Genomic DNA, 223,013 nt, shown 5'->3' with positions numbered 1-223,013 from the left:
AGGTACCTCTGCTCCTCAGGGACTGGTGAGGATGGCACGGATGCTGAGCGTCTCATCTTTCCTGTCGTCTTTCAGAGGTGGGTTTTGAACACCCAAGAGAGATGCAGATAGGATCTGGTTCAGGTCCAACTCACGACAGCGTGAATAAACAGAAACTACCAGCATCACTGGAGTCAGTTAGAAGTTCAGCTTGGTTTGCAGCTCTCCCTCTCCAGAGTGAAATTGTGAATACTGCTTCAGCATAAGACGGTGTGCGCACACACATGTTACACCTGGGGCAGGGTCCATCCCATGAACTGCACTGCCTTCTGTCCCCAGCACTGTTTCAAAACTTTGTTAAACCAGTTATTTTTACATGGTTGGCAATTTCGCTGTTCACTCCCTTTTTTTCTTTTTTTGTAAGAGTGGAGATTTAGATGAGATATAGGGAAGAAATTCTTCTCTATGAGGGTGCTGAGGCACTGGCACAGGTTGCCCAGAGAAGCTGTGGCTGCCCCATCCCTGGAAGTGTTCCAGGCCAGGCTGGATGAGGCTTTGAGCAACCTGGTGTAGTGGAGGGTGTCCCTGCCCATGGCAGGGAGGCTGGAACTGGATGATCTTTAAGATCCCTTCCAACCCAAACCCTTCTATCATTCTGTGATTCTCTGAAATAGCAGCCAGCCTTAGGTGGCATTTGCTGTCAGATCAAAAGCAAGAGGGTAAAAAAGTCAGAGGCAAGACTGAGTGGAACCACAGTACACAGGTACTACTGCGGGGTTTGCTTCAGGTGGTGTCATGGCAAGGTTTGGTGGTGTTCAAGAACAGAGCAGAAGTTCTGGTCTGAAGCAGAACTGAGGATTAGGCTGCTGTACGAACACCGGTTCTAACACAGGCTTGTCCCAACCAGGCAGAGAGCTTGGGATACAGATGAGGGGTATCTGGTAAGCAGCTTTCACTTTAAAATGCCCGCTGCTGTTCCTGTGGGCAGTTGTGGAAGTGTGGTGCTTGAGTCTGGAGTTTGGCAGCAGATTATATTCATCCCTGGCATCCATAACTACCTCGAGAAGGCTGACACAGCATGGTAGCTAGTGCCAGGGCCCTGGGCACATCCCCTGGGTGCTTGGCTCCCTGGGCTCAGGGCTGACTTAGATAACCATGCAGGTGTCTGATGTTGAAGAGAGCTCTTTGAGAAAGCTCTGCTAAAAAGCCCGTGTGAGGGCCTGTCCTGCTGTTCACTTGTAAGCTGAGGCTCTTGCACTTGGTGCCCAGCCAGGCTACCTTGCAGCTATGTTGCAGCCATGTCTGTGCCATGTACCCTGTTTAGATGGACCTTGGCCCATGGACTTCAGTCCCTGACTTGACCTCAGATCCGTCTTGTCATCGTGGACTTGCCCAGCAATGGCTGGACTCTTGGCTGAACCTGGTTACCATCACCAGACCTGCTCTGCTCTTCTTGCTCGGGTATGGTGGGACTGTGCCTTTGCCAGGGTGGCCACTGCCCCACACCTGCCTCACTGTTCCCCGCAGCTCCAGGCTTGCTTTCCCCCACGGAACAGCCGGCCCTTGCTGCTTCCTCGCAGCTGACGCTCTGGTTGACACCTACATCCCTGGTGTTGCTTGTGATTTTGCGTTGGCTGTCACCAACGGAGTGAAACCCCAGTGGGAAACAGTTGTCTGTCTGCAGAAGACGTATGGATCAGGCAGAATACAAAGGAAGCAGCTCTCCCATCTTATAATGCAAAGCAGCGACGGGCACCGCTGCTGCACCTACGTGCCACGTACCAAAATCCAACGGTGTGCTGGAGCCAGGAGGGCTGTCTCTCAAACTGAAGAGGGCCACGGGAACGGGGAATTTTAGGCAGATGGTGATAACGGCTCCCCAGGGCTCCTAACAAGTCACTCTGGAGGGGGCTGTGCTAGATGAGGAGCGGGATCTCAGTGTAAGCCAGAGGGGTTGGTCCCTGCAGCCACGCGTCCTCGCGGCGCTGAAGATCCAGGTTACACCGCGGACCTCGTAGCAGCACGATCCCCGTCCCGTTGCACAGAGCGTTACTCACACAGGAGCCATTCTCGGAGCTGACGGTGGGGTTCAAGAGCCAAGGCTTGTTCACCATGTCAAAAGACATGGGCTGTTTGGCTTGAAGACCCTACTTGTGGCCTCCGCCTGTGCCCCAATTTGCGAGGTCGGTGACCGTATTGCAGCTTGCTGCTGAAGGACTCTTTACATTAGTGATGGGTGATAGAACAAGAGGAAATGGGTACAAGCTTAGTCAGGGGAGATTCAGGTTGGATGTTAGGAAGTATTTCTTCTCTGAAAGGGTTGTCAGCCACTGGAATAGGCTGCCCAGGGAGGTGGTTGAGTCCCCATCCCTGGACGTGTTTAAGAATAGGGTGGATGATCTACTTAGCAATATGGTTTAATGGGGATTAGGGACGGTTGGACTGGATGATCTCTAAGGTCTTTTCCAACCTAGAAATCTATGAATCTATGACTTGCAAAAGTGACACTTCCCTGTCTGCTTCATGCCTTTCTTGTCACCCAGGTGGGGGTGGGTGCTTTGAGGACTTCTCTGCTTGCCGTGGCGATGCAGGTAGTGCCATCAGGCTTTAGTGGAAGAGCACCTCTTGGGGCGACGCAGCGCTTCCGGCGAAGGTAAGATTGCACCTACCACTACCTGCAGGACAGGGGAGGCAGGTGCCAGGGGACGAGAGGCGAAGCGTTATGGGCTGGGCTGAAACGCCGCTGAAGAACAGGACGAACAAGTCTAGGCACGCCAGAAACGCCCCGAGCTTTTTCCGTAACGCTCCCAAAGTGGCCGGGCTCTGCTGTGGAGCGTGCAGCCTGGGCAGGTGGCTGTTGGTGGCGACGAGCACCCTCCACCTCGCTTTGAGCCCCGTTGCTCGGGTGCCGCTGCAGGTGACAAGCAATAGGAATCCCTGCAGGGCACGAGCCTGCCTACGGAGCGGGATAACGCTTGGGAGGAACGATGTTTTGCTGGCAGCGCTGCCAGCACCAACTGGCTTGGGGCCAGCATCTGCGTTGACGGTGTAGAGAGGTACCCGTGAAGGGAACGAGGCAGAAGCCTTGTTTTGACGTCTCAAGGCTTTATAATAAAGTTTGGAGGTTTGCCTAGGCAGGATGAAGCTTGGCTACGAGACAGACACTTTTGGGCAGTCAGGTTTTAACTCCAACTCTCCTCACGACCATTAATTTTGTAGTATAAACCCGTTCTAAACGCAAACTTGCTTGCCTCACGCACCAGAGGAAAAGAAACCGTACGCAGCGGGGTGACTTCTGAGCAGCTGGAGGTTGGGTGCAGCTGCTGGTGTGCTCCCCAGCCTTTGCTATCCTCTCTCCCAAAGCATTTCTGGAGCCTTAGAGTATAAGACAGAACCATACCTTTGGGATGCAGCGTAGTGTACCTGTCTTCTGGTGGGACTTTTACAAGATCCTAGAGGGAGAGAGAGAATCATAGAATCATAGAATCATTAGGGCTGGAAGGGACCTTCAAAGGTCATCTAGTCCAACCCCCCCTGCAAGGAACAGGGATATCTCCAACTAGATCAGGTTGCTCAGGGCCTCATCCAACCTGGCCTTGAACGTTTCCAGGGATGGAGCATCCACCAGAAAAACCACGACGCTGTGCTGATGCAAGACCTTGTATTCCTTACGGATCGGGCGTGAAGTCCATGTGATGGTGGAGCAACCTGAGTGATGTAGATACAGAGAAACAGAGAGCCAGTGAGATGAGGAGATGGTTGATGTGGAGACACAGGGTGTCCTGGCAGAGGTCACGGGGATGCTCACAGCTGCAGAGTGACCGGGGATGAACTCAGATCCTCTGTATCAAGGCAGGATGGACTCCCAGGCAGAGATGTGGTTTGCTTTAGGTTCTGGTTGGGGAAGTCAGGTAGGAGTAGGAGGCTGGGAACAGAGGGGATGCTCAGATAGAATATAGCTTTTAGGAACAGGAATTTTGCCCTGCTTGCAATACTAGGGCCAACTCCTCCAAAACCAAGCCAAGCGGTGGGAGACACCACAGCCTGGTGATGCACAAACACCCCAGGGCAAGCAGGAAACCTGATGTGACTAATGCAAAAAGCAAGAAAACACTTCCCACAGTGACACTGGGCTTCTTCCCTCCCTACAGACATTCCCTAGGTACTCTTTGCTAATCCAGGATGTTTCTGCTGCCTAGTTTGCTCTCGTTTTAGCCCCTAGTAGGTAAGAGAGGGAGAGATTACACCACCACAAATAATAAACTCGAGGGTCTGCTAATATTCTCTGGGAGCCTTTGTGCAGAAACCTCGGAGACAGCTTGGGACCTGCTCTGGATGGCACCAAGCCCCTTTCCCGAATACCCAGTGCTCTCGGCTCCTGCCCTGGGAGCCCTTGGCAACCTGCTGTTTGCTCCCCAAGCAACAGGGTGCTAACACACACACCGCCTCGCTTTGTCCTGTCCTTCCCCTTCCCAGCCCTCCGCTGCGGAGTGACAGCAGCACAGAACACCCCTGGGGAGGAGGGGGAGGATTTTGAAGGAAACGCTGCAGTTTGACTTATTTATTTGTGAGCTCAGCTTAGCAGCAGCGCAGCAACAGCCCAGCGTGTGCGGAGGCTGCCGCTGGCTCCGCTTGTTGGGGGGTTAATGCCGACGGAGCTGCCGGGCTCCCGGAGCTGTAAGCCCTGCTCTCGGGAGCAAGGTGGATTTGAATTTTTGCAAGTGAGCTGGGAATAGCCCAAAGCACCTCGTCACGGTGGCTGGTCAGAGGAATTCACGGCTATTATATTTGGGAGCTGGGCAATGATGACAAATCAATGGCTCCACTCCCAGAGTGATTCATCGTTAACCTGGGAGTTTAGCTCTTTCCCTGGCTCTCTCCACCACCAGCTCCAGTTCTTGTAGCATCTCGAGTGCCTTATTCATTTTAAATCATCACATAGCCACGGACGTGGCTGAGGAGGAGCGGAAGGACAGACGGACGGAGGCATGGGTGGGCAGCTTAGGGGAGGGAGGGTTTCTGAAGAGGGACGGAGCACCTTGAGGAGTTTGGCTGTAGGCTGGGGAGCAATGCTGCTGGCACGACCTACGGCACGCCAGCTTCCTCTCTGCTGCGGGTCTCCCACGGACCTCCTTGCTTGCCTGGTAAATAGCCCATATTGTTGCCCGGCTGGGCACAAGGGGAGGGGGAGGACACAACAAAACACCCCGTGCCCAGCCTCACCAAAGCAGAGGTTATTAGCAGGCCAGTGGGGAGGTTTCATCCTGGGCTGGTCTATTCTTGATAATAATTTATAGCACTGAGCACTTTCACACATTCTAAGCATTTTGCCGGCGTTAACGGGAGGCTGGGACCGTTTCGGAGGAGGGACTGGCACTGCAGTCTAACCCCTCTAGCAGAGAGGCAGGGCTTCAAGTCCACAGCCTGCCCACTACGGCTGTCTTCCAGCCCCTTGTCCCACCTCACAGTTTTCCTCTGGAAACCAGAGCGTGTCTCTTAGGCAGACTCGCTTTAAAACCGCAGCCCTTTAGCTGCTGGCCCGGGGAGCGTGGCTATTTCCCCAGCAGACACAGTAAATAATCCCCGCTGTCACGCAGGGCAGCTAGGCAGGGAGTCGGTCCCATTTCACAAATGAGGCAGCTGGCACGGAAAGGAGAGCTAACTGGTAGAGCTGGGAACGCGTTTCCCGGCTCCGACCTTCTCTTCCTGGCTTTACAGCGATGCTCCCAGAGCACGGCTTGCTTAGACTTCAGCGTACTCAGAGAGGCGAGGAAGCCAAAAGACACCCCAACCCTCCGTACCACCAAAACCAGTCCTCATTTTGGATTTGGCTTAGGCAAAACGGGCTGCCCACCCGGGAAACACAGCCGGCTCTGCAGCACCCCTAGGTCCAGCCTCTGCTGGGCTTGTCATCGCTGTAACTTTTGCTGTCACCTACACGTGCTGCAGGGCTCTGACCCGAGGGCCAGGACCCACGCAGCAAGCCAGTCCACCGTGCAGAGGCTGCAGCAGAAAGACGGACTTTGCAGGATGCTGCGGAGCAGCACCAGTGATACGCCCAGCTGGAAGACGAAGTGAAAAAACGAACGTCCGCAAGCCCCATGTTGCTGCCTCCTCCGTGGTCCTTCCCCCTTCCCACACCCCGATGCCAGGGACTGCCCGTGCTGCCCCCCGCACCACTGCTGCCGCGAGGGACTGAACGGTGGGAGCAGACGCCCGGCTGCGGCAGCAGGGAAGATGCCGGAGGAAGAGATGGGGAAACGTGCTGGAGGAGACGGTAGCTGCCACCTCCAAGAAGCTCAGAAGGTTAAAAAAAAACCCAAACTGGTTCACCTAGAGAACTGAAACTGAACCAAGGGGAACTCACTGAGAGCACTAAGTGGTGGCCACCGGCTATTTAAAGCTTCTTGTGCATCTGATGTGCAGCTGGGCAGAAAGGAAGGGTGTGCCTGCAGCTCGCACAGGCACAGCCATGACAACTTTGAAACGGGGCTTTTGAACCCTGCTAGGTACAGCTGCAGCAGCTGAGAGGTCAGCATGGGCTAGAAACCACCCAAGAAACCAGGGAACAGCTGGGGCATTGGAGGAGGGAGCAGGCATTAGTGCCCCTCTCAGCCCCAGCTAAACAGCAAGCGGGACCGGAGCCAGGGAGTTGAAGATTATTTCAGGAGCCGGTCAAGACCGGACAGGAACTGCAATCCTGGTCTCATAGACAGACACACAGAGCTGTTACACAACCTCCAGCCAGGCTACCCACTTCTCAGCAAGAGTTCAAACTAGCCAAGAGACGGGTCGGTGTGGAAATGACCCCTATGTTGGTCCTTTATACAGGGCAAGTCTTCCTATACCATGCCTTGCTTCCCAGGGAGGTCTGAACCCAGAGCTGGGAATGCCTGCAGGCACTAGAGGAACCCAGGTCCTCCCACAAACGGGGTTCCTGGCTGGTGGCAACCATACTCTGGCTTGGGTTGTCCTGTCCTCCCTCCTTCCACTGACTGTGTCCAGATGGATCCTGCCTAAAAGCAGCTGCGGTCTTATCTCACCAGTGCTGGCCTCCCATGATTTTTGTTTTCAGAGCACGTGCCACGTTTTAATAGAGAGAAAAGCATCTCAAACACTTTCTTATTTCCTTGCATGACCCTTACAACATCCGTCCTAGCAATGGCTGCAATTGCCTACGTGGAAAAGTCCCACTAAAGAAGTGGTTTAGCACTGTACTTTGGTTTTGTTTTTCCAACTCGATTTATTGGGATGAACCATCGCTGCAAATCCCTGAGGTGCTCTGGCAGGCATTTCCAAGACCCCTGCCTGCTTCTGAGGTGTTAGTTGAGGTCCTTCGCACAGCGTTTTAACCCTTCTTGATGCTCCTCCCTGGGAACCTGTCTCTAGTCCCTGACTGCTCACCACAGAGATGGTTTCCTAACTGCCTAACCCAAATTGGGTTTTATGGTCTTAACGCCAGGCTTTACTACTCCAAGAGAACGAGAACAAATTCCTTCCTTTGCTTGTATTGTTACCTCGAAGGTATTTGTAGGCAGAACTCTTGTCCTTGCTGAACCGTCCCTTTCCCCTTCCACACGCTTCCCTCTGCGGTCTCTCCCCATACCCCCCTGGCATGCAGACCGTTGCACAGTGGGAGCAGGACCACCTCAGGCTGCCAGAAAAACCCCATCCTGCTGAGGAGCGGGCAAGGGGCCGCAGCCACCCTCCAGACACGCTGCCCCAGCTGGCGCTCGGAGAGCATCGGGGGCATCCTGGCTGATCCCTGTATGGATGCTGGGACTAAACCTGGTGAGAGCAAAGGGTGAAGAGACCAGGAGAGGAGGGAAAGCTGGCAAGTGTCCAGCTGGGATATTGAGGGGAGGCCTGTCCACTTCGCTTTGAATCTGTTGCAGTGATGCCAGCTAATGAAATTTAACGTATCATCAGCCAGATTCTACTTTCTCTGCCTTGGAAACCGTCTTTGTGATTGCTGTGGGTTGTTTTCAATAGCTCGTGGCTTAAGAGGTTTTTTTTTTTTAATAAAAAAATTAAAACCATTAAAACTTTGATTAAATTAAACAAAATGGACTTTGTTCTCCACTGGAAGCTGTTTATGTAACATCTGCTTTAAATAACTTTAAAACTGAGTCCACTCAACTGTGCAAAATAAAACAGCGAGATTACAATATTTGTTGTGAATTGTTTTGTGGTGTTTTTTGTTTTTTGTTTTTTTTTTTAAATTGGATACCCAAGCTCTTGTGTACCCCTGGGACAGCCTGAGCAGGGCTTAAGAGTTTCCCCATACCAGGAACGCATGCCTGAGCGTTTCTTCCAGGATATTTAAAAGCTGGGTACGCAGGAGGGCTGCACAGACCAGCCCCCGATCACCTCGCAGCGGGGCAACAATGGGTTAAAGATCCCAACTCTATTCTGTGTGGGAGCTGGAGAGGTTCCCATAGGTGACCCCACTGCTTTGGCCCCCCCAGTTCCCAGCCCAGCTCCCTTCAGCCGCCTGCGTCCTGCTTTCTCATCACCTCCCCTGCCTCCTCCTCCTCTTTAGATATTCATGAAGTGGTGAGGACGGGACGGGGAGAAATAAAAGCTGAGCAAGCCGGAGCGGCCGCACAGGAAGAGGAACCATCTGCACTGGCGGGAGCCTCGCTCAGCACCACCGGGACGGATCCTGCCCCTCTATCTCTGCTGGGACAGCGCTGGCTTGCAAGAGAGATAACTGTTCCCGGCTCTCTCGGGCGGCAGCTGGGTGAGCTCTGGATGCAAGGAGGAGGAAAGTTAACAGTAAGTGAGTCAGCCTCCCCAAGGATAAGATAGTGCCTTCTAGGATGTCTCTTTCGCTGAGTTCAGAGCCAGGTCTGACACGGGGCAGTGCCTAACACCCCCCTCTCTGTTCCCAGCAGATTGCTCCCCCAGCACATCTTTGTCCCCTGGGACCCACTGATGGGGCAGAGGCTGGAGGCCCCACGGGTGGAGGAGAGGCTGGAAGCAGAAAACAGACGCGCAAGCAGGGACTGACTGTGTAATTCACAGGGGAACGTTTCGAAACGTTGAGCCTTTCTCCAGCCTGCTTTGCTCTGGAGGGACTGGTATGGAGAGTCACTAAAGCCTGGTATTGAAGGATTATATTGCAGCTGTGCTTTTTTTGGGACAGGCAGAGTTCTCTGGGTTCATACGTGCCTGTCTCCTGTGATCTCTTACTACTCCCATGATCTCCTTTCCGTCCTCTTTTCTTCTGTGGTTGTGAGGAAGGGACACGCCTCCATCACTGCAGGGGAAGCCAAGGGTTTTCTACCCATAAATTAACCCCTCTGATAGCTGGGACGTGCTATAGGGGTGCAACAAGGATGTTACTGTAGGGCATCGGGATCAGATTAGCTCAAGCAAAAAACAAAAGCCCCTCAAATGCTGTGGCACCCCTCCTTCCCTCTCTGGGACACTGGCAGCACAGCTGGCACCTGGTCACCAGCACCCCTTGTTCTGAGGGGGCTCCATCCCAGCTTGTAAGCCAGAATCCTGACCTTCCCACCTCCCCATGCCAGGGCAAGACCTCGGCCAGATTGCAGGTCTGTGCGATGCACCGCCAGCCTGATCCCGGGAGCAACATCTCTTTTCCACCCTGCCCACTGTCTTGCTGTGTGCAGACAGCATCAGGGGGAGTGTGTGAACACATAGTCCTAAACACAGGGGACATGGGTACCAGATACCCCCCCCCAGCACTAAACATCCAATTAACCCACTACTTAGGCAGGATGGGGCAGCAACAGCTGCCAATGACATCCCGATGGATCATCGCTAAGATGTCACCTTCTGACCTACACTAGTGCTCCAGATTGGTTTTATTTTCCCCCCTCAGGTGCAGTGCTAAGATGAAGCCTTCACCTGGGCAAGGAATAAGGCTGGCATACCTTCTCCTGAATCTGGCTTCCCTCTGCCTTCCCACCCCGCTCTGGAAAGACCGAGACGCCCTAATGCAGGAGGAGAAAGCCCATCAGACAGGCGGCAACTTGGTGCTGAGCAGACAGGAACAGCAGCTCAGTACAAAGCTCATAAACCTCAAGAAGAAGGAGGTTGCAACCGCCACGGCCACGGGACAGTTTCCTCCAAGCATGCACTTCTTTCGGGCAAAAAGCCTCATTGACCAGAGCGCCGTGTTCAGCATCCTGAAGCGCATGCCGAAAGGTAGGCTTGGCCTGGGGGCTGCTCATCTCAGTCATCCTCCCCTCACCTTTTGCTTTCCATGCCAGAGCAGCTGCGGCAAAGCACAAGGAGATGTGGCAGAGCTTTGGTGGCAGGCGAGCTTACCAGAGCTGTAAATCATGCTCCTGGGTTCCAGGAAGAGCCCTGCCTCTGAGCTCGGGAACAGGGCAGGGGGAGAGAGGAAGAGGGGGATGGATTGGATGAATACACGTTTCCAGCAATTGTAGCATTTGCTATAACTTACAATATGGATCCTTCAGCCTTTCAAGCATGGAGAAAGGGCAGAGGAAGCAAAGACAACCAGACATCAAAGACACTTGTGTTTGTTCAGCATGTTCCAGCCAGGGCCTTTTTTTTTTTTTTATTTTTACCTCCACACATACCACAGACATGCTACCAACCCTGCCTTCGCCCACCTCCTAGCCAAAAGCTCTGCATCCCCCAGTAAGTTTTTGGGCAGGTGGTTCTGTAGCAGGCCTGCAAGTCTAAAGGCACTAGAGGTGGAAGGTGCTACCTCCAACACCGCAAGTTTTTTTACTTGTTGAATGGAAGTCGAAGCCTGTGTTGATGTGACCTGCAGAACACAATATAGGAACTGTTGTGTTGTCTCCCTTAGTCTTTCTCAATCAGGTTCTGTTCTGTGCACCTATTGGAGATCCCTGCTTACAAGGGCAGGTGTTTCTCCTCTTGTCTTTAGTTTAGAGGCAGCGTTGCGCAGCAAGCTGTGTGCCAATGGGCTGCCATGCCCTGTGCCAACAGGGGCTTCTGCACTTTGCAGCACACACATAGTTTTTAAGGCTTTTGGAACATTCTAGGTTAGATAATGGCAGGAGATTGCCCAATATCTTCACCACATCACCCTGTGCACCCTCTGATGAGCAGCTGGGACACAGCAGTGTTTGAAAGCCCAGTGCTCCGGGTTGTGATGGAAAGGAGGCGAGGACATTTGCAGTCCATTTCAAGGCTCCCAGGCTGTGCAGCAGAAAGCCTGGTGTCCCCATGTCCCTGAGCCTCTGACAGTCCAGCAGAGAAGCAGGAGGCTGGCCTCAGCTCCTAACTGACTAGTTTCTCCCTCTGCACCTCTGGTTCAGTAAGGAAGCATTTGAACAAGACGCCTTCTTCAACTAAAGATACGAGACAGTTGCAGCGGACATTCCCAATACCCCTGTGACTCTGAACACTATGTTCACCCTTCCCAGCGGACCCTCTTTAGATGCAGAGTTGCATGGCCTTGCCCACATGGCTGCCTGGAAACAGGTTGGTGGCCTGCTTTGGACGATCTGGGAGTCAGCCTCTCCACAGAAGTGTTATCCACTTGCAAGGCTGTGACGCTGGCACATGGATAAAGGCAATCTTCCTCACTTCCCAGCTCCTTCCTCCCAGCCTCTGGTGTGAGATGAGGATCCCTGGCTTGCAGCATCCTAATCTGTTACCATAAATGATTGGGATGTCAGAGTTGCCATTACCCTTTCCCTGCTGAATTGAATAATGAGGAAATTAAAAGTACTCTCCTCTTCCATGAGGCATCTTTGATACCAAGGAGGAATCAAAATAAAGAATGAACTTTTCAATCCAGGAGATACTAAAATGGGTTCTCAGAATCTTTGCAAGAGCTCTAAGTGTTTAAGCCTAAGATGACATCCTTGCAGCTTGAGTAGGACCTAGTCTTAGAGGCCTGTCTTGATCAGAGCCCCTGGGAAATTACTGCAGTTTCAAGCACTCTTGTGATTTCCACGTAGGAGAGAGGATGGCATTGCCCATGAGAGAAGGTTCAGACCTAGACAGCTATGGCATGCCCAGTCTGTCATGCTAGCTCTGGGGAGAGCAGCAACCACAGTAGCTCAACATCTTAACAGTCACATCCTCTTTAATGATAGATTATAGGCCTTCTAGTCTATATTAGATTAATCCACTGTAGATTATAGTCTGGAAGCTTGTCTAATGTCACATGCATGCCAGTCTTTTGTTTCGTTCCTCCTACTCATGTTCTCCATTTAACCCTAAGGGCATCAAAACTCTTTTGACTATGAGGTCTCCCCTAAGCTAATAAAATACAGATCTGTAAGACTTCAGCTCTCACAGCATCTTCCCTTAACAGAGGTGAAGTTTACTTCAAGGACAACTCAAGTCTCTGCGACAGGAGAGATTTTAGCAAAATGAAAGGGTGGGCTGAGGAAGATGAGCATGCAGAGGATGCTTCCTATGCCAGGAAGACCAGCCTTTGCCAACATACTGCACAATAACAGAGCATCCCAAAGGCCCTTCGTGCTGGCCAGCAACAGATGCACAACGTAAGCGAGCACGCTCTCGATACGGGATGGAAGTAGAAGGTACCTCTGCATCCGAGTGCAACTCCCCAGTGTATCAGGGTCTGGGATTTTGGTGTACGCCAGAGTTCCAGAGCGATGAAAGAAGAGACTAGATGCAAGAAATAAGGCTGGCATTCAAAGAGCCTGGATACAGAGGCTTGCTCCAGGTCTGCCAGTCGCTAGTACGCCTTGTAAACTGCTGCCTACTGTGCGAGTTCCTCTTTAAATCAGTGGGGCCTGAGCCAGCTCACAGCAAAGTCTGTCTGAAAGACCTTTAATAACTCGGAGCGTTTTCCATCCCAGTGGAGAAGGAGAGCTCCCTATTGATTTCCCCCCTCCCTCTGCTGCCAGGGAGCTGTCACGCTCTGCCTGCCCTGCGTTTGATGTGGAGGGGGCCACATCCCCCAGCACAGGGGAGGCAGAGCAGCAGCTCTGTCTTCTGCTGGGAGAGGTCACTCGCAGCCATCTAGAAGCATTTCCAGATGCCCCTGGATGGGCAAAACTCAAACTGTTATCACATTAAAACTCTGTTCCTTCTTTTCAGTTGCCTTGTCTCATTAGACCATACTTTTCGTCCCACCAGGTGCTGTCTTACACCTGCATGACTATGCCATCCTGAGCGTGGACTGGCTGGTCTACAATGCCACCTACCTCCCCCACTGCTACATCTGCTTCACGCACACAGGCACCGTCCGGTTTCGCTTCTCCGAGCCTCACCCTCCTCACCCAGTGCCAGCCCAGTGCTCCCAGTGGGTTTTGCTGGAGACTTACCGGAAAGAGCTGCGCAACGTGACCGAGTTCGATAGCAGGTGAGTGAAGAGGAGTTGCAAGCCTGCTGGTACTTCACAGTAGCATTGTGTAGCCAACAGGATCATTCTGGTCCAGCTTTCTCAGTTGCTTGCTGCTCTGAAAGCAGAGAACTCTGGTTTAGGCTGCGTACGCAGACCAAGGAAATAGCAATATAACAACTTGAAGGTTGCAGCACTAAGTACACCAGAGTCAGACACCATCAAAGTTGAAGTTTTCTGTGCACTCACACTCCGGTCCTTTGCACAGACATGTCGAAGACAGTGGTTTAAGGAGATTTATGACCTGCCCTCACCTCTCCTTAGCACCCAGGCTGGACATGCTCCCAGCACGAGACAGGGCTGCATGGTGAAACAGCTTGCCTCATCCTTGAGGTAGCCAGGAACAGCATGAGAAAGTCAGGTAGCTGAGGAACAGGCTCTCCCCAACAGCAAAGAAGCAATTTTATAAGTTTTGTAAATAAGTCATCATCTTGATTCAGAGCAAGAAACTGAGCAAACTACTTATGTTAGTTACTGCTCTAACAAAAAGAGCCAAAGCAACTCAAAAGAAAACCCAACCCTGCCTCCCCCCTCCAAACACCATCCTTGTTTTCTTTCAAACCCCACTAGTACCCACCATTCTGAAGCATGAGGTGCTCATTCCCAACAGGTCCCTCAGGCACCAGGAACTTCAACTTGGCCTCCTCCCTCAAGCAAGGGGTTGGGTCTCAGCCTGGGCACAGGCTGAGCCAACAAATCCTACAACACAGGTCCTCCACCTGGTAGTACTCCCCTCCTTCAACACCCTCTTGCTAATAAAGCTTCTCCCCTCACTGGTGAGGCCTCTTATAGCTGTCCAAGAGCTCACACCTCACATGGCTCCCCAAGGCATGGCTCCCTCTTTTGCAGGACCTCCTACCTTAACTGCTCGCAGCCTTTTATCAGGACCAGGTGTTAGTTGGCTGCTCAGCAGCCACCTACCATTTAATCACTTACAGGTGGGTTTCAACATCTGGCTCCCCCTCCAGCTGGTGGGGGCAGGAAGAGGGAGCCCTACCTCCCGATCCAGGGGCCACTGACCCCAGGACAAAGCCCTGTGGAAAAGGCCAGGAGGAAGCGTGTAGTTCTGCGTGGCATGCGGGGGGGCTGGAGAGAGCACGCTAAATAATGCATGAAGGCAGACACTGAGTGGTGAGGACAAAGGAAAATATTGAGTAGTGATCCATCCAGAGGGCACCGCTGTCCGCGGCGCTCCGGGGGGCTGGGGTCCCGTGGAAAAAATAGTATGGGGTGTCATGTAATTAAAGACAGTATTGCCACGCTGACACATGAGGAGAAGGCTGCATTAAGGTGACATGGGTGACCCTAATTATGGTATTTTCTAAGTGAAACTTCCTGGGTTTTTTACTGTACTGAACTTCAGTGAGGGTGTGTGCTCTTAAATAGAGACCTGTGAACACTTAGGGAGTTGGTATCCCCTCCACATGGAAGTTGTCTGGGCTCTGTGCCCTACAGATCTGGGAAAGAGGTCAGATTGGGAAGCCGAGGAGCTGCCAAACCTTTGCCATGGTATTGCCTTCCCTCCCCAACAACAGCAAGGGGCAGGGCAGAGGGAGCTGGCTCTCCGGGGCACCCAGCAGAGGTCTGAGCGTTTCCAGAAGGGAAGGAGAAGGTAGTGCCAGACCTAGGACTCTTGACCTTTTATATCCTTTTATATCCTTTTATATCCTGTCTTCCATCACAACTGCCCTGACCTGTGATGGAAGAAATCAGATCCAGTGACAAGTCACTTACATACGTCTTCTAAAGATAAAACTGGTTCCCCATTAGCTCCCTTCCATTTCTACTGGGAGTGATGACGACGGAAAGACCATGGCCCCAGCTCTCTTCAACCCCACCGGGAGACCCATAAATAATGTGCAAGAGATTGGATTTTGAAACAGCTTCACCTCTTTAAAGCCCACGCAATCGAACTGGGTGTTTCAGAATCATCTCAGGAGCAACCCTTCGTTGTATTTGTTTTTGGTTGTATTTCTGTAGAGTAACGCCCCTTGCTGGCTGAGGCTAGAGGCCACAGCATCCTACACACCTCGGAGGGTGGAGCTGTGCATTGTTTGGTTCCCTGTGGTCCTGTTTGGAAACACGACTTCTTTTCAGAGGCAGTGTTATCACATTCCTCTTCTGTATTAGTTGTCCGACAACGTCTAGTAGGCACAAGTCAAAGCAGGACTTTGGAGCAGCAGGAACTGCATGGGGACGCAAGACAGACCCCACCACAAGGGTCTCTCCATGGGCGGAGGGGAAACCGAGGCAGAGATCCATTAAGTGATCTTCCTCAGCAAACGCGTGCCACAGCCAAGTACCAACTTGGATCTCTCGCACCCTGGGTGCTCAGACTTACTCATTTGAGTATGTTGTGCTTCATTCCTTGCCCTTGTGTACTCATCACCGCAAAATCGCAGAGGAGTCATTGCACATAATGTGCAAACACATGAACAACAGCCACATTGAGGCACTTCCCCTCCTATTCTCATCTAATCCCTGGGTACTAGTCTAGGGGTTAGGAATGTTTTTTGGCCGCCTGGAAATAGGTCTCTAGCCAGGAATAGGCCCCAATCTGTTCTGCTTCTCAGTTTCTGGAAATTCTCCCAGTCTCTTGAACATGTGCATCCCAGGCTACCTCTTCCCTGCGCTCCTCTTTGCCCTTGAGCACTGACAAGCTGAGAGAAAGCAGATGTCAGAGGAAGGAACGGATGGATAGTTGGGTGGTTTCAAGGAAGTATCAAGGGAATATGGCAGCAGGGAAGAGCTCTCAGGCAAGACAGGGTGGATCAGCAAATGTGAAGGGAACAGTGGAAATGTTTCCGAGAGGCTGCACCTCTTTCACCTTCCTGCATTCCTGACCAGGAAGGGGTGAGGGAGAGAGGTATCTGCGTTACAGTTTGGCTGTCTGCGTTTTTGGGCACTATGCATAGGTACACATCTGCGTGTGTGTGCTTTGGAAGGAAGTCTTTCTGTTTGTTTCCCTCAAAAGAAGGTTTAGTCGTTCCTATTCGAAACACATGTCTTATGGGCCAAGACCCTGGAGTATTCTGTTACTGGTAAGCTTCCAAAGGGATGCTATTAGGAGAGTCAGGAGGCTGTGGGCCAAGAGACAGAGAAAGAAAGGGAGTTTTGCTTTGAGACTTTAAAAGAAAAACCAGTCCTCACTTACTCACTTCACAATCAATTACGATATAGTAGAATGCCGTTTTTTGCCTCGAGATGCAACATAACGGCCACCGTCTCGAAAGCAAGAATGTGCCCCTAGATATTTAGGGAAACGGCGTTGACATTCCAGATATTTGTAAAACACCACTGCACCCCCCGCCGCCAGCAGCCCGAGGATTAAAGCCGAGCCCAGCAGCTCCGCTCCGGCGGCCCAGCGGAGCTCTCCATCACTGGGATGAAGTCATCCGTGCGGGAGCTGACACTACGGCCGAGGCTGTGGGGACAACTCCCCTGGGAGCCAACGGCTGCCCGGACCACCATCACCTTCCCCTCCGTGTCCCCCGACTGCCCTGTCTCACAGAAAAACAGAGCAGTGTGTGCATCACAAGGACAAAAAAAAAATAAAAATCCACTACGGAAACAAAGCACTCCGCTCCCTCCACAAGTCTCCCCTTGGGGAGAAGAAGAGGGGACGAGAGCGAGCGAGAGAAAGCGAATGAACCACATGTGACAGATGTTAGTCACACTATTTAATGCACCACTGGAAGACATTCAGATACTACAGTGAGGAGAAGGGTATAATTACCCATCGAGAACAGAAAAAGAAGCAGCAAAAAGAATCCCTTTCAAAACAAGGCAACGAACCCGTTCGCTTCTGCATTATACAGCGCGAGAAAACGAAACAGGGGAAAAAAAACAGGAAAAGAAAAAGCAAAGCCGCAGTCCATCCTTAGCTGGTCGTTTTGGTGGGGCCCCTTTGGGCGTACGCGTTGCGACGGCATCGTTCAGTGCCCATATGACCCGGCACGGGAGGATGTTTGCAATCTGCACCTGATCCCTGGCGAGGGCCCATTCCAGAAAAGAGGCAAAAAATGTATTTCTGAAGCTTTGCTTCGTCTGCCTGAGCTACTGATGGCAAAAGCCCCTGAACCCTTCGGAGATGATCCGATTATCAAGGGCGGATCGCTATTACGCAATAAATCTTCGACAGTTACAGGGATCAATAATCGGTCTCAAAGGGGAGGGGATTGCCAAAAAAGCACAATTTGATTGATGTGCTTTTAGGAGCAGGGCGGTGCGGGGATTTATTGCTGTTTGTAGCCCAAGAGCACAGGCTAAGCAAACAACCTCAAGCTCGGACAGCTGGATTGAAAGGCAGGGAGGGGATCCGCGCGTGCGCGCGCTGCCGAAGGAGCCGAGTTCTCACAGGATGAGGGGAGAAGGTGGTGGGAGCCCGACTAAGCACCTGTCCTTATCCGAAATGGAGCTGGCGAGATCGGGCTTGCATCACCTTCTGATCCACGGGCAGGTTTTTCCCTTGGTGCTTGCAGGGCTGGTGGGAACAGCCCCGCTCGGCTGGCGAGGAGCTGCCCTTCGGCCAGGAGGGGAGCAGAAAAGTCTCTTTTCCCCAGTTCTTACCACACAAAACCTCCTCTCCCCTCCCCAACAAGCTGCAGCACATCCCTTCCGCCAGTGGCTGGTCTCCACCACAGCTCCAGCAGCTGGATCGGCGCCTTCGAGATGTCCCTGGCTCCTGCATTCCTGGTTTCTAGGGTGATGCTATGGTGTTTCCCACTGCGGCGTGCTCCCTGCTGCCCACCCAAAACACTGCCTGCCCTGACACGGTCCAGCACGGACCCCTTTGGTCGCTTGGACTACCAAACAGGAGCTGGGGTTGCCCAGTGTCCTGTGATAATGGCACCAAAGCCCCTACTGTAATGCGCGGGAGGGCAGAGGCGAAGTTGCTGTAGAAACCTTAACTCTGAATTTTCCTGACTGTTGAGCATTTAAAATCTCATCCTTAGCGTGGTATGGGCGTCTCTTTACGTAGAGTTTTGCTTCTAAAATTGTTCCTGGCAAAGAAATTAGTGGAGTGAAGAAGAAATGAGACTGCAGCCGCTGGAAGAGGGTCCTTAGAGAGTGAAACTGCAGGCGAACGCTGGGGAAACGGACTTTGTCTTCTGGGCAGGATGGAGCGACTCAAAAGGGATGTCTCTGCCCAGGATGTCTTAGTTTATGAGCTTGGACCAGATCGCATTTCACATCTGTAGCAGAGAGGTTTTTCATTCCATCCACAGAAGCCTCCTGGAAGAAGATAATAAGAGCACAAATCAAACCCACACCTCCCATATAACAGAGCAGAGCGCTGCACGAGGATGGAGGCCAAGACATCAAACACAAAACTTTAATAAAGATCAGTAGCTGTTATCGAGGGGAAACAATATACTTGGATGAAAGATGAAGCATGGTTGAAGGTATTTCTATCTGAACCTGCTTAGCCCCTGATCCCAGATAAGCATCAGGCCTGGCCGGACTGGTACACCCACCCACCTGCAAGCGACTGGCTCCATGGCTTGCTGCGATGGCTTCAGTTTGTCCACCCAGGAATGTAGTTCATCACCTCCGTATCGCCGTTTAGACTTTGCCCACTGGTGGGGGGAAAGGATTTTTAATTCACAATTATTTTCCCCTTGCTTGCATTAAATGACATGTTTTGACAATACAAAGGTACCGGGGCAAGTTACAGGCTTAGTAAGAAGGTTGATGGTGGCCCAGTACAGGGCATCTCCTGGAGACTCAGTTTGCCTTTAGGTGACGAACAAAGGGCCGGGTGTCACAACTTTTTACGTGCGTTGAAGATGGTTGGGAGAACATATCATCTGCAGGAGTAATGTACTAACCTAATTTTGGATTAAGGATACCCCCGGGTAGCAGAGTGCAATTCTTATGATATAAAAACATCATACTTGCTTTTGTAACTCTATTAATCCTCAAGATTTTGCCCTCAAAAAAGGAAGGGGCAGGTTTTGAACACCTAGTCTTACCCTGCTTGTAACTCAGCTTGTAGTGAATGACTTTTTACCTGTCGGCTGTTATCTGTACCAGCCATTAGAGAAGTAAATATAGGTGGCAGAAAAATTACAGGAATGCTTCGTAGTTGCACCAGTCGTTGTTCCACCTGTTGTGTTGCAGTGCCAACAGGCTCCGAGTTAGATCTTGGCCCCTGCTGTGGCAGGAACGGTTTTGCACCTTTTCTTGGTCCTGCTGAAAGAACACGTGCCCTGCTGCACCCCAGAGTAGGTGGGTGGGCGAGTGTCACGTCCCCAAAGCTTGGTCTCTGACAACAAAACCCACACCTATCTTGGAGGGAACCTGTTTCCTCCTGTACTGAACAGCCAGCTGCCAGCCGGAGGCTTTTTCCATGCTGGAAGCCAGTCGTCTTGTTCGTTCCTCTCATTCTTCCTCTTCTCTTCACCCTTTTCTACAGCTTGCTGAGAAACTTGACCCTGCTAACGGATGATCCTGAGCTGGCCTACCCTTCTCAGACTTTCATTTGGAAAAGATTTGAAGAAGTCTTTCTCATTGCCTCTGGACTTATCTGCTATGCACCTGTGTTCAAGGCCTATTTCTACCAAGGGCTGCTGGAGCTCTATGAAGACAACATTCAGTATGTCGAGATAAGAGCTATCCTGCCTCCGGTACGTATTTTTTGGCTTCTCTAGTGTTCTTTTAAATCCTTCTTTCTCCATAACTCTTCTCAAGCCCTATCTTGAATTTACTGTTTGGATGTTTGCATACCTGCCCTTCTAAGGATGCTGGAAAACCTTGATCATATTTGAAAGTCTTTGTTGGAGATTTGCATAGGCAAGGGCTTGAAAGTGAGAGATGCTTTGTTCTTAACGGCTAAGGAAGATACCTGCTGTGGCAAAAGCACAAAACTGCATTGCACAGTCTGAGTGGGAGCTGCCAAAATCTTGCCGTTTGGGAAGATGTATCTCGGCTTCGGCTGCACCAGAATCGCCTCTTTTATGGCAGCTCTTCTGGAACAACTTCCCGTCTTAAACAGAGACTTATTCTGGAATAGTTACCTTATTTTAAATCCACAGCTTATCTGAGAACAATTTCTCTGAGCAGGCTAGTAAACCGATTGGCAAAGCAGAGTCTTCCACAGTTTGCAGGCAACCTAAAATTTTGGCTATGTATGTGAAGTACGAACTGCTCCTTTTATTGCCACTAATGCTAAAAATCTGTCGGTAATAGTTTAGGCCTTTCTCCCTGCGCATCAGCTGGAGCTGGTCAGACTGTTCCACAATCCCACACTGTCCCAACACCTTCCCAAGCACCAGCAGACCCCACTACTGCTCTTCAGCCTATAACCATTCCCACGTTTCCAGTGGCAATTTCAACACTGCAGGCACACGTTTTCCATACAGTTCTCCAGACCAGCTCCAAGTGGGGCACCATGGGGGTGGGAGCTCTGTCGGAGAGGCAGATGCCTTACCAAAGCAAATAAACCAGGTCCACTGCTCCTCACTTTGCCACCTACCTCCGTGTTCTTAACAGGCCGTTGCAACGGGAACGAAGCTGCTGCACAAGGTCCATCCGGCAGCACATGAAGGACCCACCGGTGGTGGTGGGTTGTGCGTGGGAACGCAAGTAGCAGCTTGCTGCTGGCACCATGGTGACCAGTGGATGGAGTAGCCATGTTGATGCCCCGCTGGTGGTCCAGCTCCTGAACGTGCCTGCCAGCAACTTCCTCAAATCACTGCCCTTGCATGCAATGGCTGGTGGAGATGAGTGTCTGCGCCCCAGCAACCAGTGCTGCTGCTGGGCAGGCCTCCGCAGCCACCCCGTTAGGAGACAGGCAGGTGCTGTGACCAATTTGGAGGCAAATCTGGCTTTGTGCATGCCATTCCCCCAGCAGCTGGGCAGCAGGGCTGCTAACCCTGCCCTGTTGTGGCTCGGGCTGGCCCCGTAGCAAAGCAGGGCTCAGTGTCAGGGCTGCAAGCCGGCGCTCCATCGTGCCCGAGATGAGAAGGGTGTACTGAAAAGAAAAAAAAAAAAAAAGGGAGAAGACCACAAAGCTTATCCATATCTTACTTTGCTGGAGGCTGGTCATGAGACAGTTGCTCTGAGCTCAGTCACCATCTGTCTTGGGGTACCTGGAAAGAGAAAATAACAGCAATGTCAAAATCCCTGCGCTGTGAGACAGCGCGAGTGCTGGCATCCCCCCAGGGCACACAGGTTTCTGGGCCAAGAGTATCTGCCATGATCCGAGCTCGGATGCAGGAAAACACCCTGCGTTTACCGGCAGCCCTCAGACATGGTTGCAATGTCTTCTGAAAAGAGGCTTGGCAGGGAAGGTTGGCTTCCCATCCAGCCACTAATGCTGGCTCCAGGCGCAGGAGCCTCCGGAGCCTCCCGGGCTTGCTTGTGCTCAGCTTGGCACGCTGCGAGCACACCGGGGTGGAGGCTGGGTGAGAGGGAAGGGAAACCCTTTGTCCTGAAAGTCGAGGTGAGCAGGGTGTGAGGGGAATAGCGAGATGCTTACGTGGCCGGAGATCCTCTACGAGGACGTGACACTCGGCAAAAGCTCGCCGTGCGGCAAAGCCCACCAGAAGCGGGCCCTGAAGTAACGTAAACGAAAGTTGGGATTTAGTGCGGAACAGCAAACGCTGCGGAAAAGCCCCCCCAGACCCTGCTGTGTTTGCAAATTCAGCCGTGGAAAGTCTCACGTTCCCACGGGCTGCAGGAGGGGAAAATTCCCTCGGAGCGTTGGCGGCCGCCGGTGCCTGCCAGGGGGAGGTGGCAGCGCGACGGGGCGCAGGGGCTCAGCGAGGGGCATCGCTGCAGGGGGCAGCGCCGGAGGGGAAGCAAGAAGGTGGAGTGGACCAGTTGAAGGGTAGAGAAGAAGGGTGAAGGAGAAAAGAAAGGTGAGAAGGGTAAGAAGAGAACAGAGGGAGCGATTCCAGTCACTGTCTGGGAGTGACTTTGTGTGTCAGCATCAATCGGGGCACGGAGGGTCTACGCTTCTGCCAAAATCGAGGCGAAAGCCATGTGCCTAGCCCTGGTCATGAGGAACTCAAAGTCGGTGAGACAGAGCATGCCTAAAGGATTATTTTTCCCAGTTTGCAGCCAGAGAACTGGGAAAGCACGGCAAGACTAAAGGACTGACTCAATGTCACGGAGCAAACCTCTGGCAGAGGGGAGCAGAAGCCCGGCCCAGCTGGTAGCTGATGGAGCTCGTGTGCCTTGGGGCTGCCTCGGCTGACAGACTGCCACTGCCAGGCACAGGGCACGGGTGAGCTGCCAGACGGCTGGGCAAAGCGCTCCAGTTTGATACGGACATGAGGAAGAGGTCATGGTCTCCTCTGGGTACTCAAGGGCACTCGCTTGCCATGTCTGAACAGGGAGAAACTTGTTTCTTGTATCCCATAGGAGGGAGGAAAACCACTCCTTGGCTCTTGCCAGCTGGTAAAGGCTTCAAGAAGAAAATGTTCTGCACAGATTTAACTGCTTTTTTTTCCTGCCCTGTTGCCAGGACCGCAGCACATTCCTTCTCCCCAGGTTTTCTTCAGTTCATTTCTCCCACCCTCCAATAAAACGCCTCTTCTTTCTTCTGCTCACCGCGTGCTTTCCGTCCTGCAGGTGTACGAACAGGATGGCACCCGGCACGACAAATCATGGTCCGTGGCAACCTATCAGGAAGTGACCAGGCAGTTTGTGAAGGAGCACCCTGACTTCCTTGGAGCCAAGATTATCTTTACAGCACACAGGTAGAGGCTGAGCGGGGCTAAGAGCACCCGTGCATGGCTGGCCGCGCTACAGCGGAGGCGGCGGTGGGGAGAGGGATGCAGGCGGTTCCAGGGAAAGCGATGCTGAGGGCTGGGCTGAAGTCGGTTAGCGATGCCCGCATGCGTTGTCAGACCCGGGGTACTGACTCCCGAAGCATTCCCTGGCACGTGTAAAAGGCTGAGGGTGAGGAATCATCTATCTAAGTCGGCGTACGTGCGAAGCGACCAGGGTTAGCTCGCGGCGTGCGCCGGAGAGACAAGCGTCTGCGAGCCCTGGGTGTGGAGAAGAGCAAGGGGAGGGCTGCTGGCTTGCGTGCCCATCCGAGCCGTGTGTGCCCTCTTCCTGAGCCTGGAACATACTCCTCCTCTCCGCGGATGCTGAAGCAGTGAGCGCAGTGCCCGAGTATGGGCACTTGGTATCGCAAAGGTCCTCGGGGGGGCCCTGCCAACGCTGCTCTCCCGGCACGGTATGTTCGTGCTGCTGTTTGCAGGCGGGCACGAGGCTGTTCTCCAAGTCAGCCAGATGCCACGAAGTCATGCGAGGTGATGCTGAGCAAATAGAACAGACCTCCCAGCAGCACTCGCTCGCTCTGGCTCGGCACGATGCCATGGCCAGTTCAGAGCTGGCTTGCCCTCTGGCCAGCTTGGGTACAGCCAGAATCTGTCTGTAAAATGCACTGTGGTGTTGAAGTCCGATAGGGCTGGAAGAAATCTAAATTTAAAACTCTCTTGAAATGCAACTACCGTCCCAAATCCCAGCAAAACAGTAGAGAGGAAAAAAAAAAAACAAACAACAAAATTAAACATTTTCTCTCCATGCTGTTGTGCTCCCTGCTCAGTAGATGGGGAACGAGTCTTAGACAAGTGTGCCTCAACTCAAGTGACAGCAGGGTCTAGCTGGGCATTTCCTGGTCATTCAGAGGTTTCTTTTCGTCGTATCAATTTCCTACTGCTTTACTCTGGAGACCTGAAGCTGGTTGTCAGATTCAGGAGCAACTTGCGTTTTGGAAATGCCCCTGGGGGCCCCATTTCACAACTCAAACCCAAAGGCGGCAGGCCGGTGGGAGCGAGCCTCTGCACTGCTTTCTCTCTCTTGCTCTTTAGGATGCTGAACGTTTCCCAGATTAAAGAAGCCATCGTCACTGCCATGGCACTCAGAGCCCGCTTCCCAGACACTCTGGCAGGCTTCGACCTGGTAACCGTATTTCTTCTGTGGCTTTGAGTTAACCCCTGGAGGTGTGATAGAACTACGTGTATAATATGGCATATGTTCTATACCAGAGCCAGATCCTCTGCTGCTCTACTGAAATCAGTGGAAATGAATGACGAATCCTCCAGCGAAGGATTTTGCTGAGGGTGATTGACAAAATCCCCCGAAAGAATCAGCTCCCTACCCCACAGCCTCGTAATTTCAGTACAGTTGGCACCTCAGGGATACATACCTGCAAGTCCCACCATCTTCCAGAGCGTCTTCAAAAATACCTTTTCTCTTTCCCCCAGGTTGGTGATGAGGATGAAGGTCATTCTTTGTGGGACCTGAAGGATGCCCTGACCATCCCGTATTCCCTGGGGGTCAACTTGCCATACTTCTTCCACGCTGGGGAGACTGGTAAGTGTGAAGATCATGATTAGCTTAGCTGTAAGAGCGATACTGTGGACATCTAAAGCTGCTTGAGATGAGTGGGTATCTCTATGCTGGGCAATGTCCTAGGCAGATTTGGATCCCTGTTTCACTGAAAACACCAAGTGGGAACTCAGAGCATGAGCAACCCTCTCACTTTGCAACTGAGACACCTGTTAACAAAACCATCTAGCAGTTTGAGAAGATATATTTCCTCGCAGCACTTCAGTGATCCTTACTTGTCTCTGCTCAGACTGGCAGGGCACCTCTGTAGACAACAACGTGCTGGACGCTTTGCTTCTGAATACCAGCCGGATTGGCCATGGACTTGCTCTCATCAAACATCCAGTAGCCAAAAATTTGTCTCTGAAGAGGGATATTCCTGTAGAAGTCTGTCCCATCTCCAACCAGGTATGTTGCTAAGAGCTTAGGTCTTGGGGCTGGGACACTGGAATGGGATTTACCATAGCAGCTAGGAGCATCTGGGAGCTGGTATCAGCTAGGTGTTTTGTTGCACTCAGGCTGGCTCGGTTTCCTTTGCATCACATTACCCTGCAATCTGCTACGTAGACACATGGTGTGTCTATGTATAAGGCTTGTAATGCAGTCAGCTCAAAATCATTTACATTCCTATCCAGAGGAACCTGGGAAGGCAGTTATCCCTCGTGGACTTGAGGCCCAGAGCCAGGGAGGTGCCTAAAGAGATATCACGGAAAACACGCCAAAGCCAGGAGGGCTGGAGGCTGAGAAGCCAAGGCTGCAACTGGGAGTACTTTGGTTTTGTAGAATTCATAACCAGGGGGAACTCTTCTGCAACACATTAGCGTGGTGCCCGTTGTCCCCTGGGCGCAGCAGAACAGATGTACCGGTGTGAACCTTGAGGGATGGAACCCTGATACCAGCTCCAGATGCCCTGGGCTAAGTGTCATGGCAAATACACAACCAAAAGGCTGTTTCTGAAACGCTCACAGTCAAATCGTTATAAATAAACAGAAGTTACTCACCCCACTGGCCTTGATTGAGGTGATTAATTTAAGACACCAATCTCCTTGGAGAGTCAGCGGAGACGAGTAGGCTCCTCGAGCAGCAGTTCAGAGCAGAACACCTAACATGCTCTGAGCAGCCCTCCAGAGACTCTTCCTCCCTAATGACTACCTGCTGACACAGGCAGTGTGATGGGTGTCGTAATGCCATAACCTGATGTGATGTTGTCTCCCACCCTTCCCCACCGAGGTCCTGCTGTTGGTAGGTGACTTGCGGAGCCACCCCGCAGCCAACCTCATGGCTGAAGGGCACCCCATTGTCATCAGTCCTGATGATCCCCCTATCTTTGGGGCAAAGGGAGTCTCCTATGACTTCTACGAGGTGTTCATGGCCATCGGAGGGATGAATGCTGACCTGAGGACCTTAAAACAACTCGCACTCAACTCCATAAAGTAAGTTCCTTACCTCTCTCATCTAGCCACAGCAACGCCAAGGGGACTGTCAGCTTGCCCCCTGGCAACCTGCTGTATTTGGGGTTTGGCCCTAGAGTCTCCTCTGCCACGTGAACTGGATCCAAAGTCTCCTCTGTGCATCTCCTCCAAGGGCAGGACACAGGGACCCCAGAGGCTCCTCTGCCCATGTCTTTGAGTACCTTTCTCAGAGTCACAGTTTATTCCTCCCTTTTCCAGCCTTTGCAAAATTGCCTCCAGCGCCTTGTTCTGGCTGTGGGAGAAATGTTATGGTTTTGCATCACTTGTCTATTTCTGCCCGAATTTGACTTGCCGTGGTGTTTGCCACGGCCCGCTGGGGAAACACAGCAAAACAATCTACCAGCCTGTAGCCTGGCTGCTTTTAACCACTTTTCCTCTTTATCTGGAAAGCTATGTATTTCCCAAAATAGTTTGGATATGGTGCCCAGGGTCTCTCTGCACGTTCCTAGAATCTTGTCTGTTTGCCAAACCCTGTGCTGGTCCTCATGCCAATCCCAAGTCCCCGCTTGGCCAGAGAGACAACAGATACTCTTACTTCCTACCAATTTGGACCAAGCCCAGGGGACATCTGCAAACAACAGCAGAGCTGTCTCTTCTGTACTAGTCACTGGGTGCTGCCCAGCAAACCTCCAGCTTTTGCAGACTGGGCCGTTAGTCCTCATGGTGCAGGACTCAGTAGCTGTTGATGTGGCCATGATGCTCCTCGTCCCAGCACCAGCCCAGCCAGCAGGAACTCTACACTGTGTTACTCTGTGCAGCGTAGGCACATCCTGCAAGGGTTAATCTGTAGCTGCTTCCTGCCTTTTCATTTTGGTCACTGATCTTGAAACAGCTGCCCCCTTGTCTCCTGTCTGATGCTGACTTTTCTGCTTCTCACAGATACAGTGCCATGCTCCCGGGTGAGAAAGCCAAGGCCAAAGAGGTCTGGCAGAAAAAATGGGACCAGTTTGTGGCTGACCTCTCTGATAGCTTTTTGAGGGAGCTTTAGAGGGGAGGAGGCTCATCTCAGAAGGCATTTGGCAAGCCAGAGCGAGCCAGGCTTATTGCCAAGAGGGAGACTGCTTCTTCCATGTGACCTCAGCAGATGAATGAACCTCAAAGTCTCACCTGGCACTGGGTGATTCTGGTGAAGCTGGGCTTAATGCTAAGGATGAGCTGCGCTATCCTGTGAAAGTCATGGACTGGAGGCAAAATGGAGCAGTGAGCCTTCAGAGCAGCAACAAAAGAACACCCCGCTCGAAACAGTCAAAATAATTAAATTTGCCGGTGACCAAATCCTGACATCCTTATTCAGGAAAAACATGCTTTCTAACGAGAGCTAGCGAGAGGTTGCCAACGTGTGGATCTCCGAATTTCGCCTTATCATTACAAAATGCAGACCTTGTCCGGAAACAGCTAAGACAAACATCCAACCATGTGGGCCACTGACCTTCAGGAGTGCAAGGACTGAAAATGACTCTTGTTATGTTTAACCCTGGGCCTGCTGCCAAAATAGCTCTGCTAGGTTGGAGAACCAGTCATAGGGCTGATGTCTGCTATTTCAGGACCTACCATGGCTGGAAACGAGCTGATGGAACTCGCTCCCAGAACATTTAAGCCTGGTTGCACAGGGATCATAAAGCCAAAAAGAGGTGCCTTGGTTGCCAACAGGGTTTTTTTTACTGCAACATCTTTTCCTGTCCTCTGGTCACAAGGAAGCTAAAGCACTTTTCAGCTGAGAAAAACCACCCTGGCTTCCCAGGTCCAGCTTAATTAAAACTGTCAGCCTGCACTGGGCCATCTTAACATGGGCCTCTGTATTTATTGGAATATAAATGATTTCAGGGGTTCCACTACCAGCCTCTTTCACCCAACTCAGGGTGCAAACATGGCCTTCTTCAGCCTGTTGGACAGGTTGGCACCTTGGTGGAGAACTACCCTCATACTGAGGATATCCGGCATGTTCACTTGGACCTTTGGAGTCTCCGGTACTTTGGCAAAAAAAAGATATTGCAGCAACTACACAATAAATAGTGTCTGGACAAGCAGATTCTCTTACTTAGCAATCTCAGAAATATCAGGAGGAGAACTAGTTGTAAAGAGATATAAAAAAAATGAAATCTTAATCAAGATGCTAAGTAAACTCAGCAAAATCCTTCGGCACACGTACCCCAAGCACGCAGCCAGGATCAACCAGCATCTCTGACTGACTCCAGTGCAATTGCACTGGTTTGCAGTGGAGGAAGAATTTACAAAAGTTCCTGCTGAAAGATCTCTCCTTCCTAGGAGCCTCAGACTTGCGAGGGCTGTCGTTTCCTGATCTGACCAGCTTGGGCAAATTGGCTCTCTTTACGTTTTCTGCTAATTGTCCCAAGCTGCCTGGCCATAGTGTTTATTTCCACTGACCTTGGTTCAAACACCTTAGCAGGAGGCAAAACCACTGACTGCACAAGTGGATCAAGCTGTGCAGCCCTTGCGTCCTGCGTTCAATCACCCACATTTCACGGGCTGCAAGGTCGTCTCCAGTTATCCCAGGGAAAAAGAAAATAAAAAACAACCACACTACAAACCCCACAACAAAAAGCAAACAAGCCCACAACAAACCAAAGGTGACTACGCTGCAGAAGCCAAGCGAGGCAAACCACAGAAAGCAAAAAGCGAGAAGCGGGTCACGCGCCTCGGTAACCGAGGGGGTTGAGTGCTTCACAACCCAAACCCTTTTCAGCCACAGCTCCCTCCGCTCCAGCTCTCTGCCCACACACCCCACACCTTCCTCTGAAGCACCAGCAGCTGTTCTTTGAAGGCCAGCCTTTCCTGGGACAGCTTTGGTCCTGGAACAAGCTTTATACTGGAGGAGGAGCAGAGCAGAGACACCTTTCCTCCTCCTCCTCCTCCTCCATGAGCGTTGCACACAGAGCTCAGCCTGGGGTCCCCAAGGTAGGCTTTGGTCATGGTCAGCTTATAAGCTCTGACTTGGGAAATGGTTTACTTGTAATGCTGCTGAGGAAAACTGCTGCCAAGGGGTGGGATGGCTGCTCAGGAGTGACCAAAACCCCCATCTCTCTGAGCCCCCTGATCTCTCAGCTTTGCTATGTGTGGATGGAGGAAGATGTTTTGCTTGCCATGAGTTGATTCTCCCTCAAGTGAGCTTTTTTGCTGCCAAAGTGAAGCTAATCATTACAGATCCAGCGTGGGAGGTGCGGAGTTCCCCAACACAGGCTGACCCAGGTCCCTTCCTTGTCGGTCACAGCGGAAAGGTTTCAGCTCTTCCTGCACAAGGTCTCTCGAGGGCTTGAACCACTGATGGCTTTTTGGTTACCTGTAGTCCTCTCTCCTCATCACCCACATTAGCAGCAGGGCTAGATCTTCTGCTTGCCAAACACTTGCTGGGACCAGTTTACCTGTCGTGTCCGGTTTGTTCTCGCCTTCCTAGGGAAAGCCTGCTGTGCGCTTGGCTGTTTACCTACTTTGCATTAGGAACCGTGATGTGATGTGGCCCAGTGTCCAGAGCCACCAGCGAGTGATGCTGTTTGGGATTACAGCACAGAAATCGCTGGGGATTTAAAATTTTACAGGTCTGAGGTGATCTTCAGATGAAGCCCTCAGAAAGGTGACACTTGACCCTACAAGGCTCTGTTGGCATTTGTGACTAGCCTAGTGACCCCATTTCCGCTGAAGGTATCCACCCTAGGGTTGGTCAGATAGCAGAAGCTTTCCCATCCTGATCACATATGTCTAAATGTGAACGTGACTCCAGTGGTGTAGCCCTCCTTGGATCTCTCCTTGAACAGGGCATTGCCATGAGTGGTGACTGCGGCTTCCCAAGAGTCCTCTAGCAATAGGTGGGCTTTAACTGTTTTGAAGGTCTGACAGGAGGAGAGCCAGCCTGCTTCGCTGCTGGAAATCCATTCTGCCTTAGTGCGTGCCTTGGTTCGGACAGAGGTGCCAACTGAGATACCCAGGCTGCTTCTCCACCTCCCGAACTCTAGGTGTGCAAAAAAGGAGAGATTTGGGCTGGCCCACAGCAGTTAAGGAAGATCAGTCCGTTCAGATACCCCCAAAGCCTTGGGTGAACTTGGCTTTGAGGCTTCACTGAAACTCCGCTCTCAGCATTCACAGAAAAAAAATTCCAAGGATTTTGCTGCCAGTCCGTTCCCTTACCCTCAGTACTTTCCTCCCTGCTCACGTTTGTTGTGCAAATGCAAAACTCTTTCTTGCCCATCTCTTTCAGAACATGGTATATATTGAAATCTTCAAAACCTGTTTCCATTGTGGGGTTTTTCCTCCCCACACCCCCTGTCATTCCGGGGGGATGTTTCACGTCGCTCAGCCTGGAGTACAGTTGTGAGGGGGTCTGAAACGTCTTCGCAGCGTGGTGCAAAGGGCAATTTGATCCAGGGGGCTAATCGCTGTGGAGTCAAGCCCGAGCGACCTGGCAGAGACATGACACAGGTCCCCTGGCCCCCACTTCCCTAAACCACACGGTAGCTGCATCCAGCTCCGGGCTTTGTGTAGAGACCACCGGACAGACATGATTTGCTTGCGCTACCTCTCCTACCAGCTGGAGACCTGAAGACCTGAGATGAAAGAGGTATTTGGACAAGCAGGGCTGGAGGCAGCCTCAAGGGCTGCGGGAAGCTGAGCAGGGCAGACCTAAAGTGCCCGCCCCTCCAGTCTTCATCCAGACTCAGGAGCAAGGAAGGAGAGCAGAAAACCCAAGGAAGTGTCTGTGCTGCTTACTTCAAGCAGCCGTAGGAACACGTCAAGCCTTATGCCTGTTACCCTCCCCGTTGGTCTCTCCTTGTGGCTTCTCCAGGCGGAATTCGTTTAAACGGGAGGTGGACGGAGCGTTGTTGGCAGCGCACCGTGTCACAGGTCTGTTGGGGTTTCGTTGCGCAGCAGCTCGGACCACTTTGGGGCACTTGAGCAAACGAAACGTTCGCCTCCTGGTCACTCACCGGCAGGAAACCGCTGACCCAGCACCAGTGGGTGCTGTCAAAAATCATGTCAATTAAAACAGAGGAGTGAAGTAGCTGGTTGAAAATAGAGATAGGCCCAAGCGAGCAGCTGGATCGATACGTCATCAGCCTCCATCACTGCAGTGGGACAACACAGATGCCAGATACTAAGCCAAGCCCTCTGGCCATAGAACACTGGGCTACAGATGTGTTTTCCACCAGCTCCCAACGCTCGGGCTGCTTCAGGTTTTTCTCCTATAAGTCCCTGAATTAGTCTCTTCACAGGTAGCAGGAGGACGTTTCTTTGGCCAGAACTCGTAGCACTAATTGGCTCAGTACTTAATTCCTTTCTTTCCAGACTTGCAGCAGTTGCAATCATGGCAGGTCTATCACGTGTTTTCTGTCCGCTGAGGGACAGGCAGGTGAAGGGTCTGGCTCTCAATTCTTCTGGCTTGTCATTTTTATCAGGCTGTGTCCTCCCCCTTGGTCATTACAGGATAAGAAAGGCATTTTACTGTATTTTTTCAGCCTTTAGCTTGTCCATCATTCCATGAGCAGGCTGCAGCAGAGAAAGAGAAGAGATAAACCGAGAGGGGGGAGGGTTAGCTCAGGCCATTAGAGCCTCTGTGGGAAGAGATGGAAGGTACAGCTGCTTTCGAGGGGGATATTAGAAGGTCAGGAAGGGGGGGGTGATGACAAGGCTATGAGCCCAGGGAAAACAGAGCTGCAAAGTTTACCTAGGAACCCATGGGAGAAGGCTGTGGGCAACTGCCTGTTTTGCTTGTCTTTAAGGCAGCTATGAAAGGGGCTGGGGGAAACATCTAAGCGCAGTGAAGACAGGGGAAGAAGAAGGAGTCTCCTGTGGGCTGCTGTGAGAAGGGCAGACGATCTCCAGGGGTATTAAGGGATATGGCAGTTGCCAGACGTGCCGGCAGAAGACATCGTAAGGTCCATCCATGTAGAAGATGCCAAACGGGAATCTCCTAGTCGAGTCATGGACAAAGCCTCAACTCCTGAAGGGAAAATTACACGACCAGGCGTTTCAGGCAGGGATGACGGGCTAATGCCTGCCTGCTGGTGCTGGCAGGATGGGGGCTCGGCAGCCAAAGCAGGCGCCGCAGGGTGCGGTGCCCATCAGCCACGCCGCTGTCGGTCCCTGCTGCGGGTGCCAGGCTCAGCCTGTGCCCGGCCGCTGGCAAACTCCCTCCATGTTGGTCTAAAAATAAGCACTTCAGCCTGTTGGACAGTCTTCCTTGTAAAAATAAACAGCGGCTCTGCCAGCCTGCTGGGAACGCTCACTGGGGCACACACACATGCTCGGGGGGCATCTCTGCAGCAGAGGGTACTCTGGCTGGTAACACGGCCACCTTCTCCACCAACCCTCATGTGTCAGAGGTGCAGCGGGCACAAAACCCCCTGCAGACCCCAGGCCCTACCTCCAAAATCCTTCCCCACACCAACACTGATCCACTGGAGGAAAACACTGGAAAGGACGTGAACAGTGTTAGCGGGGCTAGCACCTCACCCGGGGGCAGAAGGTTACAGTCTCTCCATTGCCTCACACCTCTGAAGTTTGGAGCAGAACCACCCTCCCTCCCCCTCCTCTCCCCTCCCATCTCTCATCTCCCCTCTCCTCTTCCTCTCCCCTCCTCTTCCTCTCCCGTCCCGTCGCGGAGCAGGGGCGCCCCCTGCCGGACCCCGCGGGAGGCGCCGCCCCGCGCACTGCCCGGGGGCGAACGCCCCTGAACAGCTTCGGCTATAACGGGGTTGGAGGGGGCGGGGAGAGGGGGGAACCAAACATCCCCAGAAAAACAAACTCAAGGGTGTTTAGAGCCGCTCGACAGTTTTGCAATTCAATCCTCTCTACGACAGGGAACTGGCCAGATGTCCCGCAGAGCTATTTCCCAAGCCTCGGGAGCGGGAAAAGGGTGAAAGTGTGTTTGCAGTTAAAAAGCAGCGACCCCCGCGATGCGACCCGGTCAGCCTGACTGCAGCGACTAGATACCAGTAACCAAACCAACCCACCCAGTTTGCAAGCAGCCGTACCCTCTGAAGGCCATAAACCCACGTTAGCCAACACGCCAGGCAGAAACCACAGTACATCAACCAAATTTTTTCTCTGCCTGGATCAACCGCCTTGGTGGACAGCTGAGAAAAGCTCAAGACAAGGTTCTTGTGTTCGTCAGGAGTTTCAGAAAGTCTTTGTCCCTCTCTCCGGCTGTATTTTCCATCGGCAGCCAAGGGAAACGAGGGTTGGAGGTCCCAGGTTTGCAGGGAGCTGTGAAGGTCTACTTCAAAGTAGCTGTCACTGGCTCCCTTGTGCGAGTAGAAGGTTTGAAGCCCAGTTCTGCAGGGAACTCAATACCTTCAGTAGCATTTCCAAGGCCCAGCACAAATTTTGCCAGAGCGGGAGGAGCTGCAAGTACTTCTAAGAAATTAAAGCGATGCCGGCAAGTTGAGGAAATGATGTAAAATAAACACTAAGTAATCCAGTTGAGGCAAAGGCACTTAGGGAGGAATAACCATCTGTACAAATGTATAACCCTGGATTGCCAGTGCTCTAATAGCTCTGCAGAAAGGGTTCTGGGCATTAATGTGGGTCGAAAACGAATTATGTTGGTGTTCATGGCAACGGAAGCATAAAACCAAACATTTACGCTGTTTGTGTAATCGATGCCTGAATTCATACGTGTTAAACCTGTTGTATGGCAGGAGTCAGGAGATCCTAAGCCTAGCCAGAAAGCAAACAAACATTGTTTCATCTCCATGGATGTGAAGTGAACCTTTTGCTTTCCTTCAGGTCTGGAAAGGCCTCAGCTGAATTCGGCATCAAGATTTCTGCCCCATGCCGAAGGACAGAGGGAGCCCCTGCGACACAGTTTGTCAGAGAGCAAGAAAAACGACCAGAGTTTTAGAAAACTTTACAATCTGTAGGAAAAAGACCACAAGACTTGGGTTTGCACAGAAGAGCCTGAGCAAAGGCCGGACAGCAGTTGACATGGGTACAACGTGGCAGTGAAGACCTTTTGCACGTGCGTTGCAGGCAGGGTAGGTTGGAAACACCTTAGACTGAACCCAGGCTGCTCCCTGGGAGACGCCTTTGTAACTGTACAGCACTTACAACCCTTTGTAACCGTGCAGCACTGGAGCAACTTCCAACCCTTTGTAACCATGCAGCACTGGAGCAACTTCCAACCCTTTGTAACCGTGCAGCACTGGAGCAACTTCCAACCCTTTGTAACCGTGAGGACTGGACCGTACAGCACTGGAGCAGCTTCACCCACGAAACCCAGAGCCTCCTCTTCTTCGATTTTGCCAAGGGGTTAGATAAAGCCAGTGTAACTGCTTCGGAGGGGTCCAAGCCTTTCGCTCCCTCCTGCCCAAATCTCTCCTCGTCAGTGACTTGGCACACCTCCGCCATCGCAGGGCTGCTGGTACCCACCATCCTTTCTCCTCCACCGTGTCAGCCCCGCCGCCTGCTTTTGCAACCACTCGCCGCCTCCGCTTTCTCTCCCAGCTCTCCCCAAACCTCTCACCCTTCGCTCCGAAGCCGACAGGACTTTGCACCCCCGCAGCCGCCACCACCCTTCCCCCGGCAGCTTGGCACGATCCGGCTCCGCCGCTCCCGCCAGCCACCCGCCGGTGCGGGCACCTCCCGCCCGACCGAGCAGCCCCGGGTGCAGGCAGCGGCCCCCCCCCCCCCGCCCCCCGCCACCTCCGCCCGCCCCGGGCCCGCCCCGCCGAGCCCCGCGCCCCGCCGGGAGCTGTAGTCTGGGAACTACGAAGCCCGGCGTGCCCCGCCGCCGGCCGCGGGGCCGGCACGGAGCGGCATGGCGCTGCGCGGCTGCCTGCGGGCCGGCCCGGGGCTGCTGCGCGCCGCGGGGCCGCGGCGGCCGCCCCCCGCCCGCCGGGGCTGCGCCGGGGAGCGGGTGAGCGGCGGCGCCGCGGGCGCGGAGGTGAGCCCGGCGGCCGCGTCCTTGCCGCGGGACGGGAAGGGAAGGAAGGGAAGGGAAGGAAGGGAAGGGCGCCGCGGGACGGGGGTGTTGGGGAGAGGGAAGGGTTCCCCGCGGCGAGTGACCGTCCCCTCCGCTCGCCTTCGCAGCCGCCGGCCTTCGGGTTCCTCTTCGACGTGGACGGGGTGCTGGTGCGGGGCAGCCAGGCGGTGCCCGCCGCCCGCCGGGCCTTCCGGAGGCTGGCGGACAGCAGCGGCCGGCTCCGGGTGCCCGTCGTCTTCCTCACCAACGCCGGCAACTGCCTGAGGTCTGCCAAGGCCCGCGAGCTCTCCCAGGCGCTGGGGCTGCAGGTAACGGCGGCGGTACCGCGCCCCGACGCCATCCCCCGTCCAGGGGTCTGGGCTTTGGTGGGGGGGCACCGGGAGGAGGAGGAGGGAGCCCACCCAGCACGGCTTCCCCGGGAGGGGTGGCAGCATCAGCGAGTGCCCGGACCCGCCTCTGGAGGGTGGGGAAGGGATGCGACCCGAGCGCACGGAGAAGCGGGGAGAAATCTTCCCTCCCTCCCTGCCGCAGGTGTCTCCGGAGCAGGTGATCCTGTCCCACAGCCCGCTGCGGCTCTTCAGCCAGTTCCATCAGAAGTGCATGCTGGTGGCCGGGCAGGGGCCCGTGGAGGAGAACGCCCTGAAGTATCCTTTGCTGCCACTGCCTCGTGGTGCTCCGCGCGTCCCGCTGCAGCTTCCCAGCTGGACGCTGCTGCTCCTGCCCTGCCCGTCCCCTGGCGCTTGGCTTGGTCAGCCCGTAGAAGCGCAAGGAGACAGAAAGGTCACTGGTTTTACGGGGAGGCACCCTCGTGGAGAGGCTCAGACGCAGGCACTAACTGTTGGTCTCCGTCACGGTCACCTCCTGCGTGTCCTTGTCCTGTGTTTGGCTTCTCACGCAGATTAATTCTGCTGTGGTTGCTGTTCCTGTTGGTGGCACGTCGCCGTGAGGACTCCACCAGCTTTGGGCCTTTCTCACTCCTCCCGCTCTTTCGTGGCAAAGTGGATTAGAGATCGCTCTCAGCTCTCCCCCAGCTAAGATTTTCCCCGGGAATCTGACAGCAATTCAAGGAACTCAAGTATCGTTAGAGTCAGAGCGTCCCAGTGCAGGGACGTGGTCTAAATGACACCACCACATGCATATGGCCTGGCCGAGGCAAGAGCACAGCAGGTCTGACGTATCCCAGGTCTGCAAGGAGGGAAAAGCTGCCTGCAGGGTTCACAGCGTCTCCGCCTGTACACACAGACACACCTTGTACTTAACGTTTCACTCGTTTGGTACAAAACCTTGGCCTGCCTCAGTTTCCCCAAGGCTGGGAGGGTGAGCTAGGGGCGAGGTGTTCTGCAAGCAAATACAACTCGTCATTCACTGGCGTGGTTTTATCAGCACAGACCGTTTTCTTTTCACCAGTTGAGCTGACCAGAGCTTCACTGATTCTGCTTCTAGCCAAGAAGACTGGCCAGTTCCCTGCTCCGGACCAGTGTGAGAACCCTGACCTCAAAGGTCTCCAAAGCGTGTCCATTCCATCTTGGAGCAGCCTCTGCTCTTTGCCTAATTCCAGGGATTGCTGATAACAAACTAAATTGCCCCAGTCTGGTTTTTTTTCCTAACCTTTAGGGCCACGTGTAGGCTGAAGCACCACGTACAGTTGACCGAAAGCCATGAAGTTATGCATTACCAGGTTAAATAACTGCTCTGTTACTGGGACTTGTATTCCTTAATCCTACAGATGCTTTTGCAAGTAACTTAAAAAAACAGTCACCTAAAAAAACCAGTGTCTACAACTTTCCTTGATGGTGTGAAATAGCCTGGGCTTCAAGCATGTGGTCACCATAGAGGCACTGAGGAAGGCATATCCCCTGTTAGACATGGTGGATCAGAGCCGGCGGCCAAAAGAGCTGGTAATTTCCCGATGCACCTGGAGAACGAGCGGTCTGGTGTGGTGGTGCTTACAGCACGGGGTGGAGAAGCTGCAAAGGCACGGAGCAGCTGGCTGCAAGTGACTTTCTCTCCCAAGAGCCTGGGACTGGTACTGAGCAGCCAGCCTTTCTCTCCTCTTTCCAGCGTTGGCTCCTGCAGGAAGGGCAATGAGCTTCCCCTCTCCTTTCCCGTGCCATGCCTGTCTTTCGTGGCGGTTCCTTGCAGTGAGTGGTGAGGTGGTTTGGTTGACATCTCCGGCCCTGAGACAGGAGTGTAAGATCCGTGAAACCCAATCTGGGATGGGGGGATGGGGGACTGGGGGAAATCTTTCTTCAGAATACCAGGTGGCCTTGTCCTGCCTCTTTATGGGACTGCCTTGGCAGGTTCGAAGGAAGCATTTTTAGTTTTGTTTTGGAGACGACATTCGGTTTGGCATTACTAACCCAGCCCTCATCTTTTTCTGGCAGCCTCCTCCAACCACTGGCTTCCCCACTATAGAAGGTAAGCGACCATTGAACAGCAAGCAGAAACGCCAGTAAGGCACGCCAGTAAGGCACGCCAGCTGGGATGGGAGTTAATGACGTGCCGTTGGCTCCTCGGTATCCACGGGCAGCTTGTTCAGAGGACGCAGTCGGGACGCAGCCTCGCTGCCCTCCTGCAGCATGAAGCACAAGTTTGATGAGAGAAAAGCCAGCTTTGCTCTGTGCCATGCTCCAACACCTGGCAGCAGTGGCGCAGGGATATGCAGACTGGAGCCCTGGCTCCAGCCATGTTCCAGCGGTAGCTGAATAAGCCTGGGCACCCCAGCAGAGAGGTGCCTGTGCTAGTGGGTGGCTTTTGGTAGTGACTTGGGCGCTGTGAGTTTCCAAGCATCTCGTGAAATCTTCCAGGGGTGATTCTGTTTGGTGAGCCAGTGAGGTGGGAGACAAGCCTGCAACTTATTATTGATGTTCTCCTGAGCAACGGGAACCCTGGGGCAGAGCTGCAAGATATACCGTACCCCCATCTGCCCGTCCTCGCCTGCAACATGGATCTCCTGTGGATGGCCGAAGCCAAGATGCCCAGGTAAAAAGCATGCATGGTATTTGTTTCAGCCCGTTTCATGCCTCTCTCCTGCAGATGACATCTTCTTACTACATTTTTTAGCATTAAAGTTTGACTGTATGGCATAATTAGCAGCAGAGGTATGAAAACTGCATGAGAAACTAAAACTTTCTGGAAGAAAAGCCAGACCACTGCCCGTGGAGGTGTGTGGGGGTGGATACTGCGTTTAAACTAGGCAGTACCTTGGCTACAGCAGGTGGTCTCCTCCTCGCTGAGGAGCGTTTCCTACTGAAGTGAGGTGACCCGTGATACTGATGACCTCCTTTCTGGAGCAGGTTTGGCCATGGCACTTTCCTTCTCTGCTTGGAGAACATCTACAAGAAAGTGACAGGGCGGGAGCTGAAGTACGAGGCCTTGATCGGCAAACCCAGCACGGTCACCTACCGCTACGCCGAGCACTTGATCAAGGAGCAGGCAGAGAAGCAGGGCTGGACGTCTCCCATCCGACGCCTCTATGCAGTTGGGTAAGAGACTGTTTCTCCTGCTGGTTTCCTTAGGGAGTTGCACACTGGCTTCTCTTAAGTTTGTGAGTTTGTTGTTTTTTTTTTTCTAATGAGTATTTCTAAAACCAATACCAAAATCCCCATGGCATCTCCGGAGCCTCACATCCCGGTTTTAATAATTCGAAGGGCCCCATCAGCCTATCTAAGCTGTTCCTGTAGGACACAGTGCATGTAGCATGGCTGGATTGAAGAAAAAGTTAAGAGAAGTTAGGCCAAACACTTTGGGATTGTAGGGAATACGTTACAGTAATGGCTGAAACTGCTGTGGGTGCTTGGGACATGTCTTTTCCCCTTTGGAAGACGTTTGTGAAGCATGTGGCCATCACCCTGGCTGAACAGGACACACCAGTGAGTAGACTCACTGGCCCAGTCTGAGTGGTTCTCTTGATGTTAGCAAGTATCTTGCACCCCTTCCTCCTTCAGTGCTGCCTTAGTCCCGGTCTGCCAGAGCCGGGAATCGACGCATGGGCCAGTTTCTCATTTCTGTTTCACGTTGTCACCTTATCTAGGGATAACCCTATGTCTGATGTCTATGGGGCAAACCTCTACAACAGCTACCTCAAGTCAGCTCACCAGAACCAGGTCCAGGCTGGGGTGAAGAGGAGCCCGCAGGCAGCCAGTCCCCAAACTGAGGATCGCCTTGAGCTGAGGAAGGACTGCAGTAGTTTGGTGGAGAGTTGCGAGTCGATTCTGGTCTGCACTGGGGTCTACCGCCACAACGCAGATGTTCCCAGCAGCGCGGAGGAGCGCGCGATGGAGACGGTGTTCCATGGCCACCGGGACTTCTGCTTTGACCCCAGCCTGGTGAAAGCATCTTACGTAGTGCAGGATGTGAATGATGCTGTGCAACTTGCTTTCAAGAAGGAGAACTGGAGCTAGGGTTAAGACAGGTGTGCCTAAAGATCTACCGTCAGGGATTTTATGTACTGGAAAGGGAAGAGGAGAAGAATGGGGGGGAGACCTGGGGTGATCTTCTGATCTAGCCAACATGAGAGAAAACTCTGTCTCAGCACTAAAAGCCCCTTGCTTGTTTTGATACTCATCTGCAGTCCTGACAGCTGCCAGCAGGCTTTCAACTGTGAACATACCTTGCTGCCATCAATAATTGAGCCGTAATGGAAACAGGGTATAAGGAGAAGACTTGTCCCAGCAATCCCAGTTTTGTTCAGCCATCGGAATTCTTTCTTTTCCACCATTTGTGTGTGAAGATCAGGCAAGCTCACCCTCCTTCTTGTGTTGTGTGAGAGGATGAAGCGTTTCCCTGTGCAAGGAGCTACCGTCAGCCAACGTACCGTTCACTCAACGTACTGTTTGTCCAGTCTGTGACGTGAGCACACCAGAAGCTGTGTTGGGATGGCACTGTGCCAAGGGAAGGCTTCAAGTCTTAACGTTCTCCTTGGGAAGAATAAGTGCCTATGGACTTCAACAGATTCCGTTTGCTTGGGGATTTGTCGCTGTTCCAGACTGACAGCGGTGCAAAGTCCCATTTTGCAGTCCTCCGGCAGCTACGGAGAGGCAGGGCCCCTCAAAGGAAGCTGCAGCAGCCAGAGCAACTTGCTGCAGGGCTGAGGGGAAAGTTATAGTGTTCCCTCCCCCCTGTTTAGCATTCTGTGAACACTTCTGCCTTTTCGCATCCCGGTAGGGAGCCAGCAGCCTGCTTTCAATAGGAAACCACCCCAGAGTCTGAATTTACAGAGGTGTCTTTGCCCAGCACTCTGCTGCTGCAGCAAGAGGCTGTTTTGGCATCTACCTGACCCTAGCTGTTGCAAGGGACATCCCCCTGCTCCAGCTGGCGCAGAGCAAGAGCCAGCCACAAAGGGTCACAGCCCACCTTTGCTCCTTCCTTGCATGCAAGGACTGAAAGAGGATGGTACCGTCGAGCCAGGATGGTACCTGAGCCCCAAATCCCCAGTCTTCATCTTTAAGAGTACAAATGTCTCTGTCCTCCACTCCCTTTTTTCCTCTCTTCCCTCGTGTGGTTTGCAGCTCAGGGATACCCCATATGGTCTGATCCCTGTTCCCTCCTCTTCCTTTAGCATGCAGGTAGAGTCCCTCTAACGTGAATTAGTAGCTAGGACTTTCCTGCCCAGGAGCATTTCCATACCTCTGATGACATGCACCTTCTATTGCCTCTGTTCTCCTAGTTCAGGCTCTCCAGAGAAGGATCAAGACCGATGTCTCCTTAGAAAGGCCAAAGAAGCTAAGCAAGCGTTGCTTGAGAAAGTCCGTGTGAAAGACTGGCTCAGCAAAGAGTATCTTAATTCCAGAGAAGCAGTGATTTTAGAAGCATAATCAGTCCATGTATGTGGTGGAAAGCCTTTGGAGCCAAGACAACTGAGTTGGTGTTCCTAGTTGTACTCAGCTCACACCATACTGAGATCAGAAATAGGTCTGCTCTGCCGCCTCTTCCCTCTCTCCTGCTTTACCAGGCAGATCCATACACAGGGTACGTTCTGTGCCCAAGTTTGGGTTGTTCTTAATTCAAATCTCAGCATCCACGTGCACTAACGTTCTGCTTCAGCAGCTCTCCATCCTCTGGGTACTGATGTGTCTTCTAGGAAGGTCACACTGTAGAGCAAAGTTTGTTCTTATGTTGGTGATCCAAGGGCTGGAGCACCTCTGCTCTGGAGACAGGCTGAGAGAGTTGAGGCTGTTCAGCCTGGAGAAGAGAAGGCTCCGGGGTGATCTTATTGCAGCCTTCCAGGACCTAAAGGGGGCCTACAGGAAAGCTGGAGAGGGACTTTTTCCAAGGGCACGTAGTGATGGGACACGGGGCAATGGCTTTAAACTGAAAGAGGAGAGATTTTGATGAGATATAAGGAAGAAATTTTTCCCTCTGAGGGTGGTGAGGCACTGGCACAGGTTGCCCAGAGAAGCTGTGGCTGCCCCATCCCTGGCAGTGTTCAAGGCCAGGTTGGATGAGGCTTTGGGCAACCTGGTGTAGTGGAGGGTGTCCCTGCCCGTGGCAGGGGGGTTGGAACTGGATGGTCTTTGAGGTCCCTTCCAACCCCAAACCGCTCTGTGATTCTATGATCCTATGTTATGCCAGGCTCTGCATCTGAAGGGGACTAGGTGCTCTGTCAGTGACCCGGGCAGAGAGGTCTTCCTCTGGGGCTTCTTTCTCCATACCTTATTTTCTGATTATGAGACAGAAAAATACCTCTTCGGGTGAATTTCCCTCCTGTGAAAATCCGTAGCAGTCTCTTCCTCTCTTAGCACTAGCTGGGGTTCTCCTCCTTTGTTTTATCAGGACAAGAGTCGCTTGGCTGCTTCTAAAATCAGCTGTGATGTGAGGAACACCATCTTAGATTCGAATCCTTTACCTGTCACTGGAAAGAAAAAGAAATTACCATTTCACCTACTTGCACAAGACAAGGGCTCATCTCCAATTTCCAGAAAGATAAATACAGGGAAGGACTTTGCATATAACATAGGGAGGGTCCTTTGGCTTTCAGCGCATCTCCAGTCACAGTTGTGCTGTGGACCCGGCGTGCAAGGCCTGAAACCCGAGGTGCAAAACCCATTTATTCATAAACTAGCTCCAGTGTCCCTCAGCCTTACTTTTCAGAGGTGACATCCAGTGCAGAAAGAGGAATTCTCTGTTTCCTTGCAATATTTGCTATCCTGAGTGCTAATTTTCATAGGATTAATGGGGAACTGTCTTCTAGACCACGATTACATAGACCTCAGAGAGCTGATTGCTGGCAATAATGCCTTCAGTTTGGTAGGTATTTATCTGCAGAATTACTAAGGTCTGTCCTTAAAAGGCAAATGAGCCTTTCTCATGGTTTGCATTGATTCAGACATAAAGCTCCCAGCACCACACACAGCCTTGGAAAACCACTTCTTTTATGTGGTTTAGCTTTGTCTTGAAATGTAGACACACCTAAAGCATCTTAAGCAAAGCACACTTAGGTCTGAAAGTATTTCTAGATTGGTTTTGGACATCAGGTGCTTTTTGATAAGTGGGAAAGATTGAATAGAGTTACTTTCCTGTGCACTAGCAGAAAAGACAAAATAATTCCCTGGCCTGCTTTAGACACAGAAAATGGCAAGACAGGAAAAGGCTTTTCTTTCTCTCACCTATGGTGCACAGCACTGAACACAATAAATTTATTTTGCAATCCATAGCATGTCAGCTTTGCTTCATTTCTTCTAGGGGGGGAAGATAATTTCTTAAACTTTTCATCAAATTTTCGATTCTCTCCTGCTCTTCCAGAGCTCATGCAAATGCTTTCAGCTTTTCTTTTTCTTTCTTTGCATAGATTCTACTCTGAAAGAGCACTATTTATAATTTTCTCCCTATTCATGCTCTTTTATGAAGCTCAGAGCTTAGTGTTTGCAAGAAACCTAGGCTGCTGCTAACCTGCTCAGTTCTGGAAACGCAGGGAGATGTCTGATGGACAGGTACCTGCACTGCTGCTGAGACCATCTCTTCAGGGGTCTCACCTGGCCTGGCTCGGGCTGAATCGGCAACACAAAGAGAGGCCAGGCTTTGGCACTTCAAGGGTGAAAGATAAAACTCTCTTTTTCCACACGGTTTGCGGAGAAACCCCACCTGTCCAGGGAAAAAATAAGAAAAATACAGAAAGAAAACCAAGCCCCACATTTCTTCTCATGTTCAAAACTTCAGTCCGTAAAGGGAGGCACCTGCATAAAATGGTCCTGCCTTTCCAAAGAGTTAAGCAAAGGGGGCTATGGGTGTATTTACAGCAGTGGATAAAAGTAGATGTGGGCATTTAATTTTACTTACTCTGTGTGTAAAAGTTGTGGGTGCAGTGACACAGTATTGCTGAAACACATTCATGCACCTCTTTCCACCGAGTAATTGTCGTCCCTCCAAAAACAAGGAAAAAAGTATCTAAGCTTTCCTTCCAGACCTGTAAAGATGCTGAAAGTTCTCTCTCTAGACTTCTTCAAAGCTCTTCCGAAGAGCACTCATCGTGATTTCTTGCTGATTTCCAGTATCTGTCTTGCCCTCCCTCAAACGACTGCGTCTGGCAGTAGAGATGGCCAGTTTGTGCACCTGTGTGCGTGTGTTTGCACACGCCTGCACGTGGGTGTGCACAGTGCTCCTGGTGCAGCAAGGGCCCTCGGGACACAACAGTGGCACAAGCATTAATTACCGAGTTCCTCTACGAGAGAAAAGAATTTGTCCTGTTTGTTCTGCTCCCACCAGAGGTCCATGACCCACAGTTGCAGCTTTTTGATGACGGAGGGAAGACTGCTGTTTTTTCAAGGCTGGCAACAAATGGAATGGTTGCACGCTTGCTCTCTTCCTCTTGCAGGTGCTGGGGTGCTGTGGCACCCAAAGGCTTTGCACCCTGACTCTGGCTGGAAACACTTTTTTCCACAAGAAAGGGGAAAAACCCCTCGGTCATGACCTCCTTGGGGCAGCTTTCCTCTCTGCATCCAAAGAGACCAGTTTATTGACACCTCGACCTGCTGAACCTGCAGTAATAGATTCTTAAATCTGCTGCAGGCTAGGACACCTTTTTCTGGCATTGTTGATTCCATGTGCATAATTCTCATCATCTGGCATCTGGAACTAGCCCTTGTTTTCAGTTAAAACTGGTATATTTTGTCACATAAAATAATGTTTTCGAAGGTGACAGATTTTGGCTTAAAAATGTCTCACCCGAACCCCTGGCTTTGAAGTCACCAGAGGAAATTATGTGCGCCCCAAGATCTGTTAATAAAACATCCCTTGGCCGAAGCAGCTGAAAGACAAGCAGAACTAGACAGCTGCAATCCCATTCCCTGCCAAAACTCACTCCTGAGTTCAGGAGTTAGACAAGGTGGTTTGTTCCTTTAGGTCCCACAGACAGTTCCTGTGGCTGTGTCTGGGTATGTCAAAATATTGGCAGATGCAATTTCAAGACAAGACCAAGCAAAGCATCACTTTTACTAGATGGAGAATCCCTACCTCTAGTAAATATCACTTCATTTGGGAAAAAAATTCCCGTTCCTTCCCCTTCTGCAGCTGCAATCGGTGCTGAGCGACTGTCGGGACAGACACCACTTCTTTCAGACTCAACATTTTGCTCTGTCGTGCCTGTTAAACGTATCCCACAGGGCCTCCAGCATCTATTTCCAAGTACCAGCCAGAGAATTCCGTCCCTGGTGTGAAATGGTGCACAAGTACACGTCCTTTTATCTAAAGCAACAAGTTACTCCGAGCGGTGCAGGTACGATGAACACAAACCAACAAACACACAAAATCAACTTTGCACAGACGAGCTAAAGGCTGGAGCTGAGGAAGTTTTAAGGTGCAGGAAAACAGAGATGAGCGTTTTGCCTGCCTGATGGTGAACTTCTCCCGGAGCAATGAAGACTGAACATGAGAAATAAATCGAGTATTTGCAGCAATCCGAGGGATAATGTTGTTGTCTGAGTGTCCTCTGCTGGGCAGTACACGGCACAGCAATAAAGCCACCAGCACATGCTGGCTCGACTTTGCTTAGAAAACAACATTGCTACAAAATTCAGAGTATTTCTTATGTTTCATAGTCATTTAACTAAAAAATTCGTTTTTAATAAAATGCTACAACTCTGAGATTTCTAAAAACAACTATTTCCTTCACGGCAACCTATTTGCAGTTTTAAGTGGGCATAAAATTTTCAGCTGAGCTAAGAATAAGCGCGACGCGGAAGAATACTGCTTTTGCCAATTTTGCGATGGAAAATTGTTGCAATGATTTGTTTAGATAAGGTGGAAATGTTTTGCTTACAGGTTTTTGTTTTGCTGTGAATTCTGGCTGAATTTGATTAAATCCTAAAGCTGCTGCTAGCCTTGAGCTTGTCATTCCCGTGGCAGTCTCCCACATGGATCTGCCTACAGGGTCAGCATCCTGTTTTCTGGGCCTTTGGCATGTGTCTGTGGGCTAAAACCCCCAAAGTCTGTGTTGTCAGGGCTTAAAAAGGGGAGACCAAGTCTTGCACTTTGGGGACTTGCACACTCATGCAGTGGCTCAAAACCAGATACTAAGTCCTGTGTTTTCAGGGCTGGAAAACTGAGCCCAAGTCCTGCGCTTCTTTGCCTTGGAAAAAACAAAACAAAAAAACCAAACCAAAACAAAAAAAAAACACAACAAAACTGAATGGGTGGGTTTGGAGCTTGAACATGGAGACTAACTTCTGTATTTTGAGGGCTCAGAAACAGAGACTGAGTTGGGTGTCTTCAGGACATGAAACCAGGCTCATGGGGCTTGAAACTTGAGACTAAGTCCTGCGTTTTCCAGACTTGGACACTGGCTCGGGGGGGACAAAACGCTGGCTCACTTGAGATCAGGAAAAGGGAGGGCAATCCTGGGGTTTGGGGGTCAGAAATCGGCACAGTGGGGTGAGGCTGAGCTGTGCCCCTTCCCACAGAGACTAAGTCCTGTGTTTTGGGGCTCAAAACCAGGCTCATCTGGCCAATTTTGGGTTTCTGCAATAGAGACGAAGTCCTACATTTGTCATTGTGAAACCAGGCTCACCTGGGCAGTTGAAGGTCTTGAAAAGAGGGACCAAAAGTCCTGTGTTTTGGGGCTCAGGAACACACTCAGTTGGTCACAGGGTTTTCCAGGCTCAGAAGTGGAGCCCAAGCCCTGTGTTTTTGGAGGGAGGTCTCAGAAAGAGAGACTTAAGTCCTGCATTGCTGGGGCTTGGAACCTGTCCTCTTCGGCCAGTTTTAGGGCTGTTAATGCAAAAGTCCTGTGTTCTGGGAGAGCGAAACCAGGCTCACCTGGGCACTTTTAGGGTTTTAAGGAGACCAAGTGGTGTGTTTTGGGCTCAGAAACAGACACTCCGTCAGTTACGTGTTTTTTGGGGCGTGGAACCAGGCTCGTTTGGACAGGCTTAGGGCTCAGAAACAGAGCCCAGGTGCCACCTCACATCGGCAGAGCTTTGCTGGCCGAGGGGATCTCAGCTGTGGGAAAGAGGCAGCTGAACATAAAACCTAAATACACCGGGAGTAAACGGGGGCACCCCCCTCACGGCAGAGCAGCAGGATCAGCCCCTCACCTCACCCACACACAGCGCCATGTCGCTACCAAAGCCCCCCCAGTTTGACCTCGGCTCCCGGCTACAGCCGCTGCCCCCGTCAGCAGCGGCACCGGCCGCGCCGCCACCCCCCGGCACCGGGGCGGGGACCGGGACCGGCGGCGGCTCCGTGCGGTGCCGCTTTTCCTCCGCCGGGCGGCGCCTGGCGCGGCCGGAGGGTGCTCGGAGTGGGGGTGTCGGGGCCCGGCGGGGATGTGGGGCGGGGGGGGGGGTGCGCAGCTCCGTCCCGGAGCAGCCCCGGGGGGCTGCGGGTGCTGCCGCGCCGGGAGGGCGGCGGGGGCGGGGGGGCGCGGGCCGCGCAGCAGCGCTGGAGCCGGGTCCGGTGTCCCCGGGGGGGGAGAACGCGGCGCGGGGGCGGGTTTCGTGCTCACCGCGTAACGCCGGTGCTGCGGGATGTGCCGGGATGCTCCAAGGGGACGTTTTCTGAGCGACTGTCCGCAATTCCTGGGCTGCTCCAGGGAGGGGGAGCACAGACGCTCGTTCTGTCCCAATCCCAGTGAGTACGGGGGCAGGAGGAGCCCACCGAGAGCCGGAGGCACCGGAATTGGCTCCAGCTGTCTCCTGGTGCCTGGGTGGGTCCCCAGTTCCCGCTGGTTCTCAGCTTCAAGTGTGGGCAGCTGCTTTGAAGAAGGGTTTTGGTTTCTCCCTTCCAAACTCCAGAGCTGCAGCTGGTTCCCAGCAGGGCCTGGGCTGGGGGGCATCACGTCCCCTGTGCTGCTGGGGGCCACGGGGCTGGACCAGAACTGGGACCTGCCACAGTTCTGCAGGTCACCCGGACAAGAACAGACTTTGTGTCGGAGTTTCTGATGAGACCGAGGGTGTAATTTAATGCATTTTAGTTTCCTTCAGGTTAACGCAGTATTTTATCTTTATCATACGACGGCGCATTGACTGTGCCCCTCTGTGCCAGTGCCCGCTCCGCACCGCAGCGCGACGAGGCGGTGGAGTTTCGCTGGAGACGTGGCCGATGTTCACCCTGCGGTGACACAAAGCGGCGGCCAGCCCGGCCCTGGGGACGAGGACTCTGCTCTGTGGGAGCTGCGCGCTGTCCCTGAGGCATAAAGGACACCCTTTATCTGGTTTTGATATTATAATGCATTACAGTGAGCAAAGTTCACCCCAAAGGCCAGCCATTTGGTAACTTGTTAAATATCGACATGCCCAAAGTGGCTAGAAATAATGGAGCGGATCAAGGGATAAATCTCTATAGTTCACATTGCATAGAAAATGGGAGTACTTAGATCTTATCCAATTTTTAGTTAAATATGAGAGTACAGTCTGAATTTAAGTACCTTGCCGAGATGTCCATTCCGGATCTTTTCTGTAAATATATACCTTTGTGTAATGTTATAAACAACGAAGAATGTTTGAGAATCTGGAGAAAGTCTCTTTAACAGCTGCACCACCAACCAAAGAATTTAATTTATTAGAGGTCAGTTGCATTCTAGCCAACAAATGATAGAAGGAAATTGAGAATTAGTATATGTCTGACTAAGTCAGCAGTAAAACCCCGTGACTTTTAGGGAAGCCAGTGCTTTGCATACAGCTTTTAAGATCGGGAGGAACCAAGAAGATTTTTTCTGGCCTAACAGTAGTGCAGACTGTAAAATTTAATTCCATAATATTTGCACTGAATCAATGTTCTGGTTGCTCTTAAGTATAATTGGTTGAAACTTGCAAAGTAATTTATCTGTTCCACAAGACTGAGTAACATCTAGACCCCTGCCTGAATTGTGTGGGCTCTGCAAGGAGACAGGACAGGAATAAAAAGTTGTAAAGTCATATTTTTATCTTTGAGGTAAATAGATCTGACTGAATAAACACAGCAATCAAATCTGTTGAGTAGGAAGGTGCAATTTTTATGTAATCACTTTTGGAATAGAACTTCCAGTATTTCATACAGTTATCTAGCTTTTAGTTAAAGAAGTGAGTACAATCTGACTTTAAGTACCCTTCTGAGATTTCCATTTTAAATCTTTTCTGTAAAATAATACATTCACATTTCCAACTGACCTCTCAATTTATACCGGAGTGCTCTCCTAGTCTCTCCTTGCTTGCACAGCAGCAGTTTAAATTTTATTGTAGCCTTTTGAGGGTTCCACTACTTCAGCTCTGTCAGCTCTTGTTAGGCATTTCTCGAGACTGTATCTCCCCATTCTAATGTGAAGTGTAAATCTGATGTCAAGTGTTAGAACAAGTGCAGAGGAGGCCACGGAGATGATGCGAGGGCTGGAGCACCTCTGCTATGGAGACAGGCTGGGAGAGTTGGGGCTGTTCAGCCTGGAGCAGAGAAGGCTCCGGGGAGACCTTCCAGCAGCCTCCCAGTACCTAAAGGGGCTACAGGAAAGCTGGAGAGGGGCTTTGGACAAGGGTGTATAGTGACAGGACAAGGGGTGATGGCTTTAAACTGAAAGAGGGGAGATTTAAATTGAAGATATAGGGAAGAAATTCTCTATGAGGGTGGGGAGACACTGGCACAGGTTGCCCAGAGAAGCTGTGGCTGCCCCATCCCTGGAAGTGTTCAAGGCCAGGTTGGATGGGGCTTTGAGCAACCTGATCTAGGGGACGGTGTCTCTGCCCACAGCAGGGGGATTGGAACTAGATGATCTTTAAGGTCCCTTCCAACCCAAACTGAGTCTGTTTCTACACATGATTATATATTTCTTTTTTGTTTATCGTTTTGTTTGGCTTGCTGTCTGTTTTTGTTTGCCCACTGGAAATGCACACTGTCCTTCAAACGACACGTAACTCATGTTATGCACAAGAACAGTCATTGAGATGGAGAGAATTGTGTTCTTAAAGCACTCTTTGCACGTGCCTTAGATCAGAAGTTAAAAATCTGAGCGTGCCACTCCACGCCGATTCTTCTTCTTCCCCCTGATATTTGATGGGTAGCAACTGTTCGTGTTTACCTTCAGGCATTTATTTTGCTCAAGCATACAGCTCTCAATAAAATATTATATTCCACTTCTGAATCTGCTTGTCTGACTCATTTCTCTGCACTTGGTTGACTTCACCTGTTTTCTGTTAACTGATTTTACTTGGTCTCATTTCAATAACTGTTAATGAACTTATACCTTGCCCCTGACAAAATTTGACACAAAACACCTGCCCACAACTTCTAGTCTGCTTTCAGGCTCTCCTATGGATTCCAATCAATTTTATTAATTAGTTCCTTAGTCTTAAATTTGCCAATACACGCAGTAATACCTGAGTCAGCTTTCTTTAAAGTTTTCTGCAAGTGCAACTCTTACAAGGAATTGAAAGATCCTTTGTTTTGTAGTTAGTGAGTTTCATTGTAGAAACCAGTTTTAACACCTCTTACCTTCACTAGAAACAGCCCAAATCTTTTGTGTCACATATCATACCAGGATTTTTAAAACATCACAGAAAATTACTCAGTGGTTTAGACTTAGCAAAAACATTAACATTTTCCCAACATTTGCTTTCCAGAAAATTCTCCCAAGGGTTTTGTTTGGTTTGGGTTGGGTTTTGGTGGGAAATTTCAAAGAGATCCAGTGAATTTTTTTCTAACCCATGTCTCGCATGCTCAGGATAACGGTGCCAGTGGAAAGGAAGGGAAACTGGCCGAATATTGCAATCAATACACAGTGGTTTATTGTACAGCAAATCATGTTTGGTTTCTAGTGAAACACAATTTTTTCCTGAAAAAAGCCACCCCCCCCCCCCCCCCGGCAGACACACCCCATCACCTTGTCTTATATCAGCCATTGAGGTGTAGGAGCTGCCTTGCTCATGGATAAGGTACCTCTGCTTGTTGGTCATGATGTTTCCTAATGTGAGTTGATGTTTCTAGATGCTTCTGCAGGAACTCAGATGGTGCTGAACACCCAGATGAGGACAGAGTGGGGATGTTGAGGCGGTGAGAGATACTGCAAACATGAAGGCAGGAAACAGTAGTGCAAGGCAGGGGTGAATAAGGTTAATTCCTGGTTTGGGAAAGAGGAGCAGCAGTGACAGGAACATGGGATTGCTGATTTGGAGGTGTAAGGATATGTGATGAAAGGGTTTGGGATTGATAGGACAGGAGATGTAGGATCACCCTATGTTTCAGGTCAAATTTCAACTTTTTCTCCCCTCTCAAAGAGAGATTACAGCAGGGATCACCTGAAATATCACCTTATAGTCAGCAGTACAGTTTTTTGTAGTAGTGTGGTGTACACCTTTCAGGAATGCTCTGGTCAGGCCAAAACTGCACATATATGGGACGTATCGAGAGGCATGCAGTAAAAACGACAGGAAGTTGAGAAGCATAGACTGAATATTTCTGCGTGAGAAGCAGTTACCTAGTGCTAGACCCACTTGGCTTAGAAGAGGGAGTCGTAGACGGGGTTCTGAAAGCCATAGTATTTAATACAATAAGCATGGAAGGAGGATTCAGCAGGATTCTTGTTTTTATGACAAAATTTCAGTAGCACAGTGAACTGATTTAATTAACTAGTATTCGTGAGTCTCCTTATCCAAGCATATGTGGTATACCAAGAATATTTGGTACAAGAACATAACGCAGGATTTGGAACAGTTACGAAAGAAATTGGTGTTGAGGGGGAGGAAATAACTAAAAATGTACTGTTGTGGTTCAACCTTCCTGGGCAGCTAAGCACCACACAGCCACTCCTTCCCTCCCCTGCAGCGCGATGGGGGAGACAATCAGAAGGGTAAAAGTGCAAAAACTCATGGGTTGAGATAAAGACAGTTGGATATGTAAAGCAAAAGCTGCACGCACGAGCAAAGCAAAAATAAGGAATTCTTTCACTACTTGCCATCAGATGTTTTGTCATTCCCAGGAAAGCAAGGCTTCATCACGCGTAACGGTTGCTTAGGAAGACAAACACCAAACCTCTGAACCTCCCCCCTTCCTCCTTCTTTCCCCAGCTTTTACTGCCGAGCATGACATCATATGGTATGGAACATCCCTTTGGTCAGATGGGATCAGCCGTCCTGGCTGTGTCCTCTCCCAGCTTCTAGCATACCCACATCCTGCTCGCTGTGTAAGAAACAGCAAAGGGCTTCACGCTGCGCAAGCACTGCTCAGGAGTAACAAAACCAGTGGCGTGCTACCAGCACTGGGCTTGGTCACAGACCCAAAGCCCAGCGCCACATGAGCTGCCATGAAGAAAATGAACTGTCTCAGCCAAAACCAGGACCATGAGTACTTACGATTCTTCTGGTTCTATTAGCTGCTCCTGGAACATCTGCGAAAAATAAAAATTCATTAGAACCACGGACTTGACTTGTGGCAGTTCCTCACGAGTGAAATTCTACTCCAGTGCAGAAAGGAGACTAAGATGGTCAGATTTGGCGTTCCTAGCAGAACGAGAGAAGAGCTGTTGAACAAACATAGTCTACTGCTTGCTGATATCAAAGGCAACTGCTGCATTGCACCTCAGAACCCTTTGGGTCATGCCACCTTTAGGTACGTTGTCTAGCAGCAGATGGTTCATTTTATTTAGAAGGCAGAAATAAACGACATTCATTTAAATGCAAATTTGCCACTGTGTCCTACGGAATTCTCTCTCACCGAGCAGAGTTCTGGCATACACTTAGTGTGACTGGAAAAATACTTACTCTCATGGATGACTATCCCTATTTTGCTACAGTGAAGTGCAAGAGCTGTTAAACGCCGTGGTTCAGGCCAAACAGTTACCAACTGCCAAGAAGAAAATCTCACTTACAACCTGTTGGCATACTGATGCGTGAGTAGGGGCTATCTGTCCAGCTTCATGCTTTAACTAAAAATAGAACTCTAGACTATTAGCTTTTTGCAGAAGGAAAAGTAACCAAATCTAATATTTTGTGGCAGATAATTTGCATCTTTTCAATGCTCCATCTTCTAGCAGTTCTCAAATCTCTCATTGTTGATTCCAAGCAATGTCACCAGACTGATTGCTCTAACAAATATTAACAAGATGACACTAACGTCACCTGTCTCTCTGTTTATGTGGCGTCAGGACTGCAGAATGAATCCCAGAACCTCAGATTATTGTGACTTCTATGCTTTAAAAGCTGACATCAATGTGTCTGGGATTTTTGTTTTGTTGGTTTGGTCTATATTGGGATTTTTGGTTGTTTTGTTTTGTTTTTCTTTTGACAGAGGAATTGAGATGAGACAGCTAATGGCTTTAGGACAGGTATGCTCAGTATCATGTGTGATGTCAATATTGGTTCTAGCTTCATTTTTCTCCTTCTGTATTTTACAAAAAAAAAAAAGAATAAGAATATAAGGGGATCAAGCCAAGTTAATTAATAAGTGTGTCTAGTACATGGTGGCCTGGGTTCTAATCTTATACTCAGGCTTAGTATTAAGTGTTTATTTTTGCTTATTTAGTGGGATTTAGTTTCCATCACAGGAGATCCCTTAGCTCTTGAACAAATTAAATATTTAGTCCTGCAGTTAAATCTAAACATACCACTTGAGTCAAAGCTCCACTGGGCCTTGAGGTTAAGCATATGTTTAAGAACTTTGCAGGATAATAGGACTTAATTGTGTAAGAAATAATGTTTTGGAAAATGCTGTTCAGAACTAAATTCTTCATCCCCTTTACAAAAGCTTTTGTTGCATATTCATAAGATTTCCAGGAATTCAACTACATATTTAAGATATTTCCCGTAACTTATTTCCATGTTTTCACACATGCTCTTTATCTCCTCAACTGAGTTGGAGGGATGCTTTTGTGACCACTGACCCAATTTCCCTCTGTCCTTTGGTGTTAATCCAAGGTCGTTTATCCATGTTAGGCTTGCTCTTAACTTATCTTGGGGAAGCTACTGGTACCTCCTGCTTGTTAACATCCTGGTACGTTAGTTGGTACACCCTGATTGTTAACACTCTAGAGTAGCTACTGTCTACACAGCAAACCCGCAAAGCACACAAATGGTTAAGGCCTTGGTATCATTATTCCCCCCTTTTCTTTGAGACTTTAGGATTTTCCTAAAGTCTCCTTATTGAAAACAAACATTGTGCCAGAATACGTGCTGGGAAACATGTAGTTAATATATTACCCCTACAAAAAGGGGTTTTAACCAAGTTAAGTCGGACAACCATGAAGTTAATTTATTCCATATTTCCTCAAATCCCCAGTAGATATCATCCTTTGCTACCTTGTGCAGTATTCCGCTTTTTTTCCCCGCAACCACTACCAACCCGTTCCTTCAAGAACCAGCTACCAGTATGAGCTAACTACAACTTCTCCCATTGTTGTGGTACGTTTACATTGGGAGTAATTTCCAACCTGAATACTGTTGAGGCACATCATCTGACTTGTTTTTACACTTCCATAGCTGCTGAACCAGTTAGTGTAACTATCAGGCCCATTTGGGGTCCTAACAACTATTTCCTGATCTCAAATTGTCTGGTCTACTCGAAACGATGTGTTCATCCGTAGGCTGGTAAGAGAGATATGTGGAAGAACAGGGACTCCTATTAAGACAACATTTTCCTCAGCATTTTCCAGGATTTGTATACAGATCCAATATTCTGATTTGTTTAGAACCTGGCTATCTGTTGAGATAGTTTTAAATGTGAGTTTTTAGCCCAATAAACAGATTGACATATTTGACATACAGTTGCCAAATCTAACCAAATCCAACCTTTATTCATCCTGTTGTTCCAAATGAGTCCCAATGGTCCTTGTGACTGGACTTGCCATGGAGGTGATGTTTTCTTAATTCTGGAATAATGTATCCCTGGTCCTTTCTCCCAAGTCTTCACCATTGTATAGGTGATTAACAGTATCTGAAAAGGTCCTTTTCACTTTTCAGTCAATGCTTCAGAGCTCCAGGATTTCACATAGACCCAGTCTCCAGACTGGAACAGGTGTGCTGGGGAATCAAGGCTTAAAGACTGTTTAAAACCATTTGTTTATTTAATTCTTGCAGAGTTTTCCCTAACAATACCAAATACCTTCTCATGCCAGTACCTCCAGATGCATGCATATCTTCTGGCAAACCAGACACTTGGTATGGTCAACTGCACAGAATCTCCTAAGGGCTCAATTTATGTTTTCCTCTAGGTTGAATCCAAACTCTTAATAAAGCTAAGGGTAGAGTCTGTACTCAAGTCATAGACACTTCCTGGCACAATTTTCCTAACTGTGTTTTAAGGATAAGTGTTACTCACCAACATAGGCTACAGCTCCACAGCAGGTTGGTGCATGTCCCACAACCAGGAGAAAATGGCTCACCTTTTGTAGGAAGGGCCTGAACCTTAATTAATTATGTAATTGCAAATTCATACCAGCTGGATACATCTCCATAGGTAAGGTTCATTCTTTCCACTTTTCCACTTGATTGTTGCTTCTAAGGTGCATGGAAGTCCCAGAAAATTCCCAATAAGTTGCTCATTTAATTAACCACCACCACCATGAAATGAGATTCCCTATCAGATGACATTCCTAAAGGAACTCCAAAACTTGGAATGATTTCTTTCAATAATGTTAGCAAAGAAGTTAACCACTTCTTCGACCTTGTTGGTGCTACATGGAAAAGCCTGAGGCCGTCCTGAGAAAATATTTACCAAAACAAGCAGATACTTTGATGTCCCTTTTCTTGGTTATCGATCAACCAGATCGATAACCCAGGAAGCTGAGCTCTGTTTGCAGCCAGAAAAATCATCACCTTAGGCACCTCAGAATGCTGACTCTACACTATAGCTGGGTCTAATCCTGTTGTATTTAATTTATTTATTGTATTTAATTTATGGGGGACTATCATCAGGCAACACTGTAAAGAAGTAAGACCTCACTTTTGTGAAGTTCTAGACTGGTTCAACACACGCAGTACCGATCAGACTTTCTGATTTTTCATGTTTTAGTGGAAGGCAGGAGCATTTTGGCAATTTTCCTTAATGGAAGAGGAAGGAAAATACTGAACTGGGAAGAAAAATAATGCCAACCCACTATCATAGTTACAGTTGGTGGCTTGTAAACAGTGACAGTTGGACACATGTGCATGTGTTTGAAGAAAATTGGTCACGATAGGGAAAAGTGAGACACATAGCAGCGTGACTTCCTGCGTAAGACAGTCATGGGAGAGAAATCAAGACAGATGGCTATTTGCCAGACCTTACGGAGCCATCTAAGTGATTGTCATAGATCTTCCAACTAAATGCTTTACAAGAGTGCTCCCGAAGCCTTATGCATATCACTGAGGACAGCAAAGAAACACCTCTAGCGTTTTCCAGTCTAGCAAGAAGTCAACAGTTTATCCCTCAACAAAGGTGCAAGGGAAAAAAAAAGAAGAGAAAAAGAAAGGAAGTTTGAGAACAGGTGGAAGAAAGTGTCTTTCTGTCACAGCAAGTGACAGAGCGCCTGCCGTTGGGCTAAGAAAGAAAAGACAGGAGTAATCTCAATTGTTGCAACTTCATCTGTGGTCCAGTTAAATTCCTTTAACCCTACGTGACAGAGCGATTTAAAAGTTCCAGCAGAGGCTGTAGCCTAAGAAGAAAAGAAACAACCAAGATTTGATACTTACAAAGCAAGAAAACATCTTGTTTGAATGAACAGGGACATTTTCACTTACCTGGTCTTCAGCTCCGACTTGCTAAGCATGCTCTAGTCCAGCAGGAGAGAAGAGCAGGGCAGAGGAAACAGAAATGGGTCTTTTATTTAAATACAGAAATTCCATCTCAGATTCCAGCAAAGAAAGTAAGGCAGGAGGTAAGAGTTTTTCTCAGAAAGAAAATGTCTTAAAAACGAAGCTGGGCCGGTCCGTGTACGTGGCGTTGGCGTCATGCCCGTATCTCAGGCACCACCTCTCCGAATTTATCAGCAATCGCGCCCGATCGATGGAAAACAGGAGGATACTTTTCCTGGTTTTCACCCCTCCTTTCTCCTTCAGGCTAATTACAACAGCCTTCGAGGATTCCGAATGTTCCCAGAGTGTTGTAGCCAGCACGGTCTTACTGCTGTGTCTCCCGCAGGTGGTTCAAGTCTTGTTTGGGGTTAAACAACTATTTTAGATAGTATCACACAGAGATGCGCTCCGAGGCCGCAGGAGGAAGAAGAGGGAAAACCCACCCGTGAGACGGTAACCATCCGATCCCGATCCCGAAGCAAGCCGTGAGACACGTGAAAGGATTTCAGCCGCCATCCAGAGAAGAACATAGTTGCCTGGCTGCTCCGATGCTGGGATAACAGAGCCAGTAGCTTGGAATTAGAGGGAAGGGAAGCTGGGCAGCTGGGATCCCTGTCTTGAGAAAGGGGCATTGACAAGGTGATTGGAAGAAAACCACCAATCCTCAGCCTCTGGATGCGACTTCTTTCAAGTGTTACGGAAAGGTACCCCTTCCAGGATGATATTATATGTCACCTAGGCAAGTGGACCACCATGGAAAGAGGTAGCCAGTACCTGAGGGTGTTAGCCGTGCTGGAGGTGACTTGAAACCATCTGAATAATGAGCAGTTATCCACAGATCCAGATGAAGTCCTATGGAATCAGTCCACGTGGCAGAAATTTCTATGGAGTGCACCAGCATCGTATGCCAGCTCGTTGGCAGTGATGTCCTGGAGAGAAGGTGCGGAACAAACGGTGCAGGACTTGGCTGGTCAACTCTGGCAGTACGAAGGAAGTCTCTCTTCCTCCCTGCAAGCCTGCATTGCGGCTGCGGAGAAACTGTCCCAGGACTTCCAGCAATTCAAAGAGGATATGTCCTGCTCCCCACCTCCATGGACCCTTATCTCAGCTACTAGAAGTAAGCGTTCCACTGATCAAGAGAGAGAATATAGGGGTACACACCGCAGGGTAACCTGTGGTTTTACCTGTGTGACCACAGAGAGGACATGAGGAAATGGAATGGAAAACCTACTGTGACCCTAAGGGCACGGGTACAGGAGTTGAAAGGAAAAACGATCACAAAAGGGGATTCTTCTAGGAAGAAGGCCAGTCCATGCAGGACAAGATGTTAAAAATGTGCTCTATGCCACAGCCAGGGAGAATGGCCCTACTGGGAGCCTCTGGTAGAAAGCACCAGGGGAGACTTGAGGTCAACCCCTTGGGTTTTGGAGTCGAGAATACAGAGGATCCGAAGCCTGCTACACTCCAACTGAAAAGGAGACATTGGCAGCATACGAAGGAGTCTGGGCTGCTTCAGAAGTGGTTGGTACTGGAGCACAGCTGCTCCTGGCACCTCGACTGCCCGGCTGGATGTTCAAAGGAAGGGTCTCCTCCACACCCCATGCAATCGATGCCACGTGGAGTAAGTGAGTTGCACTGATCACATAAAGGGGTCAAACAGGAGACCCCAGTCGCCCAGCAATTTTAAAAGTGATCACAAACTGGCCAGAAGGCAAAGATTTTAGAATGTCACCAGAGGAGGAGTCGACATGTGCTGAAGAGGCCCCATGGTATAATGAACTATCAGAGGGTGAAAAGCGACGTGCCCCGTTCATTAATGGGTCCTGCCGCATTGCAGGGAAACATCAAAAGTGGAAAGCTGCTGTGTGGGGTCCTACGCAGCGAGGTGCAGAAGCTGCTGAAGGAGAAGGTGGATGGAGTCAGTCTGCAGAGGTGAAAGCCATCCAACTGGCCTTAGATATTGCCGAGCGGGAAAAGTGGCCAGTGTTCTATCTCTATACTGACATGGATGGTGGCAAATGCCCTGTGGGGGTGGCTACAGCAGTGGAAGCGGAGCAGCTGGCAGCGCAGAGGCAAACCCGTCCGGGCTGCCCCGTTGTGCCAAGACGCTGCTGCACGGGTAGAGAAGCTGGTTGTGAAGGTACGACACGTAGATGCTCACGTACCCAAGAGTCGGACAACTGGGAAACACCAGAACAACCAACAGGTGGATCAGGTTGCTGGTTTTGTGTCCTGTATTTCAATTTGTGCCCATCTCCTGTCCTTTTGCTGGGTACCACTGAGAAGAGTCTGGCTCCATCTCCTTTACTCCCTCCTCCCAAGTGCTCTCAGCCTATCTTCACATGAGAGAGCTCTCCAGCTACTTAGTAATTTTTGTAGCCCTTCAGCGGACTCACTCCAGTATATCCCTGTTTTTCTTACTTTATATGGGAAAATATTTTGCATAATATTTCTTAGGCTAGTCATGTTTGATACTTTGCTATCAGACTTCAGAGGTATTTTGTTGTCTGTTCTGAGTGCGTGTAATTGTTCAAAAAGTTAGGTGGGAATTGAACAAAGCTGTACTAGAACTTATGCAGGTCAGCGTCTAACATACCATAATATTATGCCCATTTATCGCTGCCATTGGAGTAATCTCAATAGCTTGCTTAGCATCTCTAATCCACAGAGGACTGGAGACCCAATTTGGTGGCCTTTATAGAAGCTGTCACACTAGGACTTTCTTCCAGCTGACCCAGTTATAACTTTTAAGAGTTTAGCACTCAATGAAAAAAAAAATGGAAGGAACATTTTGGTTAAATTTAGATTAAGTTTTCAGGTTTTTTGACTGCAAAATAGAGTTTCTGTTGTTGAATAAAATGAAGTCTACCAGCTTAGAAAAATACAAAAATTCTGGTGATCAATCTGCAAGGGATAAGGTAGTTCTCTGATGTTTCATTATCGGTAAGCATAGGTAAGAGTTCAGTTCATGACAAGGTTTCTGTACTTTAAAACTGAATTATCTGAGCCCTGGACATACATTCTTGGCTTGTGGCAGTAGGTATCTCAGATTAGTTTAGCTTCTGATAAACCCTTCCTCTCTCAAACCTACCATCAATGGTTGAAAACTGCAGCGATTCGCAGGAGAAGGCTGGAATGCATTCCCGTTCATGAAGAAGGATAAGAATATATGGGGGAAAAAAAAGTTAATGAGGAAAGCTAAAGGACCAGGAAGGAACAGCATAAACAAAATAAGATATTTGAATCCACAGTGTCAATTAGAATTCACTTCAGAATGAACACAGGTGAACTGCAGGAAATAAGAGAAATATTTTAACTACTGGCACTTTTCAGAGACACAGTGGGGACAGAAGATGCGTGAAGAGATTGGAAAGGTTGCCAAATATCATGTGTGTTTTAAGGCAAAGGAAATAACTGTGACTTTCTGACCAATAACACTACCTTCAATAGCAGGTAAAGAACTAACATCACTCAAAAGCACTAAATTTCTCAAGACTGTAGAAGAAAAAGAAAAAAAAAATAATTATGACAACTAGTTAGCCTTGGATCATCAGTTATGGCAGTTTTTCCCTTAAAGGGCAGAAATAACAGCTGTTATCGATTCGTACAGTGCTATTAATTTGAAAGAACAATGCAAAGTGATACTACAAAAGGATCCTGCCTCATGTCTTCCTTTGATCAGAAATCAAACAAACAAGATTTGGGGATTTTGGAGCAGGAGTAGATTTTTGCTACAGCAGTTTTTCATCCAACTGGGAAGTGGATTAGAGCCCAATGGTTGCTCCCAGGCTCTGTGTCAAGCCCTTTCCCACTTTTCTAAACAACCAACAGGAAGAAAGGCACCTGATGCCCAGTGTTTCTGCTGAAGTCTGAGGTCAAACAGAAGGGGAAACGTCTTTTCCAGGCTGATTATGACCTGTCTTCTTCCTTTCAAGGTATTAAGAAAGGTGAGATTTCCTGGTTTAATCTTCCTTATGACCTGTGAATAAGTGATTGGGGAAGAGATGGCCAAAGCTTCAGAAATGGGGGTGGCAGGAGGGTTTGGAAGATCCAGTGGAAGGACTCTGTTTTGTATGACATGGCATTCCAGGGCAATAAATGTAACAGTTTAGCGTTGATCCAGGCCACACGAATATTGTCTGGGACACAAAGTGCTGTTCTATTTTACCTTCTCCAGTCTTCAGCCTTTTCATTGCTGCTTTTCTTTGCCTACTCTGGCTACCCTGTGTTTCCCTATGAGAACTTTGCTCCACAGTTTGTCACCCTCTCTGCCAGTCCTCTTCTGCTAGTCCTCCACCTGACCTCCTTCCTTATTCATATTTTCTCTTCCTCTCCTTATTCATCCTTATATTTCCTGTCCGTTGTTCTACTAGAGCACAGCTATTGCCTCCTACTTGAAATGATGCCAAATTGTCAATGTTTCAAGTAACTCTTTCCTACTTCAGTTGGAATCATCACAGCAGGAACTTCATTCCGTCTTCTTCCCCCCATAATGATTTTGGGGAGAAAGTTTTTATCAGAGGAAAAAGCTGTTCCCCTGTTCATGTATGTCCTCAGCTTTATCTTTAGCGGATCCCATGTTCCACTGATGTCATCCTCAGGCACAGATGTGCAATTGGATTAAAAAAAAAAAAAAAAAAAAGCTTTCCTTGATGTATAAAGCACAAAGAGAGGTTAGGCTTTTTTACGTGGAGGGATACTTCTTTTGCCAATATGGAATCTGAGCTTCCCAAGCCACAACTGGCAGCTGTTGCCCTTTTTCATAGCATCAAACTGGAGTAACTATCCTGAGGTGAGTGCCCTAAGAGACCATTGTAGTAGTCTTTCACCGAACCATCTCCAACGAAGCCACCTCCCTCTTAAACCAGGAGACCCAGCACTGTACGCAGAATCAAAGATGCCACCTCACCAGTGCCAAGCAGAGAGAGAATCATGCTTCCCCCACTCTACTGGCCACTTTCCATTTAATGCAGATAATGACACAGTTTGCCTTTTATGCAGGGAGAAAGCGTGATGAGTCACACTCAACCCAGCTCCACCCCCTAACCCCCAGCCGCTTTCCATCAAGACTGCTACGCAGTTCCTCCGTCTGCACCGAGACAAAGGATGATCCCCCCTCGAATGCAGCCATTTGGATTTCATCCAAGCTAATGACAAAGCTGGCAGTAAGTCTGAATCGTCTGAGGGCCAGCACAGTGTTACTGCCACGCTCAGCAAGTAGCAAAGCAGCCTCAACCACAGTTGCTATTATGGGAAATCTGAAGTAACAAACACTTCCCTTTCCATTTTCTCTTCAGCACCACTCCACTTGTAATACTTCGTGACCTTCACAAGTACTTACACACGATATATTTAAATTCAGAAGATGCTTTTGACATCTCCTGGCTTTGTTACAAATCCACTTTTACTACCATGACATTTTCTTCACGACAGTACTCTTTTTCTTGAGATCTAACAAAAGAGGGGATCAGAAATACATTCCTAAGCACAGTTCCAAGGGCCAACTATCACCCTCAGGTAACAGCAGATGTCAGCAGGACTGATATTCACACGTCAGAGGGCAGAATTTGTCCCCTAAACAGAACGAAAGCTGGTATTCCTCGAGTTCAGTGTTCCTGTGGATTTGGGTATCAACAGGAACTTGCTTGTGTTCAAGCTGAAGGACCGGCCAAGTACCTGTGTGTGCACACAGACATCTGTCTGTGTAAACATGCTGCTCCCAGCCTCTTCACTGGCACTGCTAATTGATTCTTGCAAGGAATAACATCTACCCATGACGCTTTAAAAAAGTCCTGCAGGACAAATCATTTTCCCTTTGGAATAAAACAGATTAGAGCAAACGATGTGTGTTTTCAAAGCAGTTTCCTCAGTCACATATATAACAGAAGAGAAGGAGTGAGGACGCCAACCGTCTGGCAGATTTCCAAAGGAGCTCAGGACCAAAACATTCATCCTTATGCTGGCAACCATGAGACTGGAAGATTTTCCTGGTATCTGTGAAGCATCAGCACCATGTTCAAGGATGAGCAGTCAGGTATCGTCTGTGTCGACAACGAGATGGAGGAGGACAAGAATAGGTACCAGGGCAAGTCATAAAGTATCTGAAGCAGAAGAAGGAACAATATATTAAATCTCTGCCTGCCAGTTTTGCCAGTTGCTGAGTGCTTTTGAAAATCTGATGCCTCATTTAGCTGACTAAAGAGTGATTGAGCTGTACCAGAAATACAGACCCAGCTGTCAGAGAAAACTGGAAAATATGCCCTGGAGTAGTTTTGAAAAATCTAATTCTTGTTCTCTATATAGAACACTGGTATATTTTAAAAGATTTAATTAGGCTGAGTTTAGTTGTGTGTATCACCTGAAAATAGAGAAGGCACACTAGAACTAAGTAGGTTAGCCCAAACGCATGCTGACTAAAAACTTCATGCACCCACTAACCACGAGATATTCATGACACAGCAGAGAAAAACATGGCGACAGAGATTGCAAAAACATTAAATTTTTATTTTCAGATTACTTTTTTTTTCCTTTTTCGTCCACCTAGAAATTGATGTACTTAGTGAGAAAGAGTTCCATAGCCTAAGACTGTGGGGGCACTCTAAAATAGCTTCTACCAGCAATGACTATGAGGGTTTTCATCTTTGGAGGGTTTTCATCTTTGAAGGGTTTTAAGGCCTTCCAGAGCTCTTCGAATCTCCCAAAGAAAAGGGGGAATGGCCTGCTTCCTCTTCTGTTATCATCTGAGCCTCGTGCCTAGGTGGTGTGAAATAAAATTCTACTCTACAAACAAAGGAGGTATGGCTGATTATTGAAAAAACTAGCAGTGGTGTGGAGCTAATGAAAGAACTTGAGGTGTTAGAATAAAAGTGGGCTGAAAGGAGTAGCAGGAAATCAGAGGCTTGTGAAAAACTGAAGGATCAAATGGCTTGTTTACTCAAATGCAAAGTATCTCACAGAGGTTCACTCTCTATAGGACGTGTGTCTGTAACACACTCAGGTTCTGAAACCTTTTCATACGGTGCCATTGTGCCCCACATGGCATACTCTGGTTGTCACTTGGCACTTGAGCATGCCACACACTTTCTGCTTCCCTAGGTTGCCTACTTCTATGTGGTTTATTACAAATCCCTGAAATCTGCTGCATACCTACTGACCTGTGTCCGAACAAGAATTTGTGAGGGTCATCCAAGTAAAAGGGAGAAATTTACCTTTTTCATTTTCTTGGCCCCACCTCCTCATCCCCATAGGGTAGGAGAATAATTTTGCTCTCTGCTCTTTAATTCACATCGTCTGTCTCTATTCCCCATCCCCAGTAATATTTCAGCCTCCCGTGTGCCCAGGGACCTCCTGTTGTTTTGGCAATACTTCCCGGTATGTCAGTATTCCAGAGGTCAGCTGAGGATAAACTCTAATTAAAAGACATAAAAATAGACTTCAGGGGACAAAAATTCAAAACCCCAGATCTATCCTAACCTGTTACTGATGTAGCGTTTGAGCTGGCTAGGTGCTTAAAACACGCATGGAAAGTAATCTTTCCGATCTTCTGAAACCTGAAAGAAAAACCTTTCAGATCTCCTGTTCTTCAGGTCTCCATTTGCACCCCCAGAGGAAACGACTTCGAACCGTTCGGAGATGGGCAATCTTGTTCTGGTCCTTGAAATCCTTCGAGCAACCCATACCCACGCACCAGCATTATTTTCTCACCTCCTCCGTAGAAAAACAAAACAGAAACGTGAGAACAGTGGGCTGGAGAGAGAGCGAGCTGCGGAAAGTGAAAGTTGGAAGGATTATGTAACCCGCCCCCTCTCCCGCCCTTTTCCCACAGCAACACGAGCGAACTAAACCCGATCCTCCCAGTTGACAACTCCGAAAGTGCCCGGAGGAGTGAAAGGAAGACAAAACGTGTGGGGAAGGTGACAATGCACTCCCACGGAGGAAGATATCATTAGGAAAAGGCTAAAAAGAACTTCCCAACACCTTTAGCCCCTTCCTTCCCTCCCCAGCAAGACCTCTCCCTCCGCCCCTTCCCCCCTCCCCGCTTTGCACGGCAGGAGCTGCATCCGGATCGGGACCGTATTTCTACAGCTTACGGCTGTCTGGCGGAGCGGGGATGCTGCTGCTGCTGCAAAACTTCCAGTAAAAGAGAAGCTGGGAGCGCACACGCGAGAAGACATATTAAGAGAGCAGGTTTGCTACTTAACTGGGAGGAAAGAAGCTGGAGCAGGCTTCTCCGCTTGCCCTCCGAGAGCCTTGCCGAGAATCCTTGCAAAGAAAAGCGTTGCTGAGTCAAAAGAAGAGGAGGGATGGGGAAGAAAAAAAAGAAAAAAAAAAAAGTGCATGTCTGTGTGAGCAGGAGACAACGTGTGTGTGCGTACGTGTGAACGCGTGCTTGTGTGCGAGGGGGTGTAGGCGGCGGGTGGGGGGGGGAGCGTGACAGAATGTTGGTTTTTTTTTTTTTTTTTCTCCACGAAAGACACGTGAATTCGCAGAGAAGGGCACCGAGCTCTGCCCGAGAGCCGAAGGGGTAAGGGGAGAGGAAGGAGGGATTGCTATTTCAGAAGCCATTCATATAAAGAGGGTGGCAAATCCTGGGACCATCTTTAAAGGAAGTTTCCTAGGACCTAGAGAGAAGGAAAGAAGCCCAAAGAAAGCAAATAAAGGGCTATGATTTCCTTGTCCTGTTGCTTTGTCTCTGGCTCCCTCTGCCTCTGGAAGAGTAGCCACAGGACACAAAGATGCCCAGCTGGTCACTGCACGCCCAAGTTCAGTTTAGCTGATGCTTCTCTCCCGTTTAGCCCGGCTGCTTTCTCCGAAGGGGAGGACTCGCACGGCCCGACAGCCTTTTAGTTTAACCCGAAGAGCGTGTGGCGCCTCTCCCTGCCCATCCCAAGAGCTTGCTGGAGGTGGAAGAGAGGGGAGAAAAAGGAGGACTCGAAAGTGCCCTCGGAGCTCCCGATGCTAAGGAGACAAACATCCCCGTGGACGACGTAGAAAGGACAAAGCTGACTGATTTATCGCTATTTTCTATATATATATTTTTTTTTTCCTCCCTGTCCTTTGGCGCACACCAGTGTCGGGAGACCTTTGAAAACACAAACCCAACCACCAACCCCGAAGCCCCAACCCCTTGGCTAGCTCTTATGGGAATGAAACACTCCTCCCGCTGCCTGCTCCTGAGGAGGAAAATGGCGGAGAACGCCGCAGACAGCACCGAGGTAAGGATGCGAGGCAGAGCCCGGCGCCCGCGCCCCCCCCCGCATCCCTTAGCAGAAGCAGCAGTAAGTGCAGAGCAACTTTCCCGGCTCCTCCGGCTCCCCCCCGCCTCCATGGCTGCTAGGATGTCCTGCATGCCCCCCCACCCCTTCCCCCAGTTCTCCTTAGGCAGGGAACTTCGCACCCCGCGGACCCCTCCCGGCGTTCCCGGGAGCGCGGTGGGTCGGGCGAAGGGGAGGCTCGGTGCGGGGAGGGGAGGGAGGGATGTGCGGGGGCAAGGGAGGGGGCGGCTTATTTGTGCGTTTGAGGAGGCTGAAAGGGACGAAGCAGCTGTCTTGCGGCAGCACCCTGACCGGCTGTGCGGGGATTTTGGGGGCTTGAGGAGCATCCGTGTCTCTGCAGCATCCTGGATGTTACCGAGCGGAGCTGCCCGAGGCGGGTGCGCCCGGCTGGGGCTGAGCAGTGTCGGGAATAGTTTGGCATCGCCTCCGGGCCGCGAGGGTACCGTGCGTGCGAGCTCTCAGGTTTTTCTGTAGGAAATCCGCTCCCCTCATCCCCCACCCCCGTTACCTTCGTGTTCCTCAACCTTTCCCATCTCAGCCACACTGGGGTTGAGCAGCCCTTGTTTACTTGCCCTCCCTGAGACTTCGCAAGGGATACAGCAGTGCGCGAAGTCTCGGACCGGGAAAAGCAGTAGGATGCAGCCCCGGCTTCTCTTGGAGCCTGGGAGACAGGCGAAACGCGAGCGTGTGCCAAACTCCCCGTTCCTATTAATAGACTGCGCCGAGCACTCAGCCCGAACGCTGAACACGCGGTTAAGCGAGATGCAGCACGGCCCTGGACAGACAGACAGACAGACCGACCGACCCCCCATGGATGCTGCACCCCGACCGGCTTTTTGCGCGGGGGGGGGGGGCGCTGACCCTCCTCCCCCCTTGCCCTGCAGAGGTGATAAAGAACAAAAGCATCACTTCAGTCTGAGCGAGAGCACGACTATTCCCTCCTTAATTCTTTAAATATCTCTGCCAAATGTCTCCCCCTTTAAGATAGTCCTCCCAGTAGGCGTCCTGCTCCCTCAGGAATTGCACATTTCCCTTCCTACCAGCGCGCTCGCTGCTTGACCTTCAGCAATACGCCTCCTTCCCCACGCCAGGAGGGGAATTTTCTTAAATGAATGCGATGCGAGCACTAAATCACAGAACAATCCTGCCACTGCGTTACCAGCCCGTAGAGCACTGTTTGCAGGAGAGGCAGCTATAAATAGCCAGAAGTCTGGCTGCACATCTGTAAACTGGCGTAGTACTGACGGCGTGTGTTGCTTTCAAGGTCCCAGGATCCTGGGCACTATCACAAGGAAAAACGTACAAGCGCAGCCTGTCCCTTCTCCAAGCCATTTTTCAATGGAAATGGTCTTGAGACAGGGAAAATAGGTGAGAGGAACTCTTTGAATATATTCCTCTTCTATTGCAATTCACTGTTAATACATTTTGGATGCTGAAGTGCCTTAGTTTTCCTGCTTGTGCGATGCTGCGCACACTTGAATGTCATTTTCTGAAGAAGGCTTTCTTAACAACAGTTTCATTCCAGTGCTGCGTACTGGTTAAGCAAATATTGAAATGCTATTCTTCCTCAGAGCATCCATCAGTGACAGATCTGTGAAATGAGAGTGAAATTATTGGAGATTGCTCCATAATATTCATATTGATTGATATACATATCCTGCTGCACTTCTACCTTCAGAAGATCGGAAGGGATGCATTCGTAACACCTGCCAAGATATTTTCTGTTTTGTCAGTTTTCCTATTTGTGACATTAAGATCTGTTTTGTACTGAGTGAAGTAGCATGTATGCAGTCTTAGAAGTGCACCAAGCAAATTACACCAAGCCCTTTGAAGCTCGCTCACTCGTCAAGCATCTATATTTAGCCAAGTCATATGATGCCAGTTTGACCTTCAAACCTGTATTTCTCTAACTTTCTCTTGAAGTTGGTCAATGTTCTGTGACAGAAGGAGTACAGGACAAAGTGTCTCACTTTTGGACTTATCACAGTGCCAGAGAAAAATCAGGAATTGGTATAAATTTGCTTCATTTCAAACCAATGGGGTATCTGTAACAGACATGATTTGATGCTCATTACATTTCAGCCACAGTGATGTAAAAAAAGGTCAGGTGTAATAAGATATGAAGAGTTAAAACATTTAACAAATGGTAAAAATGTCCCACTTCCAAATCATTCCAAAACCTTCTGTTTCTTACTCTGATTTGAGCCAATTATTTATGTTACAGCTTTGTAATAATTTTTTTTAAAAAACAACCACAGCTAAGAGCATTAATCAAACTTTTGGTCAAACATGGCAAGTATATTGTTTCAATAGTAGGGCAGTTTAAAAAAAATATGTTAAGAGTAAGAACATGGACACCCTGGGAGAAATTTTTATTCCCTTATCTACCCTCTGATGACCATAGCACTAGCTCATTAGCCTAACGAGCTTAAAGAAATGATGACAACAAATACAGACAGGGAAGACCAAAGCTACGGTAAGGCAATATTCACTGTTTCCTCAAGCAACAACACAAGAGAGTAGAAAAGCGATAGGTCACTAGCATTGCTTTCCAGTCAAGGAGGACACTTTTTTGTTACCTGGAAACTTGCAGAGGTGTGCTTCCATGTTACCAGGTTGTGCAGACGTTTCCATTACCAGTGTCCCCATAGCCTTGTGTCTTGATACAGAACATTGCCCCAACGAGAAGGCTACAGCTCCAATGCACCTCCAGCACCCAGGAGGGCAATGCCCTGCTTTTAGGAAGAAACACCCCACCTTCTAGGAGGAAATGCCCCACCTTCATTAATTACAAATCACATGGTTCTCCAGATGGGTCAAGGCTATTGGTCCCTTGACCATCCACCTCCCAGAGTGACTGGCTGAATGCTACGACACCCATTTCCAAACAGCTTTCCCAGTGTAACAAGCTACAGGTGTTTCTCAGCCAGCCTGCACGGGCAAAGAACTTACACAGAATGCTGCAGCAGCTGGAAAATTTCTTCACAATTCCCCCTTTTTGTTTAAGACTAATTTAAAGTGGGCAGAGAGATTCTCCAGCAATGCCATGGGAGATACACCTAGCAAACCCAGTTATACATCCCACCATTAATTCTAAATAGCCTTAAGGGCTCTACCATTCTGACTCCAGAAGAAAATTAAAGTTCAGTCTCTACTTGTAGAAGGTCCAGGCTGATGGTCAACATCTCTGTCATTATCTCCATCAGAAGGATCATTGGACAGATGATCCACATTCTGGCCATCATTTGAAGGTTGCGTTGGAGGTGGCCTGTTCTGCTTCTGGTGTCGCAGGTCAGGGCAAACGCATCTTGCAGGTAGCCATCGTACCCCAGTATCTGTGGAAACGCAAGCACACCCACGACCCCAAGCAATAAGCTCACACGGGCCTTCCCACTTCTTAGAGAGCAGGTCCCGTACCCAGACTTTTGCTCGGGGCAGGTGCATCTCACCTGAAGACTGCAATGAAAGAAAATGATTCAAAGTAACAGGATTATTTGAATTTGGTGGCACTGTAAGATGATTCATTGCATATAATGCTTTTTCTAGTCGACTCTGTGGGGTTTCTCCATGCATTCCCCCTTTTTGTTACTCTAAAACACACTTCAGAGTGCCATGAGCACGTTCAACAATGGCTTGGCCAGTAGGAGAATGCGGAATACCCAAGGTATGATTTACACCCCAAAGGTGTGAAAACTGCCGTGTCTTCTGTGAGACGTAGGTCGGGCCATTATCGGTTTTCACAGAAAAAGGCACGTCCAAGGTGGCGAAGGCAAGTTTCCAATGGGCAATGACATGGCGACCTTTCTCCCCAGTATGAGCAGACGCCCCCATAGCTGAGGAGAAGGTGTCAATGGACACGTGCACATACTTAAACCTGCCAAATTCAGGAACATGCACAAGCGCTGACAATGTCCCGAGCCTCAGTTGGCATCAAGTGGACCTGCTTCTGCAGGGTACGCACACTTTGATGGAAAAACTAGGCGATGCCTTGGCTTGTGCGATTTTGCCAGGCTGAGGCGCTGCCCACGCAGGGTTAGCGGGCATGTCAGTCCTGGCATTGCCTTCTGTTACAAAACCTGGCAAGTTGGTGAGACTATGGATATGCAAAATGTAATATGGGTGAACTCGAGCTTGAATGGCACACCACAAAGTTTTCCATAGTGAAACCAGAGCCGCATTATTCACTTCCTTCAGAAGTGAACAATGTAAGCGTTGGGTTATGTCCGCTACGGAAGCAGAACCAGTGACCAAATTCAAAGGTACCTGAGAGAACCGCTGAAAAGCCATGGCAACCACCCTCAGTTCACCCAACTGGGCTGAGCCTGACTCATGGCCTTCCAGCACCTGCCACTCAGATTCCTCCTTCCAGGTAACAATAGCTTTCCCAGACCCATCAGTGAAGACAGCGGGTCCTTGCACTGGCACCCGACTATTTTTTGGCCGCAAGGTAAAGCTTGTCAATTTTGCCAATTGCAGCAATTTATGGCTGGGCAGACGATAAGCAATCTGTCCCGAAAAGTTTTGCAGAGCACTGTTAGTGAGGCTCCACTCCAAGTGTTCCTGCTGTCCTGGCAGAACAATTGTTCCAGGATCCGCTGCCATTAATTGCAAACACCTTTGGTGGCATTTGATTATCAGACAAGTGATCAATTCAAACCATGTGCATGCTGCCTTTTTTGGCTGATGTGGCAAAAAGACCCGTTCCAGAATATGCAAAGGGTCGGGCCACTGTTTATTCCACTGGCCAATGATACCTGTAGGATGAAAATCTGGAGTGGTAATGAAAACAGTGATATCAATGGAGGGATCCACTCGATAAACCTGACAAGCAGAAACAGCCTGTTGAACCTCCTCCAGCGCTCACTGCGCTTCAGGAGTCCATTTCTGAGCTGAATTCAACCCGGGGTCCCCCTTTAAAATATTAAAAAGCGGGGAAAGTTGCGCCGTGGTTAGCCCTAGATAAGGACGTAACCAATTGATGATGCCCAGCAATTTCTGAGCATCATTCCAGGTCTTAAAAGAACCCGAGAATTGCACCTCCTGGTGTTGTAAAGTTTGATCCAGAATTTTGACTCCTAAACATCTCCAAGGAGGATGCTGTTGAACTTTCTCCAGAGCCACCTGCAATCCATAAGAATGCAGGGCAGCGAGCAGCCGAGGCTGTATCCTCAGCAGCTCGTCCTGGGTGGATGCTGCCACCAGGATATCATCCATGGCATGGTAGCAGTATGCCTCAGGAAACTGCTCACGGACTCCGGACAAAGCTTGAGCAACGTACCATTGGCAGATAGTCGGGCTGTTCTTCATGCCCTGAGGTAGGACCTTCCATGAATACCTCTTCGCAGGTTTGGCATTGTTAACTGCAGGCACAGAAAAAGCAAATTTTGGCTTGTCATCAGGATGTAAAGGAAGAGTGAAAAAGCAATCCTTCAAATCAAGGATCAGGATTTCCCACCCTGCTGGAATCATGGTGGGTGAGGGCATACCAGGCTGCAACGCCCCCATACTTTCCATCACCGCATGGATTTTTCAGAGATCCTGCAACAATCTCCATTTCCCTGTTTTTTTTCTTAATCACAAAAACAAGAGTGTTCCAGGGACTAGTGGAAGGCTCAAGGTGTCCCTGTTGTAATTGTTCCGGAACCAACTGATGAAGGGCGACTAGTTTCTCTTTTGGTAGGGGCCACTGGGGTTGCCAGATGGATTTGCTTACTAGCCACCGCAAAGGCAGCGTAGGATACTGTGCGCCCTTCAGCACAGTGACCCCCATCAAAAATTTGTCCCAGTCCGTACCCCCCAAGCCGCCAATACATCCCGCCCCAGAGGTTAAGCGCAGCTGCAGTGACATAGGGTTGAACTGTAGCTGTTTGCCCCTCTGCATTTTTCACCACCACAGGTCGTTCACTTGAATAGCTCTGTGTGGTTCCCCCCAACCCTGCAATGGCTGACCCCACGGGGGCTAAAGGCCACGTGGGAGGCCACACAGAGAAGATGATTGTCACATCAGCGCCCGTGTCGATCAAACCTCGGAGCTGAATCTTGGATGGCTGGGCATTTGGCAGGATTAGGGTACACGTCATCTGCGGCTTTTGGCTGGAGATGTCTGCGGTCCAGAAGACCTGCGGAAGTCCCGTAGATCCAAAGCCACCATCTTCGCGACTCCCCTGTTCTGTCCTGGGAACGCACGACTTGAAAGGCACAAGTTGAGCAATTTGAGTTTTTTTCAGGAATAGTGACGGGGTGGGGGGGAGGGGGGGTGCGGAAACCATAGCACAAATCTGTCCTGTAAAGTCAGCATCAATAACTCCTGGGTGTACAAAGATCCCTTGAATGGTGACACTAGATCTTCCCACCAGTAATGCACTCAGTCCCTGTCCTAGGGGCCCAAATGCATCCAAGGGAACCTTATAAACACGACAGGATTCTAAGATGACTGTTGCTGCGGTGCGCACATCCACTCCGATTGATCCCTGGGTGCTGGCTCCAAGCTGGCTGAGTAGGGCTGTGTCGGTGCCGTGCCCTGGGGAAGTATTTGTTTCTGAGCACACATCCCCTTTGCGCTCCTGGTCGAGTTTCCCGAGCGTGTCAAGGGTTGACCATTGGCATGGTACACAGATTCACAGTATTTTTTTGCAAAACAACCTGGCCTATCACATCTCTCGCAGCAAGCAGCTCTCCTGTTGTCCTTATTTTTCCTCTTTTGTCTGGTCTGTTTCTGCTTGCTCTCAACCTTAGGTTGCCTTTTTAGTCCATGATCAAAATTTTTGAATTGAATAGGCTGCAGAACTGCAGGAGCAGATTCATTGTCCTCAGATCCTACCTTAGAGCAGGCTTCAACCATCTCTGTTAGTGTGGGTTCGCCTGGCAAAGCATCTATGATCTTGCTACACTCATCACTGGCATTATCTCTCGCTAGTTGTCTGCACAACAGCTGCCTCAAGGTCTCAACTTCGAACTGCTTCTCGAGGGCCGCAGAAATCTTTTCCACAAAAGATAAAAAATGCTCTTTCTGCCCCTGAGATATCTTCACATATCGTGTTTTAGGAGCAGCCATGTCCATGCCTTTTAATAGGGCTCCCATACCAATTTTTCTGAGCCTGCTCAAGGACTTGAGGATGCCAGGAAGCTTGAGCATCAGGATCAGAAAAGGCATTGTCTCCCATAAGAGCATCTGCTGGAACTCCATATCTAGGATCAGTTGGAGGTAGTTGCATATTCCCAGCTGCAGCTCTTTCAGCCATCCTTCTCCAATTGGCCTCAAAAACTCTATATTGTACAGGTTGAAATAATACCTGACCTTAATGCTTAATATCAAATGGAGACAGCAGGTCAGTGTTTAGCACTCTAATAATCTGCATGACTTGAGGAGAACCCAGCCCATATTGTGCCACTTTGGATTGTAAATCTTGGACCACTCTCCAAACGATAACTTCACGTTTGTCAGACTGACCTGAGTTAGGAAGAACTTTCTGCACAGGAAAGGCTTGGATGATACCCTCTGTGGGCTCACTACCTCCTTGAACAACCTGCTCAGGTCCCTTTTCATCTTCAGGCATCCCAACTTTATCTATTAAATCCCAGTCCCCAGCCTCCAGAGCCCGCCTCTTAACCGCTTCCCAAAACCATTTTGAATTTTTCGGACACACAGTCACCTTACATTCTCTGGAAGCATCCAAGGATGGCTGCGGGCCAGCTGTGTTACTGGTTGCCGGCATCTGACCACCACCACAGTTTCCCACAGTGTAGTAAGAGTGTCCATAGTAACACTGCTGGCATCATCGGGCAGAAGCATGCCCGACGGTCTCACAGATGAGGAAGGCTGGCAGGGTACAGGCACCAGGCCAGTGGGCAGTGCAGTGGTGGACGGTTGCGGAGCCACGCACGGCAACGCAGCTTGGGGAGCTGCCGCTTGCGGCCGCACCACTGTCCATGCAGGCACCGCCGCCACGCTCGGTGCCACTTCCAGGGCTGTTGCTGGGCCGGTTGGCACAGCCAGCCCAGGTGGTCCCAGCGCAGCTCCAGCAGCAGTAGCCCGCCGCAACGCCTCCAGCAGTACCGCTAGTTGCTGTGATATTTCTTGCAAAACCACCATAAACTGGTGTGTCAAGAAGTTTGCCATCGGTGGTTGCGCCGTCCGCACTTGTACCGGAGAAGGTCCGGGTGCTGGTGCATGTGCCGGATAGCCGAGCGCTGTGGGCGACGGCGCGGGACACAAAGGTGCCGGAAACGGAGCTGCGGAAGAGCAGATCTGTCAGAGCCCCGTAATTCTTTCCCTTCTCTTCCTGCTGCCCCCTTCGGCATTATGTCCAGTACCTCAAGTATGTATTTCCAGTACCTCAAGGGGGCCTACAAGAAAGATGGGGAGAGGCTGTTCAGGAGGGCCAGTTGTGATAGGACAAGGGGTAATGGTTTTAAAATAGAGGGAGGTAGGTTCAGGTTGGATATTAGGAAAAAATTTTTTACTATGAGAGTGGTAGAACACTGGAACAGGTTGCCCAGAGAGGTGGTGGATGCTCCATCCCTGGAGACGTTCAAGGCCAGGTTGGACAAGGCCCTGAGCAACCTGATCTAGTTGGAGATATCCCTGTTCCTTGCAGGGGGGTTGGACTAGATGACCTTCGAAAGTCCCTTCCAGCCCTAACCATTCTATGATTCTATGATTCTATGTCATGCAGGGACCCCCACGTACGTAGCAGGTTGAGTACGCTTTTATCTCCAAACACGATCTCCTGAATTAGCTTATCCCCTAGCAGGTCCCAAGCCTCTGGGCTACAGGCAGTGTTAAGATCAGCCACAAGCTCATGTTCTGCCACCCAATTTAGCAATTCACACAGAGTTCCATCACTTATATCAGCTCCTGCATCCCTTGTCACAGATTTGAAAGCGGAAAAAAATCATTATTTCTTTCGCAGAGTTCTGCCCCATCTTTTCAGTCTAAGTTCCACCCCGGGATGGAGGGCACGTACCTTCTGAATTCAGTGGCAGTCGGATCACATCAGGGTCACCAAATGTCACAATGAGAAGGCTTTAGGCTACAGCTCCAAAGCAGCCAACGCACCTCCAGCACTCAGGGGGGCAATGCCCTGCTTTTAGTAGTAATCACCCCACCTTCTAGGAGGAAATGCCCCACCTTCATTAATTACAAATCACGTGGTTCACCAGATGGGTCAAGGCTATTGGTCCCTTGACCACCCACCTCCCAGAGTGACTGGCTGAATGCTGCGACACCCATTTCCAAACAGCTTTCCCAGTCTAACAAGCTACAGGTGTTTCTCAGCCAGCCTGCACGGGCAAAGAACTTCCACAGGATGCTGCAGCAGCTGGAAAATTTCTCCACAGAACATAGTTAAGTGAATGGAAGTGTTGCCACAGGTGCTGTTGGATCTTGGATCAAGCTCACAATAGTTCTGTGATTTTATTGTACTGATAACAGCCTGATATTAGTCCGTCTACCAGAGTTTAAGTGGAACCAGTGTTTTTTTTTTTTCCTGTGTGTTTATAGCAGCCTGAGAGTACACAATGCTTTGTATAAAAACAAAAGTCAAGGGGAATAAAGCCTAAACTTTTTCTGTCTAGAGCCTCATCAAAGGCAGTAGTGATCCCACTAATAGGAGGCTTGCTAGAATGGTTTCAGATCCTTGATGGGAGTGCACAGATTCAGCAAATCTTTATTCCCTTTGGCCATCCCATGAACTTCAAGAGAAGTTCCATTGGAACAAAAGCTGTACAATTTCTCCTCGAGATGTAAAAATGAACCTCTGTATCTTTAGTTGTGAAGAAGACTTGCCTAACTAAAACAGGACTGTTTGCATAAATAACAGATCCAGAACTGAGTTTGCAAAGAATTAAAGGCACTCAGGCAGAAAGCAAAGAAGAGAAGTTGTTCTTTGTAGAACATAGGCACAAAGATCCTGCAAAATTCACGGTGCTGACCTGTTGTAGATTTCGATTTCTGGGTCTTTTTATTTTAAATGCATTAAATGAAAGCCATGTTAGTAGCAGGCCTGGTATTGGTGACAGGACACAAGTCGAAAGAAGTGTGCCTGAATGTGGCTTGTGAACCTGTGCCAGGTGAAGGTAGCAGCAGAAAGTGCCAGGGTTTATGTGCACATCCGACAGACGGGCACATCTACACGTAACGGGTTAGTCACTGACTGAAACGATTGTAGAACCCGAAAACTGGGCAGGTTTTGTACAATGCAGTTGCACAGTAACTTCATAAAAGGCCATGCTTATGCTGAAAAACTTTGCAGTGTCTGTAGAGAGAAAAGATGCATGTTTCACTGCTAAGAATGGAGACATTAGGTCATTTATTAGTGGTAGCAAAATAGAGTCCTGTTAGACAAAGCTTGGGTGTCAGTTAGGAAAAAAAAATCTTTTGAAGATTTGGGGTAACAGGCACAAGAGACATGCTTCCCCACGCAGGTGGACGTAACCGGCACAGTATCGTGAGATCCAGGTCTGTGGGAGTAGCTGCTCTGTCATCAGAAGTGGGGAGATTACGATGTCCTATCTGTATGGAATCCAGCCACCCCACTGCTGACAGGAAAAGATATTACGAAATCTGTGGAAATCATGAGCTTCTGTTTGGGATTCATGAGGAGGAAGAGGGTTTTCTCCTTAATACGTTATCAAAGTCCAAATTAAGAAAAGCAGAGCCAGCGTGTGCCTAACAGAGAACAGTGGACTGAACCTATTCAGGAAACATAAGTTTTGTTCCTGGCTATTACACTGGGTGATCTTGGCATAAATTTAATCCCTCTCACACTGTTGAATTCTGTGATTTAGCAGTGAAAGGTGCTGTAGAAGATGATTATTTGGTGTTATTAAATTGCTTAGAACACCATATATGAATGAAATCCACCTATGAGTTAATACATGAATATCATCTATTAATGAGTGGATGATGTTTAGCCAAGAGAGAAACAGTGCTGCTGTGGGGTGTACTCCTTAGGCTGGCAGAAGTCACGACAGAGCTGGCACGGTGTCGCATAGCTAGCTGGAGAAGCAGCTCATGACGTGCTTTCAAACCTCGCTGACTGCTGTGCCACATGCCTACGTCTCGTGACTTTGAACAGGAGAAGTCGTGGCTGGTGTGTGCAAGCAGCACCGGTGAGCTGTCGAGACCAGACCAGTGGCACGTGCTCTCGGTGTTCTGCACTGCTGACGAGGCAGTCAGAAAGCTGATGGGGGATGTGGGTGAAGGATCTTCCACTCTGGGTGTAGTCACATCCCCAATGGCCATAGAGGCAGCTCTGGGTTAAAGCAGGGAGTATCCCACTGCACCACCTTTTGATCCTGTACAGTGCTCCTACTAGGACTAAGTAGCCCACGCTGCTTAGGCTAGTAACAAGGCAGTTCCAATATAGTTATGGGGGCTTTTTTAGTTTCTAGCCAATTCAGGAGTGGGGGAGCAGAAATATGGCTTTGAGCCATCTTCTCCTACCGCCTTCATCTGTGCTGAACATTAATTTAGCTCATCTGAAGATCTCAGTGTAGTTAAAAGCATTCCATTCCTTACTCAAATTGAATACTAAAAATTTAAGACGTTGACCATAATATTTTGGCCCCATTGAAGAAATAACTTTTAGTTGCCATTAATAATATAAGTAGATCAAAAAACCATTTATGCTTAAATCAAGAATAACAGCAATCACTCAAAGCAGAGTTTCAAAATGAAGATATCTTAGCGTGGATCATCTTCTGCCAGCATAGGGTTGTTCTGGTGAACAGTATTTTTGTGTCAAGAATACTGGTGTTTTTTAGAAAGGGTGTGGTTCGCCTCGGTGGCATCATGGGCCAGATCATATCGTGCCATGTGCCAATGCTAAAAGAGAGGTTCCCTGCTGGTGAGCACTTTCCACACAAGTTGCCATAATAACTCTTCTTCCAACCTCTGTGGAAACCACCAAATTCTCATTTGTCATCTGCAGATGACCGCGTTTGTCACCATGCCAGAACGGAGCAATTGCTGACTAGTCAGAGCCTACCTGACTCCATCCCGTGTTCTTGAACGAGCACTGGCTGCCTCCATGGAGACTCTTGGCATGCTGTTGGTTTCAAGCTATTGTGTGGGAGCTGAGACAACGTTCTCACTTCCCAGTGGCTGTGAGAGGATAGACACTATTCCACCACTCTCAGTATTTCAGTTTTAAACTGAGATTTAAGAGGTGTAGAAAGATGAAGGATGATGGCTTTATTTATTTCTTATAGGCTAGTTTTTTTCAGGTCCTAGCTGTGAAAAATCTATCTCAAAAAATCCAATTTTCCACAATCTGCATATTTCTAAAAATAAAAACTCAGTTTGAAAATCTGGAATAGAGAATCTATTTATCTTCATTTTATTGCATCAACAGTTTGGAGATTTGGAGACCAGAACTGGAAATAAGACAGACTCACTGGAAGAAGCACTCATTGCCAAAATTGCTTTTCTGAAAACTCTGTTAAGTGCGGAAATTAAAAGTAATTTTGCTTTGCATTTTGAGTGTGAGATGTTAGGTGATCATAAATAAAATCTCAATGTCTTCACTTTCCAAAATGAAGAGGATATTTCAGTAACCAAACATTTGCAAGGAAATTACGATGGGAATAAAATGTTTGGCTAAAATTTTAGACAGAGACACAATAAAGAAGGTGAGGAGAATACTGTTCTCACTCACTTAAAATATCCTGTTCCGCAGTTAAGACATGCTCTTGGAAGACTGCATATATTAAAGACTGCATTGTATCTGGGTCTTTTCCTCTTGGAGTGAATTATAGTTTAAAAAGGGGCATTATCACCTTTTCCAGCCACTATTCACAAAAAAAAAAAAAAAAAAAAAAAAAAAGGAGTTTCTTAAGCTTTTCCGAGAATGGATGGGGAAAAAAAAACCCCAACTTTGGAAGAGGGGGCATGGAGGTGTGTACTTTCTAAGACACTGTTTTATACCCCTGTGCTCAGCTTGTCCTCATGGCAAACTCTTCGTCACAGTGCAGTTGGCAAGCTTCACATTCAGCATGTCAGGACTATACACTTAAGTTCCTCGTCCTCTTCTTGTGCTGTCCAAGGATCCAAGTATATCATCTCAACCACTCCGTGACAGTTCCCCCTCCGTTTTTTGAAAGCAAAGGTAGCATTTCCCTCTCTCATAACAGTACGAAGAAAGTAAATGTAAACTGGTTGGGAAGCAGTGACACGTAGCGGTCTCCAAGCATTAGTGCTGAAGTGTTCCTTCACTGCTCACTTGGGGTAACATGTGGCCCAGCAGCTCTTCTCTCCTTCTTGTCCTTTTCTGGCCATATAGCTTTGGTTTCATCACTTCTCATAGCACCAGAAATCTCAAACCCGGTCTCAGAGCCCAGAATAATATGCGACCAAGCCAAGGCCTTCCAACAGCAGTCCACCAGTCCAAACTTACTTCTGTTATGGACCTTAATTTCTCAATTAGAAAGGAGGAGAGGAGACACTACCATCTGTTTCAGTTTCTAGTTGCATTCTTGTACTGTTCATCAATCCATCGCCCTGAAGATTGACCCCAGCTTGGGATAAAAAACAGTTACTGATTTTCTTTTCCTTAGTCACAAACAGAGAAGTAATTAACCATTCCCATACCTCCTTCTGAACTGCTTTTATTTGAGGACCATACACCTCGTGATTGTGCCCTATATTAGACATTGCCTTGTCTGAAATACAGGATACATGTGAGTTTTTTTTATTCTAATCTCAGTTACATTGGGATATATCAGGAGTAAGGCCACTGAGTCCCTTATAAATAGGGAACACATTCAGTGTCATTGCAGAAACATGGAAGAGCTGGTTAGAAGAGACTTCTGTAGAACATCTTGTGCAACCTCACAATCGGTGTAGATCAGTCATCAGCGTTACATCATGTTGGCCATTGCTGTCTCTAGCAAAGTCTTGAAAGTCTCCAAGCACAAAGATTCCACCACCTCTCTAGGCAACCTATCATAGAATCATAGAAGGGACCTCAAAGATCATGTAGGTTTGGGTTGGAAGGGACCTCAAAGATCATCTAGTTCCAACCCCCCTGCCATGGGCAGGGACACCCTCCACTACACCAGGTTGCCATCCTCTTCCAGTGCTGCACAGACCTCTCAGGGAAAAAGTTTTTCTTATCTTCATATCTGAACTTTCCAAACCGCAAGTTGTGGCCTCTGCACCTCGTTACCTCATCTGCTGTTATTGAGAAGAGTTTGCCTCTGTTTTCTTTTTGACTATCTTCCAAGTACTTGCAGGCTGCTATTAGGTTGTCCCTGAGCCTCCTTTTCCACAAATCAAACAAGTTCGGCACACAGTAATCTCTTCTCACAGGTCATCTTCTCAGGCCCATGGCCATTGTATTCTATAGCATCTTGCTTACCTCCTTTTAACTAAAAGCTCTGCAGAAATTGTAAGAATGGAAAGGAAGATTTTCTTCTCTGAAAGAACTTTATAGCAGAAGACTGACTGAATAAATGCCCATGGCCACGCAGTGTCCATAAAGTGTATTCTGCAGAAATCCCTTGTGAGCGAGCCCAGCTGTGTATCTGGCGTGTTTTGCTTTGGTATTTTCATAGATTCATAGATTTGAAAAAAAAAAAACCAAAACATATTTTGGGTTAGTCATTTCTTACCCATTTCCCCTAGAAAGAGGGAAGTCAAATCCGAAAGGCAGCACTGCTTCTTACCCACAGTTTGCATCTTGTGGCACTGGAAAGCTGGACCAGCTGTTTTGGAAGGAAATCAAATGAGATGGTGTTAGCCACATTGTAATGGAGTTGCCTCCTTAGGAGTCATGGTGTTTTCAACTTAATTGAGAGTAGCTGAATTTACAGGCAGCAAGGGGTGTTCAACAGTCCTTAGGGATGCTCTGCCTGTTGTGTTGTTGAGCCTTAAAAGCAGGTGAGGGCCATCACTACCCTTTCAGTTCTGTTGGCTTTGATATAACCCACTGGACCCTCTGCAAACCTGAAGCAGACCCAGGATGCAAAGTAATAAAACTGAGGTACAAGAACAGTTACTGGGCAGAGAAGACAAAAAGGGGAACATGTTTTATTGTGCGAGAAGGTACGTTGCAGACTAAAATTTCAGCTAAATCCTTTTCAGCTCTGTGGATGGATGCCCCATCCCTGGAAGTGTTCAAGGCCAGGCTGGATGAGGCTTCAGGCAACCTGGTGTAGTGGAGGGTGTCCCTGCCCATGGCAGGGGGGTTGGAACTGGATGGTCTTTGAGGTCCCTTCCAAGCCAAACCATTCTGTGATTCTACGATTCTGTTTAAGTTTGAAATCTAAGAGATCTTAGGTCTCTGGGATTAAAAGTGGCAAACATGAAGTTGCCCTCAGGTAAAAGCCTTGTTGTGGAAAATACTATATTTAGTCGTGAAACCAAATGTGCTTTGTAAATTTACTGGAAGTCAAAGGTCATAATGAAATTCTTTTGTGAAGGTAGAAAAGGGAGGAGAGAGGGAAGGAGGGAGAAAGGCAGGCAGGAAAGCGGGTGGGCAGGGAGGGAAGAAAGAAAGGTAGAGAAATACAGTCACCATCCAGAGAAGCTGCTCATTTCCATAAAAGCAGGAACAGTAGCAACACATACTTAAATTTACCGTCAAAAAGTCACAGAATCACACTGTGACTCCTGAAGGTTGGTCTTAGCAGTAAAGACCAAGATGAAGAACAGACTTCTGATGGCCTTCTGATGGTCACTCTCCTGATGGCTTTTTCTGCATCCTTTGTCTCCGCGGCTCCTGCCCCATTTAGTGACAGGGGCACATTTTCCCTCACCTCTCTTTTGGTGCCCACATTCTTGCAGAATATTTTCTTGTTGCACTTCATCATCCCATTGTTGAATTCAGCAAATGTCAGGAATCGAGGAGGTATAGGCGGAGGCAGCAGGAGGCCATCAATTCACCCTTTTCCAGCTGGTAAATAAGAAAATAATAGGGGGTTTTGCAACAGTTGGTAAGGACTAATGCAAGCCTCAATTTCTCTGTCAGAAAAAGAATCAAAGCAACGTTGAGTGGTTTTTGACTACATTAGTCAGTCATGGAATAAGAAGAGATGAGATGTAGTTCTAGCCCTGTGATTCACCCCAACCAACCATGAATGAGGAAAGAACATAAGGCAGAAAAACATAAGACTTTTAAATTACTTTATTGAATTATACTAGTACTATGACAATATATATACAGTTTTACTGCAGGTTAGCTTAGAACTTGTAAAGCTAGGCCAATTCAAAATGGGGTTTGTTTCTGGTTTTTGTATTTGACAGTTAGTTTCTGTCCTGTGAGAATTTTTGTTTAGGCAGATAAACTTAATGGGAGACAAAGATAGATAAAGGTCTTAAGCAAAGAAGGTGCTTTCACTTATTACTGAGAGGTTTTCATGAAAACGTGAAATTATTCTTCTAGGATGTTTTTTTTTGAATAGAAGACATGCCTTCATGTAGCCTCAATACAATTATTTTATTGAAGAAAAACATTTCGGTGCCATCTATCTGATAGGTCTGTTCTTTTCTCCATAGAAAGCCTTCGTGTTCATAAAAAGTGTCTCTGTCACTTTGTAAAGTGGAAGGCAAAAGTATTTATGCTTGCAAGATCTATTTCCACCAGGTAAAACTGAGTATTCTAGCCATGCCTACTGGAAACAAAGGCATCCTGATCTCAAGACAGGTTTGCCGTCGTGTAAATGCACCAGTTTCAGCAGAATTACTTGTGATTTATACAGCTCCACAACTAGCTCACATCTATGTATACAATTTTATTAAAAAGGATGAATCACCAGTGATTTTGCTCAAGAATAGGGTTTTCATCGTTCTGCTTCCTGATTGTATAAAAATGTTAGGAGTGTACTTTCTCATATCCCTTTCTTAACTGTGTCTAAAAAATGGGTTTGAAACAGCAAAAGCTTATTCTCTTGTTAACAAAAAGCCATGCAAGCCTGATTGATATCATAGAATCATAGAATGGTTAGGGCTGGAAGGGACCTTCAAAGGTCATCTAGTCCAACCCCCCTGCAAGGAAGAGGGATATCTCCAACTAGATCAGGTTGCTCAGGGATCAACATGACTATCAACAACTGCGTTTGAAATCCACTATGTAGACAACTTTTTACAGGTGTAGTTGAGAACCTATTGGAGTTGACATAAATTGCTGGAGATCTTTGAACACTTCAGTAAAAGTTCTATTAATAATGCAAGGAGTGCTGAACACGCTGGTTTGCTCATGCGTGCCAGCACCACTCAGCATCATTATTTATTGTAGAATCCAATTCCATCCTGGCAGGATATTTAAACCACTCCTCACCCACCTTGTGTAATATGGAGCAAAATTAATTCTGCTGGAGCTAGTGGGATTAGCTGTGTTCTGAATGTTAGAGAGATATTCAGGTTTCTTAAATAACGACTGAAAACACACTGTCAAGTGTGTCAAACACAAGTCAATTGTGATTTGCAGCCTTCTTGAGAACAAACATGCGACCTAAGCCTGGAGGTCATGGGCTATTAATCGCGGTCTCTTACAATTCCATTTTTCAGACTAGGTAAACCAAAACCAAACAACGTTTAATGGCCAAATATGAGCAAGTGCACTTCATTAGGCTAAATTTACATAGTGCTTAAGGACATGTATGTTGTCCTTGCTGTAAATGAGGACTAGTCAGTCTCAGAAGTACACACGATTGCCTTAACAGTCTGAAGAAAGATTAATATTTCGTTGTCCATTACTAAGCAGACTTAGGAGAAGCTTTCTTTTACTAGGGTTTTTTAAACTTGAGATTTGAGTTTAATTAGCTCCTTCAATGCCATAACAAAATACCATCACAGTTAAAAAACCCATTCACATCCAGTGTAGTTCCAGTGTCTTGTCATTAATGAATTAACCAACAAGATATCCAGACACACTGACACAACAGTTTCAGCTGTAACAGTATTTCAAGTCAAGAAAGTTGCTCCCCTCCCCATCTTAGAACTAAAATGCAAATGCAATACACAACACTAGTTCTGAATGAGCCAGACCATGATATTTAGTAATTCAATAACTGCCTTAACATTGTGATCATTTGTCACTTCAGCCACGCAGAAAACTATGCAGTTCCTTCAACACGTGCTTACTTACAAAATTCCTTACCAAGTGTGTGTGTCTCTATACATATACACAGAGTATTTTATATTTACCTGAATTCAAACTGTGTGTTATGCTGTGACTTTCATTTCTTTGTGCGCCGAGGTTGTCTGCGTTATTAGAACTATGTCAGAGAAGACGCTGCTGTCCCACCGCGGGCTCATACCCTGTAAAGTGATAAAACCTGGTTAAAGTCTTATACCACATCAAATGTTTGAATATTTATTTATTTATTTTCCTGTGGTGACAGAGAAACTCTGTGTTTAAAAAGGCAGTTTCACAGAAGAGTCCTAGCTTTTCATTCCATAACATCCTTTATATTCACTGTTCTTCCCCTGTATGGGTCTTCTGACAAAATTCGGTTTAGTTGGGGAGAATTGCAGAAGATAGAGCCTTTCGTTTCAAGTTGAAACAACAAGCTCACATTTCATAGATTCATAGATTTTCTAGGTTGGAAAAGACCTTAGAGATCATCGAGTCCAACCATCCCTAATCCCCATTAAACCATATCCTCCAGTAGATCATCCACCCTATTCTTAAACACATCCAGGGATGGGGACTCAACCACCTCCCTGGGCAGCCTATTCCAGTGGCTGACAACCCTTTCAGAGAAGAAATACTTCCTAACATCCAACCTGAATCTCCCCTGACTAAGCTTATGCCCATTTCCTCTTGTTCTATCACCCATCACTAATGTAAAGAGCCCTTCCCCCACCTCCCCACCATCTTTTCTCAAGTATTTATAGGCCATAATCAGGTCTCCCCTCAACATTCTCCCCTCAACTCCTCTCATTTCAGACGGAGTGCTGACAAAACTCTCAAGTAAGTTGAAATTCCACTAACTTGTCGAGATGTTAGGAATAGAAACTCCCAGTCCAGAAAGGGAGCGTTTAAAAATACTTGTTTCAGGATAGATCACTTCCAAGCATTCACACCTTTGATTCAGCAATTACATGTACCTGGTCTTGTTGTCTTAAATTCTGCAGCACCTACACATCTCAGAGGTCGGAGAATAAGACAGCACACTTGCAAGTCAGACCAGCTCAATTAAAATGCATAAAATGCAGTTTAATTACTCTCACAGAGGTCATTAATTTGGACATTTTTGCCGGTAAGAATACATTGAGAAATATGTAAAAGCCTGGTTCTCAAAAATATTTTTTCTTCAAAACCTCTCCAGAAATTCAGGCACTGTTACTGTCACTCCCTCTGAGTCACTCTGTTCAAGTACCTTTTACTTTTACCTTTCCCAGAGAATCTCTTGTAAGCAGAATATATTCAACTCAGAAGTACAAAGCAATATTTTATTGTCTAACATATCAAAGGCAGCTAAAATTAACAAGTTCTTAGGCAAAGCTTATCATTCCCAACGTAAGGCACACACAGGCTTTGCTGGCCAGGTGACCATGAAGCAGGTGGTGAACGGTCGGATTCTGCTGCTGCTGCTGGGAACATCCGTGTTGTTTCGTGCTACTTCATGTTCATGCTTCATGTTGCTGTTGCTATCTTTAGACTTCTTTTCATGTTATTGTTTTTCTTCCTGAATCCTTGACCTTAGAATTTGTGTTTTGCCTTATTTTATCTTTCCTGGCTCTACGCTACAAGCTTTGTCAAAACCCTCCCTTACGATGTAGGATTTTTCTCAGGAGTCTGAGCCAAGGTGACACACGTAGGCAGATGATCATTGCTGGGCCGTGAATGGCACTGCTGAACCCCTAGGAGAAGGGGCTGGAGGCTACAGAGAGCGGTTTGTTCCATGCCATTGTCTCCATGTTCGTTTTGTCAGGTCTGTGTCTTTGCATATTTTGTTTCTGGTTTCCCCCTTTTCCCCTTAGTTTCCCAACTGACGGGTCCCCAGTCAGCTAACTTCACCGGAATAAACTTTCTCGCGCTCTCATGTGCCCTTATCAGTTGATGTGACTGACCAGCTTTGGTTCTTATCACTGCCTCCCTTATAATGTCAGCCAGGTTTGTGTCTCCCTGTTTTTGTTCATGGTTTCCTCCTTTTCTTATCATCCCTGTTGCATTGGAGAAGGTCCTTGACCAGATATCCGTAAAGGAGCAGCACTCTCCTTCCACATACCCTTCCCCATACCTTCCAAATCCTGGGTACCTCATTTTAGCTCTACTGTATGCCTGTACTTGCTTAGACATTTATTCTAGCTCTGCACAGACATTTGTGTAGGTTAAATTTAGGGATTTTGAAAGGTTCACCTGGGATTGTACTACAATTGGGATGGCCGAGCGAATCCTGTATTTTTGAATGATGATTCTTCTGCACACCACATACATTTGTATAATTCAAACCCAGTCTGTAGTTTATTTAAACCAAGTCTGGGCACATTGTACAGTAAGTTTGATGACTCACAAGTGCACTGGATTTAACACCTACGAACCACAGTCGTCAGTGAGCAGGTCTGACGTTTCCTGAAACATAAACTATTTCTGTCCAATCACAGACAAATGTGATAACCCCATGTTAAGTGGCTGAAGACCTCAAACTGCACCGAAATACTTAACACAACTATAGATCCACTAAGAGAATTAATGGAAAAATCAGTCGTACCTTGTAGATTAACTGTGCCAAATATGGATAATGTATTAAGTCATTCGAGTCTTAAAAAATGAGATATCTGTTTTGCTTCATTTAAAATCTCAATGTAATAGTAATCCCAAAGTCACTGGTATGTATGACCGAGACCTGTCTTCCTTGGAAGCCAGAGTTATATCCCTACATAAATCCATGACCAGTACAGTCTTCCAAGGGCAGAAATAGATGCTACAAGCACCTAGTTATGGTGACAATTTTCAACAAGATTTAGCAATTCTCAATTGTACTGTGTGCAGAGAGTGCCTTTCGTATAAAGAATGAGAACAGCTCTCTGGCAGCTAGTTTTTTATAAATCTTTAGCAATACTTTTTCCTACAAGATAGGTCATGATAATGAACATCAATATTAATCATGTTCTATAAAGCAGCATTTACATTTTCCATGCCACGTGTTAAATTTAGGGCCCCTTGACCGCATCTCACATTTTTCATTACTTGTAGACTTCTCAGGGGTGTGAAAGTCTAATCCCTGTTGAAAACATAGAGGCCACTGGGGGTCAAAGCTTCTCTTTAAAACCACTTACAGCTCCACTAAGGGGATTGTGAGCTACAAGTATATAGGAAGAGTGAAACAACAACGGAGAATATTTCTGGCAGAAAGAGGAAATCTAGTATGTGATTCCTGTTTCTACCTGTTGCGGTGTAGGCACAACCAACAACTCAGCACCACGCAGCCGCTCGCACACTCCACCCACCTGCCATGGTCACAGACGGATCAGACTGGGACGTGGCGTGGGGACAAGGCAATTTAATTCGTCACCAGGTCACTCAGAGAAGATTGTACAGTCTGCACAGTCCAGCACAAAGGAAACCAAGACAATTAATTACTTAAAGTATTTGCCAGCAATTCTGTATTTAGCTTTTATAACTTTTCATTAGTTTAAGTCTTTTAGCTGCTGGATATGACTTCATTATCTCTGACCCCACTTTAAGATCAAAATCCTGCTTAATCATCTCTTTTTAGTGAGAAATCCTAGGTTAGCTAATGATGGTATTATTCATTTGGACCTTTTTAAGGAGGTAGGGGAGATGCTGTTGTCAGTTTCCTTTGTTCTTCCCTCATCTTTTAACCATTTAGATCTTTCTTCACGGTCTTCGGAAGAAACCTTCCTGCTTGTGATGCACAATTTGTGTCAGTCGCGCTGCTGGTGGCAGAACAGTGCACTCCTCTGATTTGCATCATGGTTCAGAATTCTGCTGAAAATTACTATGTTGTCAATAAAAGGAGAAAAATAAGCACTGTTTTTATTTGGTGCTGAATGGTTTTACCTCCAGGGATTCAGTGTCTCAAGAAACCCCATTTTTACAAGCCTTTTGCAATGTTAAGTTCCTGAAAGGGTTCCAGAGTTATTCCATTCATTCACTCTTTGGGATCTTCTTGATCCCAGGAATTTGTTTTCCGTGCTGTTTTAACACGTATGCGCAACTCATTGCTGAGGGTCCTGATTCTCTATCATGGGATCAACAAATGATTATTATTTTCTATTGTCATTATTTTACTTTAAATGGGTGAACTGGGATCTACATGCTGCTCACATAAATTCAGGTGCTTGAACAAGATACCTGAGTTGGTGGCCTACTTGTCCTGTCTGATCAACAGGGACAAACATCTCTGAATGGCAACTCCCCCATCTCAAACCTGAATCATGCTTTAAAGAAACCTCTTTCTTTCTCTTGGTCCTAGATGGAGCCTAGGGTGGCTCAGCTGCCAACCTTCAGTAATATTAACAGACCAAGCACGATGTTTTTTCATTTGGATGTCAATCCTGAAAACATATTCCCCTGATTCATAGTCCCATGGAAAATCCCATTTTTTTTTCCTGTGTTTTTCGCATTTTCAGAGTCTTCTTCCTGTCAGAAAGCTCTCCCTCCTCCTTAATTCTGAATGTGCAGCTAGTTCAGAAGTGGGAGCTGATGCTTCTTCTCCTCTATCCCACTCAGCTGCCAATCATGCCATGAACAAGAAAAACATTTAAGGAAACAGGATCCCAAGAAGCTTGATATGTTCGAAAAAGGAAAAAAAAAAAAGCACTCTTCTGTGTCAATAAACCCCTGAATCACCTTGAATCTTCTCCCACTCCCCATGCTAATTTATTATAGCTTCTAACGATCACCACTAGACAGACTGGGAAAGAGGTTTCTTTCTTGGGGATGAGGTATGAGCAGTACTGGAGCGAGCCAAACGCTGTTCTCGTGGTCCTGAGAGTGATGAAAAGGACAAATCAGCTGTGGCAGATCTCACTTCAGTGACATGCTCAGCAGCAGGCTATAGGTTTTGCTTCTGGGTTTGCTTCTATTTTTTTTCTCTCTTCTGTTTTTTTTGGTTTTTTTTTGCCCCATTTCTTAAATCGTGTTAACAATCAGAAAACTAGCAAGTGGAACCTTCAGTCCTGTTCTTTGACTCACAGTTACCTTAGGCAGTGCACAGATTTTGATGGTATATCTTCGTTTGTTCTTGGGCCCATCCATCCGCAGGTCAAAAGGCAAGAGGAACCGAAGGAACACAGATGGGATTGGTGCAATAAGGAGTTTTGCATTGCTGTGCATCATGCTGTGCCTGTACTGTGGCTAAAGCACAACAATGCCAGCCTTCTATGTGGAAAGGTGATAAGACTGCCTAAAAAAAGACACTGAATTTGCGTCAATGCCTCCCTTTTGTAGGCCTTCCAGTACCTGGAAACTCTTACTCAGTGTTTTCAAGGTTTCTTCTCAACTGTGAATAGTAAAAACCTTCCTAAAGCTGAGGTTCATTCTCTGAGCTTTTCAGGTTACGAAAAGTCACAGGAATCAGTGAAAATCACAGGTCAGAAGCACTTTAATGAGAGAACATCAGCCTTCATGCTCATCAATCTATTTACTTCATGCTAATCAATCTATTTACACAGCATCGGTGCAAGACCAGTTTGAACAGAAGCCCAGTTCTATAGATCTTTCTCCTGTCAGTTACATTTTCTGCTCGTGTCGTCTCTAGTAATTTCCTTTTTGCTCTTCAGCCCTTCTAAGTGAAGACTCTTGCTCAGTCTGTGGTGACTCTACAGCAATCATCTGAATTGTCCTCTATCACTGCATGAGCAAAGGGGAAGATGAACCACTCGTGCACCCCCGTGCAAGTCTTGCTGCCCGTGTGCTCTTGTGAGCGCCGTGCTTCAGACACCGCTCCTTACTCTACCACACACTGGAAGAAAGAGAGAACAGATAAGGAGAGGAAGTGGTTCAAGGTAGACTCGTCTTCCCAAATCTAGGGTTCCTTCACCTGGTGTGCCATAAGCCAATCTGCACACCGAGCCACGACATTGCTTTACTACAAAGTCGGGCAAGATTGGGTGCCTGTCCCAAGACAGCACACCCCTTCCAAAATTCAGTGAATATTTATGCAGTGTGTATTAGCATGTTCACATATTCAGTGTTATTCTTTTACACAATTGGTTAATTTTCTCTCACCTAGCATGTCAATCAGTTCACATGCTCAGTCCTTTGCCTCTGCCTCTTTCTTTTGAGTCTGGGGTACGTTTTGGGTAGGTGGTCTGCGAGTGGGGGCCATGATCTCCCCCTGCTACATTTCCCTCTCCCCCAGTTACTGCTGCGGATGCTGACAATCCAAAACACCATAACAAAGTTTATACAGTTTTCAGGATGTTGCCCCTTCCAGGACAGCCAGGTCTTGACAGGGAGTTTCTCAGCTAACCCCTCTCGACAGTTTCAAGGATGGTCATCCTGTTCTCAGACCTTGTGTGTCTATCTATCTTCTTTAGATACCTGCAAACAGCCTCTTAAATCCTTCATGTGATTCTTTCACAAAATTTAACCCTTTCATTGTTGGATAACGGTTTGTGATATTTTAACCAACCTGCAACCATTCAGTATAAAATTCATACATTGTAACTCCAAGGTAAGGCTGGAGAGGGAAGAGAAGATGCACTCTTCATCGTCAATCTCACGGGGAAGTGTCTCCCTGAACTGGCAGGTGCCCACAAGAGAACAATCAGAACTTTCCTCCCGCCATACGCTTCACCATACTTGTAAGGCAGAAAAGCTACTGGTTTTGTTTTATCAACTGGGGCTCCTGAGCACAAGTTAAAGGCTTTCTGCCGGTTTTCTCCCCAGTGGTTTGTTTACAGTTGGGTCCTTTACCTCTGATAAAAATAAAGCTTTGAATGTCCCCACAAGAGTTTTATTCTAATGATTACAAACAAAAATACTCCTTGCCAGATAGGTGCTGGAGTCCAATACTCTCTTGATCAGTTTCTTTTCGATATTTTATGCATGGAAGGTTCAGTGTTAAATATCAAACGTCTTGTTAGTATTGTATTTGAGGACAGATGATGTTACGTGGACATCATGCTCTTTAATGAACTTAGGGAGAAACATTTAAACCACCAGTTGATCCACTCAATGTTGATAGCTGCTTATCTGAAACAAAGGCCACCATCTAGTCCCCTGAGTTTCACAGGCACATCGCCCTTGTCCATCTCCGGTGTGCCTTCTTCCTGATTTTCTCTGGCTTTTCAGCTCAGGAACTATTTCTCAGTCTTGTTCTCCTTTCCGTCCTCATTTATCCTGCAGATTTTAAAAAGTAATAACGGATAAACCTGGATACTTCTTAGGTAGAGACCTCCTGTAGAGCTGAACTACACTGAAGTGTAGATCAAAAGCTTGACTAGGACATGGAGTAGGTGAGCAGTTGGAAATTTTTCCCCTCTCTCATCCCCAAGCTCAGCAAAGCCTACAGAATATAAGGTCTTCCTAGAATGGCTGTGAAACATCGGGAGCTCAGGGAGAGGGGAAGAGAAGGACGGGTATCAGATGCAGAGTGACTTTCAGTGATCAGTGCATTAGAAATCTGCTAAGCAGAGGAGGACTTTCATTAAATTTTCTGCTAATTTAAGAAAATAATTTGTACAGATAGAATACTTTGGTTATTTTTGTTAATAATTAGCCTCTAAAAATAGCAGAGCTCTACTTTTCCATGTGAATTTCGACTTACTGCCTAATGCTGAGAAAAAGCCTAAAAATAACTGGGTTTATAGCTGATGAGCACTTTTTGGTTCTTGTTCCCTGTCACTGGAGTCAGTCGAGATAATGATGGGACAGGGAAGAGGCTGTCCAGTGGTACAGCTACTTCCCCTGCAAGAAACACATCATGAGCACTGATAATGGGGATTGTCGTGCCCTCTTTTTTCTCAATAGGTTGTCAGGCACTTGCCAGGGTGATGTAAAGCAGCTTTAAAGTACCAAACTATTTTTGTCTCCTTTCTGTTTTGTGTCCATCTTGAGGAGCTTCTCGTGAGGGGGTATATCACTTATTATTCATTTGTACGTCACTGGAACCACGATTCTGTTCAGCAAGGCAAGCAAGTACTAAGCATTTGATGCTGAAAATTGTCACCACCAAATACAGAGGTGACTCTGCAATGACTGCCCAGGAATGAAGTTGATACGGTTTATCTTTAGATCTCTTGAGTTTGTGACCAATATTTTAAAATTAGCCGAAAGATCTGGTGCATTTTATTAATGCAGAGATATTTCTTCCCCTTGTGCAACTCCCTGAAAGGCAAACCAGAAATAAAATGACACTAAACTTGGGAAAACTCTTTGTTTCCCAGAGGCTATAGTCTAATACAAACGGAAAATTCTGCTCTCAGCTTTTCCTCTTTTGTCACTTGAAACACTAGACATGCCTCAAACCTTCCCTGTGAGCTGCCACAAAGGTTAAGCCTCTAATAGCCCTGTCAGGACAACAGGCTGTTTGTCCTTCTTACATCTGTGCATCTTGATGGCTTTTGGTGTGGAGAGTTTTGGATGCAGTGCTGCAAAGAGAAGCGATCTGTCAAAACTCCCGAAACCCAGAAACCTCAGAAGGAAAGTCTGTTGCAGGAAAACATACAACATAGTTTACACCTACTGTTTGTTTCTTTTTTTTTTCTGGATAACTGAATGAAAGAGAAGGAAAAGTATTTCATGGTGATCAGTCAATTTAAGTGCTCCCTGGCCTTTAATGGCTATTTTAGGTATTATGTGCACCTCAAATTTTGAGAGAAGTAATACCAATTATGTAAAATATGGCTGGCAGTAACATTCTTAACTTTCACAGTTGACTTCAGTTTTAAATTCCCACGATGATATCAGAATTTTACCTAGTCAACACTGAGAGTCAGAGGAACGCTCATTAAGGCACCTTCCTGTTTTTCACTACTGCAACGTCTCAGCTTCTACCAAATGAATGAAGAATGATGACATTATATGAAATTCTCACCTTCTTTAGTCAGAAAAGGAGAGCTTAAAACAACAGGAAGTTGGGAAGGATTTTTTTTTTTTCCATCATTTGGTTTTAGTTGCCTTTCATGAATCCTTAGAAGGGATGGGACGCCTCAGCTGAAAGCAGGAACTTGCAACGTTACCATGCAAGACGTCGTTGTGAAACTGTATGAGACCAGAAGCTCCAACCAGTGTGAGCTGCTCGGCGTGTGGGGCCGAGTCACAGCTCGTGCTGCTTTCTGGTCTGCGCACCAAAGTCAACATCTCAGACTGGATTCTGGAAGAGGAGAAAGGCTGCTGCAACATGCAACAACCAAAAAGCCCGTACTTCTTAGCAAGGTATCAAATTCAGAAGAGCTCTGTTAGAAAGAGCTCTGTTCCTGACTGTCCTCCTATATAGTCCTGAGCCAGAAAAAGGCTGAGAAGTCTGGAATGTGTACAAAGCTATAACCCCAAATTTATAACCCACCCCGTAATCTACACTAGGCTCAGGTTTCTACGTTTATTTTGCCATTGCCACTTGCATCTCCTGCATAGCACAAATATAACTGTCCATGTCTATCATAGAATAATATGGGTCAGAGGGACCTCAGGGAGGTCATCTAGTCCAGTATCCTGCTCGAATAAAAGATAACTTTAAAGCTAGATCAGGCTGCTAAGGACCTTCTCTTGCTGAGTTTTGCAATGTACGAAGTTGGAGACCCCACAGACCCTCAAGCATTTGTTGCAGTGCTTAACTCTATTAGGGGGAAGAATTATTTCTTTATACCCAATTGGAAATTTGCTTGCTTAATTTGTGACCTGTCACTAAGAAGATTCTGGCTTTTCCCCAATAGATAGTCCACATTAAGCATCTTCACAGTAAATAGTACCTGGGTCAGATCCACAAAGGGATCACAGTTCCTATCTTGTATTTACTTTTAGATATTTAAATTCCTTTTTAACTTTCAAACACCAAGTAACAAATTTGCAAACCTTTGTGACCTTTGCATTTCTTCTTTCTACTTGTGTCACTCACCAGAAGAAGGCTGCAGCTCCAAAGCAGGTTGTCACTTCTCCCACAGCCAGGAGGAAATGGCCCACCGTTTCCTGTAGGTAGGAAATTTCCACCCTTCATGTAGGAAGGGCCTTAACTTAAGGTAATTGAAATAATTGATTTCTAGCAGCTGGATCAGCTGGGTCCACATACTTGGTGTTATTTCTTCTGCAGCCTAAATACGCCAGTCATGCCTTTATTGTACTTCATCTTTGACTATTTGAGGATGTGGACACTTAGTGTATAATCAAGTTCCTTGCATGACTGCTCAGTCTCAGTTTTTCTAGACAGAGACTTTCTTCTAAAGCAAACAACAGATCCTCACATTTCAGAACACGCCTCTCTTTTCACAATGTTTTTACTATCACCATCACCTTAGAGAGAACTTGCAGCAGTTGTAATGTACTCGCAGCTGTACTTGTCTGTAAAGAATAATGAATTTCCTACTGATCACAAATGGACCAGTTGCCTGTGACGAGTTGATCTGGGATTTCAGATACTCCATGTAGAAAGTTGAGAGGAGCACTTGATTTTGAAGTGACTGAAAAAGGAGTAGCTTCAAAGCAAGCAGTTTTAAGAATCTGTTCTCTCCTGATTTTCTTACAGAATCTGTCTGGCTAGATTTGCAGGTTTAGAGTTCAGAGAGATTTGCAGTTACATCGAACTCACAGTTATCTCCAATTTAAAATAAACAGAGCCTATTGAGCATCAAGTGGACTTGTAGCTGCTGAGGAACTGACTATTTCGTTCTGATTTTGTGAAATATCACAACATAAAGTCTCCGCTAAGAAAAACAAAATCCACAACGAAAGCAACCATTCTTTCCTGGTCTTTGAAAGCCCTGCTTCCCAAAAACATGTACCTATTGCAGGCACACACAGCATCCTTGTTCCCGAGCAGTAAAATCTGTCTGCAGTCGAACATTTGTCTCATCTTGTCTCTGTGGGAACCCCTTGATTTCTGCCCATTTTGCACTCCTTGTGAACTTCATGTCCTTAGCACAAAAAGGTTTTTCCATGAGTAGGGAAGCTCATGAAACCTTGCTAAAGGTGAAGATTATAAAAATTCAGGCATATTCTATTCTAGTAGTTCTGACACACAAAGCTGCCTGGCCCAAGAAATAAGTAAAATCAACATTTAGCTACGACAAAACCATTTGTTTAAAAATGCTGAAATTGAATCATATTAAATTATAATTATATTCTTAATGAGGGTAGTTTGTTAATGAAAGGGCTGGCATTTCCAGACAGAAGACCCTGGTAACCTCTTCAATGCCATAAAAATGTCATAAATAACTGAGAATTTGTCAAGGAGAAAACGTTGCAGCTTGAACAAAAGTTTTATAAGGAGTGGAATTTTAACCCCCAGCCCCGTGTCTCCATAGTAATATAAAGAAATGAACATTGAAATTCAAGTTTATTTTTGCTCTACGCAACTTGGCTTTTGTCACAAACCTCCTAAAAATGAATTGTGCGTGTTTAACTATGTGTTTTAGGAACCTGTCTTGAGATGTTCAAATGTGAGATTTTGAGGAATGAATGGGGGTTACGAATCTTGCCTTTTGTAAGAATTCAGAGCTTTTAAAAAAGCTGTCCTGTGCTAATACCTTTTTGCATCCATAATCTACCAACCTCGTCCACTAAGAAAGAGAAAATTTATTTAATTTTTTTAAAGTAGGAAAATATTTCCCTAATTTCCTTTGACTTCAGTGTCGAAATGGTACAGAGTAACAGGATGTAAGTCCCACAGCAATGGCAGGAAAAGACTGCTTCTCAGATCCTTCAGACCCTCCAACTCTCTCTTCAGCAGGAAACGGGAGATGGAAAAATTAGCCCAGTGATGAATGGATTCTGAGGCAGCTGCCTGTGTTCTTTCAAGTTCCTCTGCATTTCTGGAACTGGGTGCAGCTGGCAGGAATCTGTATTTGTAATAAACGTGGTTTATTCCGATAGAATTCATTAGATTCTTTTCATTAATGGGAGGTTTACCCCCAGCCCAGATGCTTCCCCTTTCTAGGAGTTATTCAAAAGACGAGTTGTTTCTGGCAGGTAGGGTATAGATGTGCTATATGTAAATCACATCAAAGATTCTTTTCAGTTCTGGAAAGACTGCAGGAAGCTGTCTTTCCTTGATAGCTTTTCCCTTGGAGGCATGTTTTCTCCTAGAGCAGTTATACTACATCCCTGAAAGCTTTGTTGTTTCTAGTTTAGCAAGCATAGACCTGTGCAGCTGAAGACTTTATTGTTTTTGATAAAATAGTAGCTTTCATAACATTTCTTTATTTTGTAATTGTCCCCCGTGTTTATATGTTTTCCTTAGGTGTTTATTGTCGTAAGACATTGCTAGGGAAGCCTTGCAGCCCTATCATTCCGTGATCCCTCTGGGAGACACACTCACACCCCCGAGACTTTGGCTGCTCGACAACGGATCACATCTGATCAATCCCTAGGCAATGACACCCTTGCAATCCAAGTTCCCCTGCCCTCGTGTCATGGGTTGGTATAACAGTGATTTTTGGGTCTGGGGCCTTCCTATTTCTCATTGGATCCTTTGCCTGTCTCCTTTGCCTGTCTCCTTTTCTTATCTGATGGTTGCAGCTTCTGCTGATGGATGTGGCTGCCTTACCTTTCTGCTCTGCACCAGTTTTGGGGCCTTCCTTTGTGCAGCTGAGTAAGAGTTCAGCATAAGATCAGCATATCCTGGTGAAAGTTCTTGGCTTGTGTCAGCAAGTCTTGCTAGTAATGCTAAGCAACGGATTGCTTTGGAGCTCGGAAATTGCTGCTGTGACAACATGAGTTACTCTTGACTGAAATTGGTGACAATGTCCATAGCAAATCCCTGACAGACGGATTTCCTGGGCCCCACGTTGACAGAATGAGCTGTCAAAGCCTTGCCTGCAATGAAGAGGCAATGAAATAGTTTCTTAAGGGAGAGAAACGACTGCAGACAGGCATTTTTAAACTATACAGGACAGAAATACAAATACCAGTTGGGAACAATCGTATTCTGGGTGGGAGGTGAACTGGGTGAGGTGATAAAGTCAAAAACGTCAGAAACAGAAAAGATGTGTAAATATAGCACTTCTGGGTCTTTGGGGATGAAAGGTGTTACAGGAACATAAACCACTAGTATTCATTTTTCACAGATGGACCAAAGAATCTTCAAACGAACAAGGGGAAAAAATGTGGTGTTTTTTTTTATGTTGAAGTAAACTGAACTAGGCTAATTGATGCTATTCAGAGAGAGTACAAGGGATTGATGTCTCACAGTATCAAGCTACAGGAGATAGAGTGAACTTTATGAAAGTATCTAGGAGAGGCTCAGGCAAATCCGGTCCCCACTGGGAAACGACTAAATCTGAAAATAAGACACAAAAAAAAAGTACAAGAGGAGGTGACACATTTTGAGTAGGAATGACCTTCTTAATATGTGAAGTCGTTGACCCATAATTTGCAGGTGACTTCGTGCAGATGCGAAGCTGTCGTGACTCGCTCAGTCTTCCTCAGTTTTCAGCATTTTGCTTCGTGTTAAGGATGAAAGATGTACTTATGGGCCAGACCGTGGTCTGTGTCTCATGTTTTGAAACATTCCCTCTTCTGTCTTAGATGCTGCAGGTGTCGAATCTGAGTCAAGAGGGTGCGAGCATTCTGGCTCTATTGAAATTTTGGTCTTGCAGATGCAAGGAGAATGAAGCGCAGTGGGCCAGGAGGTGTTGGCAACACATAACTCCTGTATCTTCCAGCAACAGGAAACTAAATTAAGGGATCACATATCCCACACAGCTCCCTACAGTGCTTTCTGGACATGCTGAGAGACTTTCAGACAGTGTCAGGGACTTTCAGATATTATGAGCATTCTGAGACCTACCTTATCAATACAGACAGATGCGTTATCTGGCAATTAAAAATCAGTTGTGAATTCCATCCTTCTTATTGGCAACGCTGCGTTCAAAATCCTTCGATTATAAGCTCTTCTTTGCAGGGGAACTATTTATTACAACTCTCTTTCATAAAGCTGTGGCAATTTGACAGAAAGACACTGAAGGAGAAACCCAAGCTCTTAACTGCCTTGTGTCAATGTTTGGAGTCACCCGCTTCAGGCAACACCAATAATTTGCCCTTACTTTGCACTGATGTAGGTATGTGCAGAGGAAAATCAAGGAAAAAAGCCTTTAAGGAGATTTTCCAAGACATAGCAAATAAGTTAAGGAGCCAGGAAGAGAAGGCAGCCTAAATTTCACTTATGATATCCCAGGTGTCTTTGGTCTTACTATCTCCTAGCTAGTAGCAATAATATCACTATGCTAGACACAGAAATAAATGTTTTCTTTTAATGCTGCCTCTTGACAATAATTCATGTTCTTCTAGGTTTGCCCCATCCCATCCCAGCCTCCTCAGCCTACCGTTGTTCCAAAGCCAGTTCAATCTGTCATACATGTCCCATTGCAACCAAGCTGCCCGGGCCGAGGCAAGATGGCAAAGCTCATCAATCCAGAAGAGATGACATCCAGGGATTATTACTTTGATTCCTATGCTCACTTTGGAATTCATGAGGTAATGTTAATTTTTATTTCAGCAATTATTTAATAATAATGATGATGATGATGTTGATGATGTTCTATTTGATTTATTAGTTATTTATTCCCCTCCCATTGCTCATGATGATATTCCTCTGCCTTTCCTGAGAAGATTGTAAAATCTGGTTAAGTGTCAAACATAACACCCACTTCTCTAGAGACCTGTACTCAAAATCTCTGTCCCACTTAGATCCTTACGTGTACGAGTGCTCCACAGAGCTTATATTAGCTACCTGTCTAGCGGTGATCTCCGTGAGTGCAGCAATTTGGTGCGTTTATGAGGGCTGCAAACTACCCAACCACACGTGGAAACTACCTTATTGCTAGATTAGGTCTTCTGTGGATTTGAGGACAGATGCCAGAAGAACAGCTACTCAACTGACACGAGAAGCCAAGTAATTTCTTGACTCCTGGCATGTTACTTGAATGCACAGGCTGCATTAATGGGAACATATAGCCCAGTAGCCTCCAGTAAATACACTCCTGGAAAGGGTGCACTAGTGCTTCAGACTGCTGGGTAGTGAACTGATTCTTTTTATCCTGAAATTCAAAAACTTAGTTGCCCACTTGCTTAAACTATGAAATGTTGGCAGTATAAGCAAAAGTTTAGCCTTCTAGGTGTAACAGAAGCGTTTTGGGAAAATTAAAGTATACATTGAATGGCCTACACTTCTCTTAAAAATGGCACTTGGATCTTGGCCTTAGTGCTCTTTATCGATAGAGCCAGCCTGATACATGCACACTTGAGAGCGAGGTGTCAACGGAATGAAACGCATGTATTGCTGCTATCGGTGAGGCAAAAACCAGCACCTGACAATGACAACTTCAAATAGTGAGATAGTGGTCTAGGTTATCCATTAATACAATCTGGAAATTGGTCATGTAATTGAGTGAACAGAAGAGCAGTAAGGGAGCACCACACTCCACGCTGTCTCTAAGCTCTGCTATGAACTCCCTGCATCACTTTCAGCAAGGCTATCAAGACAGCTGTCTTATAATGGTTTATGGAACTATTTCTTCTGTGTTCAGAGAGGAACCTCAGAAAGTCCCTCTGCTGAGGCTCTAGGTTGTGCATGGTTTTGAAGAAAAGGAAAGCAGAAAAGTTGTGGATGGCCCATCCCTGGCAGTGTTCCAGGCCAGGTTGGATGAGGCTTTGAGCAACCTGGTGCAGTGGAGGGTGTCCCTGTCTATGGCAGGGGGTTGGAACTGGATGAGCTTTGAGGTCCCTTCCAACCCAAACCATTCCATGATCCTATGCCCGAAGCAGTGCTGTGGTTAGATTACATTCTGGTTGTCAGTTGTAAGAGTGAAATAATATTTAGAGAAATAAAGGGCATCATTGCTGCTTAATAATTCAGTTCCAAGCAGCTAGCATTTTGCAGTTGCTTTGATGTGTGGATCCCAAAGTACTTGAAAAACTCTTCAGGTTGTGTGCTGCTAATGCTTAAATTATAAAACGGGAATGCGTTCGGCAGCGCTGTTGAATGCATGTAAGGACTTCAAATAATAACACAAGGCTTCCTTTTTTCATCCCAGGAAATGTTAAAGGATGAAGTGCGCACGTTAACCTATAGAAACTCGATGTATCACAATAAACATGTGTTTAAAGATAAGATTGTCCTCGATGTTGGGAGCGGCACGGGAATCCTCTCTATGTTTGCTGCAAAGGCAGGAGCCAAGAAGGTATATGGGGTAAGAAGACTTTCTCTTGCATTTTGAGCTTGCTTGTGTGTTTTGCCTGAGAATTTCAGTTGGTGATTTACCTTTTCTTACTCGTCTTGGTTTGAAATTCTTCTCTCCAAGCTCTCGTATGGCTTGATTTACAGTGACTTCAGGGGAGCTCTGTTGCTTTCTATGACCTGCAGCAGAGTGCCTTTTCCAAATCCCCATATCATGTATTTTCTTGTGTGGAATCTTCAGTGATCTGGTACATATCCACATTTATTCTTGGCTTAAAAAAGAACGTTAAAGGGACTCACTCCTTCTCAGAAGGGTCAAAGGAACTATCTTGCTTTTTTAAATTTTTAAGTTCTGCAACTTTGTAGTCTTCAAAACGAGTTTCTTTAATACATTTTTCCCTGTACATGACACTCAGCAAATCGTGCAAGAAAGCATGTGCATGTTTTCTGGGCCAACAGTAACGCTTTTCAGAGGCAGAAGGCAACGATTACCTTAAATACTTTGAACTTTAGGAGCATGAATGTGCAGTTCCCCACAGAGAAGTCATTAGAGAGAGCATAGATTTGCTTCCTGAGCCTATTCAGAGTTATTTGTACTGACTCTAAAACGACAAATACAATTTCTTTCTACTTTCAACACCTGTTTGCCCTGCAGACACAACACAACATGGAAAAGGGGAACTAGATTCCATCTCTCTGTGTACTTCTTTGGCAAAATTGTTTACTAAAGCTCAGTTGGCTACATCTGTGCGTTTGAAGACACTGATGTCGTTGAGTATTTAAACAGTGCGTCTTCATTTCTGGTAATGATACATGAAATGTAAGGACTCCTGTTCAATTCTCAGGCTTGTTATTCCCAATCCAATGTTAATTCTGAGTGCCTCACCTGAGTATCAGACTAGAGCATGGAAGTATAGATAGCTGAAATCCAAAGGTGCTGGCAAACGTTTTGGAGCTTAAGCATGAGACTTAATATACGGAACTGGCAGCTAGAATGTATTTCTTGTAAACCAAGTACCCAATTTATTATCTCAAAGCCTCGAGGAGAATGAACCTGTATCCTTCTCCGATGCAGGAATGCAGATCTCATGCAAGGGCGTTGCAGTGCTGTAAAAGTATAAGTATATACAAAATGATGATGCTGTGCTCCCACCTGCCTATCTCCCAGATCCATGGCCATATGGTCTTCCTCCCTCTCTTGAGCTGGCAATGATGCTTCTCTGATTCTGGAGTGAGCCAGCTCACCATCAGAAAATTCACCCAGTAAAAGAAAAGTAAACACTTTTCCAAAGGTTTGTTGTTGGTTTTATTTTGCTTTTGACTTTTTTACAGCTCAGGCTGTACGTCAGGCATTTGTAAAGCTCGGTGGCACACCAGTGTCAGGTCACCCATGGGCTGTTCAGCACTGAAGCTGGGGGTTGTGTTACCCAGGAAACTTAGCCCTCAAAGGAACTCACTTGGGTGTGAAACTCCTCTGCTGCAGCCTAAGAGTTTCAACCTTCTTGTTGCATGAGCTACCTCACCATTGCCCGTGCCACACAGCAAGCCGCAGAGTTGTATTTGTGTTGGGAAAGCAGATATTTCAGAGACCTGGCAGTGGCAATCTTACAGTCAAATTCAGGCTTTGTGGTCCTGCTGGCAAAGAGTGCCAACGGAAACTGAGCGTTCCTTTTAAAAAGCAAGCCTTTGCTGTGAGTTCCTGCACAGAGCTGAGATGTTCCAGTTTCTTCTCTACAGTGAGATGCGATTTTTCAAATAGCACGATGTGGTAACTGTTGACAAATGCAGAGCGTTGGTTTTCTGACTGCAGTGCCACTGAAATCACTCTCCTCTTTCTCACTCTTTCCCTTCTTCAGGTTTGAATTCATCCACCACCTTGTCTGGTTCTTCTCATCCCCTCTTACTCACTGTTAGAACTTTTTCCTTGCCACTACCTCAGCCAACTGCTAGAATCACCTCTGGGTCTTCAAGAGGTGTAAATCATAGAATCGCTGACTCGTAGAGAGATTTAGTTTAGAAGACCTCTGGAAGTATCTAATCCAACCTTCTGCTCAAAGCAGATTTCAGTTTAAGGCTGTATCAGATTGCTCAAGGCCTTGTCCAGCCCAATTTGGAAAATCTCCAAGGATGGAAACTCAAAATCTTCTCTCAGCAGCTATTCCAGTGCTACCATCAGCAGGAATTTCCCTTGCTGTAGCTCATGATGACTGCCTTTGGTCCCGTCACTGTGCACTTCAGAGACGAGACCGACTGTTTTCTCTGCAAGCCCTTTTTAGGTAGTTGAAGATAGCTATGGGATTGGGTGGGGGGAACAGCCAAACAAGACCAGCCCCCTCCGTTTTAATCCTTTCTTTATGTGCTCTGACACCCGACCGTCGTGGGAGGATAACAGTAGATGACGCAAAGATGTTCCTCTAACTGGGGAGGTGTAGTAAGACATGTAGAGATAAGATTGGCACGTGTTGCTCACCAACACAGGCTGCGGCTCCACAGCAGGTTGTTGCATCTCCCACAGCCAGGAGGAAATGGCCCACCTTTTGTCAGAAGGGCCTAAACCTTAAATAATTACTTAATTACAAATTCATACCAGGTGGATGCATCTCCATAGGCACATGGCTCTTGGTGCTTGGGAGGGGTGCGTGAGGAACAGAAAAATACACCCAGTTATCCCTTGAAACCTTAGTCCCTCTGCTGCATTCCGTCACGCAAAATTCAGGACAGTCTCTGCAGTAGAACTGTCTGAATTCTGTGGGATTTTCAGACAAACAAGACAGTGTAGGTAAGGAGGAGGAGTTAAACCCAAAATGAAGGCATATGTCAGATGGTAGCTGATTTGGATAAAAAGGTGGTGGTGAGGACATAGCTTAGTGGAAGAGGAAATCTGGGAACGCGGTGACTGTTGTAGAAGACCACCCCAGTAAAAGAGGAGACATTCACAGCATTAAATTGAAGACTGAGAAGTAAAATGAAAGTAGAGATGAGTATACACACACAGAACTAGATGCAGTTGAAGAAACTCAAGGGTCCCTCAAGGGTCCATACCAGGACCACTACTATTTACTATCTTCAATAATGACATAGTGGAACTGAGCAAGTTTGCAGATGACACGAAGCTGAGTGATGCAGTTGATACACTTGAGGGAAGGGATGCCATCCCAAGGGACCTTGACAGACTGGAGGAGTGGGCCCATGTGAACCTCACCAAGTTCAGTGAGGCCAAGTGTAATTTTGTAGGTCAGGACCCCCTTTTCTCCCATTTAACAGTTTTTAAATCAATTTTTTCTATATGAGCCAGTTGAACTCAAACACAGGCTTCAGTTTAAATATAAGATATCATAGATTATGATCCTGCCCCCACAGGTTTGATTTACTGTTCAGCAATGGTTACATGCTCTGTCGAGGCTTTGCTGCCTCCGGTACATTTTGGTTTTATTCATATAGCTGAGATCTCTAACACGTAATCACTCATCCTCTTGTTCTTCTCTCTTCCTTTTTTTCCTAGATTGAATGCTCCAGTATATCCGACTACTCCGAAAAAATTATCAAGGCCAACCACTTGGACAACAGTAAGGCATATATAAAAATAATTTCTTCAGGAGAAAGAGGAGATAACTGTTTCACTTTTTCTGATTAATTTATGTCGTGTGGTTTATATGCAAATAGTAGTTTTGAATAATTTATTTATGCAAATACAAAACGAAACATCCCATTCTAGGCACCACAACAATTCCTTATGGGAGAAGTTACTTCCACAGTTACTTCTAGGCTCACAAGCAACAGAAGCAAACAGGACTCACCAGCTGACAGTTTGATTTAGCAAAGCAGACACAAGGCCCCACGTTAGAGCTGAACTTTTCAAATTAATTCTGCCATTTGAACTCCACCTGATCTCTTCAATAGAATTGACACACACACTTACATGCAAATTGAAATACGGTTCAAAGCACAAAGTATTCCGTATCAATACAGATTTTTCACTGAGTTTCGTCTGACTTCCAACTTTCAAAAAAAATAAAAACCATATTGAAGTATACACTTGCAGAAATGCAAATATTCAATTCTCAGAATAACAGAAATCAATTCTCAGAATAATAATAATATAAGTATTATAGGAAAAAAAACCCTTGAAAGTGCAATACAGTAATCTTATAAATTAGTAATGGAAAGTAAAATATTCCTGACGCGCTTTATTCCTGAATTTCAAGTGCATCAGTTCCCTTGCCAAGGAAGAACCCAGAACCAGGAGACTTCACCCACTGCAACAAACAACACAGACAGCAAACAAACACAAGCTGAAAATTATTTGTCTAAAGAAATTGGAAGGCATTAGCAAATAGGAAATATATAGAAAAAATGCAAGAGCGATTGGTGAATTGTGTAGTGATCCTAAAATGAAACGGTTTGTTACAGCTGAACTAAATACGGACCAGCATTTAATTTTCCTTCAAGCAAAGTGTGTTCTAATATCAACCAGTTCTGTTAATTGCCTGTTGATTGGCTTTGGCAGTGCATCCCTAACACTGCTGGTAATTTAGTGCTCTGGGTTGTAATAGTGTCTCTGAGCATCCAATATTCTACTCCTCCAAACTTCTAGCAACCTTTTTAATTTTCCTGACAAAATACCTGACAGCAGTGTTTTCCAGCACTCACTGTAGACAACCAGTCTAAACCAGACAGAAGTTTCAGAGTGACAATCCCAGTATGTTACAAAAGGTTCAATCATGGAGCAGAATGGAATGAAAAATGATTTTTGATGAGAGAACTGTGTTTGTACAAAGCGTATTGTTTGTAGGGTAGATCCAAGTTGAGTCAGCTCCTCAGAATTCATGGAAGAAGCAAGCCTTAGTTTCCTCATTGTGAGGCCAGCATAATATGTTTGGAAAGCGGATGAGAATTAGATCCTAATTCCCTAAATCTCTAATACCTCAGAGATGAGATCAGGGATGTAGAAGCCTACAGTGTTGTTTAAAGGATTCTAGGTAGAACCTTTGCATTAATTGGTCAGTGAACTAGAACTCTTCCAAATTCCAAAGGGTAAGGAATGTTTCAACAGGTAAGGCCTGTTTTTCTGTTGTTTTGTACACAGGGGCTTTGTTTGGTTTGGGTTGTGGTTTTGGGTTTGTTTTATTTTGTTTTTTTCCTTTTATACTGATAGTAAAGCTCCTCTTTACCATACTTACTGCAAGTAGATTTAAACGAGTGTAAAATCCATGGAGTGGCATGGAGTCACCCCGCATCTAGAGGCATTCACCAAGAGAATCAAACTGGACAGGTCAGTCTGACCCTCACCAGTCAGGACCTTCGTCAGGTGTATTATTATGTGAAACATGTTTCTTTGGATTCTTTTTTCAGTAATCACAATATTTAAAGGTAAAGTGGAAGAAGTTGAATTACCTGTGGATAAAGTAGACATCATCATCAGCGAGTGGATGGGTTACTGTCTGTTCTATGAGTCCATGTTAAACACAGTCATCTTCGCACGAGACAAGTGGCTGGTAGGTGCTCTGCACGTCCTACTTCTTGCTGGAGAAGTCGTCATTTATTTTCTGGCTACAAGCCTTGCCTCTCCTACTGTCACCGTAACGCGTCACAGTCGCATCTCCAAGTGCCATTTTTTAGGCTTTAATGAAAAAATTAACAAAGAGAATCTCGGTGAAAGAGCTTTGCTTTTGACTAACTGCTGGTGAAACCCCTTCAGACCCCATCCAATGACATTGCCACAGGCTGCAAGAGCTGCTGAGGTCCAAGCTGATGTGACAATCTGAAGGAAAACAATAAAGGCATGCAAGGGGTGCTTGTCTGGTTTTTGTATGTGCAGTTCAAAATGTGATGTCTTTGTCAGGTGAATAGATTACGAGATCCATTTCCCCACAATTCATCAACAGAAACCTGGAGGGCTAATGTTTCCAGACCGAGCTGCTTTGTACGTGGTAGCAATTGAAGACAGACAGTACAAGGACTTCAAAATTCACTGTGAGTAAATGCCTAACAGTAACCCTTTTCTATGGTTATTTCCCTAAAATATTTGATTTATAGTGGCCTGCTGTAATCTCTTTATCGGCAAAATTTTGCAGAAGCCAAGAAATCGCACTGACGGGACCGAAATCCCAATATAAACATGAACGCTGAGAAAATTTTAGTCTGGTGATAAATTATTCAGAAAACTTGAAGTGACTTAAAGGAAAATTAGAGGAACTTAAAGGAAAGATACACAAACAGACTGATGTAGACCTTGCTTAGAGCTTTACTGATATCTCTACCTCTATTTTAAAACGTGGATTTTAGGAGATTTAGTTCTGTTGTTTTGATAAATACGTCATCCCACATAAGTGCTATTAAAATTGGTAACATTCTCTCTCCATCCAGCTGCTGGTTTTTGTTTTTAAAGTAACAAGAACAGAAAAATCAATAAGATGCAAATAAATTGTAAAACTGTTTTCAACTAGATACAAGGAATAAATTTTTACATTGAGGGCGATGAGGCACTGGCACAGGTTGCCCAGAGAAGCTGTGGCTGCCCCATCCCTGGCAGTGTTCCAGGCCAGGCTGGATGAGGCTTTGGGCAACCTGGTGTAGTGGAGGGTGTCCCTGCCCATGGCAGGGGGGTTGGAACTGGATGATCTTTATGGTCACTTCCAAGCTGAACCATTTTATGATTCTGTGATTCTATGGAGCACCGAATGGACCTTGTCTCATAAGATGTGTAAGACTAATTTTGTTAAGCAATCTTAAAAGCAAAGCCCATGTGTCAATGTGTTCATTTTGTTCAAGAAAAAAAAAAAAAAGAAAAAAGCCCTGAGCAAGATAAGAAGCATTTAGTGGAACAATCAGAAGAACAATTCAAATATAAAAGATCAGCATGGCTTTTAAATCTTTTTCAAAGTGGACATTTTGCTTTTTTGTCATGATGTACATGCAGATTAAAACTAGGATGCCCAATATATTGAAACACATCTGTAATTCTACTCCTGTCAGTAATTCACTTGCTAAAACTAAGACTACCAAAATAATTCAAAGAGCATGCAAACTGCTGATGGAATAGCAATCTATATAAAAAAAGGGAAATATTAACCAGAATGGATAGGAAAAGACAGAATAATCATAGCAGCTATTCCCAAGTCTCAACCTGACATATTTTATGATTTTGTGCAACACTCTCAAATGTCTAAAGCTATGATAATCATTGACAAGTCTCATATAACCCAGTTTTAGGGACACCAGAAAAACAAGGGCCACTTGTTTGAAGATGTACATTGGGGATTTCTTGTGCTGCAGCTGCATTATTTGTACAACAGCAATGATAACAGAAAACTGGGGCAGAGAGCAAAGGAGCACTGAAAGTTAGGGCATGGTAGAAATTCTTTCAAATGAAAGATGCTTCAAATGAAAGATGCTTTGAGAAACAACAAAAAAAATGTTGTTATTACTGCTAATCTTTGATATATCCATTTGCATTGACAGGGTGGGAGAATGTGTACGGCTTTGACATGACCTGTATAAGGGATGTTGCCATGAAGGAGCCTTTGGTGGACATAGTAGATCCAAAGCAAGTGGTGACCAATGCCTGTTTAATAAAGGTTTGGTAATTCCAAATATACCTAATTATGAATGTTTACACCTAACTGTAGGATTCTTTGGGGATCTGCTGCTTTGTGTGTTGCACATGCCCTGTCGTCTGAGCTAAGTGTGAACTTTGATCGCTTATGGAATATCCCAAAGCAAGGTATCCTTGAGACTCAGTACTCACCTGGCTCCTGCTAACTGTAACTTAAGACTTAAAAATTATACATGTGCAAATACTGCATAAAGAAAGACGTAGTGTATTTAGATATGAAATTTAATTGCCCTACCTTCTTGTAAATAGAGCTTGGAAACTGCAGATGTAATGCTGTTGAAGAGAAAGGGTAAATTAATTCTATTTGCAGTAAAAAAAAGACTGGAGCATCAGTTTCTGAATTGGTCAGCTCTGATGAAGTAACTCGAATTTACTCCAGAGCATGAGATCAGAATTGAAACCTCATTTTTTTGCATAACTTGCTAAATCTTAGCCTTACCCAGAACGTTACTGTGCCCCAACACCTGCAGCCAGAGGTTAGCTTGTACCCTGTTCTACATAGCAGACAGAAGGAAGACAGAAGAACTACTCCCTGTTGGCAAGACAAGATTAAGAATCCATAGCCTGCAGGAACACATTAAAGCTCTAAAATTCCTTCCTGTGTGAAGGAATCCCCCTTATGTGGGACTACCCTCATGAATAAGACTGTCCACATCAACAGCAGTTGATCAGGGCCGTGAATCCAAGAGTGTGCTCATTTATCCCAAAGACTCAGTTCTGATTTTTCCCTTCCAAATAAACACAGCACGAAGTATTCCCTTCTGCAGAAAGGAAAGACATAGCTTCAGCCTGCAGAACCTTTACTGAAAGCACTAAAAAGGAGCAGAAGCAGAAAATCTGGGAGTGTTTATACGTGCACAGCCCATCTGCACCGGGGGAACACAGGGTGGTTGCACCAGAAAACAGCCTGAGCAATGTAAAATTGCAAAACACACAAGACCAACAGCTGCTTAGGCTGCATAAAATAGGTCTGGAGAGGGAGAGATCAGGTGGCAAAATGGGCTGGCTTCTCTGGAACAAAACGCTGTAAAAGCTGCACGCCTTGAAATGAAGTGCAAATCCAGCGCTTGCTTTGGAAAGCCTTTGTGAGGAATTGGGTTTAAGATGACAGATGAAGTTTTCCAAACTTTTCCTATTCAGGTTTTATATTCAGTTCTGACATCTTTTGTCCATCCGCTGAATGGTGCTTTACACCATGTCCTGGCACCTCGGGAGCAAAGTGGGTAATAACTACAGAAAGGGAAACCACTCTGTTCCAGAATCTGTCCCTAATCTCACTAGATGATCATTAAAAAAAAGGAGAAAATTGTCAATGAAAGGCAGGAAGGAGGGAGGATTTTGTTTGAGCTAGCAATATGGAAGCAGGAAAAACGGAAGCTGCGTTTCTTTTTTTAAAATTTAATTTACTTTTGCACGTGGTTTACTTATATAAAGTGCATTTATTTGATCCTGAAAGTACTTGTGAATTCAGAGAATAACAGTAGCCTAAGAAAACATTTGAGAATAAACAAAGCAATAATGTTTAATTATTCAAATGTTTCATTATAGCATTTCCAGATGGCACACCTTATTCATGTTAGATTCACAAAAGGATTTTGTAGGGGTGTGTTCAACCGAAATCAGCTGACTTAGAGTGCCTCCCAGGTGAGTTTGGGTTCCCTGGCCATTAGTAGCTGCACCAGTCACTAGATGTATTCCTAACAGACCCGTCAGAGCCCTCTGCTTCTGCAGTTCTTACAATTCCCAATTTAGATTATGAGTTGTTCTACAAAGTCAGCAAAATAAGACATCAAGCCCTGCATGTGATGTAACCAGGACTCAGTAATATTGCCTGAAAAAAAGAGAGGAGTTTGTTTCCATCTTAGTAAACCGGTTGCGTTTTCTTCTCCGATCCTCTTACATGTTAGAGATATACCAATGGGTTTGGGTTGACCCAAAACTTTTTCTCCATGTTGATTTTGATTTGGCATCAGCACCAGACACTACGATAACAATAAATCCAATTGTTCACACAGCTGTAAAAAAACTTCCAATGAGAGAGCAGCAAAAAGTCACACAACCCAACACAAATGAACAATGGGCCACATCCAGTTTATAATAAAATAAAATATGCTGTTGGACTTTACTGAATATCCTCCCCTATCTAGCCACAGAGAAAGAACAAAAAAAAAAGAAAGAAATCTACTTTTATGCTCCCACACTTTCCAGGAACAGTTTAAAGCTCCTGCAGGTCACATACCACTTCAAGATTATAGAGCTTAGTGCTGCTTGAAGTACAAACTGCCTTCCCTGCCCGAAAAAAAAACGTGCAACGTTCTTGTTGATCAGAAACATGGCATAATAGCAAAAATACTTGGACCTGTATGCTCAAATATCAGGTTCTTGGAGAAATTTCTGCTCTTTTGGAAATAGCACGATTCACCCATATGAAGCCTTATCTTAAAGGACTTGCAGGGTTTTTTTGCAAAAAGGCATCGTGGCTCAGAGACATCTAGCCACCCTGGTGAGACGCTTGTCTGTGAGCTCCTGTGTTCTTCTCCCACAGTAATCTTGACCCATGGGCTATTCCTCATGGGACTTTTCTCTTGCTCCACTACAACTTCAGCATCTCCCTCACCACATGCCTTTCTCCCAGCTTCTCCCAAAGCAAAGCAAGAGGCACCTATGCCACTCACTTTCCATCTTTGTTCAAACACTGCTCTTTTTTTCTCATTTTTCTTCTCTGCTCTCTTCTCCAGATGAAAATCTCCCTTCCCTTTCCTAAGTGACCTTCCCTCTCACTCTTCCCAATAGTTCTCCCCAGCCTTTTCTTTCAGCATCTGCAAATTTAACTTCACCTCTCCCCTAAAAACCCAACATATGCTCCAATATTTAATCAAAACAGTCTCAGATACTCCATTCTTCCTTTCACTGCTCACCTGAAACACACACAATTTAATGTTTTCTTATATTGAGTGAAATGTGGTAAATCATGAGTTTTCCACTCATTTTGTGCCAAGATAGCATTTGTCCCCTGTGTTAGCTGTAATTAACATTCAGTGAGCAGTGACATTTAACATAAGAATATATAGTAGCCAGAGTACAATTCAAAGAGATCACCACAATGGGATCAGGCCAGTTTCAAAACTATATTAATTAATAAAAAAAAATAATCCCTATATTTGTCTCATATCTTGCATAGTAAAAATAGCATGTTTCTGTCCTTAAAAAATGACTGCAAATATGATCACCATTTTATCCAGCACATCTGTTTGGTATTTCTGAGACATTTCCACTATTCCAATAAAAAGATTTCCTTCTGCTTTTGATTCCACTTGACCCTGCAGAGCCAACACAGCTCAGAGACAGGGACCCAGACCCCTTTTATATGCCTCATCGAGGAGACTTAATTCACAATTTCCCCACAGTGATACCACTAAAAAGCCACCAAAAATTACAGAAATCTGCAGCTATCACCCACCAGTCCAGTCTAGCTTGTCAAAGCAAATTTAGCAGCCTGCTATGGAAGTCTGCTGGGAGACTTCAGAAATTCTTATTCCTAGTATTTTTTTTTATCTTCTTTTGAGAAAATAAATACATTTTAAAGCTATCCCAGCTTTAAATGACCACTTATGGGTCACTTAAAAGCCCTAGGGACTCAGTGGGCCATTGCAATGTAGCAGAATAGTTTTCATTATGATTCAGTTATTCTTGAATAATATTGCTAAGCAGACAGGCCAAAACGATAGCTTGATAAGATCATCTCACCACAAGTTTTCTAAGTCTCAAAAACACATGACATGGTCCATGCAAAGGCTGAAATAATGGCTGCATCTTTTGATGTCTATTTTCGCAGACTTCTCTTGGATTATAGAATGCAATTGCTAAAAAAGCCCTCTGTTGTGCCCTAAAAGAGCCCTCTAACTGGCGTTCTAGAGTCTGCTCTCCATTTTTGCAGTGTGAGTCTGAAGTAATGCTGGTGAGGTCAGTGGTATGATTCCTGGCTTATGTTGGTAGAGTAGAGGAAATGTGGATTTCTGCCTACAAAGCTTCTGTTTCTCAGTATGCACGAGCAGTTTTGTTGTTGATACTGACTTTCTGAATAACAGAGAGAAAAGTATTTTGAGGGTATCTGGCTCTTGCCAAATATGCCTTGACAAGGACAATAAGGACAGTGAAGCCAGATACACTTAGAAGGATATCAGCAAGTGCCCTGTTAGGAAACATTTCCCATAGCATTAGAAAAAAATTAATAGTATTTAAGACTTAGTATGCTCACTATCGTGACTACAACTGTTGGAAACAACCTAGAAAAAAGCAATGCCTACCTGGGAAAATCAGGTCCATCTAAAAAACTCAGTGTAAGCCTTGAACAGTGAGATTGAAGTATTGATGGAAATAAGCAATCTTGGAGACTACATCATTGCTCCCAACTCCTGCAATCAAGCTGTAGTATGATTTACGTGATTTGCCTCTGTCTAGTTGAAGAGGAAGACCCCTCTTCTTACTAGTTGGAATCGGTTATCTGGCATGGGATGAGAAAGCATCATTAACAAAAAGCAATTATCAATGTTCTGACTGCTCGACACAGTTAAAGCACACTCCCTTCCAGAGATGCTCAAACAAATCACAAGTTTGTTTTCATGGAAACCCAACCCTGTCATCTTTCCTCATGCTGACAGTCCCTGATGACAAAAGGTCTCAGAACTGGGACCTGCATCTCCATTTCAGCATCCGTTGTGCCAAAGCACGTTTTCTACCTTGACTTCCTCCAGCTCCCCCAACCTCTCCCTGCCATTCCCAAGGACACACACTCTTCTGTGAGCGGCCTCTCTTATCAACCTAGTCAGATAAGTGGATCATCTGCCCATGATATGATACATTCAAGTGTACCACTGATCTCTTACAGTGCTAAGGGGCTGCCAGTTGTCTTTGTTGCTGGTCATTAAATAAAATGCTTAAGTACATCATTGAACACTTACCTCACAGCCACAGATATCTGCATATAAATGTCTCTTTCTTTCTCCTCGAAATAGGAAGTAGATATTTATACAGTGAAGACTGAAGAATTGGCATTTACTTCTGCGTTCTGCCTCCAAATTCAGCGTAATGACTACATTCATGCCCTGGTCACCTATTTTAATATAGAATTTACAAAGTGTCACAAGAAGATGGGATTTTCTACAGGTAATCTGTATTTCTTTTAGTTTCATTTCTGTCGCTATCAGTGCTCCTGGTAGGATGTTACATGGAGGTTTACTGTACCGCCAGGTTTCAATGTCAGTGATAAAAAATATTGTCACTTTTGGGGGAAGTGAGCAGGGTGGGGAAAGAACAGCTGCTTGGAGGAATTCTGAAAGACAGAGACAGGATTTCTCAATGGCTACCAAGCTTAGAGCTCAGCAGGAGGTATGACCCAGGAGTTTAATCTCACCACCAGTTTCCTCTAAATCCTGTGCCAGTTTCTCAGATTAGACAGGGAATTGTCGGCTCAGTGAGAGAGAGCAGCTCTGCATCCTGGTTTCCTCCAAATCCTAAACTCAAGAAAAGCTCTTGCTTCTCTCAGAGTCTAGACCAAAACCATCAAAAAAGTATCAAAAAAGTACTTTGTGGTAAAGACTCCCCAATTTGAATGTGTGGGGCTTGTATGGAAAGCATCAGGAAAGTGCCCATCACGCCCAGTAACCCCCTTTGTGGAATCCTTCTGGCTGGGTGTGATTCACATGTGACATGTACTGGTGAAAATCAGAAGACAACCCACTGGCAGTCAATAGAATTGTGTTGTCATAAAGCATGTTTGCTAATATAGCGTGTGAGCTAAAGCATTCTCTGAGAAGAAAGGCTTTTTCCAGTTGTTCCCAAGTCTTACTTTGATTTCTAAGACAAAGATGAAATTTCTATAAATAATACCCATATATATTTTTTAGCACCTGATGCTCCCTATACTCACTGGAAGCAAACTGTCTTCTACTTAGAGGACTATTTAACTGTGAGACGAGGAGAAGAAATCTATGGGACTATATCCATGAAACCAAATGCAAAAAATGTGGTGAGTTAGCATCACTGATTCTAATTCCGACTCTGTTGATCACAAACTATAAATCAACAGTAAATCAAATGCATATAAGGAAACCAATGAGCATGCTAAAGGCTCCAAATTCACGTTTATGAGTAAGAGCTCTAGTCACAGCTTCACCAAAGCTGGTGACAACAATGATGATGCAGTTGTAATGTTACAGAGCTCAGCCTGCAAGCGAGCCAGCATGGGAAGGAAGGAATCATTCAAGTACATGGCCAAGTCAGCTGCCCTCTGCCATCAGCTTGGCTCTCATTTTGTGACACAAGTAGGCAAGAGTCTCTTCAGACTGTCACTAAAATCAGTGGTAAACTATCTTCTGCCAACACAGGATCATCAACACCAAGTACTCCAGTTCCACACCTGCAGCCAGGTTTCCCACTCAGTGCCCAAGAGCTTTAGGAAATCAAGCAACAGGTTTCAGCTGAATGTCTGTATGAACTCACTAATCAAATGGACCTGAACTCACTAATCAAGCCAAATGGTTGATTAAAAATTGTGGCTTTCCACAGAAAACATAGCTGGTTTATTTAAGACTACAGTTAAAGCATGATGGGTATCACCCTGTCATGACTGGTGAAAACTTTCTCAGTTTCTGTGCTATGGGCTGAATCCTGCACCAAGTACATCGTTATTCAGTGCTGCTGTTAACTTGTAAGGAGAATATGAGACATGGTCTGATGGACAACCCGTGCCTGTACAGAAGACCATGACATGAGAACTACAGCTCCTGGCAGAAGCAGTGGCACCATTTTCTGCCAAAAACCTCGAGCAGAGTCTCTTCATTTTCTAGGACTACATACAGTCATTAAAATAACCTCGTTATAATCCATCCATGCAGTTGTAATTGCTGAAATATTGCATTTGTTGACTGCAGCAAATCTTAGCATTCATTACCTTCCTGTTTTGCATTACTTTCTTTTTTTTTGTACCAAACACAGATTGGATATGGTTTTCATAGTAGTGTCAATACAGGGGAAAAAATAAACACAAAACAAACTTGGCATTAAGACAAACACATTCACTCCAGAAGTGAGTGAATTCACACTTCCTGTGAAAGTAGAGGAAAACAGTGTTGTTTCTCACCTTTATGATGTCCTTGGAGAACTGGAACATTTTCTTTTGGGTTGAACGTATCAATTTTCTTTTGAGGGAAAAACGAAGACAAAATTTCAAATTTGTTTGCACAGCAGTAAGCACCTGAATGCAGAGTTGGGTGCCAAAATTAACATGTTCTTGGTCGTTATCGTAAGACAGAGACCACCCTGGTGCAAAAGGATTTGTTAGTGCTTTGCTCTTCTGGAACATGAAGCCTTTTAAGAGCTTGTAGAGAGACTGCTTTGTTCTGTAGGGTGTAGGCAGTGCCTCTTTCCAAAAAAAGTCATTGTAAGATAAAGAATGACCATGGGCTTCTCTACAATGGGAAGTTTACTAGATCTATTCTGGAATAACTCCTCGTGTGACAGCCCTTTACCCTAGATTAAGAGTATCTGGCTAATTTTTGAGAATTCCAAAAAATTGTTATAGAATATGTATGATAGCACAGCAGCTACCAGATATCATACATATCATTTCAGCAGCTTCCTAGTTGCGACCAGGACACGAAATCAGCCTTAAGAAGAATACACAAATACACCCTAAACATAGTTTGTATGGTGAATGCTGTTACACATCCCATATCCTGCTCCTTCCGTGTTAGCAACATATAAAACCTAAACAAACCAGAACCCACTGTTGGTATCTCTTGAACCTGCAGGTCTTTTCCACCTGAGCAATGCTAACTGAATTCATACACTGAACTTAATGGTCTTTCTTACATTTAAATCTTTTTACAGCGTGACCTGGATTTCACCGTAGACTTGGATTTTAAAGGACAGCTATGTGAAATGTCAGTATCTAATGACTACAAAATGCGCTAGCGAGAAACCTGACAAGAGAGATGAAAAGGAGAAATTTATCAAGTCCTGACCTGCTGAACTTCCAAGCTAGGAACAACTGTTCACAAGATTATTATATTCAATACTAGAATGTTTACTCTGATGGAAAGTGGTCATGTGATCCTTCTTGCAGATGGTACAGGGGGCTGGGACGCTACCATGAATGTACAGTATACAGAACTGTAGCTTTTGTCAAACATATAGGAAAAATAAGCAACAGTCTTGAGTGTTCTGGTTAAGTTTAGGACGGCAGAAGATGCATATACAAATTGTACTACTTACTGTGAATTTCTGGTTCTTCCAAGCTTTGCATGTTAAAGATGATTAGGGCAGTTTTCTCACTACGAAAGACGACTACAGCACATTACTGTGACAGTATTACTGGACTTACATTCAATACCAACTAATATATATAGTACATAAGAAAAAAATGTCATTTCATAATAGGAATTTGTTTTGTGATTATTTAATTCTCATTATGGAGTTCTGGAAAGACAATGATGGTACCTCTGGCACGACTCTAGGCAGTGATATATTCCATTAACTGTCCAAAGTTATGGCTGTGGTAAATACTCCATGCAAAGTGTAGATAAGAGCTGGGCGTTTACAGAAAGTTCAACAACTATCTTTTTGAATGTCCTCTGGAAAACGTGGACCATTAGTTTTAAAATTCACCTTCACAACTGGATGTCTGTCAGAGCTTTAAAAAACATGAACTTTTTATCCTTGAAAATATTCTGTGGTGAGTTTTTATAGCTGGATTTTGCATGAGACCTCCTGAAATCAGACACCTAGTATTTAAATGTGATGAATGCCAAGTCTCTGAAACAGTGGGTAATTCATGTTTCTTGGCCATGCCATACTTCAGTTCTTTAAAAGAGACTTAATACAAAATATTTTTTTTTTAAATAGGAATTACTGTTTCCTTTTGGTGATGTTAAGTTTTAAATTGCAAATACTATTCTCAAGAGCGCAGTGATTTGCAGGAACAAGCTTATGTCTTTCAAAAAACATCTATGGCTTCTGATATTAAAGATGTCTGTAGCTTCCCCCTCCCCTTACACCCCTTGTTTTTCTCAAAATATCTCCTGCTTACGGTTAAAATATTAACTGCTTACAATTTTCACACGTATCTATCAAGTCTTTTTACTATATGAATGTTGGCCGTGGAATCACACGTAACTTGTCAAAAACTGCATCATCAGCCCTACCTACCTATTTTCCAGTCTCTCTGGCATTAGGCACTAAACCATGTTCCATCATGTATTGGGTAAGATTGGCTAGTTTTTTGCCTAAAAAATATTTTTAATCACCTGCAAATAAAGCATACTTGAAGATGTATTTTGTCAACTTCTCACTTTTTAGAAACCTCTTTCTATTGTTTTTCCCTTCGCATAAACTGTACAGTGCCTCTGTTTTCTTATGGTCTAAAGATTATGGTCTAGGGATTGTATCACATGGTATCTATGGAGACTGAAATTAAACTGTAATTCAGCAGTAAAAGATATGTTTGCCATGTACTTTGTCACTGCTGTTTTAAAGCACTTGTCCTTCCTTTTCTTGGAACGAGGATGAACAACTGTCCTCACCAAACACAAGGATTTTATCTGTCGTTATCAATGGATCAGTTCAAAGCTACATGGGCTGTTCTTTCAGTGACGGCTTCAACCAGAAAAACCTCTAGAAGCCCCTTTCTACTAACACTTCTGTAATTCTAGGGCTTAAAGGTAAGGAATTCTACTAGATTTTTTTCCTCAGCCCCCTCCATTATATCAAGATACTCAAGCAATGTTTTCATCTTTGCCAGTAATCACCGAGCTGGCTACAGCTGAAAGAGGAAAGACTCTTCTTGCTTTGTTTGTGTAACTTACACTTGGACAGCACTTCCAACCATCCACCTCTCCTGCCCACTACATGAATCTTTAACATCTTTAATATCAAAACAATAATGAAGGGGAAAAAACCAAGCCTATCTTGTTTTCAAAAAAAGAAAGAAAAAAGAGAATTCACAAGGGTCTGCCTGCCTTGACTGAGAATGTGTCATTTTTGCCTGACAGAAAGCATTGGACAAGAAGCCACAAAAAACCTCCTTGATCAGAACAGCTCATTAATGAGTTTGAGAGGTATTTTAAGCACTGCTGTGTACTGCTGTTTCTGCCTCATCTGCCAATGACAGAGAAATGTAGGGCTCTTCAACAGAGGCCACTTTGCCAGCTTACTACAAGTGCCCATTCCCTTCAGTTTGGCAAGATGAAGTCCTTGCTGATGTTGTCGATGGCATGGTTCTGGGGTGATGGCCAGATTTCAGTCAGATTCAGCTCTGGGAAACTGGCTTGCGCTTTTCTTCACATCGAAAGCCCATCATGTTTTTCTCCATCACATAAAGAACAGAGAGAGCCTACTGCAGGGCTGAGTAGCTTCAAATCACAGTGATCAAAACCAAAACTTAGCTTTCTAAGGCCGTTATAGGTGTTACTTACCACTGGTGTTCTGAAAGCATTAATGAGTTGGCCATACATAGGATCTGTTAGGTCAGCATTACTGGAACAAGATACACAAAGGGCTCTCAAGTCAGGAGCAATGGGCTGATAGGCTTTCATAGATTCATAGATTTCTAGGTTGGAAAAGACCTCAGAGATCATCGAGTCCAACCGTCCCTAATCCCCATTAAACCATATCCCTAAGTAGATCATCCACCCTATTCTTAAACACATCCAGGGATGGGGACTCAACCACCTCCCTGGGCAGCCTATTCCAGTGGCTGACAATCCTTTCAGAGAAGAAATACTTCCTAACATCCAACCTGAACCTCCCCTGACTAAGCTTGTACCCATTTCCTCTTGTTCTATCACCCATCACTAATGTAAAGAGCCCTTCCCCCACCTCCCCACCATCCCTTCTCAAGTATTTGTAGGCTGTAATCAGGTCTCCCCTCAGCCTCCTCTTCTCCAGGCCATCCAGCCAATCTTGGTCACTACGGCAGAGCCTGAGCCTAACTTTCTCAAGGCTTGAATAATCAAGTCCATCATGTACTTCAAGGTTGAACCCAAGCCACTGATATTTAAAGCTTTGCATTAAAATACTAACGACAAAATGAGTGTTCACATCTCAAAGAGGCTTCTGTTGAAAGCTTTTCTTGTCCTTCCCGATGAAAGGAAAAGATCATGAGCTGAGTACAGAGCATGAGAAAGAAACCGAAATACAGTATTTACACAAAAGACTAACCCTGATGAGTAACACATGCAGCACTGGAGAAAAGAGAAAGCAGGTAGCTTCTGCCTTGACTCTGTTCTTAAGATCTTAATCTTGAATCTTACTAAAACTCTTCTCGGGGATTGTCCTGTGACTTGAAACACAAAGGAGCATTTGAAAAAAGCCAGATATTGAGCACGTCTCTAAAAGGCACAGTGCAATTAACACTTGCAGTGCTTGCAGGATTAAGGAGGTAGTGTCTTGAGGTGAGAGGGCCACTCTGTGTTCTCCAGGTTCTTTACACAACAGTACAGTAGGACTCTACTCTCACACACATTTCTTATTCCCAGCACCAACTAGCCCTTGTCCTTCAAGTTTCACCGTTTTGATTTGGTTTGGTTTTTGCAGGGCTTGTTCTGGGGACCTTCCTATATGAAGAAGTAGGAATTTTAGAGCCTTTTTACCCTGTCTTAGACTTTTAATAGAGGTTGAAATGGTCCAGCATATAGACAAAAATTTACCTGAGACAGCATGTTTTTACTACAGAGCTAGATTGAATAAACTTCTCATAGATAATTTCTTACAGGATTTGTCTTAAATTTAATATTAATTTATAAATTAATTTACCACATACAGTAAATAATCAAGAGAAACTTAATTACACTCAGAAGGTAATTTTATAAAGGGTACATGGTATTCTATGTATATAATGAAGACTAAATCCCCACTTTAAGATGATGATCCAAGTCACTCTCCTTTACCTGTAAAATACATCCCACACATACAGAAAAAACCAGATATATGAGCTGTCATTGAAACATCTTGTCAGTAACACTGCCCAAGTCGCCTAGATGGAACTCAGTGTAATAGAGGACATGTTGTCTAAGCAGTAACTTCAAGTACGGTGCATACTGGGAGATCTAACACATCCATGTGGGTACCAGAGTGACCTACCTTTTACCAGTTTGCCAGTTTTCCGTGTTCAAGTGGAGTCAGGAGGTCAGAACTCCTTTCTCAGCCGACTAAGAGTAGATGACTTTAGTCACAGGCAGTGTCTCCTGCTCTATACGGAGAGCAGGGGTGAGGGGGGACAAAAGAAGGTATTCAAAATGCAAAGGGGATAGCAAAACAGAGGAGATGGAATTCTTTTGCTATTCTAACTTGCAATGGAAAAGACTTCTGAAAGTCTTTAGTCTAAGTGCCTGCTCAGAGAAAGACTCACTTCAGAGCTCACTCACATTGCTCAGCGCTTTGTCCAGAGAAGTCCTGAACACTTCGAAGAACAGAGATTCCCCAGCCTCTCCAGGCAGCTGTTCCAGTGCTGTGCTCATCTCACAAGGAAGAGTTTTATGTTTAACTGGAGTTTCTCTTGTTGTAATTTGGGACTGTTGGCTCCTGTTCTTTTACTACTTGCCTCTGAGAAGAGCCTGGCTCTGTTTTCACTATAAGTCCCCATTAGATACTGGAAGATACAATTAGTTTCCACCTTAGTCCCCTCTCTCCTTAGCTCCTCTCTCCAACCCTTGACTGCATCCCAGCCTTTCAGATGAATTACACCACCTATCCACCTGCAACCTCTCCTCCCTGCTCTCCTTCTAACAGGAAGGAAATTTATCTACAGGTATGGCAAAGAATGTAACTCCAGGGGTCACTAATTAAAGAGAACTTCAGGTTCTCTTACTGTGTCGTGTCGGAGGCATGGAGGACACATCTGATGAGCAATTTTCAGGTTGGCATATGAGGTGCCAGTTTATGCCAGGGTGTGCACTTGCCTAGTTTGAACATAGAGCAAGGCCAGGTGATTTCTTTCTCAACAGGCATTGTGCATTCACAGACTCGTTCCAACTGGAAAAGTGGGAGGTTTCTAGTCTTCTAACATTTTCTTTCAACATTTCTCAGAGATCATCTCAGATGTTAATCCCCAAAGCACAGAGGCAGGTGGGCGGAAGACAAATCTTTTAGATCATACCTAAAATTCCTAAAGATTGTGACTTCACAGCACTTACACATCTTTTTAAAAAGCTACTAAAGAAACAAACTTGATGTTTCAGATCTGATACCACAATATGTTTGTTTTCTAATAGCCTTGTTGTACAAGAAAAACACGTTACTTTAAATTAATTTTTCATATATTGTTTTAGAGTAAAGATTTAAATCATCAGCTAGAGATTCCCCGTAATATTGGTATTTTGGGCACAGTATGTTGACTGAGGTGAGCCAGCCACGTACTACTGAGTGTGCCTACAGGGAGCAAGACTGTTCCCTTAACTCATCTGCTGCTTCTGGGCATGGACACAGAGGGGGTAAAGAAGACACATGCTGTGCACAGCCGAGGCAGAGACAGAGGCAGATAATTGCTCACAGCTGACTGCTAAAGCAGAGCACCCATCCTTTAGACAAAAAAGTTATTCCAAGGTCCACGTATTGCTGAAAGGAAAGGCAAAGGTGTTTTATGATCTCAAAAGTGTTAATATCTCTGCTGTTCTCTTTACCTGTCTTTCCAGTCTCTACAGGTACTGATAAGATTTCACCGACTCCCTTCACTTTCCCTTTTCTTGGTATGATTGATATTTTTCTCATTTTTCAGTGGAAGCAAACATTAGAGATAAGTGACGACACAAACAACATGAAGATAGCATTTTTTGAGAAAGCTTGGAGAGAACTATGGTGTGATTGTCAAACAGAAAGAAACCGTGTCAGCTTTGAGACAATAACTACAACCAAATATCAGTCTTACTTCTCACAAAACACAAGTTGGGCTACAATCCAAGTCCTTCCTCTGAATCACCAAACATGGTCTTTCAGAAGCCCATCAGTCAGCAAAATTCAAGCCTGAGCTGATCCCTGAATCGTCAACATGGAAAACAGAACATCCTATTCTGCAGTTCAGCTCTCCTGAGCTTTCTCTTCTTTAGACCCTCTAGACCTAGTCCTTCAGACAGTTTTCAAAGCACTTACCTGTCCAGTTGTCCAACCTGTACTTTGCCATCTTGTCAATGAGGATGTTTTGGCACACGGTGTCAAAAGCCTTACTAAAGCTGAGGTGAAGAACATCCAGGACTCTCCCCCCTCATCCACAAAGCTAGCCATCCCACTGTAGGAACTATTGGGTTGGTTAAGGACAATTTCCCCTCATCCCAGCTACTTGGTCCATAGATCATTCCTGACAGAAGGAAAATCCTGTTTTTTCTAGCGGATAGGGAAAGGGGTCACGTTTGGATCCCCACTCATAGGAAAGGGCATTTGAGTGGTGGTATGGATATAGGAATTGCTGTAGAGGAAAGTTTGCAAGCCTCTATCGTATAGTTCTTGGCACTAGATAAAATACCTTCGATCAGATCAAAATTCCAAGAGCATAATTAATTACTGATGAAGTTTTTATCCCAAAATAAGTTATTTATTCAGCTAGTGCTTAGCTTTCATCTTGAGTTTCAAATTGATTCATTATTCAAATAAAAAACAATTTCTTGGAAACATTTAGAAAACGGATTGAAAACATAACGTCTGTAGCAGTCTCATATAATAAAACCTATCGTTTTGCTTGATATTTTAATGAAATAAGTTATGCCATGGGTTTCAGTTTCCCAACAAAACACCACCATGAATAGTCATCCTTGAATGCTTACCACAATAGCTCCATGCAGTGAAGACAAACACCAACAGGAACTCTTGATGATCATGTGCTGGCTGGGTGACCCACTCTCAAGTTTCTTATTTTCGTTTGTATTCTGTAAAGGCTCCCAAAACTAATTATGACATCAGGGTTTCTTATGATTCAGAGTGGGCCATGATTTTCTGAAACATGTCCCTGTGGGCTTGATTTCTCAAACACTGTGTCTCAGTGCTAACAGGCCCTGGTTAAACCCAAGAGAAATGCTGTATGGCAGATGCTTTTGAAAAACCAGTCACAAATTTGGTCTACAAGGAGGAATTTTTTCTTAACATTGCTAAAGGGAGCAACATCTCACTCGATTTTGGTGATATTTTATCACTTCCTAAATGCTGGAAAGTGTCTCAAAAATCTTCCTCAAAAGATCTACTATTTCTGAAAATTCTGGCTCCAACACCTGTCCGAAAACCTTTGGCAACAGACTTTTGGAGACAAGGAGCTGTTTGGTCAGCCATACTATGCTTGGCACTACCACCAACTACACCAGTGAAACGAGCTCCCTATGTAGGTGTGTGTTTTCAGCCAGCACTCATGACAGTAAATCAATTAGAATGTTTCACAGATTGCTTTGGGACTTCTACAGGACACCGCAGCCAAAAAGGTGCAGAGCAAGCTCTGCCACACAACGCCATACAGCCATGGCAAACACCATGAAGAGCACACGCTGATTTGCTCAAAGCCAACGAGCCAGAGTAAAGCACTGCACTACCAGGACTTCACTGTTTCTGGAAACAAAACTAGATATTTGCACAGCACCACCTCACCATGGAAACCTAACAGCTTCTTGGGCAGCAGCTCGGGCAAGTGTGGATGCTATCTCAGTGACCTGTCCAAACATACCTAATTCATCACAGCTAAACGTCAGGAAGGGTTTCGTATCAAGGACTTGTAGGCAACACCTTGTAGTATAAATTAATTAATGCTACTTAGGAAGATCTTCACAGTTCTTCAATCTTTTGTTCACGTGTGTTTCACACTCAGCTTTAAAATATCACCTTACACTTTGTAATGGCTGGTGTGTTGCTTTTAAACAACCAGCCAGCTACCTGTTTCAATTTTTAAAAAAACTGCAACAAAGGTAAGCACAAAATTAAGATCTAAAGAGCACTGAAATCAACAGAAGCATTCAGAAGACAGGTCATCCACACCATTAAGAATTTACTTCATTCCAAGTCATGTTCTTCCTATAAAATTATTTCTTATTACTAATATGGCAGCTTCTCCAAGCCTGATCACAAAGGAAGATTCAGTGGTAACAGAATAAAACTGTTAGTGCCCCAAATAAATTGTCAATTAACTAAAGACAACATTTGAAAAGTGGAGATCAGAGCATACAGGGATTTTAAGGTTCACTTAGATCTACACTCAGAACACAGAAGAAATATTTGGACGATAAAGCAAATCTGACGGTGCCACGTAGTGTCGTAGAGATGTATGGCTGATCTAAATATGCCCCAGCATTTTATGGCCTGATACAGCAAGACCTTTTAGTCATATCAGACTGAAGTTCAACGGTTTTCTCTTTCACTTGATCTTCGTGTTCCTTTAAAATCCTAGGAGAAAGAAACAATACATTTGAGAAAAAAGTAATATCCAAAAGATATCAAAAAAAAGATCATTTCCCCCAAGCCCATAAAATGGTCCAGAGATTAATAGATAATTTGGTAAGCTAACAAACAAACAAGCACAATTATGATGGCTCCATCACAAAACTGCCTTTGGTCATTGAGTTAGAAAAAGGTAGTCGGTGCTGACTGTCCGCATTTATTGTATATTACAGAGACTCAAATTAGCGACTTTTTGGGTTTTTTTGAGGCTGAAGCAAACCAAAACCATATCTGGCTAGCCAGACACTTACCAATGACCCGGCACATTGACAAAATTTGCCTAACTTCAGCAACAACACTGAAGATCTGCCAATTCATTACCAGTGTTTTCACCCCTGTGAGGAGCTCAGAGGGGCCAGATTTACCCGTGGTTTTACCCCAAGTCTTGGTAGAATTTCAAAAGCCCACCTCTCCCTCTCTCCCAGTCCCCAGGCAGACTTTGAGCTGTAACAAGCAGTGGGAAGAAAGAATGAAATCCAACGTTCTGCTGCGAGAACTCCGCAGTATCCCTTTCCAAGCATATTTCTCCAAACCTCCAAGAACTTTCTGCAAAAACTATCACAACATTCCCGGCTTTCCCAGCAACAATTCAGGTGTTTCTGGGTCTGTACAGACCTTCACTAGCTTACACAAGACTTTTTATGAACCACTCAGCTGGAGCAACAGGGTCAGGCTACGGACCAGTTTAAAAGGAACAAATATTTCATCACTGTAAGTTCCCATCAAACTAAATTAACAACCAGAAGTGACTCCATCACCAGTGACAGGGAAGTCAGGCACATATAGAACTCATAGATGGTGTTTTCTTCTTACCTAGCCAAGTGAAGTACAGATTTTTTGGAATTGTAGCCAGAATATGCACTGCATTCATAAAAAATTAAATTGTAATCCTAGAATCAAACAGAGAAACCATTTAAATTAATTCTGCACAATCTCTCACCCCAGCTTGAAAAAAGCAACACAAATATAGTGAAATATGCAAATAAAGAAACAGAAATAGATCATCTCAGGCAAAACTAGGATTTAATTCTAGAGCTAACAGTAAAAAGTAACAACAGAAGAACAAGGATGCCTCCCAAACAACAACTACTTGCATTTCTTAGCAGACATTTGTTCTACACAGTGGCTTTTGCTGGAAGATCTCTGTCTCTCAAAGGCTGGAACACAAACATGCCTTCTAAGGTACTGCAGTCTTGTCAACACTCCTTGTGATGATGAGGCAATTAGTACATCACTGAGTGCTTGACAAAGCAGGTGAAAATTATTCCAGTGATTTTTTTTTCTTTTTTAACCTTGGAAAGCTTCAGCAGCAATGTTTCTGTATTCAACAGTTCGAGACCATTTTTTTTTTCCAGCAAATGCCCATTTAAAAACCTCAGCAAAAAAATGACAACAGATTAATTCTATTTCATTTTTCATAGTTGTGAATTTTTTCTGCCACTTTTTTCAAAGTCAGCCTGTGCTTTTGGTTTTGTAGCCCCCGGGAGCTTTGCAATTAAGAACAACAGGTAAATGATCAAGCCCTGGAGACATTCTCAGCACTTCAGCCGAAGCCTTATCACAGTAAATGCAAATGCAAGAGATGATTTGCACAAAAGCCTGACCTGGCAGCTGTGATGGCAGGACAAGCTTGAGAGGGAATGACAGATTACCCCCTCCAAAACAGATATCCCACTACTTCCACAAGATATTACATTGCAGCTCACCTACATTGTCTCTATGGTATGAGCACATGCCCTTTTACCTACCCAGATTTCAATTTTTATTCACTTTCCACTTTTCTATGTGTCTTACTTGTACTTATGACAGTATCTTAAAACCCAAATAAATAAGTCAGTAGCTTAGGAAATAACAATCTGCCTATTTTCATTTGTATCTAGCTACTTGATGTCAGTCAAGCAGAGAGTGATACTACCACTACATCTTCCTCACTAGAGCAGAGGAACCCTGGCATGAAATTTATGCTGGCATCAATCTGAATGGATTGTTCAACAAATTGCAGGGCTAGGGGGAATTGGTGAAAGACAGCACTTTATACTCGATACGAAGTGTTCAAGCCCACGCTGGATGAGGCTTTGGGCAACCTGGTGTAGTGGAGGATTTCTCTGCCCGTGGCAGGGGGGTTGGAACTAGATGATCTTTAAGGTCCCTTCCAACCCAAACCATTCCATGATTCTATGATTTCTGTCAGTCTGGCAAACAGGTCCTTCTCTGGAGGGGGAGTCAGCCTGGAAATGCAGAGTCATTCCTTTGAATCAGGGAGAAAACTTTAATTGATAGCATGCACAACAAGGACAAAGGAGCAGAAGGCAGGACACATATAACCAATAAGCCAGGAAATGCCATCCATCTCCATCAGGAATTGACTATGGTACCTGGGAGACCACTGGTAATTACTTCACTTTTTAAAGTTACACACAAATCAGCAGACATCTGAAGAATAGGGAGGAAAATCAATGATTGCCAAAGGGAGCTGGACAATTTCTGTCCTGTAAAGTAGTATCACCACGAGAGCAGCTCCCTCATTAGCAGTATTTGTACAACGGCACTGGCAGGTGGGTAAAGGAGACACTGCAAGAACACACAGCACCAGCGCTCAGCCGCCAAGCATGCTTAGTCTGCAAAGCCAAGGCAGACAAAGGCATTATTATTTTATTTTATAGTTGAGGAATAGAGATAGAGAAGGATTTATTGATCCATTTAAGACCATTGGGGAAAGTCTGTGCAGGGCCAAAATGAAATCATACTGCCTAAATGCCTGAGTAGCACCTATATCATAAGCCATTTTAGGTAAATAATTGGCAGTGGTTACACCAATCCACTCAAATAGAACATTAACTGTTCCTGGACACTCACGATATCATCTGAATATTTTCTGTATTGTTGCTGTGCTCATGTGAGCTCTCCATCAGATGAAGTTAAGCTAAACAGAAATTTGTTAAACGGAGTTTTCTGTCTGAATCCTCTGCTAAAAAAGTCAAATGGACTTGTCTTTTGTTTTTTTCTTTCTCTCTTTCTACTCCCAGTAGCTTTAACAAGAGAGTTTTATATGTTTTCCACCAGGTTATTCTTGTACTGCACGTGAACACTTTGGTTTGTATCTGCTGTCCCTTCTGCAAAGCCAATATTGCAAAATTCTCCTTACCATCACGCTGTTTACTCTTTAATTCATCCAACTACACATCAACTTCATCACAGCCGTGTTGTTCCCTATGATGCCTTCCACGATCCCTATCACCATTCTATCCTTTCTTGCCAGGGGTATATCACACACACTGCAACTACCAGTCTTCTCAAATGACAAGGAATGCAAAGGACTCCCTTCAGGCTGACCTTCTTGCTTTTAATAACCAACTGTGCTGCCTGCCTTGCCAAGAGGTTATAGGACACATGCATTACAGCGGGAGCCCGTGGTTGTAGTACACTGACCTGTAAGATGTGGGACTGGAGCAAAGCAATAGTTACTGCAACTGGGTGGAATGCCCTCTCCAAGTACACATTCTTCTCTAAATACAGAAAAAACTAGGTAAAAATGAACCCATCCCTGCGAGACCTTGAAATAGTCCATAAAAACTGTTGTACTTCAGGGTCAACAGCCTAATCTGGGTCTTTGTCTGTGCAAAAAAAAAAGGGTTCAAGGTTGTTCTCATCAAATATGGTTATAAATATTTGTGTCAGCACAGCACCTGGTGTCATGTATTTTAGGTCACTTGTGAGTAATTAATGGGATTATTCACAAAATTAGTAACTCAACTGCATTCACTAATAGACAGTGGTACGTGGTTTCATTGGAATTGCACGACTATTTAGCAGGAATTAAGAATTCAATTAAAATGCATGGTTATTATTAGCTCAGTAAGCAAATTGTTATAATTTAATTATATCTACACTGCTTTTCAACTAGCCCATTGTCATGAATCATTCCTTCCCTTAGCTACCTCAGGCAGCACATCCAGCCATTCAAATGAGTCATTCGGACCCATTCATTTGAATAGAACCATCTCTCATTTGACACCTTCATTTTACTTATGCAAAACATTTTATTTTCTTGCATGACATGTTAGAATTAATGGCCTGGTGGGCTGTGAGTTCTATATATTAGAATGATTCATCTTGCTTTTACTAGTACAATTTTTTGAGAGCTAAACGACACGTAAGACACCTACTCTGTCCATTTAGCACTTATGTGTCATTTGTTTTTTCACAACAGGATTCCATGTCACATGCTGGATTCCCTCCTAGCCTCCAGGGTCTCAAAACTACCTGTGTTTCCATGCACACAGGAAAATAAAGCAGATTTCCTAAAGGGACAATCATTGAGGGATGAAGTTCAAGGCTGATATTGCTCCCCTATAAAAACAAAACAGTGGACACAAACCTGAATATGGAGGTATGCTTGTAAAAGGCTGCAAAAATAATCAAAGATAAAAAGAGACCTAGCCCTAATTCTTGCAGTAATAGAGAGGTGCCTAGCAGCAATCTTTCCTATAAACCAAGAAAAATTCAGCTGCATTTCAAACTTTGAAAATATTCTTTTTGGCTACCTGCAAGCAGAGCTGTAAATCTATTTTCAAAGGAGAAACAAGTATATACACGAAATCCAGCACATATTTTTAAACTCCTACCAACTCAGTTAATTTCTAAGGAACGTCAGAATGACTTATTTCTAAATAAATGAGTGTTTATTTAGGAACTGGTGTTCTAACTACTTGCATTGTATAGAGAGATTCAAAAGAAAAATTGGTACAGAGGAATATAAAGAAGTATCTGCTATTTGCAGTCTCTTAATGCTTAACTTATGGCACACGGATCACTAGACTGTTAACTCTACTTATTTTATCTCCTTGATGGAAAGTTACTAAAAGGAAACATGTTTTCTACTCCTACTATAGGAGTAACAGATGATCTTCTATGGTTTTACAGGAGGTAGGAGGAAGAAAAGGTCCCCAAATTATCTCTGTTAAGAATCCATCCACAGAGAGAAGAGCGAGAAAGAGAAGGGAGGGGAAAAACAGAAAGAGAACGAAGAGAAAGGGAGGAGAGACCATGAGAGTTCAGGGCTTGTTGACAGGGCTTTAAACCAGACTTGAAGGGCCAGGGTGATAATATCAAGCTTGATCAAGACAAGCCAACAGCACCTGAAGAGCAGCAGAAAGGATTTCCAGCCACTCCAGCCAGGAAGTCACATTCGGCCAGGGCCCAACCGAACTGCCTCTGTGCTAATGATGCAGCATGGGGAACAAGCAGGAGGAGTCAGAGGTGTGTGTGCCTGCAGGGATATGATCTTACTGGCATCACGGAGACGTGGTGGGATGAATCCTATGACTGGAGTGTCAGAATGGAAGGGTACAGGCTCTTTAGGAAGGACAGGCAGGGGAGAAGAGGAGGAGGTGGTGTTCTCTGTGTCAAAGACCAGCTGGAGTGCATGGAGCTGCACCTGGGGATGGATGAGAAGCCAACTGAGAACTCATGGGTCAGGATTAAAGGGAGTGCAGGGACAGGGGACACAGCAGTGGTGGTCTGCTGTAGGCCACCTGACCAGGAAGACCGAGTGGATGAGGTCCCCTACAGACAGACAGGAGCAGCCTCACGTTCACGAGCCCTGGTCCTCATGAGGAACTTCAACCACGCCGATATCTGTTGGAAGGACAACACAGCAGGGCATAGGCAATCCAGGAGGTTCCTGGAATGCACGGATGATAACTTCTTTCTCCAAGTGGTAGAGGAACCAACAAGGAGAGGTGCTTTGCTGGGCCTTGTTCTCACCAACAAGGAGGGGCTGGTGGGGAACGTGATGCTCAAGGGCAGCCTTGGCTGCAGTGACCATGAAATGGTGGAGTTGACGATTCTTAGGGTGGCAAGGAGGGTGCACAGCAAGCTCAGTACCCTGGATTTCAGGAGAGTATAGACTTTGGCCTCTTCAGGGATCTCCTTGGTAGAGTCCCATGAGATAAAGTCCTGGAGAGCAGAGGGGCTCAAGAAAACAGGATAAGTTTTGTAAGGAGTTCTCCTCTAAGTATCATACCTTAGCAAGATGCTCTCCCATTCCCATAGGGACCTCACGTTCCTTTTCATTATCAGTTTTATTACCCAACAAAAGCACAGGTACATTCTCTCCAGTTGCCTCCTGTAGAACAAAGAATCAATATCAACTGAGGCATTGTTTTTAAAAAAAATAATCACAGATCAAGAGGATAAAAACTAACAAATGTCACATTGCAACAAGACATTTAAGACATCACGTACAAGCCAGGTACGTGCTGCTTTACTTGCAAACGTGTCAGGAATTACAGTTAGATGGAAAGCACGAAAAAGACAGAATGCTGGTGATGGCACTAACTTGGAATTTTTTAATAACAGCACAGAAGCTCATCAGACTCTACATTAAAATAGGAGAGAGAACTACCACGCTCCACAGGCTCTGACATTGCATGTTTATAGCCACTGCTATTCTAATTACATGGGACAGGAAAATAACCACAACATCTGGGGAATATTATGCCAAATACATTGCATAAAGTAGTGGAGAGACACACAGAATAGGCCCCAAAAATACACAGAATAGGCACGGATCAAAATTAATTCTGAAAATGGCTGGAATTATCACGAGTACATCCATAAAGAGAACTGCACGCTGCAGCAGTAAATCGACTTGGCCACATGTCTTCAACTTAGCAATAGTCTGTAGCAGACAAAATTAGCCAGTAAAAATGAGGGAACTATTACAGCTTGGAAGAAATTTTGACCACAATATTTGATTTTTCTGGATCAAAACCTGCAATTCTCTTCTAGCTTTTACCATAATGAATTATAACAATGGCTGATTTGTTATCATCTTATACTTAATAAGGGCCTGGTCTTCCAAAATTCATGCTACTATTATTTCAGTAGAGATACTCAGATGACGAATAAGCATGCCTGTTTGGAAATATTTGAATGAAGGAGTCCTAATTTCAACCTGCAAAGACACCTCTTGGCCATTATGGAAAACTGCATGATACTAGAACACATGCTCTACAAAAATCAAACTAAACGACCTTCACATACCAATTTGTGCCCTATTTTTCATTAGCAATACTCTGCAATAACGACCAATTAGGAAGTCACACTTTCTTTGATGAAGTGACTCAGTCCCTTATGGCAGCAGTCTCAGTTTTATTTTTTCTTTTGGCCACAAGCAAACTCAGCTGCTTGCACTCTCAGTGTGTGGTCTGTGAGCTACAAAGATGATCAAGAGAAAAAAAAAAGAGAATTTTTAAAAAACTGAAGCCACCCAGTGGCATAGGCTATGATTGTTTCCATGTGGTTGAAAGGATTCATAGATTCATAGATTTCTAGGTTGGAAAAGACCTTATAGATCATCGAGTCCAACCATCCCTAATCCCCATTAAACCATATCCTCAAGTAGCTCATCCACCCTATTCTTAAACACATCCAGGGATGGGGACTCAACCACCTCCCTGGGCAGCCTGTTCCAGTGGCTGACAACCCTTTCAGAGAAGAAATACTTCCCAACATCCAACCTGAACCTCCCCTGACTAAGCTTATGCCCGTTTCCTTTTGTCCTATCACCCATCACTAATGTAAAGAGCCCTTCCCCCACCTCCCCACCATCTTTTCTCAAGTATTTCTCAAGGATGATCCCCAGGAAACTGAACTGTCTACCACGAGACAGTTTTGTAGTGCTAATGTAGATACTACAGCTTTAAGTTCTTGGCTAATGTTCACAACATGGTCCACCTCTTGTGAGCTACATACTTGGTCATCAAAATGCTAGTGATGACCAGTGATCATCAGACCATCACCATGGAGCCAAAGCACCTCCCAGGGCTAGTGGTGGTCCAGTGGCACTTATCATCTAGGCAACCTTTTTGAGCAACCAGCCGACTCCACGTCGGGCTTCTCCCCCACCACTCATTTTAAGCCCTTAAACCCCTGGATTATTTTCCTAGATACAGAGAGACTCTAAAAATAGCTTCAGTGGTAACTGTGCAGACTGAAATGACTAACAAAAACCTAATTGTGACAACACAAAAAACACGCTGCTCTGTGCGTCGCCCTGCCAACGCTCCCTGTGCTGAAGAAGGTAGAGAATAACGACACCAGAGGTGAGATGTCAAGTTATGTCAGGTTACCTTGATGCTTATCAGCCACTGCTTGACAGCTGTGAACGTGTCTTTGGCTGTTATGTCATACATCACAATGACACCATCAGCTTTTCTGAAAAACTGCTTGGTAATACTTCGGTACCTACAAGTAAGAACCCGTTTATAGCTCTTTTCAACAGAAGCAGCAACCTGACAATCTAAGTAAAATTTTATAGTAATCCCCTCCCCTGCCAACGAAGCTGTTGCCATACAGTTTCTTCTAATCATCATGTCTTAGTAAGGGTTAAACCCCTGCTAATTTGGTTTACATATGAATTGTAAAATTTCATGAACTAGGCAAGAGAGAAGCTGCAATACCCATTTTCACTACAGATCCTGTTTGCAAGGTCAACTGTAGTAACTATTCTAATCATCACATCCCTTTTCACATTCAGCAGAAAATTCAGAGGATGCTACTGCCACAAGTTACTGCAATAGCAAATAAATTCTTTGCAAAGTTTTGGTTTTGAAAGAAAGCGTTTGGAAAAGTTCCCTCTGCCTTCTTTAATTGGTTCTCCACTAGTCTTGATCATCAGCTGCATCTCTCACATCTCCCATCATCCTTTATTTTAAGCTTGGAGCAGAAATTTCCCCCCTCACCAAGGGCTCTACCTAAAGCTAGCCTAATTTCTGTTTCAGGCTTTTTTCCCAAGTTTCCTCTGGAAAACGTAGATCATCATTATCATCCTTGCTTTTAGTAATAGAAAACTACACAATAGGTGAGGAGACAAGGAAGGAAATTACCACTGAAATTGTAGAAAAACTTGGAGATCTTCAACTAAAATGGGATTTTTTTTGTGAAAAAACCATTTTTTTTTTCTTTAACTAGTAAGGCATTTTCTCTTATAGAAATAATTCTCGTTACATTTTTAAGTCAGCCTTCATCCTAAAGAAATAGTGTGGTACTAAACTTTTAAGAGCTTTTTTTAATTTTTTAGTTAATTATTAAACTGTCTTTATTCCAACCAATGAGCTGTCTCACTTGCACCTTTCTAATTCTCTCCCCCACCCCACTGGTGAGCGAGCACATGTGTGGTGCTTAACTGGCCACCAGGGTTACACCACAACACAATGTTTCTCACCGTTCCTGGCCAGCAGTGTCCCAGAGTTGCAGGGCTACCTGGGTGTTATCTACTGTGATGGTTTTCACATTGTAATCCACACCTACAACAGAAATACAAGGTAGGTTGTCTCTTTATATGCTCAGTTTGATCTTTGAAAACCTCATCCAACTAACAGCAACAATCCCAGAACGGTAACGAGATCCATACTACATTAAAAATTATGTCCACAGTCTCTAACTATCAGAGACCAACAAGAGCTTTTATTTGCCAGAAGTTCTTCAGTAATAAAATACTGAATGTATTAACAGAGTAGTTGAATTTCATAAAAGCTGTAATAAAAAAAGTAAATTTCCAAATCCGGGTACACGAGTCAAGGATCCATGTAACTGTCCACAGAAGTCTAAGCCATTTAGCCTGGACTTCATGCTGTATAACTTCAGCTGTCTGAAATTTCAGCATTTAGTCTGAGCTAGCCACACAGGCACCTTCTACAGCTGAAAAACACCAGGCACCAGGCTGAGGGGACACTGGAACCTCAGATAAATGCTGAAGATAGATGGGCTGAATACGTGGAGAACCTCATCTCTTCTCCACAATCTAGAAGATGAGCTGACTACTGTTAGGTTAGTCCCCTAATTTTTATGTGGCTGAATGGAAGCGAGATAAATTAATTTATCTAAACTTTTAAATGAATCCTCTCCTAATTCCCCTAATCCGTGATGATTGAAGTATCTTCTGGATATTTGTATCCATAATTGGAGTCTTAAATATTAATCAGTCACTGCCTCCTCCTAATGACAACCTGCATTTTCTTCTATCACACTGTATTGTGTCATAGAATGGTAGAATAATTCAGGTTGGAAGGGACCTCAGTAGGTCATCAACAATTTATTTGGGTCCATTTTCCACATCCATAGGATTTTTACCGCCGGCATTAATGAAGAAGCATCCAAGCCCGTGTTCCTTCGATGGGCAATTAAGAAATCTGGATGGAGGACATACCCATTGCATATATCTGAAGGGAAGAAATTTGAGCTAACCTGTAGAAATCCAACACTCTTCTCTAAGTTGTTCACTTGACTTTTCAACTGTCTGTATCTTGTCGGCCTGTGAAACTCATTGACGCGAAGACTACATCAAAGCTATGACAAGGACTTTCTTGTCACTGCATTGGCAAGAACGCTGGATGACCAGCCAAAAGATGAAAAGGTCAGATGCAATCCTATGCTTTTCCTCTGGAAGCTCCAGGCAATTGCACACATGTCTTGACTCAACATACCAGTAGAACTCAGGTGCCTTTACCTACCTCGTAAGTCAAGGGAGCTACAGCGACTGCTCACCTGAACGTTCTCAGATTGTCACAAATGCAAGACAAATCCACTAATTTAAATATCTTTTATTGTGAATAAGTTTCACTTCATAAATGCTGCAGAAAAAGTAAGGCCTAAATACAGACTAAGGATAATGAATGTTTCAATCTGGCTTAGCATAACGCTAAATCTCCAAACATAATTAGAATATTCTACTTCCTCTTTAAAACAAAATCAGATTACTTAGGGCCTGATTTCACCAGAAGCTGCTAAGTACCACTGGAATAAAAATATGAAGCAATAATGTGTCTTAAACTTACCTACAGTAGCAGCTGTGCCTGGGAAAAAACGATCTTCACAAAACCGCCTTAAGAATGAAGTCTTTCCAACACTTGAGTTGCCCACAAAAATAATCTTGAATAAGCGGTCCGGGACAGAGTTTATTCTCTCCTCCTTCAAGTAAGAGCAAAGATTAGTCTCCAATTGTTCTATAAATCCTGTTGTCTCTCCCATTTTTCTTGTCTGGAAGGCTAACTGAGATGCCAAGAAGAAGAGATTTCATCCTATCATGTTCTCCATTATTCATAAAGCAATATTCTGGTTCTTAAAATAACTCAGCCTTTCAGATGTTTGCCATGCATCATTCCAGGTGCAGTGGTTTTGACTGAGCTCTGAAGCGCACCGAATATGAACCTTGGCGTGAGACTGCATTGAAAAACGCATGAAAACACCAAAAGAAAACGGTTTATGTTCATCCTTGCAGATCAAAACCTCAAATCAAAAAAATCAAAACCACAGCTCTGCTCAGCAGTTTCATCATATGTCAATGACATGGAGGAAACAGCACATCTTCCCCTAGATAAACCAAAAAAACATTATGACTTTGCTTCTGTTATGCCATCGGCAGATTCTTCTCTCTGTGGAGCCAAGAGCTTCCATGGAATTATTGCACTTCTACATCTGTAGATGAACATTACAGGCACAAGCATGGGGGAAAGACAGACAGAGAATTAGACCCAGTTAATTAGGCTGTAAACATTCATCTATGTTTCTGTCATTTAGGTTTTTTTAAGCAGAAAGAATGAAAATTTCTTCTGCCTGTTCACATCCTGTTTACTGCGGGCTAAACTTAGAGGATGCAGGAAAGAATCTTATACCCTCTGTCAAGTCTGTCATTATTCCCAAGCCCTTTGTACATATATCAGGAGTTGCTTAGGGAAAAACATGGTATCACCACCTGGTTTGCAGGGAATGCCCCTGCTGGCCTCTGCTCCCATGTTCTGCAGAGGTTGGGGGGAAAGAGAGAGACAGTGAGTTTGTTCTTAACGCTGTAGAAGGGGAGCAAGACCATGGATGCTCCTGGCATTAGTTTGCTGAGGCAGCAGTTGGGAGGAGGGAAAGGGAGGGAGGAAGGGAAAGACCCTCTGTCAGATATTTGAGGTACAGAATCCCAGAATGTCAGGGACTGGAAGGGACCTCAAAGGATCATCTAGTCCAATTCCCCTGCTGAAGCAGGACCACCCAGATCAGATCACACCAGAACACGTCCAGGCAGGTGTGGAACATCTCCAGAAAAGGAGACTCCACAACCTCTCCGGGCAGCCTGTTCCAGTGTTCGGGTACCCTTACTAGGAAGAAGTTCTTCCTCATGTTTAAGCAGAACCTCCTATGTTCCAGCTTAGATCCATTTCCCCTTGTCCTATCATTGGGTGCCACTGTGAAGAGCCTGGCTCCATCCTCATGGCAGACACCCTGACCTGCTGACTTCAAGACGACATCAGAACTGAACTCACTGCCTGACAGTCCTTCAAGGGGGACACTGAAGTCTGGCTTTGTAAGTGTTTTCTACAAATATACCAAACCTTAAAGAAAGAAAACCAATACAGAGCTGTCCTTCCTGGGGGGGGGGGGGGGGGGGGGGGGGGGGGGGGTGGGAAACACAAAAAAAAACCAACTTCAAGCTGCTGTCTTCCTTAGTATTAAAAAAATTCATTCACTGCTGCAAATTTTGGGGACAAAAATACACATCTCTTTCATTAGAGATTTCTTACCTCATTGTTCATTTCTCATTTTCTATTAAAATCTCAAACCCCACAGCAACTATAATCTCCTAGTAATACACACACATCTATAGAAAGCCCATTTTCAGTTCTGCTGAAAAACATTCCCAGCTTATTAGTCTGCGTGCTCTGGGAAATATAACAAGTCAACATACAACCACCAACTTGGCACCGTTTTCACAACGCTTCTGAGAACAAGAACTAAACACACCGACTACGTGACCTGCAATACCCTGTCCCTGGGGGTCACACATACCTCAGCAGCACTAAGACTCAAAGAGTCTTAAGCCACTAAGACTCAAGAGGCCCTCAGCTGAACTCCCGACGTAACAGGCAGTCATTTTTCATAGAGATGTATCAAGTCCACTCTTTCAAATAACCTTAATAAAACAAACTTGATGCTAAAACTGCATCTGAATATTAATACGAAGGGATGAGCTACTTCATAGTCTGCTTCAGCAAAGTATTGATGGGATAATGGAATAGCACTGGGATCTAAATTTACTTTAGTTCACGATGCAGTCTGAAAAAGTCTTCCCTAGACGTGACTTTTGAGTGGCCTTCATAAAACAAGTAGCCCGGTCAAGCAACATCCCTTCCTTTTGTGCAACTGAACACCAACGTGGAAGACGGCTGGTATAAACATAGTGTTTCACATCCCATATCGAAAGAACAGGAGGCAGAGGAATTGCATCTCAGCCAGAGGTTTAGGACAGAAAGTCTTGCTTTAATATCCATTACGGCTCCTTCAGGTGTTTTCCCAATCACATTTCTGCCTATAGTAACTGCAGCTTCATCTTCATAGCCACTCAAAAACGCTCAGCCTATTAACAGTTTCTGGCCTCATGTACTGCTGCAAATCCTTAGACACTTTCAGAAGTCACCTTCCATAGGATGGAAACGTCCGTTTCCAAAGGCAGAAAAAATTTGCATCGGTTCTACTGGCCTACAAGACGCAGCAGGTGATAAAGGATTAGCAGCTAAGCCACTATGAAGGCATGGAGAACAGGAGGGCTCCACGCCAGCAGCCAGTAAGCAATGACATCACGGAACGCAGCAATACAACACCGTGCAAGCTACTGGAACACAAAGATCAACGAGTTGGAAGATACAGCTTGTCTCAGATGCTCCATTTTCTTAGTGCACAACAGAGCACGACGAGACTTCACATCCCAGTGAGCGACACACGTACTAACTGCACGGAACCATTCTGCCTCCTTTGCTCAAGTAGTTCTAAATCCTACACCCCTCTTCACGCAGCAAAACACGAGGGGAGAGAAGGACTCGGTCTTGAAGGTCTCTTCCAACCAGACGATTCTATGAAAGACTGGCTGCAGAAGACAGTCTACTTGACATAGAATCATAGAGTGGTTTGGGTTGGAAGGGACCTCAAAGATCATCCAGTTCCAACCCCCCTGCCATGGGCAGGGACACCCTCCACTACACCAGGTTGCCCAAAGCCTCATCCAACCTGGCCTTGGACGCTTCCAGGGATGGGGCAGCTACAGCTTCTCTGGGCAACCTGTGCCAGTGCCTCACCACCCTCAGAGTGAAAAATTTCTTCCTTATATCTAATCTAAATGGCATACGGCCCTGAGACTCACACCTCATAACTCATGATGCAGCAAGCAGGGATTTACATTTTTCTGAAGTTTTCTCCAGCTCCAGTTGATGATTATACACAGAGCTGCCCTGAAAACACTTAATGAATCGAACGCCACTCCTCCTAGCCCAGGCATGCTGTCAGGAGAGGGAGCGCTGCATGGAACACGATCACTTCTGATGTCTAAATCTCATGGTCAAAAAGCCGTCATCTCAAGAGCTGTCCAGAAAGAAGTTCATCAGACCACAGCTGGTACACGGAAGCAGATGAAGCCCTACTCACACAAAGTGGCAGTGGTCAGACACACAGCCTGGAGACTCCCTAAGCAATGGAACGCCACCAGTTGAACAGTCGTTGCCAGGCCAGGAGGACCATGCAGGACCATGCACATATTTCAGTGCTGGGTAGACAGAGAGGTTATCAGAAAGGAGTATTCTGCTGTGGTTGTTTTAAAGTAAATTTTACAATACAAGGCAAAAAAATCAACCCAAACTAAGAGCTGGGCTAAGAAATTGACATTTCATAGAAAAAAAAATCCAATTCCCAGTTCTAAATGACTTTTGGAAACAAACATCTTGTTTACCCTCACAATGTTTCTTTAGAAATGAAAACAAAATGTTTTCAACAACCAGGCAGAAGACATTTTAGGATTTCTTCTCTCCCCTCCCTACTTGCTCTCAGCTGTTTTGGAGAAAAACACAGACTATAAGCAACAAGATGTGAGGGAATGCCCAGTTCCTACCCAGCTGAGGGAAGGTACTTTCCAAGGGGCATGACTGCCAAACCAGAGCAGGCAGGACAGGTTTGTCCTAGCTGCACCTGATGACCTATCCAGGTTTTGCTGTCCTAAAGTCCAGTGATGCTATAGTTTGAAAATGTGATATAAAATAAGTCATATTGCAAGCAAAAAGCATGCATTGTATTTAATCATTTCAAAGGATGAAGCTCTGTTCTGTGCCCCAGACTTTTTATTAAAATGTACCACTTGGAAGCTGTTATGTAACCATGGCATAATTCTATAAAAAAATTTTAAGATATGTCTGCTTCTTCTAAAAGAACTACATAATTATGACCAAGCATACCTATTTTTCCTATACTTTAATTTCTTCTAACATGTCCTTCAAGAATCTAAAAATGAGTAATACTTCAGGATGATACTAAAATTAGCAAACAAGCACAGCTAGCTCTGAAGCAATAGCAGTGCAAGAAGGACTTCAGACTACAAAGAAATGTACCTTCCAGTATATTGTTTTAAGGACTATTACTGCATGGTGAATTCATTGTTAACATGGATATACAAGCTAGAGGAGAAAAAAAAATACGGGTTTCAACTTGCTGATTAAAAGTCTTCTCAAGAAATAATTAAAAAGTAAAGATATTTGCTCTCATTATTTCTCAGGCAGTGTAACAGGTACCAAACCTGACTCAGAAGCACCAGAATGAGCAATGTCACTTCTTGGCAAAAAAAGCCCACCAACTCTTCAAACAAAGAGTTGCTTCTTTTTTTTAGATAATTGCTAACTTTCAGTGGATCTTCTGGTGTCATCTATCATAAGGCTTAACTTCATTTTTCCTAAACAGTCCTTCGGACATAAGTCCATGCACAGCTACCGCTCCTTTAGGTTGAGTTTCCCTTCTTTGTACCTTCAACGCTATCTGCAGTACATTTCCTTCTCCCTCTTCATGCAATGGCTTAATTTGTCATGCTTTAACTTTAAAAACTAAATTATTTTAGATTCGAAGAATAAAGCATTAGCCTTCAACATCATTCCATGTTTTCCAAGGTCCAATAGAATAGAATAGTTCCAGTTGGAAGGGAACTACACCCATCATCTAGTCCAACTGCCTGACCACTTCAGGGCTGACCAAAAGTTAAAGCATATTATTAAGGGCACTGTCCAAACGCCTCTTAAACACTCACAGGCATGGGGCATCAACCGCCTCTCTAGGAAGCCCCTTCCAGTGTTTGACCATCCTCTCGGTAAAGCAATGTCTCCTAATAGCAAGTCTAGATGCACCTTGACACAGCTTTGAACCATTCCCACACGTCCTATCACTGGATCCCAGGGAGAAGAGATCAGCACCTCCCTCTCCACCTCCTCAGGAAGCTGTAGAAAGCCATGAGGTCGCCCCTCAGCCTCCTTTTCTTCAACCTACACAAACCCAGAGTCCTCACAGGACATTTGTTCCAGCCCCTTCACCAGCTCTGTTGCCTGCCTCTGGACCCAATCAAGTACCTTCACATCCTTCTTAAATTGTGGGGCCCAGAACTGCACACAGTACTCAAGGTGAGGTCCTCTTTGCCCCCTTACATTTGACAGTGTTTCCTTCCCTACAGGCTGCTCTCTGGAAGACGACGGTGAGTGTTCCATTGATTTTTCTGTGTTTTTCTTAGCCATTTCCATCTCAGAAGAATTGTTCTCATCTTCTCCAGTCCATCTGTTCAGCTGTTTATCAACCAGCCTGTCAAGAAGCTGGGGTAGGTGATCTTCCTCGATCGATATTATTCTTTGGAGATGCGATGCTTTAGACTTTCCTCCAGTGGCTCCAGCATCAGGCTCTCCAGAGAGAATTCCATTCAGTCCAGCAGAATTCATTCTCTTGGAGCTATTGAAAACATCTTCTTCTTCAACTGAACAGCTAGACAGAGAAAAAATTTAAGTACATCGTAAAAACACGGATTCCTATTGTTTTATTCTAGTGTAACTGAATTTCATTTCTCATGTTTCTTACTACTCACAGCAGGCACAGTAGATTCAGTCCAATGTCTACTGAAAAGCTTGATAACTATAAGCATTACGGGGAAAGCTAATAACTTATCAGGAAAACCCGAACCAGAACACAAAACATAAGATTAGCCTCATTCTGACCTCATGGAATAGCTCAACTAAATTTGTCTACTGTGATTTCCTACTCCTCTCTAAGCCAGAGGAATAAAACAACCCCCAACCCAGATCCTTTCCATGTGTAATCTAATTCTGTCTCCAGCAGATAGAAGGGAGTTGGGTTTGTCTAATATGGATGAAAAAAAGGCTAAGTGGTGATTCAACAGAAGAGTGGAGATAAAACAGATCCAGAGTCTTCTCAGATGTGTGCAATGACCACAGATGCAAGTTGCAATAAGAGAAAGGCTGACTTGATACAGGGAAAAAAAATTCTTCATGAGACTGGTGCAGCAAGGGAACAAGTGCCCAAAGCAGCTGTGTGACTTCCAGCCAGGTGTTCAAAAACTCAACTGAACAAGGCCCTGGACAACCTTCTCTATCCCCAGCTACCAAAACCCCATCACATAAACCCAACACATGCTCTGTCAGAGAGTTACCAAGGACACTGTACCACACCAACACAGGGTCACGGGCAAGCTTCTGTGCCTCCCGGAACATACCCACCCGCAGCGGGGAAGCCTCTTGCCTTTGCAGACAGTACACTTGTTTTACGTAAAAATTAGCCTCTATTTCTTAAAGAGCACAGGAATCTTACAGCAACAGACACTTTAAAAGAGATGTTTTCAAAAGTCTAAAGGTATGAGAAAGAAAACGTTCCACATCTTTCTCTAAGCCCCACTGTCCTCCAACAGGGAACACATGAATAAAGTTCTTACCTGATAGGCAGCATCTTGCCCTCTATGTATTTCCCAATGACAGACCCTGATCTTTGCTTCCAGCTGGCTTCTGGAGCACTTGTTTTGCATTTCTGCTGAAATACAGAACACTTCTTACTAATTCACTCCTGTTGTTCATCACTTCATTCCGAACGCTTAAATAATGCAATGAATATGAAAGAAAAATCTGTAGAAAAAAGTCCTAGAGCTATAAATGCTTCCAAATCCTGATTGATCAACAATCAGAACATGGAAACTCCAGATCCTGCAAGAATTCATCTTTATAAACTAAGTGGACCACAATAAAACAGGATAAGGTCACGAAAAGAAGTCAATAGATACATGATGATTTACACGAGCAGCTTCTTGTACGAGTAAGAAGACAAACCAGTGTAACCAAGTGGCTTTAGTCTCCTTCAGCCAAGGTACTTCTGGAACTTCTCAGGGGCCCATTCTCTGCTGCTGGATAAAGAGTTCATGTGGTTTGCTCCTACCCAGTACCGACAGGTGTTCAGGTACTGATTCAGGTACTCAGATACTGTACTGATGTATAAACATTTCACAACACTAGCTACTCTTGACTCAATAGGTTAACACAGTTTAATTGTTCAATTTTTTAGGTTATTTCATCCTCTCGTGATCGCATTCATAGCTGCCTATAAAATACATTCATCTTTCTCAACAGAGCTCCAACTTTATAACTCTAAAAATGCAGCTCTTAAAATTGCTCAGCAAATTGAAAAAATCTTATTCTCAAGAGAGAAAAAAGACAACATAAATTAAGAACAGGGCAAGATTTAAGTGGCACAAGAGTCTGCCTCCTGCACAGCCTGATCTCCGTCTTTTGAGGCTGTTCTGATACGTGTTTGCTCAACACTGGGTTTGAAAATAACCCTTGCTTACCTGTAAAAATATGTCACGTTCATCTTTGAGATGTTTGTTCCTCTCCCTGCAAAGAAAACACAAACAAAAGAAAACACTGAGGCCAAGTATTTAGAACTGCTGACTTTTCTACTCAACATTCACAGAGAAACTGGACAATTGGCAATGCAAAAGGCAAGGCAAATGCACTTCAGTTTGCCATACCTCCACTGTTGATCATGCTTTATTTATATTCCCACCACAGCCAGTTCCCTGTCTGGCCCATGATCTCCAGTAGGGCTATGCTGACGGAAGCCAGCTGGCACCTGGCCCTCATTCTGTAGCTTACCAAAACAAATGCCTTCACACATAGAAATCAGCTCTGGGCAATAAGTCTTCACTTCCTCTAAATTAGGAACATTTAAGTCTTTCCACAGTAAAGATGACTTCTTAACATGGAAAGGGTGTAATGAACACCATCTCCATTCATCTGGTGGCAGCTGTGAAGGCCAGATGTGTCCCTCTGAGGGCTCCAGTTGTGGTTGCCATGGAAAAGTCTCCCTAGGAAAACATCTATCATCCATTCATTATGCAGAAGAGATGAAAACGTACAGAAACGGAGACTCCAGGCAATCAGCTGGCTCAGATCATATCTGACAACACACCTGCTCAGAACATATTTCCTTGTCTCCATCTATTGCTGGCCCAGCTACCAAAGAGCCATTGGTGAACAGAAACCAACTCTGCTGCCAGATGTTTCTATCTACAGCCCCATGACCAGCAGCGGGCAAGATCACACCATGTGCAGTGACCTTTGGGAAACACACTGCAAAGTAAGAGCCTTTCCTCAAGCACGGGAGCTTTTCAGGTAACGTCAAAATGGTCCAAACTTTGAAATCTATCCATACAGAAACGTTCCAGAGAAAATTTGCTAACTATGGGTGTTGAGGCACTGGAGCAGGTTGCCCAGAGAAGCTGTAGAAGCTCCATCCCTGGAAATGTTCAAGGCCAGGTTGGATGAGGCTTTGGGCAACCTGGTGTAGTGGAGGGTGTCCCTGCCCATGGCAGGGGGGTTGGAACTAGGTGATCTTTGAGGTCCCTTCCAACCCAAACCATTCCATGATTCTATGATTTTGGGGAAAGAATCTTCATTTTGGCTGTACTCCCATCACTTTAGAAACAACAGAGCCTTTTAGTAAGCTTCAAGTCTCCTGTGGCCAGGCTGCTGCCACAGAACCAGCCTAGAACAGTTCACCATTGTTTTGTTTTATATTTGACTTTTGCAAAGGAGATTGTCCTACAATACCAAATTGCCAAAACAAAGGCAATCTGTCATGTGTACTACCTTCTACTGTGTGCCAGAAGAGGGCTTGCAAAGGCATACTATCTGTTGTAACCAACTTTGCTATCTTTGAGTCATTATCCTGTGGTGGCTTGACCTTAGCTGGCTGCCAGATGTGCACTCAGCTCTTCTCTCAGTCCCCCTCCTCAACAGAACAGTGGAAGAAAAGTTTACGGGTTAAGATAAAGACAGGAAGATTGCTTACCAACTACTATCACAGACAAAATAGACTCAGCTGTAGGACAATGAGAAACAGAGACAAAACTAAAATCACCTTCTCCCCACCACTTTTTCCCCAGGTTCAACTCCACTCCTGCACTCTCAACCCTTCTGCCTCCTTCCCAACCCTGAGTGGTGCAGTATGGGTTCTCTTCTACAGGTTGCAGTCCTTCACAAACTGCTCCAGTGTGGATCCTTTCCATGTGGCACAGCCCTTCAGGAACAGACTGCTCCAGTGTGGGTCCCCCATGGGACCTGCCGGAGAACCTGCTCCTGCGTGGGCTCCTCTCCGTGGGCTGGAGCAGACACCTTGGTGTCTGCAGGGCTGTTCCTCACACAGCTTCTGCCTACTCCTCTCTCTCAAACACTGCACAGTGTTTTCCACCCTTTCTTACACCCAAAGGTGCCACCAACTCAGCTGTGCCCTGCAGTAGACCCGTTGGAGCCAGCAGGATCCAGCTGTGCCTGGCAAGGGGCAGCTTCAGCCTCTCCTCTCTCGCAGAGGCCACCTCTGCTGCCAACATCTGGACATCTACACCCAGTATATATCCCAACATGATTTCACCCTTTAGTGTACCTTTTTAGAATGATTCAAGAAGTTCTTGATCATAGGGTTACCTTAAAAAATCCAGCTGCTTCAGAAGCCCTGACTTCTCTCTCTGTAAGGTTTCTGTCACTCGGTACACTTCCCTGTAACGAAAAGAAACCAGTAAAATTGTTCTAACCACAGTAACAACACTGCTAAGAGGCCCTGAGCAACCTCATCTAGTTGGAGATATCCCTGTTCCTTGCAGGGGGGTTGGACTAGATGACCTTTGAAGGTCCCTTCCAGCCCTAACGATTCTATGATTCCCCCTAGGAGCATCTGCATTTGAGATGTCAGCTTCTCCCAACGCATAGGCTTTATTCTAAGTGAACAGTTACTGATTTTAAAAAAGTTTATTCAGTGTAAGGCCCACAGTGCCACAGCAGTTGGAGTTAGCAGAGGAAAGAGGAGAGGGCTTCTAACAAAATTATAGCTTTATAACTTCTTCATCCAGAGAGCTTAATATGTGCTGATACATGGCACTTCCATCATTCAGAGAAGACATACTGCTGAAATCCTGCTCCTTCACGGCCACTAAAGACCATGTAACATTTTATCCGAAATTAGAGTTTCTCTTGCTGCTGGAACTTCATGTCAGGCTCACACATCTACATTCCCTTCAACTTCTTTTCAGTTCCTACCTTTAACCATTATGCAGTCTTAAACACTGGACACAGAATCTCCAATTTTTACACTCCATTTACACCATTTACTTGGACTTAATGCAACTCAGTGTCTGGCCTTAAGTGTTTTTTGCCTTTCAGTGAAGCCTCAAGTTCCTCCTGTGCACAGTCTGAACATCACACCTGCTTCAACAGCTCAGGTCTTACCCGACTGATGCAGATGTTTAAAGCAACACTGCAGGTGCAGTTGAGCAGGGCTGAGCTCTAATTCCATAAAACACTATTGAATCCAAAGTGCTTTGTAAATGCAGTATTATTATTCAGCAGTCTGAGCACTGGGCAGGTTTCCTCTGTAGCTTTAAAATCAGATCACTCCACAGGCTTTGCTCTGGATCTGAAAAGAGAGGCCTCAAAGAGGAAACAAACCACCTTGAGGAGGAGTATTTCTACTATCTACTTCCAAACACACAAACATGCAAAAACTAAAACTAGAGTTCTAAAGGCAGTGGCTCTTCTTTAACAATCAAAGTTCATGATTTATACCCTCAAGAAAAATTGAACTATAATAACTAAGTCGAGTTTGGCACAAAGCTTAACAGAAAAAGAATATTAAACTTGATCTAATATTCTGCTCTATCCTGAAATATGCCAAATAGCCACAGCTCTGAGGAGGGCTCTGCCAAAGTGCTCTCCATTGGCAACAAGAGGGTTTTACAGAACCCTCAGCGTTTTTTTAAAACTATCTTCCATTACATGGGCTTCAGTGAACATTTCTGCCACTTACAGCTTCAGGGTAATGTAACTTTGGCTTGCTGCAGAAGGCTGGAGCAAGCCAGGTAGACTAATCTGTCACTGAAAAGCCCCTTTTATCCCTCAAGATATGAACTGTAAATATTTCATCTTGAAAAATATTTTTTAATACAGTCAATCTGAAATCCAAAGCATTTGAACTGGAAACCTCAAAAATGATGGTTCTGGATCGCCACAAGGTTTTGTATGAGTTGTGATTTAGCTGCATAAGCTACACTTGATCTCACTGGCCAGGTTCCTTGGTCAAAAACGAGGTACTAGACTTGCTTTTGATGAAGAAAAGCAGCATATCCCAGCCATCTCACAGCCAGAGTACATTCTGAGAAGCAAGTTTCTGATAGATTTAGCTTTCAGGAGAATGGAGCATCATGTGCCACAAATATAATTTCTGTAAGGAATCCTATTGGTACTTCAAAACTAAGATATAGTTTTTAACTAATTAAACTGCTTTTTAATTCCAAACATCCTCAACAAATGGGAGGTGGGATAAGACTAACATTTTGAAGAAGTGGCAAAAGTTTCTGTAGAAGCCAGGTATGCTACAGAAACCATGCTGAATTACATGTGGAAAAATAACTAGAACAGCACGTGGCTTGGCTGGTGGTTTCTGCTTATGGCCCAAATTTCAACCACAGCACAGAACACCCTGAGAAGGAGGCTCACTGGCATGCTAAGCAAATGGACTAGAACCACTGCAGCTGGAGACTTACATTTCCTTCTCCTCATGTAGTCTTGATGCCTCCTCCTGGAGCACCTGCAACTGTTGTTGAGCCAGGCTTAGCTCTTGAGATGTTCTCTCCAGGTCTCTCAGCAGCTCCTGGTTAGTTAGCTTCAGCTTGGTGTTCTCTACTTTGGTTTCTTCTTTGCCACTGAGAAGTTCTGTGCATTGCTGCTCTAACTGGGACGGAAGAAAAGAGAACAGAAAGTGTAATAACTATTGGAGGCATCTCAGTTTTGAAGCTTTCAAGTCTTGGAGGTTAGTTGCAAAGGGAAGCTATTCTATGAAAGCCAACATATGGCTAAAACACATCTGATGCTCTTCCACTGCTCCGTGCACAGACATAATCACACGACAAAACCAAAGCCATTCCACTCTACAACTGAATTTCATCCAGTTCAAAAATGCACCAGGATGAACCACGAAAAAGCTGTTTGCAGAGCAGATTAGCAGTACATAGCTGATATTCACAACTGCTATTTTGGACCATTTCCACAAGGCCTACACAGAGCGGTGCAGAGTTCTGCCTAAAAAGTCTTAGATTTAAATCTGGTAGCTGACAAACCTTGTCATCTCCAGTAATACCAACAAGCAGTAACCTTGCTGCCACCTCAGCTAAATCTGCCAAGAACTGCGAATTAGAGCTTTTTTATTCACTTTTATATTCACTCTCCAAAGCATATACAAAGGAAGGACACATCTTCCCCGCGAAACAGGTAACAGCAGATGACAGCGGGTTCTGCTACATGAAGAAGTTCCAACTGCCACCTTGCTAACTGAGCAAAGACAACAGAGCAAAAGCTAAATAAAATTAGTCCACTTCATATTAGGGAAGGCACTGATGACCTGAAGATACGAAAGACTCAGTCATTTATTTATTTATTTTCGGTACCCATTTTAAGGGATGTAAAACGTACTAGGAGCATTACAACAATACCAGTTCAACCCTTCAGATCTGAGACACAACAGAGGATTTTGTTTAGTACTCTCATTCTACATATCTCAGGGAGAGCTCACCCAAACCCAAACCTGTCCTCACCCAGGTCTGCCAGCCTGCTCACCCTCCACACCACCACTGTTGTTCTAGTCTCGGTTCTGAATACGACCTTAAGGCCCAGGTTCAAAACAAAAGCAGAAAATACCTTCTAGCTGGGACTATGGAAAGGTCAGGAACAAGAGTAAAGTGGGAGCATCCACCTCAGCAGCAGCCCCAGCTTAACATATCTGCTGAACTGTAGCCTCAGCAGGCTCCCAGTTCAATATGGAACACTGACTGGGCATCAACTGACTGCTGAGCAAAGTTGGTTTACACGGATAGATCACTTCAGCTCCTGAGTATCGCTTTTATTCCTTGACAGAACGACGTTATCCATTCTAAGTAAAAGGCTAGATGCTTCAGGCACTGGAAGACAAGACTTTCTTGAGCAGAAGTAAAAAGTGATTGCAAAGATGAACTTTCAAAAAGCTTAAGAGCAATCAATTACAGGAAGAAATCCCACTTAGAGAACACTAACATCCGAAAACTTAGACAGAGACTGGCCTGAAAATGTATCTGCAATGGTAGCCACCATCAGCTCCCACAAACATAGGTACTGATGTTAGAAATAATGGCCATAAATCCTGATGCTTACTCTTGAGAGATAAAGAATTATGTGGAAACTATGCTCCAAAGCAGATGCTCGTAATAATTAAACCCCAGGACACAATAAGAAGAGGAACAGTTGTTTCACAGCAATGCAGAGCTCCTTCCTTTACCTGCATCTATATAATTCTTTAAGTGATGCCAAGTACTGCTTTTAAAGCATTCATTTCAACAATTCCCAATATAGTGGAACAATCAGATGGATGTTCAGCTGGTATAGAATGGCATAGACCCTATAGACTTGAGCTGCTTATTGGAGCTGCAAATTGGTCATCAAGTAAGTGAAAATGGATTGGGAAAGACTCACTGCTCACAGCCATGTCAAGGGAGGGGATTCTGCCCCTCTACTCTCTGCTCTCGTGAGACCCAACCTGTAGTACTGCATTCAGCTCTGGAGTGTTCAACATTAGAAGGACACGGAGCTGTCAGAACAAGTCCAGAGGAGGCCACGAAGATGATCCAAAGGCTGGAGCACCTCTGCTGTGGAGACAGGCTGACAGAGCTGGGGATGTTCAGCCTGGAGAAGAGAAGACTCTGGGGAGACCTTCCAGCACCTGAAGGGGCTACAAGAAAACTGGAGAGGGGCTTTTTACAAGGGTGTGGAGTGACAGGACACAGGGCAATGGGAAAGATTCAGTGCCCTAGACCTTGTGCTGGACATCATCTGTCCCGGGTGCCTCCTTCCGAGACATGCCGTCACACGTTCCTTGAGGAGCATCACAGAGAACAGCTTGTGCTTGATCTAAGACATGTAGAGCACATTGACAATTCAAGATCATGGCAGCCAGCAAAAAGGAACTCCTAGCCAAAGGAATCTTGGCCTACAGAAGGCCAGTCAACATGGAATCAGATCACGATTTCAGTCCCACCAGGCAGAAGACCCTCATAAGGGAGACTCCATCTGCCTAAATCGGCAGAGACAACACTGAGCTCATCTTGTCCGGAAGTTCTCTTTCACATTTTTCACAATAATGTCCAACACAGGAGTAATTACATCGCATTAAAAAAAAAAAAGACTTAATCAAGTTTACTACCAAGAGGTTCTCATATAATCAAGCATGGAAGTTGTAATTAAACCGAGCTACCATTACTGTCTACAAGACTAGATTTAATTTTCACAGTATATTTCCATGCAAGAGGAGGAGGCAAAAGTGTCAGAGGCCTCTGGACATGGCAAACATTACACGGGTGGAAGCTAACCTGGGACACATGGATATCCAGGTGAATGAAGAGTAACACCAGAAAATGAGTGGGGTTATGGTATTACGAAAACAGATCTGAGGAACGATGACAGTCACTCTCAGAGATGGTCACTAGGAATTAGAAAAATATATGTACAAAACACTGTCTCTAAGTACACTGAGTTAAGCATTCAAATAGGCTAGGCTGCTGTATCAGAAATAAAAGTCTAATATTGTGTATGAGACTGACAATGGGTACCAATCAGCTGGCTGAAGGTCAGAAGTTTCAAAAGACATCAATCATTTCAATAAAATTATCTCACTTATCACATCATTAGAAGGAGTGAATCCCATTTGTCCAACACAGCTTCCTTTCAACAAAAATAAAATGAGACATAGTTTAGTTTTTATGGTACTGTGAAGATCCTGTCCTTCAGAAACACCCTTGTTGAGACTTATGCAAATTCACAAGGGAAGTTATAAATAACAGAAATTACAAATGAAATAGAAAACACAGTAATACTATCAATAATAAACAATGCAATTGATAGAAAAGGAAAACACAAAATCAGATAAAAACAATACTAATAAAAATCACACATTGTTCCATGTTTTCCAAGATAGGCAATAGTAGACAATAGGCAATATAGACAATAATTAAAAGATAAAACTTCCTTATGCTGCTGCCTGTATTACTTGATTATACCAGGCTTAAAATTTAAAATCAAATCCAGAACACATCTATTTTAGAGAACAAGAAGAGAGCTTTACAGAACTACTGGCTGATAACTAAGTTTTAAGCATAGCTTTAAAGAAAAAAAAATAAAAAGGGGAGAATATGAAAATATAATCATTACAAAATTAAGATGAATAATTTCTTACACTTGGCAGTTAGCTTCAGGCTAAAAACGCCTGATTTGTGTGTCCCCACAGATATCTTCAAAGCGTGGATTATTCCACTGTAGTGCTGCAACATGGCAAACAGCCTGCATCAACCCACATCTGGTCTGACTCACAGGGGATGAACCAAGGCAATCAACATCAGGCAGCTGATTTCAATTCTGTGCTGGCCTTTTAGTTCAGTCCTACATCCTCATCAGGTAAACTTGCATAATTGTAGTAAGCTAGAGGTTTGTCTTCTGTCATGCTCAAGTACAACCCTACAATTCCCACCATCTTCACCAGCACCCAACTAGGGACCTGCCCTCAAACTTCTTGGTCCTCTTCCTTCCCTTCCTCTCTTACTTCTCTCCTACTTCCAAAGACTGGCACTCCCAAGCACTGCTGCCAGGAAAAGAAGTTTTACATGTATTTTTTATCCATATTCTACAGAGGGAGCTGGTTTCACAGCACTCCATTTCAGCCCTTTCAATTCCAGTGCTACCCCTTTCCCTATTGCTAGTCTCTCACTCACTGGCCTTGGAGACACTTCACAGCCTCCACGTTGACACATGCAGAAATACTCTGCTTCTCCAACCAGGAGAGTGTTTACTTCTACTGTTCAGAAGCAAAACACATCAGGCTTTACCATGGGAACTCGACAAGCACGAGAACCACACATGGCTACAAAACTGTGACCACAGAGAGATGCTGTGTCACAGCAGCAGGTCCTTCAGGAGGGAGCTGGATCATCCAAAACAAGTAAACGAGTCGTTGGCACAAGCTCTGAGCAAGGTGTACACTGCAAGAGCCAGATTCTCTGCTTTTGAGCTGCCTGGGTGTTAAGCCAGTTCCTAGCACACTGAAGGCAGTGGAATTACGCTACGTTTCCACAAAATTAACCCGGTACCTGGGGGGAATACCTGGAGCGTTTTTGTCATTTCATCATATAAAAGGAAAACTGCTTTAGAAATAGAGGGCAACATTTTTCTGAAGCACATGCATAGAAATCTAGCAGTCATAACTTATAGAATCATAGAATCACAGAATGGTTTGGGTTGGAAGGGACCTCAAAGATCATCCAGTTCCAACTCCCCTGCCATGGGCAGGGACACCCTCCACTACACCAGGTTGCCCAAAGCCCCATCCAACCTGGCCTGGGACACTGCCAGGGATGGGGCAGCCACAGCTTCTCTGGGCAACCTGTGCCAGTGCTTCACCACCCTCAGAGAAGAATTTCTTCTCTATATCTAATTGAAATCTCCCCTCTTTCAGTTCAAAGCCATTGCCCCCTCTCTTTCAAAGCCATTCAGGTATCTACACTCACGACACAAAAGCAACATAGGGCCACGGTTCGGCATAACCACACCACAGCAAGTTGCATTTTTGGGACCTAAAGTAGCCCCTAAAGAAATCATGTGAACAAATAAAAAACATCTGTTTAACTCTGAAGGATATCAGTTAGTACCTTTTTCTGTTTCTGAGCCAATTGTTCCAGTTCTTGTTCTTTTGACAGGAGCTTGCACTCCAGCTCTTGACTGTAGGACTGAAACCTCTCTGTGTCCTGCAAAATTTCAAGAGGAAATGTCTTAACAGCACAATTTCATCAGGAGGAGGAGACAGAAGGAATCAGGCATGAAAATAACAGCCCAGCTTTTTGCAGTGAACATAACGAGCTACTGATCCAACCCAATTTAGGGACCATGTCACTCATGAATCTAGACTCTGAGCTGCTGTCAACTGGTGTAGTCCAGCAACTTTGGTGACAGTAGATGCTAGAGGATGCACTGACTGCGCATGAGTAGGCATCAAGTCTACAAAGGGGAGGCAGAAATCTTGAGCACAAGCCTTAGGAGCTTCACCAACCTAAATCAATCCTTCAATCACTGGGAACTCCCAGTCCTGTTTGGGATTACTCCTTCACACACTCCTCAGCTGAGACAAATTGTCACATCTCCTCCAAGTAAAATCAGGTTCTAGCTGCTCCTATCAGCTGATAATCTGTCCTGTTCCTCCACAACAGGCTTCTCCTCTCTAAGGTCCCCAGGAAAATGCCTTTGAATAAAAAATTAAAATTTTCTCAAGACAGCAGTGGTTCCTACATGCTTTTCCCCTTCAGCAGTACATGTAATGGGGTAATCAAACGCACATTAACTGGCTTTTTATGTGGAAAAATATATATCCAAGTGAAAAAGACAGACTAACTGTCCCTTTTCTACAGCTTTCAGTCACCAGGGTATTAAGTATGGTAAATAGCTACAATTTGTACTTATTTGCATCTTAACAATTTCTTTAAATGTATTCTTCAAGAGCTGCTCTTCATTCAAGTCATAATAACTCCCCTTTTATATGGCACAAATGAATCTCTCCAGGCTGTAAAAATCTTTGTGAGACTTTGCATTAGAGAAAGAATTTAACAGTCAGATTTTCCCCAATCCCAAATTAGTCATGCCAAGAAACAATGCTTCTGGAGTGCATGACAACCATTAGTGTGAGTGCTGACTAAACTGTAAAGAGCTCCAGCAGGAAGCTTTAATGAAAAAGCTGGAAAGAAATGGCTTTTCCTCAAATATACAACTAATTAGGAGATCCAACAATCACTGCCTATGGAAAAGTCTTTCTTGTTTTAAGATTTTCCATCAGTTGTGGGGTATTAAGAGCATATAAACCACTTCTGCCACAACAACTGCTGTCAGGCAAAGCTGCAAATACTTTTTTATCCTTCACCTGATATAAAAACTTTATATAATGGGTTCACCTCATCCACCACTAAAAACTGGAAAAAACTTCAAATTTATGAGTCAGGTTCACCATGCAGTGAGGCAAGTGAAAAGACTTAGTTGATTAAGGCTCTTTTTGTCAGGAAACAAAGGCACTTCATGTCAGGAAACAAAAAATACTTTATATATTTGGACCACAAAAGGATTTTTAAGATACCATATTTGATTGAGAATGGAGCCAATAATTGATGGATATCCACTAGTTTTGGCAACATTTCCTGTACCACATGTTGTTTGAAATCATGTATTAGTTTCATTTACATGACTGCTCTCAAGGCACCAGAAAGGCCAGTAGCTCATGACTGGTTGCCCCAGGCCACTCAGAGAAGCTGTGCAACCTCCATCATTCACATACTCAAAAGTCAATTGCACAGGTTCCTGAGGACCTGATGTAGTCTGAAAGTTAAGGGCAGCACAGGTGCCTTCTCACCTAAATGATTCTAAGGTGACTCTTTCCTGGAGCATACTGGGAGTTCTTGTTGGTTTCCTTGTTTTAGGAGAAAAAACTGGACAGAAAAATCCAAAGAACAGGTTATAAAAGCAGTGAAGGAAATTTAAACGCCACTTCGTAAGAAAAGGGAACTCATTGGTGGGTGTTCTGGAAGCACTATGGCAGTGACAGAAGAATCCAACCTGTGTTTATTTCACAATTATCTGTGGTGGTTTTGGAAATTACCATCACTTGATTCATCTGCTGGTGCTCTTCAGTGAGAACTTATTCCCTCCTCAAAAGCAGAGACTGCAGAACTCAATGGGATTAGTGCTGCTCCAAACAACCTCAAAGAGCATTTTTCCTAATCATGACCAGAAGTTGGACCTGCAGCAGCACCAATAACACAATAAGGCTGTAGCTCAGTGGGCTTTCAGAAGAATGCCCACCACTGAGCACAGGACATCAACGCTCCTCTCATCCAACAAGTCACGTAGTGTGAAGCTGCATAAGTTGGATCAGTACAAAAGCAGCAGTGAGGCAAATGGTGTTTTTTCTTATTCTGTTGTGAAACACATTTTGTGGGCTTGCATTTCACATCCAGAATGAGTACAAATCCACTGGAAGGGGGAAGAAACCCATGCCCACAAGAACAGAGACACTCACTTTCAACAGAAACTGCTCTTTCTCCTTTTTGATTTGCTGTTCCATTTCCTCATACAGATGTTGAATTTCTTCATCATAAGCAGCAATTTTCCTAGTAAGAGAGAAAAAGTATACGGAGTGGGTCTTTGTAGCATCACTTCGAGTCATGGCTCACATTACAGGCTAAGCCCCACATTTCTGAGAATGTTCTAGGGTTAAGAAAATAGGAATTGTTGTGCAGGAGAGGTCACGGATTTTTTTTCCCCCCCATGGAAGGAAAGTTTCAACAGCTCAAAGGCTAATAAAGCTGCACATCTGATGTTTCCATATAAAGCAGCTGATCATTATGCAGTTTTAATGACTACTAAATCTTGGGTTTGATGAACACAGCTTCCTAGTGACAACACCAGAGCCTAAGTTTGACAGTTCTAAGGATTTTCACTGCAACTTTTTTTTTTTCCACTCTGGAACTTCATTTTTCACCATTCAAGAGAGCTGAACGAGGTACTTGTGTCATATCTAAGATGTTTTAGCTAGAACAGACTTTGTGAAAGCTACCTTATTGCCTCTCTAACAGTTTTGCTGAAACAAACTGAAAAGCACAGCTCAGCAACAGAAATAAACATGCTGTGAACAAGCATAGCTGACTTTAGGAAAAAAGACAGACTTAAAAGCTCACTTTTTCCCATAGGACACTAATTAATACCACTGCAGTTTGATACATGAAGGATTACATTGAGCAGATGCTTTAGTTTGGGCAGAAAAAAATTAACTGTTGAAAGAGAACAAGACGGCTGCTTTGGTCTGCTTCTATTCTACTCTAATTTTCATTAATCCACAAACTGAAAAGCAAAAAATCACTTTGCATCAAACTCAGAGGTCATCCTAGGAAGACTTTTAACAGGGATTAATAGGGCCTTTATATTACACTACTGTATATTCCCTCACATTCCTCTTGCTAGAGCTCTTCCTTGAGGAATAAAGTACATCACCTCCTAGAGCATTCACATCAATAGAAGCAAGACAAGGAATATACAGTAGCAAAAAAGCCATTAATTTTGTAATCTGGCTATCTATTATTTTTTGTACCTAATCCTCTACATATTCTATGTTTTCACTTATTAAAGGCCTGATTCTCTTCTCAGTTAAAGCCAAGCAAATGGCAAAGAAACTTGAACAGATTGACCTAAGCTAAGAGGAACGAGAAACACCAGAAATAAGTCTTTTTCTTTCCCCCTTTCAAACATCAGAACACTTGACGTTGCCAGCTTGCATTTTCAGTCACAGGTTAAAAATGAAGAGCAGAAGGCACTTTCTAAGGATTTACAGCAGCAATAAACAAATTTTGAGCTACATCAGTTTGAGGAAAACAATTGCTGTCACTTAGATTTTTGTAAACTCTGATTAGGGAAGAAAAGCAGCGCAGACAAGGACCTCTCCATGTGACTTCAGTGCTTCAAATAGAGAGTGTCTGAAAATCCAGCAGCCCTTTGTGCTGCCTTACTCCCCTTTCAGTGTCAAGTCAGGTCATGTTTTCATCTCAAATGTTATTCTCTTAAAACTAAGAAAATGCTTGATAAGAAATCAGCACTCATCAATGGAATAAAATGACACAAATTCATAAAGAATTCACAGTTATTTAGAAAGGTATGGCAGAGATGCTACGATCACACTTAACAATTCTGTTTTCATGTAGTATAATGTCACTTTGATCAAGGCTAAATTGACTGCATACTGAAAAACCCTCTAACTTTGCACAGCAGTCAGCGTTTCCATGGGAATCAAAGATTTTCTTTGCTTCTCTGTGACGGGGAGAATAACTTTAGTCCCGTATTATTAAGCTGCTGATTTAGATATTTCTATCCTCTCATGTGTTTGGAAGCAAAGGACATGGCAGCACCATCCAGGAGGTACCTCTGGATGTAGGAATCTTTTCAGTTGGTCTGGCACATAGGCACACGCCATTCCTGCAGGCTGAATACTCTCCAAGCATTTAATCAATGGCTTACCATTCCTAACTCTGATCAAATTAAACAGAAAAATAAAATAATATCCTGTTATAATTAAAAGTGTAACACAATTTTAAGTAACACGACTAACAGGCAGCAGAAAAAATAATCTAATACATTAGCTTGCAAATATGCCCTGCATGCAGGCAGGGGAAAATAATTAAAGCAATAAGGGCATATCATTGTTATGTGAAAAATGCTAAATATTGGATTAAAATCTCTGTTGTCTGGGATAGAATCATAGAATGGTTAGAGTTGGAAGGGACCTCAAAGATCATCCAGTTCCAACCCCCCTGCCATGGGCAGGGACACCCTCCACTACACCAGGTTGCTCAAAGCCTCATCCAACCTGGCCTTGAACACTTCCAGGGATGGGGCAGCCACAGCTTCTCTGGGCAAACTGTGCCAGTGCCTCAGCACCCTCAGAGGGAAGAATTTCTTCCTTAGATCTAATCAAAATCTCCCCTCTTTCAGTTTAAATCCATTACCCCTTGTCCTGTCACTACATGCCCTTGTAAAAAGCCCCTCTCCAGCTTTCCTGTAGGCCCCCTTTAAGTACTGGAGGGCTGCTATAAGGATCATACATCCAGTTCTACTCAAGGCATAATTCTATAATTTCAGCAATACCGGTAACATGATCCTTCTCTTTCCAGTAGTGCTGTGGAACAAACAGGGATTTTTGCTCTAATATTTCAGAGGTTCAAACAATGGTTAAGACGGTTGTAAAACTACACACACAGTTCAACAAAGAGAACTACTAACTTTTTCAGAGCGCATTCCAACTCAGTCTTTTCATTATCAGCTTCTTGGAGCTGGGAAAAAATTCTGATCAGGAACTCCTCAAAATTGGCAAGTAAATGAGGTTCATCTTTTCTCAGCTGCAACCAAAGCTGCTTCACATCACTCTCACTGAAAGAGATCATAAGGGATTCGTTAAGAGAGAACACTTCTCGGGCTGCAACCAAGGTTCACAGCATCCCAGTGGCTGCAGGCTTCAGGGTACCACTAGCCAGAACACCAGGCTTATGAAAAACAAGGGCTACTTCATCAGGGGCAGATCTGAAAAGGCTGAGGTGGGTGGGAAATGATGGAAATAGCATTTATTCCAAAGAATGCATTATAAAGTTTGGCCATGCGTGACTGCAGAGAATCATATAAACTGTTTAATGGGTGCCCTGCCAGACACTTGGCTAAACAGGAACGGATAAGAAAGGAGACAGATGACATATGCTGCACCATCCCATAATTTCTATTAGAGGTAAAGCAGTTCCCACAAATCTCGTGGGGAGGGGGCAGTGGGAAAGATCATCAAAAACACGTCCTCGTGAGAAATGAATGAGACTCAGTCTCCTAACTTTGTTAGGCAAGTTAAAAAATTGCATTTGTACTTCTTGCATTTTCAACTCACTTTAATTCCACAGTGGGACTGCTCCAAAAATCAGAACACATCATCTCGAAAATTTTGATTTAAAGATTTATCAGGATAAGGTTTTGTTTCCAAATTTGTTCAGTAGATACTGGAAAAAGGATGTTCTACTGTGAATGACAACTTCTTTTTAATAATTTGCCACAATTCTCCTGAACAACTTTGTTTCTTCCTAACTCATTCTCTTCCGTGCTCATTGTAAGCCTGAACCTAGCCAGCAGAGTGTGCTATATTTAAAGGACAAAACGAGGATGAGGATAGAAAAGTTGGTGATAAAGATCTCTTCATAATGAACATCTTTCAGGATGACAGACAATCACTTCTTATCTGCAACAGGCAGTCAGGTGAAGAGAAGCACTGACAAGTGCTTTTATTTCATGGAAAGGAAACATTCCTGCTACCTCTCCAGATCCTCTCTCATTTTTGCCCTCCGCTTTTTTTCATCTAGAGCATTCATGGTTCTAGACCAACACAGCAGAAGCTCTTAGAGCAGCTTTTGTGCTCTGTACACTTCCAACACAGCCCATGCCAAACGCTCATGCATTGCTGGGTGGAAAATCACTGGCATCTGTGGATTACATGCTAGTAATCATCTGTGTTCAAAAGCCAGGGCACATCAGGGGGTTCATGGTACAGCTTTCATATGGCACAAACGTTTCACCTGCCTATGGTACAACAGCTTTGCTCTTGGAAATTTTGGTTGAAGAGCATTCCATCATCCCTGACAGAGAAAATACATTTTTCAAGAACCACAGTGATTCTGAGCAGCCTTGCATCTCCTCATTCATCTCGGATTCCATTAAAATCAAACCCAGAGCTGAATCATACAAGATCATACAATTGATTACTACTGCTGCAAAGACTCACTCATCCAAAATGTTTTTAGCTCCAAGGCGATCCATCAGATGTGAGAACTGGAATTCTTCGTCCTCGTCACCACCCTCGGTCTCGACGCGCTGAAGCCGGCCGGCTGCTGCACCTTCTGCCTGCTGCGTCGGCTCATCATCCAAAGCGATCTGCCCCAAAAGAAACTGGCCTAAGAATTAGAAATTACACACGTCAGCGTTTTCAGAACTCACAGCAAGAAGCAATGTCACTGAAGAGCAACATACCAAAAATCAAATTTTACAGTAAATATAATTTGTGACGGAAACACCTACACTTGTTTACGAGAAAAGGGAGTATAATGAGAAAAACAAAAGGAGGAGGGATGGCAAGAGGATCCCTGAGTTCTGTGCCTGATTTGTTCCCAGTTTCATGCCTAACCTTCAGTTTTCTAGCTTAAACCTGATGCTTATAGTCAGCAGAGCTAAAATTTAAGTACAAAATTGATTCTGTACCAGCAACCAAACACAGTCTCACTGACCACGTCGTCGTCTTATCTGGCACCGCACAGCCGGGGAGAAAACAACCCTTCCACAAACCCACGACAGTAAGAGTGCTGCTGCAAAGCAGGCAGTTATCAGCTGAAGAACTTATCAGCTCCAATTATGCAATAATAATTGCCTCATCCTGCTTTGTTTCGGAATAAAGCAGCATGACTTGAAGAACTAACTTGTTGTAGCAAGCACTCCCACAGCTGTAAGGACAGCCGTCTTAACACATTTTCCATTTTGTCTTCCATTAATCTTAGAGATAATCTTTAGTATCTCTCAGGTCTTATGACCTGATATGAAATAAAAACACAAGCTTTCTCCCCTCAAAGGAAGTTTTCCAAAATTTGTTCGCAGATCTACCCCATGGCTGAAAACAGGTGTAATTCAGATGGTTACATCTTATGTCTCATGTTGTGATGTGACTTGCCATCTTACACAAGAGAGGAAAACCCTGGAGCCCTTTGCATCTTTATAGACATAATTTGACCATTTCTTCACCTGTTACATATATCTGCTATATCTAGGGAATAGTCTGGCTCCCTAAGTGTACTGTGAAGATAAAAATGCCTCTTTATTGATGTGGAAAGTAGAGAATATGAACAAAGCTCTATACAGGAGACATGCTTTCCTCCAAACTCACTGAATCCTGTGGTGAACTCCTTTAGGGTAAGTGAGCCGTTGCCATCAGCATCCAATGTAACAAAAACTTTTTCAAGCTCTTCCAGGCTAAGAGGTAACTCAGCATGCAGTCTCTGGAATGACAAAACATGCAGCACCTTTATCCAGTTCTACAGGATGAGAAGACTACTAGATACCACAGAACATCCATAATACAAGAAGAAGGAAAATTCAAATACAGCACAGAGTAAAACAACATGAACTGAGGGAGATATGCTTTTATTACTTCATTATTTGCCTTTATGAATCCTTTAGGACAAAGCAGTGGGAAAAATCTCCTGGTGACACAGATTCCAGCCACACAGGGGAGAGGGAGAATTTCAGGTGGAGTCTTAGCACTCTGGTGAAATGCCTTGATCATGGTGCAGCTGGACAAGCTAGACAGCAGAACTGTACACCTAGTTCCTTCCATGTCTTGAGGTCAAGCTAGAGACTCTCTGAACAAAAAAATGACAGAGGGTGTACTGTCCTAATTAAAGCTGCTTTAAAATGGGGAAATAAATAAATAAAACAAAGCCAAGAAAGCTGCACAGTTCAAGGAGCAAACCTACTGCTCCTGTAATGAGTTAAATGTAGTTCATGATTGTCTACTTCTGAAGTGTAGCACGATGACACCAAAAAAGACAAAACTTCATGACACCAGCTCCACAAAACCACTTTTTTTTTTTCTCGAGATTCTAAAGACAGGCATAGAAGAAAAAAAAAAAAAAACACTTGATTTAAATCTGGCCCTAATGGTTTTACTGTAATTCTTTTACCAGTATAGACAGATTCCCAGAAATAGGAGGAAACTGGAGTGGCAAACAACTACAACAGCAACGACTTCCAGTGGGAGACAGCACTAGGAAGAGTAAAATTTTTTCTCAGCTTAGGAAGCAATATAAATACAGACTGGTGAAGTCCTCTGCTTTATTAGTTAATATTTTAATTCCTTCCCTCAACTCCTATTGCATACACAACATATGAAACTTGCAAGCTAATAGGTTGATGAAGTTCATCAGAACAAAAATACTAATTCATTGCACTGTGAGGAAGGGATTTATGGCCAAATAAAGACTCTCCTGCAATCCAAGAACAGCAGAAACCACGATCTGATATCCCAGGCCATGTAGCCAAGGTAGGAATCGCCAGAGTGCCTTAACTCTGGCTGCGGAGAAGGGCTTGGAGTATATATTGTAAACCTGCAGGAGCTGAAGGGAAAAGTAGTAACAGGAATTCCAAGGTGATCTTGAGAAGGCGAAGCAACAAGGCTTCTAAAGCACAGGACTATCTGGAATAGTCCCAAAGGGATTTCTGAGCAGGATTAATTGTGCACTGCTGCCTGCTTCCAAAAAACTAAGAAAATTTGATGTACGTTCAGTCCAACCACGTTACTTCATCAGTGATACACCTGATGAGCAGTTTCTCACTTAAACACACTCATCTTCCCAAAGCTTCTACCCTGCTAAATAAAACAACAGAGGTCAAATAGCTAAGAGCAAGATCTGAACCCAAAACTGCTACACACACTAAAACAAAACATTTTGCAACACTGATTCTCATTATTCATGATAATCTCAAGGCCCAAAGTGCAAAACTGTGGTTTCAAGACTCCAGCAGAGTTTGCTTTCAAAACCTCTTGTTTGTTTGAAAGTTGGGCACATTTGATATTTTGAAACAGAATGAAAAATCCCAAACAACCAGTACTCATGTATTGTCAAAATAAACAGCATGATATAATCAGGCAGGAATAAATATTTAATATATTTACTATACTATAAATGCATCAGAGAACTTGGTTTGCAACATCTGTTCCACTGAAGTTAATTGGATTTTAGATACTCTGCACTTTTTAGATACTCAGCACTCTGTGTTGAAACTCATGCCTCACACCACATTACTAAAAATTAAAAAGCTCAGTGTTGGCATCTTGTATTTGAAGCAGTTTTTTGTTAACCGTGAGTAGCACTGAGTCAACAAACAGCAGGATGCAAAAGTGATTAACAACTGGTACCTTTCAGGGAAAAAAGCTGATTTGCTTTACTGATGTATGTCCTTGCTATAGGGAGTGAACATCACGAAAAGTTCAATTGAAATCAACTGGGCTGATTTCAAACTTGCATTTGCCATACAGGGATTCTAGTTCATCAGTCCCCTAATCAAGGGTAATGCATAACTGTATATGTCTAATATACAGTTGTCCAGTAAAAGCCATCATTGTTTTGTATATTAATAAAATAATGTGTACCAAATCCCTTAGAAAATGTTGTAGATTACTGAAAGAAGTAGATATTAGAACTTTTTTTAATGCACACAAATATATATATGGTCTTCCACTAGGTGAAAACGTATGCCATGCAGCTTTGGGAAACATAAAATTTTAATCCATTACATTCTCTAAGGATCTGGATTGACCAAAACCTACCGCTAACAACATATTAGTTTGCACCCAAGTTACTTCAAAGAGAAAATGTATATTGGCAAAGCCTGCAGCGCAGCAAGCAGCTGCACTCCTATCTTCTTTCAACTCTGCAGAATCAGCACAGGTTGTCACAAAACTCAGCAGCAACAACTGCACAGAAAGCTCTTGAGAGTAGTCATCTGAGCCACTTACTATCAGGTTTTTACTTTTCCAACATACGTCGTTACAAGTGTTTCGCTTGCATTTCCCTATATGCAGATGTATCTTGGTTTCTGAGGAGATGGAAGGTTTCTAAATTTTCTATTAGATGCTTCCTTTTGTAGCAGTTTGCGCTGAATTTATTTTGCTACCACTCCCCAATTCTTTTCCATCCATAAGCACTGAAGTAGAAATGGATTAACACCACGAAATTAAGCTTTGTGTGTCAAGCATGAGCACATACTTGTTTTCTGCCACTGCTTCAAGCCATCCTACCATTTCTGCAATATGCACCCAACGCCCATCTTTTCAAAAGATTTAGTTGTATAGTTGGTTTTGTCCCAACAACCTTTTCAGCAAATCTGATTTTGGTCCCTCAAACAATTTAAGAACAATTTGGTACGATTATTGTGAACACTGATTAAGGCTAAAATACCATTCCTCTGGACTTCCTACATGAATCTCTGATCCAGCTGAGAGTTCACCATTGTGTAGCAGGTGAAACCAAAGTGAAAGACTTGATTTACACAATTTTGCTGAAAAATACAGAAGGATAAAATTGGTGGACTGTATACATTGACCATGCTGTGGCAAATCACGAAGTAACGAATTCACTGGATTTTCAACAAGAATGGAATTAAATTCCTGGGGCGTTTTTTTTTTTAACTTCACTTACTTGGATTTTGCATTTTTTTGTTGCTTTGTCTGTGGAAACAAATGCAAGTTCTTTCAAGTCTTACATAGTGCTTATTTAAAACTCTACATACCTCTCTAAACTTATCAGGAGGGTGTTACAATTTTTAACTCTGAATTCATCAATCTCAACTCATTAAGGACATTAAGGAGCTTCTCTCCTCGTGCGTTTCACACAGCCAATTGTGTTTTACCTGCATGTCTTGACGAGTGATGAAGCCTTTGCCTTCCAGATCACAAATCCGAAAGAACTCATGTGCTTTTCCCAACACAGTTAATCCTGGGTCTTGTTCTCTAGTCCTGCTCCTGTCTGCATCTCCCAGTGGCACAGGACTCCCACAGTCTCCGTGTACTCTGTCCATTGTCAGAGTCTCAGCACAGGAATATTTTGGGATGCTGCTGTCCCATTTACTCACAACTTCTGATCGGAAACCTGTATATGGAAGGTAAGGAAAAAAGCAAACCAGACCCTCTTAATGATGCTTTCCACAATCTCTTAGAAGTCATCTCTTCAATCAGGCAGGAGTTTTTTCTCCTTCTAAGCTGTTAAGAAAAAGAGGAAGGGGGAGTCTGAGGGAAGACAAGACTAGCTCTGAAAAAGAATCTCACAGCAAAATCAGCCAGTTGAACAAGAAATACAGACAATCAATCAATGTGAACAAGAAAACAAAAAAACAGGTAAATGAAAAAATAATTTAAAGCCACTACAGTTATTCAACTGGTATCCTTTTGACTCTCATCGTCTTAACACCACGTACCACGATTTCCATCCAGTGCTTTGGAACAGAGTTCACATGACAGCTATAGAATGGAAGGTGATCCACGACTGATGGAACCTGATGGATCATCATGTTTGAGTCAAGTCAAATTAAGAGAAAGATAACAGGTTATGGAATTCTGAAACATTTCCTTAGATTCATCCTTATCAGTCAGAGCTTTGTCTTTCACCTGTGAAGGAGAACTAATTGCTAGTGAACTTGGTGGGAAGACTTCATAAGTTAACCACATCCTAAAGAGCCTCTGTGAAAATTTGTATTATACCCCTTGCATGAAAATATTTGCATGTATTTGTGTTGGGCTATAATTTCATTTTCCAAGAACTTCTTAGGTGTACAGTTTGTCACACTTGCAGCACCTTTCCATGACAAAGTGATTCCTCCAATACTTGTGGACCAGGCTGTTGGACTTCCCATGCTGCATTTAAGTATAAAAGCACAATAACCAGGTCATCGACTTCGAACCAAACTCAACTTTGATGAGCAAACCAGCCGCTCCCTCTGAAACCACGCAGCACAAATCTGCGAGGGCAGGTGAACTTGCTCTCCCTCGCTCTGTTTTGCAAGTCTGATCATCCCAGGACCGTTGTTCAAATACTCTCCAAAGCCAAAATAATTTTGGCTTAATGACCAAAGAACTTAGCTGTCAAAATCCTTTCTAAAGCAGAGTTACAAGCGACAGAAGGAAGGCCAAGGATGGCTACACCCAACACCACCCTGCTTTAGCAAATTCCTTCTCAGAGTGAGACTTACTTCCATTTTCCCATACACTTAAACTCAGAGACCAGCTGTTTGCCCCTCACCTGCACACAGCGTGCAGGCACCGAGCATCTCCTTCCTCCCATGAGGAAAATTTCTAGCTCAGAGTCTGACCATCCATCAGTAGCTGGGAAGATACACGAAGGAAAAAGACCACTCCGTAACTGCCGTGTTTCTTCATCCCTTTCCTGACATTCCCAATATTAGACAGTCTCAAAACCAGTATATGAGCTAGATCAATCTTTACTCTGACTATACGTAGTCACCCACAAGTGGACTAGATGGAACTGCCACTGCAAGCCACACTCAGGCTCCAGTGGCACAAGAGCCTGGATGAGATGCTCCTTTCACGCTGCTTCCACGCGCTGAACTTCACTTAAGTCAATGCAGCTCCTTCTTGACTGGCACCAGTGTATGAGGCAACCAAAATCAGACCACCAGTTTCGACTTTGCAGTGACACTAACTTAATACTCACTTAAAAACACCAAAAAAAATTCTGGCGTTAAAAATTTTGGTTTAAAAATAAAAAAAAACACAAGGTAAATGCAGCCTAAAAATGGTCTTGACAAGATCTGACCCAGACTCCGGGTGTACCAGATGCAGTAATTTTTCTTTTTCTCATCCCAACAATTTCTCAAAAGGCCCCGAGTGCAGGAAGAGGCCGAGCTAATCATGACAGCAAGTGCTGCTAGCCTGTGTGCCTTCTGCACAGGTCATCAGGCAGCCTTAAGAAAAAGGAAAAGGAAAAACCGTGCAAATAATACACAGTCAGTTACATGTGAAAGAACAGAAATATGAAAACTAAAAATGGTGGAACAAGAAGGCACCATATCCAGTTTGACCAAGTTGTCAGCATTCAGCAAACAGTACAGATAAGAGTCAGAAAACGTCACCATCGTTTCTAAATACTCCCACACCACAAAATGTCATTACATGCATCACGGGAGCCCCACCTTCTTACCAGTGTCCCCACCTTTCATAAACACCATAAAAACTTCCTACACAGCAAGCGCCTTGGATCTAGCAGAAAATTCAATTAGCACGTACACTAAAATGCTTAACCCTTCTGCCAGCTTCCACAGCTGATGCAGTTCATCCTGATTCCTAGAGCCTCCTGATACTTTGCAAATTGTGGTACCAGCAGGGAAGATGAGAACTGCCATTTGCCCCACATTACTGCATCAGCAACCTAATTATTCCAAGGCCAGTTTAAAACAACACAGGCAGCTCCATTCACTCGCCCACCTCTTAGAAATCCAATGGCTTACAAATTCGAAAAACTGTCATTTCAAATTGCAAATACCATTCTATTCTACAAAGACTTTGGATTTCCAATCTTTGAGCTACAAACACTTCACTATGCAAAACAGGTGGTATCACGAGCTGATGGAAACGAGCACAGCTCCAAGTAATACTAAACAAGGATGTGGGCTTTATGAGGTTTTTTTACAGATCATGAGGTGTTTCTGAGCTGGTCTGCAAGAGGCAGGTCACTGTTACTATTTCAAATGCTGGAGGTTCTGGAAATGCTGAAAGTTCTGTAGACCACCTGACACATGAGCAGGGATCCTGTCAGAATTAACTTAGTGTCAGGGCCAGTTTTCTTTTAGCATTATGCTGAAAACCTCCTAAAGCTGCTAAAAATGTACCACCACAATTATTTTAAGTTAGCACAAGCCTGCTGAAAGAAGTCATTTATTCCCCTTTACTGTGTCCTGCCCTTGGTTCATGCAGTTAGTGAACCCTGTTGTAGAATCCTTTCCATTTAACCTGGAAAGTTACCATTTATTTAGCTCAATTAAGGCCAAGTGGTTCATCAAGGAAACACATCAAAGAAAAGAAATCAAGAATCAAAAAGAGCAGCACCTACAGAGAATGACAGAGGAACAGGACTCCTAAGATTTCAGAGAGCACAATCACCATCCTCAAGGACATGGCAATTGGCTAGGTACAGGATTGGAGAAAAGTACTCCCTACGCACAGAATGAAACGCACAAGAAGTTCAAGCTCCTGTGCTGTAAAGACAAGCTAGACATGAAAATCCATCCAAGAATAGAGCAAGCAGAGGGCTCAACCACTGACTGCAGAGGTGGTGCAACTGCTACCGTGGAAGGACAGACCAAGCACAATCCGTGAATAACGGCACCGGTGATTGTTCCTTCAGAAACACCAATAGATCAGTGGACCTCAATGTTACTTTTAGCCACTTTTTCAAGATTTTACAACAGTTCAAGGGAAAAATGCAAGTCCCACACTTAAAACAACTAACAGATATACAAAGTTGTGCACCAAAAAAAATTCCATAATTTTTTCCTCTACCATGACTAAGACAATGACTCTTTAAGTTCTCATGGGACCATTACAAAGCCTGACCTCACCGGATGAACACCTGGACTGAACTAGATGAAAAATGGGACTTTCAGTCCTCCAATTTTGACTGTTCAAGTAAAAGCATGCAAGTGTCATGGCACCGAAACGTGTCATAAAAGCCTCTTTTTTTCCCCCCATACAGCCTGAACTCACTGGCCAGATAACTGCTTTCATGATGGACACGATCTCTCCTGATTACTCACCTTATAACGTGAGCTCAAAGCTTCCTTTAAACCACAACAAGTTTTTAGATTTCCATAAAATTACTTCCAATTTACTTGAAAATAAGAGAGGTGAGCAGAAATCAAAGAGAGAAAAGACCTGGAAGGAGACGTCATGGGTCATAAATAGATGGTAACGGTATAAATGAAATTTCTCATTTTCACAAGATGACTGGTTAAGGAAGAATATTCACCTAAAACTAAAGAAGAAGGAAAAAAACCTAGGCCATATATGAGAAGTACAGCCTCCACAATATAACAGGGAAACTGGAGAAAAACAGAAAAGATGCTTCAAGTGACAGTGTCAACAACTCCAAAACAGGCTACCAAAGACTGGGGAGAGAGACCGCTCATTCCCCACTTGGCATTTGGAATCCACAAATCCAAACGTTGGAAAAAACCCTAAAACTATGTCACTTGTGTGCATCCTGATGCGGGATCCCAACTCTCTGACTCGTGATCATGTGCTCTTGAACCTTTTTTATTTTTAACCCCTCCATGAAAGCAACCAGTTTTCACTGGGTCTGTAAGAACATTTGCCTCTACGGAAGGACAAAACCATCCATGTATTAAAATTGAGATGTCCAAAGGTAACGGAGGTAAGCAAAGGAAGCAGATTCATTTATTCCCCATCCTGCTCCTTCAATACGGAAACACTAATGAAAAACAACTAATGTGCAGGCAACAAGAACCACAGAACCTCTCACTTCCCCTCCAGCACCATCTTACCTGATTTTTATTGCCTAAATATCAGCGGTTCTTAGGGATCCATACCGAAAAGGTAGGGTGAAGTTCCATACACCTGCCAAATGTTGCTAGGCTCCTTGAGAAGTAAAGTTACTCTAAGTAGTTAGGATTTTAGTGGAAATACATCTTTTCCTCTTGCTTCATTACTTTGCATGCTTCCTTTTTAAAATCTATTTAAGAAATTATTACAGAACGACATAGAACTACTTCATAATTATTTTAACTTCTTTACAAAACATAAAACGTTAGTTCAGAGGAGTGAAAACCTATTGTTAAGAAGGAGCACCTTACAACATATGCAACACATTCCAAGCACGGTGAAGTCAAAACCGAGCTGGCTCCATCTGACCACGTGATTTATGGTGTCGCATTGTCTCAAGCACCAAAATTAAATGCAAATAACAATAACTATATTAGCAACAGCATTATATTAGTAAATGGTGTAACTGGTCACATGATGTTCTGGCAGGAGGTATTAACAATTCATATCAGCTGTTCCACTTGTTGACAAATTATTTCATTGGAAACAGACACACCCCACACCCCGCCCCAAGTAAAGGCATAGAAAAAGTCTGAGTAAAGCAGGTAATTTTTAATTGTCTTGGCTTTCAGGGTTTCCTAATGACCCGCTGCTAAATGGAGCTACTTTTGGCTGGTGAAATCTGGTTGACAAGAACATCTTTAAAGTGCACCATATTCACAAAAAAAAAATCTTGAATTATTCTGCCTTCTCCAACAGTCCTCGCTAAAAATGTGACTTCTGAAAAAAAAAATCAAAACCTTTTATCTGCCTGAAAACCAACAAAAATTTGACTTGAAATTTAAAATACACTCTCTATTTCTACTTTGTCAAGGAACGTTACGTCTTTAACCTAAAATCAAAGCTTCTGAGATGCAAATTAAATATTCCCTTAAAATAAAAATTCTTTTTTAATGGAAACAACGTTAGTGGAATTTCAGTCTACTCTGCCACTGACCTTAGTGGACCCAAGCTAGGGAGATTGCCCTAGAAGACCCAAGAGGTACATCCCACGTGTCTCCTTAGTTATCTGTCACTAGGTTTACAGTTGGGTTGACAAGAATTCTTGTTTTCAACATTTTCAGATCTTCTGCAACTATAAAGTTGCTCTCAGAAACCACCTTCCTCCGAGTCAGTCGGACAGTTCGTATGGGACAGGACCGTTCGAGTGATGCACGGGAATATCTAACTTGCTAATCCGCTGTTTTTCCATTGCAAGAAGTAATGGTAAAATACGATACAAGAAGCCTTTACATTTTCCTATATGCAGTACAAGATAACCTCCATGCTCTCTCTTCTCTTGGCTCACTTCCAAGGTTTGGGAAACATATAAACGAATCCACTTTTCTATATTTGATTAGTAGGCTTGGTGTGCCTCATCCTGTTTAGTTCTACCAAAATCTCTAGCAATACAAACAATGAAAAATGCATCATTACAGATTCTTATTTAGATTTTAATTCACCATTGCTTTCAAGTAGAAATACAACTTCCACATTCTCTGTTAGTTAAGTAGGCAAGAAGTTATTCTTGCAACTGTCTGGGATCCCTGTCTCCATTTACAAACAGAAGTTCATCAGCACGACCCTTAACCTTTCTTGACACCTCCTCTGTGAGACTAAGGGATAAGATGAGCCGTAAGAGGGAAAAGGGGCTATTGCATGACACTGCAGAGTATCTCCCAGTGTGGCTCTCTGGACGTCACGGACTCTTCAAAGGGGCACGTATCCTGCCCGCAGCTCAGCAACGTGGTGACTTCCCACCGTGCAACAGGTACGCCTACTGCATCATTCTGTCCGGCAAAAATAAGGGAACAGAGCAAGGGGTAGCCTGGGACACAACAGAACCAACACATGATGCAGAGGCACAGCAGAAGGAGAGCGTGAGAAGGAACCCCCACGGCAGGGGGGTCAGAACTGGATGATCTCTGAGGTCCCTTCCAACCCAAACCGTTCTGTGACTCTATGATTCTAAGTCAAATTAGACTGAGCCATGACACGCAATAAATCTAATGGTGACTAAGGAGGTAGGTCAGACAGGACTCCCAGGAAGCCGTCCTGTACCTTGCTTACCCAACCCTGTGGTGGCTTGATAAACGTGGGGAAGAACAACCTCGGAAAAGTACACCGGTGCCTAGAAATGCAGGCAACTATTTATCACCAATTTTTGTTTCTCTTAGGATAAAAAATAAAGTAGATTTAGACTGAAAACTCCAGGCTTGACCTGCTTAGATCTTTGTCTGGAGAGAGCTCCAAAGTCTTTAACTGAGTTTCGCTCAGTTTGTTGCCACAGGAATCCTGGTGGTTCCATGTGGATAAGTCATGGACAATAGAATCAATTATTTCTTTACATCAGGTTTAGCTTAAACTGTTTAAACTTGCATTTTTAACAAGAGAAATAAAACCCTAAAAACATATTCTTCCTTCCTCATATGCAGAGCTGTACATTCATATCTACTTCTACTGCAAATGAGCACATGATGCGGAGGGAATCTAGGCAGACCACTATATTCTTTACCCCTCCATACAGCCACCTACAAAATCATGACTATATAATTTGTCAGTGAACAGAAACAGGAGGAGGAAGAGAGATCTGTTAGAAGCACACGCATCCTGTGCGCTGAAGAAACCACAAGAAGAGCTTGTGGAGTAATGTTCTCTAGTGCATTAATTTCTGCTCCTTTCTGCACATTTCTCTTCTAGTCCATCACAAGACAGGAGGAAAACAGGGAAGAGATGTCTCACACAGAACCAAATCTACCTCCTTCATTTCAGCAGCAGTGAATTAAGACTCCAACAGCTGGCAGAGCAGGAGGCTGTAAATGATTATTGCCCTATATCTCATTTGCTACTTAACCCATTCACAGAAATAAAGCCGCTCTTCGTACTTGAAACACTGACTTTTGATTTCTTTTCTTGATGTCAAGAAAGATGGGAATTTAGTATAGAGAAGATTGAACATTTAATTTTCACTCTTCTGGGTCTAACAGTTGCGTTTTGAGTTGTACAATACCAAACCCCCTAATGATAAATTTGGGGACCAGACATTTGAGACCTTAGGACATCCCACAGACAACCAACAAACTCTTACCCGTGTATCAGAATTATTCACACGTGTCATCTAAAAAGAAAAGTGAAACTAACCTGGAGACTAGTGTTCAAAACCACACAGTTGCAAGTCAGAAAATAGAAAAGTAAGTTAAATTAGTCAAAGCGTTCCCGAGCAATTTCACCATTCTCCCCGTTCTGACACTCCCCGAGTTCCCTTACACGCAGTCATAATCAGCTCTAGGCATATACTAAGAATTCGATTATCCTGGTAGCAGTAAGTTCATTTTATAACTGTCATTTACAATCATCATAAACATTCAGCATCAAGAAAGACAGAAAACTAAACCAGGTGCCACGCTAGTGCTACAGTGGCGTAAGACTGACACCAAACTACCGCAGGGGAACACAAGAACCACTTTTACAACCAGTAGTAGCAACACTGCTACTTGAAGCATCTTCACTAAGTACTCGGTGGGCCTGTCCCCAGCCTGGAGGCAGACACCCATCACCAACCCCATTACCTGTTACACTGAACACCAACTGGGCAGCTCCTGGAGCAACCAGGACATGAAGTGGCTTCTCGGTGACACCGTCTATCCGCCTTACCACGAAGCTGCCTAAGGGACGCAGAAGTGCAAACACCATCAGTCAACAGCACTTTTGGGCACCGCCTTGGAGAAACAGCCTCTGTGCGGGGGGAGCCACGACACCGCGCACTCCGCCGCCGGGCCGAGCGCCGGCTTCTCCGCCCCGCGTTGCTCCCGCGCCAGTACCGGTGCTGGGCACGGAAAGGGAAGAAGCTGGAGGGGGACTGAGAAACTCGCTGCGGCTCCGACCCCGCTGCCGTCCAGCCTGAGGCCGGGCGGAGCGTTAACGGAAGGGCCGGGCAGCCCCTCCGCGCTTCCTTGCGGCAGGTGCAGCCGCCCCGCGGGGCGATGGGCACCCGGGGACGGGACGCGGGGCCGGCACGCCGGCCCTTCCCGCTGCTCCGACCCCGCTAAGCCCCTGCCCGCCCCCGCGGAGGGGCCGGTCTCTCGCGGGAAGCAGAGCTCACGACGGGCGGAGCGCAGCGGAAGGGCCCGCAGCTTGGCTGGGAAACGGACCCACTCCCTTTCTTTTTCCTCCCCCGAGTCTTCCCGCCCCCGCTGCTTCCCCCCGACTCACCTCCCGCCGCTTCCCGCGGGCGCGGTACGAGCCTTGCGCGCTGCGCGGAGCGCCTCTCCGCCGCCTGCCCGCGCCCCGAGGTGGAAGTAAGACCGCGGAAAACTCCAGACGACTTTCTAAACTTTGGCTTCCAGCACGGGTGGCATAATGGGGCGAGGCGGGCTGCGCCCCGGGGGCGGGACGGCACGGTCAGCCCAGCCTCCTCCCTTCCAGCCCGGCGGGGCTGCCCGGCCGGAGTCCGGTACAGGCGCCGGGCCAGCGGGCGGCGTGGCGGCGGAGGCTGCGGGCGGTTGCGGAGCTACGCGCGGCCATGCACCTTGTGGCGCTGCGGCTTGCGGCGGCACCACTGTCCGTGCCGGTGCCGCCGCCGGGGCTGCCGCCGCCGCGCCCGGTACTGCATCCGGAGCCGCCGCCGCCGCCGCACCGGTTGGCACAGCCAGCCCATGCCGTCCCGGCGCGGGTCCAGCAGCGGTACCGCTAATGGCTGCCAAACCGCTCGCCAAGCCGCCACATCCCGCCGTGCCAAGGAACCCGCCATGGGCGGCTGCGCCGGGAAATACCCGGCTGCTGGCGCATGCGCTGTGGGCGCCGGCGCGGGGCGCGGAGGCGCCGGAAACGGAGGCGCGAAGGAAGAGGGCGCCATGGCCGCGCCCGGGAGCGGCGCGAACGGTCCTTGCGGCGCCGTCAGGGCCGATTGCGGAGCGAACGGCGCCGGAGCCGCCGCCGCCACGATACCTCCCGCCCGTCCGGGCCGCCGTGCCGGGCTGCGGCAGTGGCGGAGCCGTAGGAAGGACAGATCCCGCTGCAGTCACTGAAGTAACCGGCTGTACGGGCGGCTGTAGCGCGGGGAAGAGAGGGGGGGGGGGCCGCTCCAACGCCTTGCCTTGTCCGGAGGGATATCCGGCATCACAAAATCGCGTGGAACGTAATCCCGCGGGGAGGAGTAGGGCCCCCGCGCAGTCCCCGCGGTTTTCCCAGTCCCCGAGGGCAGCGGAGACGCGGCGGGAAGGCGGCCCGGGTCAGTGTTCCCTCAGACAGCTCATCCTCCCCTTCAGAGCCTGCACCCGCAGATCCCTCAGAGCCCCGTAACTCTTTCCCTTCTCTTCCTGCTGCCCCCTTCGGCATTATGTCATGCAGGGACCCCCACGTACGTAGCAGGTCGACTACGCTCTTATCTCCAAACGCGATCTCCTGAATTAACTTATCCCCTAGCAGTTCCCAAGCTTCTGGGCTAAGGGCAGCGTTAGGATCAGCCACAAGCTCATGTTCTGCTGCCCAATTTAGCAATTCACAGAGAGCTTCGTCGCTTATGTCAGCTCCCGCGATCGTTACCACATTTTTGAAAGCAGAAAATATCGTGCTTTCGTTCGCCGAGCTTTGCCCCATCTTTTCAGTCCAGAGTTCCGTCCCTGGAGGCAGGGAGCACGTACCTGCTGAATTCAGTGGCGGTTGTATCATGTCGAGGTCACCAAATGTCACTGTCATACCGAGGACGGAGAGAAGAACACCACAGAATTCAGGTCCAGGAGAAAATGCCAAAACGCCAATGCCAATTCTTTTAATTAATTACAAATCCGTATATATAACATGATTTGCAAGGATGGCCAGGGCTATTGGTTGCTTGACCATCCACCTCCCAGAGTGACTGGCTAAATGCTACAACACCCATTTCAAAACAACTTTCCCAGTGTGCCATAAACAAGACTGCACACCAAGCTACAAGTGCAAGTCTTAGTTTACAAAAACCTCAAACTGTTTCTCAGCCAGCCTGCGTGGGAAAAGGAACTTTCCCAGGATACTGCAGGAGCTGGAAAATTTCTCTGCTTCTGGCTTTTTAGTATCCACAGACCAGATGTGGTATTCTGAAGTTTTTTAACCAGATTGTCAAAGGTGAAAACCTGGGCAGAGTTCTTCTCTTCCAGAAGCACCTTTGCTTCAAACAGGCAAAAAACCTGAATTACACAAAGGCCGGAGAGGTAAGTGTCCTCGAGAGTCAAATGCCTGGAAGCAAGATGATTTTACAACGCAGGTGTCTCAGCTTTTCTGTTTTCGGAAGTGTCACGTGAACACGGGAGTGGAACATAACTGTTCTGTGTGGAAAGAACCCGGTGTTGCAGGAGAGCTGCGGTGGCATGGCAGGGAGATGAGACACCTTTGGAACGGGCACTTTATTGGCCCACGTTAGAAAAAGAGAGGAGGGAACCTGCTTGGAAGATGGACAAAACGTGACAGCAGCTTCCTAGTTTTAACTGGACTCTTGGAATCTCACTTTAATGACATCCTTGTTCCTTTGAGAGGAGATTTCCGAGGCTTCTCCACTGAAAACAGGCGCAAAGGAATCTCCGTGCTTCCACCCCGAGACGCTGTGTGGTCTGATGGAATTTGGGGGCAGTGAAGGGGGAGCTCCGACTCCACCGGCCGTCGGCAGAGGAAGGTGCCCGTAAACCACTGCATCCCGAGCAGCCTGGGTGTGATGGCACTCCTGTGTCTCCTTTGTCCCTTGGCAGGGTGGGCAGGCAGCTAGCCTGCCTCTGGTACTAGCTACTTCTGAGGACCAGATTTTATTTCAGTCAAATGGGAAGGCTTCACTTCGTCATTTCATGTTCCATGTTCTTAATAAAAAAAAAAGCTTGTTCAGGCTTTGCAGGTCTGGCTCCTTTTTAACTCCCCTCCATTAACCCAGTGTTTGAGAAGTACAACCTTCATCAAAAAGTTACTTTTCATTTTTATTGTTGCAGAAAAACACAGAGAGTAGGAAACTTTTCCCATCCATAACTCCCTGAGCTTTTAAAGTTTCAGTTTGCAAAGATACCTACGCCCTGAACGAGGGTGGCAGCAAAAAACGTGTACTGACAAGAAGAGATCCATTCCTGGCAGGAGTAGTTCAGGCAGGAGGCACCACACACCACAGATCCTTCACCTTTAGGTAAGATGCTCTGGCACCAAAGAAAGCTCCTGTTACACCAGCACAACACTTCACCAGTTTTTTTGTCATTTTATTTTTGAAAGTTGTGTTTTGTACAAAAAAAATTTACCTTAAACGCCACCATGAAAAACAGTAACAACAGATTTAGTGACTTCCTGTTTTTCCCATGTTATGAGAAGGATTGAGACCGTAACAAAAGTCAAAGAAAGCAGGAATTGTTTGCTCGCTCTAAACCCAGCAAGAAAGAAGGGCCACCCCTTTTGCCTCAGTGTCACCGTCCCGCAGTGTCGCGACGTTCCGACTGCTTTGGCAGCATTAAAAACACACGAGCCTGGGCTGTGCTCTGCTGTTGCAGTGGCTTGTTCACAGTCTCTGCCCTCGAGACTGAGGGCACTTCTCTGCCAGTCTACAACAGGGCAGAATGGGATTTAGTTTAGCCCCTCACATTAAAAAGCAATTGGGCATCAAGGTGCCAAGTTCCTGAAGGTTCCCGTTCAGTCTCCCAGCTCCGCTGTACCTGCTTTCACCAAGGCTGCTGGAGAAGGTCTCTCACCCAGCCAGGAGTGGTGGCTGAGTACCACCTGCACAGGGTCAGTGGCTTAAGAGGAACCTGCACTGTGCTTAAGGGGACAGTGGGTTATGAAAGCTGTCCCTGTGAGTGCAAGAGTCCCTCACGCGTTTTTTCCTGTGTCAGCAGTCTTCTCCTTGGCTACTATGGTTCCTTTTTTATTAAAAAATAAATTCTGGTAGCTTCACGGGAAAACCCTCTGCCAGACAAGGACCTTGCAGAGAGCACGAGCTCACCCACAACGCCGACGCTCGCCGAGCTACGCGAGCGGCCGAGTTTGTCACAGGGCTCGGGTGGCAGCTCCCTGTCTCTTTCTGCCTTGATGTCCCTCTAAGCAAGCGTTCCCTTTATTGAGCAGCACGTCATTTCCTTCTGCTTCTCCACGACTGAGAAGGCCGAGACAATGTTTTGACCGAACTGGAAAGCCACCAGACTGTATTGAACTCCTAGAGCTTTTTTAGCACCGCCCCTCTCCCAGTCTGAGAGGGCGGCGTGCATCCCTGTACCTCTGTTGAAGGAAACTGGTGTGCGCTCTCCAACGTATGGCCATGAGGAAAAGAAAAGACTGCAGAGGTGCCAATGCCTGTTCCACCCCCCGAGGCCGGCGCGGAGCACTCTGTGCAGGTGGTGCTGGCAGGAGCAGCGCGGAAGCTGGAAAAGCTGAAAACGCATTCAAAGAAAAATAATTCCAGTGTCTTACAGATCCTGTAAACCCTAGGGGGGAGGGTGAGGGGGAAGATGCAGGAGATCCCTCCTATAGCTGTCCTATGGCTGTCTTAACCCATGGCTCCTCTTCCTTCCCCTTTCTGCACCCCGTCCATGTCCCTTCTTTCCTGTGATTCATCTATTCCTGTTGAGCACCGACCACTCGTGTTGCTTTCTTACTGTCTTCTGCTCAACTCTCGGCGTTTCCACCCCCCTGCAGCTCTGCTGCCTTTTAACAATCCTTAACCAGCACTGTATTCCTAAGACATGCCGTCAGGGATCAGCGCTGCCCACACCCAGAGGCAGCCATGGGACCTGGCAGAGCAGAGCCAGCGAAGCAAACAGCGTAAAGAAACTGGGAAGCGAGAGGAGGAGAGCTGGCTGGGAGGCACTGGGGAGAGGGGCAGCAATGAAGTCCGCGTGGAAAGCCCGTCACATCGGCAGCAAGTGGTCATCCCGTTCTTCCGACTCCTCGCCCAGCTGGTCGTCGCCCACCCCACGGTACGCGGCCGGGGCGTTCCGCGGCTTGGAGCGGCAGACGAGGTCGCAGCCGTCCTGCAAGCACAGCACACCGCGGCGCCGTCAGCCTCCGCGCCACGCAGCCGCTGGCATCTCCCTTCTCCTAAGGGAGCGTGCCTGCCCCTGGGCTAGCTGGGACGGGCCCCCGAACTCGGGCAGCTCTGGGCGTTCTGATGAACGGAATGCGGCAACGAGCACGGAGGATAAACGGCTCTGCCTGCGGTCACCGAGGAAAGGTTTCAGGGAGCCGGACGTGGACATTTCACTCTCCCCAACTTAACGTTCCTACGTGGATAGACTTAACCCCTCGTAAGCACCTGCTCTAGTTTGTTGTGTAGCAGTTGCAGGGTAGCGGCAGGGAATCGGTCTCAGTGAGGATTCCAAAATGGAGCGCTCAAGAAAACTAAAACAGACATCCTCTTCTTCTGCCTCAAGGTGGTAGGTCTACCCAAGAGGCACAGTCCACAAAGACAAGGCAGATGCCGTTTTCTCCTGTCCTAACATACGGGCCAGGCTGGGAACACACACGGATTTTCACTCACCGCCACCAAATTGCCCAGATCTTGCCAGAAGGCGAAGTGAGGAAACTGCTCCATGCCCTTTGCTCCCACCACAAGGCGCTGGTAGAGGAACCCACCGATGATGTAGACTGCAACCAGTGAAGCAAACCTGGAGGGCAGAATTAAAAACCAAAGCTGAGGAAATCCTACAGGCGACCTCTTCCAAGCCAGCCACCTGCCTCCGACTGGTATTTGAGCAAGTAGCTGAGCACCACTCAAGAACGGAGCTATAACCAGAGACCAGAACAGCAAAGGTCCCCAAAATATTGATCTGCAAGCACAAATCTTTCAGCAGCATTACAGGAAGTGGTGCTTCTAAGCACAAACACAGAAAATGAATCGAGACTCCTGGTCTGAATTCCCAGCTCTGGCAAAGAGCTGTCGTACAAGTTTAGGAAGCCATGTCTTCCATGTTTCAGTGCTTTTGCCCGTGAACTATGAAGGAGGATGTCTACAGGGAACAGAGCAGCTGCAGAGCTGCTTGAGCGTCGTGCCTTGAGCAAGAGCTTTTGTCCAAAAAGCTCAGAGGCACGGAAACATCCCACGGTGGCTGTGGATACTTCAATTAACTAGTCTAGAGTAGCGTTTGCTGCGTTTCCAAATGGCACCGGAGAGCACGGCCCAGACACGAACTGCTCTTCCGCTGACTCACGTGATCAGTAGGATGGAGCCAACGCTGAGGTGGGAGTCCTCAGCTGGACAAGCCACGCTGCTGTCCATCTCAAAGAGGTAGAAACACTCCTGCTCCTTCTCGCGCTCTTCCGAAATAATGCTGAATGAACTCTGTGGTTTGGGAAAAGTTTAAGTTGTGAAAAGCACGTCCAGGCATGCTGAGCTCCACCAGAAGGCAGTTTTACCGCTGTTGGTGCAGCAGGCACCGGAGGCCAGCAGAAAACCTTGCTGCCTCCTCAAAGCCCTTCTGCTTATGAACAGCCCTTCCCCACCAACGGCCCTTCCCTACCAACAGCCCTTCTCTAGGAACAGCCTCCTGCCCCTCTCCCCCACCGCGTGTCACTCACCGCAGTGACTCCCCGCTTGCAGGAAATCATTATGGCAGCTCTTCTCTTCTCGCCGCTGCAGTGCGTGCCGTACGAGTCGCCTCCTTTGTAAATCAGCATGATCCAGTCACCTGCCAGGAGGGAGACAAACCAGGCTGCGAATCCAGAGCAGGATTTCTCAGGATACTGAGAAAGAACAGCACTGGGCAGAGTCTTACTTCCATTGAAGACCTGGGTTTCGTTGATCCGTCCTATCACTGTGGTCTTTCCGTTCTGTCTGTCTGTCTGCACCAGGCCGCCGAAGTCGTGCAGCGTGCTGTTGACCTCCCTGCACACCCTGAAATGGTAGACGTAGTTTTCTGTTTTGCTCTTCTCCACGGTCACGTTAAACCTGCAGCAGGGAGAGGAGAGAAGGGATGGCCCACGGGGTTACAAAGAAGGGGCTCAGCGCAGCCCACGCTGCCGGGGCAGCCCGCGGCCCCAAACCTCGCCCTGCCCTCGGGGCGGGCACCGGGGCCCGCGGGGGGTCATGCTGTACCTCATGTGGCTCAGGGGCTCCAGTTTCTGCAGCAGGGCTCTCTCCACTTGCGACTCGCTGCCTTCATCTCCGACCACGTCGCAGCTCCTCTCTTGCGCCGGCTCGGCCCCGACGCTGACAACAAGGGCCATGGAGACGGCCAGCACGGCACGCCAAGGTGACGACATCCTGGGCACACACCACACAACACAGAGGATTAACTGTTTCAGCCCTGCAAACACACTCCAGGGTCACGGAGTCAATCATTAGCCACTTCCTCAGCCCTGGCTGCACAAAGGAGAAGTCAAAAAAAATGTAGAAACATCTCCCAGTTCCCAGGAGACGCTAAATCTGAATCTCTTCCATAGTCAGGCAATTCGCTGGGCCGATTGGGGATTCTTTTCCCGAGCTTTGCCTCGGGACCACACCGAGCTTCGCTGCTGAGCACATTAATGGGCACGGATTCAGCCGGAGCAAAGCCCGGCGGGCGGAACGCTGGGTGGGTTCGGGGCACAAACCGCTGTTTGTTATCGCTGCACCAAGAAGCTGGGCAGCAGAAAATCATTAATTAACCCTTTCTGCAGCTCTTGTGTGCGGAGCTCGCGGAGAAGAGCCGCCGCGATTCGTCATAATTAGTAATAATAATTACTTTATCCTCCTAGTGCTATAGCGGAGAACCTGGAAGCGTTTAATAACGCCGAGCTGCAACTTCACGGAACAGTTTTCTTCCGTTTGCACGGGACAAGGGAAGGGGGAAACGGAGATGTGCTAGGCAAGCTCCAACCGAAGAGAACCGGGAATTCTGCCTCTCGGGCTCGTGCTAAAATCACGTGCAAACCACCCAGTGACTGCACCAGGCGCGGCGGTGCCGCACTTCCCCTCCGTTTCCAGCGGCGCATCCCAGCCAAGCGCCGGCCGCCGGCGGGGGGCAGCGGCCCCGCACCTGACCGAGCCCCGCGACGGCCGCCGGGCCGCACCCGGCGCTCACCCCCGGCCCCGCGGGGCCATCGTGGGCGCTCACAGCCGCCCCGCCGCTTCTCCCGGCGCCGTGGCCGGGCGCGGACACGCCGAACGCCGGTGGCAGAAGGACCCGCGATCCGCCTCTCACCACACCGGCGGCAGAGCCCCGCCCGCAGCGCGACCCGCGGCGGCTCCGGGCACCGCCGCACCGCTCCCCTCCCCGCCCCGCCGCTCCCACCTGCCGCCGCCCGGCCTCCTCCCGCCGCAGGCGGGCACGGCTGTCTCCACGGGAGAGCGATCCGCCGCTCACGGGCACGCCATGCTGGGCGCACGGCGCAGACGGGGCGGCCCGCGGATCGCAGGCGCGCGCGGAACCGGCCTCCTCCGCCGCCCCGGCCGGCTCCCCGTGAACCGGAAGCAGGAAGGGTGCGGCGGAACTGGCGTTCTCCGCCAATGGGAGCCCGGGAAGCGCCAGGACGGCCGCGCCTACTAGCAGTTGCTCGGCGAATGAAGAGCGACAGCGGAAAGGGGCGGCGCCTAAAGCCCGCCTTCGGGTACGGCGGCGGGGGCGGCCCCGGGGCCCGCCTCCTCCTCCCTCTCCTTCTCCATCCAATGGGCGGTGAAAGCGGCGTGAAAATCCCGCCTCCCCTCGCCTCTCTGCCAATGAGCGATAAGCGCCGGCAGGCAGGCGCTGACCCCGCCCACCCGGCACCGCTCGCCCAATGGCGGAGACGCGCTCCCGGCGGGCAGCCCCGCCCCCCGCCCCGCCCCGCCGGTGCCGGCGCTGAAGAGGCGCGCGCAGTCAGTGCTGGCGGCCGGTTCTGCTCGGAGCGTCGTCCGGTCGGCGCGGTCTGGTGCCGTTCCTCGCTGGAGCCGAGCTCCCGCCTCGGGCCGGTTTGGGCCGCCTGCGGGCGGGTGACCGCGCCGGTACCGGCGGAAGGCTCCGCGGTGCCACGGTCCGCCTCTCCCGTTGCTCCCTCTGCGAAGGCAGCAGCAGGTCGGTGTGCCGGGCGCTGGTGTTGGGCGAGGGGCTTCGCCTCTCGCGCTTTCCGGGGCCGGGTCGGGCCGTTCTCTTCTCGCCCGGACCCCCGCCCCGCGGGCCGAGCCAGCAGCGCCGCCGCCAATGCCCCGTGTGACTCGGGCCGAAGCGGGCGGAAGGCGCTCCGGCCCCGCGGGGAGCGGAGGGGCGGCGGGGGCTGCCCCCTGCCCGCCCCCGGGCGGTGCTGCCCGCGCCGGGCCGGGCGGGCCGGAGAGAAACGGCCCCGCGGGCGGCGGGAGGAGGCGCCGGGGAAGTCTGTGGGCCGTCCCGTGAGTGGGATCCCCTGGAGCAGGGAAGGGGTGTCGGGAGTCCTCGTCCTTCGGGAAAGGAGCGGCTGAAACAAGGCGGGAGGAACTGCCCGGTACCCCCCATTCCCGCCCCCCCGCGCCGCTGGGACAGGCGGGAGAGCCGGGAAGCGGAGGGATGGGGGAGGTGTTGTTGTTAGGGTCTGGCTGTGCTTCTGGGGGTCCGCTCTGGAGGGGGCGGTCGCTGATGGAATTAATTCGTCCCCAGGCCGAGCCCGTTTGGCCGGGGCCATGGTCGGTGCGTGCCCCATCCCTGTCCTTGTCTCGGCTCCCGGGATTTTCGTTACACGTTTCCCCTCTCCATTCCTCTGAGGGGAGCAGCGAGCGCCTGAGTGGTGGCTTGGTGGCGGGCTGGGCTGAACTGGGATGCTTTGCCGTCCTGCCGTGTACCTCTGTAATGCCTAAATAGGTTTGGGGATTGTCTCGTTTTGAGGTCAAAAGACCAGTCTATCAGCTGCCAAGTCAGGCGAGACCCTTGGGTCTGACTCCCCCTGCGTTCCCTTGGAAGCTCGGTGAATCGGAGGGTTGTTTGTCTGGCTTATTGTGGGACCCGGCACTAATAGATGAACAGGAGGTAACTTGACCAGTATACCAGTTTTCCAAGAGAGGTGAGACCCTTGGGGCCGACTCCCCCTGCCTTCCCTTGGCAGCTCAGTGAATCGAAGGGTGATTCGCCCACTTATTAGGGATGGTCACTAGCAGTACTATGGGCCAACTCCTTATACTAATTCAAAAGTTTCTGGAAACATGCATATATATTTCATTTGTGACAGAATACAGGTTCGAGGATAGCCGGTGATAGTGACTGACTACAAAAACAACTTTAATTGAAATACTGCAGTGATAATATAAAACAATTACCGATCAGTGATAATACCAAATAGCTGCAAGGTGTTAGTAACTAAGTGTGCAAAACACAGAGCTCTGACCCAATAGGCGTCCCTATGGGGGGGAGAAGAGAGGTTCAGCCTGTTGACTGATCCCAGATGTTCCGATGGGGGGGGCTTCTCCCTAGTACCCCTTTTTTCTTTTGCCATTTTATATTATTTCTTTACTTTTAGGTGGAGCTTGAGTGACTCTAGTCATACATCACTTTACTGAAGTTTGTCTAGTGATGGGTGGAGGTGTGATTTAGTAGCTAATTCACCATTACTGCTAAAACAAGGGTTGGATTTGTCTGTCACCAGGTGCTCCCTCATCCCTGATAACAGGATGAGCCGTGGTACCTCTGTATTGCTCTGCTCCCCATTTCAAGGATATTGTGTGGGCCTTGTTTGTAACAGGGGGTGAGCCGTGATACCTCCATATCACTCTGCTCCCTATTTCAAGGATGTTGTGTGGGCCTTGATTGTTTCTGGGAGCAGCAGCTGTGTCCAGCAGGCCGTGTCCATCCTGGAAGCAGTAACTGTGTTTCACTTCAAAGTTGCTCTAATATTGCAGCCTTTGAGCTAAATTTTGCAAAGCTGTATTTTTCCAATTTTTACCCATTTTGGTTTTTTTCCCACATAATCCACCCCGTGACTATAATCACTCAATTTTCACAGTGCCTAAATAGGTTTGGGGATGCCTGTAGTATGCAGGACATCAAGTGTCTTATGTGTACTAGACATCGTTTTTAAATAGGTTAAACTTGTCATGATTGTCCAGATTCTCACATACACTACTATAAATAAAACCAAGCACAGCGTAATCAGGATTAAAAGAAGAACAACAGGGTGAAGCATTCCGTTAAGAACTCCTGTGGCAGTGGGTGACCATCTGAAAAGGGTATCCCACCATCAGTGTTCTGCATCTCTTCTTACTTGCTCCAGGACACGGTGTATTTCATTGGTGTCATGATGTATGGTAATTAGAGTTCTTTTACCCTTGTCCTGAATTTGTTTCAATAGTTCCTTTAGATCCTGATGTTGTAGCAGCTTCTTTGCCAAGGCAAGATCCATTCCAATAGGCACTGGTGACAGGTCTTGAATTAGGGTGAGATTTGCTTGCAGCAGCTGAGAAGATAGAACTGGTGCTAAATAGGTAAAGTCACATCCTACAATCTCAACAAAATTACATGCACAAAGATTTGTGTAGTTTTTCATATCTACAACAACATTGTCAACTGATATGGAATTACACAAAGCTCTAAGACACACACAACCCTTGCCAATGTATATGAGTGTTGTCTCGGTGCTTTCATTGGCACGGATTTCAAAATGACAGATATTCTGTTCTGTGTCAAGACAGATGTCTTGGGATTGGGTGGTGTTACCTTCACAAATGAATCCTCGTTGTTCTTGCACAATGCATGAATTGACATCAATTGTTTGCCATTTATCTCCATTTTTTCAGGCCCATACTCTATGCTCTAGAGGGTAGAGTATAGTTCTGTTGTGATTCAGTCCTAATGCAATGATGGGGTGTATTGTCAATACTAAGCATTGTATATAGTTAGCACAAAAGCTGTGGCAGTGTTGGTGGTGGAATCATTAGTAAAATTTACTAAATTCCACCAGGATTGAAATTTATTTCAGTAGGTAAGGTGCCTTCTTCACCTTCCCTTATGATTGAGGCGGTTATCGATTGCATCCATAATTGAGCTTGGATACAGCTGAGAGCTAAGGAAACGTTATTTTGGACTGTGCCAATCGCATCCATGATCAATTTGTGATCCTTTTCATTCATTTCTTGCCAATTTGGTAAGATATCTGTCAAAAGCCATTGATGAGTTCCCAGAGCCAATAAGGAAGATCGTAAAGGATGTTCCAATTTATTCAAGTCACTGGTTGTAGTGACTCGTTTCTTCATGAATACTTAAGAGTCCACAATATATAGAACTCCTAATCCTGTTCTGAGGGTTGTTGCTGGGGTGTTGCCCCATACTGCTTGTGTATTGAATGAGAGCTTGAGATCATGGTAGAGTAAAATGTAGAATAATATTTAAAACTAATATTAATATGCCCTGTGTACAGCCAATGTTTGTGTAGGTGTACTCACTTGTCCACGTGCAGATCATTCAAAGTACCTGTAAAAGGAAAAGAAAAACGCGCTCGGTTGCTGATGCAACTGGCAGATGTTAGTTCAAATGCTCTGAGCAGTGCCAGCAGGTGGTGGTGTGCCTTTGTGGTTACCCACTTCTCTGCTCGCACCCGAGACAACAGGTCTTTGGCAATGGGAACTGTGTTCACTAAATCCCCACTCTACATAAATAGGGTCTGTAGGGTGGATAGGACTGAGTTGTTGGAATAACCTCAATTCGTTGCTCAAGATCTCTAATGCATCTTTGTGCTGTTTAGTCCAGTCCCATGATTTGCCTTTTTTAAGTTATGCAAGGGACGAGCAACAATGGAAAATCCGGGAATATGCTTGTGCCAGTAACTTCAAGTTCCTAGGACTTGTTGTAACTCCTTTTTGCTGGAAGGGTTTTGCCCATGCTCTGTTTTTTCCAGAGTGTCTGGAGGGACAGAAGTAGCTCCTTGAATTAGAGTCACTAATTCTGTGATATTTGGTTCAGCTGCTGTTAGAGGTGCAGTGTTGGCATTTAACTGCCTGTAATCAATAGTGAGCCTCCACTGCCCATTTGGCTTTTTAACTGGCCAAACTGGAGAGTTGTAGGGTGAGTGAGTGGGGGTCATTATACCTCGCTCCTCTAAATCTTTTACCACCCTGTCGATCCCTGCCTGCGCTGCAGCTGGCAGAGGATTTTGTTTTGTATTTGTGACTCGGGGTGGGCGCAGGGGAGTAGATACCTCTAACAGTTCCAGGCTTACAAAGTCAGAATTAACTGGTGCCTGATTCCTGTCATTCCATCCTGCAAAGCTCCACAGTGAGCCATCGGGTAACTTCCATGTCCTTCCATTTAACAGATCAAAGCCTAAAATGTTAGTGTTGGCAGCCCCGACTGGCACTTCAGCACGGGTTAGTTTTTTATCTCCTGGAAGCCACAGAGCTGTTTTTGCTGTTGGTTGTTCTCCTTTAGTCTCAACAACCTTTACTTTGTGGTGACTGGATTGTCTGTTGAGATCCTCAGCAGCTTTGTCAGTTACTACTGATGTTTTTAAACTATCAGGGAGACGATGAATTAGAGGTGTTAATTGTGCTCCATCCATGGCAGCCAACACTGAGCATTTTCTTGTCGGGTCTCTCATGCATTGCTTGTGTGCATGAGGAAGCCAAGTCAGAGAACCCCAGAGTGGTAATTCTCAGTAGATCACCTTTTTCTTGAGGATCTATACCACCTGCCCAGTATGCCACTTGTGTAGTTAAAGAACAATAATGGTTTCCAGGTATGGTAGTTAAAAACACACCAGGACCCCAAAAACCTTCTGCCTCCTCCTCACTTAGTAAAATCCAATCTCCCCCTGTAAGGGAGACTCGCCACACGTATTCCGTTCCTGACTCCTCGGGATGTCTGGAGTATTTTGGTTTTAGTTTTGCCAATTCAGCAGGGGACGGGGGGATTGTTTGCATAGCGGTGTCAATATCTTCACTGTTATCAACAGCAGTTTCGGTCTTAATTAATGGTCTTAAAGGAAGTGGCTGAGAGTTGGGATCGGGGGTCCCTGTGATTTCGTCATCCTCGCTGTCACTACAAATGTCGCTGTCCCAAGTCTCAGGATCTGTATAATGTGCTGATTTACAGACTTGTCTGACCGAAACAGAGGACTGTTTTTCCATCCACTCTCTCTCTCCGCTTTGTGCTTCAGCGAGCAGAGTTTTGAGGTGGTCCACTTGGGTTTTAAGGTGGTCCACTTCTGATCTGAAGTGATCATTTTCAACTCTCATCAGAGTTTTCGTATAGTCCAATTCAGTTTTAAGGTGATCATTCTCAGTTTTAAGTTCACCAATTTGGTTCTCCAGTTTTTCTTTCATCTCTCTCTCAAAAGCCAATGATGCTTTTAATGTCTCATTTTCTGATTTTTACAGTAGTATATTCTATGTCTGCAACGTGTTTGGAGGGGGCAGAAAAATTCTAAGCTTCTTGCTGTGCACAAGACAAACAGGCTCCAAGCACGGCACAAATAACTCCTTTTTTACTTTTACTTATTTCAAATTGCTGTTCAGCCTGGCCTTGTTCAATGCTTTCTAATGTTTTCTCTTCATCTCTCCAATGCTTTTGAGCCCACTCCTTCCCAGCTTGGGAAGGGGCACATTGATGTTTTTGTAGCAGTTTGTCCATGGCTATCCTGCCAACTACGCCAATTTTACTGTCATGTTTTGAGGTCAAAAGACCAGTCTATCAGCTCCCAAGTCAGGCGAGACCCTTGGGTCCAACTCCCCCTGCCTTCCCTTGGCAGCTCAGTGAATCGGAGGGTGATTCGCCCACTTATTAGGGACTGACACTAGTAGTACTATGGGCCAATTCCTTGTAAAAAATAAAAAGTTTCTGGAAACATACATATATATTTTATTTGTGACAGAATACAGGTTCGAGGACAGCCGGTGATAGTGACTGACTACAAAAACAACTTTAATTGAAATACTGCAGTGATAATATGAAACAATTACTGATGAGTGATAATACTAAATAGCTGCAAGGTGTTAGTAACTAAGTGTGCAGAACACAGAGCTCTGACCCAATAGGCGTCCCTATGGGGGGGAGAAGAGAGGTTCAGCCCATCGACTGATCCCAGATGTTCCGATGGGGGGGGCTTCTCCCTAGCATCCCCTTTGTCTTTTGCCATTTTATATTATTTCTTTACTTTTAGGTGGAGCTTGAGTGACTCTAGTCATACATCGCTTTATTCAAGTTTCTCTCGTGAGGGGTGGAGATGTGATTTAGTAGCTAATTCGCCATTACTGCTAAAACAATGGTTGGATTTGTCTGTCACCAGGTGCTCCCTCATCCCTGATAACAGGATGAGCTGTGGTACCTCCGTATCACTCTACTCCCCATTTCAAGGATATTGTGTGGGCCTTGTTTGCAACAGGGGGTGAGCCGTGATACCTCCATATCACTCTGCTCCCTATTTCAAGGATGTTGTGTGGGCCTTGATTGTTTCTGGGAGCAGCAGCTGTGTCCAGCAGGCTGTGTCCATCCTGGAAGCAGTAACTGTGTTTCACATCAAAGTTGCTCTAATATTGCAGCCTTTGAGCTAAATTTTGCAAAGCTGTATTTTTCCAATTTTTACCCATTTTGGTTTTTTTCCCACATAATCCACCCCGTGACTATAATCACTCAATTTTCACAGTGCCTAAATAGGTTTGGGGATGCCTGTAGTATGCAGGACATCAAGTGTCTTATGTGTACTAGACATCGTTTTTAAATAGGTTAAACTTGTCATGATTGTCCAGATTCTCACATACACTACTATAAATAAAACCAAGCACAGCGTAATCAGGATTAAAAGAAGAACAACAGGGTGAAGCATTCCGTTAAGAACTCCTGTGGCAGTGGGTGACCATCTGAAAAGGGTATCCCACCATCAGTGTTCTGCATCTCTTCTTACTTGCTCCAGGACACGGTGTATTTCATTGGTGTCATGATGTATGGTAATTAGAGTTCTTCTACCCTTGTCCTGAATTTGTTTCAATAGTTCCTTTAGATCCTGATGTTGTAGCAGCTTCTTTGCCAAGGTAGGATCCAATCCAACAGGCACTGGTGACAGGTCTTGAATTAGGGTGAGATTTGCTTGCAGCAGCTGAGAAGATAGAACTGGTGCTAAATAGGTAAAGTCACATCCTACAATCTCAACAAAATGACATCACAAAGATTTGAATAGTTTTTCACATCTATAACAACATTGTCGACTGATATAGGATTACACAAAATTCTAAGACACGCAACTACCTTTGCCACCATGTTTTTCCATCGCGGATGTGCAAAGGAGGTGCTTTACTTGGATGGTCCTTGTGAAGTCGAAAGCGACATTGTGAGCATGCAGTTATTCCTTGCTGACATCGTTTTGTTGATATGGGCTGTCCTTGGTCTGTGCCTTCTTGGTGTAAATCGGCTCGCCCTGTGTGGCCTCATTTTCCATGCAGCCATTCAAGTCATGGCTCCCGTTCATGGTCATCCTTTACCACATCCATGTTATGTGGTCGTGTGAGGCTGTCAACCTGTTGATTAAATTGGGCAGCAATAGAAGCTGAGGGATCGTGTCGCGTTACCCAACCGACATACAAGACTCTTTGCTCTCCTATTTCTAGTAACTGCTTCCAGCTTTCGGTTTGCCAGACTGGAGTTCTGTTTACTTGCCAGCCATTTGATGCCCAGTGACCTAGCCATTCGGTGGCTAGCTAGCACCTTCCCGTGCACCTAGCAGAACTGCTCTAAGCTCTCCTACCTGTGCACTTCCTTTTCCTGTTTCATTTAGTTTTTTTTTCCAGTGCCACTGCTGTATAATGCCATTCATCACTTTGTCGATAGGATGATGCATCTGTAAACCACACTCCTGTTAGGTCACTGTCTTCTTTTAGAAGGGCTGCTTCCTGGATTGGAGGTGGTTTACTAGGCAGGGTTTGGAATAGTGAATTACTGTCCATGTCCTTTTGTAGTTTGGATCCTTTAATGTTGCCCTCCTTGATAGGCATCATTTCATTTATTCCTTCCAGATAGGCATGCCATTTGCGAACAGTGGGTTTCTGGGCAGTGCCAGCGGGTGGCGCCGTGCCCTTGTGGACCGTATCTAAAAGGCGAAAAGGTCCGCGAAGAATCAGGCTTTGTTCTTTCCTTAGTTGTTCTACCCGTTTGACTGCTCGCACCAGGGACAACAGGCCGTTTGCAAGGTCTGAGTATCTCGTTTTGGTCTCATTAAAGGAGTGGGAGCTGAACTCCAGCGGTCTGTCGGGCCCGTCTGGTCCCTTTTGCCACAAATCACTGTGGGAACCGTGTTCACTAAATCCCCACGCTACATAAATGGGGTCTGTAGGGTGGATAGGACGGAGTTGTTGGAGTAACCTCAATTCCTTTATCAAGATCTCTAATGCATCTTTGTGCTGTTTAGTCCAGTCCCATGATTTGCCTTCTTTATGCAAATTATACAGAGGATGAGCAACAAAGGAAAATCCGGCAATGTGCTTATGCCAGTAACTTAAGGTTCCCAGGACATGTCGCAGCTCTTTTTTGCTGGGAGGATTTTGTCCATGCTCTATTTTCTCCAGGGTGTCTCAGGAACAGAGGCAGCTCCGTTGATCCACCAAACTCCTAGGAATTTAGCTTCTTGGGCTGGTCCCTGACATTTAGATGGGGGTGTTTCTAGACCTAAAGGTGTTCATCTTTCTTGTATAACATTCATGGTCTGATTGACCGCTTCTGGGTCCTCACCTCCAGGTAGTATGTCATCAATATACTGACAAACAGTGACACTTGGAGGAATAGGAATCTTTGTTAAAATTTTTGCTTATGCATTACGTGCAATAGTAGGAGAATGTTTATATCCTTGAGGCAGTCTGTTAAAAGTATATTGTGTTCCTTTCCAAGTGCAAGGAAATTGTGCTTTATCCCCCTCTTCAAGAGGAATCATGAAAAACATATCTTTTATGTCTGAGGCTGCCATCCAGGCATGTGAGGCTCCTTGAATTTGGGTCACTAATTCTGTGATATTTGGTTCAGCTGCTGTTAGAGGTGCAGTGTTGGCATTTAACTGCCTGTAATCAATAGTGAGCCTCCACTGCCTGTTTGGCTTTTTAACTGGCCAAACTGGAGAGTTGTAGGGTGAGTGAGTGGGGGTAATTATACCTTGCTTCTCTAGGTCTCTTACCACCCTGTCAATCCCTGCCTTTGCTGCAGCTGGCAATGGATATTGTTTTATGTTTGTGACTCGGGATGGAGGCAGGGGAATAGATACCTCTAACAGTTTCAGGCTTACGAAGTCAGAATTATCCTGTGCCTGATTCCTGTCATTCTGTCCTGCAAAGCTCCACAAGGAGCCATCGCGTAACTTCCATGTCCTCCCATATAATAGATCAAAACCTAAAATGTTAGTGTTGGCAGCTCTGACTAGTACCTTAGTATGGGTTAGTTTCTCCTCTCCTGGCAACCACAGTTACTTTGGCTGTTGGCCACTTGTATACAACTCCTCCAATTCCTACAGCTTTCACTTTGCAGTGGCTGGGTTTTATGTTTAAATCCTCAGCTGTTTCCTCAGTTCAGACATTTGAGCACCTGTACCTATTAGAAAATCTGCATAAATTTTCCTTGGTCCAATTGGGATAGATAGGATTGGGTCAGAAAGGTTGTTATGGAGCCATTGTGTGACTAGTATCTGCCCGAGAGGGTGGCTCACTGTCCTCCCAGGCGACACATGTTTTTTGGCTGGGGTTCTGGTAGATTGATCAGGTCCTGCTGCAGTGCCGGAGGAGCGTGTATATTTTGGGGTGGAGGCTTATTGTGTGGTTGTCTTTTACTGCTGTCACCATTTCTTGCCACAGTTAGAGATGGAATTAATCTGTGGAGACCTTCTGTGTCAATGCCTCACAGTAAATGCTGAGGCACTCCTAACCCTTGAGTTTGACTCCACAAATAAGATCGGTCTTTATTATTTTGGAATTTTTTCTCAAATTTAAGATGTGGAGTGGTAAGTTGGTGGACTCGATGTGCATGCTCTGTGGGTTTTTCTAGGGTTGTATTGACCCAGCCTGTTGGGTGCCCGTAATTGATGACATCCTGTACAAATTCTTTCCAGGTGGTTACAGGAGCTGGCTGCTGTCTGGGCTGTGGGTTTGCATTTAGTTCAGTATTAGCTTGCAAAGGATCCTGTATGGCCACTATGTATGCTTTCAGACCATCAGGGGGACAGTGAATTAGGGGTCCCAATCGTATGGGATCAATGGGAGCTGACATGGGGGATTTCATTGCCAGGTCTCTGTTCTATATGGCATGTATACATGCTGCCTTTTGCACCAATGAGGCCAGATCTGAGAACCCCTTGGTGGTAATTGTTAGCAGATGGCCTCTCTCTCCAGGATCTATACCACCTGGCAGGAGAGGGATTTTGCTCCCTGCGACCTCCCCGGTTTTGGATCCGGGTTAGGCTTAGTTCTGGCCACCGGATCAGACTGCCATCCCCCTCGGGGTTGAGCCAATAGGGCGCCTCTGCGAATTGCCCTATTTAAGTCAGGACAAGGGAACCGGAAAAGGTGCTTCGCCCAGGATCGACCAGAGAGGGGAGGAGGGCACTGCCCCCGCTCCCTGGCTCCCGGCCGGGCGGCTGCCTGCGTCGGGCCGGCGCCGCCCACGGAGAATGGCGGTGGCGGAGCCAGCTGGGGAACTTGGGGGCACCCCACTCCCAGGGTGCCCACTGGGCTGAGTTCACCTGGAGAGGACTGAGATCTGAGAGAAACAGCTGCATCGACAGCAGGTCAGTGAGGATGGAGCGGGAGGAGGTGTGCCGGAGCCGAGTTTCCCCTGCGGCTGATGGTGAGATGGCAGGCGGCCCCCCTGCAACCAGGACGGCCTCGGTGGAGCAGCGACCCACTCGCAGCCCGTGGGGAGAAGATGCCTGAGCCCGAGGATGGTCGTGTTGGGGGCACGGCAAGGCAGAAAGGCATTTGGAGTCTGCGTGACGACCCACGCCGGAGCGAGTGGCTACAGCTCCCTAAGTACCCGAGACTGTGGTAAAGCCCACACCGGAGCAATCCGTGGGGAAGGATTGTTTCCAGTGGGCTGGACTCACGTTGGAGAAATTTGTGGATTTTTTCCTCGTGGGTAGGGGATCCATTGGAGCAGGGGAAAAGGGTGTAAGGACTCCTTCTCCTTTAAGAAAGAAGCAGCAGTAACAGCACGGAATGAACTGACCTGCACTCCCCCAGTCCCTGCCCCCTGTGCTGCTGGGGGGAGGAGGTAGAGCCGGGAGGAAAAGGAAGGTGGGGGGGGGGAAGGTGTCGGTTTTAAGATCTGGTTTTGTTTCTTTCTGTCCTCTCAAGTAATCGGTTTTTTATTTCCCTTTGTCCTTCTAAGTAATCATTAATAAACTGTCCCAGTATGCTGCTTGTGCAGTTAAAGAGTTGACATGATCTCCAGGTGTAGTGGTTAGAAACATGCCAGAGCCCCAGTATCCTTCTGCCTCCTCCTCACTTAGTAAAATCCCATCTCCCTCTGTAAGGGAGACTTGCCACACATACTCAGTTTGTGATTCATCCAGGCATCTGGAGTATTTCTCTTGTAACTTTGTCAACTCAGCAGGGGACCAGGGTGCTGTTCCTGTTTTAGTGTGAATTTTGTCTTTATCAACGTTAAGTTTTGGTCTTAATATTTTGTCATTATGAACATAAGTTTTGGTCTTAATTAATGGTCTTAAAGGAAGTGGCTGAGAGTTGGGATTGGGGGTCCCCACCAATTTGTCATCCTCGCTATCACTCCAAATGTCCCCATCCCAAGTCTCAGGATCTGTATAATGTGCTGATTTACGGATGTGTCTGACGGAGACAGAGGACTGTTTTTCCACCATCTCTCTCCCTGCGCTGTGCTTCAGTGAGCAGAATTTTAAGGTAGTCCGCTTCTGATCTAAAGTGATGGCTTTCAACTCTCATCAGAGTTTTAGCATAGTCCACTGCAGTTTTAAGGTGATCATTCTCCGTCTTAAGATCACCAGTTTGGTTTTCCAGTTTTTCTTTTGTCTCCCTCTCAAAAGCCAATGATGTTTTTAACGTCTCATTTTCTGGTTTTACAGTAGTATATTCTACGTCTGCTATTTGTTTGGAGGGGGCAGAAAAATTCTTAGCTTCTTGCTGTGCACAAGACAAACAGGCTCCAAGCACGGCACAAATAACTCCTTTTTTACTTTGACTTAATTTAAATCACTGTTCAGCCTGGCGTTGTTCAATGCGTTCTCATATTTTCTCTTCATCTCTCCAATGCTTTTGAGCCCACTCCTTCCCAGCTTGGGAAGGGGCACATTGATGTTTTTGTAGCAGTTTGTCCATGGCTATCCTGCTGACTACGCCAATTTTACTGTCATGTTTTGGGGTCAAAAGACCAGTCTATCAGTGTCCCAAGTCAGGTGAGACCCTTGGGTCCAATTCGCCCTGCCTTCCCTTGGCAGCCCAGTGAATCGGAGGATTGTTTGTCTGGCTTATTGTGGGACCCAGCACTAATAGACAAACAGGAGGTAATTTGACCAGTATATCAGTTTGCCAAGTCAGGTGAGACCCTTGGTCCGACTCCCCCTGCCTTCCCTTGGCAGCCCAGTGAATCGGAGGGTGGTTCGCCCACTTATTAGGGACTGACACTAGTAACACTATGGGCCAATTCATTATAATGATTCAAAAGTTTCTGGAAACTTAGATATAATTTTATTTGAGGCAGAATACAGGTTCAAGTAGAGCTAGTGATAGTGACTGACTACGAAAACAACTTTTAATTAAATACTGTAGCAATTACTTGCTAAATAGCTATCATTGTGTTAGTAACTAAGTGTGCATAACACAGAGCTCTGACCCAATAGACGTCCCTATGGGGCGGGGGAGAAGAGAGGTTGAGCCCGTTGACCGATACCAGATGTTCAGATGGAGGGGCTTCTCCCTAGCATCCCCTTTGTCTTTTACCATTTTATTTTATTTCTTTACTTTTAGGTGGAGCTCGAGTGACTCTAGTCATACATCACTTCATTAGGCGGTTATTTTCCCACAGCAGGATACTAGAAGCACCAGTACTCCCCATTCTCATCAGTGGTCAATCTTCCCTACTTCAAAAGAAAACCATCCTTTCCTGTTACTTCTGACCACAGAGTGACAGAATGGTTGAGGTTGGAAGGGACCTCTCAAGGTCGTCTGGTCCAACCCCTTGCTCCAGCAGGGCTGCCTACAGCCAGTTGTCCAGGACCGTGTCCAGATGATCCTCCAAGGATGGAGACCCTGCAACCTCTCTGGCCAACCTATGCCAGTGTTCAGTCACCCTCAAGGTAAAGTGTTTCCTGATGTTCAGAGGGAACCTCCTGTGTTTCAGTTTGTACCCATCGCCTCTGGGCACCACTGAAAAGAGCCCAGCTCTTCTCATACCCTCCCTTTGGGTATTTAGATTCATTACTAAGGTCCTCCCCAAGATGTCTCTTCTCCAGGCTAACCAGTCCCAGCTTGTTCAGCCTTTCCTTGCAGGAGAGATGCTTCAGTCCTGGCGTCATCTTTGTGGCCCTTTGCTAGACTCTCACCAGTTTGTCCATGTCTCTCTTGTGCTGATGCTGTCAAGATGTTGACTCGGAGGGTTTTGAGGGATGCCAGCTCTCAGTGCCCATCTGCATCTCAAGCACATTGACACTGGGTGTAGGCAGAGTTCCCAGCAGAATGGTCCAAAGCTCACACGGCTTCCTTCTCAAACCCGTGCTGTCCACCTCTGCTTTCCTTTTGCCGGGAGCTGGGCTGCCGCTTTGCCATAGCCGTTGCTTATCCCACTTTTGGGCCTCATTTTTCACCTTTGGCTCTCACTGTCCACCTGCTTGTGTCCCGAGAGGGAGCATTCTCACCGCTGCCACGTCAGCGTAGTCACCGCCTCCTGCGCTGGCGACAGTTAGAACACGCGTGCACTCTTCGATTCATCACCTCTTCCACTCGCAGCCCTTCCCGAGACACCCCTCAGCAGGCTGGGAGATGGAAGCTGTTCCAGCGCTCTCCGCTCTGTTGTAAGGTTGGTTGTTCTGAGCAGCTGGAGGTAGAGGTTGCGACTTCAGGTCTCTTGTCTTCTGACTGTAGCCTCAGGTTCCCTGTTTGGCAGGCGTTGAGCCCTGTCGCTCGACAGCCTGATCGAGGCATCGTGCCGTACGCGCTCCTCGCCTTGGCATGGAGGGAAGCGGGTCCGAGGCTGCCGCAGCCGAAGCGAGCCAGGAAATAATCTCTACTTCTGTCCGATTCTCTCAGGCTCCGCCGCCAAGGGCCGAAGCTGGACGGGAAAGGAGAGGTAAGGAAGCTGGACGAGGTGGGTCAGCAAGAGGTTTTGTTGTCAGCAGAAGCGCTCTGAGCTGGCCGCCGGCTTTGAGTGCCAGCTCACGGTGCTGCTGCTCCGGTTCTGAAACTACCGGGAGTATTTCCGTGCGATAAAAGCCGATGGGTCGCTGACTCCGCGCTGTTTCCCTCCCTCTCTTTCCGTGCATACTGGGCATTCACCCCAGGCATCCTTCTCTCCGAAAGAGCCTTGCCTTTTTAAAGCTGTCTGCTTGTCAGCACGAAGGGATTGTCAGCCATAGTCCTTTGAAGGGCAGGCGAGATGCCGGCACTGATAAATTGGAGGCGTGTGCTGATCAGAGATCAGAGACACAGGAGGCATGTGAGATCGTCCAGTCTGTCTCCTGTGGGGCTCTGCAGGATTCTTCTATGATACGTTTTTTCCTGTGTTTTCTCTGTTCTGGTTTTACGTACCTCCCAGTGAGCAAATTTTCAGTTTTCACCTTGAGACGGTTCCGCGAGGCGTTTTACTATCAGCAAGAATTTCTCAGTGCTTTCCTTAAATGTTCTCTTTCCTTATTTCTGCTCCAGTTCCCCCTGGTCAGGCCTGGCAAATGTCACACTGAGCAATTTCTCTGGCTATTTAGTTGGGAACTACCACCTCAGAAGAATGAGATGTTGCATTGGTGGTCGTCCTTGAGCGGGACCTTGTTCCCGAGACGATTGCTTTTCCTCTGAACGCCCCTGTGCTTCAGCTGAGTGGTGTTGCGTTGGCCGCAGCGCTGACGGTTGGCCGCAGCTTTTTCCAGGGCTGTGACAGCAAAGGGGGCTCTCGCCCTGGGATACGGGATTTCTGTGCCTTGACCACAATACCACGCACGTCTGTGGTCGTTACTGCTGCCCGGTCACTTGCTGCACGGTGGAAACGAAGGCAGCACAGGGACCCCCAGGTTCCTACCTGGTAATCACACTCCCTCTGCTTGGAGGGCAGTCTTGCTTTTTGCGTGTGTTTCCATCAGTAATTACGTTTTCTGTTGCATCAGAAAACACAGGCACATCCCTTCGTTCCCTGATCCGTGTGTTTGCTCCCACCCTGTCGGAGGTGGCGATTACCTGATGCCCCCTTGAGATGGTTGCAGTTTTCTTTGTAATATTCCTCCTCTCCAGATTCCTTTATGTGCTTTCATCTCTTTAAGCTGAAGTCGGAGGGGCTAAAATAAGGAAGCTGATCTTTGAACACACTTTCTGTGCAGATCACTTGGCTATTTCCCAACTCTTCTGTGTGCTCGGAGTCCCTAAGGAGCGCAGTTTAAGTACCTGTCTTGAGAAGATCTTTACTTTCAACTCTGTCCCCGCAGCTGTCGCTTTCGGGGGGGAGATGTCCTCTCGGGTATTTCATCTCTGTTTCCAAATGCACACTCTGGCTACCAACTCATCCATGATCCAGTATCACAGGTGTGTAGATCAGTCCTCTGGTCAAACCAACAGTTTTGGCTCTCATGGACTCCTCGAAAATGAGGAGTTGCCCTCGATGTCTTCTGCCTGGCTTCTGGAGAGCCCCAGATACGCCACACTACCCAAACATCGGTCCAGTCCACTGAAGACAGTGCTAGTGACAGCGAGTAACCAGGTCCGGGCCACAGTCAAGGACAGGATCCCAGTTTCTCACATCCTCCTCCCTGGCCCTGGGTGGTCATGCTGCCCCCATGCTGACGCAGGCAGGAGCTGAGGGCAGCTGTGTGGGACAGCACAATGACATTCTTCTGATTGTCCTGGAAGACTTGAGTTATAAAATGCTAACGGCCGTCAGGTTTTGAGCTGAATCTGGGCTCTCAAACCTCAAAATATGGGGTCACATTGCTTGCAGATGAATGCAGCAAATCCCAGTCATTTCTCCAGAGCTCTGACAGAAGTAATTGGGTGTCTTCTATACTAGAAAGTTATAACGTTGGATATTAATGTTAAATATCGACCAGTTGTCTTCTTCCTCCCCTTGGGGAGACTCTTCCACAGTTCCTCAGACAACTACATAGAAATGTTTCTGGATGATCCACTGAGATTTCCCTCCTGAGTTTCAAACCCATCTTGGGTACATCTCCCTTCTTCTTCGACTGGAGCTTCACATGTACTCCAGGGGCTGAGGATCAAGCACAAACCCTCGAACCTGTTTGAAAAAGGGGGAACTGCAGAGACTCCCTTTCGCAAGGGGTAAAAATCCTGATTTCTGAAAATTTTTATTCTGCTTCCCTGGGTTGATCACTGCAGGTTAAGGGAGCCTCAAATTCACCTTGAACACTTCAATATGACTTGCCTCCCTCACTCTCTTTTTTCTCCCAAAATTGTCTAATGGCCTAAGTTTTCATTTTTGAGAAGGGAAGTGAACTGTCCCACCGCTCTGGTTGTGGAGATGCCCTGGGATTTTGTTCTTCTGATGCTGAGTGGAGTCAGTTGCTTTTTTCTGCGGTTGGTTTGAAACAATAGAGCTTGAACTGCTCAGTTCATTGCCAGGAGGCTCCAGCTGGATGCCCAGTGCTGACATTTAAGAATGATCCTGTTTACTGACCATCATCCCAGGCTCCTTGTCCTGGAAGTAGCTTTCCCTAAAATCCAGAACAGCAATCTGGAGGATGCAGGAGATGGCTTCTTTGGGAGGCAAGAGAGGAAGGAAAACAGAAGATCAAATCCTCATAAATGTGGTCTCAGAACAAAGAATTATGTTCCAACAGATATTTATTGCCTTTTACCATGTTTCCAGCTGCGATCTGCAGAGAAGCAGCTCCACCCTACCCCTTAACCTGGGGCTGACTCCGTTCTCTCAATGATGGCCAGGCCCACGTCACCAGAGATAAAAAGGTGACCTTACCAGAGAGCAGACAGAGAGAACAGCTACCCAGTTCAAGTCCTTCAGTTCTCCCATTGTCCTCTTGCGTGAAGCTGAGGAGCAGGTCGTAACTCAAAAGTCTTTCTGTATTTTGTAACTGGAAAGAGGTGGGTTTTTGTTCTTCAATAATAATTTAAAAACCATATAAATGTTGCTGTTTTTAACTACGAGTGGGGCAGCTAGAAGATTCTGCAAGCTTCAGGAAACATGACAAGACCTTTACCTTAGGAAAGTTCTTGCTATCAGAAGAATGATGCTTGCCATGTGCTGTCTCTTGTTACCTTAGAAACTTCTTTTAGCCAAAAGCACAGGTCTAAATGTATTGCTATAAAGTAAACCAGAAACTAGTCCTAAAACCAGTGAGCCTGCAAACTGCTCTAAGATAAAAAGAAATTAATTTCTATTAATATACTGATCTGGTCTACTTTCTATATTTGGACAAAGCTTGCAATGCTTAAAGGTTGCATTCTGGTTTTTAAGCAGAGTCCCTTCCCCTCTGTTTTAGTTCTGGCTTTCTGTGTCCTTCCCACAATATTCTTGATTCGTGATGTGCCTTTGTTTTCCGCCTCCACCGAGGGATCCTAAAAACAGTCTCCCCTACTGCTTACAAGTATCTTATTCTTTTAGCTTTCCCTTTTGACTTCCCTCTGACAATCCTCTTCATTCTGCTGTAGTTTCCCATTTTGACACTATTACACCGCAGCACCTTTGAGTTGTTGTTGCCTTTGGGCTCTGCGGGATCTCAGTGTGCGTGTGTTCCCTGCAGTGGGGAAGCTGCTGGCTGGAACCACGGTGGGCCGGGGGGCCCGGGGCAGGGCCGGGGGGCCCGGGGCAGGGCTGGGGCCCGTGGCGGGGCCGGGGGGCCCGTGGCAGAGCTCGGGGCAGTCACCAGCTGCTTCGCTTTGCTTCCCAGCTCGCGGTGACGGCTGACAGAGTCCGAGCGTTCAGTCTCCGCATTGTGCCCTGAGATGAACTGATGGTTGTCATCACCGTGCTTCTCTCACAGTTACTCTGGGCTTTTATTTTGCTGTTTCATGACTGCTGTCACCATCCTGGTCTGGCAGTCCATAATATCATTCCAATCCTGTGCCTTTAGCATGGTTTGCCTGGCCTGCAGAGATGCTGTTGCTGTTACTTCTTGCTGCAGTTCGTTGTTCAGCCTCATTTGTCTTCCCTGTGTGTTTTGTACCCTGTCGCTGTGACATCCTGCTCACAGCCCTTCTTCTGCCAAGTTCTCGAGGTACTTGCTGCAGTACTGTCTTTGGTTACAGCTAGCCTTCCCCACCCTCCATCTTACTCCTCAGACTCCCAGCCTTTTTCGGGAGTGCCAATATGCTGCTTTGGGTCTCACCGCACGACCGAGAGAGAATCGCCTCAGATTTCGTGAGCTCCACCAGGGACTTTGCCACTGGATTTGGGTAGAAGACTCTGGAGCACCACAAGTGCAGGATGTGGTACATAAGCTGAAGGGAGAAGCACAGGGAAATCCTGGCTTCCTCAACATCAGTAACCATGAGCTGCACGTTTAGTGCTTCTCAGCAAGTCTTATTGTCTGTGCAGCTGCCATACTGAGGTTAATAAAACGAGCAAACCAAACCTCCCTGCTCTCGTCCGTGGCAGCGTCATCCTCTCCTCAGCCTGGGAGAGAGGAAGCTTTAGTGCTGAGATTTCAAACAGTTTTTGTAAAGTGAATGTCTCTCGGCTCCACCAGACCACAAGGTGTAGCCTGGAGGTTAACACGTGTGCTGTGAGTGAGCAGATCTCTCCATGCCAGTCCTGCCCCACCTTTTGAAAGGAAGCTGTGCTGGGCTACGGTGGAGGCTGCCCGAAGAGCCACCCTCTGCCACTGGCAGCGAGTGAGCAGTGGATGGTGGTGGCGGAAGCGTGGAGGGGCATCCCAAGTTCTTCGAGGTTGGCTCTCCCATCCTACCACCCCACCACGGGAGAGGCGGATGAGAGTGTAGGACTGACTTGGGAGTGTCCTGGAAGGTGGAACACGTCTGTGTGTCTGAGCCTGTGAACAGGATGCTGAGGTTAAACCTGTTGCTGAGAGAGCTGAGGGAAAGGCCTTGGGTTTCTTTTTGCAGTTCAGCTGGAACATGGTGGCTGTGGCAGTGCAGCTCTGTTTCCACCCGAGCTTCATCGCTGAGGCAGGAGCAGGGTTGCTGGGAGGCTTCTGCCAGCGTGAGGTGCCACGTGGCGCTTGGGGCGCTCCGGCTGACTTGGGGCTGGTGGTTCCTCTCCTGAGGTCAGCCACTGCAGGGGCTGGACCAGGTGTCTCTGTGGCCCCACAGGGGCAGAGCTGTGGCTGACCTGCAGGCAGGTCGACCTCCTGGGAAGCTCAGGCAGGGGCTGACGGCCCTGGGCTGAGCTGGAATGGGGCCCTGGGCCGGTGGGCAGGGGCATGGGGAGGCCCCAGGGAGGCTGGGCAGGGACAGTGATGGCAGCCATGTGCAGAGCGTGGACAGAGAGGGATGCTCTAAACAGTTCAGTTCTGTATGGAAATGCTCAGGACACAAGCTAACTACCTAAAACCAGCACCAGTTTTCGGGTGGCTCCTGTTCACTGTGGTTTCTTTTCTTTTACAGCTGCCCATCTGTGGCCAGCAATTGTGCCCGGCTTGGCTATAGGCTTTGGGATACTGAGCATCATCCTGGCGACTGCTTTGGTTTGGAAGATGAGTAAGTGCACAAAGGGGTACTCAGGGTGAGCAACCCACAGCACAGGCCTGGAGACTCTTCTAAGCACAGGCATCCAGATACCGAACTCCCTTGTATCAGGTTAAATCAGAAGCTGTTCTAGGTTTCCACCAGCCTTAAGTACCCACTGCCTGTGGAGAATATTTAGAAGAATGTACTCCTTGTGCAGACCCCAGGCAACCCATTCCAGATGCCGTGGCAAAGAGCAGTGGAACCTATTGAAAGGTTTTTGTAGACTTGTCTGCTGCAGTGCTAGTGGTAAAGTGCTGAACAGACAGGCAAGGTCTGTAGCACTTGTGCAGGCATGCAGAAGGTGTTGCACTATGTGGGAGAGCCTACTGTTTGCTGCTTAAAATCCGTTTTTTTAAGTGGTGACATAATCACACCGTACCCACAGAATGATTTAATTTTTCCCTTACTTTTTGCACCCCAGGGTGTCATTTGCTTTCAGATAGCTCATTTTGATTCTCAGGTGTCTGAGTAGTTCAGAGGAAAGCCGGGGCGGCGGGTGTGCGTCGCACCAGCGTGAGAGTGCGTGTGACTCGTACAAAGATGTGGAAATTGCACAGAGGCTCTGAAGTTCAGGGTTCATGCGTTGTTATTTTCAGGTGCTTCTCCTGGCTTGTGTTTTCTGCATTGCAGCTATCCAGAAGAGTTGCTTTTCAGCAGGTCCTCGATGCCAAGTGCCTTTCTGTTGGTTAATGGTAGAGAAAAGCTGTTGTTTTGGTTCCTTTACAGGTGCCTCCCCTGCCACGCTGCCCTGAGCAGTGGGTAGCCTACAGAGGGAGCTGCTACTCCTTCTCCAAGGAGAAGAAGGACTGGCATTCCAGCCAGAAATACTGCAGGGAAGAGGGAGCTCATCTCCTGGTGATCAGCGATACCAGCGAAATGGTAATGGTTTTCTTATTCTTTGAGGACCTTTCATTTCCTTGCAGCTATCTTGGTGATTGACATCCAAGCAGTGCTGTCACTCTGGCAATATTTTGACTTTAAAGGAGAGGAAGGATTTCTGACTGTGACTGTAGTTATAGTGCACTCCCAGTTTCAGTATGCTCCTTCGAAGTTCCCAGCAGGCAAAGAAGGAAAGGGGAGAGAGGAGAGGTGAGGGTCTCTGTCAGCTGCTCAGCATCGCCCACGGAAGGGTGTTAGGAGGCAGCTTCTCCTCTGCCCTTCTCCACCTGCCCTCCTAGTCCCAACAGGCTGATACAAGCAGTTACAGGACAAGACTGAGGCACTGTGCAGCCTCTGTGCCCGTTGCCCACAAACTGACATGTCCCCACTCGTCAGAAATCCTTCCTCTGCAGAAGCGATGCCCCTGCTCCCTGCGGCCGCTCCGCTCTTCCTGCGCCGGGACCCTCACCGCTCCCCGCGTTCGTGCATGGATGTTTCTTTCTCTCTCTCTTTTCAATGCTTACTTCCTCTCTCGGCCAAAAACCCTCAGTTGGGCTGGTGAAATCAGAAACCATCTGTGCCACTGCTCATTTTCCAGCAGGTGCTCACTGAGGGCAGGGGTACATGTGACCCCTAAAGAAATGGGCAGAGCTGATCCCTAGGGAGGTGAGGCACATCTGCCCAAGTGGAGCAGAAGTACTTGATCTGGTTTTGTGCAAGCCAGGGCTTGTTAGCTCAGGTCCAGTGAACGTGGACAGCTTCCAGTCTGATATTCTGAGGGGGGTTACAAAGCCAGGTTTCTGCTTGACTGGGAGTATGTACCAGGCTCTCACACTTTCTTAGGCAAATCCTGATTCCTTGGGAAATGCTCATCTTCCTCCGGTTACCCATTTCTCTGCACAAAGAAAGCCTCCCTGGTCTGGCTGCTTTCTTACTACTGTCTCTGCTACGAGGGTGCTGCCCGTTATCCTTGCTCAGGCTTCCCCACGTAAGCAAGACTTGTCCAGCTCTCCAGTTACGCGTGCCCCATGCTGCAGAGGCTGTGACTGTGCAACCTACTTTGCCACGGGAGCACAGTCACCTCCAACTAGCAACTCTCAAGCCTTCTTCAAGCTACTCCTATTCCCACCATTTTACCAAGCCAGCTGCTTTGTTAATGCTCCGATGTGAAGATGTCTGCTGTGAAGCTTGGTTTGTGGCAGCAGGAGATGAGGATGGGGCCCAGCCTTACTGCTGAAAGGTTGCTCTTGTTGGGTTTCGTTGCAAATGTAGACAAGACAAACCTCTCTCTCTTGTCTGTCTTTTTTTTTGGGGGAGGGAGCAGAGATGGAATTTACTTCAGCGCTGAATTTCTGTTGCAGGCTTCACCTTTTAACAGAAAACAGGAGTTAAAGGTTAGAGAAAAGGAAATGAACATTGAAAACATGTAGGAGGAAAGTTTGTGTAAAATTTAACGAGCTTTGGTCCTGAGCTCTTTACACAGAGCTGCTGGTGCCTGCACTTCCTGCCCTGCCTTGATTTTACCTTTCATTGTTAATACTTTCTATTAGCTTGATAGCTAGCTGTATGGTAATTAATATTAATACTAATAGCATATGTTCCTACATCAAGTTCTGTGTAGGAAACTCCAGGATGCAGTTGGTTCATGTATATTGCCCTGAGAAATGTCCTTTGAAGAACGTGCCCAGGAGCCTTGAAAGCATGCTTACTGCCTTGTGAGTGTGCACAGCGCTGTTATTCCAGGCATGATCTTCCTGACTGGAAAGTGTGGAGAAGCAGTGGTGTTGGCCACTCAGCAGTCAGGCGAGGGGATGTGTCTTGCTCTCTGTTCTCTTTACTCGTCCGTACCTCCATTTTTAGGCTGGTTGTCATTGGTCACTTTGTAATTCGTCACCATTTCTAGGACTTGTTCAAGAGTATTCAAGCAGGATGCTTCTGGATTGGACTGAGGAACAGCACAGGATCTGGCTGGATTTGGGAAGATGGCTCTATATTCAGTGGTGCCAAGTGAGTTTAGTTCTGTTTTAAAAACAACAGTGCTCATTCAGATTGCCTGATATTCCACAACACCCAGAGTTCCCGCATCAGATCTCAGGGAGCTTCCTTCCTGGGCAGATTTTCTTCTTGCCGTCACCTGTATGGCACTGAACTCAAAAGGGTCTACTTTGTACTGCCCTACACCTTGTGAAGGCATGTACCTGTGAAAAGCAGGGCTGATGTTAGTATCTTGCTCTCTACTTCCCTCCAGCTGCCCAGACCACCAATTACTTGCTTGCATTGCCCACACAGTTGCTCAGTCAGAAAAGCATATGGTCCATCTTGGCTTTACTGGGTTTAGCCACCTTGCACCCATTCTGCCAAGTGCTGGGGTCACTGGGTGCGAGGACCCAGCCTTTTGCTGCTTCGCTGGTGACAGCCCAAGTCAGAACTTTAATTTTAGCTCCATTTACTTGGCTAAAGCTCAGCATTCTGCATGAGGGAAAACATCGATGATTTGGTCCAGTGACTTTGCCTGGCGCTTTCCTTTTTATGGCAGTCAACATGAGTTAGTCTCCAACACTTCTCCAGCAAGGAAACTTGCCCGGATCTCACTGTTGGTAGGCCAGTACTCTAAGCATGTGGCTTAGTTCCCTTCTGAAATCCAGCTTTCTGTTCTGACAGACTCCTTGGATGTGATCGTCTTTGCATGAAACTCTCAGCGCTGCCGTTCTCATGCTGGTGGACATCACTGTTGCTGAAGGGCATCGTGTCTATGTTGGGTTCTGATTTGGGTTCCACAATGGCAAAATTACTTAGATGTGTAATCTCCATCCAGAGAGGGTTTTTGGTGTACACTTTGTTTTCTAACAGCTGCCTGCTCTTTGGAGGTTGGGTTCTTTCACTTCCTCTGGGCTCCACCCTTCAAAATCAGATGTTTTTTCTTTCTTGCCTCCAGGAGACTATCTCAGCGTTTTCTCAGTCTCACTTTTGTTCCGTGTCTCTTGCAGGGTCCTCTTTAACAGCCCTGTGCAACACTGCGTCGTCCTGATGAAAGATCACTTGCAGGCCTCCAGCTGTGAATTTCCTGCTCCGTGGATCTGTGAGAAGTCTCCTAGATAAATCCCATGTGCGTTTCCATCTTGTAACCATCTCGTCAGTGGTGCAAGGGGATGGTTGTCCTGCAAACCAAAGCTTTACACGAGAACAAGGACTTGCCCTTTCTACACCTTGTGACGGGGCTTTGCAGGGACAGGCTTGTTGCCCATAAGGGTGAGTTATCCTCAGTGGTGAATCCATTCCCAGTCCACATGTGTTGGATGACTGCTGTTTGTGACCGCGTGAGATCGGGGACATAGTCCTTGCCTTAGTCTTTGCCTTACTTGTTCTATAAGGGCAAACAAAAGTTTTGTCACAACAGATTCTGGGTCTTCAGATCTCTGAGGGTGAGCTGGCCGTTTTCCTTCGTTCCTGAGCATCAGATTTCATTTCCATTCCCTGCATCTCCATTGTCTGGTGCCAGCAGGACGGGGAAAATGGAGCCTGCTGTTGACTGCCAGTAACATGTAAACAGGCTTCCCCCAGTGACAGCCTCTCCTTTTCCGTCCCAGTGCTGTGAGTGAGAGTGAAGAAAGTGAAATGAGACTATAACTTCCGTAAATCCGGCAGTGAAAATAAACCTCCAGTACTGCACTGGACCAAAAGTGTGTTCCCATGTCATTGTTTGTCTCTGTTGGAAGGAACCAGCTGCACGCCATGTTTTGTAGGCCAACTTCAACCAAACTAGTCAAGAGGCTGGACTTCTGGAGTCAAAGGAATACAGTTAATTGTGTGTTATTATTGATTCAGCCAGGAAGGTGTTTCCCTCTCCACCTCTGCAGTTCCATTCCGCAGAGAGCGGAAGCGGTGGAGAAATCCCTGCTACGAGGAGGTTTCAGTTTAAATACAGCAGAGGTAGGCTGAGTGTGAACAGCATAAAGCCACAGTGAACGTTCAGGGTGGGACAGTAGGTTCCATTTCCACACACCTGGAAAACTCTTTTTTCCACCCGGAGATTTGTTCTGACAAAGGAAGAGGAATTTTATTTATTCCCAATTTATCCTATTTATCCTAATATATTTGTGTCATATTCCGGTTTACTATTATCAGCAGGTTAGTGGTAGATGTTCTGAGGTGTGTGTTTGTTCTGGGAGAGACAGGCTGGAGAAATGGGCTGACAGGAACCTCGAAGTTCAGCCAGGAGAAAGTCCAAGTCCTAGAGAAGAGAGGGCTGTGTATTGTATATATGTGACAGTAAAGAGCCAGGCAGCATGGTGCATGGCAGGGAAGAGCTAGGGAGAAACCAATTGATCCAAACACCGGAGTTTTAATCTGAAAATGCTAGATCAGGGGTTCACGAGGAGGATTACAAATAAGTTGGAGGTGATTGTTACTGGGATTGCTACTGCTGTGCCACGTGTAACTAAGCACTACAAACAACTGTGAAACCTTGGAGAAAACAGAAATGAGATCTTGTTTCCAAAAAGAAAATTGCTGTTTCCCCTAAGTGGTTTTCTTTTCAAATAATTGAAACTGTCCTTGTGTCACCTGGTTGGAGGAAGCAGCTTGACGCAGTTTTGACCAGCCCAGTTCAAATTCCTCCCACTGCCTTTTGCAGAATGCCTTCAGTCCATGTCCCTGCTGTGTGAGGCTTGACGTTCACCGAGTATGCAGCACGTGGAGCCATCGGGGCAGATGAAGACAAAAAACCAGACCTGAGCACAGCCAGCGAAGTGGGTGTCTGAGTAGAGTTTGCTGAGCTGAGGGGGCTGAAGGTGGGAACGCTGCCAGCCGGGTAGGGCTGCTCCTCAGTGACCGTGTGCCATGGTTCAGCCTCAGCAGGCAGCTGAGCACCGCACCGTGCGTGCCACAGTCAGGTCTGGGGACACGGTAAGAAAACAGTGTTATTTCAGGATTATTAACAGCATTAGCTGTATTTTAAGCAGTGTACTAGGAGCTAAAAACCTCGAGTTTTTGTCTCAGGTTGTCTGGGTTACTTTGAGTCATTTTGTCTGTGCCCGTGCCCATTTGGCATCAAAAGAAGATGCTGTCCCTGACTCCCAGAAAGTAGCCAGGCCCTATGAAAAAGCGCTGGAGATTTTGCCTCCTTTGTCACAAGGGTGGGAGCATCTACGGAAGGAAATTAGCAGTTACTTTGCCAGAGCAAAATTTAGATCCCTAAATACACTCTCCTTGTGGATAGGCCAACACTGTGCAGGAGTTTTTGTGAGGAGCTTGGAGGTCACCACTTAAAACCTAGTCAAAAAACTCCAGAAATCCTGTTGGCCCTCTCAGTTGTACTTGCAGCAGGTGGAAATGGCAGGAGAGAGAGAGAAGACTCATTGCCACTGCCTTGTCTGTGCCACCACCTATGAGCTGAATCCCACGGGCCCTTCAGAGACCCTTTAAATTAGGCTGCTGGTGCCCAAAGTTGCTACTGGGAATGGGATGGAGGCTGAGCAGCTTGGGGAGTGACTTTAAGAGCCAGTTTGGTATCTGCATGTTCATTGGTACCTACTGGGATTGTCAAGCCTTTAACATCTTGCCCCTCTCAATGGACTTGAAAACATTTCTCTTCAGATTTTGGCTACACAGCACATTTTTGACCAAGGTCCTGATGATCCGGAGCTGGCTTGTGAGTGGTGTGAGCTGTGTGGCTCTTTGCAGAAGGGTGGTCCTCGCTCCCTCTGCTGTGTGCAGTTCTTCACCTCTTTCCTGGAAGGTTTATGTTCAACCAGTCTGGCTCCCAGCCTCTTTGAACCAATGTAAAGAGTCATCTTCCAAAGGCTTTGACCACCCCATGTTCAAATCCTCTTCTCCTGCGGGTGAGGCAGGTGTTCCTGGGTTATGTTTCTTTTGGGCAGGCAGGGCAACCTTTGGGCATCAGATGGAGAAGACAAAGCACAAGCCCGGGCTGTCTTTGGTGCAGTCCCAAGGAACCTGCACGTGCACCACTGTCCTCTCCAGGTCACTGTGAGGCAGAATGAGGTCTGCAATGAAGGTTTGTTATCTCGTTGCACTTGGATTTCTTAATTCCAAAGTTCCTGAGCTTACCAAACTTCTGATGATGATAGTAAGAGAGGGGAAGGACAGACGGAACAGATAATCATTTTACCCTGCACCCTTTGTAATCTAAGATTATGCTTTACATCCTCTAACACAGATCTCCATTTTTTGGCGTTTGGGTTGGGACTACTAGAACAGACAGATATTCTGCTGCCCCTTGCAAGGAGAATAATTACCAGAGCTATTGATCCTCCTGCCGCAGACCAAGGTAACTACAGTAAGACAACGGTCAAAAGGAAATTCCCCTCTATGATACATCACCATCAGGGAGGCACAAGAGAGCGGGGTGGGTGGAGGCGGAAAGTGTTTGGAATTTGCGTTCCCTGTTTTCAGATCCTGCCTGTGAGTGGGGGTTAGGCTCACCCACTCTTGTTTCCCAAACCCCAGCTCAATCTCCCACTCACAATTTGAAGGAAACAGAACTGCTTCTGTTCATTCAGCAGCCTCCATGACCAGTACTGTGGCCAGTTCCATCCAGGGAGCTCTGCCAGAAATCATGGAATCACAGAACGGTTTGGGTTGGAAGGGACCTCAAAGATCATCCAGTTCCAATGGCAGGGACACCCTCCACTACACCAGGTTGCTCAAAGCCTCATCCAACCTGGCCTTGAACACTTCCAGGGATGGGGCAGCCACAACTTCTCTGGACAACCTGTGCCAGTGCCTCACCACCCTCAGTGTAAAAATTTCTTCCTTAGATCTAATCCAAATCTCCCGTCTTTCAGTGTAAAGCCATTGCCCCGTGTCCTGTCACTACACACGCTTGTCAAATGGAGGCCTTCCCCTTTGCTGTCAGCCCTCCTTTCCTTCAGCTACCACCTTTCCCCCTGTCCTGCCGTAAAAGAGAGACATCTGCAGCCTGCTGGACACCCTCCTCTCCCCATTCCGATGGGCCCTGGCCCCCAGCCCCGGGGATGTTTGCAGGGAGCGGTTATAAAGCGGTTGGCTCGGAGCGGACCGAGTGTCTGCCTGACCCACCGCGTCCCGCTCTGCGCCATGGGGAAGGATGGTCTGCTCATCAGACCGAACATCTTCCTCCTCCTCCTCCTTCTCTTCTTCCTGCCTGGAGACACCTCTCCGGCCGCAGAGCCGTAAGCCGTGCGGGGTGGGGGTGTTGGGGCAGGCAGGAGGTCCGCGTTGCGCTCCCGTGTTTGTTGCTTTGTGTCTTGTTCTCCGCCTGCTTCCTTTTACCCAGGAATAAAGCACCAGGGCTGGGTACAGTGTCTTCTACACCCAACAGCTGTAGGGATTCAGGGGGACCCAAAACCTCTGCGAAACAGATGTCAGTAGAACTTGGGGTGTGGGAGAGGGGAGAAGGAGGAGGGGAAGGTCTATGAGAACACCTGCTGCTGCTTCAGGGCACTGACAGCATTTCAACAGAATTTGCTGCGCAAAACCAGTTCTTTACTCAAAAGGCAACTTTTTATAAGTGTTTACACATTCAGTCTTTCTTAAGATACAGATTTTTGTGAAAAGACTGCAGAAGAATTCATTTCAGGTTGACTCACCTACTCCCAGGCTGAAACATCCGGGAGATGGGAGTGGTTTTGTGATTGATAATAATAAGAAATAAAAAAAAAAAAGGAACAAATAACAGTTCTGGTTTTATTTTTTAATCCACATTTTTGAGCCCAGCGGATAGGATGAAAACTCCCTCTCCCCCCGGGGTCCGTGGCACTGTGAGACCGTGACCGTTGTGGCCCGTGAGGGTGCTGTGCTGCGCTCCCCTTCGCCCGCTCTGTTTGCGGAGGAGCACGCGTTGTGTGTCCGCGGTCCGTCCGCGCAGGAGCAGCTCACCAGGGGCTCCTGACATCCCGCAGGTTTTCCCCTTTGGCTTTTCCACAACGTCTTTTCCTCCCCAGCCAAGCCAGGCTGTGCTGCAGGGCTGCCATCAAACCCGGGCTGAGCAGAGAGCGGGGTCGGGGTCAGAGGGGCCGGAGCTTTCTCCCTGCAGACCAGCTGGTGGAGATAAAGGGATGGGAACCTCCTCTGCGAGGAAGGCGAGCGGTGCTCGAGGTGGTCTGCAGCGTGTAGTCCGTGGCGTTTATTCACTAGGTGCTGGCACTCCTGGGGCTGCCAGATCCTCCTGGCAGCGTCCAGCAGAAGTGACAATCGACTTTTCCCCACGGGCGTGATTCAGGGTCCCAGGAGGAAGTGCTGCTGTTGTGCCAGAACTTGGAAAAGCACACCCCTCCCAGACATCTGCATTGAGGGTTTCCTGGGGTATTTTACTTTTGAGACCGGCCACTCTGCTTTCCCCTGCTGTAACAGACATGCTGGAAATCTTGTTACCCTCCTAGAAAATGCACCGCTCTCCCTGTACAGTGAAGGCCGTAGTCATCAGATTGGTTTGTTTGCTCTTTCTGTCCAGCCTCTGCTCCTCTGACCTGTCCTTCTCCCCTGTCCCTAGGCAGTACATGGTGCTACTACCCTCTTTGATACACACCGAGTCTCCTGAGAAAGTCTGTGTTCAGCTGACCCACCTGAACGAGTCCGTGACGCTGAGTGCCACGCTCGAGTATCAAGGGGAGAACAGGAGCTTGATCGATGACGTGGTGTCAGAGAAGGACGTGTTCACCTGCATCCCTTTCTCTGTGAGTATCCCGTCCCTGTGGGATGATCCCTTGTGCCCGGGATAAACTGTAAGGGCACTGAGTAGTCATGAACAGAGTAATGCTGTGTAGGTACTCGCTTCCCTCTTGGCCAAAGGTATGTTCATGTCTATCCTCGATACCTTCTCACTGCTGAGATCTCCTTAGGTTACCTGAAGGGGAAACGCTGGCTCCTGGACAGCCAGCCCCTCTCTAGGACAGGAGGAGGAGAGGCCAGGAGAAAGAAGTGGTTTTAGTATTGACTGCTCCTGATGATGGCTGTTTGCTGAACAGCTTCTTCAGCTGGCTCTCCACATCTGTCCTTCAACAGCCACAGATTGTCACCTGGGTGCCTTCAAATTGGGGCTAGAGCTTTTGGACCTCAGATACTTTTTGCCTTGTGGACATGGTACACTGAATTAATGTGAGAACATATTGCTGTGATTGCCTGTGTCTGAAAAGGAGAGTAAAGCAGGAAATTCATAGCTTAGTGTAACTGATAGCCCAGGGACTATAACAAGTCATGGGCAACCAGGAAAGTTAGTCATATGGTTCAGAGCACGGATTGTGTCTTTGGCCTGAAGGCTGAAGAACTGGTCTTTAGGGCACTGGACAGGTTGGCATCCATGTCTGGGTTTGTCAGATATAGGCTGAAGACTGAATTTTGTCACCTAGAGAAATGTGTATGGAGATCTGGCGTGTCTGGTTTGGAAAAGGAAATGTTCTGCAAGGACTAGGGACGTTATCTGAAAGAGGAGGGAGATTATTCCACTGCCCCTGTGAATGTCAAAAGGAAAAGGACAGAAAGATTTTGGTCAGGGCAGTAAGAATTTCTTACAATTGAGTGGCAGAGCTGGGAATTCCTTTGCTGCACAACCACTGCACAGCAGAAGGAATGCGTAGGAATATGGGACAAGACCAGTCTCTTGTTCTTGATTATAGTTTCCCTCGTCTCTGCATTGGGTCCATCAGGATTATATCAGATCTCTCATTTCCTGAAGGCCAGCTCAGTTCAGGAAGCCTTTAGAGGTGGTCGGTAACGCAGTCGCCTTCTTCCCCTCCAGCTCCCCAAATCAAACAGCCAGTTTGAACCAGTCACGTTCATCACTGTGGGGGTGAAGGGGCCGACCCTGCAGTTCAGGAGCCGCAAGTCGGTGCTGGTACAGAATTCTGAGAGCCTGGTCTTCGTCCAGACAGACAAACCCATCTACAAGCCCGGACAGACAGGTACCGGCGCAGGGGTGGAGATTTGCATTTGAAGCAAAAACTCGTGCTGAGCTGTTGGACTGTGCTGGTCGGACGTTGACTGCGTTCAGCGGGGCTCAGAGCAGCAATCCCATGGCTGTGGCGTGGGGTTTTAGTGCTCCAGGTGGGAACAACTTGGAGAACCTTAAGACACATGCACGTACTTGGGGCACCTGCACACACTCCCTCTGTCGCTGGGGGCTCTCTTGTTGTGCTCGGTGCAGGTCGGGGTCTGCGTTAAAATCAGAGACAGACTGGGCATTTGTCCCGTAGAGAACGGGGCCAAAAGCCAGACTAAGTCATGAAATAGCTTTCAAAGTGACAGCTGATTTTGCTCAATAAAGACAGAGAGAACTGTATAAACCATTTATTTCTTCTAGGCTGTTTGTCTCCTTAAACTTGGCCTGGGCAGGAACTAATGTCTAAAAGAGACACTGAGTTCTCTGTCCATCCAGAGCCAAGATGAACTTGCAGCCAACTGCTGGAATAAGTTGCTCGCCTTCATCCTTCCTAAGAAGTCATGAAGGATGAAGTTAAGCCTAGTTATAAAAAATTTAGAAGACTCATGTGAACTCCAATGTAAAAACGTGTTCTTGCAAAGTAGACAAAGGCAACTTAAATTTAACTTTAGTCCCGATTAATCAGATTCTGATGCCCATGGTCAGTACGATGTTCTCACTGCCATAGATTTGCTCTTAACATCCTCTTATTCATGTCATTTCTTACACCTTCTAGCATGACTTAGCTTTCTAGTGAACAGGATTTCTTTAGAAGGGAACAGCTCTGTTCTCTGTTGAACCGTTGTTTTTGCAACTGATGTCTTCTGGTCGGTGACTGCACTGTGGAACCTCACTGTCTGCCTTTCTCCATCAGGTCCTGATCAGAATTGTTTCTCTGGATCAAGACTTCCGTCCTGTGAATGAGGTGGTGAGTATGATACTTCCCTTTCAGTAGTTAATTGGCCTCAAGTCATCTATATGGGGAAAGGGAGGAAAGAATTGTCTTTTGGGGAGAGCTCCCAGTGCGCTGACATAGTTGTGCAATTCCTGAGTTGCCTCAGATCTTGTTAACAAGGTCTGTTCTTCAGATTTCTGCATAAGGCTGCCCTCTGCATTCTGGGGAAGAATTGGCAAAGTGCAAATGAAGGGAACACCTCAGCAGTGAGCAGATCTGCATTGTCACCTGCTCTTACTAGTACTGCAGGGCACGTAGAGGTGGTAATTTCAGCTGGCTTTTCTGTCTGAGACAAAGCATTGCCCCCTCTCTTGATGCGCCTCAAAATGCTCTGCTGCTCCATACCAGGGACCATCTTCCTTATCCCTCTGGGCGATCGGCTTGTTCCCTGGAACGTGGTCACGGCACTGGTCGTTTGGCTGCGTTTCTTCTACTCTGTCTTAATGTGCATTGTAAACATGCTGTTTCCTTTCTTCTTTTTCTAGTTTCCACTGGTCTATATCGAGGTATGTACGAGCGTTCCATTCGTGTTTGCATCTATCACACCTCAACCTAGGCAGCCTAACTACCTGTTGCCTCAAGACGATTCTTGTCTCTTTTGTTTATTAAGCAGGTCCATAACATTAATTTATTAAGCAGGTCCATAACATTAATTTGTATATACAGAGCTTTAGCTCATATGGTGGCAACGATATACTCTGAGCCCAGGCTTACAGGTCCTGCCACTGTGCAGCCCTGGGCTCCCCTCACTGCTTCTGCTGGTGCTTTGTAGCTCTCATTGCAGACTCCCACTGTCCTCATAGTCTCCTTGTGGTCTTATTGTCTGTAGGACCCAAAGAAAAACCGCCTGTACCAGTGGACAAAGGCAGAGTTAGAGGGGGGACTAATCCAGCTGTTCTTCAACCTCTCCTCTGAACCTATGCAAGGGACCTACACAGTGGTGGCACAGAAGGCCGCTGGGAAGACAATTCGGCATCCTTTCTCTGTGGAGGAGTATGGTAACCGTCACTGCAGTTTCCAGTTCCTAACAGCTAGTCCCGTGGGGCACGAAAGCTTAACTGAACAGGGTGGTAGATCTGACCAGGATGTCCAGCATGGCTGGAAAAAGTGTCTGTGTGTCCTCTCCCTCCCAAGCATCATCTCTTTCTGAAGGACTTGAGCGACCTGTCTCCACTCCTCCCTTAGCCCCAGGCCATGCTGTGCAGCTCTTCTGACTGCCCACCTCAGGAAGGCTCCTATCAGGAGGAACAAGTGTGCTTGGACCAGCCTGTCCACAAGCCTCACCTCCTTTCAGAGGCGACTTAAGGCCACAGCCTCATCTCCAGTTGGCTACACGCCTGCTGAGTGTCACGCTGTGAGCCCGGGTGTCCCCTGCCTGAGGCCCAGCTCTGTGTTTGTGGGAGACCTCTGTTGACTTAGCGCTCTGTTTTGCTGCGTCCTGCTGCTGTGGGACCGAGAACCTGTGTGTCATCTGAGAAGCTGCTGTGTTTTAATAGCTGGTGTAAAAATCCTGTCTTCTTACCTGGCACAGTGGTTGGCCGAGTACCTGTGGTTTTCTCTGCCTTCAGTGGGATGTGCAGGTGACAGAAGCCTCTAAAGTCTGACCTTTTAGATGCGAAAGGGTTTCAGGACATTTGTAAGAGTAGCCTTTGAGCAGCTCTCCTGTCTCATTCTTGCCTTATTCCCCACCACTTAGACTGTTTTCCTTTGATTCTGCTGCAGTGCTGCCAAAATTCGAAGTCACAGTGAAAATGCCCAAGGTGATCACCATTCTTGACGAGAAGGTGAAGGTGACAGTCTGTGGTCTGTGAGTGTCATTCTTTCAAGTCCTTCTTGGTTTCAGGTTTTTCTTCAGCTGCTGCAAGTACAGTTGAGGGACTGAGACAGGAATCTTCATTATATTTCTAAATAATTTTGGGGTCCCAGGACCAAACAGACTACATTTACCATTAGACAAAAGGCAACAATTATTGCTTGGGGCACTTTGTATGTAACATGTACAAACATATTGTTCTGGTTTGGGGGAGTTTTTTGTTTGGGTTTTTTTTTTCAAATTTTTTGAGTTATAGAGGATTTAAGACCAGCTGCAGTGCTAGGGAAGAGGTCTTCAGTTTTCTTTGCCTGGGAATGATGTTCTCACTGTGGCTTCTGCTTGTCAGTGCTGAGAGAAAGCCCTAGGTGATGCAGCTGCCCTCTTTCCTTTGGGCACCCTCATTCGATTCCGCATGGCGTGTTCCGTGCATCCTGCAGGGAGAGCCACGACTCGGGCTGAAGAACAAGCCAAAAGACCCACAGCATATGCATAGACAAACCAGTTCCACTGGAAGTGGGTGGTGGGGTAGATGCAACATGGTTCTCCAAGGTGAGGGGTACTCTCAACTAAATCAGCATTAGCGTAAATGATTTCTGCAGAATTATGTGTTATTCCTAGGGATGCAATAAGGACTGTAAGATTCAGTACTCCTGCCCCCGTTGCCAAGTTTGATCCTAAAACGTTACCAAATTTCTTTCTATTTCCTGTGATGACCCTGCAGTATCCTGGAGGCAGCTCTAGGGAGGAGCCCTGGCTCCACTGGGGGTGAGCTAGTCATTTTTCTTCAGCCCTCTTTCGTTCCTAACAGCTCTATTTTTCTTTCAATCATCCCTGCTGGTAGATACACGTTTGGGAAGCCGGTTCCTGGCTCCGTGAGCTTCCGTGTCTGCCGGAACTTTGAACGTGAAGCCGTCGCCTGCTATGGTGAAGAGGCTAAGGCAGTGTGCGACGAGTTCTCTGGACAAGTGAGTCGTGGTTACTCCTGTGGGTAGAGTGACAGGAGAAACTGGTTTGTGGAGCACACCTTGTTGGCACAGGCTTGCTCTGACGGAGTATGTACAAGCAGGACTGTGAAGAGGAGAGAGACTCCATTTATTTTAAGGAAGCCTGAAGGAGGAGAGAAGATTGGGTGTAAAATGAAATGTGGAAGGTAAAAATAGGGGGAAGGTCTGTGCAGGACGATGTATGTAAAGGCAAGAAGCTGCTGGAGAAGGAAGAGATGAAAGAAACACCAAAAAAGAGGTCAGATGGAGCGTAGAGAGTACAAGAGACAAGTGAGATAGAAAAGGCGTGAGCGATGAGAGCAGAGTTGGAGTTGGCTTACTCTAGAGTCTGTGGGATCAGAAGTCAGTGTTAGAAGCAAGAAGGGAGCTGAAACCAGGGGAGGGGTGATGCAGTTTGAGCAAGAAGGAAAGGAACATGGATTTAGCAGCTGTGGTTAAGACAGAAAAAAAACCCCACTTTTTTCACTCTTCAGACTGGCAAGCCTGCAAGAGCAAAACTGGATAGTTTTTGGAGTGTGGACAGGTGCAACAGTGCTAGCGTAACTGACAGGGGCTGGGGTAACAGCAGTTGTGGAAATATGCCAGGACAAGAAAGCAATCAGGGGACACTTATGGTCCTTGGGGTCTGCTACAGTGTAATCCCCACAGTGCTTCTGCCACCGCTGTTGTCCGTGCTAAAAAAAAATATGAACACTGCGGTGCTAGCCTCTGTTCCAGGCATCTCTTCCCTTTTCTGTGGAGGCCTGCCTTGTACCTGAAGATGCTGAAGAGAGGTGGCAAGCTTTGGAAATACTTTTCCAGCTGTCCTCTTCTTTCTACAGATACACAGGCTTTGGTTTACGTATCGCTCATATGACGTGCATTTTAAGTCAGCAGCCACGTTCTGATGTGCCTGATGCCTGGCAAACAATTCCTGTGACATGTGCTTGAATAATTCCCTGTGCTTCTGTATCAAGTGTTCAGAATTTCGTACTTCACACACACATACACAAAAATCTTCTAGGTTGGAAACTGTTGCTCTGATGTTGCTGCAAGTACTTAAAAACGCTCCTTGCCAAGTTATTTACATGCTTTTCTAGTTTTGAAAAAAACAACAGAGGGAATGATTTGTGAGGTTATGGGCTTCTCTTCCAGTTCAGAGCAATGCACGGTGATTAATTCATTAAGTTGGATAAACATTATATAAATGAGACTATAATGGTCTTGTTTGCTTTCCTCCAACAGACAGACAACTATGGCTGTGTTTCTGAAATGGTAAAGACCAAGTTATTCCAGCTCAAGAGAAGTAGATATGAGAATAAACTCCATGTGGAGGCTAAAATTAAAGAGGAGGAGACAGGTAGGAATCATCTGGATCGAAGAGCCATGTAATAAGCCCAGGAGAGACCAGCAGAGGGGCCTGCCAAGTAGGAACGAGGGAGAAAAGCAGACTCTTGCTTTTCTGGCATCCTCAAGTTTTCCTACCTGGGGAGCGTCAACAAAACTTCTTGTTCAGCAAAGGAGGGTTGGCCTGGAATAAAAGTAATTCTGGTCAGGGAGAGCCAAATTAATTTTTCGTGCTTCTTCCTGCAGGAGTGGAGTTGACTGGAACAGGCTTCTCCGAGATCACAGCCACCATTAGCAAGATCACCTTTGAGCATTCAGACTCCCACTACAAACCTGGAATCCCTTTCTTTGGGCAGGTAGGGAAACCGTGAGAATGGAATGCCGTGAGTGCCAAACGATCGTGCTGCTGAACCTCCTGCACAGACACATGCCCCACTCTGCAGAGCTGCTGGACCTCAGTGCTGCTAATCCCTGAGGATCTCCTCTCCTCTGCAGGCTCTCAAACCAGGGAGCAGCAGCGGAGAGCACAGCCCTCGTTCTGCTTACCCCTCTGTCCTTGTGCTTCCGCTTCTCCAGTCAAGGAAAACTCTGGTTTTCCAGTCTCCTGTTTAACAGGAGGCCTAAGGGGTGTGCGTGCATGTCAGTCTCCGCATCCTCTCCTCTGACCCAGAGGCAGAGATAAGAAAGGGCCAGAGACAGAAGATTCAGAAAGTTGGCTGCTCTCTCTGAAAGAGATGGATGATGCACGTGTAAAGTGCAGTGGAGGCTTCCTTGTCCAGCGTGAGCCCAACGTCCTTAGCGTGGTGGTCTGTTCAGGTGGCAGGCATTCCTCTCCTTCCATACTGTACTGGTTTTGCTCTTCCAGGTGAAACTAGTGGATGGGTCTGGTGCTCCAATCGCCAATGAAATTGTGAGGATTTCTTTACAAGGAGGCCAGGAAACCAACTACACAACAAATGAAGAGGGCAGGGCACGGTTTTCCCTGAACACTTCCACGCTGAACTTCGATACTGTTGGAATTCGGGTGAGTCCTGCGGGCGGAGGAGGTGATGAAGTGGCCCACAGTACCTCTGAAGCTGCTGCTATACAAAAGCTCTTAGCTTCTGGTTCCTGGTTGATTGTGCCAACCTTGATACCAGTGTGGTGGAAACAGCCGTACAGCAAACCAGGCTGCCATGTCACGGTTGCATTTGGGCTGTGAGTGTTTGATTTCTGCGGGGCCAGAGCAATATAGGGTTAGAAGGAACATCAGGCCATCAAAACAGTCCGTTCTGCTGTGAGGGATCACCAGCCTTACCTGGACAAATCTGTTTCAAGGGTGGGTCTAACTCCCATGGTGGAGTGCTGCTAGTGCTTCGCTGTCTTTTCAAGTCAATGATTTCCCAACTATCTCATCTAAATATCCTTTGTGGTCAGGTAAGGCAACCTGCAGCTTTCAGAGTTTAGCAAAAATTAAAACTAAAATGAAAATTAAATTTAAAAACCCCTCCTTTTTTTTTTTTTTTTTTTTTCCTGCCATATAGAGAAAAAGAGCATGAACCATTCACAGAAATTCTCTCCCTGCTTTGGAACTTGTTTATCTGGGAAAACTAAGTGCTGCTGAGCATCCTTTTGTTAGTGAAAACTGTAATATGTGTGTAATGCACACATCTCATAATATCTCACCCTGGAATAGGGCAGATTGTCTAGAATTATATTTGCTCTTCTCCCTACAATTCTCTTGTCACAGATTAAAACCATTAAAAATTGTGCAGAAGCTACCACAGGTGCTTGAAGTTTTCAGAACTTTGCAGGGTAAAGAAAAGGCAAGAATTCCCAAGTATAGTGAGAAAGAGAAGTAAATAAGGACACGTGACACGCAAGAAATGCTGAAGGAGCACCCTTTCAATGTGAAATATCTTCCCCTGGCTCTCATTTTTGAGACGGCCTGGACTCTCTCAGGTCTTAAACTTCCATTCAATTTAGGTTTTCAGTTCTCATGTGGAGACTTTTCCTCCTTTTCCTCCTCCTTTTCCTGCTATGGAAAATAGCATCCTTAGCTTAATCTTGGCACTAGTTACCTCTGAACCAAACAGTACTATCCCTTCTCCAGCACCAGTCATGAGAAGAAAAAGGAAAATCAGCTTCTCTTCTCTCTAACAGGGTATTAGAGAGGGCAAGGTATTAGCTTAAAGAGCTCTTGGGATGAAGTTGATAGTAAACCAACTGATATGATTCAGCTTGTTTCATAGAATCCTAGAATGGTTAGGGCTGGAAGGGACCTTCAAAGATCATCTAGTCCAACCCCCCTGCAAGGAACAGGGATATCTCCAACTAGATCAGGTTGCTCAGGGCCTCATCCAACCGGGCCTTGAACGTCTCCAGGGATGGAGCATCCACCACCTCTCTGGGCAACCTGTTCCAGTGTTCTACAACTCTCATGGTAAAAAATTTTTTCCTAATATCCAACCTGAATCTGCCTCCCTCTATTTTAAAACCATTACCCCTTGTCCTATCACAACTGGCCCTCCCGAACAGCCTCTCCCCATCTTTCCTGTAGGCCCCCTTGAGGTACTGGAAGACCGCTATAAGGTCACCCCGGAGCCTCCTCTTCTCCAGGCTGAACAGCCCCAACTGTTTCAGCCTGTCCTCATAGGAGAGGTGCTCCAGCCCTCTTATCATCTTCGTGGCCCTCCTCTGGACCCTCTCCAACTGGTCCATGTCCTTCTTATGTTGGGGACTCCAGAACTGGACGCAATACTCCAAGTGAGGTCTCACGAGGGCAGAGTAGAGGGGGAGAATCACCTCCCTCGACCTGCTGGCCACGCTCCTCTTGATGCAGCCCAGGACGCGGTTGACCTTCTGGGCCGCAAGAGCACATTGCCGGCTCATATTGAGCTTCTCGTCCACCAGTACTCCCAAGTCCTTCTCCTCAGGGCTGCTCTCGATCCATTCTCCGCCCAGTCTGTATTTGTGCCTGGGATTGCCACGACCCAGATGTAGGACCTTGCACTTTTTTGAGACAAACTCCAGCTTCTCTGGGAGTGAGATCATTCCCAATGATTTGGTAGGGATACCACCACCCTGTCTTGCGTCTTCCAAACTCATGGTGGGTTTTTTTTGTGGACTCCTTTGTTGCTTAAACACAAAAAATACCAAACCTTTAATAGCCATGAATTTTGGCTGCAGTTCAGCCCCCCGTGTTTGAGGATCTGTGTGTGTGTTTTCTCCTTTTCCAGGCGACTCATAAAGTACACCCCTACTGCTACGACCGCTCCTGGGTTGTTCCGTATTATGAAGAAGCCCATCTCCAACTGAAGCGCTTTTACTCTCCTAGTAATAGCTTCCTCAAAATTGAGCCCAAGTCCGAGACACTCAGCTGTGGCTCCTCCACCGAGGTCCCGGTGCACTATATCCTTACTCCAGGGGCCGTGGGAGACCAGAAGAAAATTGTCTTTTACTACCTGGTGAGCTTGCACCTGCCATGCGGTGAGGTTGTCACTGGTCATTCTGGTGGGGCTGGAGATGGAAGTTGTGGTTTGTGGTAGCAGGCTTTAAACACTTTCCCCTCATCCTTCATAGGTTATTTTCCCCCAAAAAGGGGGAACCTCTTTAAGGTTTGGCTCATGCAGAACCTCGATCACAGCAGGGTTTCTCCTTCCATTCAGGTGATGGCCAACGGAATCATTAAGCATGCGGGCACCCACGTTCTGGATTTGGACCAGGAAAGTGGTGAGTTCCTCTCCATTCCCAAATTGTTGCTGTCCTGGGAGGTAGGCAACTGTGGCAGACATACAGGCTGCTTCCATGTAAACACAGGGATCCACATCTCCATGTCCTCTAAGACAGGGGAAGAGTTTGAGGTTTTTTTTCTCTGCCTTTGTTGAGGCTTTGCACAGATTTGCTCTAATCCTCTCTACCAGTTGTCTTTCTTCTGGCACTGCGTTTCTGGGGCTCCAGTGCTCCTAAGAGACGTAGACTGATGGTCTGTTTTTAGAAGCTGTACCACAATTCAGCATGCTTATGCCCTGGAAAAGAGGACTTGAAACAGGCCTTTACAGTCAGACAGTGAGACTTACACATCTCTCTGAGCACCAGTTCATTCCACTTGCAGGCCTGGAGTCTCATCATGGTTAGAATGAAATTCAGCCAGACCTAGGACTTTGGCTGCTCCAAGAGCAGGTTTCCTGTACCTTAACTTTTTGATCTCCTTTCGTTTGCTAGCCAGTGGGGTCTTCTTGCTACAGCTGCCTGTGGAAGCTGATATTGCTCCTGTGGCCCAAGTGCTTGTCTACACCACTGGCCCCAGCGGGGAGGTGATTGCTGATTCAACCAAGTTCAATGTAGAAAAGTGTTTCAGCAATAAGGTAAGTGTCCACTTCTTGAGGGAGCGGCCATCAGGCTGCAGCGTGCCCAAGCTCATTTGTTTAGATTTAGCCTGGCTAAGCTCATCTATTTAGATTTACTACCACTGGACAAGCCACCCATCAATTGTTCTAGGTAGCTTCATTGCTTACTGGTTTGTGCTAGCTTGGAGGAGACCAACGGTTGGAAGAAAGGTGCTAGCAGAGACTACACTGCTAAAACCCCTCTTAGCAACTAGTCGCAGCCACCGATCCCACAGATGGTCCTGGATAGGAAAAAGGGAGGCTGCATGTCTTGTGTCATGCTGCAGCCCGTGTATTTCACTCCATTTCCCACAAGCTCATTCCCGCAGTGAGATGGCTGCTTGTGTGGTCACAGAACAAACCCAAAACACACAACCCCCAGTCCAGTGGGAGAAGCTAACGCTTTTCAGATCTTTTAGATCCCATACATCTCATCCTGGCATTTTAATGTCTGTTGTATGCAAACGGAGGTGAACCTTGCCTGAACCTGCGGAGCGATGCACAGTGGTGCTTCAGTAGCAATGTTAGACTGGAAGAGTGCAGACAAATAAAGGGGCCTTTCTGTGAGCGTGTGGACCATTGTCCTCTTCCAGCCCCACACATTCCTTATGCAAAAGAGTAGATGGATGTATGAGCAGCCCTAAGAAAAGAACATCCTCAAAAATTCCCATCGGAACTTCAGAATAGTAGACAGGACACTGCTAAAGGCAATCTCTTGTCCTTCTAAAACCCAAGCTAAATGAGTTCTTGAGACTGGTGTCACTGTAGGAGCTTGGTCACTCGAGTTTTATTTATATATTAAAGGTCACGTGCACTGCATCAAGGTCTGGGTGCAAGCCGAGTGCCAAGTGATTTCCATGCTTAGATACGGCTTTCCTCTCTGAAAGCATCCTGAATTCAAAGCTGTTGTCAGGCCAGATAGGACGGACTTGAGGCTATCTCTATGCTGGACGGTTTTTCTAGAAGCAAGCTTGCTACAGCCCTTGTTCTGCCGTTTCCTGAAGAATATTGTTTTTGCAGTCTTGAGATCGTGAGTCCACCCTGGGAGCGGTGGGGATTGTCAGCAGAAGGCCTGCTGTGGTCTGCTAGAGGCACGAGGGAGACTGGGAGCTGATGCTGCTTTGTCAGGCAACATGTTTAATCTGAAGATGCTTCGATCGTTGCGTGTTAGGGGAGGGTTTGTACTGCTGAGGAGAGGGAAAATTTATGCAGGTCAGCCATCTTATTACAAAATCACGATGGCAACAACTTCTGCTAGCAAGAACTTCCAGGGCAGAGGTTGGCAGGGGGTTGTTAGAGTTGTGCGTTAGGTTTTCGGGAAGGCACACAAGTCTGGCAGGCGTCAACCAACACGTCGGTTCTTCGGAATCGTTACCAGCTAGTAGATATTGCAGTATTGCTCCAGAGCATCCCTGCTTCTCATGTTACCAAAGAATGTGCTAAGCAAGGTCTTTGCAAGCCTGTTTTCTCTCCATATACAGTATCTGGGTGCAGTACAAGTTCAGGACCATGCCCAGCTGCCTGAGCAGATCTGGCCGCTCTGTGGGATTATCTCATCACATTCACAGTGGCCTTAAAACTCCAAAACTACCTTAAAAGTTTTATGAGCAGCTGTGATGCTCGAAGTTGCCAAGAACTGTTAGTGCTGATTGCTCTGGCACCGAAGGAAGGAAACCCAGCTCTGCAGTAGCACAGAGGGAGAGGGTGGGTGGGTAGGTGGGTGTGCATGTCTGCGTGGGCTTTGTTGGGTCAGAACTGATACACACAATGGGAGGGAAAAGTCCTACAAGGGCAGAGTGTCTGTGACATTGCTTCTCTTGTGGCTACAGGTGGACTTGAGCTTCTCTCCTTCTGAAGGCCTGCCTTCCTCTGACGCTCGCTTGCTGTTCAGAGCCTCCCCGAACTCCCTCTGCGCTGCCCGTGCCGTGGACAAGAGCGTTCTCCTCATGAAGCCAGAAGCTGACCTGTCGCCCAGCTCCGTAAGTGCTTCGTCTGCGGAGCAGCTCGGAGCCTGGTCAGAGCAAGTGATGCCCA

General features: G+C 46.4%; 7 protein-coding genes across 12 annotated transcripts in view; 5 read left to right on the top strand and 2 right to left on the bottom strand.

Annotated features, from left to right (window-relative positions):
* Window positions 1-8,737: 8,737 nt before the first annotated feature.
* Window positions 8,738-27,139, top strand: ADA2 (adenosine deaminase 2). The gene is made up of 10 exons (XM_009991431.2): window positions 8,738-8,757; window positions 9,830-10,155; window positions 13,066-13,291; window positions 19,749-19,959; window positions 22,910-23,037; window positions 24,160-24,250; window positions 24,556-24,664; window positions 24,930-25,087; window positions 25,910-26,112; window positions 27,031-27,139. Exons 2-10 carry the CDS (start codon window positions 9,843-9,845, stop codon window positions 27,137-27,139), a joined length of 1,548 nt encoding a protein of 515 aa, XP_009989733.2. The 5' UTR covers window positions 8,738-8,757; window positions 9,830-9,842.
* A 7,779-nt stretch (window positions 27,140-34,918) lies between these two features.
* Window positions 34,919-39,486, top strand: HDHD5 (haloacid dehalogenase like hydrolase domain containing 5). Its single transcript, XM_086610682.1, has 8 exons — window positions 34,919-35,017; window positions 35,191-35,391; window positions 35,615-35,727; window positions 36,888-36,981; window positions 37,468-37,501; window positions 37,891-38,065; window positions 38,380-38,568; window positions 39,117-39,486. The coding sequence occupies exons 1-8, from the start codon at window positions 34,919-34,921 to the stop codon at window positions 39,484-39,486; spliced, it is 1,275 nt and encodes a 424-aa protein (XP_086466808.1).
* A 25,898-nt stretch (window positions 39,487-65,384) lies between these two features.
* PRMT8 (protein arginine methyltransferase 8) lies at window positions 65,385-115,456 on the top strand. The gene is made up of 10 exons (XM_086610681.1): window positions 65,385-65,459; window positions 97,883-98,068; window positions 99,628-99,783; window positions 103,273-103,336; window positions 105,123-105,265; window positions 105,656-105,743; window positions 107,232-107,347; window positions 112,401-112,551; window positions 113,292-113,413; window positions 115,276-115,456. The coding sequence occupies exons 1-10, from the start codon at window positions 65,385-65,387 to the stop codon at window positions 115,357-115,359; spliced, it is 1,185 nt and encodes a 394-aa protein (XP_086466807.1). The 3' UTR covers window positions 115,360-115,456.
* A 6,181-nt stretch (window positions 115,457-121,637) lies between these two features.
* Window positions 121,638-172,282, bottom strand: CRACR2A (calcium release activated channel regulator 2A). Of its 3 annotated transcripts, none has more exons than XM_086609675.1 (19): window positions 172,234-172,282; window positions 171,591-171,686; window positions 163,323-163,561; window positions 159,799-159,910; window positions 158,650-158,818; window positions 157,119-157,265; window positions 154,369-154,459; window positions 151,961-152,056; window positions 146,783-146,970; window positions 144,672-144,743; window positions 142,535-142,580; window positions 141,632-141,726; window positions 140,343-140,670; window positions 134,688-134,820; window positions 133,076-133,157; window positions 131,982-132,096; window positions 129,872-129,973; window positions 124,660-124,736; window positions 121,638-123,792 (listed from the first exon to the last, which is right to left on the bottom strand). In XM_086609675.1, the coding sequence occupies exons 3-19, from the start codon at window positions 163,488-163,490 to the stop codon at window positions 123,702-123,704; spliced, it is 2,112 nt and encodes a 703-aa protein (XP_086465801.1). In that variant the 5' UTR covers window positions 163,491-163,561; window positions 171,591-171,686; window positions 172,234-172,282; the 3' UTR covers window positions 121,638-123,701. The 3 variants fall into 3 exon arrangements, with proteins under 3 accessions (XP_086465801.1, XP_086465800.1, XP_086465802.1); XM_086609674.1 differs by having other exon boundaries at window positions 134,688-134,901; window positions 141,632-141,723; XM_086609676.1 differs by having other exon boundaries at window positions 141,632-141,723.
* A 3,160-nt stretch (window positions 172,283-175,442) lies between these two features.
* Window positions 175,443-180,256, bottom strand: M6PR (mannose-6-phosphate receptor, cation dependent). The gene is made up of 7 exons (XM_086610674.1): window positions 180,225-180,256; window positions 179,048-179,215; window positions 178,728-178,900; window positions 178,531-178,640; window positions 178,164-178,294; window positions 177,494-177,620; window positions 175,443-176,987 (listed from the first exon to the last, which is right to left on the bottom strand). The coding sequence occupies exons 2-7, from the start codon at window positions 179,212-179,214 to the stop codon at window positions 176,865-176,867; spliced, it is 831 nt and encodes a 276-aa protein (XP_086466800.1). The 5' UTR covers window position 179,215; window positions 180,225-180,256; the 3' UTR covers window positions 175,443-176,864.
* Window positions 180,257-194,984: 14,728 nt separating this feature from the next.
* Window positions 194,985-205,254, top strand: LOC147528937 (killer cell lectin-like receptor subfamily G member 1). 4 transcript variants are annotated; one of them, XM_086609673.1, is made up of 6 exons: window positions 194,985-195,143; window positions 200,597-200,693; window positions 200,829-200,835; window positions 201,458-201,598; window positions 203,502-203,605; window positions 204,586-205,254. In XM_086609673.1, the coding sequence occupies exons 1-6, from the start codon at window positions 195,026-195,028 to the stop codon at window positions 204,695-204,697; spliced, it is 579 nt and encodes a 192-aa protein (XP_086465799.1). In that variant the 5' UTR covers window positions 194,985-195,025; the 3' UTR covers window positions 204,698-205,254. The 4 variants fall into 4 exon arrangements, with proteins under 4 accessions (XP_086465799.1, XP_086465797.1, XP_086465798.1 ...); XM_086609671.1 differs by lacking the exon at window positions 200,829-200,835 and having other exon boundaries at window positions 200,597-200,695; window positions 201,453-201,598; XM_086609672.1 differs by lacking the exon at window positions 200,829-200,835 and having other exon boundaries at window positions 200,597-200,698; window positions 201,456-201,598.
* Window positions 205,255-208,560: 3,306 nt separating this feature from the next.
* The window catches only part of LOC104374622 (alpha-2-macroglobulin-like), a 416,004-nt gene continuing 401,551 nt past the window's right edge, over window positions 208,561-223,013 (top strand). Inside the window, 15 exon segments of the mRNA XM_086610778.1 lie at window positions 208,561-208,770; window positions 210,090-210,273; window positions 211,335-211,494; window positions 212,387-212,442; window positions 212,955-212,975; window positions 213,299-213,467; window positions 214,192-214,276; window positions 215,124-215,247; window positions 216,511-216,625; window positions 216,859-216,968; window positions 217,478-217,636; window positions 219,831-220,058; window positions 220,260-220,323; window positions 220,816-220,958; window positions 222,809-222,958. Of these exon segments, the coding sequence (XP_086466904.1) occupies window positions 208,568-208,770; window positions 210,090-210,273; window positions 211,335-211,494; window positions 212,387-212,442; window positions 212,955-212,975; window positions 213,299-213,467; window positions 214,192-214,276; window positions 215,124-215,247; window positions 216,511-216,625; window positions 216,859-216,968; window positions 217,478-217,636; window positions 219,831-220,058; window positions 220,260-220,323; window positions 220,816-220,958; window positions 222,809-222,958 (1,971 nt within the window). The 5' untranslated portion in view covers window positions 208,561-208,567.

This window comes from Tauraco erythrolophus, chromosome 4 (assembly GCF_009769465.1).
Source record: "Tauraco erythrolophus isolate bTauEry1 chromosome 4, bTauEry1.pri, whole genome shotgun sequence".
Taxonomy (NCBI): Eukaryota; Metazoa; Chordata; class Aves; order Musophagiformes; family Musophagidae; genus Tauraco; species Tauraco erythrolophus.
Note: the sequence above shows the minus strand (reverse complement) of the source record. Positions and strands in the feature narration are given on the sequence as shown.

What these genes read in the sequence shown, in the direction of transcription:
- HDHD5 (XM_086610682.1), top strand. Translation starts at nt 34,919, where the DNA reads ATGGCGCTGCGCGGCTGCCTGCGGGCCGGCCCGGGGCTGCTGCGCGCC. An exon ending in GGGGCTGCGCCGGGGAGCGG is followed by an intron (nt 35,018 to 35,190) that starts GTGAGCGGCGGC and finishes TCGCCTTCGCAG; the next exon opens with CCGCCGGCCTTCGGGTTCCT. An exon ending in GCCGAAGCCAAGATGCCCAG is followed by an intron (nt 38,066 to 38,379) that starts GTAAAAAGCATG and finishes TTTCTGGAGCAG; the next exon opens with GTTTGGCCATGGCACTTTCC.
- LOC147528937 (XM_086609670.1), top strand. Translation starts at nt 195,026, where the DNA reads ATGGAGGGAAGCGGGTCCGAGGCTGCCGCAGCCGAAGCGAGCCAGGAA. An exon ending in AGGTAAGGAAGCTGGACGAG is followed by an intron (nt 195,162 to 200,596) that starts GTGGGTCAGCAA and finishes TTTCTTTTACAG; the next exon opens with CTGCCCATCTGTGGCCAGCA. An exon ending in TCTATATTCAGTGGTGCCAA is followed by an intron (nt 203,606 to 204,585) that starts GTGAGTTTAGTT and finishes TGTCTCTTGCAG; the next exon opens with GGTCCTCTTTAACAGCCCTG.
- ADA2 (XM_009991431.2), top strand. Translation starts at nt 9,843, where the DNA reads ATGAAGCCTTCACCTGGGCAAGGAATAAGGCTGGCATACCTTCTCCTG. An exon ending in TAAGAGCTATCCTGCCTCCG is followed by an intron (nt 19,960 to 22,909) that starts GTACGTATTTTT and finishes TCCGTCCTGCAG; the next exon opens with GTGTACGAACAGGATGGCAC. An exon ending in TCTGTCCCATCTCCAACCAG is followed by an intron (nt 25,088 to 25,909) that starts GTATGTTGCTAA and finishes TTCCCCACCGAG; the next exon opens with GTCCTGCTGTTGGTAGGTGA.
- CRACR2A (XM_086609674.1), bottom strand. Translation starts at nt 163,490, where the DNA reads ATGGACAGAGTACACGGAGACTGTGGGAGTCCTGTGCCACTGGGAGAT. An exon ending in AAGAGCAGTTTCTGTTGAAA is followed by an intron (nt 152,057 to 154,368) that starts GTGAGTGTCTCT and finishes GAAATTTTGCAG; the next exon opens with GACACAGAGAGGTTTCAGTC. An exon ending in TGGCTCAGAAACAGAAAAAG is followed by an intron (nt 146,971 to 151,960) that starts GTACTAACTGAT and finishes CTTCCGTCCCAG; the next exon opens with TTAGAGCAGCAATGCACAGA.
- PRMT8 (XM_086610681.1), top strand. Translation starts at nt 65,385, where the DNA reads ATGGGAATGAAACACTCCTCCCGCTGCCTGCTCCTGAGGAGGAAAATG. An exon ending in ACGCCGCAGACAGCACCGAG is followed by an intron (nt 65,460 to 97,882) that starts GTAAGGATGCGA and finishes ATGTTCTTCTAG; the next exon opens with GTTTGCCCCATCCCATCCCA. An exon ending in AACCAAATGCAAAAAATGTG is followed by an intron (nt 113,414 to 115,275) that starts GTGAGTTAGCAT and finishes ATCTTTTTACAG; the next exon opens with CGTGACCTGGATTTCACCGT.
- M6PR (XM_086610674.1), bottom strand. Translation starts at nt 179,214, where the DNA reads ATGTCGTCACCTTGGCGTGCCGTGCTGGCCGTCTCCATGGCCCTTGTT. An exon ending in GGCTCCATCCTACTGATCAC is followed by an intron (nt 177,621 to 178,163) that starts GTGAGTCAGCGG and finishes TCTGCCCTCCAG; the next exon opens with GTTTGCTTCACTGGTTGCAG. An exon ending in ATCTGGGCAATTTGGTGGCG is followed by an intron (nt 176,988 to 177,493) that starts GTGAGTGAAAAT and finishes CTGTGCTTGCAG; the next exon opens with GACGGCTGCGACCTCGTCTG.